The sequence below is a fragment of the Phocoena sinus genome, chromosome 15 (genome assembly GCF_008692025.1).
Source record: "Phocoena sinus isolate mPhoSin1 chromosome 15, mPhoSin1.pri, whole genome shotgun sequence".
Taxonomy (NCBI): domain Eukaryota; kingdom Metazoa; phylum Chordata; class Mammalia; order Artiodactyla; family Phocoenidae; genus Phocoena; species Phocoena sinus.
This window is the reverse complement of record NC_045777.1, coordinates 24,513,822-24,802,179: the sequence shown is the minus strand read 5'-3', so window position 1 is coordinate 24,802,179 and position 288,358 is coordinate 24,513,822. Positions and strand designations below refer to the sequence as shown.

At 41.0% G+C, this 288,358-nt stretch overlaps 4 protein-coding genes, 1 non-coding gene and 3 pseudogenes across 12 annotated transcripts; 5 read left to right on the top strand and 3 right to left on the bottom strand.

Moving 5' to 3' along the window:
- Positions 1–14,818: 14,818 nt before the first annotated feature.
- On the bottom strand, positions 14,819–15,611 carry LOC116740800 (annotated as a pseudogene).
- Positions 15,612–21,759: 6,148 nt separating this feature from the next.
- On the top strand, positions 21,760–133,673 carry ITCH (itchy E3 ubiquitin protein ligase). 6 transcript variants are annotated; one of them, XM_032606735.1, is made up of 26 exons: positions 21,761–21,915; positions 26,306–26,383; positions 34,016–34,047; positions 59,334–59,424; positions 67,283–67,424; positions 70,034–70,158; positions 71,057–71,194; positions 78,249–78,294; positions 86,910–87,067; positions 88,602–88,791; positions 90,077–90,172; positions 92,031–92,205; positions 97,102–97,171; positions 102,583–102,667; positions 105,896–106,024; positions 110,219–110,291; positions 111,141–111,212; positions 113,745–113,833; positions 115,598–115,757; positions 116,056–116,189; positions 116,484–116,624; positions 121,192–121,312; positions 121,746–121,850; positions 123,778–123,874; positions 127,726–127,798; positions 130,229–133,673. In XM_032606735.1, the coding sequence occupies exons 4-26, from the start codon at positions 59,355–59,357 to the stop codon at positions 130,326–130,328; spliced, it is 2,589 nt and encodes an 862-aa protein (XP_032462626.1). In that variant the 5' UTR covers positions 21,761–21,915; positions 26,306–26,383; positions 34,016–34,047; positions 59,334–59,354; the 3' UTR covers positions 130,329–133,673. The 6 variants fall into 6 exon arrangements, with proteins under 6 accessions (XP_032462627.1, XP_032462626.1, XP_032462631.1 ...); XM_032606738.1 differs by lacking the exon at positions 21,761–21,915 and adding an exon at positions 21,975–22,060; XM_032606736.1 differs by lacking the exon at positions 34,016–34,047 and having other exon boundaries at positions 21,760–21,915.
- Positions 133,674–137,416: 3,743 nt separating this feature from the next.
- DYNLRB1 (dynein light chain roadblock-type 1) lies at positions 137,417–155,747 on the top strand. 2 transcript variants are annotated; one of them, XM_032606742.1, is made up of 4 exons: positions 137,422–137,557; positions 145,377–145,452; positions 151,549–151,716; positions 155,382–155,747. In XM_032606742.1, the coding sequence occupies exons 1-4, from the start codon at positions 137,555–137,557 to the stop codon at positions 155,423–155,425; spliced, it is 291 nt and encodes a 96-aa protein (XP_032462633.1). In that variant the 5' UTR covers positions 137,422–137,554; the 3' UTR covers positions 155,426–155,747. The 2 variants fall into 2 exon arrangements, with proteins under 2 accessions (XP_032462632.1, XP_032462633.1); XM_032606741.1 differs by lacking the exon at positions 155,382–155,747 and having other exon boundaries at positions 137,417–137,557; positions 151,549–155,344.
- A 9,969-nt stretch (positions 155,748–165,716) lies between these two features.
- Positions 165,717–169,124, top strand: MAP1LC3A (microtubule associated protein 1 light chain 3 alpha). 2 transcript variants are annotated; one of them, XM_032605134.1, is made up of 5 exons: positions 165,720–167,645; positions 167,969–168,024; positions 168,104–168,210; positions 168,516–168,685; positions 168,958–169,123. In XM_032605134.1, the coding sequence occupies exons 1-4, from the start codon at positions 167,606–167,608 to the stop codon at positions 168,676–168,678; spliced, it is 366 nt and encodes a 121-aa protein (XP_032461025.1). In that variant the 5' UTR covers positions 165,720–167,605; the 3' UTR covers positions 168,679–168,685; positions 168,958–169,123. The 2 variants fall into 2 exon arrangements, with proteins under 2 accessions (XP_032461024.1, XP_032461025.1); XM_032605133.1 differs by having other exon boundaries at positions 165,717–167,645; positions 168,516–169,124.
- Positions 169,125–169,310: 186 nt separating this feature from the next.
- Positions 169,311–281,997, bottom strand: PIGU (phosphatidylinositol glycan anchor biosynthesis class U). The gene is made up of 12 exons (XM_032605132.1): positions 281,677–281,997; positions 276,322–276,386; positions 260,935–260,994; positions 259,438–259,500; positions 251,353–251,462; positions 249,052–249,152; positions 223,607–223,704; positions 199,326–199,480; positions 197,561–197,704; positions 194,694–194,818; positions 187,866–188,008; positions 169,311–169,747 (listed from the first exon to the last, which is right to left on the bottom strand). Exons 1-12 carry the CDS (start codon positions 281,804–281,806, stop codon positions 169,634–169,636), a joined length of 1,308 nt encoding a protein of 435 aa, XP_032461023.1. The 5' UTR covers positions 281,807–281,997; the 3' UTR covers positions 169,311–169,633.
- Positions 178,447–178,518, top strand: TRNAK-UUU. The gene has a single exon. It is a non-coding gene; the product is annotated as a tRNA-Lys (tRNA).
- LOC116740021 lies at positions 233,856–235,826 on the bottom strand (annotated as a pseudogene).
- LOC116739778 lies at positions 268,724–269,221 on the top strand (annotated as a pseudogene).
- Positions 281,998–288,358: the final 6,361 nt, after the last annotated feature.

Below are 288,358 nucleotides of genomic sequence, written 5' to 3'. Positions count from 1 at the left end.
GAGCTCACTCAGGGCCCATGGAACTGAATCGCCCCCATTATAAAGCTAAGAAAAAAAAAAAGCCTCAAAGGGGCTGGAACTTGCCCTTAGGTCACACCATAAGTCAGTGCCAAAATCCAGGTTCCCTTTGATTCATCAAGTCCACTATCAAGTGATGATTTATGCAATCTTTTATAAACATGCCCAGGTCATGTTGCTTTGACAAAGTATCTGTCTGACACATCAGATTAAGCATCTGACCTACCTGATCACTGGAATGAGATGAACAGGACTTGAGGTATGAATACCTCCAGGACAGGGGAGATCTGTGAGTACCTGCCTGGCTTCCACTCCTTCAAACCAATACTTACTGTGACATAGTGACTGCATTGGTTTGAAGGCTACCTCTAACACTTCCCAGGTACATGATCTTGGGTAAATTACTTTGTCACTGTGATAACAAGCCTCCAAGACAGCCCTCTGTGATTTTTACCTCCTGGTATTCATACCCCTGTATAGTCAGTCCCCTTGCACAGTGATTAGGGCTGACCTGTGTAACCACTAGGATATCGCACAAATGACAGTGACTTCTGAGGCTAAGTCAAAAGACACATTTCAGCTTCCACTTTGCTCTCTTGGGTCAGTTGCTCTGGGGGAAGTCAGCTGCCATGTTGTAAGGACACTCAAGCAGCCCAATGGAGAGATCCACATGGCAAGTAACTGGGATCCCGTGCCAACTACCAACTGATTTGCCAGCCATGTGCATGGGCCACCTTGGAGCTGGATCCTCTAGCTCTAGCTGAGCTTTAAGATGACTGCAGCCCTGGTTGATCTTGGCTGGAACCTCCTGAAGTGCTCCAGGCCAGAATCACCCAGTTTTTAAATTCCTGCTCTTAAATTCCTGACCCACAGAAATGTGTGAGATAATAAATGTTTATTGTAGGTGTAAACTTAAGTTTTGGGGTAACTTGTTACACAGCAGTAGATAATGAGTAGAGTCACTTTTTGCCTCCCTTTCCTCATCTTTTTTTTTTTTTTTTTTTTGCGGTAGGCGGGCCTCTCACTGCTGTGGCCTCTCCCGTTGTGGAGCACAGGTTCCGGACACGCAGGCTCAGCGGCCATGGCTCACGGGCTCAGCGGCTCCTCGGCATGTGGGATCTTCCGGGACCGGGGCACGAACCCATGTCTCCTACATCGGCAGGTGGACTCTCAACCACTGCGCCACCAGGGAAGCCCCCTCCTCATCTTTAAAATGGAGATGATGATCATACCTGCTTCATAGAATCATAGGGAGGATCCATGGAATGATGCGTGGGAAGGATCTGACTCATAGCAGACACTAGCAGATGGGAGCCAATATTGCTGTGTTGTTTTATGGTCTTCACTAATTGAGAGCAGAGGCTAAGTACCATGTGAGGAAGGGCCAGGAGGGAGGATGAAATAGAAGCACCCAGTTTCTTACTTATTTTCCAGGCAATTCAGCTCTGATTCTACACTTGCATATCCTCTCCCAAGACAGAAGTCCTTCAGGGAAGCTCGATTCCATGTCCTTAGAAGGCAGTGCAGAGACTATTTACTGCTTCCGGAGCATTACCCTTGAAGGTCTTAGTCTCTACCTACCCCTGCCACCCACCGCCCGCCCCCGCTCCCTCCGGAACTTATTTCTTGTTCATCTGCCAGGAAGCCCTATCAACAGACTGTGCTTCGTCTCAGCACTTTCCAGGGATGTTCCCTTACCCCCAGCAGCTCCCCAGCTAAGGACTGCTTTGCTCCTTAATCTATCTCTGAGAACGGAGTTTAAATTTTAGCTCTGCTACTGATTTGCCTTTTGTCCAGTCGCTCAACCTCTTGAGCCCCATTTCCTTATCTGCCAAACAGAGACAGTGAATTTTGCCTTAGAATTGTTGAGGGGAGAAATGAAGCCAGGCAACACTGAGGTATGAATGCCTTGTTAAATGGAAAATAAACTGTTAAACACCTTCAGTCTGTCAGGTGCTGCCCAGCTCCTAGCTCTGCCCCCTTAGGCTTCTCCCCACAGCTGGAGCCACTTAATTCTCACAGGCAGGCTCTGCCCTGCTCTGGGCTTGAGACCAACTTTGTTTTTTAATCAAGGGATTTTAACGCGATTTTATCTCTTTAATCAGGGGCTCAGCTATAAGTTTGAAAATGTGCCCTTGTACCTTCTTCCTATGTCCAAGCCCAGTTTAAAATAAATTACTTTTAAATTGCCAAATTAATAAAAATCACAGTATAGAATATTGATCTTTAAATTTGCATATACATTGGAATCAGCTGGAGGGGCTAATGTTGATGCCTGGACCCCACCTCCAGAGATTTGGATTTAATTATCTAGGTTGTGGCTTCCGTGTTAAGGATTTTTAAAAGCTTCCCTGCTGGGACTTCCCTGGTGGTCCAGTAGTTAAGAATCTGCCTTCCAATGTAGGGAACACAGGTTTGACCCCTGATTGGGGAACTAAGATCCCACATGCGGTAGGGGCAACTAAGCCTATGTGCTGCAACTACTGAGCCCGTGCACCACAGCTAGAGAGAAGCCCACCAGCCACAACGAAGAGCCTGCTCACTGCAGTGGAGAATCCCGCATGCGGCAACTAAGACCTGATACAGCCAAATAAATGAATAAATCTTTAAAAAAGTATATTTTGCAAACACAAGAAGCTATAGCACATTCCTTCTGCTTGCTGTGTATTGTTATGTGAAAGTTTGTCTAATGGAGTTGACAAATACATTAGAAACATATATTGCAGGGTAATAAAGTGGGAGGATTATTCTAAGCTAGACAGATATAAACATATATCAATTAAACATGATTCTTCCTCACACACACACACAAAAAGCTCCTGCTTTATTCCCCTGAATGAAGCAACTGTTTTCAAGACACTTGTCATCGGATAATGAAGGACAGTGATCCCTAAGAGACTAGAAACAAATGAGGTGAGACCTATGATTTCCCCAAATTACTGTCTGGAAAGAGTTTTCAGGCCATGGTACAGGGAGAGGGAACCCAGGTGAGCCCAGCAAGCACTCTGACTTGGGGGGACAGAGCTGAGAGTCTGGGGAGAACAAGAGGCTAGAGTTTGTGGAGTACCAGAGAGGGGAGGATTGCAGAAACAGAGAGAACTCTGGAGAACTACTGAAGTATTCAACTGAGCACTCACTAGCATATGCATGTGAAGAAATATCCAAAGACAGGGAGAGAAGCACCCAAAAGGATTAGAAGTACCCGTGTTCAGTGTTCATGAACAGCAGGAATAGTGCAAGTTCCCATCAGCCAGACTGGGAAACCTCACGATTCACAGGGCATTTTCATTAGGTGGAGTACACAGTACTGGAGAAAAATTAGCCCTAGACTAAGCACTGTTCTGGTCCCACCTAATCTTAAAAGCAAGACCCCAAAGGATCAAACTTTAAATAATTTAACTGCATCCCAGAACAAAGTTCAAGAATACTTAACGAATTACAAAAATGGGCTTTCCTGGTGGCGCAGTGGTTGAGAGTCTGCCTGCCGATGCAGGGGACACGGTCTGGGAAGATCCCACATGCCGCGGAGCGGCTGGGCCCGTAAGCCATGGCCGCTGAGCCTGTGCACCGCGACGGGAGAGGCCACAACAGAGAGATTCTAGCATACCGCAAAAAAAAAAAAAAAAAAAAAAAATTGGAGTCACTGGCACAGGGGATGGTAATTTTACTTTTTTAAAATACATTTTAATTTTGAAAATATACAGAAAAGTTGAGAAAATAGTACAATGATCACCCATACACTCAACATCCAGAGTTAACAATTGTTAACATTTTGCCATATTTGCTTTATCTACACCTAGGTGTGTGTGTATGAGTGTGTGGGGTTTTTTTTTTACTGTTCGTTCATTTGTTGGTTTTGCTAAACTTTTTGATAATGAGTGTTAGACATCGTGAAACTTCAGCCCTGTGTACCTCAGTGTACATGCCCTAAAAAGAAGGACATTTTCCTTCATAACCATATCATTATCACACACAGGAAAATGAATAATTCCCTAATATCTAATTTCCAGTCCATAATCAGATGTTCTTAATTGCCCATTTTATAGCTTTTTTTTTAGAACCAGAATCCACTGAAGGTTGACAAAGTATTTTGGTTTTATATCTCTTTAGTTCTTCTGGTCTAGAACAGCAGTCACCCTCCTCTCCTTACTTTCCATGGCTTTGATATTTTTGAAAAGACAAGGCCAATTGTCTTGAGGAATGTCTTGCATTCTGTCATTAATTGTGGTGTTATTTAATTTATTCCTCTGCCTTCTATGATTCCTATATATTGGAAACTAGTTCTGAAGGTCTCATTGTATTTGGGATAAGCAGTTTGGGCCAAAACACAGTGCTTCATAAGTCATGTCAGGTACTTCATATTGTACCACTTCTGTTGGCACATCATGTCAGGCTGTCCCTGTATAAGTGATGCTAATGTTGATCAATTGGTTAAGGTGGTGACTGACTGCCAGATCTCTCTTTTGGAAAAAGGATCTGTTTCCTCTTTGCAATTATCATCTGTGGGGTGATACATTGTGATGGTGGAAACATCCTACTGTACAACAGCCTTTCACCAATGGTTTTGTTACTGAACCAAACTGGGTCCACCCACCTGCCATGCAGTAAAGCCAATCTACTGACACCCGGTTGTGGTGAAGGAAAGTCCAGTGTTTACTGTAGGGCACCAAGCAAGGAGAACCTGCAGCTTGAGCTCAAAAGACCTGAACTTCCTGATGGCTTTCAGGGAAGGGTTTTTAAAAACAACATTTAGAGTGAGGGTTGCAGCTTGTGGACTCTGATTGGTTGGTGGTGAGGTAACAGGGTGGTGTTTCAGAAATCTTAATCATCAGCTTTCTGCTTCCAACCAGTCTGAGGTCTAGTGCTTGTGGTCAGCACGTAGTCACCATCCTCCACCTGGGTGGGGTCTTAGTTTTTGCAGAACAGCTCAAAGATATGTCAGATTTTTACATATATTCCTTGAGGAGGAACTAGGACTCTGTTATATTGCTGCATTGTTGTCATTACTTTTCTTGCTTAACTGCTTTTCCTTTGTTTCTGCATTCCCTCACTTCTCTCATCAGTAACTGCTTGGGTCTGCTCTTTGGAACTCAGGGAAGGCCAAGGAGACTAAAGCCTTTTCTCTATAAACAAGAAATGGGGGGACACAAAAGGGCTTTTGTACCCAGGAAGGCCCTGCAGGGTCCTGCTTCGTTTTAATCCCCACTTTTCTTTGATACTCTTCAATCCTGAGGGGAACAGGGACAAGAAAGGTAATAAAGTTTTGGTTAGAGAGGTTGATCATAAACTCAGTAAGGAACACAGTTTAAGAGGACTCAGTTTCAGTTTTAGCAGCCACTGATTATCATTCATCAATCATTTCAGTGGGAGATGCAAAACGGTAATCAAATTTTTTTGATTCTGTCATTCTTTCTACGTTTACTAGCATCACTCTTTTTTTTTAACATCTTTATTGGAGTATAATTGCTTTACAGTGTTGTGCTAGTCTCTGCTGTACAACAAAGTGAATCAGCTGTAGGCATACGTATATCCTCATATCCCCTCCCTCTTGCGTCTCCCTCCCACCCTCCTTATCCCACCCCTCTAGGTGGTTGCAAAGCACGGAGCTGATCTCCCTGTGCTATGTGGCTGCTTCCCACTAGCTATCTATTTTACATTTGGTAGTGTATATATGTCAATGCTACTCTCTCACTTCGTCCCAGCTTACCCTTCCCCCCTCCCCGTGTCCTCAAGTCCATTCTCTACGTCTGTGTCTTTATTCCTGTCCTGCCCCTAGGTTCATCATTTGTTTATTTTTAGATTCCATACATATGTGTTAGCATACGGTATTGGTTTTTCTCTTTCTGACTTACTTCACTCTCTGTGACAGACTCTAGGCCCATCCACCTTACTACAAATAACTCAATTTCGTTTCTTTTTATGGCTGAGTAATATTCCATTGTATATATGTGCCACATCTTTATCCATTCACCTGTCAATGGACACTTTGGTTGCTTCCATGTCTTGGCTATTGTAAATAGAGCTGCAATGAACATTGTGGTACATGACTCTTTTTGAATTATGGTTTTCTCAGGGTATATACCCAGTAGTGGGATTGCTGGGTCATATGGTAGTTCTATTTTTAGTGTTTTAAGGAACCTCCATACTGTTCTCCATAGTGGTTGTATCAATTTACATTCCCACCAACAGTGCAAGAGGGTTCCCTTTTCTCCACACCCTCTCCAGCATTTATTGTTTCTAGATTTTTTGATGATGGCCATTCTGACTGGTGTGAGGTGATACCTCATTGTAGTTTTGATTTGCATTTCTCTAATGATTAGTGATGTTGAGCATCTTTTCATGTGTTTGTTGGCAATCTGTATATCTTCTTTGGAGAAATGTCTATTTAGGTCTTCTGCCCATTTTTGGATTGGGTTGTTTGTTTTTTTGATACTGAGCTGCATGATGAGCTGCATGAGCTGCTTGTATATTTTGGAGATTAATCCTTTGTCAGTTGCTTCATTTGCAAATATTTTCTCCCATTCTGGGGGTTGTCTTTTCATCTTGTCTATGGTTTCCTTTGCTGGGCAAAAGCTTTTAAGTTTCATTAGGTCCCCTTTGTTTATTTACTTATTTATTTATTTTTAATTAATTAATTTATTTATTTTTGGCTGTGTTAGGTCTTTGTTGCTGGGCGCCAGCTTTCTCTAGTTGTGGCGAGCCGGTGCTACTCTTCATGGTGGTGCACGGACTTCTCATTGCAGTGGCTTTTCTTGTTGCGGAGCACAGGCTCTAGGCACACAGGCTTCAGTAATTGTGGCACGCAGGCTCAGTAGCTGTGGTGCACAGACTTAGTTGCTCTGCAGCATGTGGGCTCTTCCTGGACCAAGGCTCGAACCCACATCCCCTGCATTGGCAGGCGGATTCTCAACCACTGCGCCACCAGGGAAGCCCCCCTTTGTTTATTTTTGTTTTTATTTCCATTTCTCTAGGAGGTGGGTCAAAACGGATCTTGCTGTGATTTATGTTATACAGTGTTCTGCCTATGTTTTCCTCTAAGAGTTTATAGTGTCTGGCCTTACATTTAGGTCTTTAATCCATTTTGAGTTTATTTTTGTATACAGTGTTCTAATTTCATTCTTTTACATGTAGTTGTCCAGTTTTCCCAGCACCACTTATTGAAGAGGCTGTCTTTTCTCTATTGTATATTCTTGCCTCCTTTATCAAAGATAAGGTGACCAAGGTGTGTGGGTTTATCTCTGGGCTTTCTATCCTGTTCCAAGTATCATTCTTCTACAAGGAAGAGTTTTCCTTTCTCCTAAGAATGAATTACAGGTCCTACTAAGAAAACAGGTGAAATGCTTAACTCTTTCCTTTTTTTTGCGGTACGCCGGCCTCTCACTGTTGTGGCCTCTCCCGTTGCGGAGCACAGGCTCCGGACGCACAGGCTCAGCGACCATGGCTCACGGGCCTAGCCGCTCCGCGGCATGTGGGATCTTCCCGGACCGGGGCACGACCCCGTGTCCCCTGCATCGGCAGGTGGACTCTCAACCACTGTACCACCAGGGAAGCCCATCTCTTTCCTTTTAATAACCAATAATTAGAGTAAAGAGCCAACATAATAGTCATCTCCGGGACTTCCCTGGTGGTGCAGTGGTTAAGACTCCGCTCTCCCAATGCAGGGCCCCGTGTTTGCTCCCTGGTCAGGGAACTAGATCCCACCTGCATGCCTCAACTAAGAGTTTGCCTGCCGCAAGTAAGGAGCACACATGCTGCAACTAAGACCTGCTGCAACCAAATAAATAAATAAAATAAATATTTAAAAAACAATAATAAATAAACAACTGCAATTACTTATTTAAAAAAATAGTCATTTCCAACAGTGGCAAGTGAGTTCTACATCTCTCTGTGTTATTTTATAAACTCATAGATTTTTATTCAATGTTTTATAATTAATTACATTCATTTTTTATTGTTAATACTCACATTGTCCCAAATTTAGTCAGTAAAAGCCTCTTCGAGCTGTTTTTTGTTTCCTATTGACACACTCTTATTAATCCAGAGTGCATTCATATTTTTTGGCATAACAAGATGTTCCAGACTCTGCTTATAGTTTTCCTCTGCAAGCTCTAGAATCAGCCATTTCTCCAAAGAGCCCAGGCCAATTTTAAAGAATAAGATTTGGGCTCAAGTTATGCTCATCGCTACTGACTTATAATTACTTCCAGGCCCTCCTGTTCATTGGGTAAATCTAGGAATGAATATATATGTAATCATGAGGTTATATTTTTTTTCCAACTCATAAATGTTTTTTCTGAACTTCTTTGACTTTATATTCAGATCTCTTTTCCCTTCTATGAAAAATTTTGATTCCTAATAGTAACATATTTACTTATTTGCTTTATCCTACATGATACATGCAATAGTTCCAAAATTACCACACCAATATTAATTTTTTTATATATATTGTTATATAAACAACAAGGTCCTACTGTATAGCACCAGGAACTATGTATATTCAACATCCTGCAATAAACCATAATGGAAAAGAATATGAAAAAGAAAGTAACTGAATCACTTTGCTGTAAGCAGAAATGAACAACATTGTAAATCAACCATACTTCTACTGAAAAAAAAAAAAAGAATGAAAAAGAGGACAGACTTCAGATCCTATAGATTTGAGAAAAGAAAAAAACATAGTGACAATGGAAATACTAGGTGAAGTTTTGGTCCTCAGAATTTGTGGTCTCAGAGAGTTCAAGGACGGAAGGGAGGAGATGGTAAAGGAAAATTGAGGGTTCAGACTTGGTGTGCAGATAAGACCCTGGGAGAACAAGGTCACTGGAAATGAGACCAAGGAAGGCTCTCATGTTGAACCAATCATTCTAGAAGGATGACAGGAGTAGAAGTGAGAAGTAAGACAATCAGTCTTTCCACAGGGGAGGAAACAGAGGTCAGAGATGATGAGGAACAGTCTCAAGGTCATATAGTGATCTTGGCATTGAGGCTGGGATTTGAAGCCAGCTCTACCTAACCTCAGAGCCTGGGTCAAACTATTATTCTACTGTTGAATCAGTGAGTTCAGCCTCTGGGGATGGGTCTCTGAGTTGCTTCTGTCTCTTCTCCTGTACCAGGCCATCTCATGCCAACGACTGAATGGGTTACCCCAGTCACCTGCCCCCATCATCTCTGAATCCTGCATTCTTCCCTCTGTAGTGGACTTCTCCTCACCTTTAGCTGGCTGTCTCCAGAATTTGTTCTACCCTGGTAGCTGAGTCTATAGTTCCAGATCCTGCTGTTCATGACCTAGTCTGTCTCATGGCTACACCGTCTTCTTACATGGACTGTAGGAGAAATGATAGTGATAGTGAAAATAACAACACCTGTTTCTATTACCTTTGTCAAGCATCCACTCTATGCCAAGCTTGGCATATATCTTCTCTCATTTGGTCCTCACGACATCTCATTATTGTCCCCATTTTACAGATGAGAGCACTGGGACTCGGAGAGATTACATCACTTGTCCAGGACCACACAGCTGGGATGTTGCAGAGCTGGAGTCAATCCAGAATATTTCTGGCTTTCACAGTCCTTGTCCTTTGCAAATCATGAAAATTAAATAAGATATTGGACAAGACAGCCTTTGTACCAGTATAGCACAGTCTCATTAAAATAACTTTTCAAAATAATGCTGTGTTTCCTGGCCTCCATCTGCCAATGCAACCTGGCATCCCCTATCAAGTCTCCTCCAAGAATTGCTTGGAATCTCTGGGGGTGTCTTACCTGCATTCCAGAACTAGTCCTGCCAGCTGCCATGTGACCTTATCATTGCTAACCCTAAGTGAGTAGGCGCTTACAGTGTTCCTGGCATCTGGACTAGCCCTTTACACACATGATTTCACATACATGTCCACACACCCCTAAATAAATAAACATATGTATAAAAATATAAATAAAATATTGTTTCTATTTCACAAATGAGGCATAGAGGAGTGAGGGTAGTAGCTGCTGGTAGAACCCAGAGCTCAGGGTTGGCAGAGAAAGCTGTAGTGTCTGTTCCCTGCAACAGTGACCCTGGCATCTCTCCTGGCTGGAATCCTCAGGGTGATTTTTGAGAGTTGTTCCTGACAGTACACAGCCCCCAGGTCTGGTGCTCAGGCTCTTATGGAGATTCTATGAGCCACCCAACATCTTTTAATATATTTCTTTTCTGCTCAAACTCAGGAGAATTGGTTTGTTTGTTTTTTTTAAGATGTTGGGAGTAGGAGTTTATTAATTTATTTGTTTATTTTTGCTGTGTTGGGTCTTCGTTTCTGCGCGAGGGCTTTCTCCAGTTGCGGCAAGCGGGGCCACTCTTCATCGCGGTGCGCAGGCCTCTCACTATCGCGGCCTCTCTTGTTGTGGAGCACAGGCTCCAGACGCGCAGGCTCAGTAGTTGTGGCTCACGGGCCCAGTTGCTCTGCGGCACGTGGGATCCTCCCAGGCCAGGGCTCGAACCTGTGTCCCCTGCATTAGCAGGCAGACTCTCAACCACCGCGCCACCAGGGAATCCCCAGTTTTGTTTTTTTTTTTTGCAGTTAAGAATCCCGATTGATACACCCTACAACCCTATCAGGTATCTGTATCATTTGTATTATTTTAAAATTATTTTTGAGTTATTTAATTTTTTAAAGTAATGATATAGGCACTTGTGAATCCACCACCCTACAACAAAATGCAGAGCCTTGACAATAACCTGCATCTAACACTATACCCTCCTCCCCAGCCAACTCTTTTCCTGACCAAGGTAACCATCTTGAATATTATGCTCATCATTCCCTCTCTTTTTTACTTTTAAAAATGCCTATTGAATTATACCATGTATATGTAGTAAAATCACAAATATTAAGTGTACAATTCAAACTTATATGTGTGTATGTACAGATTTTTGTGTAACCAGATCAACATATAGAACATTTCCCATGCCTCAGAAGGCTCCCTCATGAGGGAGGCTCCCCTCCCTACTAATTCTTCCTGCTCTAGGGTAACCAGTATTCTTATCCCTATCACCTTATGTTTGTTTTGCCTGTTCTTAAACATTAAAAAAAGTACACTTCTCCTGATGGGTACTCTTTTTTGTCTGGCTTCTGTCACTCATTGTTATGTTTGTGCAATTCATCTATGCTTTTGCCTGCGGTAATGGTTTGTTCTTTTTATTACTATATGTATAAACATAGCATAATTAATTTTATTAGTTCTCCTATTGATAGCATTGGGGTTGTTCCCTTACTTTTTTTTTTTGTTCCCTTACTTTTCTTGGTATATTGCTTTATTTCATCTATATGTATTTCTAAAAGTATCATTTCCATGTTTACAACTGAGGGAACGGAAGCTCAGAGAAGTTAGGTGACTTGCCTGAGGTCACACAGCAAATAAGCAGCAAAATCAGGTTGACTCCACATTCCTGAACTCTACACCTCAACTGCAAAGGAGTGGGAGAAAGCTCTTCCTCTTTCCACTCTCTGGGACTGAGGGATGGCCCTGGGTATCCAAAAGACCCAGGTGGCCTGACCATCCCTGGAGGCAGCAGGATTGTATGCAGCCTGCTGGCTGGGAACTCTGTGCTTGTGACATGAGCCCATTCTGACCCTCCTAGGCAGCAGTCACAAATCCCAGACAACTTTCATGACCACTGTGCTGCGCAGTGTCTGGAAGGCTCAGGGATCAGGGCTCAGCCTCTGTCCCTCTCTAGCCTCAGGCCAGGCTGAGTGAGGTGTGGAGCCACCAGACAGGCATGCCCAGGCTGGCAGCTGTGATGGATGACTCTGGGCTGGCTCCCAGCCACACTTGTCCACACCCTACCTTAGTACTTTGTCCTTGTCTGTATACACTCTGTGATGAGACTTACTCATATTTTTCTTTAAATCAACCCACTTTTTAAAAAACTTAACGATTTTAGTTAATTCTTTAAAAATTTTTTAATTAAAAAAATTTCAAATAGCTAATATAGGTATCTGATACATTATTTAAAAAGTATGAAAATGTTTTCCTCCTACTTTGTCCCCCAGCCACTCAATTTCTTTAAGAGATATACAATCTTATTCTCTTCCTGTGTGTCATCCAGAGATGTGCTATGCATATACAAGCAAATGAATATGTAATCTATTCATTTTTATTTTTGACCAAATGCTTAGACCTTATTTCCTAAATAAATTGGAGATGGTTTCATATCAGTACATGTAGATCTGCCTTGCTCCTTTTCTTTTCTTTTTTTTTTAAGGCTAGCATAATTTTCTAGTACCGTAATTTATCTTATCCCCTACTGATGGACTTTGTCCTTATTCCAATCTTTTCCTATTACAAACAATGTTATGATGGATCACATGTTCATCTGCTATTTTGCTCATTGCCTATTTATCTAAAGGATAAATTCTTAGCCATGGAACTGCTGGAACAAGTGGTGTATGTGTTTTTTAAAACAACTTTATAAAAAGTATAATTGACATACCATAAAATCTACAATTCAATGATTTGTAGTAAATTTATTGTTTTTCAATCATTATCATAAACTATTTTTAGAACATTTTCCTCACTCTAATAAGACCCCTCATGGTCATTTACATGAGTTAATTCCCATTCCTACCTCCTGTTCCAGGCAACCACTCATCTACCTTCTGTTTCTATAAATTTGCCTTTTCTGGACATTTCAAATACATGGAATTAAATATACAATATGTGACCTTTTGTGTCTGGATTCTTTCCTTTAGCTTAATGGTTTTCAGGTTCATTCATGACATAGCATATATCAATAGCTCATTCCTTTTTATTACTGAATAGTATTCCATTGTATGGATATGGCACATTTTAAAAATTCATTCTTCAATTGATTGACATTTAAGTTTCTTCCCCCCACTTTTTGGCTATTATGAATAACGCTGCTGTGAACAGTCACATGCAAGTCATTGGCATTCATTTTTTTCATTTTTCTTGGGTAGATACATAGAAGTGGAATTGTTGGGTCATATATGTAGAAGTGGAATTGTTGGGCCATATGATAAATATATGCTTAGCTTTTTAAGAAACCAACAGACTGTTTTCCAAAGTGGCTGTACCATTTTACACTTCTACCAGCAAAGTATGAGACTTCCTGTTTCTCCACATTCTTGCCAACTTTGTTATTGTCTGTTTTTTTTTTTTAAATAACCACTCTAGTGGGTATAAAATGGCATCTTATTTTGTTTTTCACTAATGGCTAACGATGTCGGGCATCTTTTCATGTGCTTATTCCTGTACTTTCTTTAGTGAAATGTGTTCATATCTATTGCCCCTTTTTATTTTTTAATTAAAAAATTTTTTAAATTAATTAATTAATTTATTTTGGGCTGCGTTGGGTCTTTGTTGCTGCACAGGGGCTTTCTCTAGTTGCAGTGAGTGGGGGCTACTCTTCATTGCGGTGCACAGGTTTCTGTTTGTGGTGGCTTCTCTTGTTGTGGAGCACTGGCTCTAGGCGCATGGGATTCAGTAGTTGTGGCTCACCGGCTCTAGAGCGCAGTCTCAGCAGCTGTGGCACACCGGCTTAGTTGCTCCATAGCATGCGGGAACTTCCCGGACCAGGGCTCAAACCCATGTTCCCTGCATTGGCAGGCAGATTCTTAACCAACGCACCACCAGGGAAGTCCTTATTGCCCCTTTTTAAATGGGGTTGTTTGTCTTCTTATTATCAAGTTTTAAGAGATTTTTGTATGGAGGGTGTTGGGGGAGGGATGGATTGGGAGTTGGGGATTAGCAGATGCAAACTATTATATAGAGAATGGATAAACAAGCTTCCACTGTATAGCACAGGGAACTATATTTAATACCCTGTGATAAACCATAATAGAAAAGAATATGAAAAGGAATGCATATATATGTATAACTGAATCACTTTGCTGTACAGGAGAAATTAATGCAACATTGTAAATCAACTATACTTCAATAAAATAAAATTTTTAAAAATTACCATACCAAATTCTACCAAAATAGTTACCTATGAAATAATATGATGTCTGGCATTTGCTTCAAAAGAAGCCATCGGCAGAGGTAATAGATGAAAGCTATTGTTAATGAGTTGCTATTTGAAGCTGGGTGAAGCTGGAAATCCATTATACTATTTTCTTTTCTTTTATGTATCTTTGAAATTTTTCATAATGAAAAGTTTTTGTTGTTGTTTTCTATTTCAGACAAATTTTTGCAAGTTGTTTTATTTACAATGCCAACTTTTTTTTTGTGTGTGTGTGTGTGTGTGTGTGTGTGTGTTTTTTCGGTACGCGGGCCTCTCACCGCCGTGGCCTCTCCCGTTGCGGAGCACAGGCTCCGGACGTGCGGGCTCAGCGGCCATGGCTCACAGGCCCAGCTGCTCCGCGGCATGTGGGATCCTCCCGGACCAGGTCACAAACCTGTGTTCCCTGTATCGGCAGGCGGACTCTCAACCACTGCGCCACCAAGAAAGCCCAATGCCAACTTTTAAAAGTCACTAAACTAAAGTTAACTGGACAATAAACTAGGCAGAAATTGCTTTACAAAAAGAGGGAAAGCCCAAAATGCCACTTTCTGTAGAGAACCCACAGTTCAATTTTATTCAGAGCAAAGAAAAAAGAACTTTTGATCATACTAGAAGAAACTGAGCCATAAGTTTGGAATCTGTACTGAAACTACACATGCAGTGAGGACAACATTCTGCTAATACAACTGACTTGCTGCTGCATTTGTGGACTGTTTTTCTAATATTAACAATTATAAACAAAGCAGTGCAACTAGTATTTGGAACAATCCTTAACAGTGTTACAGCATCAGACACAAAGTTTCACTTCTCCTCACACCACTGGTTCTCTTTGTATACCTGGGCTTCCTCTTCTTCAGCAAAATCATTTCTTTTTTTTTTTGCGGTACGCGGGCCTCTCACTGTTGTGGCCGCTCCCGTTGCGGAGCACAGGCTCCAGATGCGCAGGCTCAGCGGCCATGGCTCACGGGCCCAGCTGCTCCGCGGCATGTGGGATCCTCCTGGACCGGGGCACGAACCCGTGTCCCCTGCATCAGCAGGCAGACTCTCAACCACTGCACCACCAGGGAAGCCCTGTAAAATCATTTTTGATACTGAATGTCTTTTGAATCTCCTCAGGAATTTTCCCCTTGATCATACTGGCAACAGTCTTGCAGGTAACATCAAGCAAACCTTTGGTGTCTAAGTAGTTTGCTGCCAGTATAAGCTCAAAAAGTGTTCCTTGGTCAACTTTCAGGAATTCTTGATCCCAAACAGGGATATCATCTGTTCACTCTTCTTTGTCCTCACCATCCTCAGGAGGAGGCAGATCATCCTTGTGGTGGGTGCACCCCTGAATGACCTTTTTTAATATTGCTGCATTAACATTTGGCTAGGGGACTGGATCATCATCTCCTTCATCATCCATTCCCAAATTTTCCAACGTGGTCTTAATAGTCACAGATTGTTTTGCAATTTCAACATCAACTTCAAATATCCCTCCATCACAACTCTGCAACTTAATTGAAGGCATGGTGTTAGGATTCAAGGAGATGGCAGGCCAGAGGCTAATGAGAGCAGGGCGGCGTCTGCAAAAAGAAAAACACAAAAGCTGAGAACAAGGCCAACACCTGTTTTGTTTTTTTTTAATTAATTAATTTATTTGTTTTTATTTTTGGCTGTGTTCGGTCTTCGTTGCTGTGCGCGGGCTTTCTCTAGTTGCAGCAAATGGGGACTGCTCTACATTGCAGTGCGTGGGCTTCTCATTGTCGTGGCTTCTCTTGTTGCAAAGCACAGGCTCTAGGCCCGTGGGCTTCAGTAGTTGTGGCACATGGGCCCAATACTTGTGACCGGGCTCCAGTAGTTGTGGCACATGGGCCCAATAGTTGTGGCTCGCAGGCTCAATAGTTGTGGCTCGTGGGTTCTAGAGTGCAGGCTCAGTAGTTGTGGTGCATGGGCTTATTTGCTCTGTCGCATGTATGTGGGATTTTCTGGGACCAGGGCTCAAACCCGTGTCAGCTGCATTGGCAGGTGGATTCTTAACCATTGCGCCACCAGGGAGGCCATTTTTTTGTTTTATTTGTTTGTTTGTTTTTTTGTGGCCACTTTTGGTACCACCTAAAATCATTTTGTGTGCATCATCAGTCCACAACCCCTCGGAAGATACTGGCTTAAAGGATAAGAGTGAGGGCTCTAGAGTCAGGCTGACCAAATTTGAATCCTGCTCCACCAGTTACTAGTTGATCTCAGGCAAGTCCCCAAACCTCTTTGGCACACAGCTGCCTCGTGTGAAAAATCAAGCACTAATTTTAATTGAACACTTACTATGGTCCTGTACTGTGTTAATGCTCTCTCATTTTATCCTCCCCACAACCGTAAGAGTTTAGTCCTGTTTCACAGTTGAGGAAGCAGCCTGAACACACGTGACTGAAGCATTTGACCTTTCAGGACCTGCCCCTCCTCCCTCCAAGTTTAGAAGGTCCTCCAGGACCGAAAACAAAGTCACATGTTCCTATATCTCTAATTGCAGCCTTTACCGCCTCTGAAGTTTACATGAGTCAAGGCTGAGCTCTAAGATTCCCCGGAGTTTCTGGTCTGATGACACCTTTCCATCTTGCATAATGTGACCTAGATGCTTGTCTCTTGATTCCATTTTTGCTTGAGGAATTTGCAGGCATGGCTTTTTTTTTTTTTTTAAGACAGGTATAATTCAGTTTAGGATAGACATTTCCAGTGAGAACTGTGGGCAAGAAGTGATTCTGGTCTGCAATCTGTAGCTATGGGCCAATGGGGCTTTCCTAGGAGAGGGACAACTTCATGTTTGAGAGCAAGAAAAGAGGTACTGAGGATAATGAACAAGACTAGGAGAAGCTCTGGCATGCTGTATATTATCTCAGGGAGTTCTTCAGTCCTGCAAATGCTCCTCTGAATCTAAGTCCTCCCAAAAACTGGAGGAGGAGGTGCTGAGCACTCTTTATAGCTATTTATTACTGGTCCTTGGAGGCATTTAATTTCACTACCCCAATGGAGAAAGTGTATAAAGCCCTGGAAGTAGGGTTACCAAATAAAATACATGATACCCAATTCAATCTGAACTTTAGATAAACAATAAAAAAAATTAGTGTAAGAATGTTACATGCAGCATTTGTCACATATTTATACTAAAAAATTATTAATTTTTTATTGCAATTCAAATTTAACTGAGCATCCTACTTATTGTTTTTTAAAGAACCATTTTGGTTTTTTGGTGTTGTTTTGGGTTTTTATAATTAATTAATTAATTAATTAATTTTTGACTGTGGTGGGTCTTCGTTTCTGTGCGAGGGCTTTCTCTGGTTGCGGAGAGCGGGGGCCACTCTTCATCGCGGTGCGCGGGCCTCTCACTATCGCGGCCTCTCTTGTTGCGGAGCACAGGCTCCAGACGCGCAGGCTCAGCAGTTGTGGCTCACGGGCCCAGTTGCTCCGCGGCATGCGGGATTCTCCCAGACCAGGGCTCGAACCTGTGTCCCCTGCATTGCCAGGCAGATTCTCAACCACTGCGCCACCAGGGAAGCCCCTTCCTACATTTTTATTTTCTAAATCTGGCAACACTACCTGGGAGGGAGGGACTGAGGTGACTAGGGACAGAACTTGTGTACCTCATTTCGCAGATGACAAAACAGTCTTTTTAAAAAAATTAATTAATTTATTTATTTAATTTTTGCCTGCATTGGGTCTTCACTGCTGCACGTGAGCTTTCTCTAGTTGCGGCAAGTGGGGGCTTCCTTGCAGTGCGCGGGCTTCTCATTGCGGTGGCTTCTCTTGTTGCAGAGCACGAGCTCTAGGCACTCGGGCTTCAGTAGTTGGGCCATGTGGGCTCAGTAGTTGTGGCTCACGGGCTCTAGAGTGCACGTTCAGTAGTTGTGGCACATGGGCTTAGCTGCTCCATGGCATGTGGGATCTTCCCGGACCAGGGCTCAAACCTGTGTCCCCTGCCTTGGCAGGTGGATTCTTAATCACTGTGCCACCTGGGAAGTCCCTTTTTTTAAAAAACAATATTTATTTATTTATTTAGGCTGTGCCGGGTCTTAGTTGCGGCATGCAGGATCTTTTAGTTGTGGCATGTGGACTCTTAGTTGCATGCCGCAGCTGAGAGTCCACATGTCTAGTTCCCCGACCAGGGATCAAACCCAGGCCCCCTGCATTGGGAGTGTGGAGTCTTACCCACTGGACAACCAGGGAAATCCCAACAAAACAGTCTTAAAGAGGGAAAATGATGAGCCACGACCTCAGGTCTTCAGTGGTTTCTTTGGATCCAGATCTGAAGCTCCCAGAAGCCCCATGCAGTGTCTTCTCTCCATCAACACACAGTTCTGCCACTGTTTCCCTTCCTCTGGCATTGAATGCAGAATGGCTCCAGGGAAATGGGGGACAGCAGCGTGACTAGCAATGTGACTGAGTGTTCTGTAGGGAAAGCCAGTAAGTGACAGGTGGCATGTGGGCTGCTGGGGTTTCTCTCCCCACTCCTTCCAGCTCTTCATCCCTGCTTCCTTTTCTCTCCAAAGGCCTGGGAAACTCCTTCCCTTGCTGGTGGGGGCCTCTCCCAGGCTTCCTGCCCCTGCTGTAGCAGGTCTGGGTCCTGTCCCAGGTTGACCTGGCTGTCCAAGACAGAAGGAGGGTATAGGTGGCTCAAGGCTCTATTAGCCACCAGTCCTACATTCTGACCAGGCCAAGACTAGACTGGCTTTTGGATCAGGGAACTTGGGAGCCAGAGCCACACAGCATGGGAGATGAGGAAATGCCCAGGCTGGGATTCTCTGCCCTTACCAACCCAGCTTCTCCTTGGAGAGCCACCAACTAACTACTTACCCTGGATGTCCTAGAATCTTCACAACATCCTAGGAGGTAGTACCTATTATTCCTATTTAGAGATTTGGCCACTGAGGTTCAGGGTATTTCCCTAAAACCCCTGAAGTAAGATGTTGATAGTCAGAACTAGCTCCTCCTTGATCTATGTGCCTCTGAAGAAGCCTGACATTAATTCTGCTAGGTTCTACCTCCCAGATCACAGCTAATCTACCCTTGGTATGAGCAAGAAGGTTAGGATATCATAGTCCACCCAGCATAGTGGTTCTCAAAATGTGATCCCTAGGCATCAACATCACCTGGGAATTGTTAGAAATGCAAATTCTTGGGCCTGATTCCAGAACTTCCTACCTTAAGAAATTCTGGGCGTGTTACTTGGCAATCTGGGTTTTAATAAGCCCTCCAGCTGATTCTGATGCACTCTAAAGTTTGAGAAGCTGGCATGTAGTAGAAAGAGATGCATTTTTGGAATAAAATGAGTATACATTTAAAACATATATTTGTTTTATATATACTTTTCTTGACATATACAGAAAAATACACATATCATAAATATGCAGCTTGATGAATTTTCACAGAGTGAACATGCCTGTGTACCAGCACCCAGGTCAAGACACAGAACATTTTTACCAGCCCCAAGAACCCCCTTTTTTGTCTCCTTCCTGGTATTACCTTCCCTCAAAGGTAATCACTATCCTGACTTCAAACACCATACATTAGTTTTGCCTAACATTAGATAATTTAAAAATTGTATATGAAGACAGAACCTGGAGCAGACTTCGGTTGGATCCCTGGTTCCTGGCTGAGTGATCTGGACCATTCATCTAATTTCCTTGAGACTCATTTCCCTCTCTGTATAATGGGCATAAAAACACCTCATACCTTAAAGGCACACTGTGTTCCCCAATCTTGCCTAGTGATAAGAATCACCTGGGGCACTAGTTAAACAATCCACATTCCCCCATTCTTTTTTTTTTTTTTTTTTTTTTTTGGGGTATGCGGGCCTCTCACCGCCGCGGCCCCTCCCGCCGCGGAGCACAGGGTCCCGGGTGCGCAGGCCCAGCGGCCATGGCCCACGGGCCCAGCCGCTCTGCGGCACGTGGGATCCTCTCGGACCGGGGCACGAACCCGCGTCCCCTGCATGGGCAGGCGGACTCCCAACCACTGCGCCACCAGGGAAGCCCTCCCCCATTCTTAATAGGACAAAAATTGGTTGGGGGTGCAGAGGTAATTTTTTAAAAAAATTTTTTTTCTAAATTTATTCTTTTGTTTTTGTCATGTGGCGCTGTGCATCTTGCAGAATCTTAGTTCCCCAACCAGGGACTGTACCTGCGCCCTCCACAGTGAAAGCGTGGACCGCCAGGGAATTCCCTCTGCCCCCCAATTTTTTTGTAAAAGCATAGATATATGGCACGTAAATTGATAAACAGTATGTTTGTGATATTAAAATTTCATGAGGCAATTTAGGAAAAAATGTCTAGGACTTCCCTCGTGGTCCAGTGGTTAAACCTCTGTGCTTCCACTGCAGGGGGCACGGGCCTGGACCGGGAACTAAGATCCCGCATGCTGCATGGGGCGACCAAAAAGAAAAAAAAAGTGTAAAAATGTTCCTTACAGAGATGATAATTTCAAAAAAAGGTGAGAAACACTGCCTACCACAGTGATTCTCCAAGTGTGGTCTGTGGTTAAAAATGCAAAATCTGAGGCCTGACCTCAGAGTTACCAAATTGGAAATCCTAGGGGTGAGGCCCAGCAAACTATGGTTTAAGTCCTGCACTTGATTCTGATGGGCACTAGAGTTTGAGAACCATTGCGCTAGACAATGTGAATGGGGTGGGGTTATAGGAATCTGTATGTTTAACAAGCTCTCCTAAGGTACATTGCAGGAAACAATGACATGGAGGATTTGAAAGTATTTGAAAAGTGTAAGTGACTTTACAGATGGTAAAATACTATTTTCATTAAGAGGAACACGCTAAACAATAATAGCAAAGGTCACTAATTACTAAGCACTTAGTTGTGCCTCTGAGTCCACTTGCACAGCCTGTTCTCACAACCCATGACGGAAGTTAAGAGGTTGGACTCTGAAACCAGACTGCCTGGGTTCTTATCCAACTTGTGACTTGGTTTGTGCATCTGTAAAGTGAGGAAAATGAAGGTACTTCCCTCATAGATTTGTTTTGAGGACTAAAGAATCTTATTGATCAGGGGACTTCCCTGGTGGTCCAGTGGGTAAGACTCCATGCTCCCAATGCATGGGACCCGGGTTCCATTCCTGGTCAGGGAACTAGATCCCGCCTGCATGCCACAACTAAGAAGTCCACACGAAGTCCACATGCGGCAACTAAGACCCTGCATACCACAACTAAGACCCCACGCAGCCTAAATAAATAAATGTGTTAAAAACCAAAAAAGAATCTTATTGATCAGCTCTTAGAACACGGGCCATGTTGGCACCACTTACGTTTAAGCTGTTTTCATCATCCCTAAGTGCACCCTGTTAAAAGGTGGAGTTGAATCCAATCAATGCAACTCCTGAGTGTACTTTCCTAAGGACTAAGCTACAGTTCAGTGGTTCTCAAAGTGTGATCTCCTACCAGTAGTACACCAGAGAGCTTGTCCGAAATGTAAATTATTAAAATTATTAGGTCCTATCCCAGATCTGATGAATTAGAAACCCTGGGGGTGGGGCCCAGTAGTCTTAAGTTTTAACAAGCCCTTCAGGTGATTCTGATGCACACTAGAGTTTTGGATCCGCAGCTACAGCTTTTAGAGGTTCTGGTGTGTGATTAGGAGGGTTTTCAAAAAAGCCTAGAGGTACTGGGAGCAATCCAAGTGTCCCTCCCACCTGACTGAGCGCAAACCCCGATTTAGCTGCGCTCATCAGCCTCTGCGAGCTCTTCCTGCCGGCAGCGGGCTAGTGCGCAAGACCTTCTGGGGCTTGTAGGCCGGATCACTCTCGAGCTGGAGGCGCCTGCGTGTTGGCCGCCAGCTCGCTCTAGTAGCTGTGGTCCGGGCTCGGGACCGGCTGCCATCTTAGTCGAGGGACGCGAGAGTCGCCGCCGCCCCGAGTCCCGGTAAAAATCCGTGGGCGGACTGGAGGCAGTGCTGGGGAGAGGGAGGGTCCTGGATAAGCGTGTCCGAGGAGAACGAGGGATGGAGGAGTGCGGCGCGTCAGTCGAGACCCCAGAGCCGCGGCTGCTTCCTCTTCTCTCAGAGCCGGTGCCCGTGGGGGGCGCGGGGAGCTCGGGCTTGTGGCAGGGGCCCGGCGGGGGTCGGGGTGGGTCGGCTGGACGCACCCAGCGGCCACTCTTGGGCTCAGGCGTCCGGAGCCCCTAGCCTTACGGGCGCCAACTTATGAGAGGACTGGGCCGCAGTGGGCGCCCGCAGGGTCTGGCCCCGAGCCCCTCAGCCCCGCCCGGGGGCCACTATGCCGCGGCCCGGCCTACGCGCGGGGCCGGGCGGCAGCGGCAGGCGCGGGCGACGTGGCCCTGCGAGGGGCGGTGGCCGGGCCCACCTGCCACTCGCTGCCCTTCCCGAGACTTTTTGGAGCCCCCACTCGCGAGAGGGGCCCAGTACAGCGGCTGCCTCTCTTCTCTCTTCCATTCCCCTCCTCCCTCCATTGTCCCCCAGCATGGTGGTCCCGGCCCCGGCGTCCTCCTCCGCGCCCGCCGTGGGCGCGGAGTTTTGCAGTCGTGGAGCTGTCAGTGTCCTTCCTCCTGAGAGTGCCCTTTTCTTTAGTGGAGAGAAGAAAAAAGTAGCCGTGATGAGGACGTGACTTAGGGGTGACTAAGTGGGGAACTCAAGTTTTCAGACTTAGCTCCGGGCCGCGACTCAAAGAGAGATAAACACACGGTTTTTTTGCCCCAGGTAGACGTTGGGCCCCAAGTTAGCGATGTAACCAGGTGAATTTACAAACTACCCGAAATCCACGGTTCCCAGCAACAACTCAGCTTGTTGTCTTGGTTATATTCATATCTTAATCTTGTTAGATTTTCTGCCATTATTCTACAGCTTCATTATACTTTTTTGGGAGTGAGGGGTGGGGAACGACGAGTGGGATTTTTCTTTGAAAATTAACTAGGCACTTGAGCCAGACACCTATCATTGTACTTAGTTGGGGTCTCGCATGTATTCCTAACATAATTAGGTCTTAAGGAAGTACTAAAGGCAGTGTATTTCCACCCTGAAAATGGGCTAAGGATTTCTCAGCCGAAGTTCTCATGGCAGCTCTGTTGAGAGGCTTCACTGTGTATTCATAGGTTTACTCAAGGTACGATTACTTCATTTTTAAGATTTAGAAATGAAGGTGGAAATTCACCTGCTTTTTTGAACAGTGAATGTAAATTTTTTGGGGTGTGAGTCCAAAAGGAATTCCTTCATCTTCAGCATGAGTCAAGTCACAAGGATATGATATGAAATAAACAAGTGCAGAATACTTCTTCAGTGTATTCTAGAATAAATCATTTCTATATTAGTTAAAGAACTATCTTTACACCTACTGGAAAAGACAAACCACTAGCCCCCAAATTTGACCATTAGAATAATTAGGGGAGCTTTTGAAAAGTAGAAATTTCAGGGCCTCATTCCCTGAGATTGATTTAGTACCTTTGGGTTAAAACTTGCCTCAGGCAATTCTGATGGTTTTGGGAACCATTGAGACAAACAATACTTTGGATAAACCAAAAAGCTTTGAGACTGTAGAGGAGGTAACCAGTTGTGTCCCGGTAGACCTGAGAAGGAGGAAGCATCTGCTTCTGGACCTAAGTTGGGTGTTAGGTGATGAGTAGGATGGGGATTGTGATGGGGAAAGGGAAGGAGGGCAGACAGAGGAAACACCTTAATACTGTGCGTAAATGGGAGAGGATTGTGGAAGAAAAAGAGAGCAGGGAGTGGGATGGGGAAGGAGAGCACTGTGGATGTGAGGCCAGAAAGGTAAAAGGCTACTATATGAAAAGTTCTAAGTATAATGCAAAAAAACTTGTTTTATGTTGTTAGCAATAGATACACATTTTTGAACAGGGAAGTGAATTGAGTAGATGTTGGCTTTAGAAAGATTGCTTTGGTGACAAGAGTGAAAAAGGATGGAAGAGTGGCTGTTGCAGAGGTCTAAGTGAGAAGTGAAAGGCTTGACCTTGTAGAGAGGCTGTGGGGATGATCAAGGGATTGGATTTAGTTCTTTACTAGTGCAGTATTGTTGCCCTGTTTTTGTATGAGGATTTCTTTAGGGCTCGTCTGGGTAAAAGGTTCCTTTTCTGTCAAAAGAACCCATTAACAAATCAGAATAATATCGATAGGTTATGTATGTTAATGGTATCAGAATGTATTGTTCTTTAGCATCCTTGATCAGGTGCAATTTGTAGAATTTGGAGATTAGACTGAAATTTATGACTGTCAGTACTATTGATATAAGCTTGTTGGAAGTGTTTTTCTCCCACCCTCAGAAACCTGGTTGTAGAATTTTAGAGTTGGAAGAGATTGTAGAGATTATCTACAGTCTGCAGTGGCAGATGTATTTTGTTTTATGGGCCAACTTTCATTTGAAGTAGCTACCAGAGCCCTGTGTTGAGAAGGATTTTGATCATATGCATTCTCTGGGAAAGTGAGTTATGATTGATTAGTGATTCCTCCTGTGGACACTAGTTATCTAATGGGTAGTATATGTGCCAGGTATATGCTATTCTTAGACTAGTCCAACCTGTTAGTTTTCTGTTTGTTTAAAAAAAAACTGGGACTTCCTGGTGGCACAGTGGTTAAGAATCCGCCTGCCAATGCAGGGGACATGGCTCCAAGCCCTGGTCCGGGAAGATCCCACATGCCGAGGAGCAACTAAGTCCGTGTGCCACAACTACTGAGCCTGCACTCTAGAGCCCACAAGCCACAACTACTGAGCCCGCGTCACAACTACTGAAGCCCACACGCCTAGAGCTCATGCTCTGCCACAAGAGAAGCCACCATAAATAGAAGGCCGTGCACCACAACGAAGAGTAGCCCCCGCTCACTGCAACTAGAGAAAGCCCGCATGCAGCAACGAAGACCCAACGCAGCCAAAAATAAATAAATTAAAAAAATAAAAAAAAAACTAGTTAATAATCAGAGCTAGAAGTAGAACCAAGTTTTGTAACTCGTAGCCTCTTCTCCCGTGTATCAAGATGAATGTGTGCTACTAAAGAGCTTTTGGTATTAGACCAAAAGAAAAAAAGTATTTCTAGCCTGAGCCTCTTCACTGTTTAGTTAAGAGTTTAACAAGGAACTTTGGCCTAGAAGTGAGTTTTGTTGTATTCATTCTGGCTTAAGAAATTTGTGTAGGGACTTCCCTGGTGGCGCAGTGGTTAAGAATCCGCCTGCCAGTGCAGGGGACACGGGTTCGAGCCCTGGTCAGGGAAGATCCCACATGCTGTGGAGCAACTATGCCTGTGTACCACAACTACTGAGCCTGCGCTCTAGAGCCTGTGAGCCACAACTGCTGAGCCCGCGTGCCACAACTACTGAAACCCACGCACATAGAGCCTGTGCTCCGCAACAAGAGAAGCCACCTTAATGAGAAGCCCGCGCACTGCAATGAAGAGTAGCCCCTACTCACCGCAACTAGAGGAAGGCCGTGCACAGCAACGAAGATCCAACGCAACCAAAGATAAATAAATAAATTTATTAAAAAAAAAGAAATTTGTGTTAGTACTCATAGCAAATAGTGTTCCCCCCTCCCCCCCCTGCTTCCTTTCTTGTTCCTCACTCTTCTCTCTGTCTTGGGTTTTGGGGATTGGTTTCCTTTATATGAATTAAGGCAAAAGTGTATAAAGGTTTCCCCCCCTCCTCCTGTATTTATAGCACCTGGTCAAATTCTGGGCTCATAATAAGCACTCAGTAAAGGCATGTTGATTTTTGTGGCTGTAAATGATACTGGCTTTGAGTCAATATAAATTAGCAAGGGGGCGGGTTGCAGAATTGAATTGCAGCATTCTCTGGTTGAGAAGTCAACCCTCAGCTAAAAATGTTGGGTTGGAAACTAGCCTCACAACTAGAAGTAGTTAACCAGAAGCTGTTCCTTGCCTCTGTCCTCTTTCAGTCTAGCAGTGTACTGTCCTTGGAGAACTACTGCCAACTCAGCTCTTTACTTCTTTTCAGAGCTGGCTATACTCTGATTCTTGGAGTACTTTTTCTTTTCTTATCCCTAGGAGCTTCCAAGTTGCAAGGATAGTCCTTACTGTGACCCCAATAGGTAGAGTATGTGTTTATATGGCCATCCTCGTTTTGCCATGTAGCCGTATGCAGGTGGGGGTCACCCCTTACAGAATGTGAGTCATTTTCTCCCCGACTCACCTTCTTACCCTGCCTGCTCCATCAAAAATTATCTGTCCCATGAAACTTTTTAAAGGACATTGTGCTGTCAGATTCTTGAGGTCATTGCTGATCTGATGTGTTTAACCATAGGAATAATGTGTTAATGGACCCTCCTTCCTCTCTCAGGTAACATGCATTTAACAGTGACCTTCTGGAGACAGCGCCTTAACCCAAAGAAGTGACTTCAAACAGTGAAAACTTCAGGTATGGTGGCGTGCCTGTGAGAGAGATTTGGGGGGCAAGAATGTTGCTGAGGGTGAGCCCTGGTCATATTAACAGCTGTGAGGAGGTATGGGGAGACACCAGTGTTCATGCTGGCTAAATCAGTTGGTTGAAGAAATAGACAGTTTCTACTTGGACCTGAAACCCAAAGCTGCCTTTAGAAGGATTAGCCAAATTGTACAATGTGAGCCACATTGTACTGTTAATTTGAGTCCTGAGGACTGACTTTTCTGTTTTTCTAGCTTCCCTAGACATACATAAACTTTTCCCACTTGTGCTATTTTATAAACATTTATCTCTGTATACTTGTCCAGACATGTGCATGTATATGGTTAAAAAGTGTAGGAATTAAAAAGAAGACAATATGGTTCAGTGGAAAAAGAATAGAGGACTTGGAAAGAAAAGGTCTGGGTTTTGATTTGATTTTGCCACTGACAAACTGATAGTTGGCAAATTACTTAATATTGACAGGACTCAGTTTATATATCTGTAAAATAGATGTGTTGATTCCTACCTGCCTCCCTGGCATTGTTGTGAGGATCAAATATTGGGTTGGCCAAAAAGTTCTTTCGTTCTTTTTATGTAAGATGTTATGGAAAAACCCAAACAAACTTTTGGCCAACCCAATAAAATAATACATACTAAATCTTTAGAAAAAAAATGAATTCACAGCTTAAGGCATTATGTAGATCTGCAAGGTGGGAGGAGTTGGCAATAATATTTAAAAGGAAAGCAGGACAAGACAGATGCACTTTAAAAGATCAGGAGAGGAAAAAAAATAAAAGATCAGGAGAGAGAAAAGGAAGACTACTGGTTAAGAATAAAAGTAGAGCATAGGAAAAGTCAAGCAGTAAGAGAATAGGGGGTGAATGAAGTAGAGCACGTGAATTGGTTGGTGAGAAAGCTGAATAGGAAGAGAGGATCCCTTTCATTTGCCTAACCCTAACCTTGCAACTGTTGTCATTACCACCTTTCTTCATATGTGTCTTATCCATACTGGGCTTCTTGTCTCCACTGTAAACGTCATAATAATAAAATGTTTATTATTCATTCAACTGTGTGACCCTTTGTGTTTAGCGTATGTTTTTGTTAACAAATTGCCTTATAAATGCCAAGAGACCAAGGCTGTGACTTGCTTATTATGGTATCCCAGGTCACTGCTATAATCAAATATGTGCTTAACCTGTTTTTTTTTTTAATAGTTATGGAGAGAAAAGAAGGAGATAGGCTGTTTTGTGACAGATACTAGGGAAGGGAAGTGGTAAGAGGAAAAGTAGATAAATAAGAGATAGTAAGAAAAATTCTCAGGATAATGAAAGGAAAGACATGAAAATGAGAAAAATATGTAGAACAAGGGAAAAAGACGGTGTTATCTGCAGTTAATGGAACAAGGCAAATTTCATATCTTTAATGGTGATATAATACCTCACAAAAAGTTATGTACTGGGAAAGATCATTCTCCATACCAAATATCTTTAAAATATTTCTAAAAGTATCCACTTCATCCTGAGCTCACAGAGTAGTTCTTTGTGGAAAGAAAACTGGGCCAATATTCAGGAGACATGGGTTCTGGCCTTGGTATTGCTTGTTACTTAAATTCTGTGATCTTGAGCAATTCGCTTAAATCTCTCTGGACTGCATTACTTGTCTATTGAAAGCATGAACACAATGCTCTCTCCTAGCTCATTGATTATTCTCTGTGCTTCATATGCCAGCTCACTAATTTTTCAGGGCTTTGTTGTTACAATATAGGACTGGTCTCAGGAATATCTTATAATAGGACTTCATAAAACCCAGTGCTGGGCTTCCCTGGTGGCGCAGTGGTTGAGAGTCCGCCTGCTGATGCAGGGGATACGGGTTCATGCTTGGTCCGGGAAGATCCCACACGCCACGGAGCGGCTGGGCCCGTGAGCCATGGCCGCTGAGCCTGCGCGTCCGGAGCCTGTGCTCCGCAACGGGAGAGGCCCGCGCACTGCAAAAAAAAAAAAAAACCCAGTGCTTTATAAATGAGAAGCCATTTTATTTAAGTTCTATTTTATTTATTTATTTATTATTATTATTATTTTGGCTATGCTGCATGACTTGCGAAATCTCAGTTCCCCAACCAGGGATTGAACCATGCCTCCTGCAGTGGAAGTGTGGAGTTCTAACCACTGGACTGCCAGGGAATTCCCTTAAGTTCTACTTTAAACATTGGTAGAGAGACTTACAGGAAATCTAAGTATAGGAATGTTAAGTTTATAATACTCAGTAAGCATTTATTGAGCCCCTGTTATGCTAGGTCCCAGGGGGTACTCTGCCTCAAGGATTTTGTTTTTGTCAGGAAAACAAACTTGTTCACCGGTAATTATTGTAAACAGCAAGATGATAAATGCTATAATAAGGATTTTGTTGCACTGCAATTTAAGATACTTGGATATCTTGGTTCCTTTAATATAATTGAATATATGCTAACTGCTGCTTTGTGCTAGGCATTGCAGGAACTCATGGAAAAAGCAGTCCCTGCCTTCAAGAAACTTGCAGTTTTTTTCACATCTGCAGACTGTATACCCAAATATATATAACCTTCTACTCCAGGAGAGAGAAGGAGTTTTGTACTGAATCACTTTGTATTTTTTTTTTTTTTTTTTTTTGCGGTACGTGGGCCTCTCACTGTTGTGGCCTCTCCTGTTGCGGAGCACAGGCTCCAGACGTGCAGGCCCAGCAGCCATGGCTCATGGGCCCAGCCGCTCCGTGGCATGTGGGATCTTCCCGGGCCGGGACACGAACCCGTGTCCCCTGCATCGGCAGGTGGACTCCAACCACTGCACCACCAGGGAAGCCCCTAAAATTTAGTCTTTGATTCTTCGTTCCAGAGAGTCCGTTCAGTTGGTCACAGAGGAAAGTATGGTAGGGAATCATATTGTAGGGGTTAACAGTATGTACTGGAGTTAGATTGTCTGATTTTGAATTCTGGCTCTACCGTGTCCTGGCAGTGTGACCTTGGCCAAGTTGCTTAACATCTGTTTGTTTAATTTATTTATTTTATTTATTAAGTTTTTGGCTGTGTTGGGTCTTTGCTGCTGTGCATGGGCTTTCTCTATAGTTGCGGCAAGCGGGAGCTACTCTTCATTGCGGTGTGCGGGCTTCTCATTGTGGTGTCTTCTCTTGGTGCGGAGCACGGGCTCTAGGCCCGCGGGCTCAGTAGTTGTGGCTCGCGGGCTCTAGAGTGCAGGCTCAGTAGTTGTGGTGCTCGGGCCTAGTTGCTCTGCGGCATGTGGGATCTTCCCGGACCAGGGCTTGAACCTGTGTCCCCCACATTGGTAAGCAGATTCTTAACCACTTTGCAACCAGGGAAGCCCTGCTTAACTTCTTTGTGCCTTAGTTTCCTCATCTGTAAATTGAGAATAATAGTAACATGTATCCATAGGGTTGTTGTGTGGACTAAATGAGATAATGTATTTTTGCTTGAACAATAGTTGGCTCAAAATAAGCAGGAAATGTTAATTGCCAGTATTACTGTTGTTGTCATTATCACATTATCATCATCACCAACCTTGTCCTTCTTAAAATTATCTTCTCAATTTATTAATTCATTCAGTAAATTTATCTAGGGTGAGCACTGTAAAGTCAAATGCCTACAAGGGCTAGATGAACATTTTAAACAGTAATGATAGATCAGATTGGGACTTAAGTGATTTAGGGAATTCATGTCACTCCAGTGAGGCAGCTGTTATGCAGCTTTGGCCCACTTTATTTTTTTTAATTGAGATGAAATTCATAATTTAAAAATATATAATTCAGTGTTGGCTCACTATTGATCTGGCAGGGGGCTGAGGGGGGGTGGCGTGTAGACAGAGTATGGCCTGAACATCTTAACTTTTTTCTGAACAGAAGCTAGAATTCCAGATTTTGAGAGAAATTTTTATTTTTAAATGTTGGCAACTTAATGAATTCATAAAAAACTCTGTGAGCCAAGCAAATCACCACTGTGGGCAGGATTTGTCTTGTGGGTTGCCATTCTGTAGCCTCTGATCTGGGGCTCAATTTTTTGCAGCATAACCCACGTTCTCTGCCCTCTGGGAAGAAAGTCCTTACCCACGTAGGGATTTTTAAAGTTCAAGCGATACCTTAGAGAAGTCTAGGGCTGAATGAGGAGTATATAGAATAATTAAGGCAAAGAGGAGGAGAGAAGTTATTTAAAACTGGGATTCAGACTGGGCAAAATGGCAGGAATGGACTTGAGATGGTGGAAGTACAGTGAATTTAGATTAATCTGAAGAGGGTTTGTGTGGTCCCTGTAAGAAGAGAAAGTTTGGAAAAATTAAGAGACAAGTGTAGGGGCAGAAAAAATTTCTCTTCTTCCCTTCTAGGTTCTTTGACTGGTCTAATCATTGATATAAGACAGATTAACAAGAGAAAAACAAATTTCCTAAATATGGTATGGGAGCCCCGTAAAAGTATGAGACCCAAAGGGCAGCCACCTAATAGAGGCTTATGTGAACATCCTGACCTAAGGGAAGGGGTAGGGGTCTGGGGATACAAAAGGAAGAGGAGAGGAGATGTTTGGAAAATAAGGTTGCCTTGATATGCAGGTAAGTTTCTTAGGTAAAAAGATATCTCTGGCAGTAGTTCTCTTCTTGATATAGGCCTCCTTTCCAGTGTAAATTTAGGCAGTTGAGGGGGAGGTAAAGAGCTTTTACTGAATCTGCTGAGTTTTGATTGTTTTTAGCTCAAAATCCTTATGCCAAAGTAGCATATTTTGGGGTGAAAAATTCTGCTCCCCTTCACCAGCCTTTTTATTTTGGGATAAACTTAAGTCTTGTTGACTGACAGGATGAAATGGTATTTTATGAAGATTTATTCGGTAATATTGAGGTCTACAGTATTTAACTAGGGTTGGTAGGGTCTGGAGGTAGGGAGAGCAGGCTAGGGAGGTGGTAGTGAGAATGGAAAGTGACAGACAGAAGCTTGTATTTGGGTCACTCTGTGACAGTAGGACCCTGCAGTAAAGAGGGCAGATTTTGAAAGCTTTTCCCATATTCATTCTTCTGTAAAAAACTGGGATATGTGAGGGTAATACTAAAGAGGCAATCCCTCTTTTTTTTTTTTGGCTGCGTTGGGTCTTCGTTGCTGCGTGCAGGCTTTCTCTAGTTGTGGCGAGTGGGGACCACTCTTTGTTGCAGTGCACGGGCTTCTCATTGCAGTGGCTTCTCTTGTGGAGCACAGACTCTAAGCCTGAGGGCTTCAGTAGTTGTGGCTCACGGGCTCTAGAGCACAGGCTCAGTAGTTGTGCTCAGTAGTTGTGGCGCATGGGCTTACTTGCTCCGCGCCATGTGGGATCTTCCTGGACCAGGGTTTGAACCCGTGTCTCCTGCATTGGCAGGCGGATTCTTAACGACTGCGCCACCAGGGAAGTCCTATCCCTCTTTTTTCATGTTGTGGATCTTCATTACTCAGCCCCAGCACCCTCTTTAATGATGGATCACGTACATAGTCTTATGATTTCCCAGCTTCATAAGAATAGAAAAGGAAGAAGCAAAGTAGTTCAACTGCTTATTACATTTCTAGTTTCACAGTTTTGGTCAGCTCAGTTAATCTCTGAGGAGTTTATGTAGACTTCAGTTTTGGGGGTTTTTTTTTGTTTTTTGTTTTAGACCAGTTTAAACATGGAATTTTTGTATTTAACAAGGTTTGGAAACACTAACAAAAGATTTTTTCCTGGAAAAGATGTAGAATTTTGTTGCAGAAACTTGACAAAGTAATTAATTTATGATTTAGAATGTTTAAAAAAACTGATAAATGTAGAAAGGTGGAATGTGTTTATTTTGTATAATCAGAGAAAGTGATTTTTAGGATTTAATTTTCACCAAGCCTTTTGTTCTGTTTATACTTTCTCATGAAAATTTTCTTGACATACACAGGAAGGTTAATTCCTTATTCTTGACTAAAATGCAAAATGTAGTTATTGTAAGTAGTCTTTTTTTTTTTTTTTTTTTTTTGCGGTACACGGGCCTCTCACTGTGCGGCCTGTCCCCTTGCGGAGCACAGGCTCCGGACGCACAGGCTCAGCGGCCATGGCTCACGGGCCCAGCCGCTCCGTGGCATGTGGGATCCTCCCTGACCGGGGCACAAACCCGTGTCCCCTGCATTGGCAGGTGGACTCTCAACCGCTGCGCCACCAGGGAAGCCCTGTAAGTAGTCTTTTTAGAAAGTAATTTGAATAGTGTGTTAGATACAGCCTGAGCATTCAGAATATTTGAGATAGTAACATTTCCCTCATTGATGGTTAAGAATACTGAACTGGGCCTATGAAAAGTAGACAAAGTTGCCGCCATCATAGATATGCAGCAACAGCGTCGAATTGAGCTAAATTTAAGTCTCATTTAATGGAAAAGGGATTTGTTTGTTGTTCCTAGAACTTTTGAAGCATGGTCTAACCTAGATTTTGGAGTTCATTTGTTCTGAAAATTAAAAGGGATTTTTAGGTGGCTCATTTAATTATAGGTCTTCTGTGGAAGGAAAAGAACGTGGAAGAGGGATTAGCTGCATTTGTTTCTGTGGAAAGCTAGTAGTCAAAGGGAAATGCTAGATTATCTTTTTTTTCCCTTGAATTTCTGGAAGGAAAGAATTACTATAGGTCTTAATTAAAAACTGTATTATGTATGTATTGAAATGTGCAGAACCTAGGTACTGCTGCTTTTCTTTGTCCAGAATATTGCTGACATTGATCTGCAGTCATCTATTCTCCCTTTGTCTTTATTTCATCTTGTTGGGGTTTTAGGAGAGTATGGAGATGTAGCACATATGTTCAGTCGGCCCTGTTTGATTTTACTATGTAAATTGATGTTTTCATTTCTAAGGGGCAAAGAAAATGATGAACTTATCTGTCCTGATTATCTTTTGTTTGCTATTGTGGTAAAATATACATAACAAAATTTACAGTTTTAACCATTCTTAAGCGTTCAGTTCAGTGACATTAAATCTATTCACATTGCTGTATACCTATTACCATGCATCTCCAGAATTTCATCATTCCAAACTGAAACTCTGTACCTATTACTAAGCAATAACGCCATTCCCCTCCTCTAGTCCCTGGTTACCACTATGCTAATTTTTGTCTCTGTAGAATTTGACTATTCTAGGTACCTCATGTAAGTAGAATCATACAATGTTTGTCCTTTGTGGCTGGCTTACTTAACTTACCACAGTGTCTTCAAAGTTCATGTTGTAGCATGTTCCAGAATTTCATTCCTTTTAAAAAGCTGAGGGTTTCCCTGGTGGCGCAGTGGTTGAGAGTCCGCCTGCTGATGCAAGGGACACAGGTTCGTGCCCTGGTCCGGGAAGATCCCACATGCCGCGGTGCAGCTGGGCCCATGAGCCATGGCCGCTGAGCCTGTGTGTCCAGAGCCTGTGCTCCACAACGGGAGAGGCCACAACAGTGAGAGGCCCGTGTACCGCAAAAAAAAAAAAAAAAAAGCTGAATAATTATTCCATTTTATGTGTATATCACATTTTGTTTATCAGTTCATCTATTGGTGGACATTTGGGTTACCTTTTGGCTATTGTGAATAATGATGCTGTAAATGTGGCTGTATAAATATCTGTTTGAGTCTCTCCTTTCGGTTCTTTTAGGTATATTCCCAGACGTGGAATCAGTGGATCAAGTAGGAATTCCAGGTTTTTTGGTTGTTGTTTTTAAATTTATTTTTTTATTGAAGTATAATTGTTTTACAATGTTGTTAATTTCTGCTGTATAAGCAGAGTGACTCAATTATGCACATATATACATTCTTTTTTTTTCTTTTTTTTTTTTTTTTTTTTTTTTGCGGTACGCGGGCCTCTCACTGTTGTGGCCTCTTCCGCTGCGGAGCACAGGCTCTGGACACACAGGCTCAGCGGCCATGGCTCACGGGCCCAGCTGCTCCGCGGCATGTGGGATCTTCCCGGACCGGGGCACGAACCCGTGTCCCCTGCATCAGCAGGCGGACTCTCAACCACTGTGCCACCAGGGAATCCCTGGCAGCCACAAATTTGTTCTTCATTCCTTTAGTTTTGTCTTTTGGAGACTGTCACGTAAATGGAATAGTACATATGTAAACTTTTTGAGACTGGGTTTCAATCAGTATGATTCCTTTGAGATTCCTCCAAGTTGTTGCATTTTTTTTTTTTTTTTTTTTCTTTTTGGCGGTACGCGGGCCTCTCACTGTTGTGGCCTCTCCCGTTGCGGAGCACAGGCTCCGGACGCGCAGGCCCAGCGGCCGTGGTTCACGGGCCCCTCCGCGGCATGTGGGATCCTCCCGGACCGGGGCACAAACCCGCGTCCCCTACATCGGCAGGCAGACTCTCAACCACTGCGCCACCAGGGAAGCCCCAAGTTGTTGCATTTTTTGAAAAACATTTATTGCTGAGTAGTATTCCAGTGTATGAATGTACTGCAGTTTATCGATTTACCTATTGAGGGAGATTTAGTTGTTTCACATATCTTGCAATTGTGAATAGAGCTGCTGTAAACATTCTTGTACAGATTTTATATGGACATATGTTTTTATTTCTGTAGGCAAGGTTTCTCAGTCTTGGCACTATGACATGTTGGTTTGGATAATTCTTCGTTGTGGAGGGCCATCCTTCACACTGTAGGACGTTTAACAACATCCCTGGCTTCTGCCCACTAGATAACAATAGCACCTGCCCCCACCATTGTTAAAAAAAAAAAAAAAAAAAAGTCCCAGAGGACAAAATAGCCTCTGATTGAGAACCTCTACTCTAAGGTAAATACCTAGGAATGGGATTGTTGGGTCATGTGGTAAATGTGTTGAATTTTATAAAAAATGGGCAAAACGTTGTCCAAATTGGATGTACCATTTTGCGTTTCAACCAGCAGTACATGAGGATGCTTTGCATCCTTGTCAGCCCTTGATATTGTCAGTATTTTCTTGTTTGTTACTCTAATAGGAGCGTCGTGGTATCTCATTGTGATAGGGTACTCTTTATTTTCTTTTTTTTAATCAGTTCTTTATTTTGAAAAAAATCGACAGAAAAGTTGGAAAAAGTATAGTGAATACCTGTAAACACCTTGGTTATATTGACCTCTTGCCACATTTACTTTTTCTCTAGATGTACTTTTAATTTTGCTGAACCATGAGAAAGTCATTTGCAACCATCATGATACTTCACCCCTGAACACCTTTACATTACTTCTCCCAAGAAAAAGGATATTTTCCTGTAGGACCACGATAGTATGTGTTAGTATTTCTAAGAAAATTAACAATTCCATAATGTCATCTAACATATTCAGATTTTCCCAGTTATCACCGAAAGTCTTTGGTGTTTTGTCCCTAGGATCCAGTCAAGGTTCACACATTTAGTTGTTTTGTCTTTTTAGTGTCTTGATCTAGAACAGTACTTTTGCCTCTTTAGTTTTTCTTCTTTTTTTTTTGCCACGCAGTGCAGCTTGCAGGATTTTAGTTCCCCAACCAGAGATTGAACCCGGGCCCTGGCAGTGAAAGTGCCGCTCCTGACCACTGGACTGCCAGGGAATTCCCTTGCCTTTTTAGTTTTTCAGTGTTAATTTTTTAAGAGTCTAGGCTAGGTAACTGGTAGAGTGTCATGTATTTTGGATATAATTATTTTCTCATTATTAGATTCAGGTCAAACATTTTGGGGGCAATAATACTAGTCTACGTGATATTGTATACTCTTTTTTTTCCATTATATTGGGTGGCACATCAATGGTGGAATGTCACTCTAACGATGTTGGTAAGTTTATTTACTTGGTTAATGTGATACTATAAGATCTCCATAACAATCGTATACTTTTCACTTTGTAATTAGTAAGTAATATGTGGTGTAATACTGTGAGGCCATATAAATATCCTGTTTTCTAATACCCTTTCATCCATTGGTTTTACTATTGTATTAGTTATCTATTGGTACATAATAAATTATCCCAAAATTTAGCTGCTTAAAATAACAAACTTTTTATCTTACATGGTTTCTGTGGGACAGAAATTCAAAAGTGGCTTAGCTGGATGGGTCTGACCCTGGATCTCTTGAGGTCACAGTCAAGATGTTGGCTGAGGCTGCAGTTATCTGAAGAGTACTAGGGCTGGAGAATTAGCCTCTAAGGTCTTTCTCATGTGGCTGGCAGGTTGGTGCTGGCTCTTGGCAGGAGGCCTCAGTTCCTTGCCACATAGCTTGTTTCCCTGAGAACAAGTAACCCAAAAGAGCAAGTGGCATTGCATTTTTTAAAAAAAACTGTGGTAGAGTACACACGATAATAAATTTACCATAGTAATCATTTTTAAGTGTATATGTTTCAGTGGTATTAAGTACATTCATATCATTGTGCAGTCATCACCACCATCCACCCCCAGATCTCTTTTCATCTTGCAAAATTGAAACTCTGTACCCAATCAACAGTAACTCCCCATTTCCTCCTCCTGTGAGTCCAGTTAACCACCGTTCATTCTGCTTTCTGTCTCTGATTTTGACTACTCTTGGTACCTCATATAAGTGGAATCATCTTTTTGTGGCTGGCTATTTCACTTAACAAAGTATGTCCTTAAAGTTCATCCCCATAGTAGCACATGTCAGAATTTCCTTCTTTTTTGAGCCTGAATAATAATCCATTGTATGTATTTACCACATTTTGCTTATCCATTCATCTGTTAATGGACACTTGGATTGCTTTCACATTTTAGGCATAATGAATAATGCAGCTGCTATGTACAAATACCTCTTCAAGACCTTGCTTTCCATTTTTGGGGGGTATATACCAAGAAGTGAAATTGCTGGATCATATGGTAATTCTGTTTAAAAATTTTTTGGAAATGCTATACTGTTTCCCACAGCAGCTTACTGTTTTACATTCCTACCAGTATGCACAAGGGTTCTAGTTTCTCCACATTCTTGACAACATTTTGTTATTTTCTGGGGGTTTTTTTGGTAATAGCCATCCTAATGGGTGTGAGGTGGTATCTCATTGTGGTTTTGATTTGTGGCATAGTGGTGTTGAGTATCTTTTCATGTACTTAATGGCCATTCTTCTTTGGAGAAATGTCTATTAAAATCTTTTGTCCATTTTTGAATTGACTTGGTTTTTTTGTTGAGTGAGGAGTTCTCTGTATATTCTGGATATTAATCCCTTAGATGAATGATTTGAAAATAATTTCTTCCATTTTGTAGGTTGCCTTTTCACTCTTTTGATAGTGCCCTTTGGACATGTTTTAAATTTTCATGAAGTCCAGTTTGTCTATTTTTGTTGTTGTTGTTACCTGTGCCTTTGGTGTCATATATAAAAATCGTTACCAAATCCAGTATTGTGAAGCTTTTGCTCTATTTTTAAAAGTTTATAGTTTTAGGTCTTTCTTGCATCTAAGTCTTTGACCCTTTTTTTTAAAAAAAATATTTATTATTTATTTGGTTGCACCAGGTCTTAGTTGTGGCAGGTGGGCTCCTTAGTTGTGGCAGGTGGCCTCCTTAGTTGCAGCAGGTGGGCTCCTTAGTTGCAGCAGGCAGGCTCCTTAGTTGTGACTCACCAACTCTTTAGTTGTGGCATGTGGGCTTCTTAGTTGCAGCAGGTGGGCTCTTTTTTTCGGTTTTTGTAAGTGGTGGTAGGTAACAGTCTAACATTGTTTTGCAAGTGGATATCCAGTTTTCGCAGAATTGTTTGTTGAAAAGACTGTCCTTTCCCCATTGAAAGGTCTTGGCACCATGTCAAAAATCATTTTGCCAGGGAATGGTGTGGGAGAGGGGGGTTGGGGGGAAGAATCATTTTGCTATATATATAAGAATTTATTTCTGAGCTCTCTATTCCAATAGAATAAGTCTATATGTCTGTATTTGTGCCACATTGTTTTGATTATTGTAGCTTTGTACTAAGTTTTGAAATCAGAAATGTGAGTTCTCCAACTTCGTTGTTCCTTTTCAAGGTTCTTTTTGCTATTTAGGGTCCCTTGAGATTCCATATGAATTTTAGGATGGATTTTCTATTTCTGAAGGAAACATCATTAAGATTTTGATGGGATTGCATTGAATCTGTAGATTGCTTTGGGTAGTATTGACATCTTAACAATATTTAGACTTCCGGTACATAAACACAGGATGTCTTTCCATTTATTTGTGTGTCTGTTAATTTCTTTCAGCAGTGTTTTGTAGTTTTCAGGTTACAAGTCTTTTACCTCATTGGCTAAGTTAATTCCTGAGTGTCTTACTATTTTTGATGCTGTTAGTAAATGAAATTGTTAATTTCCTATTCAGATTGATAGTGTATAGAAATGCAATTCATTCGTGTTGATTTTTTATATCTTACTGCTTTGCTGAAATTCATTTATTAGTACTAATAGTTTTTGCATGTGGAATCTTTAGGGTTTTTTACATGTAAGATATCATCATCAAACAGAATTTTTTACTCCCTTTCCAAGGTATATACTTTTTCTTTTTCTTGCCTAATTGCTCTGGCTTGGACTTCCAGTACTGTATTGAATAGAAGTGTTGAGAGTGGCCATCCTTGCCCTTGTTCTTGATCTTAGAGGAGAAGCTTTCATTCTTTCACTGTTGGGTATGATGTCAGCTGTGGGTTTTTCATATATGGGCTTTATTATGTTGAGGTGGGTCCCTTCTATTCCTAATTTTTTTTTTTTTTTTTTTGTCATGAAAGGGTGTTGAATTTTGTTAGGTACTTTTCCTCCCATCAGTTGAGACAATCATGTGTTTTTTTTCCCCTTCATTCTGTTAATGTGTATTACATCAGTTGATTTTCATATGTTTAACCATCCTTGCATCCCAGGAATAAGTCCCATGTGGTCATGGCATATAATCCTTTTAATATGCTGAGAAATGTCTGTTTCTCCCTTTATTTATTTATTAAAAAAATTTTTTTTTTAACTTGGCCCCACTGTGCAGCTTGCAGGGTCTTAGTTCCCCAACCAGGGTTTAAACATGCACCCTCAGCAGTGAAAGCGTGGAGTCCTAACTGCTGGACCATCAGGGAATTCCCTCTCCCTTTAAATATGTGTTTTTGCTTCATATATTTGGATGGTCTGTTATTAGGTACATAAATGTTTATAATTATTGTTATATTCTTGCTGTATTGGATCTTTAATAAATTATACCCTTTGTCTCTTATAACCTTTTTTGATTTAAAGTCCATTTTATGGACTTTAAAGTGACATTAGTATAGTCACTTCTCCCTTTTGGGTACTGTTTACATAGAGTATTTTTTTCCATCCTTTCACTTTCAACCTGTTGGTGTCTTTGGATCTAATGTAAGTCTCTTGTAGACAGCATATAATTAGATCATGTTTTATTTTTATTTTTTTTAAGTTTTATCTTTTTTTAGCCACACCATGCGGCTTGTGGGATCTTAGTTCCCTGACCAGGGACTGAACCCGGGCCCTTGGCAGTGAAAGCATGGAGTCCTAACCATTGGACCACCAGGGAATTCTCAATTAGATCATGTTTTAAATCCATTCTGCCAATCTGTCTTTTGATTGGAGAGTTTAATCCATTTGTATGTAATTACTGAGAAAGGAGGACTGACTTGCTCATTTTACTGTTTGTTTTCTATATGCCTTATAGTTTTTTTGACCCTCATTTCCTTCATGACTGTTATTGTGTTTAGTTTATATTTTGTAGTGAAACATTTTTATTTTTTCATTTCCTTTTGTGTATATTCTATAACAATTTTCTCTGTGGTTACCATGGGAATTACATTTAACATCCTAAAGTTATAATACTCTAATTTATAATAGCTTAATTTCAATGACATTCAAAAACTGCGCCTTTACTGCTTTGTTACCACCGATTTCAGTTACTGATATCACAAAATGCATCTTTATACATTGTGTGCTGTGGCATTGCCTTTAATGATATGGTCTCTGAAGTTGCATATTGTCACTTCCTGCCACATTCTGTTCATTAAAAGAGAGTCACTAAATCTGGCCTACATTCAAAAGGCATGGGATATTAGGTTCCATCTTTGTCAGGGAGGAGTGTCAAATAGTTTGTAGACATATTTTAAAATTCGGGGACTTCCCTGGTGGCGCAGTGGTTAAGAATCCACCTGCCAATGCAGGGGACACAGGTTTGATCCCTGGTCTGGGAAGATCCCACGTGCTGTGGAGCAACGAAGCCCATACGCCACAACCACTGAGCCTGTGCTCTAGAGCCCCCGAGCCACAACTACTGAATCCCGTGCGCCTGGAGCCCATGCTCCGCAACAAGAGAAGCCACTGCAATGAGAAGCCCGCACACCGCAACGAAGAGTAGCCCTGATCACTGCAACTAGAGAAAGTCCGCACGCAGCAACGAAGACCCAAAGCAGCCAAAAATAAATAAATAGATTTATTTTTTTTTAAATGCTAACATCTGTTCTTGCCTGGCTCAGTTATTTACATTAGAGGTTCTAAAATGATGATTCTTTCATTCCTTCATTATTAAGCTGAGCTGAATTTTGCTGGGAAACTCAGTCCCCATGACAAGTCTCCAAATAGTATTTCCTGTTCCTGTTTTTTATTACATTTTAATATTTTTTATTTTTATCTGAAAATCTGGTTTATTAGATTACTTAACATTTCTGTGCCTGTTTCATCATTAAAATGAAATGGGTGTAGTAATATCTACCTTAGAGGGAGTGTATTCATTTCCTGTGACTGCTGTAACAAATTACCACAAACTTAGCATCTTAAAATAACAAACTTGGGACTTCCCTCGTGGTCCAGTGGTATAGAATCTGCCTTCCAATGCAGGGGACGCGGGTTCCATCCCTGGTCAGGGAACTAAGGTCCCACATGCCGAGGGGCACCTAGAGCCCACGTGCTCTGGAGCCTGTCCGCCACAGCTAGAGAAGAGGAAACCCGCACACCACAAGTGGAGAGAAGTCAGATTGCCACAGCAACAGATCCCGTATGCCGCAGCTAAGACCCGACACAAAAATATAAAAAATAAAATTTTTAAAAAGCTACTTTAAAATAACAGAAACTTTTTTCTCACGGTTCCAGAGGCCACAAGTCTGAAATCAAGGTGTCAGAAGGGCCCCGTTCTGTCCAGAGCTCTAGGAGAGAATTCTTCCTTGCCTTTTCCAGCTTCTCGTGGCTCCAGATATTCCTTGGCTTGTGGCTGCATGATTTTAATCTCTGCCTGTCTTCATATGGCCCTCTTCTCTCCTCTGTGTCTCTTATAAGGACAGTTGTCATTGGATTTAGGGTCCACCTGGATAATCCAGGATGAACTTATCTTGAGATTGTTATTATTTTTTTCCCCTCTGCCACCTGGCATGTGGGATCTTAGTTTCCCGACCAGGGATGGAAGCCATGCCCCCTGCATTGGCAGCGTGGAGTCTTAACCACTGGACTGCCAGAGAAGTACCAAGATTCTTAATTATATCTGTAAAGACACTTTTTTCCAAATAAAGTCACATTCATCGGTTTCAGGGAATAGGATGTGGACATATCTTTTTGGGAACCACTATTCAACCCACTACAGGGAGAGTCTATTAAATGAGTTACCACATGTAGAGTTCTTTAAAACTGTTTACAGCATGTGATTATTCAACAGACTAATTATTTTTTGTCATTATGATGCTTGTGATTTATAGCAGCCTCCTGAATTTAATACTTTCTCTCCTTTATACTGCTATTTTAGCAGTTTAAATTTCCATACCTGTCACGCATACCTAGGGTGACTGTATCTCATGGTTTGCCTAGTATACTCCTGGTTTATTCCTGTTGACTTCTAACTGACCAAGAGTTCAAATTTTTTTATATATTCTTTCTCAACTCCATCTGAATTCCAAGGGTGCCAACCCTGGTTATGATTTTTGGTTTTTTGTTGTTTTTTTCCTCACTGCACAGCTTGCAGGATATTAGTTCCCCAACCAGGAATTGAACCTGTGCCCCCTGCAGTGGAAGCACGGAGTCCTAACCACTGGACCACCAGGGAATTCCCTGTGTTTTGTTTTTTGCTCTTTGTGTTGCGTTGTCATGAATATGTTTTATGCTCACAAGTTTGTATAGTTACCCCAAACTAGTTGGCTTTTTTTTTTTTTTTTTTTTTGCGGTACGCGAGCCTCTCACTATTGTGGCCTCTCCCACTGCGGAGCACAGGCTCCAGACGTGCAGGCTCAGTGGCCATGGCTCACGGGCCCAGCCACTCCACAGCATGTGGAATCTTCCCAGACTGGGGCACAAACCCGTGTCCCCTGCATCGGCAGGCGGACTCTCAGCCACTGAGCCACCAGGGAAGCCCTAGTTGGCTTTTGAAGTAAAATTTTTTGCCTTTTTTCACTTAAAAGTTTTTCTACTTTTCACTTTGTCCATGGTGCTGGTCAGTTTTCTAGGTTATTATGTAGTCTTTTGGGTTTTCTGTGAAGACATTCACATTGCCTGTAAATTACAAGTTTTGTTTCTAATGTAACAGCAGAGCTAGGGCTTGGTGCCCCTTTTGTTGATTTTTATAGTCAATTCTTTTTCTGTTGTGCTAATTTCTCCTCTGTGACCTGTTAGTTGACTAAACTTGAGGAAGTCCCCTATTCTCTTCCTGTTGTCTTTTCACCCACAAGTGATTGTCTTCTGGGTCATCTTGTCTGAATTTCCCCTCCCCACAAAGTCAAAATTATTTACTACCACTTGTACTTCCTTACTCATGTGAGGAAATTTTTACATATAGAGAGTACAGTGTCAGGACTTCCCTGGTGGTCCAGAGGGTAAGACTCTGTGTTGGGACTTCCCCAATGCAGGGGGCCCAGGTTTGATCACTGGTCAGGGAACTAGATCCCACGTGCATGCTGCAACTAAGAAGTCCGCATGCTGCAACTAAGAAGTCCGCATGCTACAACTAAGAAGTAGATCCGGCTTGCCGGCAACTAAGACATGGCACAGCCTAAATAAATAAATATTAAAAAAATATATATAGTACAGTGTCAGTTTTCTGTAATTCTGATTATTATGGCTCTCCCTCGCATTTTAATTTCTAGGCAGGCAGAAGCCCTCTTTGTAAGTCTGTGCTGTTTGCTATTATGACGGGAAGCTTTCTGCAGAGTATATTTGTTGGCTGCTTTTATATTGTCATCATAGACCTAAGAACAACAACAACAACAGCAAAATTACCCTTTATTACCTCACTTATTCACAAAGAGGCTCTTATGTATAGGTTACTAGTGCTCCCATTTATTTGGAGAAATGCTGGAAGATGGTGAGTGCTTTGGATTGTAATCGATATTTTTAAGTCTTTTAATGTCTCAGTAAGAAAGTTATCCTACATTCAAGGAGTTAGAGAAAAATTCATTTTGAGTATAATAATTTGTTCATGTTTATTTTGATTCAACATATATTTGAGAGCTTACTATTAACATACTTAAGATACTCTGTAAGGTTCTAGTGATGTAAAGATGAATTGCCTTGACCTCAAGAAGACAGTTCGGAAGGTGAGAGGGATTTGCAAACAGATAAGAAGAGACAGCTGTTGAACACTTAACTGGGTTTAAGCCTTTCTATATGACTTTACAGGTATTATCTCAGCCTTTAAACCGAAACTACAATTAAGTTATCCCTGTTGTATGGATGAAGAAAGTAGTTCAATAATTTGCTTAAGTAATGGTGCTGAGATGTGGATCTAGATTTATTTGACTCCAAAGCCTGCACATTTAATTACTGTGTTATAATATCTCTTGGGATACATGCTATAGGGTAGACTAGAAGAAGAAATTATTTCTGCTTTGAAGTTTAGGGGAGGCTACCAGATGAGATGCTTGAGCAGAATGTTGATGGATAAGAGAAGACCAGATCACTGGGAATTTAGGGAAATTGCGGGGCAAAGTTTGAAGAGAAGGAACAGGATAAATAAATCACAGAAGTATTAAACAGATGACATTTTGGGGAATGAACCTCACTTCTGTGTGATTGGAGCATGGGGTCTGTGTGGGAGAATGGTATGTGAAGTACAAGAATAGGCAAGCCAGGATCATGGCAGATCTTCAGAGGTGTAGAAAGTTCATTTTAAAAATCCTTTGACAACACTGTGTGGACAGATTGGGGTAAGGCAAAGAGAAATACTGAAATGAGTACGATAGTTCAGGGAGAGCCAAATGAAGGGAATAGTAATGGGGATAAAGAGGAAGATGTTTAATTTTTTTTTAATTAAAAAAATTTAAAAGCTATTCCACCCATATCCAACTGTTTTATTCTAATGTCTTAAGAAATTTTGCCTCTTCCGTATTTCCTAGTTTTAAGCCATCATGGTGTGATGTATGTAGGATGTTACCGTTTTTCACATTGATGCTTGAGAGCAGGTGTTAGCAAACTATGACCCGTGGGAGGAATCTGGCCCTCTGCCTGTTTTTATAAATAAAGTGTTATTGGAATAAAATACATTTTATGTGTTGTCTGTGACCACTGTCACACTACAGTGGCAGTTGAGCAGTTGTGACAGAGATCATACGGCCCACAACTGTGAAATATTTACTCTCTGGCCCTTTACAGAAAAACTTTGCAGAGCAGCAGATTGAAGACATTCTTTGATCTAATAACTAAAGTGCACGTGATAGTGCTTACTTAATACTATATATTGGGCTTTGTTAACTAGGTGACTGACCACATCAGTCATTCAGAATCTACCCATAGTGTATTTGGAAATTTTTTGAACCCAGGCCATGGCAGTGAAAGCGCCAAGTCCTAACCACGGGACCACCAGGGAATTCCCATGGAAATTATATTAATTAGACTCTCCCAAATTGCAAGGTTTTTTAGGTAATGGGAGGTTAATGTAAAGTTGTTTATGAAATTAAAGAATGGAAAACTCAACTGCATAGTCAGGTTTCAAAAGGAAAAACAGGACATGTTGCTAGTCAGTCCTCACAAGGACCGAAAAGTAGTTTAAAGCTGCAAAGTTATTCAAGATTACAGCATAGCCATGGCAACCAAGTTATTTTGTCAGCCTGGCAGTGCAGGTATCAGTTGATTCCCAGTTCCAGTGCTCTGACAAACTGAAATCTGTGTACAGATCTTGCAATTTCACACTACTCAAGAGCTGACCAAACTGGTGTTGGGGAGAGTTTTCATGATAGTTACTTCTTTACCCTAAATTTTTTTTTTAATGGCACTCTGTTTTTGTTTAATGAATATTCTATCTTTTCATCTCTCTGAGGATATTAATATATTTTGCTTTTCTTTGGCATCACTTTTCTTGATAGAAGCTTTCCACAACTTTATCATGTTTAAGGATGTGGGCAGACTGGGGGCTGTGAGTGCATGTAGAGAGGAGAGGGCTTGTTAACTGAGAACCTCACTATAGGGTTACCTGGTGGACTGTTTGGGGAACTTGGTAAGGCTTGTCCTATCTCCTGCCTGCGTGGTTAAGTCTTGGCTACAGTGAGCTGGGAGCCTAGTGGGGAAAAAAGGATGGGAATTTAGTCATTCCGTTTGCATATGTTCCTTTAATTCTTGTGTTCTTGATACTGTTCTTCAGCCTTCAGCTGTGCCTGGCATCTTCCATTGCAGAGATGCTTGAGGGAAAAAAAAAAACAGACCTGAGCCTTTTGGTGTCAAGTAGGGGATTTAGGAATCAAAATGCTTGGTAAGCAGCTTTCAACCAATTCTGCTTCTGTGTCCCAACTTTACTTCCTACTTCCAAAATTGACTGGTATCTTCTCTTGGAGGCACTGCAAGTAAACAAACCATCTTGGTTCTTGGCTTTTCCCTGTTGCCAGCCTAGGACAGGAGTCTGCTTTATTGAGTGTGCTGTCAAATAGCATTTGTCCATCTGCTTTGTAGCTTACTGAAGTTATTGTACTTGTTTGTTGTTACCTCTACTTCTCTTTTTCCTGACCTTTATTACTATTATTACTTTTTTAATTTTTAAAATTTCTTCACCAGAGTTTAGGGGAAATTTGAAAGGGGATTCAGATGCACATGTGTAATCTATCATCATCTTGTGAAAGTCCTTTCCCCACATACTTTTTTTTCTTTTTGTTTACTTGGATTCATACATTTTTCCCTCAAATATTTTTTTCTCAGTAGTGATTTGGAATTTGTGCAGTTTTTATTTTTTTACTGCTTCTCTTTGAAATTGTTTTAATTGATTGATTGTTTGCCACGTGGCTTGTGCCATCTTAGTTCCCTGACCAGGGATCGAACCCATGCCCCCAGGGCAATGAAAGCACAACCTTAAGCACTGGACCTCCAGGGAATTCCCTGAAATTTTGACCTGCGTATTAACTTCACAAAACTGATCAGTATCTTTGCCTTGGCCTGAACAATACAAGGATCTTGGAACAATTAACTCCAGTTACCTCCATTCCTGACTTTAATGCTGTTATTCAGTATTTTAGCTTTGTATTTTTAAATCCCCAAATAAGACATTGTTTTGTGTATTTTTAAAAATTCTTTATTAAAAATTATTTATTTAGGCTGCGCCGGGTCTTAGTTGTGGCATGCAGGATCTTCTTTGTGCGATCTTTAGTTGCGGCATGCGGGCTCTTAGTTGTGGCATCAGCTTTCTTAGTTGTGGCATGTGGATTCTTAGTTGCAGCATGCATGTGAGATCTAGTTCCCTGACCAGGGATCGAACCTGGGCCCCCTGCATTGGGAGTGTGGAGTCTTACCTGCTGGACCACCAGGGAAGTCCCATGTTTTGTATATTTTAGATTTACCTAATGTTTACCACTTCCTTAGTCACTTTTATATCTTGAGTTGCAGAGCTTCCTTTGAGGATCATTCTACTTATTCTTCAGGTACATCCTTTAGAAATTCTTCTAGTGAAGGTCCATTGGTAGTAAAATATTTTAGTCTAGAAAAAATTTTTCCTCTAAATTTTGTTTCTTGTTTTAAACACCTTTATTGAGATATAGTTCACATACCATACAGTATACCTATTTAAAATGTACAATTCAGTAGCTTTTAGTATATTCAGAGTTGTGCGTCCATCACCACAATCAATTTGAAAACATCATTGCCCCCCAAATAATCCCGGTGCCCCCTTAGCTGTCACTCTCAATCTACATCCACTCAGCCCTAGCCCTAGGCAGCTAATAATTGACTTACCATCTCTGTAGATTTGTCTGCTTTGGGCATTTCATATAAATGGAACCATAAAATATATTGTCTTTTGTGACTGGCTTCTTTTACTTAGCATAATATTTCAAGGTTTATCCCTGGTATAACATTTAACGAGTGCTTCATTTCTTTTTATTGCTGAATTTCTTTTTATTGTATGGATATACCACATTTTATTTATCTGTTCATTAGTTGATGGACATTTGTGGTGTTTCTGTTTCTGGCTATTATGAATAATGCTGCTGTATACAGTTATGTTCAGGTTTTTGTGTGGACATATGTTTTCGTTTCTTTTGGGAATATACCTAGGAGTAGAATTACCTATTACCTATTTTGAGGAACCATAAAACTTTATTTCACTGCAGCTGCACTACTTTACATTTTTACTAGCAATGTGTGAGGGTTCTTCATATCCTTGTCAACACTTGTTACTTATCATTTTGAATAGCTCTCCTAGTAGGTGTAAAGTGGGTATCTCATTGTGGTTTTTATTTGCATGTCTCTGGCTAATGATGTTTAGCATCTTTTCATGTGCTTATCGGTCATTTGTATATCTTCTTTGGAGGAATGCCGTTTCAGTCCTTTAGACAATTTTGTAGTCATCTGTCTTTTTGTGTTGAGTTGTAAAAGCTCTTTATATATTCTAGATACTTATATTGGATATATGATTTACAAAGATTTTCTCCCATTTTGTGGGTGGGCTTCTCACTTTCTTGATGGTGTTTTTGAAACACAAGAGTTTAAAACTTTGATTTATATCCAGTTTTTATGTTGTTGGTTTTGGTGTTATAGCTAAGAAACCATTGTCTATCTAATGCAGCGTCACATAGAATTATACCTGTTTTCTTCTACCAAATTTTTAGTTTTAGCTCTTGCGTTTAGGTGTATGATCTAGTGTGAGTTAATTTTTGTCCATGGTTGTGAGGTAGGGATCTCTTGCACATGAATATCCATTAGTTCCAGGACCATTTGTTGAGAAGTTTGTCTTAGTACCCTTGTCAAAAATCAGTTGGTCATAGATATTTGGGTTTATTTCTGAACTCAATTCTATTCCATTTATCTGTATATCTATGCTTATACCAATAACACACTGTCTTGATTACTGTAGCTTTGTAGTAAGTTTTGAAATTGGGAAGTGTGAATCCTCTGACCTTGTTCTTTTTTGAGATTGTTTTGACTATTCCTGGTCCTTTGTATTTCCATATGAAGTTTGGAATCAGCTTGTGAATTTCTGCAAACAGGCAGTTGGGATTTTGATAATGATTGTGTTTAATTTGTAGATCATTTGGGGGTTAATCTGTAGATCATTTGGGGGACTCTTACCATCTTAACAATGTCAAGTCTTCTAATCCACGAACATTGGATGACTTTATATTCATCTAGGTCATCTTTATTTTGGGGGGGGTGCTGCGTTGGGTCTTCGTTGCTGCGCATGGGCTTTCTCTAGTTGCAGCGAGCGGGGGCTGCTCTTTGTTGTGGTGCTTGGGCTTCTCATTGCAGTGGCTTCTCGTTGCAGCTCACGGGCTCTACGCGCGTGGGCTTCAGTAGTTGTGGCTCGCAGACTCTAGAGCGCAGACTCAGTAGTTGTGGTGCACGGGCTTCGTTGCTCCGTGGCATGTGGGATCTTCCCGGACCAGGGATTGAACCCATGTCCCCTGCATTGGCAGGCGGATTCTTAACCACTGTGCCACCAGGGACGTCTCTAGGTCCTCTTTAACTTTTAGTTTTACACTTCTTTCGTTGAATTTTCCTAAGTATTTTATTATACTATTGTAAATGGAATTCTTAATTTCACTTTCAGATTTTTCATTGCTACTGTATAGAATTACATTGGCTTTTGTATGCTGATCTTATATCTTACAACTTTGCTGAACTTATTTTATATATATATATATATATATTTTTTTTTTTTTTTTTTTTTTTTTTTCTTCCTGTGGTATGCGGGCCTCTCACTGTTGTGGCCTCTCCCGTTGCGGAGCACAGGCTCCGGACGCGCAGGCTCAGCGGCCATGTCTTACGGGTCTAGCCGCTCCGCGGCATGTGGGATCTTCCCGGACCAGGGCACGAACCCGTGTCCCTTGCATTGGCAGGCGGACTCTCGACTACTGCGCCACCAGGGAAGCCCATATTGTGTTTTTTGTGTGGAGTCTTTTATTTGGGGGGGAGGTGTCGCACTGCGCGGCACGCTGTACTTAGTTTCCCCACCAGGGATCCAACCCGTGTCCCCTGCAGTGGAAGTGTGGAGTCTTTACCACTGGACTGCCAGGGAAGTCCTTGTGTGGAGGCTTTATTGAGTTTTTTATATATAAGATCATGTCATCTGGGGACAGAGATAATTTTCCTTCTTCCTTTCCAATTTGGGTGCCTTTTATTTCTTTTTCTTACCTTAATTGGTTTTGCTAGGACTTCCAGTACTGTGTTGACTAGAAGTGGTAGGAATGGGCATCCTGTCTTGTTCCTAGTATTAGAAGAAAAGGTTTCAGTTTTTCACCTTTGAGTGTGATGTTAGCTGTGGCCTTTTCATATGTAGCTTTTATTTTATTGAGGTAATTTCCTTCTATTCCTAATCTGACAGTTTTTATCATGAAACAGTATTGAATTTTGTCAAATGCTCTTCTGCGTCAGTTATGATGATCATGTGATTTTTACCCTTAATCTTTTAATGTGGTATAACACATTTATTATCTTTCTCTTTTAAAAATATTTTAGTTTTACTGCAGTATAGTTGATTTACAATGTTGTGTTAGTTTCAGGTGCACAGCAGAGTGATTCAGTTATACATATATTCATTCTTTTTTAGATTCTTTTCTCATATAGGTTATCACAGAATACTGAATAGAGTTCCCTGTGCTATACGGTTCGTCCTTGTTGATCACGTTAATTTTCATATGTTGACCCAGTCTTGCATCCCAGGGATTAATCCCACTTGGTCATGATGTATTAATCCTTTTAGTGTGCTGTTGAATTCCGTTTGCTACTATGAAAACTGAACATTTTGAATGTTATAATGGGCAACTCTGGAAATCACATTCTTCCCCCATCTCATGGTTTCTTGTTGCTGCTTCCTGTGGTTGTCATTTGATTGTTTGGTGACTTTTCCAAACTAATTTTGTACAGTCCTATATTCTTTGTCTTGTGTGGCCACTGAAGTCTGTTCTGTTAGATTAGTGGTTTGACAAATAACCTTTTCATTGATTGACTAACTGGTTTAGGGCTTCCCTGGTGGCGCAGTGGTTGAGAGTCCGCCTGCCGATGCAGGGGACACGGGTTCGTGCCCCGGTCCGGGAGGATCCCACATGCCGCGGAGCGGCTGGGCCCGTGAGCCATGGCCACTGAGCCTGCACGTCCGGAGCCTGTGCTCCTCAACGGGAGAGACCACAACAGTGAGAGGCCCGCGTGCCGCAAAAAAAACCCCCCAAAAAACCCCATTGGTTTATAACATTATATGTTTCATGTGTACAAAATTATATTTTGACTTCTGTATACACTACAACATGCTCACCACCAAGAGCGTAGTTTCCATTCGTCACTGTACAGCTGACTCCCTTTATCCATATCACGCTTCCCCCACTTGCTCTCTGCTAACCACTGCTCTCTTCTGTGTGCTTATTTTTGTTTGGTTTGGTTTGAACTCCCCCCCCCCCATATGAGTGAAATCATACAGTATGTGTCTTTCTCTGTCTGACTTGTTTCACTTAGCATAATACCCTCCAGGTCCATCCATTGTTGTTGCAAATGGCAAGATGTCCTTTTTTTTTTTTTTAAATTAATTAATTTATTTTTGGCTGCGTTGGGTCTTTGTTGCTGTGCATGGGCTTTCTCTAGTTGCTGCGAGCGGGGGCTACTCTTTGTTGCAGTGCGTGGTTTTCTCATTGCAGTGGCTTCTCTTGTTGCGGAGCATGGGCTCTAGGTGTGTGGGCCTCAGTAGTTGTGGCTCACAGACTCTAGATCGCAGGCTCAGTAGTTGTGGTGCATGGGCTTAGTTGCTCTGCGGCATGTGGGATCTTCCTGGACCAGGGATTGAACCCATGTCCCCTGCATTGGCGGTGGATTCTTAACCACTGCGCCACCAGGGAAGTCCCAAGATTTCCTTTATTTTTAAAAGAATTTTTTACGGCTGAGTAGTATTCCATTATATATATATTGCATCTTCTTCATCCATGGATAGGCACTTAGGTTGTTTACATATCTTGGCTATTGTATATAGTGCTGGATTGAACATAGGTATGCATATATCTTTTCAAATTAGATGTTTTTGAATTCTTTGGATAAATACTTAGAAATGGAGTAGCTGGATCATATTGTAGTTCTATTCTTTTTTTTTTTTTTTGTGGTACGCGGGCCTCTCACTGTTGTGGCCTCTCCCGTTGCGGAGCACAGGCTCCGGACGCGCAGGCTCACCGGCCATGGCTCACGGGCCCAGCCGCTCCGCGGCATGTGGGATCCTCCCAGACCGGGGCACGAACCCACGTCCCCTGCATCGGCAGGCGGACCCCCAACCACTGCGCCACCAGGGAAGCCCATGTAGTTCTATTCTTAATTTTTTTTTTTTTTTTTCCGGTACGCAGGCCTCTCACTGTTGTGGCCTCTCTCTCCGGATGCGCAGGCTCAGTGGCCATGGCTCACGGGCCCAGCTGCTCCGCGGCATGTGGGATCTTCCCGGACCGGGGCACGAACCCGTGTCCCCTGCATCAGCATGCGGACTCTCAACCACTGCGCCACCAGGGAAGCCCCTATTCTTAATTTTTGAGAACTCTCCATAGTGGCTGCAGTAATTTACACTCCTACCAACAGTGTATGAGGATTCCCTTTTCTCTACATCCTCTCCAACCCTTGTTATTTCTTGCCTTTCTTTTTTTTTTTTTTTTTTCGGTATGCGGGCCTCTCACTGTTGTGGCTTCTCCCGTTGTGGAGTACAGGCTCCGGATGCGCAGGCTCAGCAGCCATGGCTCACGGGCCCAGCCGCTCCGCGGCATGTGGGATCTTCCACGAACAGGGCACGAACCCGTGTCCCCTGCATCGGCAGGCGGACTCTCAACCACTGCGCCACCAGGGAAGCCCAATTTCTTGCCTTTTTGATAATAGTTATTCTAATGGTATGAGGTGATAACTCATTTGTGGTTTTGATTTGCATTTCCATAATACTTAGTAATGTTGAATATCTTTTCATGTCCCTGTTCCCTATCTGTGTGTCTTTGGAAAAGGGTCTGTTCACCTCCTCTGCCCATTCTTAATCGGGTGGTTTATTTTTTGGTTGTTCTTTTTGTATTTTGAATATTAACTCCTTATTGGATATGATTTGCAAATACCTTCTCTGAGTAGGTAGGTTGAATTTTCATTTTGTTGATGGTTTCCTTTGCTTGCAGAAGCTTTTTAGTTTGATGTAGTCCCATTTGTTTATTTTTGCTTTTGTTTGCCTTGCCTGAGGAGACATATCCAGAAAGATATTGCTAAGACTGATGTGTGTTTTCTTCTAGGAGTTTTATGGTTTCAGGTCTTACATTCAAGTCCTTAATCCCTTTTGAGTTGATGTTGTGTATGGTGTAAGATAGTGGTGTAGTTTCATTCTTTTGCCTGTTAACTGTCCAGTTTTCCCAACGTCATTTATTGAAGAGACTATACTTTCTCCACTTTATGTTCTTTGTTCTTGTTTTGTAAATTAATTGTCCATATGTGTGTTTATTTCTGAATTCTCAATTCTGTTCCATTGATCTATGTCACTTTTTCTGCCAATACCATGCTGTTTTGATTACTATAGCTTTGTAATATAATTTGAAATCAGAGTGAATGATACTTCGAGCTTTGGGTTTTTTCCCCCCACTCAGGATTGCTTTGGCTATTTGGGGCCTTTTCTTGCTCCTTACAGATTTTAGGATTTTGTTGTTGTTGTTTTTCTATTTCTGTGAAAAATGTCATTGGGATTTTGATAGGGATTGCATTGGTTCTGTAGATTGCTTTAGGTAATACGGACATTTAAAAATGTTAATTTTTCCAGTCCCTGAGCACGAATACCTTTACATTTTTTTGTGTTGTCTTAAATTTCTTCCAAGAATGTCTTAAAGTTTTCAGTATACAGGTCTTTCACCTACTTGGTTAAATTTATTCCTAGGTATTCTTTTTGTTGCAATTGTAAATGAGATTTTTTTGTTAATTGTTTTTTGATGATTCATTGTTAGTGTATAGAACAGACTTGTATATTGATATTTTTACTCTGCAACTTAGTGTATTTATTTCTAATAGTTTTTTTTTGGTGTTTTTTTTTAATATTTAAAAACATGCTATATTTATTTCTTCTCTGATTTTTATTAAATTGTAGGACACTTAGCTGGTGTTGGAGAATTGCTTGTTGGTGTGGGGAACCTACTCACCGCACTCACTCACATGTGGGAATTGGTGAAACCTTTACACTGTTAAGAGAATGAAAAGAGAAGCCATAGGCTGTGAGAAAATATTTGCAAAACACATAAAGGACTTATATTTAAAATATACAAAGAACTCTTAAAATGCGACAGCAAGAAAACAAATAATAAATGAGCAGAATATCTGAACAGATATCTCACCAAACAGTGTACATAGATGGTAAATAAGCATATGAAAAGAGGCTCAACGTCATATGTCATATGGGAATTACAAACTAGGCCAATGGTGAAACGTCATTGTACACCTGTTAGACTGGCTAAATTCCAAAAAACTAACAATAGCAAATGCTTGTGAGGATATAAAGCAGTAGAAATTCTACTTCAATCCTAATAGGAATGCAGAATGGTACAGCTACTTTGGAAAACAATTTGGCAGAGCTAAAACATAGGTTTACCCTTATCATCCAGTAACTGTAGTCCTGTTTACCCAATTGAGTCGAAAACTTATATCCACAAGGAACCTGAACATGAATACTTATAGCAGCTTTATTCATAATTGCCAAAAACTGGAAGCAACTAATATATCCTTCAGTAAGCAAATGTATATACTGTGGAATAAACACACATGAAATATTACTCAGCAATTTTTAAAAAAGCTGCCAAGCTCTGAAAAGATATGGAGGAAACTTTAATCATACTGCTGAGTGAAAGAAGCCAGGCTGAGGCTCTAAATTGTGTGCTTCTACCTATCTGACATTCTGGAAGAGGCAAAATTACAGAAACAGTAAATAGATAAGTGGTTGCTAGAGGTTCTTAGTGAGGGAAGAGGGATGAGTAGGTGAAGCACAGGAGAGTTTTAGGGTTGTGAGATTATTCTGTGTGATACTATAATAGTGGATACATGGCAGTTATGTGTTTGTCAAAGTCCATAGGACAGGGGGCTTCCCTGGTGGCGCAGTGGTTGAGAATCCGCCTGCCGATGCAGGGGACACGGGTTCGTGCCCCAGTCCGGGAAGATCCCACATGCCGCGGAGTGGCTGGGCCCGTGAGCCGTGGCTGGGCCCGTGAGCCATGGCCGCTGAGTCTGCGCGTCTGGAGCCTGTGCTCCGCAACGGGAGAGGCCACAACAGTGAGAGGCCCGCGTACCGCAAAAAAACCCCCCCAAAAAACAAAACAACAATAACAAATCCATAGGACTGTATAAGGTTCACAAAGAGTGGACCTAAATATAAATTGCGGACATTAGTTAATTAAAAAAAAAAAAACAACTGTGGAATATTCTAGACACTGATTAGCAAGGCAGACAAGGTTGCCTACCTTTGTGGACCTTATAGTCAGTAAAAAATTTAATCAGAAAAATTTCAGCGGTGTGATAGAAAGTAATAGGATGGCTACATTAGATTGAGTAGTCAGGGAAGACCTCTCTGAGTATTTGAGTATTAACTTGAGACCTGAATATAAGATGTTAGCTATTTAAAGGTAAAACATTCCGAGCAGAGGGAACAGTTAGTGTAAAGCCTGTAAGTCTGGAATGACCTTAGTGTGTTTAAGAAATAGAAAGAAATCCATATTTGCAGTGGGTAAGGGAGAGAATGATATGAGGAGAAGTCAAGAGAGTAGGTCATGGATGGAATGTAGTGGGACTTCTGTAAGCCAGGGTGAGGAATTTGGATTCAATTTTAGGTGAGATAGGCAATTATTGAATGTTTAAGCAGAGTAGAGCATGATCTAACTTTCGTGTTTAAAAGAGTACCCTAGTTGCTGTGTGGAGAATGGGTGGTGGGAGGGAGAGGGAGCAGGTGCAGAAACAGAGAGACCAATTTAGTGACTTGTAGTAATTTGTTGACAGGGAAGGGATGGGTGTTTGTGGCTTGGACTAAGATGGTTAAGAAGACGAGAAAAATAAGCATATATATAAGGTATATAGCAGGGTATATTTTGCAGGTAGTATCTTTAGAACTTGGTAATGAGGGAAAGATAATGCCCACAGCTTTGGCTTGTGAAACTGGATGGATGGTGGTGCTATTGAGGCCAGGGAGAGTTTCAATTTAGTCTTTTTTTTTTTTTTGGCTGTGGTGGGTCTTTGTTGCTATGTGCAGGCTTTCTCTGGTTGCATCGAGCAGGGGCTACTCTTGGTTGCAGTGAGTGGGTTCTAGGTGTGTGAGCTTCAGTAGTTGTGGCACGCAGGCTCAGTAGTTGTGGCGCAGGGGCTTAGTTGCTTCATGGCATGTGGGATCTTCCTGGACCAGGGCCCGAACCCGTGTCCTGTGCGTTGGCAGGTGGATTCTTAACCACTGCGCCACCAGGGAAGTCTCCTCAGTTTAGTCATTTTAACCATGCAGGCAGTTATAAATAACGGTTAGACCTAAGAGTCTGGAGCTCAGGGGAGAAGATGGGACTTGAAGTGTAGAGTCTCAATCTACTCTGTCTTGCCTGTTTTTCAAAGTGTACAAGTAGGCTACACATTTTCTTTTTAAAAACTCAAGCAATACATACAAAACCAAAGTTCCCCATGACCACCTCCTTTAGTACACAGACCCTCTCCCCTTCTTCACGAAGGTAACCACTATAAACAGTTAGGGATGTATACTTTTTCTGCTTTCGCTTGCCTGTTTTTCAAAGTGTACAAGTAGGCTACACATTTTCTTTTTAAAAACTCAAGCAATACATACAAAACCAAAGTTCCCCATGACCACCTCCTTTAGTACACAGACCCTCTCCCCTTCTCCACAAAGGTAACCACTATAAACAGTTAGGGATGTATACTTTTTCTGCTTTTGTTTATAAGTATATTTACCTACAAAAATATATACTTTGTTTTTGTTTGAAAAAATACCATCACATTATATATGTTCTGTAACTTAAAAAAAATGTTCTTGGAATCATTCCATTTCAGTCATTAGTAAGTTGTTTTGATAGTTGCATAGTATTCTGTGGTATGAGTGTTATTTATTTAACTGGTTGCCAGTTGATACTTAGGTTTCTATAGTTTGTCTTTACAAATGGTATTTTTTTGTTCTTAGGGATTTAAAATACTTAAGTAATTTTGATTATATAAAACTAATATGTATCAGTACATACCTGATTTTTTTGATATTTAATTTATTTATTTGGCTGCATTGGGTCTTAGTTGCACAATCTTCATTGTGGCCTGCACTATCTTTTATTGCGGAGTGCAGGCTGTTCCTTGCGGCATACAGGCTCCTCAAGTTGTGGCACGCAGGCTCTGTAGTTGTGGCACATGGGGCTCTCTAGTTGTGGTGTGGGCTCAGTAGTTGTGGCTCTCAGGCTCTCCAGTTGTGGCACGCAGGCTCTAGAGCTCACAGGCTTAGTTGCCCTGTGGAATGTGGGATCTTAGTTCCCCGACTAGGGATCGAGCCCACGCCCCCTGCATTGGAATCATGATGTCCTAACCATTGGACCGCCAGGGAACGGAAGCCTAATTTTGCCTTATTGTATTTGTATATTTCTTACATGGGACCTGGCAACTAGTGAGTGCTGAGTAAATTTTGCTTGAGTTTAATCTTTACTTTGACCCACTCAAAATATTCTTAAAATTTTTATCAAGTCCCCGAAAGCCTAAGAACAGGTTATTTTAAAAACATACTTAGGGACTTCCTTGGTGGTGCAGTGGTTAAGAATCTGCCTGCCAATGCAGGGGGCATAGATTTGAGCCCTGGTCTGGGAAGATCCCATATGCCGCAGAGGAACTAAGCCTGTGTGCCACAACTACTGAGCCTGTACTCTGGAGCCCGCGAACCACAAATACTGAAGCCCATGCACCTAGAGCCCATGCTCCGCAACCGGAGTAGCCACCGCAGTGAGATGCCTGCGCACCTCAATGAAGAGTAGCCCCTGCTCGCCACAACCAGAGAAAGCCTGCGCACAACAACAAAGACCCAACGCAGCCATAAATAAACAAACAAATAAATTCAAAGAGTATTAATGATAAATAATAAACATTCACAGAGCATTTTTTCCCCCACAGATATAATCATTCAGTCTTACAAAAGCCCTGTGAGGTAGAGGTGGTATTATCCCCATTTCTCTGACAGGAAACTGGGACCTAGAGAAGTTATATGACTCAAATAGTATCATATAGTGAGTGTTGTAGCCAGGAATCAAACCCAAGTGTTCTGACTTTGTTATAAAATCTTTTTTATTGTATACGAATCATGCCCTTTCCACAGGGGGATTAACTCTTCCATGATTATTGGCTGAAGAAGATATGTTAGAGGTGTTCATTTAGTATAATTCAGTAGCCACAGGCCCTGTTTTGGGCTTCTGGGTTTCATCAGTGAACAAAGCAAAACGATCCCCCATTCACATGGAGTTTATATTCTAGCTTAGGGAGTCAAAACCAATAAACATAATTACCAAGTAAATTACTTAGTATGTTAGAAGGTCACATAGTTTATAGGAGAAGAAAATGATCATCATAAGTGGAGCAGACTGTTAATATTGTGAAGAAGACAAGTAGAATGAACGTCTAAAGGCAAGAATGTGCTGGCATGTTTCAAGAATAATAGGGAAGTATGTGCCTGAGTAGGGGAGGAGAGTAGCAGGGAAATAAGATCAGAAGTAGGGAGCAGTGGAAGCATGTATCATATAGGGTCTTTCAGGATTCAGGCTTTTACTCTGAGTAAAATGGGAAGGTTTTGAAAGGTTTTTAACATTTTAAAAGAATCATCCAGGTTGTGTTAAGAATAGGTACTAAGGCTAGACAAGGGTGGAAAAAGGGAGACCTTTTAGGTTAATCTAGGAGAGGGGCATAATTTAGGGGAAAAAATGGCTGTCAGAGGTGGGTCTGAACAGATTGGTGGTAGAGGTGGTGAGAAATGTCTAGATTCTAGATATATTTTACAAATAGTGACATCAGAATTTGCCAGCGGGTTGGAAAGGAAATATAAAAGAAAGGAGTCAAGGATGACTCCAAGGTTTTTGGCTTGAGCTGCTGAAAGAATGAAATTGCCATCAACTGAGATAGTTTACAGAGAACATCAGGAGTTCCATTTTGGATCTGTTAAGTTCAGAGTGTCTTTTAGATACCCAAGTGAAGTTGTTTAGAATTCAGGAGTGAAGTCTGTAATAGAAATATAAAGTTGGGACTTGTTGATATATAGATGATATTTAAAGCCATAACAGTGGATGATATCCTTGAGGAAATGAGTATGGAGCGATGAGAGAAGAGGGAAACAAGAACTGAGCCCTAGGACTTTCCAGTATTAAGAGGGTGGAGAGAAGAGAAGGAATCATCAAAGGAGTCTAAGAAGGAACAATCAGTAATGTAGGACATAAACCTAGAGAATGTGTCTTGGGAACTAAAAGGAAGAAAAACCATGGAAGAAGGAATGATCATGTCAGATTTTGCTGATAGGTTAATGCAGGATGGATACTAGAATTGAAAATTATATTTAGCAATGTGAAGGCCACTGGTTATTGTGTGGCCTTCAGTGGGACATGGAAATGGCCTGGCTAGCACTATTTACATATTTTTCAAGTGGGAATTTTTGATGTTTATAGTGTTTCCTTGGCCCTGTTCAGGTTTGCCGTCCTGTTGGTGTTATGTCTGACAGTGGATCACAGCTTGGTTCAATGGGTAGCCTGACCATGAAATCACAACTTCAGATAACTGGTAAGTCTTAAAAAGATCTACTGCTTTATTTCCCCCCGACTCCCAAGATAAAAAGAAAAAAATCTTAAAATCTTTAGTGGCTGTGACGTATCAGGTTCTGAATGAATGAATGAACATAATGTTTAGATATGTAAAAATTACATTTTGATTTCAGGATATTCTTGGGTATAGTATAGGATTTGGGTTTGTTTGTTTTTTCCATTAAACATGCTTCGGCAATTGCTATTGTTTTTTGTTTTCATTTGGATTTTATTAGCTTTGTTGAGATAATTCACATACCATACAGTTTACCCATTTAGAAGTCAGTGATGTTAGTACATTCTCAGAGTTGTGCAGCCAACACCAGTCAATTTTAGAACATTTTCACCACTGCAGAAAGAAACCCCTGCCCCATATTCCCCAACCACCTTCAGCCCTAGCTAACTATTTTTGTCTCTATAGCTTTGCCTATTTTGGATCTCTCATATAAATAGAGTCATAAAATGTGTGGCCTTTGTCTCTGACTTTTTTCACTTATCATAATAATGTTTTCAAGGTTCAGCCATGTTGTAGCATGTATTAGTATCTAATTTCTTTTTATTGCCAAATACTATTCCATGTGTGGACATACTTTATCCATTTATCAGCTGATGGATGTTTGGGTTGGTTCCACTTTTTGGCTATTATGAATAATGCTATGAACGTTTGTAAGTTTTTGTGAAGATGGATGTTTTCAGTTTTCTTGAGTATATACCTTCTACTTTATGGAGTAGAATCACTGGGTCACGTAATATCCATGTTTAGCTTTGTGAGGAATTCCAAATTATTTTTCAAAGCATCCACACCACTTTATATTCCCACCAGTCATGTATGAGGGTTACAATTTTGTAAGCATCCTTGCAATGCTTATCTTTTTGATTAGAGACATCTTAATGGATGTGAGCTATCTCATTATGGGTTTGAGTTGCATTTCTCTGATGGTTAAATGATGATGAGCATCTTTTCATGTGCTTATTGGCCATTTGTATATGTTTTTTGGAGAAATGCCTATTAAATATTTTGGTTGCTGTTGTTACTTTCCTAATATCTCTTTGTTTCTTCCTCTAACCATACTAATCAAGTGTATCACTTTCAGATTAATGTTCTTAAAATGCCTCCTGATTTGTTCATTCCTGCTCAGAAACCTTCAGTGCTTCTCCTTGGCTATGGTATTGAATTTCTTTAAAACTGGGCTAAGACGTTTTACAGGCTCCATATGATCTCTTTGTAGGTCTTTATATATCAATAGAAGCTACTCACACTAGCCAAAGTGAGGCACTGGGTTTTTTTCAGACATGCATGTGTCTATCACACAATGGAACCCTAGACTCTCTCCCTTTAATTTAATGGCATTTATTGATTATTTTAGTTTTTACTATACCTGGCTTATATCCACTTCTAGGTTATGAATATGAGGTCATATACTGTCTAATTATTGTCCTTCTCAAAACCTAAAAGTGATTGAGTTATAAAGAAATAACACTTTAAGTTGAAAGCATGTTAGAATTTATTCTTGGGAATTCTTTCACTAACTCCAGTCTCTTTCCTTAGCAATGTCTGATTCTCAGTGAAAGATATTAATATTTCTCAGATTCTAATTGTTTCTCCCCTCCCCATTCTCAAGCTACTCTGAGTAGCTGATTTACATTGGGCCAGGCTTCTAAAGACTTCTTTTTTGGGGCAGCTTATTGTTAAAACCTTTGATTTAAAGAATTTCTGATAGATTGTTTCAACTTTTCAGGTTACATAAGTAATATACATGCTTTTTATTTTTAAAAACTGAGTAAAATAGTAAAGTGAGGAGTCCTTATTATTTATCATCTCAATCCCCAGATAAATAGGTTTATATTCCTTTAGACTTTTCTTTGCATAAACTATCTTATTTGCTATCATTACTGTCATAGTAAGAAAAACATTTAATGCCTAAATGCATTATGTCCTCAAGAAGACATAATTCTTAGCCATTTATAAGCTTTTTAATCTTGGGTCTAAAAATCCTGAGAATGTACAAGTATAGGGCAAAAACATTTTAACAAAAACAAACACCATGAATTATGGATAAAAGCTATTTGCATATTTAGCAAAAATATCATTAGATATGGGACAAATGGAGAACATCAGATAATGAACAATAAAGTGCCAAGTTGACTAGAATCAAGTGTCCTTCATAATTCATTGTTTACTTCTTTGCTTTTGGTGCTAGAAACCTCAGAACTAAGTTTTTCACAAATCTCCTTAATTGACATTGTATTTTTTAGTCTGTGTTAATGGATTAGCATAGTTTTTTTTTTTTTTTTTTTTTTTTTTTGCTAAGCTCTTCAACATCTTCCAAAATTCAAGGAAGGCATAAATATGCAAGTGTTAAGTATAAATGCCATGGTATATGGTAATGGTGTGAAGGGAAATTGACTTTGGTCAGGAAAGAGAGATCAATATTTGACTAGAGTTACTGTGAAAGGAGGTAGTGCTTGAAGCATTGCTACTATTTAAAAATAGAGGACTTCCCTGGTGGCACAGTGGTTAAGAATCTGCCTGCGAATGCAGGGAACATGGGTTTGATCCTTGGTCTGGGAAGATCCCACATGCTGCAGAGCAGCTAAGCCCGTTTGCCACAGCTACTGAGCCTGTGCTCTAGAGCCCGCGAGCCACAACTGTTGAGCCTGTGTGCCACAACTACTGAATTCCATGCGCCTAGAGCCTGTGCTCCGCAACAAGAGAAGCCACCACAGTGAGAAGCCTGTGCACTGGAGGAAAGAGTCATCCCCACTTGCCGCAACTAGAGTAAGCCCACGTGCAGCAATGAACACCCAACACAGCCAAAAATAAGTAAATAAATAAATAAATTTATTTAAAAAAAAAAAAAGTAGAAAGGCAGGGACTTCCTGGAGGTCCATTGGGTAAGACTGCGCTCCCAATGCAGGGGGCATGGGTTCAATCCCTGGTTGGAGAACTAAGATTCCACATGCTGCCTGGCATGGCCAGAAAAAGTAGAAAGGTAGAAAAGGATCTTTCAGGAATGAACATGACAGAGCAAATGATGTGAAGGAGGGAAATGCTAAGAATTCCCTTGATGTCCCTAAAAGCCACTGCTGCAGAGCAGGGACCCATGAGAATTAATGGGAGTGGATCATCTCCTTCAGGTGTGTCAAGGCTACCAAAAAAAAAAAAAAACATTGCTAAGGGAGATGAAAAGTAACCAGAGTTTTTAACAAAGAGCAGACAGCTGGATTTGTGTTTTAAAAGTCGAGTTTTTAACAAAGAGCAGACAGCTGGATTTGTGTTTTAAAAGTCGGTGTAGGGACTTCCCTGGTGGCGCAGTGCTTAAGAATCTGCCTGCCAATGCCGGGTACACAGGTTCAAGTCCTGGTCTGGGAAGATACCACATGCTGTGGAGCAACTAAGCCTGTGTGCCTAGAACCTGTGCTCCGCAACAAGAGAAGCCACCACAATGAGAAGCCCATGCACTGCAATGAAGAGTAGCCCCTGCTCACCACAACTAGAGAAAGGCTGCGTGCAGCAACAAAGACCCAATGCAGCCATAACTAACTAAATAAATAAATAAACTTTTTTAAAAAGTTGGTGTAAAAGACTCATAGGGAAATTTAGGGTCAGAAGTTAAAATGTTACTCTGTGGTTCTGCTCAAATTTATTTCTTTAACTCTTACATACGTACATTACACACATGTATGCATACATTATTTGTTTACAATGTATGTTTGCTAATTGCTGCCCCTTACCAGATGAGGGCAAGTAGAAAATTTATTTCAGAGAAATTAAATGATAGTACTGTTGATAAGTGGATTGTTTAGAGAACTTCATGTGTGTGTGGTTTTTTAAAATTTTATTATTTTTATTTTTGGCTGTGTTGTGTCTTCGTTGCTGTGCGTGGGCTTTCTCTAGTTGTGGTGAGCAGGGGGTACTCTTTGTTGAGGTGCGTGGGCTTCTCATTGCGATGGCTTCTCTTGTTGTGGAGCACGGGCTCTAGGCGCGCAGGCTTCAGTAGTTGTGGCATGCGGGCTCAGTAGTTGTGGTGCACGGGTTTAGTTGCTCTGTGCCTTGTGGGATCTTCCTAGACCAGGGTGCGAACCCGTGTCCCCTGCATTGGCAGGTGGATTCTTAACCACTGCGCCACCAGGGAAGTCCCAGGTTCCACTGATTTTTACTCTTGCATTTCCTGGATCATTCTTTATTCTTTATCTCCAATTCCATGGTCTGGGTCCTTTACTTTGGACATAAGTCTGTTTTCTTACATCCTTCCCTGTCTTTAGCCATTTCCTGTTTAATTATGTTCTGTACATAACTTCTGCTATTATACTGAGCTTATCTGTGTTTTGATGCTTGCTGTATGCTAGCATTATACTTACGTGGGCAAAATAAATTCTTTGGTATTTCCTAGAAAGTTTTTAGTCTCAGTCCTTACTCGAAACTCATCATTTGAGGAAGAGAAACCATCTTATTTTAGTTATTACAAATTGAAATTAAACATTACTGCATTTCCCCAAATTTACTAGAACACCGTATATTTAGCTCCCAATGCTTAGAGACCAGGAGAGTCCTTCATACTTTAAAGTCAAAAGTTTATATCCAGTTCTGCCCAGCCAAGACAGTTCTGCTACAGAGACCTCATGTAGCCTCTCATGACTTCTGACCACAGAGGTAGCACTTGCTTTAACTGGTTTTAGCTCTTATCAGTTCATCATACTGCTCATCATACCTGGTCTCAGCACCCCTGTTTGTTTTACCTTGTTCATTATAGCCTCCTGATTCACAAAATAAATTGGATAAGCTAAGGATTTACTTCTACTTTCTTTAAATTGTCAGGATTTTAATTTTGTATTGGAGAGGTAGGATGAAGAATCAGTCGGGTGAAAATATTGACCTTCAGAACAGAAGAATCAGAAGAACATTAATAAGTACCATGAAATCATATGCAATAGATTGTGTGTGTGTGTGTAAGTAACTATAAAGCAGGGCAACTTGTTTTCTACCGTGGCTAATCATTTGGTTCAACAAATGTATTAAACGCCTGTCAGGTTTAAATCACTAAGTTATAAAGACTGGTTATAACCTTGCCATGAAGGGGATTACAGAGTGAGTTAAACAAGTAAGAACTGATAAACTTACTAAGAACTAAGACAGAATAGAAAGCTGTAGGAGCCATATATAAATAGGAAAATGCTGTGGGGGCATAGAACAGGAACAGTTTGACTTACTAGGTTTAAAGAACCACCTGGTCAAAGAGAAGGGGGTATTTGTCTCTCATGAAGTAGGATTTTATTGGGTGAACAGGAAGAAGGATCATGAGTGGAGGGGGTAGCACGTATGAGGAATGAAAGTACTAGGCACTTGGGAGGGACAGCAAACAGCTAAGAGTGGTTAGACTACCACGGGCCTGGGTGGAGTTTGGTATAGGAAGAGGCTGTAAACGTACAGAGTAAGCAATGTAAAATGCCCCAGAAGAGTTTAAACTTCATTTTGCAGGCATTAGCAAATCATTGAAAAGTATTGACATCACATCTGTTCTAGGAAGATAATTCTGGTAGCTGTGAGAGATTGCATTAGAGAAGTGAGAGTAAAAACAGACAGTTGTTAGAGGCCTCTTGGAGTAGTCCAGGTGACAGATGATATTGACCTTTTTCTGATTCCTTTTCTTCCAGTTTATAATTTACAGTTTTTTAATTCCTTTAATTTACTATGAGAATTTAAATTTTAGGAAGTAGTACATTGATCTATTTTAGAATATTAGGACTATAATGAAAGTTTTATGCAATATAAGCTTTGAGATTTGAACACTTAAATAATTTCTCCTGTCCAGGCTTTGCCATGACCCTTGGGTAAACTTTTAAATTTTGTTGAGCTTGGTTTTTTTTATGTATAAAAATTAAGATGATAATACCTATCTCACAGAATAGTTCTGTGTATCGAAACGACAGTCTTTAAGTGCCAGACATAGTAAACACTAACAGTTGGTGTTGGTTTCCCTGACTCTTTATTTTCCCATTTAAAGTTTCCTAAAATGGCTCTAGTGGGGTTGGATGGGAGTACTTGGCAAAATAGCTTTCAAAAGTTTGAATCCTAAAAAGCCACTAAGGGCAGGTAATTTCCTCCCTCTCAGGCCTGCATTGCTCTTTGTTCTAGGTTTAATCAGTTTTAGAGGATCACAAGAGCCCCTGAAATAAAATGAGCTTATGCATGAGTGTGTGGGCTGTTTTACCTTTTCTCAGACCAGAAATGTATTAAAAATAGGGATTTTATATTTTTCTTTGGCAATCCTGTGATTAAATTAGGCTTTGTATTAAGTGATAGGGCTTTATAGTACATATTAGTCAGAGATAGGTCTGATCCCCACTTGAGTATTTTCTGTTCTGAAAGACATTTTACTTAGTGTTTCTACCTAGATGTCTCATGAGCATCTCAAATTTTACATATTCTTTATAATAGCTTGATTTCCTGCCCATTCTACCCTTCTCAAACTTGTGCTTTCCCAAATCTTTTCCATCTTATTAAATGATAGCACCTTCTATCCAGTTATTCATGCCAGAAACCTGGGAGTTATCCTTGCTTCTTTCCCCTAACTCACTCATGAAATCTAATCCTGTTGGTTCTCCTTAGAAAATGCTTATTCCTCCCCATATCCATGTTTACCACCCTAGTCCATACTACTGTCATCTCTTAATTAGATGGCTCTAGCAGCCTCTTAAGCATAAAAGGACAAAAGTATTTGATAAACATGAAGTTGGGAGATTCAGGGCCGCCACCTGGGACTGTGCCTGCTAGGGTACCCAGACTGTCTATGTGTTGGTCTGTTTATTGAGCTTCTTGGGTAGCTGCTATACAAACTTTTCTAGCAACTCACAAGGGCCCATTAATCTTGAAGGGCACTGGCATTCTCTGAACTTTGCTGTTGGAGTATATATCCAGGTGGTAGAATATTTCCTTGGCTGTGATCGTCTCATTTATAGGGGACTAGTGAGTTGTCTCCTGTGGGAACCAGGGGGTGCTCTACTAGATTTGAATCTACTCTTTGTACCTTCCACACAATGCTTGGACAAGGCTACTTCATGGCAAAAGTGACTAACTCAAGGGTGAAGGCCAAGGATGTAAGAAGCTCTTGCTAAGATAATGAGAGATATATGAGATGCTAAAAATAATCTTAGTTTGTAACTCTCTTCTTTCATTGGCTTTCTAGCATGCTTAGAATAAAATCCAAATTCCTTATCTTGGCTTACAAAGCTGAATGTGATCTTATCTCATTTACCATTTTTCCCTGTTTGCTATACTTTTCCTCAGGTATGCCAAGCTTTCGTACCTCTGTCTGGAATTTTCTCTTCTTCCTACCTTCAGTCCTCACATGGATAGCTCCTTGTCATTTAGATGGTTGCTTAAAAGTACTTCCTTAGAAGACTTCTTTACTGCCAAGTCATACTCTGCCATATTAGGCTGTTTTTCATCACAAGGACTTATCTCTAATTGTAAACTGCTCTGTCCACAGTTCAGAGCAATATCTGATAACATGGTAGGCATTCAAATATTTGTTTACCAAGTTTGTCAGTGTACTTTTTAATTGACCTCAAGATTTCTGGGACTGTTGATACTGACAGTTGGGGGGGGGTCTACTGATGGGAATTTGGTTGGATGGTGTGGGAAAGTCCTATATTTTTTAATATGATGGGAAGAAATACAAAGGTTATATGTGAATAAAATTTGTGAATATTTTAGAGCAAACTGCTTCTCTGAGTAAAAATAATAATGCTGTGTTTAACCTTTATGAAATTAAATCGATTTGAAGGATGAACTAACATCTCGAATATTGAAATATTTTCTGTTTTATTTTACTTAGTCATTTCTGCGAAACTTAAAGAAAATAAAAAGAATTGGTTTGGGCCAAGTCCTTATGTGGAAGTCACAGTAGATGGACAGTCAAAGAAGACAGAAAAATGCAACAATACGAACAGTCCCAAATGGAAGCAACCTCTTACAGTGTAGGTTTGAAAGTATTTTCTATGGTGTATTTTGTTTAGTAGGTGAGCAGAAATGCAGCTTTAAAAAAGTTTCTCACTTTTTTCTTTGTTCCTCCTCTCTTTTTTTTTTTTCCCCTCTTATTCCCCTGTTCTTAGGGCTCCTCCTTCTAGTCTCCTTTCTCTTTAATTATTTGTTTTCCCAGTCTCTCCTTTTCATTGCATTGTTGCTGCTGAAAAGTAGCTGGGAGATCCCAGGGTCACTGGCCTAGAAAGATTAGCAGCTCTTTCCTTAATTTAGGTTTGAAATAGAGGGCTATGAGTAGCTCACTTCATTTTTTAAATTTAATTTTTAAAAATAGTTTGTGTTTTTTAAAATTACAGTGCCCACATAGAACCTACACAGGGTTTTTTTTCCTTTAAAAAAATTATACTATACATTTTATACTTAACATACATAACATCCTTTTTCGTTGAGTACGTATGGGTCTAATATCCCTTATATAGCTACATAATATTCTTTAATATGGATGGACTGTGATTAATTTTACTAGTTCCCTATCTATCGGTTGGTTTCTAATGTTGTGCTATTAGACAGTGTTGCAATATACATCCCTGTGCATATGTCTATATGTTTGTGTTTTTAATCTGTCATTCGAATTCATAGAAGTAGGATGTAGCTCAATTTCAACACTTATTGACGAAGCCTCAGATGTTGGTAGGAAGGGAATTACAGGTTGAAGAGAATTATGGGTTAATTTTAATTTTTCTACTAAAATGGAAGCAAATGTATGATTTATCAACAAATGGATCTTTAAATAATATAGTGTATTTGGTTTGTATATTAAAGTGTAGTTCAAAATATAACCAGTTGTTATCAAATATAGACAAGTTGCTTTCATTACCTAACATTTGGAATTCTTGTATTTTTTCTCTTAGAGAAACAAACCTGTAACTAAAAAAAGTTTTATTTCTAAATGGTGAGATGAGACATTTGAAATGACAAGCTTTTCTCTTCACATGATATACATGCTTATATGGACAGTATTTATTCCTAATAAATGACAAAACAAATTAGCTAAACCTATATTATTGTTTAACATGGATTTTTGAAGTTGTAGGGCATCTTGATGTACTTTATGATTTTGAGCAAATGAATGAAACTTAAGAATTTACTGAAGGTCATCTTGAAACCTGTTTGCAGAAGTATCATTCTAATAATGTTCCTCGTCTGTATTTATTTCAACATCGTTTCTTAGACTTCATTTTTAACTAGTGCCCCATTAGAGATTTGATCTAAATTAAACAATATATGAGTAACATTTTTTAAAAAAACAAACCTTCAAAAGGCCACAGCCTCCATTAGCGACTGGAGATGTTCAGAATAACAGACTGAATACTCATCTACTTTCTACCAACTATCTGTGCTCACAATAAATGTACTTTAGGGCTCTTGAGCCGATAATGACATGAACTCCTTACTGGTTTAAAAGTTAAGAAAAAAGAAACTCTCCTTGTAGCCCTATATGGTAGTGTTATTCTTTTTTTTTTTTTTTTTTTTTTTTTGCGGTACGCGGGCCTCTCACTGCTGTGGCCTCTCCCGTTGCGGAACACAGGCTCCGGACGCGCAGGCTCAGCAGCCATGGCTCACGGGCCCAGCCGCTCCGCGGCACGTGGGATCTTCCCCGACCGGGGCACAAACCCGTGTCCCCTGCATCGGCAGGCGGACTCAACCACTGCGCCACCAGGGAAACCCGGTAGTGTTATTCTTAAGTCCAGATTTTCGGGGGAACATAGCCCAAGATCTTCTGAATTTTTAAGTTGCAGCAGATTGGGCTGCAATTTTAACACAGCTTCCATTGTTGGGTAGTAGGCTTTGCAGACTTCTCTCAAGATTTGAATTGAAATAATTTAGAGTAGACCTCAAAGTAAAATTAAATTTATTAACTCTTTTATTCCATCCCCGGTAGGTTATATAGTGTTCCTGTTTTTCTAATTGAAATAGTTTTTATACAGTTTATTGCAAATTCAGATTTCTATTCTGTATTGGCATTTAGCAAGGTCTGGAAGAGTCTTTGACAGTTGTCCCGGACACTTTGCCTCTAACAGTGTGAAACTTGGGGTAATATAATCCTCAAATCATTAAGTAGCTGACCGAGAAACTTCTTAGTATAAATTTTAATGACAGAGTTTCGTTCATAGTCTGCCACCGAGTGTGGCTGTGTGATCTTGGGCAATTTGCTTAACCTCTCTGAATATCAGCTTCTATATCTGAAGATGGGAGTGGTAATTCTCATCTCAGGGTTGCTGTGAAGATTAAACGAAATAATCCTAAGCTCAGCATACTACCTGACATAAAATAAGGATTTAATTAATAAATTAACTTTTTTGTACTACGAAAGTAAAACTGATTTTTCAACAGTTTGTAGCGTGGTGAGCACTTTTACTTTTGTTGATGATACACATGCATGAAATTGCCCCTATAGTTCAGTGACAAGTGAAGATGGCCATAGGCAGTATTGATTGTACGGTAAACTGTAAGGTGTGCAGTGAGAAGATTTTAATTATAATTTATTTACAATCTTGTTGTGATATTTAAGGAAATTATTTTTCACCTTTTTTTTTACCTGTAGTATCGTCACCCCTGTGAGTAAATTACATTTTCGTGTGTGGAGTCACCAGACATTGAAATCTGATGTTTTGTTGGGAACTGCTGCATTAGATATCTATGAAACATTAAAGTCAAACAATATGAAACGTATGTATGTAAAAACAATAGAATATGCTCAGCTTTTGTTTTTCTGCAAGAAATTCATGTGCCAAATGTGAAGAAACTATGTTCACTATTTGTTTTTAGGTTTACTTGGTTATGATATTAATAGGGAGATGAATCTTGAACTGTTTAATGCATTCTGAGTAACCGTGGTTTGGCCATTCATTTTGGATCTGATATTTTAAATAAATATTTATTTAGTAAATAGGTATTTATTGAAGGCTATATACTCAATTATGGAAAACAAAAATATAGAGCAGAGCTGAAGGAAAAATGTAATCTCACTACAGAGAGACAAATGTGGCTAATATTTTGACATTTCCTTTTCGAATGCTTATTTTGAAAACGTCCTCATTTTAGATGGTTGTGGTTTTATTTATACATGTATATCTCTATCTTTAGATATCTATATATACTTATAGATACATAAAAACTTGAAACATGCTTATTTTAATTAATATATCATGATTTAAAAACATTTAATCCCTTGAGTATCTAAAACATACTTCAAAGGATTTTATTTCTCATTTAGGATTTACGAGATGAAAATTCATTCTTAAATTATGTTTTCAGTCAATATAAGTCAGGTATATATTGCTGAGTAGTCTTAGTTGTCCCGCTGGCTCATTTTGTAAAAGAGAATGAATATAATAAGTGAGATGATTAAGCTATTTAGTATCTTACATTGTGGATATTAACCATTAGGAAATTTTGTTCTATTTTTAAAATGTTTTTGGCATCAAAAGGCCTGAAACCTTGGGTGAAGTGTATTAAAACAAATTGTGTACACATAAATGTAAAGTTTTTCTGACAGTTTTGTTTTCAACAGTTAAGACTTAAAGGAAAAAAAGTGACCATTTTCTATAATTTTATTCTCTTCCAGTTGAGGAAGTAGTTGTGACTTTACAGCTTGTAGGTGACAAAGAACCAACAGAGACAATAGGAGATTTGTCAGTTTGTCTTGATGGGCTGCAGCTAGAGTCTGAAGTTATTGCTAATGGTGAAACTACATGTTCAGAAAGTGAGTAATCACTTATTATATAGGGTCTTTAATGATTCTTCTTACATTAGCCACTGTAGTATGTTGTAATTATTGCTGTTCTTTTCCACATTAAAGAAATTATTTTATTTCCTTTTTAGAAAGAGACATTTTTCATTTTAAACTTTTAGTGCATTGTTTCTATGAGGAAAACATTTTTCTATAAGTTGAAAAGCTAGCCAAGTAAAAGCCATATCACAGTTGGCCCTATGAGTGATGAATTGATTTATAAAGTGTCCGTTCTGTAGGCCAACAATGGCAGTTAGTATGGCACATTTGATGCTACACCTTCTCCAGTGCAGACATAGTTTACTCTCTGTAGCAGTGTCTGATTGAGTTTAAATTTGACTCGAAATCCTTCTTAGTACTGTACCAGACAAGCCAGTAACAAGCTGGAATCCATTTGCCATTCCTCTTCCACTTTTGTAGGCTACATTTATTGAGATGTCTTTGAGTTATAATAATGACAGAACCAATTCTTTATATGTATGCTGATATATTTTACAGTTTATGATTTACTCATGTTTGTTAAAGGAAATAAATGAGCTGTAATTAAAAGAAGTTGGCTAGCACCTGAGTTAGTGCCTGCACAGCTAGCATGCTTAATTAAAACCACTTCTCAGTGGATTCCCTTTAGATATTTCCAACCCTTATTAATGTGCTAATAAGTGTATTTTCACTTGAAACACAGATTGTAGAGGCCCCAAGACAAAGCACGTATTAATGGTCTCCTTGATTAGTCTGACAAAGATTTTTTGTTTACTTAGAAACTGCCTTATGAAACATTTTGCAGTTGTCAGGTGCTGCTGTACTTCTGTTCCTACTTTGGAAGACTTCCTACTTCCTTTCTAACTCGTGACCCTTTTTAATAGCAGAACCCTTAAGATAGTCCTGGTGTGTCTTCCAGTTTGGTTCTTTGGGGTTAATGAGGGTGGAAAGAAACTTCTGAATTCGTTATACTGCTTCACAGTTGACATGTTCATCTTAATTGACTGTTATTCACAGGAACTCTGTAATAGTTATATTTTTCTATAAATTGGAATTCCTGAAGGTAATAAAAGTTAAGTTACATTGTTAAACTGCTCTAAAACCTCAGTATTTATAGCTTCCTAAGTTTTTTTTTCCTACAAATTGAAACTGCTACTAATGCAGAATATTTAATAATTAACAAAAGTAAAGCATGTCAGCCTTCATATTTCAGAGTAGACTCTAAACTGCATATTATACTTATGACTTTACTGTTTGTTTCCTACAGAAGTGGACATTTCTATGTAACCAGTTTTTGACTCAAGTAGGAAAATAATTGACACATTCTTTGAAGTAAAGAGAGGTTTTAACTGGGAAGTCACAGTGGATTTTAGGGCTAGAGTTGCCACATACAGTAGCTGCCATTTGTTCAATGTTTACCATGTGCCAGGCACTGTGTTGGTGTGTTTACATATATATTCATTTAACCATCACAATTTTGTAAGACATTTTGCATATAAAAGAAAGTGAGGCTCTGAGAGTTTAAGTAGTATGTCCCGTATCACACCAACAAGTGCGATGCAGAGTCAAGATTGAAACACAAATATTTGTTGGTTTCCTTTTCTTTCCAATATACTTTCCGTTCTACAGTTAAAAACTTAGGAACTTTAAATGAAATCATGAGTTGTTATAAGTAAGCAAAGAAAACCCAATTAAGTCCACAGCATCTGTGGTGGGAACTTCACTTGTATTGTTTTTTGATTGATTCCATTTCTGTAACTTTAACTATAAGCCAGAAATGAAAATTAGAGTTTAGCGCTAAAATTGAATTTCTGTCATCTGAGCATTGTTTGGTTGGTTTCTTTTGTATTCTAATATTTTTCTAATGTTACAGGGTTTTAGTGTTTTTTTCCCCTCTGTGTGTTCAGTCAAGTTTTTGTGGCTTTACTGTACAGCAAAAACTAATACAACATTTTAAATCAACTATACTCCAATGAAAAATTAATTAAAAAACAAAAAAGTTTTTGTGGAAGAACTCATGGGATTTTAGACTTTAATATTTTTGGTTAATTTAAAAATAATGCTTATAAAAAGATCTGTCTGAATTTTGGTATTAAAAGTCACCAAATAATAGCTTGTTATATATTTAGATATACTGTGAAGATTTTTCTAATAAGATAGATAGCATTATCTCTTTTGATAGTTAAATTTTCATTTTTTTGGTAGATAAAATTTTTATTCTTTTTGGTGGATAAATTTTCTAAAAATGGCAGTTATATAAGTAAACTCTTTTTCAGGTGAAACAGATTTTACTCACTATGTTTGTTTGTTCTTCCCACTTCAAGCTTTATTTAAAAACCAGAGAGCTTTATGTTCCCATACTACCTCCCCTACCACTGTCTTCACTCAGGGAACAAGTTTAATATCCCAACTGAGAGTGTCATTTGTAACATTTTCTTTGATACTCTTCCTTATTTTTCTGTTTAGGAAGTAATTACATAATTTGTCTTGATGTTTTCCTTTTCTTTTGACTTCTTGGGTGGGTGGTGGTGGTTGATTGTTAGTTTAACACCTGTCTTCCCAAATATGGCATTCAACAAGAAACACTGAAAAGTATCATCATCAAAGGCATTAGTTTTCCTAAAGAGAAATAAAAGTCTATTTTACTTTTAAATTTATGGTAATAAAATAGGAACATATTCTTGTAAAGATCTTTATTCTTTACCATGGATGCTCTGGAAATGTATTTAAAATTAATTTGGGGATAGTTGTTGGCATATGTGACCTCCGGTTCTTATTGTGTATGTTCCATTTTGTTTTGGTTTTATCTCATTCTTTCCCAGTCTTTCTCATTAAACTCTAGTTTTTGTGGTTTCTTTTGATTTTAGGGTAAATAGTCATTTTCATTTGTGATTATAATGTTTCTTTTCAGTAAAATAAATTCTAAGAAACTAGATGAAGTTTTTTGCTATACCAAATATTATTTGAAATTACTATACCTCCGCTGGGTCTGGGTACCAACTAATTATTTTATAGAGAGAAACTTTGCTGTAATGGTATTTTTTAAAATTTGACTTATATTTGATTGATTATTTTAAATGTTTGCTCAGAATATTAACTAACATCACAAAAAAGCCAGCAAAACTTCCTTTACACACTTACGTTTTTTTAATCTTTATCAGTGCTACTTTAAAAATGGAAGTATTGGGAATTCCCTGGTGGTCCAGTGGATAGGACTTGGTGCTCTCACTGCCAGGGACCCGGGTGTGATCTTAAGAATTAGAATATGAACAATATCATTGCATCCACCCATGTTCTCCTCCCTATATCAATCCTTGTCTTTTTCCTAGAGATAATCACTGTTCTGAACTTTGAATTTATCCTTTCCTTGCTTTAAATTTTTTCACATATGCATGTGTCCTTTTGTGCTCTATGAAAATATCAGTGTTGCCTTTTAAGATTTATCCATTTTGTGTCTGTAACTCACTTATTTTCATGGCTGTATAATAATCCATTGGGTGAATATACCACAGTTTATCCTTTTTTTTTTGCGGTACGCAGGCCTCTCACTGTTGTGGCCTCTCCCGTTGCGGAGCTCGGGCTCTGGACGCTCAGGCTCAGTGGCCATGGCTCACGGGCCTAGCCACTCCGCAGCATGTGGGATCTTCCCGGACTGGGGCACGAACCCGTGTCCCCTGCATCGGCAGGCGGACTCTCAACCACTGCGCCACCAGGGAAGCCCCAGTTTATCCATTTTTATGTCAAAGGACATTTGGGCTCTTTCCAGTTTTTTGCCATAATGAACATAAGTGATACATCGAACATTTTTGTATTTATATATGTCTCCTGGTACATAGGTTGAAGGGTCTTTGTAGGCTGTATACTTGGGAGTGGGATTCCTAGGATATGACACAGGTGCATTTTCAGCTTTACAACATTTATTGTTTCTTCAAATATGCCTCTTTTTTGTTATTCTTTTAATTTTGATGAAATTTACAAAATAGATACTTAACCTTATAAAGTGTACAATTCATTTCCATTTAGTGTATTCACAGTGATGTGTATCCACTACCTCTCATTTCAAACCTTTTTCATCACCCCCCAAAACCAAACCATTATCCGTTAAGTAATCACTCCCTATTCCCCCTCCCCTCCATCTCCTGGGAACCACTGATATGTCTCTATGGATTTGCCTCTTCTGAGCGTATCATAAAAAAGGAATCATAGAGTATGTGACCTTTTGTGTCTGGATTCTTTTGCTTAGCATATTAGTTTTGTTTCTTTGTTTGTTTTGGCCATGCTGCGTCTCTTGTGGGATCTCAGTTCCCCGACCAGGGATTGAACCTGGGCCACAGCAGTGAGAGTGCGGAGTCCTAACCATTGGTCCGCCAGGGAATTCCCTGGATATTTCATTGTGTGTATATATGCCACAATTTTTTTTTATCCATTTGTCCACTGATGGACATTTGCCTTATTTCCACCTTTTGGCTATTAATGAATTATAAATAATGCTGCTATAAACATTTGTGTCCAAGTTTCTTTGTGCATGTCTTGGATATATACCTAGGAGTGGAATTGCTGATGCTTGTTTTTGATAGTTTTTTATTTCTTGCTTGTTAGTTTTCTTTTGATGAGTAGGTTTTTTATATTCTCCATTTGAAAATTCCAGTATCAGAAATATTTGGGGATATAAATGTTTTGACTCTCCTTCATTGAGGCTTGTTTTCTTATATGTTGTGGCTCTTTGATTGCCAGTTTATATTTGATCTTAGTCTGGGGGAATCTTAAGGGCCTAATAAGTTGGGGATTCTTTGGCCAGAGAAAATTTCTTTTGCTTCTGTTAGTGCCGGATGTGTCACCTACCTGGGAATACTTTAGCTCCTTTCCAGGATCCCCAGCCTAATGTGGATGTCTCTGGTTCAGCCCCCTCACCTTGTTTTTGATCCACCTCAGAGCCCTCAGGGTAACCCTGTCTTTCACATTTGCTTACTGCACCCTGCTCTTGCTCTACTATCAGTTCACTTGTTTGTTCATTTTGCTTTTGAGATTGCTAGGCACCCAAGTAGTAGAAATAGTGTGTTAAATTGCTTCATCTAAAAGCTGGTTCTTCTGTGGCAGGAGGATCCTTTTCAGTAGAATAGAAGAGATCTTTGTTGATCTTCTAACAAAGTGTCCTCTGGATAAAATGTGTATTTAGAAATCTGATCAGGTTTTTATTTTTTTGGAGGAAATTTGGATTGGGAATACATTTAAACAGCAGTATGTTTATAAAATGCCAACTTAAGTACAGCCTTTTTCCTCTTCTTGGACATTCATTGTATAAGTGTTGGATAGATTTATATTTTTTAACTATTCTCTTGTTGAAAGCACAAGATTAGATCTAAATAAATTATGTCATAAATTTCATAGTTATGGCTTTACTCTGTGTTGAAGTGAAATAAAAGATTGAACAAAAATAACCCTTGTTTGAACTTTGAAATGTAAATGTCAGGAAACAATAATAGTTAATATTTATGGTGTGCTTATATGTGCTGGGCACTGTTCTAAATGTTTAATTTTCATAACTGTTCTATGAAAGTAGGCATCATTATTGTTCCCATTTTATACAGGAGGTAAAAGGTACAGGAAAATCAATAGTATTCCTCTAAGGTCACAAAGTTAGTACATGTTGAACCTAGAATACAGACCCAGGCAGTCTGGCCTCAGTCCATGTCATTAAATATGTACTATGCTTCACTGTAGTAAATGATAAAGTTTAGAAGTAGCAATTATTGGTAGAGTTAAATGGATTATTTCAAATTATCTTCTTATTTTTTGAAAAAAATGGAACACTGATTGATTTTAATTTATGATATTTTGTTTTGGTTTTCTGATTTCATTTATGTCATTTATCAGCTATTTTAGGGGAATATATTCCATATAAAAATAATTCTTATAAAATTGAAGCATACCGTTTTCAGCCAAAATGTATTTCATTGTACCGTGTTTTTTAAAACCATTTTTAACAGCTTTATTGGCATGTATTTTATATTTCATGAAATTTACCTATTTCAAGTGTGTTAATTTAATTATTTTTAGTAATTTAATGAGTGATCTAATCATTTACTGTAAATCAGATTTAGAACATTTTCATTCGCTAGTAAGATCCCTCCTGCTTATTCACAGGAAATCCCATTTTGACCTTTAGCCTAGAGCAACCACTAATCTATTTTCTGTCTCTAAAAATTCATCTTTGCTGGACATTTTATGTAAATGGAATCATAACAGTATGTAGTCTTTGTGTCAGGCTTCTTTCACTTAGCATAATGTCTTTTCAGGTTTATCAGTGACATAGCATATTTCAGTAGTTTGTTCCTTTTTATTATTGAATAATTTTCCTTTGCATAGGTATGCCACATTTTATCTATCTACCTGTACCATTTTTTTTAAATGTAACATTTCTAGATAAGACACTTGCCAACCTTGCTGAGTATGATATAGTAGTAGTATAGTGGTGACTCAGCATCTTTTTAATGAATTAGTTCATTAATTATGCTTTGGAGTAATATAGTGATTTCACTGTTTGAAACTAGAGACTATATTTAGGGACTATTATTCTTTAGCTAAATGGACCTAGACTGTTAAACTTGAGTTCTTTTTGCATTTCATAGTTTTTTAAACTTCTCTATATACTGTTTTTCAGAATCTATTTTATCATCGTCCTGCTGGTAATCAGCACTTTTTTGGAGAGGTAGTTGATTCCTCCCCAAAAGATGACTAAAATACATTTGAATTAGAATCAAGCGCGACATATTTCAAACAAGGCAGAAGCAGCATATGAGTAATATACCTTGACTAATTAACATCTCTTACACATAATAATCATTTGCACAAAATTTTGGTAAAACTTCTCAATCACAAGAGCATTTATCATATTTTCCTTTTAAATATCATGTTGGGCTTTAACTCTGTTCCAGTATATTCTTTACTAGAAAGATTTGGTGAAAGGTTTTGTTTACATAGCATGTTTAAGAAAAAGGTGCAAACCACTTTCTGAAACTTGTTTTCTGTACAACTTTTATTGTTAAAGGTGCTTCACAGAATGATGATGGCTCCAGACCCAAGGATGAAACAAGGTAAGAGTTCACTTATTACATACCACAGAATGCAGAAAGAAACAACGGAGAATGAATAAGTTTCATTTTAGTCAAAACTTTTAAATTCAGATTGATATAAAAATGAGTATCAAAAATTTCAGGGCTCAAGGTAGGAAAGGAAATATTTATGGAAAATTTAAGACCCTAAGCTTATATGACTGCAGTTCTCTAGAGTAGGCCAGAGATACCCAAACACTAATACTTTTTCAGCTTATAGAAAAGTGAATATGTTGGCACTTTTCCAAAGGTAGGAAAGTTCAGAATCCCAGGGCCATCATTGGGCTATTTTCTTTTCTAGGAAAGCTGGGCTATAATTTTTCTCACTGGAATTAAAAAGCAATAGAAAAGGTTTTTAAAATTAATAACTGTAGACTGGAAGACAACTTATGCCTCTTGTGTTTCTTTTTATTTTCTGTTTCATAGTTTTTTTGAAGTCATGAAATTTCCCTCATAAAGATGTTTTAATACTTCAGATTTCTTTGGTCAAATAACTTCTCTTTTGCCTAATAAACCCATACTTTTGCATTAATAAGTGAGAATGGTAGAATTTTATAGTGCATTGAAAGGTTCTGTTTTGCCACTCTCATTTCTTTTTTGCAAAATCTCTCTTATAATACTTTATGAAACTACTCTAGACGGCTGTAAGTTTCTTGCAAAGGCATTGCTAGAGCCCTGGCTTCATGCCATTTATTTAATCAATGCTTTACATTTTCCCAGGTGAATCATTGTTCACAAATAATCTGAGGAACAATGTCTTCTAGGTTTATGAGACTGCCAGACTAATCTTTGAGCATGTCTTTTGTGTTAAGCATGAATTCCTTTGCATTAGCCTTTTCCAGAGAGCATACCTCTGAGATGATGGGTTTGAAAAACATTTTGTAAACTGTCAAATGCTCTTTAAATGTTGCTACACAACAATCATGGTGAATCCCTTGCTTTTGTTTGCAGACTTCATAACTACAAGGCATGTGAACAAGGCAAAACCTCCCCCTCCCCCCAGTCATTTAAGAAGCTTACTAAACAGCTTTAGGTTCTTTTACTGTAATTCAAGCACTGCCTATATCATCAGTATAGTCCTGTTGGTCTCCTTTCCCCCATAGCATGTCTGGATGTTGTATATTTCTCAGTGTTGTCTTCTGTCACTTTTATGAATTACCAAGATGATTGGTGCCTGGCATTCAAGATTTTGTTTTTGGATGTGCCTTCTTGACTGTTAATCTTTGATTTGTATATTGTGACCTTATTATATTAGCATCTTGGTTCTCCATGTTTCGATCAGGTACATATGTATGGTGAGATAAGCAGGGGTTTGTAAGACTGAAGCAGAAAACAAAGCCATAGTAGCACTTAATTTGTAGCTAATTGCTTTTCACATATAATGGTGGTGATAAGTTCACACTGACAATTCTATACAGTATACAGGTTTCCATATTGGTTTTCAAAATTCATCTCAGGTTTTAGCTCCACAATCACTCATTAAAGGAACTAAAGTTAACCACCAGTGCTATTTTGGTATCACCATGTTTCTCAAGCTTCAGAGTACATTAGAATCACCTGGAAGACTTGTTCAACAACAGATTGCCCAGTCACAGATTGCCAAGCCTTGTGTCCTCCTCCCAAATTGTTACATCTAGGATGGGGCCCAAGATTTGCATTTCTAACAAGTTTCCAGGTGATACTGATAGACTAGGTTCTACACTTTGAGAACCACTATTCAGGAGACATACAGGTATTTCTTAGATTTCAACAAACTATTATGGGAAATCTTTCAGTTATGTAACAAAGTCTATTTCTTGAAAATCTAGGCTTGCACAGCTTGGCAGAAGTGTCACTTGATCTTAATCTCATCCTCTTTTACTTCAGAGCTGGTTTGAATCCTGTTTCTTTTTTGAACTGCTTTTACTTGTATTTATTAGAAAATGATACATGATTTTTAAAATGAAACAGTCTATAAAATGTATAAAAACTTCATGGAAGAGATGGCATTTGACCTAAGACCATTAAGCATAGTTATAATTTGGATATGCATGTCTTGAGGGAATTGGATGAAGGAGTTCTAGGTGGAAAGAAGAAAAACAGTCATGGAGGTGGGGAAGAACACAGGGGTTTTATTGGAAATCTTCAGCCTCAGTATTTGGCTGAAAATAGAGTAATTGAAAGTGGGAAATGGCAGGTGGTGAATTTGAAAGTAGAATCAATCTGTATTTATTGCCTCTTACTATGTGTCAGGCAGTATGATGAACAGGTTTCCTGATATTTCAGTTAATCCTTAAATATTTTTATGAGGTAGGTATTTTTACAGGTTATGAGAAAACTGAGGCTCAGAAAGGGAAAGAAACTTGCCTGAGTTAATAGTGTAAGTGGCACAGTTGAACCTGGGACTGCCTTACCTTCAGAGCCTGAGTGTGTTTTACTGTTGCCTAAAGTGGAAGGCTTCCCGCCCCCCCCACCCATGTAAGTGCTTATCCCTCAATAAATGTTATTTTTAGTACTGCAGAGGTTGGAGCCAGATGGAGATTTTGGTTTGCAAGGATAGGCTTCTAGAATCTTTTTCTCTGGAGAGGAATGTCTTTTAAAATATTTGAACAGAGCATTGGTATGATCAAAACGCCATAAGAAAAATTATTTGACAGTCAATGTGTAGTTTGGATTGTATGGTGGTGGTGAAGGTGGGAAGACCTCTGTGGGAACTTATTACAGTAATCCACTGAGAGATAATGAGGGTTGGAACTGGAGCAGTGGTGGTAGAAGAGTAGAGAAAAAACGTGCCAGTGAAATCAGTGGGACTTAGGCATTGAGTATCAAGAGGCACAGGAGAGAAGAAAAGTCAAATTGCCTGCGAGGGTAGCAGAGTCACCCACAGAACTAGAACATAGGAGGAAGAGTGGCTTTAGCATTGGAGAGTTATTCTATATCTCCTGCATTTAGCTGATAATTTGGTACCAGGGGATGAGAATGAGACAGAGATTCGAGTTCTGATTTGGAATTATTTTAAAAGATGATCTTTGAAATCATGGAATTTGAGACCCTAGGCAAAAATTTGTGGAGAATGAAAAGTAAGATAAGAACAGAACCATAGGGACCTATATTTAGTAAAGTGGAGGAAGAGGACAAACCAAAGAAGGAATGGTTTAGAAGTGGGGAGTACAGGATTAGAAAAGCAGTGTCACAGAAATTAAGAGAAAAATGTTTTAAAAAGATGTGTATTTAACATTATCAAATACTGCAGGAGAGAATGAGATCTTAGCCTAATCAAACCAGGGAAAACTGGCTGTATGGAAAAAGAAAAATCAGGTTAGACCTTCAGCTCATCCCCAAATGAAGGTGGATTCTAGGTTTTTTAAATTGATTTTTAAAAATGAAATTATAAAACCTTTAGAAGAAAATATCTCTGAATACATTTAATTATGTAGAAATATAGAACTCTTGTATGTTCAAACATGTAAAAGCAAATGATCACTATTTAACCAATATGAAATTAGTACCTTCGGATTGTAAAAAGCTCTCACAAATAATGAGGAAAAATTATTCCTTTATAATAGAAAAATGTACAAAAGACAGACATACAGTGAGTGCATGGAAGAGGAAACTCAGATGGCCTATAAATGAAATACTGTTGAACATTCATGTTTTTATTTACCAAATTGACAAAGATTTAAAAGTATATAAATGGGGGCTTCCCTGGTGGCGCAGTGGTGAAGAATCCGCATGCCAACGCAGTGGACACGGGATCAAGCCCTGGTCCAGGAAGATCCAACATGCCACGGAGCATCTAAGCCTGTGCGCCACAACTACTGAGCCTGCTCTCTAGAGCCCGCAAGCCACAACTACTGAGCCTGTGTGCCACAATTACTGAAGCCGACGTGCCTAGAGCCCATGCTTTGCAACAAGAGAAGCCACTGCATTGAGAAGCCCGCACACTGCAGCAAAGAGTAGCCCCCGCTCACCGCAACTAGAGAAAGCCCGCACACAGCAATGAAGACCCAACACAGCCAGAAAGGAAGGGCGGGCGGGAGGGAGGAAGGGAGGGAGGGAGGGAGGAAGGAAGGAGCAATGGGATAATATATTAAAATGTTAAAAGTATATAAATACTTTATAGTGAAATGGGCATTTTCATATCTATCTGGTGGAGAACAGATCAATTATTACCTTTAAAAATACTTTTTTCTTGGGTGCAGTGGTTGAGAATCTGCCTGCCAATGCAGGGGACACGGGTTCGAGCCCTGGTCTGGGAAGATCCCACATGCCATGCAGCAACTGGGCCCGTGAGCCACAGCTACTGAGCCTGCGCGTCTGGAGCCTGTGCTCCGCAACAAGAGAGGCCGCGATAGTGAGAGGCCCGGGCACCGCGATGAAGAGTGGCCCCCGCTTGCCGCACTAGAGAAAGCCCTCGCACAGAAACGAAGACCCAACACAGCCAAAAAAAATTTTTTTTTTCTTAAATTAGCAATCAATATTTCAGTTTAAAATATTTGCCTGCTTTGCCCCAGCTATTCTATTCTGGCAGTCTACCTGAAGGAAATAGAAAATGTCACTCCCTTCCGTAAAAAAGAGATTATGGTATGTCCATAAGATAGAGTATTCTACAGTCATTAGAAATGTTTTCAGATAATTTGGGTGAAATGCTCAGTATATAATGAATAATAAAGAAACATAAACTAACCCAGGATATGAAACATTGTATGATCACATACATAGTATAATCAGTCATAGCCAATGCAAAAGGACGGACAAGAGATTATCTCTTAATGGTAATAATCTCTAGAATGTACGATTGAAGGTAATTTTTATTTTATAACTAGAAAATTTTATTTTGAAAACCTCTTAATTAAAATGCACTAAATACATTAGTTGAATAAATACCAAGAATTACAGTGAAGGAAAGGAGAATGAGAGGATAGCTAGAAGAGTAATTAAGATTGAGGAAGTGTTTTAATTATACTTGTGACTGAGAGGAACAATCTAGAAGAAGGAAGATGATGGAAGAGAGAAGAAAGGTGTTAAATGATGGTGAAAAGCCCTAGAGCACATTATTTGTGTCCTGAAATCAAAGACCCACAAGACAAATTAGCCTCGAAGAAGTGAAGATAGATTTTCTTTTCCCCAGAGGTGGGAAACAAACAGATGAAGATATTAGTGGCATAGAGAAATTTTAAAATAGAGAAAAAAGAAGGATAGCTGATAATCATCATTTTAGGGAAGAGGTGGAGTCAGGGTCATCTACAAATTAGGATTAGGTATTTGAGGAGATGGGAAAAGTTTTCAATGAGCAATGGGAATGTGGCCAGGAGTAGATTAGAGATGTAGAAAATGATTGATTTTCAGGCAGTATGGACAGCCCAGTTGAAGTTGTTGAATAATGTGAACTGAAGTCCATGTTGCCTCAGTCTTTTTGAAGTGATCAAGCTTTAGGAAAGTGAAGTTTGTTAGAATAGAAAGATATAGACACTATAGAATGGACTTGAGGACACGGGGAGGGGGAAGGGTAAGCTGGGACGAAGTGAGAGAGTGGCATGGACATATATACACTACCAAATGTAAAACCGATAGCTAGTGGGAAGCAGCCACATAGCACAGGGAGGTCAGCTTGGTGCTTTGTGACCACCTAGAGGGGTGGGATAGGGAGGGTGGGAGGGAGACGCAAGAGGGAAGAGAGGTGGGGATATATGTATATGTATAACTGATTCACTTTGTTTTAAAGCAGAAACTAACACACCATTGTAAAGCAATTATACTCCAATAAAGATGTTAAAAAGAAAATACACTGAAGGATTCTGCCACCTTAAAAAAAAAAAGATATAGACTAGAGAAGCACAATATTAACATTTTCTATCTTTTGCTTGGGTCTGTGTAACTGTATAGGACCTAGCAAAAGCTCTTTGTCCTTGCAGATTACCGTTAAACTTTTTATTACTGTTAATTTTAACACCACCACACTAATCTCATTGAACCTGTGGTGTAGGTTGTCATAGTCATCTGTCATTTTTAATTCTTCAGCTTCTGGGAGACTTGAGCTTTGATTTGTTTTTGTTGTTGGTTTTTTGTTTTTATTTATTTTTGTTTTTTAATATTTATTTTTTGGCTGCATCAGGTCTTAGTTGCGGCGTGCAGGATCTTTTGTTGCAGCGCCTGGGTTCTTCATTGCAGTGCGTCGGCTTCTCTCTAGTTGTGGCACGTGGGCTTAGTTACCCTGCTGCATGTGGGAATCTTAGTTCCCCTACCAGGGATCGAACCAGTGTCCCCTGCATTGCAAGACAGATTCTTAACCGCTGGATCACCAGGGAAGTCCCTGTTTTTGTTTTTTTTAAACAGGAAAAAAGTACTCACTTAGGCAGCACAAAAAAAGAATTTTTGTCTTGTGAGTCATTGGAAATGAGAACCTCAGGACTTTCCTTACCAGGCCCAGCATAAGATTTGTTAGGACCTTTTGTAGAACTATCTGCCCCTTTAATTTGGTACTTTACCTGGTTTATTTACTCTAGTAATACACATGTAATTTCTCAACTGGAACATTCTCCAGGGTTACTTGTTGACCCCAGAGAACAGTAGTGGGAAAAGTAAATGAAGGACTAGTTGTAGTGAAAAGATTGCTTGGGGGTGGCGAGTATTGGGCAATAGTGAATTAAGGTACTTGGGAAAGTAGCCTATGATGGAGCCCAGGTGATACTTGAAGAGAACTGATGGACTGTGAAGATAGAGAGGGGATTAAAGTCATGATGAGACTGAATAAAAGATACAGTAGGAGGCAAGTAGAAGGAATGAAGGTTGTAGGAATTTCAGTGTTTAAGGTCTAGGAGGAGGAGCAATTCTAAGTAAGTATCAAGAAAATTTAAGGAATCATAGTACACAGCTTGTCAGGTAATTATGTTGAGAAATTGAGGCCAAAATACTAGAAGGGTGAGCAGCATGGATGTTAAAATCTCCAAAATGTTAATCTTCAACAACAGAACATAACATTTTTGGAATCCAGTTTCTGCTGTACTTCTGTTTGTCGTAGCAGATTTACCTCATGCCCTGAATGTTCCCCCTTCCTGACATATCCCTAAAACGTGACCAGCAGTGGAAGTGTAATTTAGTTGAACATTATAGCTGAGAAGGTTTTAAGGAATCATTTAATCCAGGTAAATGCACTTTTGAGGTACAGAGAGATTAAATAACTTTTCTGTGGTCATATAACTTGTCAATAGCAGAGTTGGAGCTCGAAACCTCAATTTCCCATTTTTGGTCCATTCTGCCAGTTGTTTGTCTTTTTAAAAGCATCAAGAATCTTTTTTTCAAACTAATTAATTACCTCTTAAAATAGTATAGAGAGGCAATACGCAGAGTCTCAAAGAGGTCTACGACTCAAAAGGGGTTATATGACTCTTCACCTAGGGGAAGGGGAGCAGTGTCAAAGCTGACTCTTGCTGCATTCCGTTCATATTCTGGGGTTGCTTGGTCTTGCAGGTGGTCAGCACTAACCGGGTGCTGACTGCCTGTTACTGAGCTTTTCCATTTATTCAGAATAAGCATTTGAGAAACCCCGCAAAGCAGTATTGTCATGCCCTGCTGTTCACGCACATCATCTGGAGATCTTGTTAAAATACTATTTCTGATATAGTGGGTTGGGAGTGGAGTCCAAGATTGTGCATTTCTAACAAGCTCCTGTGTACTGTGCTTGCTTCTGGTCCAAATACCACACTTTGACTTCTGGAAAACATAGTATGAAAATGATTTAATGGTACTGCCTCTATTTTAGTTTCTTGAATCTATCAGATTTTATTCAGGCTTGTTGTGAGGTCCAGGAGTATGGATTAATACTGAGTAGTGGTTTCCAGTTACCAGGTAGTAGATATCAGGGCTTTAGCCAAGGCATCTCCAAACTAGCTAACTCATGCCTTGCTTTCTATTTCTAGTCAATGACTAGACTCCCCTGGGAAAAGGAGTCACCTGTGTTTAACTGACAGTAACTTTGTATCTGACATTCCTGTTAGTGTTCTTCCCCCTTTCTCTCCAATTGATGTCATTGCTTTGAAGAAATGATAGTTCCTTTAAAAAAAGGTCTCTGGGCACCTCTTTTCTAGATCACTTACCTTGAACATTTTGTATACCATTTGCTGGGATGGAGGGAGAGCACTTATCCCTGGGAAATAAGTGTACTTCTTTCTCCTGTTGTGGAACAGTCAGCTTTGCCCCATACCTAAATAATATTAAGAGCCAGTGGAAACCAAGAAAACGATGATTAAGTTATCTGTGCTTGTGATAAAATAGTGCCCTTTCTAAGGCATTTGGAATTTTGAGAATTTGACTCCATTTCTACTTATACAGGGCCTCTGAAGAGTTATTTGAAATTTGAACCAGCACACCTAATAGTTCTGATTGGTCCCCTAAGTACTTCTGTGCCATTGAGTAACCCCTCACATATTTCTACATGGGCTCTGAGGAGCTATATGTAAGACTACCATAAGAGCTGTTTATGTATTTGATAAGGCTGGCCAGAAATTAGGAAGGTTTTCTCAAGCTACTAAAACTTTAAGTTTTGGTCTTCCTGTTGTTTTTTTTGTTAAATTCAAAGAGCATTCTTTTTCCCTTCTGTTCCTGGCCGTCTTACCCAGAGCGAGCACAAATGGATCAGACCATCCTGAGGATGCAGGGTCTGGTGAAAATAGGAGGGTCAATGGGAACAATTCTCCATCACTCTCAAATGGCGGTTTTAAACCTTCTAGGCCTCCAAGACCTTCACGACCACCTCCACCTACCCCACGTAGACCAGGTGTGTATTCTAGCCATACACTAGGGATGTAGGTCTCAGTACCGTGATGATAAAATTCTTTTTGGGAATTGATCCTCAGGTAAGTGTCAAGAGACCCTTTTAGGTTGGTTTTCTAGCTGAATTTTTACATTTAAGATTTTGACCAAGAATGATCTTTCTATAGTTAATCAATATGTGCCTGTTCCCCAAGTTTTTCTGCCAGGTGTGAAGTTATTGAGGCAGGTGCTCCACTGCGAATGAAAATCACGTGTGTGCTGGGAGTTCGCTGATGGGCTAGTAGTTAGGATCCTGGGCTTTCACTGCCATGGCCCGGATTCAGGGAACTGAGATCCTGTAAGCTGTGCGGTGCAGCAAAAATTTAAAAAAAAAGGGAAATCACATGTGTACTATAAAAAGTAGAGGCAATATAGATAAGATTGCAACTTTCTGTCAGGGTTTGTAACTGTGGACATAAGCATTTCATAGAGTCAAGGATCTGGTCAAGGTTATATCTCATTATATCCTTTAAAAAGACAATCAGTAAATAGCAAATAACCCAACAATGCTAAATGATATTCAGATTTTAAAGCAAAAATCACACAAGTAAACATTTCATATAGTAAAAATATAAACATTTACAGTTGGAATATTTATTTTTCCTGATTAGCCAGAACAAATCTTTTAATCTCTTTTTACTTCCCTCTGTTAGTATGTGAACAGGAAATGTAAAATAATCCAAATATTATTAGAAAAGTAAATTGGTTGTCCACAAATCATTTTATTAAATGACATTGTGTTTAAATATATATCTTCCCCCTTTTCTTCTGTAGATAATTGTGTTCATAGTATATTCCCAGTCTTTAAGATCATATACTACTTTGTCACAATATTAGTGACTTCCTCCAGGAATTGTTTTGTCAATAAGTATTTTTTGAAGATGTAATATGTACTCAAGCAATAATATTCTTTCTTTCTTTCTTTCTTTCTTTTTTTTTTTTTTTTTTTTTTGCCACACCGCAAGGCTTGCAGGATCTTAGTTCCCCAAGCAGGGACCGAACTCAGGCTCTTGGCAGTGAAAGCATGGAGTCATAACCATTGGACCGCCAGGGAATTCCCACAGTGATATTCTTAAAAATAGTTATTATCAGTCAGATCTTCCATATTATAGGTAACGCCAAAAATTAGTCTCGGATCTGTAGGCATTCATAGGAAAGACAGTTTTAAGGATCTGGAAAATTACTAAATGAACTTATATGCAGGGACCAACATTTTTCTGTTCTAAAAGTTATTTCCTGTGGCATCAAGAAATCAGCATCTGTATGTGCTTTGTAATTAATAATGAGACATGGAGTAAATGGAACCTTACAAGTTGTAAACAAGCCTATTAAGTGGGACCATTGGCTATTTCCCATTATTTATCTTACTTAAGTAATTTTCATCTGCATGTCCATATCTTAAATTTTATATTTATCATCTACCTTTTTATTTAAGTTAAAATTCTCTCCTGAATTTAGATTTCTGAAAATGGTTTTTCTGTTTTCCTCAAATCTTAAAGCATCTGTCAATGGCTCACCATCTGCCACTTCTGAAAGTGATGGCTCTAGTACAGGCTCTCTCCCACCAACGAATACAAATTCAAATACATCTGAAGGAGCAACATCTGGATTAATAATTCCTCTTACTATATCTGGAGGTTCAGGCCCTAGGCCATTAAATCCTGTACCTCAAGCTCCCCTCCCACCCGGGTGAGTAATTGCTTTTGGTTAACATGTTTTCTTTAGACTTCTGCATATACTTATTAATAAGGGAAATAGTACTGAACTCCATTCTTTAAAAAACTGTCTTATAACTCTGTATGTGTGTATGTGTGTGTTGGGGGAGGTCTAGAGTCAAACTGAACAAAAAAGCTTTGCCACATTTGAAATTTCTCCCTCGTTTCCAGAGCAAAGTGAAAGAAAAAAAAATTTTTTTTATTGAAGGACTCTGAGCCATAGAAAGTTCACCAAGACCAAGTAATAAAATAGTCGCCTGATTCAGATTGTCTTTTCTTTTGAAGGGGGGAAAATCACTTAATTTTTTTACCATTATAAAGTCATAGCAGAGTAATAATAATTTAGGAAACTGAGAGGGATTACAGATCAATCTCATGTAAATCTCTACTGATTAGTTATACACACACACACACACACACACACACACACACACACACACATATTTTGTGGCATTCAAATTAATCCAGAGCTCAGAATGCTAAACAGAAATTAATTGACTAAGTGATAAATTTAAAAACTCTCATGATGTGGAGTTTAATTGCTTAAAGAGACTGTATTACTTATGTGGGTAGTTAGGCCATTTTCCTTTTTGAAAGCCTACATGGGAAGCCAGATTAAAAATTGTTTGTGCAAGGGATTAGAAGTGATTGGTTTTTCGAAACTTTGTTGGTTTATTCCAACAGAGTGGGTGCTCTTAGAAGTGACTGGTTCTTCTAAACTCTGTTGGTTTATTCCTGTCTTTTTTACTTTGGGGATAAACCTACCAAGGAGACTGGAATACTCATATTGCCTTTTTCTTTGGTACCGTTGTGCAGGAGCACATCTGAAAAAGTCTTATTCTTTGATTTCAGTTTTTCTAGTACCAGAACTGTCCTTTGCCCTTCAGTTAACAGCTGTCTTTCGTCAGATTTTATAACAATAATTACAGTTTTCTTTTCCACTCAAGTCCTATGTATACCCTGATCAGATTGAGACAGTTTTTGTATCCTGAATGCATTGCTTTAAGCCTCTTTAGAAATATAAGACATCTCTTAGAGCAGATACTTCTGCAGGAGAAATCTCATCCACCGTGTGTCACCCTCAGTATAACATTTCTTGACTTTATTCCTAAATTCTTTTGGTATCTGCTTTATATACGGACATGCTTATTTGTCTCAGCTCTGTAATATCATCATATAAGAGAAGAAGACAAATACAGGATTAAAAAACCAGGCTATTCATACATGTAGCATATCAGCTTTTTAATTTTATGTTTAAGTTGGGAGCAGAGAGTGGACCAGCATGGGCGAGTTTACTATGTAGATCATATTGAAAAAAGAACAACGTGGGATAGACCAGAACCTCTACCTCCTGGGTAAGTGTCTGTATTGAAGAAGAAAAAAAGTATTTATTCAGAACTATAGATTATATCTATACAAAAATCTTCCCTACCTTCCTACTTTTCCTCTTCTGTCGATCTTGTCTCTCTCTACTTTGTTTTATGATAGGTGCATACTAAAAAGAAGAGAGTCAGGGAATTGATTGGCCATGATGAATGACTTTTATTTTCACTCATTTCTGACCTAAAGAAAGATTCCATTTCCTTTGTGAACTTTTACCTGGATCAAACTGCAGGGTTTTAATTTTAGCTTTTTTTTTTTTAACTGTATAAGAATTATAGCCCCTATCCTATATATGGTAAAGTTCATATTATAAAAAACTAATATATAATAGTGAAGTCATTGCAAGATAGTTGGGGAAATATTAATATATTAATAAAATGAGGATATATTGATAGAATGTGTTAAGCATTTAACATTTATATTATATAAAATAATTGGAATAAAAAATATTTTCATTTGAGAGAAGTCAGTAGCAAATCTGGGGAAATATTTAATCTTGCTAGTAATCTTAAATACACACCTAAAAAGTACAGTGTTGGTGAGACTGTAGAGGAACTTTACCTCATAACATTGCTAGTGGTAGTATAAGTTAGTTACAACCCTCACAGAAAGGATATATAACCATAATAATACCCATACCCTTAGTAACCCTTTCCAGGAAATTCATCCTAAAGAAATAATGCAAAGGAAGAAAGAAATTTTTGATATATAAATGGTATTTATTATTTTACTACAGTTGGTGCTCCAATATTGGAGGGGAAATATTGGGGGGAAAATTCCAAGATGTTTCAAAAGACAAAATTTTGAATTTTGAATTTCCCAAGCCCTGGCAACTATTTACATAACATTTTATTGACAGCTATTTACACAGCATTTACATTATATTAGGTATTACAAGTAATCCAGAGATGATTAAAGTATACTGGATGATGTGCCTGGTTATATGCAAATACTATGCCATTTTATATGAGGGACTTGAGTATCTGAGGAGTGTTCTGGAACCAATTCTGTATTTGTAATATTAGACTAGTAGGCATAACCCTAAACAATCAACCAGGTAGACATCACCAAGTTATTTTATCAACGTTCACTTGATAAGTTATGTACCCATTTGAAATGATAAATAAGATAGTTGTATTCTTGTGAAAAAGGGCTTTTTCTGACATCTGTGAAAAGCACCCTCTCTCCCCCCCTTCTGCGTGTGTGTGTGTGTGTGTGTGTGTGTATGTTTCTGTCCCTATTAGGATTGCAACAGTCAAAAGAACATTTGAAAGAAAGAAAATGAGAGGTTTTGTCTTAATGATTGTTTGAGACTCAATCAGTAAGATACATTCTGTTTTAAAAACCTGATACACCTTAACTTTTAAGAAAGAAATTTTTACACACATTCCTCTTAAGTTCACTTATAGACCATTTAAAATATATAAATTAGGGCTTCCCTGGTGGCGCAGTGGTTGAGAGTCTTCCTGCTGATGCAGGAGACACGAGTTCGTGCCCCGGTCTGGGAATATCCCACATGCTGCGGAGCGGCTGGGCCCGTGAGCCATGGCCGCTGAGCCTGTGCGTCCAGAGCCTGTGCTCCACAACGGGAGAGGCCACAGCAGTGAGAGGCCCGTGTACCGCAAAAAAAAAAAAAAAAAAAAAAAAAAAAAAATATATATATATATATATATATATATATATATAAAATAAAACACTTCAGGTAAATCAAAAGTAGTATTGCAAGGGAAATTCTTACCAAACCTGTACCAGGGCTAAAATGAAGTCCTGTTTAATTCTTATCTGTTTCATGAGTATTTGTTGAATCCAGTTGTTTTTGTCCTGATTTAGCTGGGAACGGCGGGTTGACAACATGGGACGTATTTATTATGTTGACCATTTCACAAGAACAACGACGTGGCAGAGGCCAACATTGGAATCCGTCCGGAACTATGAACAGTGGCAGCTCCAACGTAGTCAGCTTCAAGGAGCTATGCAGCAGTTTAACCAGAGGTTCATTTATGGGGTGAGCATATGTACTTGCATTATAAACTTCACGAGTGTTTGATTTTTAACCTTTTCTTGCATATGAAATGTAAAGCAGTAAAAAGAAAGTACAAGTAGGATGGCAACCCAGTTGTTGCTGTTGATAGATTATTATTTTTAGACCTTGTTTACAGTATTCTGTGTAGGTGATTTATTCTTTTCTTTTTAAAAATTCCGGAAGTTCAACCTCCTTTGCTTTGTTACTGTTGAAAATAAAAAAGAAGTTAGGACAACTTAAAATTCATTTACAAAAGAATAGTAAAAATAAATCCAAGCAGTTTAAAAAGTAAACAGTTCTGAATTTAATACTGCCTAACTTAGCAGAACATTAGATGGCTTGGGTCTAATAGCACCTGACTCAATTGTAGTGAACTAATGATAGAATTGAATCATTTTGTAACATATAAACGTAATATTTATGCAATAATTATTTGGTGCTGTGGGAGACTAAAGAAATTTGATTCCTTATAGGATGATGTTAAATATATTATTATGGCTTTAAAACCATATTATCTTTGGTATCAAAACATCTTATTTCTGGAAATGGTTTAAATTTTACATAAACCAACTCTCCAAGAGTTCAAGAGAAGCTGACCCTCTCCATTTTCATCTCTTCTCTTCTACTACCATCAGTATCATCCCTGTTAGAATCCATAAGAGTAAATTCCTATTCTTACTAGGCATTACCTTTTTTTTGCCTTTTCTCCATATTTGTTTCTTGGACCTCATCATCATCATAATCACTCACTGATGTAGATAAATGCACCTTTATCAGCAGGTTTCCCTTCACTACCTGGTTATGACTAAAATAACTTTCTTTCACGCAACAGTTTTTCTTGCCACCTTCTGTCACAGCAGAAGATAGCTGTCACTATCTTCCCCTTCCCAGTGGTTTTAGAGTTGAAATTAATTTTTGTCTCGTCTACTTTACCGTTTTCGTTTTATTTTCTCCAATGCTGTTTTACATCTTCCTTTCTTTCTAAATTATAATCACCTTTGGTATGCCTGGCCAAATTTCTTTTAGGTTTGAATACCTAGCTTGCCTGCCTTCTTAAAAGCTAGTTTCCACATAGGTGTCCAGTGGAAAGAGCATGGGCTTTGGAGTCAGATACATCTGGGTTCAAATCCTGGTTCCACAGTTACTTTCTCTATATGACTTTGAGTAAGTTACTTAACCTCATCAAGACTCATTTACTTTATCTATACAATAGATCCATATATAAAATTACCTCAGAGGGTTTTTTTTTTTGACGATTCTGTAAAATAAAGTTCCTAATATATTTGGCACATACTGGTTACATAGAAATGTTAGTTTTCAACTTTTTTCTCCCTCATATCCACAATTGCAAATGTGCCCTTTATCTCACTTTTATAATACATGATCTTTTTTTTAATACATTTATTTATTTATTCATTTATTTAATTTTTGGCTGCATTGGGTCTTTGCTGGTGCACACGGGTTTTCTCTAGTTGCTGAGAGCGGGGGCTACTCTTTGTTGCAGTGCATGGGCTTCTCGTTGTGGTGGCTTCAGTAGTTGTGGCTCGCGGGCTCTAGAGCACAGGCTCAGTAGTTGTGGCACACGGGCTTAGTTGCTCCACGGCATGTGGGATCTTCCCAGACCAGGGCTCGAACCCGTGTCCCCTGCATTGGCAGGCGGATTCTTAACCACTGCACCACCAGGGAAGCCCCTATAATATATGATCTTTTATTTATTTTTATTTTCATTGAAGTATAGTTGGTTTACGATATTATATTAGTTTCAGGTGTACAACATAGTTATTCAAATTTTTATAGATTATATTCCATTTAAAATTGTTATAAAATAGTGACTATATTCCCTGTGCTACACAATATATTCGTTGTAGCTTATTTATTTTGTACGTAGTAGTTTGTACCTCTTAATCCCCTACCCCTATCTTGCCCCTCCCCCTTTCCCTCTTCCCACTGGTAACTACTAGTTCTCTATATCTGTGAGTCTTTTTCTATTTTGTTCATTCGTTTTAGTTTTTAGATTCCATATATAAGTGGTAACATACAGTATTAGTCTTCCTCTGACTTATTTCACTAAGCATAATACCCTCCAGATTCATCCATGTTGTTGCAAATGGCAAAATGTCCTTTTTTTGGCTGAGTAGTATTCCATTGTGTATATATACCACATATTCTTTAGCCATTCATCTGTTGATGGATACTTTTTTTACTTCCATATCTTTCTTGGCTATTGTAAATAAAGCTGCTGTGAACATGGGGGTGCATGTATCTTTTTGAATTAGTGTTTTTGTTTTCTTCAGATATATATATCCAGGAGTGGAATTGCTGGATCATATGGTAGTTCTATTTTTGGTCTTTTTTTTCTTTGGCCACACCATGTGACATGCAGGATCTTAGTTCCCTGAGCAGGGATTGAACCTGTGCCCCCTGCAGTGGAAGCACGAAGAAGTCTTAACCACTGGACCACCAGGGAAGTCCCTGCTTTTAGTATTTTGAGGAACCTCCATACTGTATTCCAAAGTAGCTGCACCAATTTACATTTCTACCAATAGTGTACAGGATTCCCTTTTTCTTTACATCCTCACCAACATTTGTTTTGTGATGTTTTCAGTGATAACCATTTTGATGGGTGTGAGGTGATACCTCATTTGTGGTTTTGATTAGTGATGTTGAGCATCTTTTCATGTGCCTGTTGGCCATCTGTATGTCTAGTACATGACCTTTAAAAACACTCTTTTTAAAGACAGATTTAGCAGATTCTTGGAGCACCTACAGTGTGTATTGCTTTATTGTAAACTTGACCAATTAAATACTCAGAGTCTTTGGAACTTTTCTAGAATTGCAGCTTTTACTCATCAAACATTTTCTTGTCTTTTTTTTTTCTTCTATCCAAATTCTTACTCTTTGCTCTTGTTATAAAGTGGTTCTAAATTATAAAGAACTTAAACAGCCTATTTTAGTTATGAACTGAATTGAACATTCTTAATACCAGCTACTTAAAAAGTGGTGAGGTGTTGCTGATAAAGTCTGTTTATTGGGTAGATGCAGTGGCCTTTGTTCTGACCATGGTTACGGGGGCAGTAGATGCTCATACACCTAGCTTGCTTTTTTTTTTCTTTCGGTACGCGGGCCTCTCACTGTTGTGGCCTCTCCCGTTGCGGAGCACAGGCTCCGGACGCACAGGCTCAGCGGCCATGGCTCACGGGCCCAGCTGCTCCGTGGTATGTGGGATATTCCCGGACCGGGGCACAAACCCGTGTCCCCTGCATCGGCAGGCGGACGGACTCTCAACCACTGCGCCACCAGGGAAGCCCTACACCTAGCATTTTTAACCTCAGAATGGATAATGGATCACTGTGTAATGGCTCTGGCCCATGGTTTCATTGTGCCTGTACCCCCCACCTTATCTGTCCAGGGAGAGCCTGTGGGATAGGCTTGGGTCTTAGAAAATTATCAAAACAGATTGTCATATGCCAGACTACTCCGACCTGTTGTGTAACCAGGGTTCAAACCTTGTGTAGTGTTTCTCCTTGGTTACCCTGTTTTCATTATTGTGTGTGTCAGGAGGAGCAAGGCCACTGCTTGACAGGTCTGTCTTCCAAGAGCTTTTAAATGAGAAATGGAATATATCTCATATGCTTTTAAAACTTTTTTAGTCAGTTAACCTAGTTGCTGTAATAAGTCATTGACATGGGGGCGGGGGTTTGGCAGGAAAGGACCGACAGTGGGGGAAACTGCTATAAATTTAGACTAAACCAAATGCAGTATGATGACTTTGTTTGGATTCTGATTTGACCCAGTAAGCAACCAGAGATATTTAATTAGGGATTGTGTATTAGATGATAAAATTAACATAGATTCTTTGCTAGGTGTGATAATGATATTGTGGTTGTATAAGAAAATGTTCACAAATTTTAGAAAGGCATACTAAAATACATAGGAGTGAAATGATGACTGCTTTTTTTTTTGCTTCAGCAAAGAATATGGAAGAAAAATAAAGAAATGTGGTAGTTTTGGTAATTGTTGAATCTCATTGCTGGGTATATGGGGTGCACTGTCTTATTTTACTTGTGAGTTTATTTTCCATAATTTTTTTTTGAAGCAGTTAGTCTATTATTTATTTGCCTTATCTTACTTAAAGGAGAAAGGGCTTAACCACATCTTACTGAAAGACCACAAAGTATCCCCCACTTCATTATACATTTAAACTAAAACACAGTCATTAACCCTTCACACTACACACTCAGTATGACTTCTGCTTCTCTTTTTCCAGTGGTTGACTCCTTTCCTTTTATCTAACCAAACCTCTCTCTCCACCAATGTGATAATTTCAAACAAATTTAAGAAGTCTTCTATACAGTTCTAGGCTTGTCATCTCCTTCCAACTGGAATTCTTTTCTTTTGCTCATCTGACAGCCTGTTCTTCCTGCTCCCCCAACTCTCTTCTCACAATTCTTTGTATATACCATGTCCTGTATATGATCCTCTATTTTTGAGTTATAAATACAAAATTTTTCTTAGCCAGCTGATGACTCTGAGTACTGTTATTTATAAGTAACTCTTGGGAGATTTATGTATTTCTCTAATTTACTGATTTGGAGCTAAAGAAGGGGAAAAAATGGTCATTTGGGTGTAAAATTACTTGTAATATTTGAATTTCAAATAGTTTCAAATGTTAAATAATGTTGACAAAGTTTTTTTCTTCGTGAGAGTGCACTGGCTTTTATTCTTGACCTTGTCATACTTCTCTAAAATGTGAACTCTGTAAGAGTATGTTATGTTGCACATGGCCAGGGAAAGGCATATCAGAATTCATAAGCCTGCTCTCAAGTTATCTGTTTAAGTTGTTCATTATTTCACCATTTTGGGGGTTGTTCTTTTTAGAATCAAGACTTGTTTGCTACATCACAAAATAAAGAATTTGATCCCCTGGGTCCCCTGCCACCTGGATGGGGTAAGTCACATGGATTTTTAAATTGAATTCAGTTATTTTAACAATTAGGTATTTATGGATAGATGATATACCCTGCACTTGCTTCAGTGAATATCTGGAAAGCTTTTGGGGTGTGTTGGTTTAATTCAGAGTGCCAGATAGGCATTTGATTTCCCAAAAGTTCTAAGTTACTCTTCTAAAATATAAAAATATTTTGCCCACTCAGCATAAGAAATGGATTATGATACACATGAAAGTCTGGATGGACCTCAAGGGCATTATGCTTAGTGAAAAAAATCCATTTCAAAATATTGTATATTGTGTTATTCAATTTGTATAACATTCTCGAAATGACAAAACTATAGAGATGAGAAATAGATTAGTAGTTGCCAGGAGACAGAGCCACTGGTAGGTGGTTACAAACATAGGAGGTAACGTAAGTGGTTCTTATGTAGTGGTGGAACAGTTCTATATCTTGACCATGGTGGTGATTACACAAATCTGTACATGAAATAAAAGTGCATAGAACTGTATGTTTACATAAATGAATTCAAACTTTAAAAATTAATGAAAATTGAATAAAGTTCGTAGTCAACAGTAATGTACCAGTGTCAATTTTCTGATTTTGATATTGTGCTATAGCTACATAAAATGTCACCATTGGAGGAAACTGGTTGAAGGGGGTATATGAGATTCTTTGAACAATTTTTGCAGTATGCTGTAATACTTATTTCAAAATAAAAAGCTTTAAAGATATTTTGATCATATTGGTGCTTCGAAAACACAGTTCAGAGGTTGATTGAGTTGATGTTGTCTGAAAGAACAGTGGAAGGGGGAACATATTGGGGTGGTGACTGTGTCCTGCATGAGCATGCTCTGTTATCAAGTATCTTAGTTATTAAAACTTTTTATAGACTTTAAGATGAGCCTGCCCTACCAGATTATTTTATATCCATTATATAAGTCATAGAGCTGTAGCAAGTTTCCAGAGTAAACACGGCAATATAGAAACAGTTTTGCACGGAAGAGAAAGAGAATACAGAAAGTGCAAAACAGCAAAGTAAAGCCATTTATGGAACCAGTTGAAGTTTTATCTTCAGGAGCTGCAGATATTTCAGAAAGTGATATTTCTAGATAGTCTTGTTGGGAAACATCAGTTTCTAAGATAGATTGCTCTAGCATTACTTTATTTAGGAATGGAGGGGAAAAAATTGATGTCAGTGTCATATGAATCTGGGCAATAAATGATACTGGCTATGTAAGCCTGCTTTTCAGTTACCCCATTGCCCTTAAAGATATTTATCCCTAGCATTCTTAGGAGTCAAAGAAGTAAAAAGATATAATAGTTCATAGTTATAACTATTATTGTCACTAGCTTGTAGCAAAGGGAAGGCATATGAAAGTTGTGAATTTCTGTCTTTACCAGTGTCTGGTAGTTTAGTAAGGAGTCTTTTGGATCTGTGGGAGCCTTGTAATGGACAGTTTATTGTTGGTATGAAGTACTTCAGAAGAAGGGATGTTGTTCTTTTGAGGCATATTGAACTAGACCTGCTTGGTTGCATTCCCAGACATGGATGGTCTTCTCAGCTTTATTTCTAGAGTTGTTTTATGTTTGTGTTACAGAGGAGAAACGATATACCTGTAGGTCTTGTATTCATCCTCTTAATTTTAGTGCAGAAAAACCATGACCTGATTGGCTTTTGTTGGAAACACAAACTATTTTGCTCCTTCTCCAGGGCAGCTGTTAAGAAAAATTGTTTCTCGCTCAAAGAAGCATGAATTGGAGGCTATGTTGCCTTTATTTGTAAAGCTTTTCTTGCAAATCTGGTCCTTGTCTTCTGTATTTATTATTATCCTCAACATCAGTATTTCTCATTTTTACTTTAGCCAACAACACCTCCATAAAATACGGTCTCTAGAGGCCCAATTCCAGCTTATGTATGTTATCAGAATTTTGCCTTGGTTATTTTACATTCTGCTTATTTTTAGGTTTCATACTCCTGAAGTTGAAGTGCAACCCCTCCCCCTTCTTAAATGAGTTCCCGACCATCCTATTATTTAGACTGATTACTGCTTTATGATTCTCTGCCTTTGGGGCATATGCATTATTTGTTGAGCCAGTGACAGCACTGGTACTATCACAACTGAGAACCACCCAGAAGACCCTGAGCATTGATCCAGGAAATAAAATCCCAGTTTACAGCCTGTGTTGATGTTCTAAAGTTGTTAGCATTATTTTTGTGACACCATGTATCCAGCTTCTTCACCCTTTCAGACTTCTGTATGCTAGGACTAGACATTACTACCTTACAAGCTGACAGTGAAGAATTTTTAACACATGCAAACTATAGAGGCTGGAGAACAAAGAATGCTTTTGGTTCAACAATATGTCTAATAGGGCTTTGTATAGAGGGTTTACCCATCAAGTATAAAGCTATTTTCTCATTTTCAGAGTTGCTATGAAAGAATACATAGAACAACAAGAAGCTTCTGTTTTTCAGTGTTTTATTCATCAAGTCAGGAAGTGGTTTGATGTGCATTCAGGCTTGGTGTTCAGTTATTTAGGAGTTGTTTACCATGTGATTTTTTTGAACGAAGTAAGAAATCAGCTCTGTAGTCACAGTACTTCTCACTAAGCAGGTGAGCCTTCAGTTTGCAAGCGCATCACCTTTGAAATTTTGGTTTTCACAGCCTCTTCCAAGAAATGCTTTTATCAATACTATATACTTAGAACAGACATAGAAATAAGTTTTCTATTAACTTTATCTTACCTCATGTTAGCTTTTTTATGTTTTGTTGGTTTTTTTGTTTTAAAAATGTTTTTAAGCTTTTATTTAGAAAGCCTACCTAGTAAAATCACAACTACAAAGTGTGTGAGCTATAATCTAAGTGCACAAACTAAATATTTAAAATGTCAAACATATGTTTTTCACTGAAAAGAAAATTTGCTTAGTTAAAACAGTTAAAAATGAGGGACTTCTTGGTGGTCCAATGGGTAAGACTCTGTGCTCTCAGTGCAGGGGGCCGGGGTGCGATCCCTGGTCAGGAAACTAGATCCCACATGCATGCCGCAGCTGAGAGTTTGCATGCTGTAACTAAGAAGTCTGCATGCCGCAGCTAAAGAGCCTGCACGCTGCAATGAAGATCCTGTGTGCCACAACTAAGACCCAGTGCAGTCTAAATAAATAAATTTTTTTTTTAAAAAAAAAGACTTTTAAAAATGATAAAACCAAAGCACACAAAACAAGTTCGGGAATAAGGCAAAATTACACCAAAGCCTTAAATCTGTTCATCTGAAAGGAAAGGAAAAAGGAATAATCTCCATGCCATCCCTAGCTTCATGCCACCATTCAGTAAATACTGACCATGGGTAAGAAGAGGGTGTCCTTAGCTGAGGTCAGTAACTCACCAGCTCTGATGTGGTTGGCAGGGTGCTCCGACTTCAGAACCCTTGGAGAACCCAGGCAGTGACTCTGTTCATGTTAGCTTTTTGAAGAGAGAATATCTGGCCTTGAAATCTGAACTTACGTGGCAGTTAAAAGGTGAATATACGCTCAACTATGCACTTAGGATATTAATTTTAGATTATAAAAGTTACATAAAAATTACTTGTACACAAGAAATTTATTAATTCTGTAAGTGTATTTAAAAATTTAACTGCCAAGGACATTAACTTATTTGTTATTATGTAGCTACAACTGTGTAGCACTGTGGGTGCTTCTTTTTGCCTCAGAGACAGCTCTTAAAGTTGGTTACATGTTTCCGCACTCAAGGTTCCATGACCAGCAAAGCCATTTTTATTATTCAGGTTGTGGCAGAAGATGCAGAGTCCATTTTCTGTATGTAATACACTCTAGAAGTTCTATTTCCATTTTAGGTCAGCTGATATAGAAACTACCTGAGATGTCAGGAGCAGATTCATGATACCAATATATCCCTTCTGTGCCACCTCCACCCCAACCCTTACCCCCTGCCCCAGTATCATCACTGCTACTTGCGATCATGGAGTCAGTCCTGGAGATAAGTTAAAAGTTACCAAACACTAACTTTACGAGGCTATATAATTTGGCCTAACACTCATTCTGCAATATCTTGCTTAAAGAAAGATCCAAAGGATCTAAATAAATGTTGTTTGAAAAACAAATGAACTTTCAAACCATAGGAAATAAAAATTGGCTTTATCGCCATGGAGTTAAGCTTAAATTTTTTTTTTGAAAATTGCTAATTTTAAGATAACCATGCTTTGTAAAATGTGGGAATCCATTTCATACTATTGAATACTTCAGTTTTCATTTTTAGACATCTTGGCCAAATTTAAAAGATTCAGACACTGGAAGAGACCGTTCTTTTGAAGAATTAATTTGTAATGGATCAGAGAAGTCAATAGTTCAAAACAACAGAACTAGTATTAATATTAAAATTTCGAACCTAATTTGGTTATTAAAAGAGAAAATAATATCCACACATCTTGTAAACCTTAATGAGAAATCTCAAAGAAGTGGGGCAAATTGTGTAGAATGGGTATAAGAAAACAAGGAGAATTCTAAAGCAAGAGGCAGGTGGGTAAACAAGTAGCTGCTTCAGATACAGTAAATTAAAGAGCCAAGCCCTTCTGCCCAACCCTTGTGTAAAAAGTTAGTATAGATATTTAGGATTTGGAAACTGGTTGTATTAAGAAACAGGATATATTTTGAAACTGTCTTTTCTAGTTGAATAATGCCTAGCATATAGCAAAGAAGCAATTAAGTTATATCCCCCCATTGTATTTTAAGAATTGAGATGGTGTGATATGAAAAAAATCTCTGAATGCAGACGTCAGTTTCCATCCTCTAGCTGCTACTTAATTCTGAAATTTGGGGCAGATCTGAGTTACCATATCTTCAAAATAAACGAAAACTACCTACTCTGTGGGACTTTTAAGGTTAAAATGAGGTCATATATGCAGAGTTAAAACAGTTAATTATTCTTGCTGCTGGTTGGATTGAACAGAAAGGTCCTACGGGCAGGGCATTGTGAATTATGTCTATTTAGTTTCTAGGACAGCACCAGGGACCGGTTTTGTGGAAGACAGTTTTTCCAGGGTGGGGGCAGGGGTGGTGGTGATGGGGAATGGTTCATGTGGTCATGCGAGCCAGCAAGCAATGGGGAGCAGCAGATGAAGCTTCGCTTGCTCACCCTCTGCTCACCTCTTCCTAACAGGCCGAGGACCCAGGGGTTGGGGACCCCTGTTTTAGGATAAAATGATATTTTATAACTTGAGTAAGTATGTGGATTTAATAGTGAGAGAATAAATTAAACCTTTAAAGTTGTGATTTAAAAACTACAAAATCAACAGAGCAGTGAGAAATGGGCAAAATCAGCTCATCTTATTTTAATTTGAGGAAGAAGACTATGCCAACTCTAATGCTTTGCCTTTTTCATTTGTTTTAAAGAGAAGAGAACGGACAACAATGGTAGAGTATATTTTGTCAACCACAATACTCGTATTACACAGTGGGAAGACCCCAGAAATCAAGGGTAAGAACTTGCAGTTATTAGTGTATAGATAACTTCTTAAAGATTGTACCCTATTTCCAACTCAGTTATGAAAAATATCAAACCTACATATTCTTTCCCCAAAGGCCTTAATTACCCATATACTTAAGAGAAAAAAATTACACTATTACTTCCATATAATGAATGTGGGTTTCTTGAGAGTACAGGGGGGAAAAATACCTCGCTGGTATATATGAATATGTGTGTGTGTGTGTGTGTGTGTGTGTGTGTGTGTGTGTGTTTTCCCCCCCAAAATACCTGTTTGTTGTTAGTAAGACCAGATTACTAATTCTAAAGTGGGGTTTTGCAACCTGACATCTCTGGATAGAATTCAGGGAGTATGTGACTTAGAGGGGAAAAATACATACTCATTTTCAGTAACCTTTACCTGAAACTGAGTGTTCTTTCCATTATGATTGTAGGCCACAACCATAGTATTAGAACTAACAATGCCTAGGACTTTGCCACCAGTAGAAATCACAGGTTTTTAATATCTTTCTGCAGTTGTTGCAGATATCTCAAAATATTGTTTACACACATCATTACAAGAACTTGCTAGTTAATAAGCCACTAAAGAGATATATTATTTATTACAAGTTTATCTTTTTAATATTTATTATGTATATGTAATTGTTTTTCTTTATAACATTATGTGATAGTGTATGTATTAGTTTGCTAGAGCTGCTTTAACAAAGTACCACAAACTGAGTGACTTAAACAACAGAAACTTGTCTTATACATATTTTAGGAAGCTAGATAGAAGTTTAAGGTCAAGGTGTCAGCAGAGCTGTGCTCCCTCTGAAGGCACTAGGAAAGGATGTGTTCCAGGTCTCTCTTCTATCTTTGATAGTTCTTTGGCTTGTGCAGTGTAACTCCAGTGGCATTCTTCCTGTATGCATGTCTCAAGGTCCAAATTTCCCCCTTTAATAAGGACATTGATCATATTGGATTAGTGGCCCACCTTATTCCAGCATGATCTCATCTAATTACATCTTTAATAATCCTGTTTCCAAATAAGGTCGCATTCTGAGGTACTGAGTGTTAGGATTTCAGCAGAAGAATTTGTGGGCTGACACAATTCAGCCCATAACAATATGTAATGCTGTGTGTTTATCAGATTTCCAGAGGGTTCCATTCTGCAGGGAATTTGGTAAGCTATATAGTCAGAAGGCACAGTCCCCACAAAATTGACCTCACTTAAGACATCAGGCACAAGCTGGGAGGTCTCCAAGACTACTCTCACTTCAAACTGACTGACTACAAATTTAGGGTGTCTACCCAACCACTTTCAGGTTCAATAACTCACTAGACAGACTAGAACTCTCTGAAACCTCTTATACTCACAGCCTCCTTTATTACAGGGAAGGGATACAAACTAGAACTAACAGAAGGAAGAGATGTATAGGGCAGAATCTGAGAGGGTTCCAAATGCCCAGAATTGATGTGGAACAGTATGTGTTGAGTATTGCCAACCAGGGAATCTCACCCTAGTCTCTAGTAACCAGAGTTTTTATTGGGGCTCCATGATGTACTGCCTGCATAGCTAACCTTTAGTTTCCAGCTCTTCCCCACAGTTTGGGCTAATACCTATAGTGTCTAGTTACTCCAGAGGTTAGAGCTGATATGGCATATTCCAAAGCCTCCCTCATAAATCACATGATTGACCGTCTGGTGTTCGAAGCCCCTAAGCAAACAAAGATACACTTGACAGGCAGGACATTCCAGAGGCCTAGAGATCATCTCCCAGTAGCTGAGGGCAGGGGTCTGACCTCTGTTTGGGCGTGATTAAATCTTCACATCTACCATAGGTCAGGGTTTTAAGAACCTCTATTTTAAAAGTGCGCTTTAAATTTAAAATCTATTTCTGGGTACCAGCAAATCACAACATTTTATGGAGTTATGGTATTTAACTTAAATATTTTCAATTTCTTAAAAAGGAATAATTAAGAATTTCATAGGTAACATTTCTAATTTCTCTTTAAAATTCTATCACTAAGGATAGAATAGACCATGTCACCTTTCTGTAATTTGCTACCATTTTTTTGTTCCCCCTTGGACCTTTAAAGTTTCAGAGCTAAAGTTAGAATCATATTTTTATAAATAATACAAATGACCCAGTTCTATCCAATTTGTTTTCAAGAAAACAACTTGTTACTGAGCCCATCTTGCAAATATGATTACAACAAATGAGAAGTGTTATCTTCTTAAATTTTTAGTAGTCTGTTTTGTCTGGCATTTGTATTTAGTTCTGTAAATATAGTTAAATGATCTTAACTTTTTGACATAGTTCACAAAGTACTGTTCTAGGCAATGGTTCTAAGCCTTTTGTTCTTCTGAAGTACACTTGAGGAAAGTGACACTCCTGTCAGCAGTAGTGGCTCTCTAAAACAGTGAGATTAAATGCCTCTAACCCCTCCTTTTCTTCCTTTCTGTTGTGAACTTGAACATTTCCATTGCTTTGCCTTCTCACCAGACCCACCAGATGAAAAAAATGAAACTGTAGAATAGAGAAAAATGAACTGGAAAATATGGATGAAACTTAGAACACTGAAGTTTAGAGAAATTAAGCAAGGTCTAAAGATAGGTATTAAGGAAGTGGGTAGGAATACTCCATTAAGAACAGTTGAGTTGCCTTAATAGGAATAATAGAGATTCTGGACAAGGGGAAGGGCTTCACTTGGAGGTTTGACAGACCATGTCTTGTTTAGGGAAATGGTGAGTAGGCGTACACTACACAGGGTTCATGGAAGGGAGTTGGAGGTAGAGTGCAGAGGTAAAACTGAAAGGAAACATAGAGGGCAGAGTATCAAGACAGAGTGAGGGCCAAATGGAAGAGTTTATGTCTTATAATTGGTTCGTGGTGAATAGTGATATCACTTTTAGAAGAGAAAGAATTTGTTCAGATCTCCATTTTAGTACTCTGTCAGCAATGTGAAATATGAGTACAGGACCAGAGTGAGACTAGAGGCAGCAAAACCAGTTAGACTGCTGTTAGGAAAGTTTAAAAGAGAGGTGAATGACTGATGGTTGATGGACCTGTTGACATGTTTAACATGCTTGTAGGATTTTAGTAAACAGGTGGAAAATACTGGACTAAATGGTTTTCTAGAAGATTTCTACCGCCTTTATGGGTATTTTTAGTTTCTGTACTTGGCAAACAAGGAACTCTTTAACATTTTTTGTTTATATATGTTTCTGTGTTTTATATAGTCAATTAAATGAAAAGCCCTTACCTGAAGGCTGGGAAATGAGGTTCACAGTAGATGGAATTCCATATTTTGTGGACCACAATAGAAGAACAACCACCTATATAGATCCCCGCACTGGAAAATCTGCCTTGTAAGTTTTCTGAATGTTTTGATTAAAAGTAAAACTGATTCCTAAGATTCTTATATAAAGATCTCAGTTACCAAAGAGTGCTATTTCTTGAGGTGGCTTGCCTGTAGGTCTCTGATCACTAAATGTTTTGTATTTCCATTAGCTTCTTAAATATTTTCTCCTAGAGACTTTCCATATTTGTTATCATCTATTCACAGCATTAAATGAGAGTGTTTAGGAATTATCAGTACAGTACTGCTCACCAATTAATCCCTGATTCTGATACCTACTTTCTTTCATTTCTATCACCTTTTAACTTGAAAACTCCCATTACTTTTTCTTTTCCATTTTTGAAAAGTAACTGTGTTTTGTTGATTTGCTTAATATGTTTTGTTTAGGGTTTCTTATTTTTTAAATTACGGTCAAATAGACATAACAAAGTTGACCATTTTAGGTTTATATCTTAGTGGTGTTAAGTACACTTATTGCTGTGCAACCATCACCACAATCCATCTCTAACACTTTTTTATTATCCTATACTGAAACTCTGTACCCAGTAAACTGTAACTCTCCAGTCTCCCTTCTCCCCGAGTCCCTGATAAGTACTGTTGTACCTTCTGTTTCTGAATTTGACTAATCATACAATGTTTGTCCTTTGTGACTGGCTAATTTCACTTAGCATCATGTTTCCAAGGCTCATCCATGTTTTAGCTTGATTTTTTTTTTTTTTTTTTGCGGTACGCAGGCCTCTCACTGTTGTGGCCTCTCCCGTTGCGGAGCACAGGCTCCGGACGCGCAGGCTCAGTGGCCATGGCTTACGGGCCTAGCCGCTCCGCGGCATGCGGGATCTTCCCGGACCAGGGCACGAACCCGTGTCCCCTGCATCGGCAGGCAGACTCTCAACCACTGTGCCACCAGAGAAGCCCTCATTTCTTTTTAAGACTGAATAATATTGCATTTTATGTATTACCACATTTTGTGTATACATGTGGTTCATGGACATTTGAGTTGTTTCCACCTTTCAGCTATTGTGAATGATGCTGTGAACATGAGGGTACAAATATCTGTTCAAGTTCTTGCTTTCAGTTCTTTTGCATATATATTCATAATTAGAATTGTTGAATCAAATTACAATTCTGTGGGTTTTTTTGTGACGTTGCCATACTGTTTTCCACAGTGAATGTACCGCTTTACGTTCTCACTGATAGAGCACATGGGTTCCAGTTTTTCCACATCCATGCCAACAGTTGTTACTCTGTGTGTGTGTGTGTGTTTGTGTGTGTGTAATGCCATCCTAATTAGTATGAAATGGTATCTCATTGTGGTTTGTATTTCTCTAATGATTCATGATATTAAGCATCTTTTCATGTGCTTACTGACCATTTTTTGTATCTTAGAACAAATGTCTGTTTCAGTCCTTTGCCCAGTTTTGAATCAGGTTGTTTTTTGTTGAGCTTTAGAAGTTCTCTGTATATTCTGGATATTAATCCCTATCACATATGTCATTTGCAAATATTTTCTCCCATTCTGTGTATTTCCTAAGCATTTCATAGCTTTAGCTCTTACATTTAGACCTTGGATTCATTTTCAGTTAATTTTTGTAAATGGTTTTAGTAAGGGTTCAACTCCACTCTTTTGCAAGTGGATATCCAGTTTTGCCAGCACCATTTTGTTTAGTGGTCTTGGCACCCTTGTCAAAAACTATTTGACCATATATGTGAAGGTTGATTCCTGGCCTTTCTGTTCTATTTTTCTGTATGTCTGTGTTTATCCCAGCACCACACTGTTTTGACTGCTGTAGCTTTTACTAAATTTTGAAATCAGGAAATGTGAGTCCTCCAACTTGTTCTTTTTTGAGATTGTTTTGGCTTTTCAGGGTCCTTCTGAGATTCCATATGAACTTTAGGATGGGTTTTTCTATTTCTGCAAAAAAAAAAAAAACAAAGACATTGGGATTTTGATAAGGATTGCATTGAAGTTTTCTTTGGTTAGTGTTGACATCTTAACAATATTAAGTCTTCTAATCCATGAACATAAGCTGTCTTTACATTTATTTGTCTTCTTTATTTTCTTCCAGCAATGTTCTATAGTTTTCATTGTGCAAGTCTTTTACCCTGTTGGTTAAATTGATTCCTAAGTGTTTTATTGTTTTTGATGCTATTTGTAAACGGAATTGTTTTGTAAAATTTCCTTTTCAGATTGTTGATTGTTAGTATATAGGAATACAACTGATTTTTGTATGTTTTGTGTTCTACTTTGTTGAATTTACTTAGTGCTAACAGGTTTTTTCGTCTGGAGTCTTTAGGGTTTTTTATATATAAGATCATATCATCTTCAAACGGAAATGTTTTCTTCTTCCTTTCCAATTTGAATGCCTTGTCTTTTTCTTGCCTAATTGCTCTGGCTAGAACTTCCCATACTGTGTTGAATAGAAGTGATGAAAGCAGGCAACCTTGCCTTGTTCCAGATCTTAGAGGGAAAACTTTCATTCTTCCACCATTGAATGTGATGTGAGCTGTGGGATTTTCATATATAGCTCTTATTATGTTGAGTTGGTTTCCTTCTAGTTTGTTGAATTTTTTTTATCATAAAAGGATATTGAATTTTGTTGAATGCTTTTTTGCATCATTTGAGATGATTGTGTGGTTTTTTTTCCCCTTATTAATGTGTGGTGTACTATGTTGACTTTTCATATGTGTTAAATCATCTTTGCATTCCAGAGATAAATTCCACTTGGTCAAAAGGATTAAAATGTTAATCCTTTTAATATACTCCTGAATTGAATTTACTAGAATTTTTTTTTTAGGATTCTTGCATCTATGTTCATAAGAGAGATTGGTCTGTAGTTTTTCTCTTTTTAATTTTGTTAAGCACATTATAAACATACTTTTAAATTTTTTTATTTTAATTAAGTTGTACTCGACATACAATATTGTTTCAATTGTACAATGCAGTTTTGTTTTCATGTAGCACCTTTGTCTGGCTTTAATTTCAGGACATTGCTGACCTCTCGTTATTTTTTCTTTTTCTTTTTCTTTTTTTTTTTTGCGGTACGTGGGCCTCTCACTGTTGTGGCCTCTCCCATTGCGGAGCACAGGCCCCGGACGCGCAGGCTCAGCGGTCATGGCTCACGGGCCTAGCCGCTCCGCGGCATGCGGGATCTTCCCAGACCAGGGCACAAACCGTTGTCCCCTGTGTCGGCAGGCGGACTCTCAACCACTGCACCACCAGGGAAGCCCATCGTTACTTTTTTTTAATATGCAGAAAATAAAAAAATTAAACTTTCATGTTTCAAACAAACTAGGAATTCAGGCCAATTAGGTATTAATGAAATTAGATATGTAATAAATTACAAACAGATACTGTTGTATCGTTAATCTTAGTTACAATTAAGTTTGGGCACATATAGCAGAAAACCCCAAAACAATAGAGGCTTGTATGAAACAGAAGTGTATTTCTCTCCATCATTAAAAAATAGTCCAGTGGGACTTAAATAGCACACTACTGAATAATCCATGGCCCAAAGAACTGGCTCACTAGAAATAAGGAAATTTTTTTTACTTTATGATAATAAAAGCAAAACATCACAATTTGTGGGATTTAACAAAAGTAGTCTTGGAGGAAGACTTAATTGCTTTAGAGGACTAGATTAGAAAATAGTGTGTAAAATCATTGATCCCTGCTTCCACCTTAAGAAGCTAGAAATAGAAAAGTTAATTAAATACAAAATATGCATAAAAGCAGAAATCAATGAAATGGAAATGAAAGAACAGAAAAATCAAAGCTACAAGTTGGGTCTTCAAAAATTTAATAATATTGGTAAACCCTAGTAAACTTGAGAGAAAAAAGGAGAAAAACTGGGAAATGTAGTCTGCCCAAGTAAATCTTAAGACTCTGTTAAGGTCAAAGGAGAGAATGGATTCAGGAATAGACACTGTTCTCAGACAGAACCTCCTTTACCTAGTCCTGTTATATTTGGCTGTATATAAGAGAGAATCTCACAACAGGGGCTTTAAAAAGATCAAAGTTTATTTCTGTTTCTTACTTAAAAATAGTCATGGGACAATTTTTATTTTAAAGATGGTATTAGGAGTATGCTGTACTAGGGCATTTTTGTATTTGACTACTGAGTTCTTAGGGAGTGTGGTATTGTGTTTTCCTTCAATATTTTATCTTACAAGAAACTATATATGTCATATTAACATTCTTCCTCAGAGACAATGGACCCCAGATAGCCTATGTACGGGACTTCAAGGCAAAGGTTCAGTATTTCCGGTTCTGGTGTCAGGTTAGTATTGGGACTGTATTTCTGTACTCCTTTTATTATGTTGCTTACACAGTCAGTGATTGTGAAAATAATTAACCTGTAGAAAAAGAGGTAAAATGGAAGCATTGGAATTTTTCTCCTATTTTTAGGTCAAAGAAATAGATTTATCCCTTAGATAATTTATGGCTTCTCTTGTCCAGAAGAATAAATTTGAAACCATTTGAATAAGGAAACATTGCTACTCATTCCAGTACTCATTATTTTCAGATTGGAGAAATCTTCAAACAAATGAGTTAAAACATTTCTGATATGTAAATTATAACCAGCTCCTTTCATATCTAGCATTTGATATAAATGACGTTGATAGATCCGTACGTATGTATCACTTTGATAGATACATTAGTACATATATATGGTTATACTCAGAGTATGTTTAACAGATGTGATCAATTATTTCTGATGTATTATAAATGTTTACTGAATTACCGATTTCTTTATGGGGTCTAAATAAAATTAATGTACTAGTCAAAGTGTTACTTTGATGAATATTTTTAAACTTCAAACTCTTGTACTGGGCCTGTGCAAGCAAAAAGAATTTGAATTAGCTTTTTGAAAATTTAAGTAAAGATTTGTTTGACTCATTAAGTAATCACTGTGCATACGACATCTTGCTTCTGTTTCTTATGTATCAGATGATCTATAATTGGCATGAATACTCACAAATGCATGGTTAAACATTATTAAATAAAAGTTCATATTCATAGTCTGCTTGTTACTGTAAGCAAAAAAGTAAGTGAAGTTTTACCCTTTTGGTTTTTTGATAGGCCATTTTAATGGTGAGAGTTGACTTAAGACATTCTTATATTTCAGCAACTGGCCATGCCACAGCACATAAAGATTACAGTGACAAGAAAAACATTGTTTGAGGATTCCTTTCAGCAGGTACTGTTTCATCCACTTAATGGTTTGCCCCCTGGCTTCCAGCCCAAAACCTTTTGGTGCTAGCAGTTCAAACACTTTGGAACTTTTTGAGATGGAGTCCTTGAATTTTTTAAGTCTAATCTCATTGCCAGCTACCTTAGTACTTAAAATTGCGGAAAATGCAGATAGCTTTGTGTGTGTGTTTTGTGTATGTGTATGTTCTGTGCTTTTGAAGTGTCAGAGTAACTTAGTATTTGTTTCAGGTTTCTATTTCTAAGCTCAGTGTTTGATGTGAAACAGATATTTAAGTAAAAAAATAGGCTTTTGGTAGACAAAAGTCTGGAAGTACTGTATGAACATACTGGATACAGATAGAAAAAGAGAGGAGAAGACTTTGTTTTTGTACTTCTGTATTGCTTGCATTTTTATAATAAGCATATTTACTCCTATAATTTAAAGAATTTTTTATGTAGTAAAAAATGTAATTGGTCATTGATGACAATATCTAAAAATAATGTTTTCAGGAGTAGTCAACAAATGTTTTAGCTGTCCTCAGAACCTGAGTTAATTTACTACTTACCTTTATTTTACAACTTTGTTTACCAACCAACTACAGCTAAGTATTAAGTGATTTTGATATATTAAAATGACCAGTGGAAAAAAATGTATTAATATGCAAACATCCAGTTCGTCCTTGTTTTATGGCCACATGTGGTTGTGATTCTTTATTATCAAACCCTTATGATAATTTTGGTAGCTACAGCTTTGAGAAGTGCTAAACCAAATGTAAAGGAAAAAGAGATTGTCTGAGATAGTTGACAATAGCTGTCTACTTCCTTTCAGAAACAATTATATATATTCTTTACTAATGGAACCTCAGTTATTAACATTGAAGGGAAATGCCAGTTGGCATCCTGCTAAGTAGGAGCAGATATTTTTTTAGGAGCAGAGCTTGACTAAGGCCACTTAGAGAATTATGAGTCATTCTCTTGATCTGATGTAAGCAAGGCTCCAAGGCCATTCTCTACCCCGTGATTACCTATTTCTTATTTTCATGTTCGTAACCAGTATGCAGTCACTGAGTAGTCAGTCTCTGGTGGGCCAGTTTCTTGGAACATAACTTGCCAATAGCAGTGCAGAAAAGATGTGAACATGAGTAAATGTCCCTTTAGCTATTGATACCTAGAGACTTTCGCAGAATGACAGACCAGATGATGCTAAAACAGTTTTTAAAAATTGTCACCCTAAAAAAAAAAAAAAAATTGTCACCCTAAACTCTACATCCATCCAATAAATGTGAAATAAAAAGAGAAAATTTTGATTGCTTTGGAAGAGTGACGTATAGCAAAATTAGCATCAGATTTTCTTCATAGCATTTGGATAAAGTTGTTTGGGGTAGTAAGTGTTTTTCTTGACACAGCACAACTGCTTATGGGGGAAATTGCAGGAGAAACATTTCTTTTTTTTCCTTCATACTGGCATTTGTTAAAAGGTATTATTTCAAGGTATTTTTTTCTGGGGGGACAGCATGCGAGATCAGGGACAGCCCTACGGTTTGGGGAGCAGCCACAGGGACAAGGAATAGCCAGAAGGAACAAGAAATGAACAAAAAGGATAATTTTAACTTATAACATTTCTCATTTGTGTTGCTATATTTCTAGCCTATAGTGTTGTGGAATACTTGTCATAAGCATTGAATTTTTTGTTACCTCTGGCATTTTCTTGTTTGAGTGGGATATGAATTATGAAAGTGTGGGAACTGAGAGAGCCCTAGCATAAGCAGGTCACTTACTGAGCCTCTCTGGATATTTAAATGTGATTGTTCATTCTTATCCTTTCATGAAATAGAATCATTGTATGGACTTTATTCTCTCCAGGCCCTGTCATTTTTTTTCCTAAGAGTAATTAATGTTTGTAATCTTCTACAGGCCCAATTTTGGGCAAGTAATTAAATACTTTTAAAAAGCAAGAACCCAAATGACCTCTTCATTGTAGCTCAATAATGGTACTGTCTTTCAAATATGAAGATGATCTTATTAACCACTGTAGTAGAATACAAAATTTGAGTAGTTTTTCCAGGTTTCCACTGAGAATGAGTTTTCAAATTAACTATATTTTCTCTGCAGCCTCTGTTTTTCATTTCCAAGTTAGCCAATTAGTTATTATATGTACCTTTTGGCTATAAAACAAACCCAAACCTACCCAAACCAAAAAGGACCTAAGCTCTGCTCATGGTCACAGTTACTCTGCTCTAAGCAAATGAAAGAAGGAACTTTGTCAGTAGTAGGATCATTTAAAAGAAAATTATATATGTATAAAGTATACAGAAATATAGATATGTATAATTTATAAAACATTATGAAACTTTAATGTATTTTCTATATGTGTGATGTTGACCAAACCACAGACAGCATTCTATGTCATGGGGAATTTAAGTTACTTATAATGCAGGAGATTTCTAACCTGGAAGTAAGTGGTATAAGGTGTTTCTACTTTTACCGATTCTTTTACTTCTTCTTCTTCTTCTTCTTCTTTTTTTTTTTTTTTTGGTAGATAATGAGCTTCAGTCCCCAAGATCTGCGAAGACGTTTGTGGGTGATTTTTCCAGGAGAAGAAGGTTTAGATTATGGAGGTGTAGCAAGGTAGTGATAATATGAATACTCAGAACTTAGTTCCTTTCCTCCAAAGGTATCATTACACTTTGCTTGCAAGTATTATTTTCTCAATTTTCTGTTTCAGGAAAATGAAATGTAGCAAATTTTTGTACCTTTATTAATGTTGCAATTATAAAATTTCAAGAAACATTAATTCAGCACTTTCTAAGGTACTGCTAGTTGATTTCACCCACATCACTCCTTTAATCCTCAGGATAACTCTGTGAGAGAATTTTGCAGGTAATAATGAGGTTTAGGGACTCACCAAAGACATATAACTAAGTTGTAGAGCCTGGATGCAAGCTTTACATCATCAAACCAGAAGCCAGTGCTCAGTCCACCACCTCATATCTGTTCCACAGAACATACAAGGCCCTATAGTGTTCAGGTCACTTTCTCCATCACAGATTCCTGATAGAGATAATAGTCATTCAGTTCCCAACTGAGATTAATATATGTTTTGAAAATATAGAAAGCTGTATAAAATAGGAGTTGAAATTATAAATTCTCCTTTCTTAATATTGGAGCTTCTAATCAAACCCCTAGAAGATAGACTCAAGCAGGAAATTGCTTTGCTTATTCCATAACAGTATATCATAGCAGGTTAAAAATTTGCATAGTGGTAGCAGTATGGAAAGCCAAGGACTTCGTAGTCAAGACTGGATTTGAATCCTTTTTCTGCACTCAATAGTATAGCTTGGGGCAAATATCTTCATCTGTAAAATAAGAATGATCATATCTACTTCTCTGGGATTATTGTGAAGAGTAGAAATACTGTTTATTAATATCCTAGTTCAGACCCTGTGTCTTTGTGGGGTCACTAACTGGTGGCTACATTTGAGGGATTTTTACTTAGGTTTTGTTTCAAAGCTCACATTTCAAATGTATGAAGTAATCACAGGTAAATAACAAATATGAATAGAAACATTTAATTTTGTATTAGGTAAAGATAATTCAGGGGGGCAATCATTCCTTCTTAACTAGAAAATTAACTAGCAGTATTAAAGTATAAGCAGGATTACTACCAGTAATAGTGTTACAAATCAACAAGAAAGGAAATCTCAGGCACAAGCTGATACCACATATATTGCCCCAGATTCACTCTGCCTACTGTTCTGCCAGACCTTCACCCATGTTACATAGTTAATAACTATAATCTTATGTTAGTGTTGGTTGGTATTTTCACAGCATTTGAATTAGAGCTTCTCAGTATTTTCCTAATGAATGAGTAGCTTGAATTAAGTGCTTTATTGCCTCTGTGAAATTGGAAGGTTTTTTGTATTTATCTAAGATTTAGAGAGCAGTGGAACTTAATGAGCATCACTGAGGGGCTTTGTAATGGATGGAATAATATTAGACTTGTTTCAGCTGTTCTAACCACATGGGTCAACACTGAATTTTAAACTTGCCTATGTATAGTATTTCACTGATTCTAAGACTAAATTTTTCATATTTTAACATCTCTGAAACTGAGATGTGTATTACAATTGGAAAAAATTTGTTAGTGGTTCATCAAATAATGTTATCTTTAAAGTCAATGATGTCTTAGATTCTTTGAAATATGCAGTGTGTAAATATCTCTGTACAATAGATGTCAGTTTGTACAGAAGCAGTGAAAATCAATATGAGACTAGAGAAATATCACCCTGATCAGGGGAGTATAGATTCCTGAGAACTTTATAACACTGCTCTTTGATTTATTGGTATGGTTACTTACAAGATTTTTCATCCTAAATTTTCTTTTGATTTCAGAGAATGGTTCTTTCTTTTGTCACATGAGGTGTTGAACCCAATGTATTGCCTGTTTGAATATGCAGGGAAGGATAATTACTGCTTGCAGATAAACCCCGCTTCTTACATCAATCCAGATCACCTGAAATATTTTCGTTTTATTGGCAGGTTTATTGCTATGGTAAGTGCAAGTGGAGAACTGTGTTTACTTTGCTAATTTAGCAATACTAAAGCATTGTTTCTTTAACTTTCTCATTTGAAATTTTCTCATCATTAAGATATGTCTAAGATTGGGCTTGTTATATCTGCCCTTTCCCCAGAAATATTCCATAATAGATCATATGACAGGGGAGTTTGTTTTGTTTGTTAGATGAGTTCTTCATTCAAAAAACAAAAACATTCTGAAATACAATGAGATATATAAAATCTTTTATATTTTATAAAATTATCTTAAATGGTATTGTTTTCTTCTTGCATAGGCTCTGTTCCATGGGAAATTCATAGACACAGGTTTTTCTTTGCCATTCTATAAGCGTATCTTGAACAAACCAGTTGGTCTCAAGGATTTAGAATCTATTGATCCAGAATTTTACAATTCTCTCATCTGGGTTAAGTAAGTTTGTTTCCTTTTAATTTATCATTGTTGTGTTGGTAATGTATTCAGACTGTAAGCATGTAATTGGTTTACTGAATTTAAATGGTTTACATTAAACCTGTCTCATTCAATATGATAAATTTTATAGAAATATCTTAGGCAAAAATGTGATTTTAGAGCATAATGTTCCAATTTTGTTGTTAATTCCGATGTTACAGTTTAACAATAGTTATTTAAGAACATAGTCCTTTAGTTAAAAAAAAAACCTTACATGACTGAATTAGTGTAACAGTGTTACTTTCATTTGGGCAGAGAAAACAATATTGAGGAATGTGGTTTGGAAATGTATTTTTCCGTCGATAAAGAAATTTTAGGTGAAATCAAGAGTCATGATTTGAAACCCAATGGTGGCAATATTCTTGTAACAGAAGAAAATAAAGAGGAGTATATCAGGTAAGAGAGGATGCTCCTTTTGACATAGTTTTTAGCCTTTCTGTTGGACTGTATAGTATGTTGATAATTGCTTAGTAATACTAGTGGACAGTATTTCAAAAAATAATATTTGCCTTTATACTAATTATTATGAGAACTGCTCATGTATTATTAAGGATGCAATACACCACATCATACCTTGTAAGTACATTGAGAGAGGAACAAGAAAAGGGCTATGGGAGACATCCTTTCATCTAGGTATAATCATGGAGCAAGAATCTGATGGTATTTAATTTGAGCCTTGATGGTTGGGAAGGATTCAGTTATGTAGAAATAAGAGCAAAAGTTATATGCAGAGTTACAGAGGCTGGAAAGCACAAGTCACGAATCGTAAATAAGAGTTGCCATGGTGTGTGATGCTGTCAGGCAGCTCAGAATTGGTAGCCCATTTGCCATGTCCTGCATTTCAGAAGCCAAGGAAAATGAAGAATCTTTAGAAGATGTTGTGGCTAATAAGTTATGATAACCCTTAAGAGAACAGTTAGAACTATAGCCCAATGGTAGATATAGAGGCCAGATTACAAGAAATTAAGGACTAAATTCAGTAGACAGTCTAAATTTCTTTTTAACGAGTCTGGCAGCAAAGCCCATGAGAGATAGGACAGATTCTTGTGGAGGCAGCAAGGTAGAGGGACTGACTATCCTGCAGGTTAACTCAAACTGTAAACCTTACAAAGAATTAGTCTAGTGGATGCTAATGAGTTTAATCCCCCCCTTTCTGACATATTTCAATTTAACCAGAAATATGAAGATTTATAAAGTAATAGAAAAGAATTTTGGTCATATAAAACTTTAAGTTTTTCTCCAGAAGTGGGAGTTTTAAGGCTAGAAGCAGTGCTGGATCACTCTTTTAAATACGAATTCTGTAACTACTATGCCATATAACATCATGGCATTGAAAAGAATCTCAAATTTATATGCAGATATTTTTGTGGGGAATATTTGAAGATCAGGTAAAATTTTTAAGTAAAAAGATGGTTTTCTTAGTGTAGTCTCTTATGCTTTGCATTAATTAGTTCATACTTTTAGTCTCGAGTTATTAGTTCACTGACATATTCTCAACACCAGTTTAGTCAGATAGGGGCGAGATTTCACATAGCTGCTGATTCTTGAGTTCCAGTTTCTGGATCTCTTGCCTGCTTTTCTACTTTTTAAATATTAACATATCCTCTCCACATTTCTTGTGATTAATATTTGCATGGTATATTTTCCTCCATCCTTTATTTTCAATCCTTTGTCTTTCTGTTTAAAGTATGTTTCTTAGAAGCAGCATATTCTTAGGTCTTACTACTTTTATCCATTCTGATAATTGTTACTTTTAGTTGCAATTGATACATTTAAATTTAATGTTATTACTGATATGATTGGACTTAAGCCTGCCACCTTGCTATTTGTTTCTTCTATTTCCCAATTTCTTTTGTTCCTCCTTTCCTGTCCTCTTTTGTATTAATAATTTCTAGTTTTCTTTTTATATATCTTTGGTTTTTTCTTAGCTATATACCTCTTTAAAGTTTAGTGACTGCTCTAATGAATATATGCATCCTTAACTTATCACCTTTAATTAATATTATGCTAATACATTAATATTATATGTAACATAATTTATAATTAATATACTACTTGTACATTATAAGAGGCTCATAATAGTATAATTCTGTTTATCTCATTTCAGCCATTTGTGCTATTGTTATTTTATTTCTTATGTTTATAACCCCATAATACTATATTATTGCTTTAAGCAATCAATAGATTTTAAAAGAAATTAGGGAATAATAGTCTTTTATATTTACTCACGTTACTATTTCTGGTTCTCTTCATTTCTTTCTGCAGATCCATTTTTTCCATCTGGGATCATTTCTCAGCCTTAAAAACTTCCTTCACCATTTCTGTTAGTGTGTGCCTGCTGGCAATAAATTCTCTCAGCTTCTATCCAAAAACATCTATATGTTATCTTCAGTTTTGAAGGATGTGTTCACTAGATTCAGAATTCTAGGTTTATAGGTTTTTTTTTTTCTCTCTTTTTTTTAAAACATTTTCTTTCAATAATGTCATTCCATTATTGTCTTCTATTTTTGATGATGTGAGCCACTATTTCTGTTGTTTTCTGGATGAAATGTATGTTTTTCTCTGTGGCTTTTAAAAGATTTTCTAAAGGTTTTTTAGCATTTTGCCTCGTATATATGCGCTTTTGTGTTCTCCTGATTGATGCCATTTCAGCAGTTACGGAAAATTTTTGTGCTTTTTCTCTGTAGATGTTCCTTTTGCTTCGTTCCCTCTTTCATACTTCAGAGACTTCGGATACATGTATATTTAACCTTTGATATCATCCCAGATGCTGTTTATATTTTTTTCATTTTCTCTGTGCTTCAGTTTGGGCCATTTTGATTGATCTGCGTTTGAATTCACTGCTTTTAAGTTCATCCAATTAAATTTCCATTTCAGATATTCAGATATTCTTTCATTTCCATTTGCTTCTTTCAAGAGTTTCTGTGTTGAGAATCTTTATCTCTTCATATATTTTGTCCATCTTGTCCTATAAATTATTTAATACATTTTTAATAGCTTTTAGAAAGTATTTACTAACTTCAGCGTTGGGCTATCAGTTGGCCTTATTCTATGGATTTTTTTCTCTTATGGGTCACCTTTTCCTGCTTCTTTGCTTATGTAGTCATTTTTTATTGTGGATGATACATGGTAGAGACTCTGAGTTCTTTTTTTCCCCCCTTTGAAAAATATTGAGTTTTGTTTTGACAGGCAGTTAAATTAAGGGCAGATCACATTGATTGTGTGGAAGCTTGCTAGAGCTAGTCTACTTCCATTTTGCTTTTAATCCTAAAACATAATGTTTATTCCTAGAACATGGCTCATAGTCCTTACAATGGAAAGCCCAAGGTGTTTTACCATTACCTTGTGAGAATTAAGCTTAAATTCTGTCTCTATAGCCCTAGGTGGCTGCTGAAATTTCTGGTTGGGTCTTTGGCTTTCCATTTGTTCATTGCACAGGGTTCCTTGGAGTTTCATCGTCCTAGACATGTGTATTTAGGAGTGAGCTAAGGAGTGGAAGTGTGTTTCTGTGCAGATTTGGGAGCTCCTTTTCTTTGTCTTCTTTCTTCCAGGGGTTTTTCTGTAGCTGCTTTGGCAGCTTTAAGCTCCCAACCTCATGTCTCCTCAGCCCAATAATAGTGTTACTTTTAGTTTGAGTTTCATTTCCCTGTGCTCTTTGTAAACTGGGAAGTGCCCTCAAAGGAAAAGCCTAGTAAATGCGGCTCTGCTCCAGTGTGCCAGCTTCCTTCAAGAATCTTATCCCCACCAGTTTCTGCCTGCCTTTGGTTTCTGTCTGATGCCTTCAGACATTTGTTTTCTGTGATTTGCCCAGTGTTTATAATTATAATCACCCGGAAGATTAGTCCAATACAACCTACACTGCCATTTTCCAAAATTTCAGAGTTTTAATAAACTTTAGGACTTCGGTTGTCTGAAATTGTCATGAAGTAATCAGATGCCTAAAATACATGTTTGTTTGCTTGTTAAAATTGTTAAAAATATTCTGTAATAAAACAGAAAGTTTGTATTTGATGTGATTTTAACTCTGTTAATATGTATCTATGTAGATGAAGATTAGAAGAAAATCTAATCTGATTCAATCAATATGTCCAAAAATTTGAGTCAGTCAGTAGAATTTGAGCACTGAATATTTGATATAAAGGAATTATTGCTCACTTTTTTGGTGTGATGATAGAATTGTAGTTATGTTTTTAAAAAACATAAAAAAATAAAGACACAGACGTAGAGAATGGACTTGAGGACACAGTGGGGGAAGGGGAAGCTGGGACGAAGTGAGAGAGTAGCAGTGACATATATACACTGCCAGACTTAAAATGGATGGCTAGTGGGAAGCTGCTGCATAGCACAGGGAGATCAGCTAGATGCTCTGTGACGACCTAGAGGGGTGGGATACGGAGGGTGAAGGGTGGGAGGGAGACTTAAAAGGTAGGGGATATGGGGATACATGCATACATATAGCTGATTCACTTAGTTGTACAGCAGAAACTAACACAACATTGTAAAGCAATTATACTCCAATAAAGATGTAAAAAAAAAAGAAAAAAACTTTAAGCTGCTTCAAGAAAGGAATAGCTTATACTCCTGAATCTCCCCCAGCATTGAGCATAGCATTGCACATATTTTAGGTTAAGACCTTAGTTAATGATGAACTAACCTTGAGTTACAGAGATTTTGCATAATAAATTATGCAAATTAAAATAAAATTAAAAGACACCTCATCTTATAGAAATATATACTGAAATATTTGTTTAAAATGAAATTATATGCTATCTAGGGTATGGATGGGGCATAATGAAATAAGATGGGTATTGAAGCTGAGAGATCTGTACATAGGGTTCATTTATTTTACTTATATGTATATTTGACACTTTTCATAATAAAGTTTTTAAAAATTATTTTTACACTCAGAATTTAAAGGTAAAATCTAAACTTCCTCATAGTTTTTTTTATATTTATTTACCAGAATGGTAGCTGAATGGAGGTTGTCTCGCGGTGTTGAAGAACAGACACAAGCTTTCTTTGAGGGCTTTAATGAAATTCTTCCCCAGCAGTATTTGCAGTACTTTGATGCAAAGGAATTAGAGGTAATGAGTTGTTCTTTCCTCTGCAGCATGCTGGTAAATAATGCCTTCAGGTGCCTGTTTTCAACTCACTTTACCATCTTTCCAATGGCAAAAGTATTTTTTATTCTGGCAGTATGTTTCTGAAGCATCCCCAGAGGTTAAAAGAAGTCCATAATTTATCCAAATATATAAAGTGTTACCAAAAAAAGAAAAGTATTAGAACCTCTATCCAGTGAGTGACTTATATACCTGAATATGTGTATATATGACACCAATCATGGAAACTCAGCTTTTACAAATAATATAGATAAAATTCTTGATACACAGTTTATAAGCCAAAGCCTCCTGATTAAATTTTTGAAAGTTGTTTAATACTAGTCTTAACTATGTCTAGCATTTTTATATAGGTTGTACAGTTACCTAAAGAAACCATTTGTCTTTTTCATCCCTAAAGGTTCTTTTATGTGGAATGCAAGAGATTGATTTGAATGACTGGCAAAGACATGCCATCTACCGTCATTACACTAGGACAAGCAAACAAATCATGTGGTTTTGGCAGGTTTGTCTCAGTTTCTTTCTTTTGGAATACCGTAATTTTTGTAGAAATTGCTTACCACATATGGAAATGAGTCACAGAAAAGTGTACCAGTATGTTAAGGATCCTCATTCCATTCTATGCATTACAATAAATGAATACCGATTATAACAGCATTCTTTCACTATTGCCAGGTAAGCAACACACACCTTGCACCATTGCCCAGAGTATAAGACAACCCCAGATAATAATATTCCCCTGCATTTGATCTAAATGCTTTTGGAATTTTGTAGAACTATCTGAAGTATGGTTTTCATCATTCATAGCTCATTAAGAATTATTTAATGTTTAGAAGGCGTAACTTAAGCGAGAGCCTTGGTTTGTAATCATAATGGTGTCTCTTCACAAAATTTCTGCTATAAGCACATGAAAAGTTGCTCAGCATCACTAATCATTAGAGAAGTGCAAATCAAAACCACAGTGAGACATATACCCATTAAAAGGTGGCTATTATAAAAAAAAAAAGAAATAATCATCCTTGGTATGGATGTGTAGAAATTGGAACTCTCTTGCGTTGCTGCTGGCAATATAAAATGGTACACCACTGTGGAAAACAGTTTGGTGGTTCCTCAAAATGTTAAACATAGAATTAATATGGTCTAGCAATTCTACTCCTAGGTATACCCAAAAGAATTGAAAGCAGGGACTCAAACAGAAACTTGTATAACTATGTTCATATCAGCATTATTCACATTAGCCAAAAGGTGGAAGCAATGTAAAATGTCTATCAAGAGATGATTGGATAAACCAAATGTGGTGTATATATATATATATATATATATATATATACACATACAGTGGAATATTGTCCAACCTTAAGAAGAAAGGGAATTCTGACATAGGATACAACATGGATGAACCTTAAGGATATTATACTAAGTGATATCAGCCAGGCACAAAAGGACAAATATTGTATGATTCCACTTATATGAGGTATCTAGAATAAGCAAATTTGTAGAGACAGAAAGTAGAATAAAGGCTACCAGGGACTGGGGAGAAGGGAGGCAGAAGCAAGGAGATAAGTTTAATGAAATGAGTTTTTGTTTGATATAATAAAAAAGTTCTGTAAATAGTGGTGATGGTTACACAACAGTGTGAATGTACTTAATGCCATTGAATTGTACACTTAAAATGGTAAATTTTTATGTTAATGTATATTTAACCACAGTAAAAAAAACTTTTTAATGCCTTCTAATTATGTAAAGAAATTTATGTAAAGAAATTCATAAGAAGCTGAGGTGACTGGGCTTCTGTAACAAATACAATTAGTACAGTAGGATAAAAATTCTTTACAAAAAAATCATTTGGCTGAGACAAAATTCTTGTGCTACAGGCTAGAAAGAATTCTCTAGACACTTAATGTTTTGAGTCAGAATTGTAGGAGTTAAAAGCCACATAATTCTGGCAACACATAGCTACACCAAAACATAAAGAACACTGAGAGAAGAACATTACTGGGATATATCTTGGTCAGAATTTGTGAGCTTGATTTCATTTGTTCATAAAACCAAAAAGTCTGTTCTGACTCAACCTCTTTGTCCTTCGTAACCACATGAATTTCTACAGGACAGGCAGATCTAGAGGGAAAAGGAAGGGTGCCCTAGAAGAGCTAATCTTGAGACTGCATGAGTAAGGAGCTCTTGGGCCCAGGGCACTCTTCTTTTTCTGTTTCCCTATAAGGATGTGGTACTAGGATTGGTATAGGGGAAGGTTGGTAGGGCTTTTGACAAACATGGAGAAGCTCTACCATCCACAGTGGTGGATTCAGTCATTTTCCAGTGCATCTGACACTGGGAGTTTGGTTAAGATTTGAAATGATTTTTTTCTTTCTTGTTTAGTATTCTGAACGTCACATATGACCTATGTATCTCTTTAAATGTGCTTTTAACAGTTTGTTAAAGAAATCGATAATGAGAAGAGAATGAGACTTTTGCAGTTTGTTACTGGAACCTGCCGATTGCCAGTTGGCGGATTTGCTGACCTCATGGGTATGTCAACAGGATCACTTTTCCTATACAGAAAATTGTTTATCACACTGCTGTTATATTAACGTGTATACAGTGTATCAAATAACAAAGACAAGTATATTTTCTTAACTAGACACAGTTAACCTGGATTTGTGTCAGCTTTTAAATCACTTTGTAATCCTTATCTCTAGAAGTTTTTAACTCTTAGGCTAGACCCCATATTTTAACTCAGTAGGATAATGGTCTTCTATATATGTAGATGTTTCTTCATTCAGTCATATGGCAAACATTTCAGTGTCTCCTATGAGAGACACTACTATTTGTATTATATTTTAATGACTTGTTTACCACTGTTCCCTGTTATACCTGGAGCTCCTTGAGATATAGATCCATATCTTCATCTTTTTATTTCTACTGCCTAGTACAGTGCCTGTCACATAATAGTCACTGATTAAATTGTATGTTATTTTGAAATGAATGACCTTAAGAGTATTTATTTTGTGACTAAATAAGTAAATTCAAGTCTTCCTTTAACACCAACACTATGCAAGTACCATAAGAGGATAGAAGTTGTGATCCCTAAGTCTGTTTCAGCTGGAGAAGAGAGAGTCAGAATTAAAGAATTAAATAGGCAGTTCTGGATATAGTGTGTGGAACCAGTTCAAGACTTTAAAAGCCAGACCAAAAGAATTTGGACATTACTTAGGGTTTTGGAAGCTATGGGAACTTGTTGAAGACAGGTGAACTTGCTGAAGCTGCCTTTTAGGAAGATTTGATAGTAAGGTATAGCATGCAGATGGAAGAACCTGGAAATAGGAAGAATGATTAGAGCAATGATAAGAACCTGATCTTAGGAGATAAAATAGGGATGGAAAAGAAGAGAGAAATGCTAGAGAAGTTCCAAAGGTAGAAATAGGACTTGATTCGAAAACGAAATATAAAGGAAGAATGTTTCCCATGTTATGAAACATGGAGAAGTTGTGAAGTGTAAAGAATCTGCTGAGTTTAAGGTGACTATCAGGCAACCAAGTAGAAAATCTCAGTGAGGGGACAGTTTTACAGGTGTTGTTAAAGCACAAGTTTAGAGGTAACAGTAGAGAGAGAAAGTAGACTCATAAGAGCAATGAAGCAGTGACATTTGAAGCTGTGAGAATGGATGGGCTTATGCAGAAATAGAATACAGAGAAGAGTAGAGAGCTGATGCTTAGAAACATTTAGGGGTGAGACATAACTAGCCTAGAGACAGACTTAAAGGAGAGGCCAGAGAATAAATATTTTAGCCTCTCCGAAGCAATATAGAAGGGAAGTTATCTAGTGCTACAGAGAAAGAAGTCTCAAAAAGGATAATTTGTAAGTCCTTTGAGAATGCTCTGTAGTTTGAAAAAGAAACCATGTTGGCGGTTGGAGAGGTAAGGAATAGTGACCAAAATGAAGAAAAAACTGGTACAAGCTTCTCAGTATAAACTGGAAATCTGATTATTAAAAAAACAAGAACTAGGTCTTCTCTTGGGAATAATATTTGGGGTTGGATGGAGCAGTCTAAAGCAACACAAAAGGATACCTGTGGAAGACAGACAGTGAGATTGTGGTTCATCAAATTTGAGAGGACATTGGTTTAACCTTCCATCCACCCAATGTAGGAAAAGAAAATTGTAAGAGTGATGTATATAACAATTTAATCTGGTGGTTCTTGACCTTATCAGATCTAATATCCCATTTTTTTAACATATTTATAATATCCTCACCGAATGAAGTTGGTAGATGTGAAATAACGTATCTACAATCTCCAAAAAATACAGATACATAACACTAACTGTAATATAAAGAAGAAAGTTTTAAAAAATTATTTATAAAGAAATAATATTTATTTCAATACATGTACGTTTGGGAAAAACTCTATTAGAAGACACAGAATGTTGTTCCTATTTAGAAGAAAAGATTTGGGCTTAAGAGGTCAGAAGCCCTTCTGTATAAGAATCACTGGAATATGAAAGAACAGATAGAAAAGGTAAGAAATAATAAATAGACAAATAAATATAAGAAAAAGAGGGAAATAATCTAAGTGAATTAAGGATAATATACCTGCTAGAATAAATTATAGCTGATCAAAGTAGAGAAAAATGAGGTCGATCTTATTTTAAAGTGTAGTGTCTAATCACGAAATTCCAGTATAGGCCAAGGCTCTGATATGTACAAAAGCCTCAGAGACCTTTTTAAAGTTGAAATAGGCTGAAAAATAGGAAAAGAGGTGCAAGAGTCTATCTGGAAGTTGTTTCGTTTAGGGACAGTGTCAGAGTAAGATTGAAAACAACAGGCAACCTGAAATTAACTTCAGTATATAATGTTTACAACATGATGTCTTACAATTCCATAAAACTTTAGAAAGCATCCAGGGTAATAGTATTGATAATATGACATATTTGTAAAATAGCCTTTATCAGTGAAATTCACTAAAATCCTTCATTTCATATTTCTCTGCTATTTTATTTTTTAAATTTTTATTTTTGTCTGCGTTGGGTCTTCCTTGCTGTGTGCGGGCTTTCTGTAGTTGCAGTGAGCAGGGGCTACTCTTCGTTGAGGTGCATGGGCTTCTCATTGCAGTGGCTTCTCTTGTTGTGGAGCACGGGCCCTAGATCTAGGCACATGGGCTTCAGTAGTTGTGGCATGTGGGCCAAGTAGTTGTGCTTTGCGGGCTCTAGAGCCCAGGCTCAGTAGTTGTGGTGCAGGGCTTAGTTGCTCCACGGCATGTGGTATCTTCCCAGACCAGGGCTCGAATCCATCTCCCCTGCACTGGCAGGCGGATTCTTAACCACTGCACCACCAGGGAAGTCCCTCTCTGCTATGTTAATATTTGATTCTAAGTCTATTAAAAGCAATCCAGACTCTACTATTACATACTAATTAGCACTGTTAAACGAAACTTTCCATCTGTGTGGTTAGAAATGCTGTAATATATTGAGAGAATGTGCCAGTACATAAACCATTTAATAATTTCACGCTTAATTATTTAATCATTTTAACTATCCTTTTTCATAATGACCATATCCTATGTTACTGGGCTTTTTGCATAACTACTTGTGAAAACACTTCAATGTGATTAGATACAAAAGTACTACCACTTTATATTTGTACTGGGCTTAGTCAGGTGGGACATGAGAAAGTTCTTTGGGTATGACTGTCTTACATATGGCAGAACAATAAGTGTGCCTGGCCCCTTCTTATTTAAAAGTCCAGTAGTATACCAGTCCTTATGACCACCAGTAAATGCTTTTTAGGGAGCAGTAGTGACTTTTTTAGAAAACCAGTGCTTAAAGATAACCATTAACAGCTGACTCCAGCACAAGGTAAATGAGAGGCAAGAATGGGGTGTTAGGTGTGTAAGGGTCTGCCCTATAGGACCTATAAGCACAAGCATTGTTAATATTGAATTCACTAGGTTGTTTACATTTTCTAAAGTTTTAACAATTTTCTGTTTAAATCAAGTTTTGTAAGACAGTGAGCTGTAGTTTCCCCATTGTGTTTAAAACTAAAATTAAGCTTTTTATGTGTTCTCTTATGTGAGGTATTGTTAATTATAGCATTCTGGTTTTCTGGATAAGGAATACTAGATAAAAGTGCATTTTCTCCTCTTGGTCATACATTAACAATGTGGTTCTCAAACTCTGGCTCTCAATCAGAATTGCCTGGAAGCTTGTTAAAACACTGTTGCTGAGCCTCACCCCCAGAGTTTTTGATTCAATTCAGTAGGCTTGGGTTAGGGCCTGTGGATTTGTGATTCTTAACAAGTTCCCTGGTGATGCTGATGCAGCTGGATTGGTGATAACAATTTGAGAACCATTGCACTATCAAACTGTTGATGATTTCACTTTTAGGGAGCAATGGGCCACAGAAATTCTGCATTGAAAAAGTTGGGAAAGAAAATTGGTTGCCTAGAAGTCATACCTGGTAAGTAAAATCAGAAAGATTCAGTTATATGTATAACTGAATCACTTTGCTGTACGCTAACACAACAGTTAATCTAACACAACATTGTTAATCAACTATACTTTAGCAAACTAATGCAACTATACTTTAGCAAACTAACACAACATTGTTAATCAACTATACTTCAAAATAAAAGAAAAATTAAAAAGAAAAAAGTGTAGAAAATAGTTTTTTCCCATTTATCCTGTATATACTAAAACGTGTTAGAAATTAGAAATGAAATACTTTCCCCATGGTATTGAATTATTTTTAATAGCTTTAGTGAGACATAATTTATGTAACAAAAAACTTACCCATTTTAATTCAGTGATATTTAGTAGATTTTCAGATAAGTAACCATCACTATAATCTAGCTTTAGAGTATTTCCTTCACCCCAAAACAATCCCTGTTGCCATTAACAGTCAATCCCTCCCCCCACCCCGAATTTTTTTTTTTTGAAATGTGATATTTAGAAAACTTAACTTTTCTCTGTAGGCAGAGGAAGAAATCAAGTCTAGATAGCTGTAGGGAGAGCTACTCTAACATGGTGACAGGAATACTATTTTCTTATTATAAATGTAGTTTAACCACATTTCCAAAAATGTACAAAACTAAAAACAAACCCTAATCTTAAAATACAATATATTGGAATTCAACCTAATGTCAACAATAGTTGAACTTTATTTTGTGGGACATTTCAGTGGTCATATATATACCTTGCTGGATATTTGTTTATTTTCCCTATCTACCCTTTTTATTTGTTTTATTGTTTGCTCCTTTGTATTTTCATACATGTGGCTTTTTAAAAATAACAGCTTGGCATGTTTGTTGAAAATCAATTGACTGTAAATACATGGGTTTATTTCTGGATTCTCTATTCCATTGATCTATATGTCTGTTCTTAATGGCAGTTACATTGCCTTGATTACTGCAGCTTTTCAGTGAGTTTTGAAATTAAGTATGCATTCTCCAACTTTTTCAAGATTGTTTCTGCTCTTCTGGGTTCTTTGGATTTCTATATGAATTATAAGATCAGCTTGTCCATTTCTGCAAAGAGGTCAGCTGGGATTTTGATGTGAATTGCTTTGATTAGTTTGGGGGAGTAAGGTCATCTTAACAGTATTAAGTCTTCTGATCCATGAATATCAGGTGTCTTTCCATTTGTTTAGGTGTTTAACTTATTTCAACAATGTTTCATGGTTTTCATTACACAAGCCCTGCATTTCTTCTGATAAATTTATTCCTAAGTATTCTTTTTGAAGCTATTATAAATGGAATTGTTCTCAGTTTCATTTCAGATTATTCATTGCTAGTATATTGAAATACAATTGATTTTTTTTACATTCATCTTGTACACACACACACACATATATATATATATTTTTTTTTTTTTTTTTTTTTTTTTTTGCGGTACGCGGGCCTCTCACTGTTGTGGCCTCTCCCGTTGTGGAGCACAGGCTCCTGACGCGCAGGCTCAGCGGCCATGGCTCACGGGCCCAGCCGCTCCGCGGCATGTGGGATCCTCCCAGACTGGGGCACGAACCCGCGTCTCCTGCATCGGCAGGCAGACTCCCAACCACTGCGCCACCGGGGAAGCCCCATGTACACATATATTTTGATTTGATCTTTTCTCCCCTTTTTTAAACTTGGAACAGATTGTGCCATTACATTATTGTGAATAGCTTATCTCAGTCACACATGAAAACCAGCCTCATTACTTTTTCAAGTTCCATGTTTCCATTTGTTCATTTCCATAACCGTAAATTTATTTTCCCTTTGTGGATAGCATTATTTCTTCTGTTGCCAAACATCTACCTGTATCTTATCCTATAAATATAGCAGAGGACCAAGGCTTTAGGGCAGATTCACTACCTGTTACCTTGTGAAGGTGTTCTTAATATGGCTCAAAATTAGAAGATGCCTTTAAAAACTCACAGCTAAGAATAGGACAGAGAAATTCAGTCAGACCAACATATTAGATATTAGAGCCGAAAGCTTTTTTATTCTTAATGGGGTATACTTAAAACCTTTTGATAAGAGACCTTTGACTCACAAAGCCTGAAGTATTTACTGTCTAGCCCTTTACAGCAAAAGTTTGCTGACCACATATAGATTAGGGTGGATGGGAAAGCTTGAGAGGAGTAACATTTTACTGAGTACCTGCTGAGCACCAGTACTGTGCTATATATATGCTTGTTTATTCTTCACTCTATCCTGAGAGATAAATACTGTTGTTCCTATTTTACCAAAGAAAAAACCAAGACTCAGAAAAGTAAAAAACATATGCTCAGGGGCCCAGTGACAGAGCTGGGATTTGAACCTAATTTTGCCTGGCTTTAAAACCATTGTTACACTGCCCATATGATTCTTAGTATATTTCCTTTTCTCAAGCTAACAATTCTTACTTTTAGTTTTAACCGCCTGGACCTGCCACCCTACAAGAGCTATGAGCAACTGAAGGAAAAGCTGTTATTTGCTATTGAAGAAACAGAAGGATTTGGACAAGAGTGACTTCTGAAAGCTTGCACCGCCGAAGGACAAGAACTTATTTGCAATGTTTGTCCTTTTCCTTCTTTGCCTATTGCACATCTTGTAAAATTGGACTGTGACTGTTTAGAGAGTTACCTTGAGTGTAAGTAAATTAATGTTATCGTTGAGACTTATCTCCCAGTGATTCTGGATTTCTTCTCAATGTTGCAGAACTCAGATCTGCAAATGACTAGTCAAAACCATACTTAACATGGAATTAACACAAAAATGAAATCTGCCTTGTCTTATTCCACTAGATTGTTTCCTTAACAAAAATTTTGTATATGTGTATCAGAAGTCTCATTTGGGAGTAGGGTTTTTCCTTTTAGAGATTCTGAAAATATGCAGGGAAGTCCCTTGGTAACTAAAATATGTAAGATCTTCCTGTTAAGCCTCATGGTAAGAGGTATTTGTTTAAAATAGCCCAGCTTCTGGGGATGTGAGCAAACGTCTGGCTTGTGCTCTCCCTCTTATTTCAGCCTGGCCTGACTGTTGTTTTTCCTTTCCGGAGCATGAAATCCATGCATCGTTTTGATGTTATCTCTAGAAAGGAGAGATGTGAGACTCTTGTATCTCTCTACAAAGTAGTTTTGTTAGTTTGAATTCAGAGAGAAGTTGGTCCCAGCCTGCAAATGACTGCATAACTCTCTTCATTTGGAAGTTTGTTGTAATTGCCTTGCAAATACTAAACTTCACAAGCAATATTAACACTATGCTTCCTTCACTGTCTGTATAAAAGTTAACCTAGAATTGGAATTAATTTAGCTGAATTATTTGAAGGCCATCAACAATTTTTATATGTTCCTGTATATTAATTGCATCTTTATAATTTTATCATAATCCAGCAACCTCAGTTACATTTAATTATTGCTAAGGAGTTCAAGTTTTAACTAGAGTGCTTTCTAATCCAAGTAGAGGTCAATGAAACATCCTGTAAAATTACATTTTCATTAGGGAGGGAGAGCTGTGGTACTGGCTAAAAAGAAGGGAGTAATACGTTTATTCACAATACATTTCTAGTAACCACAGAAATGTATTCTGTATGTGAATTAAAACTTTTTAAGTTGATAATTTCTCTGACACCTGTTAGAGTAGTTATTTCCATTCTTTCCCTTGTCCTGATCTGGATATTCTGTTCACCTCTAAAAATTTTAACAGGTTTTCCCCATGACTGTTAGATTGCTCTGTTAGTAACTGATTAATGAATGCACTTTGACCTTCTCTGTGGGAATTTTTTTAACTTAGCCTGTTTAGACTCTGTCAGGATGACAGCTGTCAGAGGTTTGACTTTATGGACAGTGGGAGGAAGCCGAAGCCAGCTGAGTGCCTATCATAGCTGAACCCTGAGGACAGCCTCATAACTCATGAGATAGGGACTTTGGCAGGTTTCAGTACCATAGCATGAACAAATAGCATTGAGCCAAAAATCAGAAGAGAATAGCAAACCCCTCTTGTATATGGAAAGAAAATGGGGGTTTTTGTCCCTAACTACTCTTCCTTTTACATCTTGGAAAAACAACAAAAACACTTTGCAACTTGTGTATCTGTACTCTAAAACACTGCCATCATAAAGCATACTTAAGTGAGTGAAAGGGTTGCCTCATCCAGAAATCGTTAGTGTAAAGGGAGAGATTGGGCTCCCCCCAATCCTATCTTTATTTTGATTTTATTCTACTTACTCTAGGAAATGTAGTACAGTCTCTAAGCCCTAGTTGTTTTCAAAGTAGTGACTCTGCCTTTTTGTTGGTAGGGGGCAAAAAACTCTTGCTTTGTCTTACAGAGCGAATGTCTGCCAACTACCCATTTGTTATATAAGTCTGAATTTTGGTAATATATGGCTATGGAGATTAAGCCTTCTATAAAGACTTCCTATTGAGGTGAATGCTCACAATGAAATGTAGTTACCTACAATATTTACTAGAGATTTATGAGATTAAATTAAGAGATAATGTAAGAAAGTAGACTTTTTTTGTTCTACATAATGCTTGATGATTCATTTAGGGACCTAGAAATATTGTTCAAAAATGTATAAATATCATCCAAAAGGCTTTCTGCCCTATATTTTTAAAATACAGAATAGTTATATTTGAAGTAGTCCTGGCCCTAGTTCTATAGGGCTTGGCTATTTAATATTTTTATGGAAGAAACGTTTAGTTCTGGAAAAGGTAAATGCTTGTATATATTTTTGCAGCCTGGGATCTCCCTTACTCCATTTCTTCCTTTAATTTAAATGGCCACATGTATATGTCTTTCCCTGCTGTGTTAGGAAAATGGGGGCTGGATATCCCAAGAATCAGAGGTTATATAAAAATACTGCAAATAGACAGCAGACATAAATATCTACCAAATACTATCTTAAATTTTGGTCCAAATTGATCATTTGGAAATAGATTTATTGTAAGTGTTTAATTAGAGCGATTTCTTAAATCTGAACTAAATTGCTTTTAGAGTCCTTTTTTCTTTGTAAGCATTGTAAATGCTAATAAATACTGTTAATTTTTTTACTGCATGTTATGTTGAAATAAAAACAAAGTAAAATGAGCAATTGCCTTATTCTTCTGCTCTTTTGGGAGGCTGGGGAATGCAGCATTTCACATAATCTGGGTCTGGAGGGAAGGACCTCACTTGTTTCAACAAATAGAGTGATTTAAAACTGGTCCAGCAGCTCATAATAATGAATTACTGCTCTGTCTTTTATGATCTTATATCAGAGTGCAGAAGAATGTAATTTCATAAGACTTACAATAATTCTATTTAAAATTCAGGTACTAGTTTTTCATCAGGAGATTGACATACCAATGTCAATTCATCTGAAATTTTAGTGAAACATGACTCACCTGCCCAAAGAGGTCTCATCCTAAATGAACTATTTCAGTCAAACCCTCTCTGCTACTTTTTATTTACCTGGTTAATAATCTGAAATGTTATTAGGGATGACTCATGGAAATAGATTTCTCTATTTTTATATCCCTCCTTGTTTTGGATGTAACTCCATCCTTTTAAACTCCTTTAGGTTAACTACTTCTATTTAATATTATTGGCATCTCCAGCCCCCCTCATTTTTTTGTTTTTCTTTTAGAGTTATTTACAAAATTATTTGTATATATGCTATGCTCTCATTAACCAAAAATGGAATGGCAGCACTGGATTGTATATTACTGTATTGGAGTTCCTTTGTTTTCTTGAACTGTAATTTCAAACACTCAGGTAACGTTACAAATACCACAAGGAGTGAAGTGCTCTTATAAAGGTCCTGCAGGGGGCTGCCTCACTTGCATTTCCCTAAAAGTTGTAAGACTGTTTACAATTAAACTTTTTGGTCCTTCATTTGCACACTTTTCTTTTAGTCTTGAGTAAGGTTTTCCCCACTTGCACAAGGGAAGCCGCCTATGTGAACAGGTCATATAGATTTCTGCCCCTCTGCTTTTGTAAGTGAGCAGGTTACAGCCTGTCTTGTACTGTGGAGTAGATAGGAAAAAAACTAGAAAGTCTCAGGTGAGACTGTATTTAGTGCCTATGTTGAAGAGAACTAAGGTGAAGACATCTCCTTTTCTGGGACAACCAAGGGTTTCCCTAAGACAGGATCCCAGCCATAGGTGCTCAATAGAAAATTACCAGCTGGCTACCAAGACTTTTTATTAGGAAACCAAGTGATCATGCTCTTATTTAAAATGGATCCAGGGGAAAGATGCTAAGGGAAGTGGGTTTTTAAAAAATATCCTGATCTAACAGTGACTGGAGGACAGGTTCCTTCCAGATCCTGCAAAGTAGGCCCTATCCTATTTATTCTGTCCTATATAAGCAGCTAGAAAGCTCTAGTTTTCAGCGTGGCTAAAAAAAAAGAGGGGAAGACATGTTCCCCCCAGCATGAGGAAATCTTTCATGGGAAAATAAGTAGTTACTTTTACTGACCATTTTGCTGTCCAGCCCCAAACCCTATAAAACATCAAACTGGGACTCAGCTATGGCTGACTGGCTGCTATTTTCTGGACTTTTAGGAAGAGTGTCTCACATTGTGTAACTCCAGAACAGAAACTGCTGTCAATCGCAGCTCATTGGTCATTTCCCATATGTCTGTAGGGCTCCTTTGTGGTCAGGACATTTAGGGGAAGGATCCACGGGAATCTTCCAGGTCTTCAGTGGAGACGTAGGAAGGACAGTATTGGTCCCTTATGAACAGGTTCCCATTGAGCAGAGATGCTGTGGGCAGGAGGGTTTCCTCAAAGAAATTCACAGGGAAGGACCCTGAGAATTCTCACTCATACCTGCAGATCGCTGAAAATAGCTATGCTGTTATTTTCCTCATTTCTAATTCAGACCTCTTCTATTTATCTTCTCTATCCTAGCGACCAATATCACACCTATATTTACTTAGTCCAGGACAACTGTCGACATTTATTACTATGTCCCAGACAATTAGATATGCTACATGCACTGTCAGTCTTCCTGGTCACTTTCAGAGAGGAATGATTATCTCTATTTTATAGAATAGAAAATAGGCTCAACGTAATTGAGTAACTTGAAGTGTCCACAGCTATTAAGTGGCAAGAGTGCAAATTGGAATCCAGGACTGTCTGATTCCACAGACTGCGTGCTTAAATGTTTTGCTGTACTGCTACTCACAACCAGTTCAGCTGTTCCATCTAATTGGCCTCCAAATCCTATCGAATCCATTTCCAAAACTTCTTTTGAATCACTTCTTTCGGAGCTGCCCGCATTACCACAGCCCACATCCCTAGCACGGTTGACTAGCAATTTCTGGTCATTGCCTCCATTCTCTCCAGTCCATCTGTGCTGCCTCAGAATGATGTGTGGAAGAGTTGTCTCATGGTTCTCCCCTGTTAAAATATTACAGTGGTTCCTCCATTGCCACAGAATAAACTCCAAAACTCATAAGCCTGTCACTCAAGGCCCTGACTACTTCCAACTCCTCAGTTCTTATTCTGGCTCCAGTCACGTGAACTTTTTGCTTTTGTGATTGTGATCTTGTTCAATTCATTCACCCCCTCTCAGTCTGTTTCTCCATATGTAAGATAGTGGTGATGATCATCCTGTGCTTATCTCCCAGGATATTTTGAGGTCCAGTCACTGCAGCCCTTCTTCCCCTTGCTAAACGCTTTTATGTTTCCAGATTCAATAATCATTTCTTTGTATCCAATCCTTTTTTTTTTAACTTTACTTTGAAATAATTTTAGACTTACAGAGCTGTTGCAAAAAAAATAGTATAGTACAGAGAACTCCTGCACACACTTCACCCAGCTTTCCCCAATGTTAACATCCCATATAACTTGGTACAATTATAAAAACTTGACATCGGTAAAATGACACTAAACTACAACCTTTATACAGGTATCACCAGTTTTCCCACCAGTGTTGTTTTTCTCAGTCTCTTCCGATCTGTGACAGTTCCTCATTCAGACCTTGACATTTTTTGAAGAGTATTTATTGATCTGGCACCTTGTAGAATGTCCTAAGTTTGGCTAATGTTTTCTTAAGGTTAAGGCCATGGATTTCTTTTTGTGAAAAACACCATAGAGGTGGTGTGCCCTTGGTGCATGATATCAGAGGGCACATATCAATATATCCCATTACCAGTTATGTTAACCTTGATCCTCTGGTTAAGATGGTGCCTGCCAGGTTTCCTCACTGTAAAGTCACTATTCAATCCTCTTAATATGCAGATGCCCCTAGAAGGAAACCAAATCCTCTCCCAATTGGAAGAGGCTACAGTGGAATGAATTTTTGGAGATAGATCATCTGCGTTGAATTCAGCAAGCTCCAGTTTCTCAAAGAAACACTGTAAGCTGAGGCTAACTAATTAGCAAATTATTTCCTGCTAGAGAACGCATAAATTTTTGTGGAAAACGGAACAACATAGTGTTGCAATAAAAATAGAAGTGAGGTGTTTTTTTTCCCTCTCCTGAGAACAAGGAAAGTAAAGGGAACAATGAACAGGCTGGAGAAGAAAACATAACCTGGCCTGAAAGTGTTAATCACTCCTTGCTTTATTTTAACGGTTACTAATCGGTAGTGTCTGTAACTAGATTTGTACTTCACAAAGCTAACCTCACTCCCTAACACTATGTAAATTACATCCTGTACCTATCACGCTAACGCTGTGTGAGTTACATCCTGGGCCTATCAACCCCAAACCTCATGTAAATTACATCGTGGTCCTGGTGTTTATATTCCCTGCGCCCCCTGGTAACAAATCACCCCCTGTAGCTTTTGCATTTCAGAAAGAAGGTCGTAGGCAGATAAACCAGAGACAAAGGGACCCAATTACCGGACTGCCTAACGCCAGCTATGACTGTTTTGAAATGCAAGGAGAAAAAGAATGCGAGACCTTCACTACTTTGATCCTTATCATATACCGGGGACTGCGAGCCCCACATATAAAATCTCCGTTTGGGGGTGGGGGAACACACAGTTCTTGAGGCGCTAGCCTGCTGTGTCTTCCCTTCTGCCTGGCAGAGGAATAAAGCCATCTCTCTTATCCTCTAAAATCTGTCTCGTATTTCTGTTCAGCATCGGTGCACAGAGAGACAAGATTTGTTGGCAACAATAGGGCTCCAGGAAGAAGGTGAGAAAATGAGGGAGCACAGAAATGTGAGGTGGCTTTTCCAAGGGAACACCGGGTGGCCGAGAGCTCGGGGTTCAAAGGCTGCAGACTCCCAGGCTAGACCTGACCGCTTCTCTCAGAGCCTGCATGGAATATTCCCAAGGGAGTCGCTCTGGAGACCACAGGGACGCTTGACTCCAGCCCGAACTCCGGATTTTCCCGCGTTTTCGGAGCTTTTTGGCTTCGCGCCTCATTTTGCCTGAGAGGGGGTCTCAGCAGCCCCCGTCCTCGCCTTCAGAATCGCTCACCACCCTCCACCCAGAACCTGCAGATCCAGCTCAGACCTCGGTTGAGAGTTGAAAGACTCTTCCAACAACGCGAACCAGCGTCTTTTCGGCACAGTGGGAATTAGGAATTTTCCATAGCTTAAGTGCTCCTTTGCTGTTCATTTTCGGACGGCACAGGGCAAGTTCCCCTCGAGCCCTGGGGCAGCTAAGATCCACCTACCCTCCCGCCCAGCCGTCCCACGCTGGCTCCTGATAGGCTACCGAGGCTGTCCGCCTTGACAGGGGGCTGTGCGCAGGCGCAGAGAGGCAGCGGGACAGGGCTGAGGGTTGGCTACGCGGAGCTACCGGATCGGTCCGAGATGGTGAGTGTCTGCCGGCAGCTTGTGGCAGGCGGCCGGGAGGTGGCCGAGCACGACTTCCCAACACCCTGAGCCTGGCCTTCCATCCTCCGGGGGCGGCTCCTAGCGCTGGACTGGGTATCCGCGGGGCTGGGCGGGGCCGGGGCCGAGTTGTCTGGAGGTCGGAACTGGGGCGGCGCGGGCCTCCAGACTAGACCGAGGGGACACCGGATCCCGCTGTCCCTAGACCGGAAGCAGTTGCTTGGGCCTCGGCGAAGGATTGACGGAGATGGGGAGGCAGGCCCGCAGGCCTCTGCCTCCTAGCATCCTGGGCCTTGTTGCGAGATAACAACAATAATGATTACACTTCCGGGAAGCTTAATTCGTGTCAGGCACTGCTAAGCGCTTTACCTACCCTGCCCTTCCTCCTCACCATAGCTGTGTGAAGTAGGTACGACCATTATCCCCCCTTTACATACTTGGAGTCTAAAGCCTGGTGAAGCTAAGTGCCTTGCCCCAGGAAATGGCGGAGGTGTATTTGAACCCTAGAAGCTCGACTGCTGCCTTTCTGTCCCTGTGGTTCTTTCGAGACGCTGGGACATGGTGCATGAGTCAGAAACCAGCGGGAGCCACCCTTGGGGTTCCTGCCTTCCTGGCTAGAACTGTGGGCTCTTTACGCCTTTACAGGTTTGTTTTCTTGTGTTTTTAATCCTCCAAACTTGTAAAAAACTTGAAAAGACCTTTTAAATGTTAAATCGTGTGAATGGTTTTCGGAAATCTTATTTAAGAATTTAAAGTCTATAAGAAAAATTGAAAAGGAATAAGAAACAGTGCCATGACCTGGAGGTGACGACTTATAATTAGGCATATTACTCCTATTAGTCATTTTCTCTTCAGTTTTTGCTTTATATAGTTTAGCTGTATACTTTGCTTTATATAGTTAGCTAGTTTATAGTATAGATGAAGTAACTTCATCTTTCACATCAATTTTTAAACTAAAAGAAATTTTTAACAAATAAATCTTACAGTAAAAAAAGTAATAATAATAATCTGAAAGGATCTAAGTGAGAAATAAATCTCCCACCCAGCCCTGACACCCAGCCTCAGTCTCCTTCAGAAACACTGTTAGTTTCTCTTATTAATATATCTATACAAGCATGTATATATGCCCCCTCTTTTTCTTACACAAATGGTAGCTTCCTGCAACCTGTACCATGCTGTTGTGTGTTGATATTCATAAAAGCACAACATATTTAGATGCACAGTTTAACAAATTGAAGCAGTACCAAAGTACGCAATGTAGAAAGTGTAGGTAGTCCCTATCTCACTTCCCTCTGGTAATGACTGTTGACAGTGAGTGTGTTTCCTTCCAGGTTTGTTTAGTGCATAAGCACATTTATATATAGCCTGTTTATTACATGAAACTGGAACATATGTATTTATACATATTAAGTTTACTTTAGGCTAATATGTGCAGATAATCTCATTCCGCAACCTACTCTGTTCACTAAAAGATATCAAATATTTTTCCATGTCGATAAATACAAATCTACTTCATTCTTTTAAAGGACTGTATTCATATTCTGTTGCAGTATATACATTTAGGTAGTTTACAGTTTTTCAATCCAGGCAATGCTGCAGTATTATTTTTGTCTTTTTTTTGCACTTATGTTAGTGTTATGTAGTAGTGGTACTTCTGGCATGCATATTTCAACATTTTGGTAGAAACTGACAAATTGCCCCTTAGGATGGTGAGGTGATATAAAAATCATCCATAATTAGCATCCAGTTTTACTCCATCACACAAGTATTTTCATCTTTGTACGTTCTCCTTCCTCTGTTCACATATGCTTATCTTTCAAGATGTACCTGCTAGTTTTTTGTTTGTTTGTTTTAATATAACTTTGTTGCTGCATTATCTTTGTAATGAATCATTTTTAGTAACTACCTAATAGTCAATGAAATATTTTTACCATAATTTGCCAAATCATTCCCCTGGTTTACATTTGGGTTGCTTCTAGTTCATTAACAGAGATAACACTGTGATGAATGTCTCTGAATGCATAGAGTTTGTTTTCTTTGTCTTTTTTTTTTAATTTATTAGTTTATTTCCTTAGGAGGAATTCTCAGGAAAAGAATTTCTGAGGCAAGGGGACCAGCACTTAAGGTTCTCGCAATAGTATTGTCCTGTAGCTTTCCCAAAAGGTCGTATTGCCTTCATACCAGTTTTGCCATAATACTGCCAGCATTCAAAAACATAATCATTCTGTGTGATATTTTGGAATTACTCCTTTGTTCTATTTGATGCAAATGTTTTTCCCTCCTTTTAATTCATTTTTGTTTTATAGCAATTAAAAATTTCATGCTTATTAGTCAAATTGGTCACAGTTCCTTTGTGAATCATTTGCTTCAGATGGTTATCCCTCCTATGCCAAACCAATGAATAATCTTGGAGTTTTACTGCTGCTTGTTTTTGTTGTTTGTTTTTTTTGTGTGTGTGTGTTTGTTTTGTCTGTCAGCAACACGCAGCTGGGAACTAGAGAACCCTTCTCTGATGCAGACACCCATGTTAATAGTAATAAAGAGTCCGGGTGCTGAGGATACCAGTTGGGCTGTTTCTAGGAGCAGGACAGGAATTTGGGGATGTGAGCCGACCCAGAATATCCACTCAGATATTTCTGGTACCAGTTGGCTAGCACTGCAGGGATGACAAACTTTAAAGACAAAGGTGGCATGACTTGGATGCCTAACTAGGACTCCTTTGCCATCTGCAGATGTCTCTGTTGCTGCTTGTGTCTTTTTGGCATCATTTGTTTTCTTTCTTGGCTCGTCAGGGCTGAACTTTAAGTTTGTTTTAAGCATTTTCTCCTGAAAGCAGGTGTGCAGTGCCTCCTCTAGACCTCATGACCCCCACTCACCCAGGCCTAGCCCCACGCTACTGGTTGGGGTCAGATTGGAGAAGCTATTTTCTAGTCTTCCAGGAAAAATTTTTTATTAAATTTGACTACATAAAAATTTTGAACTTCTGATTATTGAAAAAAATCATAAGGTTACATTTGAGAAGTGTAATTTATAATGATGGACAAAAGTCTAATATTTCTAACATAAGTTTTTGAAAATCAATAAGATATATGGAAAAATCAAGACTCAAAAAAGGAGAGATGCAAGCGAATTCCACTTTAACTTCACTGATAAGTTTTTTGTTTTTTATTTTTCTGACGAACCTCACTGATAATTCTTAAACATTAAAGAAAAGTTGGCTTTCTATTACTTGGGTTTTGCCTGTCAGATTAGCAAAGAATCAAAAACCTTGGCATTACTGGTTCTCTTTATTCCTTTGAACATGCCAGACTCCTTCCCACTTCACTGCCTTTGCTTTCATCCCATTGTGTGGAGTGCTTTTCTTTCTCATCATTTAGTTAAAGATTACATCTTCAGGTGTTCCTGACCACACTTGTCAAGTAGCATCCTCCTGTTCCCCCCGCCCCCCCCACCCCCACCCCATCCCTGTACCCTGCAAGAATCTTGGTCATTTGTTTTTGAAGTTCTCTTCCATCAAAATGTGAACTCCCTGAGGACTGGGACCTCATCATTTGTGGTCAGTGGTATATTCAGCTCTTATCTTTTTTTTTAAATTAATTTATTTATTTGGGGCTGCATTTTGGGCTTTTCTCTAGTTGCAGTGAGCGGGGGCTACTCTCTGTTGCAGTGCGAGGGCTTCTCATTGCGGTGGCTTCTCTTGTTGCAGAGCACGGGCTCTAGGTACGTGGGCTTCAGTAGTTGTGGCACTCGGGCTCAGTAATGTGGCTCGTGGGCTCTAGAGTGCAGGCTCGGTAGTTGTGGCACACGGGCTTAATTGCTGCATGGCATGTGGGATCTTCCCAGACCAGGGATCAAACCCGTGTCCCCTGCCTTGGCAGGCGGATTCTTAACCACTTCACCACCAGGGAAGTCCCTCAGCTCTTCTCTTGACCTGCTGTGTGTTTTTGGGCAAAAACTCTTCTCCTTTTTGAACCTTGGTTTTTCTCATTGTAAAATGGAGATCATACTAACCATGGAAGGTTCAGATGAGATGTGTCTGAAAACATTCATCCTAATATCTGACCTGTAGCAGATTCTGAGTATATGTGTATGTCCTCCCTTTCTTGGTAAGTGTGTTTACTTTTTAAGCAGTCAGATCTCAGTAGTTGGTTCTCATTAAATTTAGGATCAGCTAAACCTTAGCTCCTTTTCACCCTGGGTACTGTACTTAAAAAGGTTGGTTTTTGTAAAACATGGTTATAGAAATGGTTTTTATTTGTTCCTTAAGTATCTATTGAGCCTATGCTGTACCAGGTACTGGGATTACAAAGTCTAGGTTCCTGCTCCCAGGGTGCCTTGGGTCTGGAGGAGGAGACAGATGCAAAACAGGCAGTTACACTCCATTGTGATAAGTGCAGTGGAGTCAGGGTGCGTGGGTACCTAGAAGAGGGGCAGGTGTCAGAGAAGGCCTCCCATAGGAGGCTCATGAACTGAGTCCAAAGAGTTGGGAGTTAGTTACATCAAGTGGTTGAGTGAAGGAGAGAAGGTTGCTGCTTTCAGAAGGAGCAGCACATGCCAGGCCCCGGGCTCAGGCAGGCTGTGCTTGCCCCCTGCAGTCCGTTCTCCACACAGCAGCCAGGGCCATCCTTTTGAAAGAGATCTTGTCACTGCTCACCTCAAAACCTGCTAGTGGCTCCTCACACCCTCCCCATTAAAAACCAAAGTCATTACTCTGGTCTATGAGGCCCCCTGAAATCTAGTCTGATCCTGGCTCCCTCCCTCATCTGGCTGCCTGCCACTCACTGCCCTCAGCCACACTGGCTCCTTTGCTTTTTTTCTGGAACACTCTCCCTAGAAATCTGCATGGTTAGCTCCCTCGTTTCCTTTCAGATCTCTACTCAACTATCACCTTAGTGAGGCCTTCTCTGACCACCTTGTTTAAAATTGCCATCATCCCCTGCATTCCAGATCCCCCATCCCTACTGTATTTGACATTTGTATTTTATTTATGTTTTTTTTAAATGTCTGATTCCCTCCCCCCACCCACCAATGTCAGCTTCATGAGAGCAGGGATTTTTGTCGTATTTTGTTCAATACAGCATCCCTAGGCCTAAAACAACATCTGGCACATAGAAGTTTCCCATATAGTTATTGAATGAATAGCAGTCTTATGAAATTTCATCTTTTTCATTTCAGCCTCACTTTCCAATCTCCAGGGGTAATTTGGACTTCGATTCTGGCATCTTTGGTTTTAGTTTGCCCCGTCCCCAGTTTTTCTTTTTTTTTTTTTGTGGTACGCAGGCCTCTCACTGTTGTGGTCTCTCCCGTTGCGGAGCACAGGCTCTGGACGCGCAGGCTCAGCGGCCATGGTTCATGGGCCTAGCCGCTCCGCGGCATGTGGGATCTTCCCAGACCGGGGCACAAATCCGTGTCCCCTGCATTGGCAGGCGGACTCTCAACCACTGCACCACCAGGGAAGCCCTGCCCCGTCCCCAGTTTGATTGCAGATTGTTTGAGCTGTCCTAAATTGCCATCCTACTTATTCCTACATATTCTTATTCTCATAATGTTGAGAATGTCAGAGCCCTGTTCCCAAATCAGAGATGTCTGATCGCTTGGATAGACAGAGAGATGGGTTAAAAAAATGGTTTTAAATAGAAACAATGGGGACTTCCCTGGTGGTCCAGTGGTAAAAAATCTGCCTACCAATGCAGAGGATGCGGGTTCGATCCCTGGTCGGGGAACTAAGATCCCACATGCCGCGGGGCAACTAAGCCCGTGTGCCACAGCTACTGGGTTCACGTGCCTCAAGGAGAGAGGCTGCATGCTGCAAGCTACAGAGCTCACACACCCTGGAGCCCACGAGCCACAACTGGAGAGAAGCCCGAGCACCGCCACGAAAGATCCTGTGTGCCACAACTGAGACCCAATGCAGCCAAATAAATAAACAAATAAATAGATATATATGTGGAATTATTATATAAAAAATAGAAACAATATAATAAAGAGGCTGTTTTAAAAAAAGAGAAAGAAACGAAAACCTAATCTATACTTCTCTGCTCTCAGTGTGACTTTTTTTTTTTTTCCATAATCCTAGCCCTCTTCTTGTTTTCATATGTATGCAATCTCACAGCACTTTCTCTTTGTGGTGGTATAAATATTCTGATCCCCATTGTTAATGTATGTATTATATTCCTGTGAACGGACGTTCCAAAATTTCCTTGGCCTTTTCCCTAATTACTGGGCATTTTGAGCTCCTCCTGCTTTTTTGTTATTGCAGATGTCACTGCAGCAAACATCTTGCTGTGTTCTTTTAGTTCTTTTGGATTATTTCCTTAGGATGAATTTCCAGGAGGGTTACCAGGTCAGATTGAGTACTGTATAGTTTTGACCACTATCATGCTTTACCGCTCCTCTCCAGAATAGTGTGTAGTAGGAGCTCACTGAAAGTCTGCTGAATGAATTATGATCCCATACGTGTATAACCCACGGTATTATACTCTCACATCCACATAGCTAGCCCTGTCCTTTTACCAAGGCTCCAGATTATAGAGGCATTAGGCTCTCTGCCATTTTGTAGAAGGAACTTGTTTGCCCTTCCCTCTGGCATTTGAGAGTATTCACATGTCATTGGGGAGTGGGTGGCAGAGACTGGATTGTGAGGCTTGTGCCTACTAGAAAAACAACCTTTGTGCCATCTCCGTCCACTGTTTAGAAGCTCCTCCCCCTGGGCCAACTCATTAGCCCATGAGGGTGGGGGACCACTCTCTTGATGAACAGAGCCTCTGTTTCCAACATAGTCTGACTCTCGGCCTGTGAGGAGCTTCTGACTAGATTCTGGATGGGTACAGAAGGGATCTCCTGAGAACAAACACTTCAGGCCAGTCTCTGTCCACAGGAAGAGTTAGACCTAGTTCAGTTTAACAGCTATTTATTGAACCCCTACTCTGCAGACCATTATAGAGACTCCAAGTAAAGCAGCACCTAATGCATCCCCAGAGAGGTACAGTCAAGGCTTCATGGAGGAGGTGATATCTTAGACGATCTAGAAGATTTTGCTGGATTTCAGCAGAGAAGAGGCCTTGTTCGGGTAAAAAGATGTGGAGACAGGGAGGTATGGACATGTAGGTGGAGAGTGGATGGAAGGGTAAAAGAGATGGGAATAATAATAGAGAAGGGCTTGCAAGGTGAGAGCCCAAAGTCTGTCCACCCTGTTTACAAATTCCATGTGCCAGAGTATCCCACCCAGACTAGCACCCAGAGATGCAGGATTAATGAGCCCCTTCCTCAGCATTTGCTATGGCTGTGTGCCACGTGTCACCCTATCTCAGGTGCCAGCTTATTAGGTCACTGAGTCTATCCTCATGGGATCATTTTGCTTCCTTTGGAGTGTTTTCAGTTGTGCTCTTTGGGCCACAAATGATGATGTGTCTCCTTCCTGTTAGACACCTGTTTGGATTTTCTTTAATTATTGGAGTCCTCTGGTTTGTCCCCCAGCTGTACCAAATATGTGAGACATGGTTGTATCTGTACTCCTGGGAATGGTATTTGAATTCTGCTCCCCAGCAGCTGAGGGGCAAAGGGCCCCTGGTGGGCAAAGGGCCAGGAGCACAGCCCCACCCCATACTGGGAAGATGATGGTTTAGATGCTGGTGGTGGCCTAGAGACCATTCCAAATAGGCCTGGGGAGCTTTCAGGAAGTGCCACGTGCCTGGGTGTTACTTGTTTGTTGTTGGAACGTGTGCTTCATCTGCCAGGGCTGTGAGGGAGTTGATCCAGCCTTCCTGACCCCTCCTAACCTTGGTCTTATTCTCTCTGGCAGGCAGAGGTGGAGGAGACACTGAAGCGACTTCAGAGCCAGAAGGGCGTGCAGGGAATCATCGTTGTGAACACAGAAGGTACACCCTCCTTCTGGCCATGACCTGAGTGCAGGCAGGCCCCCAGAAAATAGCCCAACACAGCATAACACTTGCTTTTTACTAAACCTCTCATTACCTGATCTATTTCTCACCCTTTTTTTTTTTTAAACACCTCTAGTGTCCAAGCACTATTACTAGAATTCTAAATTTAAAAAAAGGAAAAATTCACTCTATCCCACTGCCCTGACACATCATACTTTTCAGTATGCCATACTTCTTCAGCCCTTGTCCTGGTGCATTTTCTCTTGGTCATAATTATAGTTGTTACTCTTTTGCATATGTTTTACTCATGAGTTTTTGTTTGGTTGGTTTTTTTTTGTTTTTTTTTTTGCTCCGTGGTTTATATAAGAAATATTTTTAACTGCCAGTACAATGTCTGTTGACCATCCTACATTTATGCTGTTTCTACTTTTTTTTGCTAGATAATACTCTTGTCAACTTCTTTGGGCCTATAGTTTTCCCTCCTCTTCTGGGACATTATTTCAACAACTAGAAGAGTACAGATGCTAATTTTCTCATACTGCAGTAGACGTGGTGAGGAAGGGAACTAACATTATCACACAAGTATTCTGTGCCAGGCCATGGGCTGGTGCTTCACAAAACGTATTTTTTCACTTATCCCTTGAAGCAGCTCTGTTGTCTCCATTTTGCAGTGGAGAAGAGTGAGTCTAGAAATTTAATTGATTCACCTACCATTATAGAGCCAAGATTTCATCCCAAGTCTGTCTGAACACACTTGTGCTCTTTCTCCCACACTGTGCAGTGAAGGACCAGAGGGTGGCTGCTGGACCATGTCCCAGGCCATGTCCAGGGTCACCCAGCTGGGCTCCCCCGATTCTCAAATCCGGTGCATTCAGTCAGCTCTGCTTTGTTTGAGGCTCCTTGAGAGCCTCTGTGTGTATGCATTGTCATTCTGGGCCTTGTTTTGGAAAGGCAGAATTCTCAACAGTGCCTACTTAAATAGAGCAGAATGAAAGTCACCAAGGGTGACAAATTGAAGGTGGCATGTCCTCAGAATGTTGTTTTCCAAGTCGTCAGACCCTGGACAGCCCAGAGCCAGGCAGAGTGTGCTCCCCAGCTTTGTCAGACTCTAATTAAACCACGAGGTCTTTGCGTTCAAAGGAGGCAGCAGGTTGAGGAGCCCAGAGGACACTGGGAGGCAGGTCGGATCCATCACTGATCAACTGGGTGGCCTGAGGCTTCCCCTTCCTCTTCAGAACTTAGCTGCCTTAAATGGAGTGGTTGGTCCTTGCTACAGGGAGCTTCTTGCTCCAAGACCCAAAAGACTGTATGTCACTCAGAAAAAGACTCTCTTCTGGGACTGGACATTTTTGACCCCAGATGGGGAGGAAACAGCCCTAGGGGCTGACTCCCCAGCTGGGACCCCTAAGCTTCCAGTAGTATTCCAAACCACAAGCCTTCATTCTTGCCTTAAAACTGCCCCAAAAGTTGAGCTATTTCATTTGGAAAATATAGCCCCAACTGCTTACCACCTTTTGGATACTAATGATGAGGACTTATTTTTTGTATACTAATGTGGCAGTATGGCACAGTGGCTAAGAGTATGGAATGTGGAACCAGACTGCCTGGGTTTGAATCCTGACCCTACTTACTTATCAACTGTATGATCTTAACAAGTCACTTAACCCCTCTGTTCCAGTTTCCTCATCTGTAAAATGTGGACAGTCATACTACTTTCTTCTAAGGGAAGCATTTAGAACGGTGCCTGATGTATAGTAAATGCCATATGAATGTTAAAAATTATTGTGTGTGTGTGTGTGTGTGTGTGTTTGTGTGTGTGTGTGTGTGTTTATTTATTTATTTATTGGCCATGCCGCGTGGCATGTGGGATCTTAGTTCCCCAACCAGGGATCGAACCCATGTCCCCTGCAATGGAAGCACAAAGCCTTAACCACGGGACTGCCAGGGAAGTTCCTGTGTTTATTTTTAATTTATGTTCCATTCACGGAGCTCCCACTTCAGTCTCTCATTTACATTTCACACAGTGACCCTGCAAAGCAGGGACATTTGCCCGTTTTTCAGATGAGAAACTGGAAGCTGAGAGCGGTGAGGTAACCTGCCCGAGATCACCCAGCCATAGATGGAGGTGGTCAGAACTCACTGCTCTGTGGGGCCCTTAAGCCCTCTGAAGACTTCTGTTAGAGATGATCAGTTAAGGATGATTGTATTAGGGACCTTTATTACCCCTCTCAGGCTTTCCTACCCCCATGATTCAGCTCAGCTGCCTCTTCCTGCAGGATGCCTTCCTTGACCATCCCAGCCCAGAGGGATTGCTTCCCACCCCTAAAATCATGACATGCTCTTGTCCCAGTCACTTAGCAACCACCTGCCACTGCCTGTTGACGTCTCAGCCTTGGCCAAATTTAAATGGTGTTTCATAATAAAAGTGTGAGTTTAAGCAGACTTAACCAAGAATGTAAGGAACAGGGCTTCCCTGGTGGTGCAGTGGTTAAGAATCCACCTGCCAATGCAGGGGACACGGGTTCGAGCCCTGGTCCAGGAAGATCCCACATGCTGTGGAGCAACTAAGCCCATGCATCATAACTACTGAGCCCACGAGCCACAACTACTGAAGCCCGTGTGCCGCAACTACTGAAGCCCGCGTGCCGCAACTACTGAAGCCCGCGTGCCGCAACTACTGAAGCCCGCGTGCCGCAACTACTGAAGCCCGCGTGCCGCAACTACTGAAGCCCGCACGCCTAGAGCCCGTGCCCCACAAGAGAAGCCACCGCAATGAGAAGACTGCGCACCGCAACGAAGAGTAGCCCCCGCTCACCGCAGCTAGAGAAAGCCCGCGTGCAGCAGTGAAGACCCAGCGCAGCCAAAAATAAAATAAATAAATAAATTTATTTTTAAAAAAGAAAGAAGAATGTAAGGAACATTCTATTTGTACCTCTCCAGACCCCCTGCCATCTTCTGCTGCTACCCACACAGGGCAAAATAAAAGACTCAAATATGTAAACTCTCTGAGGGCAGGGATTTATCTCTTGTATTCACTACTGTGTCCCCAGCACCTGCAACAATGCTGACACAAAGTTGGTGCTTAATAAACATCTGTTAAATTTTGTTAATGTTTTTTAATTGTTGATTGATAGAGGTGGGTTTGGTGAGAGGACCTGGCTATACAACCTGACAGATCTGAGCCCCAGATTAGAAATCATGCCTTCGAGGTGACCAGCCACTTCTGTGGGCTGCACAGTGCCCATTTGTGAGGGCAAAGGCCTAGAATAGGCAGCCTAGTCATTAGGCTGTCTGTGAGGTGTTCCCCAGCTCTGGCATCCTGTGAATCTGGAATTATCTCGTCCTTGTTTGAAATTATCCCCAGTTTTGGTCCCTGCCCTCCATCCCCACCCTGCCAGCTCCATGTTTTCTTTTGTTTTTAAAGTGAGCCAACAAGAAGTTAGTTTCTTTTCTCCTTTACACAGTGTCTCACTTGGCAGAAATGTGATCACATTCATGACAGTATTTGGGGGTTTTGGGGTATTTGTTTATTTTAAATATTTATTTATTCAGCTGCACTGGGTCTTCGTTGCGCCATGCTTGATCTTTGTTGCCACGTGTGGGATCTTTATTTGCAGCGTGCAAACTCGTAGTTGCTGCATGTGGGATCTAGTTCCCTGACCAGAGATCAAACACCAGCCCCCTGCATTGGGAGCACGGAGTCTTAGCCACTGGACCACCAGGGAGGTCCCATGACAGTATTTGAACTACTAGAAGTACACCTGTGTCTACTCATTTATCAACAGCCATAAATGCTTAATGCAGTCTCTCTAAAGACACTGGTGAGCACAGCAGACCTGGTTCTGGCCCCCAGGGAGCTTAAAGTCTGCTGGGGGGGCAAACATAATGATCACTTCCAGAAAGGTGTGATACCAAACTCGAGTTAACTGCTCTGAAGTACAGTTGCATGGTGCTGGGACTGTAGAATGAGGGCACTGACCACATCTGGGGGTGGATGGAGACATGAGCGACAGTGGGAGTCAGGAGAGAATAGGGGAGGGAAAGAAAGTTCGAGGCAGAGGGACGTGAGAGAAGGTGGCCTTGTGGTATGTAAAAGAGAAGGTCAAGAAGTTTGATACCCAAACTTTGCCAGGCCTCGAGACTGGCCCCTCAAGTTTCCTGGGGGATGGGATTTACTGTGTGGGTGATGTTGATAATAAATCAACACTTATTACATGCATACTGTTGCTAAATATTCTCAAATGAATTAACCCATATTTAATCCTCACAGCAGCACTTTGAAGCACAGATGAGGAAATGGAGGCTCAGAGAGGTTAAATCACTTGTGTAAGGCCATAGCCACAAAGGGGCAGAGCTGGGGTATAAGCCCAGGTCATCAGATTTCAGAGTTCCTGCTCAGTCCTCTCCTCAGCTGCTTATACTGCCAACCTCAGGAGGGTTCCACTATTGAATGAGGCCTTGTGGGGCCCTGGTGGGTACATTGTTGCCATCCAGGACCCAACAGCGGCCCTGGTGACCTGGTCATCTTGTCCCTTAAAGACAAGTGATCACTACAACCTGTTCTCATAACTCCACTTGGCTGAAACCAGCTTCTGTGACTCAGCTGCTTCTCCTGCTACCATGCCCTCTTCTGCCCACTCTCATGTTCCTCTACCCTAGTAAGACAAGGTTGGATCAGTTTCTTGCCACTCATGGGTAGGCCTGAGGGTGACTGTCTTTGGCTGATCCCTCAGCTGGTCTGTTATGGGCCAGATAGCAGGGTCCTGGACCCCAAATCCAGCCACTTATGTGTGGGGAGCCACTTGGGCCACATTTGTCACAAGGGCCTGTCAGCTGTGGGCACTCAGGGCCTCATTGATGGAGCCTTCTGCTGACATGTTACAGTGATTCACAGGCACCTTATGCCCCAATCGTGGCCTGAGGTGGCTCAAGCTGAGCCCTCTTCCTCACCTCCATGACAATAGGCACTGTCCAGTGAGGGAGGTCCATTTAATAGTTCATCACAAGGAAGCAGTCCTCAAAACAGAAAAGGCTTGATGCAGGACGTTGTTCACTGCACAGTAATTAAGTAAAAAATCCAGCCTTAGTACCCAGCAACAGGGGAATGATTAACCCCGTGGAATGGCCATTTGTGGGCTCCCTGAAAGCAGTAGCAATGCTGTTTACAAGGGTGTTTGCAGACAGAGAAACAGGCTTTAAATTGGGGGCGCAGCCATGTGTATAGACAGTGTGTTTATAACTGGGCTGGGCTTCCCTGGTGGCACTGTGGTTAAGAATCCGCCTCCCAATGCAGGGGACACGGGTTCGAGCCCTGGTCCGGGAAGATCCCACATGCCATGGACCATCTAAGCCCGTGCACCACTACTGAGCCTGCGCGCTAGAACCCACGAGCCACAACTACTGAAGCCCATGTGCCTAGAGCCCGTGCTCTGCAACAAGAGAAGCACCTCAATGAGAAGCCCATGCACCGCAATGAAGAGTAGCCCCCGCTCGCTGCAACTATACCACGCGCAGCAACGAAGACCCAATGCAGCCAAAAATAAAAATAAATTAAAAATAAATAAATTAAAAAAAATAATAATAATAACCATCACACCAGTGATGGTTCTATCTTGACACAGGCTGACCTTTCTTCTTCTATCTACTTTTTAGTATTTACAGATTTGTAGGAGGTATTCTCCTTGTTTCTGTTCTAAGTGTTATGAATGATAGTCTCTCCTTCTTTTGCTGGAATCGAGCCAGTATGATGTGGCCCTGTGAAAGGAGCCTGGGAGTCGAGCCAACAGGCCTGCATTTGAATCCTGACCCCACTGCTTCTCTTTACCTGCTGTGTGACCACAGGCAGGCCACCTCACCACTCAGAGTTTCTGTTGCCTCATTGGCAAGTAAAGATGGTGACGCCGCCCTTAGAGTAGTTCTGGGAACTGGTGTTGACATACTTCAAGTGCTCAACACTTGCCTGTCAAGCTTTTAGTAAATAGTGGGCCTTGACTGTTAACTGCCAGTCTAGACTAGAATTATGGGTGTGGGGCTAAGAGCTGGGCAGAAAGGGACCCCAATGTTCTGCTCAGTCTCTGTCTTCTCTCCCCTCAGGCATTCCCATCAAGAGCACCATGGACAATCCCACCACCACACAGTACGCCAACCTCATGCACAACTTCATCTTGAAGGCCCGGAGCACCGTGCGTGAAATTGACCCCCAGAATGACCTCACCTTCCTTCGAATTCGCTCCAAGAAAAATGAAATTATGGTTGCACCAGGTAAGGGGTCTTCCACATCCCCACTTAGGAGCAGACCCTCACAGTGCATGCTCTGTAGCTATCAGGACAGCTTAGCACATGGGTGTCTCCATAGGTTCCACAGAAAGGCCTGAAGAGCAGAAGGTACAGATTTGATTGCCTTACCACCTGGCCTGTCTCCAGCTGGCGTCCCCAACAAGTACTCATTCACAGTGACTCTAGGCCAGACCCCGTCCTGGGTTCTAGGCCACAGCGGGGAATTATGTTCTCATGGGGGAGAGAGACATATAAGCATATCACAGTGTAATCCTCACCTTGATGTGGGGGAATTCAAGGAGCACTTGGGAACATAGAGGAGGGTGTGATTAGGGCTGCTTGTGGCTGCTTGTGGCGGTCAGCAAAGGCTTCCCAGAGGAGGGAGCACTTGAGCTGAGTCTTGAGGGCACAGGTGAAGAGTAAGCAAGCAGGGTGGGGCTTGGGGGTGCCGGGGGTGAGAAAGCTACGCTTGAAGAAAAAGGAATTCAGTGCTTCTAAACCAAAGTGTGAGGCAAAAACACCATGCGCTATTTTATCCTTGAAAAAATGTTAATTTGCCCACTTCCAAACGATAGTCCTATTTCTCTGGACCCCATGCAGACAGCCCTTCCTCCAGCACTGGAAGAGATTGCTGATTTTGTTTCACATGAAGTGCTTGGCTTGCACTTGGGGACTGTGTGGTGCAAACAATACCTGTCTTAGGTGTTAGGATCATTCTCAGGATGATGAGATGCTTACCGTGGGAGGAACCCATAAGGACTAGGACCACAGGAGGGGACAGCAGGGCCACCTGCCCTGCCCTGCCTCACCTCACTCACATGCACAGCCTGGAGTGGTAGATCCTCCAGGACTGTTTTTGCAGTTACTTCTCCCCCTCCATCTCAATTTTGGCTGAGCCCGGTGGTTGCGTGTGCCTGAGCTAAATGTGCACATGGTGATGGAGGCGGCAGCAGTGCAGCTTGTCTAGGGCGCCAGGATATGTGTAGGAAGGAGTGTGAGGTGATACGTTTCATCCAGTTTAGAAGGGGCCTCAAACACCAAACTCAGCTGCATGGACTTGACCCTGTGAGCAGAGGTTTTTTTAAGGCAGGAGGTGATAGGATTGTGATTGGGGGCCTGGATGAAAGAGGGCAGTGGGGAGGCTGGGACATTGACTGCCCCTGGGCTTTGCAACACAGGTGCCGAGGAGGCTGGCTGCAGAATTCTGAGGTATTTGATGGCGGTCAACCACTCCTTGCAGCAGAGCAATATTGGTTCTGTTCCCAGGCCTGTTCGGGTCCAGTTGAGCTGCTTGGAAGGATGTGAAGGAGAGACCCATAGAGCCAGTCACAGGGGCCCACAGTCTCCTGGGGACACTCCCTGGAGGGGTGGGGACAGAGCAGGTCAGTCACAAATAAGAACCTAGGATAACTTCAGAGTCATTTATTCCAAAAACATACATACACTGTTTATCAATTTAATCACTGTCTAATGCATCTCCGACCAATGATGAGGTCTCTGATTCTGTCAGCAAAAATACACTGCAGCAGGCACAGCATCTGTTTTCCCGGCTTCACCTCTTACGAGCATGACCTGTAGCAAGTCACAGAACACCTCCGAACCTCTGTTTCCACATCTGTAAAGTGTCTAGTAGGGGCCATTACTGCTCTGGTATTCTGAGATGCCTCATCTGGTTGAGTATGTTGGCACGAGTTTGGGCAGAAAGACTTGGAATCAGATTTGAACTCGCATCCCTCCCAAGACTTCATGCTGTGTGATTACAGACAAACCTCCACTCCCCTAGAAATTAGGCTACCAACCCTCCAAATCAGAGCAGACCTTGTGCCCCACCTGGAAGCTCACAATGTGAAGCAAGGACAGATTATGTGGTCTCCAAGTCGACAGACTCTCGGTGGACAGCATCTCTTGGCTTAAAGCTTCCAGGAATGTCTGCTCTGGAACAGCTGAGTTAACACAGTGTAATCAAGCTTTAACACACTGCTTTCCACAGAGCACTGGGAGTGCTATTATTGAATGTAGAGCTTGATTATTCGGAAGAAAAGACACTGGTATTGCTAATAGTATCTGTTTTTATCAGTTTTATCGGTGGCTTGTTAATTATTTCTATTTTTATTAGTGATTTTTCACTTACGCAGATTGCTTAGCCATGAAACTTAAGTCTTATAATATCTGTTCCTTCCCAGATGTCCGTTGTCATGGGAAGAAGCAACCTTCAGGCTTGAATCTGAACAGACACAAAGCAGACATGGCCAAGGTCCTGCCATTTTTCACATGTTCAGCAGGGGGGTAGACCAGAGGCATTCAGCATCTGAGTCAAACCCAGCTACCCCACCTGGCATGTTTACCTTGGCTTGGGCAAGTCATTTAATTCTCTGAGCCTTAGTGTTCTCATTAGTAAAAATGAGAAAACACTGGGCCCTGCCTCATAGAGTGATTCAAGGATTCATTGAAGTGCTGTATGAGAAGTGATTGACCCAGAGCCAGCACGTGGAAGCCTTCGTGAATGTTTGCAGTTTGATTATTAAGTGGGCAAAGCTGAAACACCCCGCTTCTCCCACTTCCTCTTTTATAAAGTAAGAGGCAGTCAGGCTCACCCCAGAGGACTTGGACTTGCTATGATTTCATGATAGACATTCCTTCTGACTGGCTGGATCCCCAGAGCTGAAATTCAGGTAGCTTTGGACCCCTTTGACCTGGTGCCTTTGAAATTTTCTACTCCAGGAGGCTCTGGAAGGCTAGCAACTGAACTTATGACAGAACTGACATTAACCCAAGACCAGCGGGGTTGAGGTTAGAATTCTATCTTTGATACTAACTGGCTGGGTAACCTTAAACTAGTGGTTCTTCGTGCAGCATCAGCATCACCTGGGAACTTGTTAAAAATGCAAATTATCTGGCTCCACCCCAGACCCACTGAGTCCAAAGCCTTGGGGGTGGGACCAGTAGTGTTGTTTTAAACAGCCTTCCGAGTGATTCCGACACCCTGTAGTTTGAGAACCACTGCTGTAGGAAACCTTGAACCTGAGTTTCCCTACCCCAAAAAACGTGATAATCCTACCTCCCTGTTGGTACTGGGAAGATTAGAAATGAGGATGCGGGGACTTCCCTGGTGGTCCACTGGTTAAAAATCCTCCTTCCAATTCAGGGGACGCGGGTTCGAACCCTGGTCAGGGAACTAAGATCCCACATGCCGCAGGGCAGCTAAGCCCACGCACCACAACTACTGAGTCCACATGCCTCAACAAGAGAAAAACGCGTATGCGACAACTAGAGAGAAGCCCACACGCCACAAGGAAAGATCCTGCACACCTCAACAAAGATCCCTCATGCCACAACTAAGACCTGATGCAGCCAAATAAAAAAAAAAAAAAGAAAGAAAGAAATGAGGATGCGCTGCTGAGCACCACCCCCGGGTAGGCTGAGGGCCCCACTTCGTGGCAGCCACATGTGCAGAAGCCCCCACAGGAAATTTGCAAGTTTATCTTCTGTTTCCCCAGCAATTGGAAGCAGCCTGAGTATTGATGCTTTTTATCCCTCTCTGCCCCACCACCACTTTACAGTTGGTGTTTTAATGATTTATTGGCTTTGTGGTGTGTTTTTCTCCCATTTTACATTTAGTGATTTGTTTTTTCATTTTTCCTCTTTTGCAGATAAAGACTATTTCCTGATTGTGATTCAGAATCCAACCGAATAAGCCGCTCTCTTGGCTCCCTGCGTCATTCCTTAATTTAATGCCCCCTCAAGAATAATAGCATTAATCATGTCAACTGACTGGCATATGGAAGTCACCTTAGAGCCCTCTCAGACCAATCCGGCTGCAGCTCCACCTACCCCACCAAAGTCATCTCTCTGCTGGCCAGTCGCACCTGATTTTCCAGGAGGAAAATCCCATCCAGGTTTATGGAGCAAGAGATTGTGAGAAGCCCACACACCCTGTTTCCTTCTGACTTTGAGTTCACTTTGTTGCCCTTGGAAAAGGCTGTTTTTCTTTAACTAAAAATAACCAAACCGCTTTCCCTGCTGTGTGTCTTTAAACACTAGGTTGAAAAGGCCTCCCTTCCTGTGTAATCACGTGGTCTGAAGGCTGAGCCCGGTGCCCCCATGGTGGATTGTGCTCCATACTGCACCTGTGGCCACACTTTCTGTGCTGGACCTGTTTTATGACTGGTGTCCTGGTTTCTGGGCCTCTTGTCCCTAGCCACCCCTTTTATCATTTCTCACCCCCACCAATGTTTTGAAAGGTTTTTTTTGACTACACTTAACTGGGGAAAGGAAAGGAAAGGAGTGAAATTTGTTGAGTACCAGGTGTGGCTTATATCATCCACATAGTTCCCTACAGACGGAGTGGTAAAGCCATCTTGAAGATGAGGAAGTTGGGTTCTCAAGAATGGCTTGCCTGAGGTCTCACAGCCGGGAGCACAGGTGTCTGACTCCAAAAGCTCTGCTCTTTCCACACTACCTTCCCCAGAAATCCCAGATGGTCTGGTTCACCCGAGTGAGCTCATCCTGGATAAGCATCCACCTTCCCTTAGACTCGAGTCCTGGGGTGCGGTGGGGATGAGGGGCTGCACCAGCCACTCAGGCTGTAGGCCACTCGTCATCCAAACTATGCTTGGGCCCTACCCTAGACCAATTAAATCATAATCCCTGAGAGTAAGCTCTGGGCATCATCAGTTTGTAAAAGCTCCCTGGACATACAGCTAGGGTTGAGAACCACTGGCATAGCCCTTCATGCCCTGGTTAAGAGTACAGGAGGCTATAGCAAAAATATCATTCAGAGATAAGAACTTCTGAAAGATAAAAAATGTGAAGGGAATAAATGCAACAGAAGAGTTGCAAGATAAAGTTGAGAAAATCTCCCAAAAGGTGGGGAAAAAAATGGAAGAGAAAAGTTTAGAAGATTAAAGGGTCAGTCCAGGATATTCAACATCCGATTAACAGGAGTTCCAGAAAGAGAAAGTGGGGTAGGAAATTATCAACAAGAGACTATAAGAATATTTTCTAGAAGTAAGGACATAAGTTTCCGCATTGAAAGATCTGAGTGTCTAGAGCAGTTAATTTTAAAAAGACCCATGCCAGGCCTCATCATCATGAAATCTCAGAACACTATGGATAGATACGATCCAGAGAGAGAAAAAAGAAAAACAGGGTACAAAGGATTAGAAATCACAACAGCACTGGGCATCCCAACAGCATCATTAGAAACTAGAAGAGAATGCCCTCAAAATTCTGATTAAAAATAATTTACAACCTAGAGTTCCATACCCAGCCAAACTATTAGCCAAGTGTAAGAATAAGGTAAATATTTTCGGACAATAGAAGGTCATGTGTATTTATCTGCCATGCACTGTTTCTCAGGAAGCTACCGAAGAATGTACATCAGAATAAGGGAGTGAAGGAAAGAGTGTAAAGCAGAGTATCCAGGCAATTTGAGGCTCCAACACGAGAGAAAGTCAAAAGGGTTATGTCAGGATGGTGGTGAAGGGTGCTGGGTAGTAAACCTAGAAAGAAATGCTGAATGGGGTAGGAGGTTGTTTCCAAGAAGAAAACAAAACTGATAGGTCATCTCAGGTTTTTGAACACATTCAGAGGAGATTTTGAGCTTGAGTTTTCAGAGAAGTTTGAGAAGCCTAAACATGCTTTGTTCAGGAGGCCTGAAAGGAAAGTCAAGGGCAGGAGGTGGGGATTTGGGAGTCACTGTCATGTTGGAGGCACTAATGGGTGTGAATGTGGACATGACCAGGATGACATGAGAGGGCTGAAGAAAGCTGAGGGCCAAGGCAGGGTGAGAACGCTGAGGAGCAGCTGGAGGCTGGAAAGGCCAAGGGGAGGCAACCTCACCAGGTGACCGGCCAGCTCTAAGGGCCAGCATCTGGGGAGGGCAGGGGCTAAGGACATAGCAGGAGGGGAAGGGGGTGGCAACCCTGGCCCTGTCATTCAGGGAGGTGGGGTGAGAACTGAGCACTCCTTGGCTAGAGAGAGAGAAGGGGACCAAGGGAGTGAGGCCCAGAGGAAGGAAAGGCCAGGTCCAAGGTCCCACGTGGGAAGTAAGGTTGGTGGTCATGGCCTACACTTCCCAGTGAATCCAGAAAGACTTCAAGGAGTAAGGGTGGGGTAGTCCCAGACAGAGGCTTGGGGACCCCTGGGTGGGTTTCAGATCCTCCAATCTCTGGAGAATTCCATTTAGAGTTCTGCAAACAGGAACAACCAACCCTTACTCAAAGATGATGACCCTGACTCAGACCTCATTCCTCCTGGGTCCTCCCAACATGAGGCCCATTTTACAAGTGAGTTCACTGCCTTAAATAAGATGCCACAGCCCCATGGTACCAAAGTTGGTCCATCTGATTCCAGGCCCTGTTTCCCCAGGACTCTTTTCCCTCCTGGTCACTCACTGATCCTTGACCTCAGACATAGGCTCTGTTACTGTCTCCATTTTGCAGATGAAGAAACTGAGGCTCCAGAGGGAAAGAATTTGCTCAAAGTTATGCAGTAAGTGGTAAAGGTACTTCAGACCCAGATCTGTCTGCTGTTGTGTAAAGGAGCAAACAGATGCTCAGAGAAGGAACCTGCCATGGTCACACAGTAATTGGTGGCCAACCCGGCCAGGGGTTGCTCCACCTTCATGTGACAGGCCAGCCAAGGACAGCTCTCTGCCTTTCCTTAGGCCCATGAGTCCCAGTCAGAAGCCACAGAACAGCACAGATCAGACACTGCCCTGAGTTGACATTGTTTCCCGACAATCCTGAACAGTCCTCTTAGAGCCCCTTAGTGCCCAGTAGCAATGATCAAGCCAGACCCGGTCTGTGCACATGGAGCAGGCGGGAGACCCACGCTCAGGTAGGCAGTGACTCAGAGATGACACAGTGGGTACTCAGAGGAGAGGTCCTCGCCCAACAAGTATTTACTGAGCACCTACCATGTGCTACATTCTGTCTAGGTGCTGGGACAGGAACCAAATATATAGGAAATGCTGCCCTTAAGGGGCTTGCATGTTAGTGGGAAAGAGAAATAAAACAAAATACATTTAAAAAACTATATAGCATGTTAAATTTAAGCCCACAAGTAGATACTATTACATGACCACCATAATGGCTAAAATTTTAAAAACTGGCAATACCAAATATCAACAAGAAAGCAGAGCAACTGGAACTCCCATATATTGTTGATAGGAATCTAAAATGGAACATTAGTTTCAGGTGTACAACATAATGATTCAATATTTGTATATTGTGAAGTGATCACCACAATAAGTCTAGTTAACATCTGCCATACATAGTTACAAAATTTTTTTTGTCATGAGAACTTTAAGGTGTACTCTTTTAGGAACTTTCAAATATAGACTACAGTATTATTAACCATAGTCACCATGCTGTACATTATATGCCCATGACTTTTATATGTTTATTTTATAACTGGAAGTTTGTATCTTTGGGCACTCATTTCACCATGCCATACCCCCAACCCCACCTCCAATCTGTTCTGTTTTCTGTCTCTATGAGCTTGTTTTTTTGTTCTATTTGCTTGGTTTGTTGTGTGTGGGTTTGTTGTGGTGGTGGTGGGTTTTTTTTTTTTTTTTTTTTTTGCCGTACTGCATGACTTGCAGGATCTTAGTTCCCCTGCCAAGGATTGAACCCGGGCCATTGGCAGTGAGAATGGGGAGTCCTAACCACTGGCTGCCAGGGAATTCCCTTATTTGCTTGTTTTTTAGATACCACACATAAGTGAGATTATGGTCCATCCATGTCTCAAATGACAAGATTTCCTTCCTTTTTATGTCTGAATAATAATATTCCATTGTATATATATGCTACATTTTCTTCATCTGTTCCTCTATTGATGGACACTTAGGTTGTATCCATATCTTGGCTATTGTAAATAATGCTACAATGAACATAAGGGGGTACATATATCTTTTCAAGATGGTGATTTCATTTCCTTTGGATAAAGGAAATACGTTATCCAAAGTATACTCAGAAGTGGAATTGCTGGATCATATGATAGTTCTATTTTTAATTTTTTGAGGAGCCTCCATGCTGTTTTCCATAGTTGTTGGGACCAATTTACATTCCCACCAATAGTGCACAAGGGTTCCCTTTTCTCCACATCCTCACCAACACTTATTTCTTGTCTTGAGAACAGCCATTCTAACAGGTGTGAGGTGCTATCTCATTGTTTTCAATTTGCATTTCCCTGATGATTAGTGATATGGAGCACCTTTCATGTACCTGTGTCTTTTTTGGAAAAAATGTCTACTCAGATCCTCTGCCCGTTTTTTTAATTGGATTGGTTTTTGCTATTGAGTCATATAAGTTATTTATATATTTTGGATATTAACCCCTTATCAGTTACAGGATTGGCAGAAATTTTCTCCTATTTGGTGGATTGTCTTTTCATTTTGTTGATGCACAGAAGCTTTTAAGTTTGATGTAGTCCCAGTTGTTTATTTTTGCTTCTGTTGCCTTTGCGTTTGGTGTCAATTCCAAAAAATCATTGCCAAGACTGATGTCAAGGAGCTTATCATCTATGTTGTCTTCTAAGGGTTTTCTGGTTTCAGGTTTTACATTCAAGTCTTTAATCTATGTTGAGTTGATTTTTGTGTATAGTGTAAGACAGTGGTCCAGTGTCATTCTTTTGCGTGTGGCTGTCCAGTTTTCCCACGAAGAGACTGTTCTTTCCCCATTGTGTATTCTTGGCTTCTTTGTAGATAAATTGACCAGATATGCATGGGTTTATTTCCGGGCTCTCTATTCTGTTCCACTGATCTATGTGTCTTTTTATGTCAATATAATATTGTTTTATAATAGCTTTGTAATATAGTTTGAAATCAGGGAGTGTAATGCCTCCAGCTTTGTTCTTCTTTCTCAAGACTCCTTTGGCTATTCAGGGTCTTTTGTGATTCCATACAAACCTTATGTTATTTTATTTTTTATTATTTTTTAAAATAAATTTATTTATTTTTGGCTGCATTGGGTCTTCGTTGCTGTGCGCGGGCTTTCTCTAGTTGTGGCGAGTGGGAGCTACTCTTCCTTGCAGTGCGTGGGCTTCTCATTGCAGTGGCTTCTCTTGTTGCAGAGCACAGGCTCTAGGAGCACGGGCTTCAGTAGTTGTGGCACGTGGGCTCAGTAGTTGTGGTGCATGGACTTAGTTGCTCCACAGCATGTGGGATCTTCCAAGACTAGGGCTCGAACCTGTGTCCCCTGCATTGGCAGGAGGATTCTTAACCACTGTGCCACCAGGGAAGACCCCCATACAAATTTTACAATTGTTTGTTCTATTTCTGTGAAAAAGGCCATTGGAATTTTAATAGGGCTTGCACTGAACCTGTAGATTGCTTTGGGTAGTATGGACATTTTAACAATATTAATTCTTCCAATCCAAATGAGCACAGAATATCTTTCCATTTATTTATGTCTACTTCAAGTTTTTTCATTAGTGTCTTCTAATTTTCAGTGTGCAGATCTTTCACCTCCTTAGTTAAATTTATTCCTAGGTAATTCATTCATTTTGATGCAATTTTAAATGGAATTGTTTTCTTAATTTCTCTTTCTCATAATTTGTTATTAGTGTATAGGAATGCAACAGATTTTTATATATTGATTTTGTATCCTGCAACTTTACTGAATTTGTTTATTAGTTCTAACAGTTTTTTTGGTTAAGTCTTTAGTGTTTTCTATGTATAATATGATGTCATCTGCAAATAGTGACAGTTTTACTTCTTCTTTTCCCATTTTGGATATCTTTTATTTCTTTTTCTTGTCGAATTGCTCTGGCTATGACTTCCAATACTATGTTGAATAAATGTGATGACAGTGGAAATCCTTGCCTTGTTCCTGATGTTAGAGGAAAAGCTTTCAGCTTTGAGTATGATGTTAGCTATGGGCTTGTCATATATGGCCTTTATTATGTTGAGATATGGTCCCTGTACCCACTTTGTTGAGATTTTTTATCATAAACAAATGTTGAATTGCAACTTACTGAAATGCATCATAAAGATAAAATGGATGCATGGACAGATTGACAGATAGTGATGATGCAAATGGAGCAAGTGTTAAGTGTAGAATGTAACTGGTAGGTATATGGGTGGTCACTGAACAATTATTTCAAGTGTTCTATTTGCTTGAAAGTTTTCATCACAAAATGTTTAGGAAAAGCGTATAACATATTAGAATGTGATAACTGCTCTGGCAAAAAATTAAGCAAGGTGTTGGGAAGGAGGATAGAGAGTGACTGGCGTGGGGGCTGCAGTATTAAATAAGATCATTCAGGAAGGCCTCCCTGAGGAGACCTTGGAAATTAGAGAGTGAGCCACAAAGAGATTTGGGGGAAGAATGCTCCAGGGAAAGGGACCAGTAAGTACAGAAATGCTCTAGGGCACATGTGTGTCTGGGATTCCTGGAATAGTGATAGCAAGGAGGCCGGTGTAGTTGAAGCCAAGGGGGCAAGGGTGAGGTAGATAAGCCCAGAGGAGCAGCAGGAAGGCAGCTCCTGCAGGCCTCATGGCATACTGTTCAGCCTTTGACTTTTACTTTGAGTGGCGTGAAGAAATAGCATGATCCAACACCTGTGTGCACAGGAGGACTCTTGTCAGTGTAGTGAGACCAGGCTCAAGTGGGCAAGGCCAAAGCAAGGAGACCAGGGCGGAAACGATGGCAGTAGACGGACAAGAGATGATGGTGGCTCTGACTTGAGTGGCAGGAGTGGAAGTGGTGAGAGGGGGTCAGATTCTGGAGATATTTTGAATGTGGAACCAAGAGGATTTAGGCCTGGAGAATGTGTGGGGCTGTGGGAAAGAAAGGAGTCAAAGATGACAGGTGTGGAGAGGGAGGGTTACAATCAGAGTCCATTTTAGGGGAAGATCATGGATTCATTTTGGGGAGGTCAAGTTTGAGATGTCTGCTAGACTTCCAAGTAGAGACATAGAGTAGTAGGCCAGCCCTTTGGATTCAGGGAAGATAGAGGAGAGGAGGAAGAAGTGAGCAGAGTAACCAGAGGACTGGTGGAGGGAGTGTCAGCCCTGCTGACTGGTCAGGTAAGGGAAAGATGGAGCACAGACCATCTGTTGGATTTGGGGGATGGGCCTATCCCCAAAGGCTTAGCCTGACAAAAGAAAGGTGCAACCACTTCCTCAAGGCCATGGCCGACCTAATTCTTTCAACTGCTCTTAATGACTGATCACAATCTCCTGCAACTTTGTGTATGTGAGATGTGTCCACTTTGACACACACAGTTCTGGATCAAGAGTCAGCAAACTAAAGCCCTCAGGCCAAATTTGTCTGTTTCAGCAAATAAAGTATTATTAGGACACAGCCTTGCCCATTCAGATTGTCTAGGCCTGCTTCCACACTCCAACAGAACTGAGTAGTTGCCACAGACCATATGGCCTGCAAAGCTGAAAATATTTACTGTCTGTGCTTTTAAAGGGAAAGCCTGCTGACCCCTTCTCTCCCTCTTTCACTACAGGAATGTCCTGTTGTTCTGTTACACAAGATATTTAATAGGACATTTAGGTGGCTCCCAATTTTTTTTTGTTATTTTGAAAATGTTCCAATAAACATACTTAAGTGTATTTCTTTGGGCTCATGTGCACACCCACAAGTTTAATTCCTGGTTTGGAGGATATGAGTATTTCAGTTTTGATAGATTTTCAAATTGCTCCCTAATGTAGCTGAAATTATTTACACTCCCATCAGCAGTGTAAAGAGTTCTCATTTTCCCTTATTACCCTAAAACTTAGTGTTGTGTGTTGTTAGACTTTATTAGTTAGCAATCTTTTATTGTTTGTAGATTCCTTTGGGTTTTCTGGCTGTGAATGATAGTTTTGCTCCTTTCTTTTCCTTGTCTTGGTACTCTGGCGGGCCCTCCATGCAATATTTGCATTTTGTTCAATAATACAATTAGGGGCTTCCCTGGTGGCGCAGTGGGTGAGAGTCCGCCTGCCGATGCAGGGGACACGGGTTCGTGCCCCGGTCCGGGAAGATCCCACATGCCGCGGAGCGGCTGGGCCCGTGAGCCATGGCCGCTGAACTTGCATGTCCGGAGCCTGTGCTCTGCAATGGGAGAGGCCACAACAGTGAGAGGCCCGCGTACTGCAAAATAATAATAATAATTAATAATACAATTAAAAATTCTGTTCTTGGCTCTAAAGGGAATAATGCTTAACATTTATCATATAGTATGGTGTTCTACCATTAAGTATAATGTTTGATGCAGGTTTGGTTTTTTTAATTATTATTTTGGGAGAAAACTAAAAATCCATCTGGACTACTTTTTGTTTTTTGTATATGGCTACTCAGTTTGTCTATTTCTTTTTTAATTAGTCTTGGCAAATTATCTTTTACTAGAAAATTGTCCATTTCATCTAAGTTTTTAGTGTATTGGCATAAAGTTTATAATCTTATTTTTGTCGTTTCTGCTATATCTGTAGTTATATCCCTTTTGCATATTAATGTTTATTTTATTGGTCTTTTCAAAGATCCAGCTTTGTTTTGTGGTGCATACTAGTGCTTTTGTTTTCTATTTAATCAATTTCTGCTCTTCATTATTATCTTCCTTCCACTTTCTTTGGGTTTACACTTACTCCATTCTAAAATTCTTTGACATTCTGCTCATAAATTATCCATATTTCTTCTTACCTAATACCACTGATAAGGTTACAAATCTTGTAAATTCTGCTTTAGTCCCCCCACCTCCCAAACTGGAGTTTTTATATGTATTCTCATTTTTAGTTTGACCTAAATAGTTTTCATTTCCATATGATTTCATTTTTTTTTTTTTTTTTGCAGTACGCGGGCCTCTCACTGTTGCGGCCTCTCCCGTTGCGGAGCACAGGCTCCGGATGCGCAGGCTCAGCGGCCATGGCTCATGGGCCCAGCTGCTCTGCGGCATGTGGGATCCTCCCGGACCGGGGCACGAACCCGCGTCCCCTGCATCGGTAGGCGAACTCCCAACCACTGCGCCACCAGGGAAGCCCTGATTTCATTTTTGAGTAAAGAGTTTTCTAGAAGTGTTTTTTAAATTCTTTAAAAAATGTTTTTTTAGAGTGTTTCCATTTTTTTTGTAAATGTATTTATTTATTGGCTGCGTTGGGTCTTTGTTGCTGCACTCAGGCTTTCTCTAGTTGTGGCGAACGGGGGTTACTCTTCGTTGCAGTGCATGGGCTTCTCATTGCGGTGCCTTCTCTTGCGGAGCACGGGCTCTAGGCACGTGGGCTCTAGAGCACAGGCTCAGTAGTTGTGGCACACGGGCTTAGTTGCTTTGCGGCATGCAGGATCTTCCTGGACCAGGGCTCGAACCTGTGTCCCCTGGATTGTCAGGCGGATTCTTAACCACTGCACCACCAGGGAAGTCCCTAAAAGTGTTTTTAAATATCGAAAGATTTGGAGTTTATTCAGCTCTTGCTTGTGGTCAGAGAACACGGTCTGTATGAAATTAATTATCTGAGTATCTGTTGAGATCTGTCTTGGGGCCTGGCCTACTCTATGTCTCTGCTTGGAAGCTAGCAGACATCTCAAACTTGACCTCCCCAAAATTAACCCATGATCTTCCCCTAAAATGTACTCTGTAATTTTCCCTGTCCCCATCTGTTGTCTTTGACTCCTTTCTTTCCCACATTCCCCACAGGTAATTTTTTATAAATGTTTCTTGTGTGCCTGAAAGTAACATATTGGGTTCAGGGTTCTACCAGGGTCAATTGATTAGAATTATTAATGGTATTAAAATCTTCTATATCCTTTTTTTTTTTTTTTTTTTTTTTTTTTTATGCGTTACGCGGGCCTCTCACTGCCGTGGCCCCTCCCGTCGCGGAGGACAGGCTCCGGACGCGCAGGCCCAGCGGCCACGGCCCACGGGCCCAGCCGCTCCGCGGCACGTGGGATCCCCCCAGACCGGGGCACGAACCCGCGTCCCCTGCATCGGCAGGCAGACTCCCAACCACTGCGCCACCAGGGAAGCCCCTCTTCTATATCCTTTTTTTGGCTGTTTGGTCTATCAGTTACTGAAAAAGTTTTTAAATCTACCACTGTGATGAAGGACTTGGCAATTTCTCCTTGTATTGTGTCACTTTTGCTTCATACACTTTCAGCCTTTTTTTTTTAACCTCTAACATACAAGTTCAGAATTGTTCTATCTTCTTAGAAAATTGTTCTTTTCATCACTTTGTGTTGACGCTCTTTATCACTAATAATGTCTCTAGCCTTAAAGCCTATTTTGTCTGATTTTGCTATGGGTATATCTTTTGGTTAGTTTTTCTCTAGTATACACTTTTTTTCCAACTGTTTACTTTTGGTGCCCTTAAGTTTTAAATGTCCTCTTGTAAACAGCATAGACCTGCATTTTCTTTTTCTTGGCCAATCTGTTCATCTCTATTTTAATAGATGAATGTAAAATATTTTCTACCTCTGGTTTTGTACCGTTTATGTACCATTCTTTTCACTTTGCTTCCTGTTTCTCCTTTTCTACCTTCAATTATACTTTAATACCCTCTACTAAACTTTTCTCTTTTGTGCATTGGCATTTATACCTTCTATTCTTTTAGTGATCTCTCTGAAATGTTTGAACTTGACTTGACTTTACAAAGCCAGATAATTACCAATTATCTTTATTCTCCTCCTCTCAAATAAATGAAGCTTCTTAGAACACTTAAACTCTGATTACTCTCTCCAGTCCTACCTGTTATTGTGTCCTGTGCTCCTTGCTCTGTACTCCACAAACTAATGGTCACCATTCATGTTCCATAGCAGGTGCTTGTTTAGATGGACTTCCGTGTTTACCAGTTTAGTTACTTGATATTTTTCTGTCTAATTTCTTCTCTTTAGAGTTTTGCAAATTCACTACGAAGTGTCTAGATGAGATTTTATTTTTATTTATTCTGTTCTGGATTTTAAGTGAGGATCCTGGTCTCTAATCAATTGTGGAAGTTCTTCAGGAACTGCCTCTCCCACATTCTTTTTTCTCCTTCTGGAACGCTGATTGAACCTATTCTTCTCACCTTACCATTCCTGGCACTTCCTCTTTTATATGTTCCATCTGGCTTGTTTTCTGGCTAATTGCTTCTGCTCTTTCATCCAGTTCAGTGATTTTCTCTTCTGCTGTATCTAATTGGCTCTCTTGCCTCATCCTTTGAGACCTGAATTTCTATAGCTCTATTTTTCAATTCTAGAAATTCCTTCTAAAACCTTTATGCTTTTCAGTGTCTTGCTCCAAGCGTCTTCAAGTTTTAATCCCCGCCCCCACCCCGGCCACTGCCTTTTTCTTTCTCTAACCATGAGCTCCACGAAGGCGAGGACGTTTGGTTTAGTGTTGTCATCCCCAGTGCCTCCTACCGTTCCTGGAACGGAACAGGCTCTGAGTGAGCAATGTCAGATGACTTAGTGACAGTGGGAACAGAAGGATGCTGTGCCGCAGCCTGGCCCCCGCTCTCCCTGCCGCCAGAGCTGCGAGCCTGCTCCCCCAACGGCCTCGCAGGCTTTCTAGTCTCCCCTCAGCCCGGACCTCAGGGAGAGGACCCCACCCCACTCCGCCCACCTCTGCGCAGGCCGTGACGTCACGGGACTGTGACGCGCCCTGGGAGCCCCCGCCCCTTCGCGGCGCTGGGCCGGGAATCCAGGCTCTCTGCGCCGTGATGTCACGGGTCCGGGCGGGCGGACTTTGCGTCGGCCCAATGGGAGCGGCGCGCCGGCCTCCCCTTTAAGGAATGTTGTGACCTGACGTCAGCCGGGCGAGTTACCTCCCCGAGCCGCCGTCGCTGGGCTCAGCGCGAGCCTCGGAGCCCTTGAGCGCGAGGCGCGGAGCCCCCGGAGCCCCCGAACCGCAGCCACATCCCCTCGTCGCGCGCCCCAGAGCCCCGGCCTGCGCGCCCCGCCGGGCCGGCGCGATGCCCTCAGACCGGCCTTTCAAGCAGCGGCGGAGCTTTGGTGAGGCCCGGCGGGCGCTCTGCGAGCGCGGGGTGGGGGCGTGGGGGCTGGGGGGTGTTGGCCGACCGACCCGACTGCCGCAGATGACGTCAGCTCCGTGACGTCAGGCTCGGCTGGAGCTGGACCCTCGGGATGGGAAGCGGGCTGGGGCCTGGGCCGGGGCCTCCGCCTCGCATCCCGGTCCTGTGCCCGGGCCTTAGGGCCCAACGGCTCCAGAGGCGGGGGCTTCGGGGAGGCGGGGTCGGGGCCGCCCCTCGGGTACTGGCGGGACGGAACCGCGAGGAGGACCTCGGCCCGGCCTCATCCCCGACTGCTGTCTGCAGCCGATCGCTGTAAAGAGGTGCAGCAGATCCGCGAGCAGCACCCCAGCAAAATCCCGGTGAGTTCCGCCGCCCCCTCCCATCCCCGCCCGGCCCAGGCCCCGCCTCGGGCTCACGCATCCCCCGCCCCGCTCCCAGGTAATCATCGAGCGCTACAAGGGTGAGAAGCAGCTGCCCGTCCTGGACAAGACCAAGTTCCTGGTCCCGGACCATGTCAACATGAGCGAGTTGGTCAAGATCATCCGGTGCGCGGGCAGCAGCTGTCAGAGGGGGATTGGGTCCTGCTGGGGTCAGGCAGGGGGCTGGGTCCTTCTGAGAAGGAAAAGGTGGGGGTGGGGTACGGGAACGGGTGCTGGGTCCCTGTTGTGGGGAGGTTGGGAAAGGTCAAGGTCAGGGCTTGGGTCAGTGTCCGGTCAGAGGTGAGAGCCTCTAGAAGGGCTTGGGATGGGTGTGAGGTGGAGGATTAGGATCATTTTGGGGAGCGGGTGAGGGCTACACTCGCCCAACAGCCAGGCCCCTCACCGTTGGCTTGCCCTACCGCCCACCTCAGGCGCCGCCTGCAGCTGAACCCCACGCAGGCCTTCTTCCTGCTGGTGAACCAGCACAGCATGGTGAGCGTGTCCACGCCCATCGCCGACATCTATGAGCAGGAGAAGGACGATGACGGCTTCCTCTACATGGTCTACGCCTCCCAGGAAACCTTCGGCTTCTGAGCCAGCAGTAGGGGGGTTGGCTTGGGAGTGGGGGGCCCTGTCAGGCTCTGCCCTGGGAGCTCCTGGCACCTGAACTGAGCTGCCTCTGCCCCTGCCCCTGGTGGGCTGGGCGGGGATGCCACATCCTAGCCAGGGGGCACCAACCGCACCTACCCTGCCCCTGGGTGGATCCTGGCCCAGTCATGTTAGGGTTGCCCCTCTGGGTGCTGGCTGGGATGGGGGGAGGTTGGGAGCAGCCCCTAGCACCCCTGCTCTGTGTGGTTTGTCTTTTTTTTTTAGGCCCCTGCCTGTCTGCCCATCTGTCCCTCCCTGACCTGAGGTGCTGCCCATGCCTGGACCTGCCCACCCCTGAAGGACTGGCCCCTGGCTCACCCAGTCTTGACATGGTGTATGGATCTGTGGTCATTGTTCCTCTGCAGAATAAAGATTGCTCAGGCCTGCCTGGCCCTTTGCCTCCAGCTGCTTGGGGAGTGGGGAGGGCTGCCCCACACCATTCTCAGCTGACCAGTGCACAGACCCGTGTTCTGTGGACTCAGAGCTCATTCGGGAAACCCACGCCTGTGTGTAGTGCACCATGGTGGTATTAGGGGCCAAGCCCACCCCTTCCAGGAGTGCAGTGTGGTTCCAGGGCAGACGCTTGCATAACAAAAAACATTTATTAAGTAGCCACAACCTAACAAACCCTGCTCATCTGCTTCTTCCCCTTCCCTGCTTGGGAGGGGGGCTCCTTGGTGTGCAGAGCCACAAAGTGGGGAGTGCAAGTGGAGATGCTCCTGGCTACTCCCCACAGGCCTTGCTGCCAGCCTTGGCTCCTCACCGGTACCAGATATTTGTGACCCTGGACTCAAACCTGATCTGCCCAGGACTTCCCTGCTGGAAGCTCTGGTTAGAGGGCTTGGCCCAGCTTCTGGCCCTTTCACCCCTGAAGTCCGTGCAGCCCTGTGCCCAGCCAGGCCTACTTGAGCACAAGCATGGCCTCCGTGCCGTCCTTGGTGGTCAGGTAGAGACCATGTGTGAGGTAGTACTCCCGCCGTAGGAAGGCATAGAAGTAATCGGAGATGAGCAGGATCTGGGGGGAGAGAGATGTGAGAAGCTTCATGATACCTCCCCCTGAACTTTGGATCTCTGAGGGGCTAGGTAGGTGTTGGGGAGACCCTACCCAGGGACCCTGCACCTCAGGGCCTACACCACCCTTCAAGGGTCTCACTGGCACTGCAGAAGTTGCCCTACTGCCCTTCCTCCTCCTACCATGGTCTGTGCTTCCATCCCAAGCCCTGGCCTGTGAACTCCAGACTGGCGCGCTCCTCCGTCTCACCTCCTGGGTGCCCACTGGCCCTTCCACCCCAGCCAAGTCCCCTATCAAACCTGCTTCTCCCACTGGGAACCCATATCCCCCTTCTTCCATCCAGGTGTTCAGGCCATAGAATCAACGGACTTGTCTCCTCCCATAGACCAAGCCACCAAGCCTGTCAGTTCTATTTCTACCTGTCCCCGCAGCTACCACCCTGGACAAAGCCACTGTCATCTGAACAACAGTGGTCTCCTCTCTGGGCTTCCTGATCTCAAACCTCCCACCCTAGCAACAGAGGTTGCTTTTTAAGACAAATCTGGTCATGTTACATCCCAGCTTAAGGTCCTCTAAAGGCCTCCCATGGCTCTTAGGGTGAAGATCAAACTCTCTAGGGCTCTGAGGCCTTGCACTTGGTCCCTGCCCATGTACGTGCTTCAGCCTCTGCCGTGCTCCACCTCACTCAGCTCCAGCCACACTGGCCTGTTCCCTTCCAGTGCAAGATCTTTGCTGTCTCCTCTGCCTGGAATGTTCTCTTCCCCATTCATCTAGTAAACACCTGCTTGCCCTTCAGGCCTCAGGAAGGATCACTTCCACAGAGAAGCCCTCCCTCACACCCTAGATTGGGTCTTGGTCCCATTAACTTTTATCTGGTAGCACAAACTCGTCCAAATTGCACTTTTGCATTCATCTATGAGACTGCCTGATAACTGTGGCTCCTCCCCTGGCCTGGGCAGGGTCCCTAAGTGATTCTGCCACCATGGTGTCTGTGCCCAGCGTGGTCTGTCTTTTCTGTCTGGGCCTCAGAAGAGAAAGGGCCCTAGCAGCTCAGCCCACCATCCCCCTCACTGAGGCCCAGAGGGGAACAGGGACTTGCCAAGATTCCCCGAACACTGGGCCCGCAGTCTTACAATTCGATTCATCCCAAGCTCCCAGGACCTCCAGTGCCTGGAACAGGAGGGGCAGGGCCCAGCCCTACAGAAGGATGAGGGGAGAGGGGCTCACCACTACAGACACCACCAGTTCTCAGGCACTTACAAGCCTCTCAGATTATCATCACCAATCACCTTGGCACAGATGGGGTGACGTAAGCCCAGAATTGGGGGAGCACCTGGCTAGGGCCTTAGAGCAAGACAGAGGTTGAGCCTGGCATCTCAGCCTCTGACCCCCAAACCCCTGTTCTGGGAAGCCTCTCTCACATTGTGGGCAGGAAAGAGAGCAAACCCACACCATGGCTTCAGGACAAGGACCTGCCATTCTGCCACCACAGGAATCCATCTGGAAGGCTGATGGTTCCCATCTTACAGATGAGGAAATTGAGGCACAAAGGGTTCAACGGTTGGCCTAAGGCTATACTGGGAGAGCTGGACTAGTGGCTATAACCCTGCAAGGCAATGTACCTGGGGCCCAGTGTGCAAAAGGCCCAGAACTCTGCCACTGAGGGTGTCAGAGCAGAGAGCCCAGGGAGCCCCTGAAACCTTGCGCCACAGCTGCCCATGGGGCGTAGTTACCACAGCGAAGGCTGCCCTCACTCCCTGCAGCCCCTTTCTCACCCAGGCCCAAGGTGTCAAGTCTGAGGAGGCGGAGCCTGGAGCTGGTGGGGGTTGATCCCCAAGCCAGGTCAGATGAGGGGCAGGTGCAAAGTCACAGTTCACAACAAAACAACTCCAATGTCACACACGATCAGCTGGTCAAATAGGAAGTCAAAACACTAGGTTATTAGTCTGAACCATATGAAACTGCCAATTTTGCAGATCAAAAACAGTTGAGTATTGACAATTTCATATGGTTTGACAATATAAAATGGGAAAAAAAATCAAGAAATAGTAGAGTAAGTATACAATCTAGAAGCACCAGAACAAATAACTATAGGACCTTAGGGAGCTATTCTTTTTCCTTGTAAGCCTTAACTTTGTAAATTATGTATACACGTTACGTTGATAAAAATAAAAATCCAAGTAAAAACAATCAGCCGATAAATGATTGAATAAGTAAATAAATAAACAAGGGAGAATTCCTTTTGTAACCCTTACAAAAGAGTTCCAAATAATACATGTAGAGACTCTCCCCTCGGGAGGTGGAGCTTAATTCTTGCCCACTCCCCATCCCCTGCCCCCGAGGGTAGGCTAGACTTCGTGACTCACTTCCAAAGAACAGGGAAAGAGAAAATAGTAACTGTGCACTGGAGAAGCCTGGCAAACACTATCTTAACCAAATGATGAAGGGTAAACGGCATGAAGTGTGGCTAGTGTGTACTGTCTGAGCATTCCAAAAACCTAAAACGTGGCCTCATGATGAGAAAAGCATCAGACAAACCCAGAGGGGACACTCTACAGGATACCTGGCCACTGTTCCTCAAGACTGTCCATGTCACGAGAAATAAGGAAAGACAGAGTGTGAGCAGAGGACATGGGGGAGATGTGGCAACTAAGTGTAATGTGGTACCTGGGACTGGATCCTGGGAGAAAAAGAAGACAATACAGGGAAAACTGGTGAAATCCACATCAAATCTGGAGTTTACTTAGTCATAACGTACCAGGGTCAGTTTCTTGGTTTTGACAAACATACCACGGTAATATAAGATGTTAAAACTGTGGGAAACTGGGTGGGGGACATATGAGAACTCTCTGTACTATCTAAAATTATTCCAAAATTTAAAAGCTTATTTTCAAAAGCAACGTACTACTGTTATATGCAACAACATGAATGAGCCTCAAAAATATCTTGCTGAGTCAAAGAAGGCTTCAGGAAATGTACATTAAGATTTGTGTTTTTCCATTAATAAAGGAAACTGAAGATGATGCAAAGAAATGGAAAGATATCCCATGTTCTTGGATTGGAAGAATTAATATTGTTAAAATGGCCATACTACCCAAAGCAATCTACAGATTTAATGTGATCCCTATCAAATTACCCATAACACATTTCACAGAACTAGAACAAATAATACTAAAATTTATATGGAACCATAAAAGACCCAGAATTGCCAAAGCAATCCTGAGGGAAAAGAACAAAGCAGGAAGCATAACTCTCTCAGACTTCAGATAACACTACAAAGCTACAGTAACCAAAATGGCATGCTATTGGCACAAAAAAAGACATATGAATCAATGGAACAGACTAGAGAGCCCAGAAATAAATCCACATACCTATGGTCAATTAATCTTTGACAAACTAGACAAGTATATACAATGGGAAAAAGACAGTCTCTTCAGCAAGGGGTGTTGGGAAAGTTGGACAGCTGCATGAAATCAAAGTTAGAACATACCTCACAGCACACACAAAAATACACTCAAAATAGCTCAAAGACTTAAACATAAGACATGACACCATAAAACTCCTAAAAGAGAACATAGGCAAAACATTCTCTGATATAAATTGTACCAATGTTTTCTTAGGTCAGTCTCCCAAGGCAATACAAATAAAAGCAAAAATAAACAAAGGGACCCAATCAAACTTACAAGCTTTTGCACAGCAAAAGAAACCATAAACAAAATGAAAAGACAAGCTACAGAATGGGAGAAAATATTTGCAAATGATGTGACCGACAAGGGCTTAATTTCCAAAATATACAAACAGCTCATAGGACTCAACAACAAAAAAACAAACAACCCAATTGAAAAATGGGCAGAAGAACTAAATAGACATTTCTCCAAAGAAGACACACACATAGCTAACAGGCACATGAAAAGATGCTCAACATCACTAATTATTAGAGAAATGCAAATCAAAAATACATGAGGTATCACCTCACACTGGTCAGATTGGCCATCATTAAAAAGTCTACAGAGGGCTTCCCTGGTGGCGCAGTGGTTGAGAGTCCGCCTGCCGATGCAGGGGACACGGGTTCGTGCCCCGGTCCGGGAGGATCCCACATGCCGCGGAGCGGCTGGGCCCGTGAGTCGTGGCCGCTGGGCCTGCGCGTCCGGAGCCTGTGCTCCGCAACGGGAGAGGCCACAACAGTGAGAGGCCCGCATACTGCAAAAAATAAAAATAAAGCAAATCTAACAGCCATGTCTCCTGCTTTCTCTCTCTAAAAAAAAAAAAAAAAAAAAAAAGAAAAAGAAATAAAAGGAATCCAAACTGGGAAAGAAAAAGTAAAACTGTCACTGTTTGCAGATGACATGATACTATACATAGAGAATCCTAAAGATGCTACCAGAAATCAACTAGAGTTAATCAATGAATTTGGTAAAGTAGCAGAATACAAAATTAATGCACAGAAATATCTCGCATTCCTATACACTAACGACGAAAAAGCTGAAAGAGAAATTAAGGAAACACTCCCATTTGCCATTGCAAAAAAGAATAAAATACCTAGGAATAAACCTTCCTAAGGAAGCAAAAGAGCTGTGTGCAGAAAACTATAAGACACTGGTGAAAGAAGTTAAAGATGATACCAATAGATGGAGAGATATACCGTGTTCTTGGATTGGAAGCATCAACATTGTGAAAATGACAATACTACTCAAAGCAGTCTACAGATTCAATGCAATCCCGATCAAACTACCAATGGCATTTTTCATAGAACTAGAACAAAAAATTTCACAATCTGTACGGAAACACAAAAGACCCCAAATAGCCAAAGCAATCTTGAGAGTGAGGTAAGTCAGAAAGAGAAAAACAAATACCGTATGCTAACACATATATATGGAATCTAAAAAAAAAAAAAAAAAAAAAAAAAAATGGTCATGAAGAACCTAGGGGTAGGACGGGAATAAAGACACAGACCTACTAGAGAATGGATTCGAGGACATGGGGAGGGGGAAGGGTAAGCTGGGACAAAATGAGAGCGTGGCATGGACATATATACACTATCAAACATAAAATAGATAGCTAGTTGGAAGTAGCCACATAGCACAGGGAGATCAGCTTGTGCTCTGTGACCACCTAGAGGGTTGGGATAGGGAGGGTGGGAGGGAAGGAGACGCAAGAGGGAAGCGATATGGGGATATATGTATATGTATAGCTGATTCACTTTGTTATAAAGCAGAAACTAACACACCATTGTAAAGCAATTATACTCCAATAAAGATATTATAAAAAAAAAAAGAATCCATCTGCCAATGCAGGGGACACAGGTTTGAGCCCTGGTCGAGGAAGATCCCACATGCCGTGGAGCAAATAAACCCATGTGCCACAACTACTGAGCCTGAGTGCCACAACTACTGGAGCCCACATGCCTAGAGTCCATGCCCCGTAACAAGAGAAGCCACCACAATGAGAAGCCCGCGCACTGCAATGAAGAGTAGCCCTCGCTCACTGCAACTAGAGAAAGCCTGCACACAGCAACAAAGACCCAACGCAGCCAAAAATAATAAATAAATTTATAAAAAAAAAAAAAAGAAAAAGAGAGAACAGATCTGTTATCAGAACAGTGGATCACTGGAGTTAAGAGCAGTGACTGCCATATGGGAAGTACTACCAAATAAATGCTTACTATATCTCCCAAGCTCCTTTGCAATTAGTGAGTAAGTTTTGGCCAGTGGAGTCTAAGCAGAAATGTCACGTGGCAGCCTCTGGGAAACTTCCTTATGAGACAGCATGTGTGAAGTGTTAGCTGTTCCCCAACCAAATCACCTCGGTTGTAAATGTTACCATTTAGACCACTGGAGCCATGCTTTACAAAACGATGAGAAATAAGGAGCTTGAGTTCCTGATACTATGGAACAGGATACCAACTTTGGACCACTTACTCAGATATTTATTTGAGGGAGACCTAACATTCTGTTTTGTTTACATCACTGCCTCCTCTTCCATCCTCCACTCTGATTCTTTCAGTCAACCAAACCTAAGTGCAAGTAATACATGTAGTTGAATGGGTGCCTAGGGAAAACTACATATTTGAATAAGATTCAAATCAAACTGGCAGATTTTTAAATTATTTAATAAATGTTTTTCTAACAAAAAAAAAAGGGACACGTACCACAATGTTCACTGCAGCTCTATTTACAATAGCCAGGACATGGAAGCAACCTAAGTGTCCATCAACAGATGAATGGATAAAGATGTGCCACATATATACAATGGAATATTACTCAGCCATAAAAAGAAACAAAACTGAGTTATTTGTAGTGAGGTAGATGGACCTAGAGTCTGTCATACAGAGTGAAGTAAGTCAGAAAGAGAAAAAAATACCATATGCTAACACACATACATGGAATCTAAAAAAAAAAAAGGTTCTGATGAACCTGGGGCAGGACAGGAATAAAGACGCAGACATAGAGAATGGACTTGAGGACACGGGGAGGGGGAAGGGTAAGCTGGGACGAAGTGAGAGAGTAGCACTGACATATATACACTACCAAATGTAAAACAGATAGCTAGTGGAAAGCAGCTGCATAGCACAGGGAGATCAGCTAGATGCTTTGTGACCACCTAGAGGGGTGGGGTAGGGAGGGTAGCGGGGAGGCTCAAGATGGAAGGGATATGGGGATATATGTATACATATAGCTGATTCACTTTGTTATACAGCACAAAACTAACACACCATTGTAAAGCAATTATACTCCAATAAAGATATTAAAAAAAAAAAAGATACACACTCCCCTATGTTCACAGCAGCACTGTTCACAATAGCCAAGACATGGAAACAACCTAAATGTCCATCGACAGATGAATGGATAAAGAAGATGTGGTATATACATATATATATGTACGTACACACACACACACACACACACACACACACGATGGAATACTACTTAGCCATAAAAAAGAACGAAATAATACCCATTTGTGAGTCAGAAAGAGAAAGGCAAATACCATATATCACTTATATGTGGAATCTAAAATATGACACAAATGATCTTATCTACAAAACAGAAACAGACTCACAGACATAGAAAATAGACTTGTAGTTGCCAAGGGAGGGGAGGTGGGGGAGGGATGGATTGGGAGTTTGGGACTAGCAGGTGCAAACTATTATATATATAGTGAATGAACAAGGTTCTACTGTATAGCACAGGGAACTATATTCAATATCCTGTGATAAACCATATTGGAAAAGAATATAAAAAAAGAATGTAGGGACTTCCCTGGTGTTCCAGTGGTTAAGACTCTGTGTTTCCGTTGCAGGGGGCATGGGTTTGATCCCTGGTCAGGGAACTAAGATCCCATATGCTGCACAGCGGGCAAAAAAAAAAAAAGTATATATATATGTAAAACTGAATCACTTTGCTGTACAGCAGAAATTAAAAGAACATTGTAGGGCTTCCCTGGTAGCGCAATGGTTGAGAGTCCACCTGCCGATGCAGGGGACACGGGTTCGTGCCCCAGTCTAGGAAGATCCCACACGCCACGGAACGGCTAGGCCCATGAGCCATGCCTGCTGAGCCTGCGCGTCCGGAGCCTGTGCTCCGCAACGGGAGAGGCCACAACAGTGAGAGGCCCGCAAAAGAAAAAAAAAAAAAAAGAAAAATGTAAGTAAATATGGAGCTCTGGTTAATGATATACATGCTGAAATATCTGACAGGAAATGTACTGATATGTATACTTCACTTTGAAGTACATTACAAAAATAAGATGGATTGAGAAATGGATAATTTGTGATCATCCAAGTATAGTAAAATGTGAATGGTGGAGTCTAAGTCGTAGGTATACAAGTGTTCAAGGTTAAATCTTTCAACTTTACTGTGTGTGTGAAACTTTTCATAATAAAGTATCAGGGGAGGGTGGCATGGAAGGAAAGAGCCCTGCGTGCTGGCTTGATCTGTCTGGAACCGGAAGTCACTAGTCCTGAGTGGGTGCCCTGCCCCTGTCCCTAGGGAGAGGGCATCTTGGGGACACACTGGCCTTGAGGCTTCACTCTCTCGGAGGGAAGTCCCTAGCTGTCACAGGCTGGCTGAGACAACCTCTTCTGCCCTAGACGCTTTCCATTTGGGTTGAGGAGAAAGGATTTCCCAGAGGCCCTGGGATTCAGCCCGCACAGCATCTGCAGACTCAGCACTTCTTCGCCCAGTCTGGGCAGGGAACGTTGGGAAAGAAGCAGTGGAAATAGCACGGGCAAGTTAGTGGCTGTGTGACCCTGTGTAAGTCACTTCCCTTCCCTAAGCAGCGTTTTCCTCATCTGTAAAATGAGTGATAAACTCTAGTTTATTACTTACAATGGTGGCTCCCCTAGTCCTTGCTTTGTCCCTCTGTGCTTTCAGAGACCTGAAGAACAGCCCATTCTTTACTTTTTTAATCTTTTAATGGTTTTAATTTGAAAACAAAAGTGAAAAATGTTTTTATGGTATAAAAAAACCTAGTTGTGGGCTTCCCTGGTGGCGCAGTGGTTGAGAGTCCGCCTGCCGATGCAGGGGACACGGGTTCGTGCCCTAGTCCAGGAAGATCCCACATGCCACGGAGCGGCTGGGCTCGTGAGCCATGGCCACTGAGCCTGCGCGTCCGGAGCCTGTGCTCCACAACAGGAGAGGCCACAGCAGTGAGAGGCCCAAGTACCGCAAAAAAAAAAAAAAAAAAATCTAGTTGTGGGGAGTTCCCTGGTGGCCTAGTGGTTAGAATTTGGCACTTTTACTGCCGAGGCCCAGGTTCAATCCCTGGTCAGGGAACTGAGATGCTACAAGCCAAGCGGTGAGGCCAAAAAAAAAGAAAACAACACAAAACAAACCTAGTTGTAGAATTTTCAGTTTATTATATGAAAGTGAGAATTACATGATTTAGGGACTAAATGCTTTCTAGGGTAGTTAGTGGTTATAACTCTAATGGTCGGTCTCTGAGAGAAAAGAGAAAAACACCTAGCTCTGATAAATGCTGTCCATTATTATATTTTCTTATTATTAATAAAAATGCTGATAATACTCAGGCATTAATGTAAGCACTTTATATGTGTTAAAACAGTTAATCCTTGCAATAAACCTTCATAGTAGGTACATTATAATTATCCCATCTTATAGATGAAGAAACAAAGGTTCTTCAAGTAATTTGCCCAAAGTCGTACAACCAGCAAGTGTCAGAGGCAGGCTTTGAACCCAGACCATCTGGCATCAGACACCACACGCTTACCCACACTGCTGGACAGCCTCCCTACTCTAGGGATACTTTCGGAGCAGCCCATTCTTTAAAGCTGCCCTCACCGACAGTGGCTGAGCCCCTCGGATTCTCTATCGCCATCAGCCACCAGGTTCCACCAATTCCCCTCCTCAGAATTCCAGCTCAGCCCCCTTTTCTCCCTCCCACTGCCCCCTCTTGCTCAAAGGCCTCCCTCATCCTCCTGGCCCCTGAGGGATCGTCCACACACACACACACAGCAGCCTCCAGTGCTCCCCTCTCCCTGCGCCACACCTGCGTGTCCCCGTAGCCCTGAACGCAGCCTGGTCCTGCAAACGCTGTGTGGCCACACCTTGGTGCCTCTGCCCATGCCCTGCCCCTGGGCTGGGATGACCCTTCCCACAAAGGGCTCCTTCTCATCCCTGGAGAGGGAACATCGCCATCTCCCATACCCAGAGTCTTCCCCGACTCCACACTCAGTTATGCGACCCCTGGCGTGAAGTCACTTCCCACTGGCCTCCCCACCAAATGGGGTGGCATCTGCTCCAGCTCTGTGGCCCCAGACCCAGCATGGGGCTGGCGTCTTGGGAGCAGTTTGCTGATCCCTTCCCAGGGCTCAGTCAGACCACATTCCTCTCACTGGCAGCCATGAGGGCTCCAGGCTCCCCTCTGGGCCATGATGAAGATGAAGATTTATTTATTTTTTGACCACACTGCACGGCTTGCAGGATCTTAGTTCCCCGACTAGGGATCGAGCCCAGGCCCTGGCAGTGAAAGTGCCGTGTCCTAACCACTGGACCGGCAGGGATTTCCCAGAAGATGAAGATTTAATGGGGCAGCTGATAAAAGGGTGGCGAGGGACAGATAGGGGTAGATCAAAAGTGGAATGAAATGGTCAGAACACGCTCCACTACAGGGTGGGTGTGAGGAGAGATGGAGAAACCAACATCTGAGGATCTGCCCTGGGCTGGGTCGCTTAACAAAAAGCACATCACTGAATCTTCACAACACCCTGGGGTAGGGCTCATACGCCCCACTTCGAGATGAGCAAACTCAGAGGTTAGGGTCTGGCCCAGGGTCACCCAGGAGTAAGTGACCACGTTTAGGCTGCAGTGCCCATCCTGCCTGTGTGAGGCCTGGAGCCTAGCCCTTCCCTTGACCCCCACGCCCTTCTCAGGGTCTGCACCCACACTGCCAAGTCCGCTACAGCCCTGTGCTCATGCTTCATATCCACCCTCAGTCACGTAGCCAAGGAGAGAGAGGTTTTTTTTTTTTTTTTGTGGTACATGGGCCTCTCACTGTTGTGGCCTCTCCCGTTGCAGAGCACAGGCTCCGGACGCGCAGGCCCAGCGGCCATGGCTCACGGGCCCAGCCGCTCCATGGCATGTGGGATCTTCCCGGATCGGGGCACGAACCCGTGTCCCCTGCATCGGCAGGCGGACTCTCAACCACTGCGCCACCAGGGAAGCCCCAAGAGAGAGTTTCTTGGGAAAAGGCGAAACAAGTGTCTGAGACAACAGAGCTAGCAAGGCTGTTAACGCAGTGTGTCTAGAAGCCACAGGGCTCAGGATCGCAGCCACAGCCAACACTGGCCCCTGGGCTGCAGGGCCCTAGAGAAGCAGGTGCTGTCACCCCAGGCATGTCCCGGTTTCCTCGGTCTCTTGCTTGTGTTGGAGATGCTGACACTTGACAGTCAGCCCACGACTGGGAGAACTCACGTGGTTGTCACCACTGGCAATCAGAGTGCTGCATCCCCTGCCCTTGCTGCCTGGGATCTAGGAAACTGGGAGCAAGTGGGGCTGACGGCCGACTTGTGGAGCTGGACGGGGCTTTGGTGTGACCTGCCAACTCAGGCCTGAATGGACATGCATGGGAGGAGATGGTGGAGAAACAGACCTCCACTCTCTAGCTCTAAAGATGCAAAATAATAGGGAAATCACTAGATCTCAGCCTCAGGGTCTGGAAGGTCACAAAGTAAGATCATAGCTGGCTATGAAGGCAATTATCATCTAGGTGGCACTGTTCAATTCATACAAGTTTTCCCCACTCACTTCCGTATTCCCCACTCACAACCACCCTTGTAGGCTGAGGAAACAGAGGCTACCAGCCCCTCTCACCAGGTTTAAACAGCCTCCTCCCTGTGCTCCAGATTCCAGCTCAAACCCCTGACCTCTTCCCCTCCTGGCAGAGGGAGGTTTTCAGAGCATGAATCTTTATTGTTTTTTGGCAGCACTGTGCAGCAGGTGGGATCTCCGACCAGGGATGGAACCTGTGCCCCCTGCACTGGGAGGGCAGAGTCTTAACTACTGGACCGCCAGGGAAGTCCCAGAGCATGAATCTGATCTCAGGTGTCTTCACTTAAAACCGAAAGCTCAGCCTGGTCCTCAGCACAACGAGGCCCATGCCTGCCTTGTGGCTCTGACCACTGTTGTCCTAAAATGGCCTCATTCCCTATCAGGTGGCATGTGCCCGTCCTACAGAACTGCCTTACACGGCAGCACACTCACGGGCTCTCTCACCCCCAGGTCTTACCACCTAGAACCTGGTTCGACCCTACACGCCCCTCAGGACTCCACTTACAGGCTGCCTCCCCCTCCCGCCCCCCCCCACCCCGAAGTTTCCATAACCACCAGCTCTGAGCTCCCCAGGCTGAGTTTACCCCATTTATAGCACTATCACGCTGCCCTGGCCCTGCCTGTTTCCCTTTCTTTCTCTCCCACAGATGGTGAGCTCCTTGGAAGCAGGACTGTGTCTCATTCACCCCTAGCAGAGTGCCTAAAAACCCGAATGAACTTTTTGGCCAACCCAATATTTGCAAATCCATAAATTAGGTCCAAGGAGTTATGTGACTCGCCTGAGATCCAGTGAGCTGGGCAGGGATGGGGCTGAGAGTCACTGTGGAACTCAGGCAACTGAAGCCCAGGCCTTCCTGCTGGCCTTGACCCCCTGTGTTTAGCTCAGGCTTTCACATCACTCTTGCTGTGGGGGTAGGAAAGGGAGTGGGGAAGGGCCTGGGAGAGACAAGCTTGGAATGCTGAGTGCTGAGCTAAAAGTCTGAGGACGGGAGGGACAAAGGAATGAACTAAGACCTCGACAAAATGCCACCAGCTAAGAAAAGAAAAGCAAACATGCACATCCAGCTGGATGAGGACGAGGGTTCCAGCCTGGGCCACTGGCACCTCATGTCAGAAGGAACAAATCTTCCAGCTAGGGCCATACACAACCCACGGGGATGAACCTGAAATTAGCCCGTCTGTCCACAAATGCGTGCTCCACGCCACTGAATCACTAGTGATCTGCCCAATACGTCCCCACACATTTCCTCACTGGTCCCTTCCCAAGAGTGACACACCAGGCCAATGGAAACGTAATTCCAGGAGACAGGACTGCGGTTTCCCTTGTGCTGGAGTGAATGAGCAAGTCCTGAGTGGGGCCCAACGTGCCAGAGGCTTGGTGCCAAGACCTCAGGGCAGAACAGCCAAAGCAGGGCCAGCCCAGTATCTATGGGTCTGCACCACAAGGACGGGGTTGGGAGTGAGGCGGCTGGGCCCTGATGGGAAGGGCAGAGCGGAGCCACCAGGGAGTCTGTTTTGGATGCAGACATGAGCAGGAGTGGGGCTCTTGGGGCCTGGATGAGAGGGGAAGGGGGTTCTGGCTCTGACTCCCCAGGAATCCAGCAGGAGGACCTGCCACAGGCCCAGCTCTGACCAACGTAGAGACTGGAACTGGGAGGTCAGGGTGTATGTGCAATTTTGTGTGAGATCATTGGTTAGAAATTGTGGTTTCTGGTCATTCCTTTCCTCTGGGTGTTGGGGATACAGTCGTGAACAAGACAGGCCTGGGGGCTGCCCCAGTGGAACCCACAGTCTACTGAGAGGGCACAAGAAACAGGGTATCAATAAACACACCGCTCCGCAACTGCGTGACTTCCCAGCCTCAGCTGCTTCATTCGCATCTGAGATGATAATAGCAGTGCCTCCCTCAGAGGTCTGTTATGAGGATTAAGTCAATTCTTCATCATAATAAAAAAAGGAAAACAGCTTGAAGGGCCGTCAGGAGGAGAGTAGCTACATCAGGCATGGTGAGTCCACACATGCAGGACTGAAACAGGAAGGAGCTTCCTCTCATGTTCAAACAAGGAGAGATCATGAAGACGTTTCATTAAAAGGAAAAAAAGTCATACTTTCATCATGCTGCCAACAATAAAACACACACACAGATAAAACTCCTCCTCCATGAACAGACAAGGTCATGTCAACACACGAAGAAAGGTCCAGAAGGCTGGACAAGCACATGATCCAAAAGATTAAAGGGATCACATGGGCCTGGTCCCTAGTAAGCGTTCTTAAAACATGAGCCACTATTAATTATAAGTTATGGGAAAGATTTCCTTATGTTACCTGGGTTTTTTTTGTTTTTTGTTTTTTTTGCGGTACGCGGGCCTCTCACTGTTGTGGCCTCTCCCGTTGTGGAGCACAGGCTCCGGACGTGCAGGCTCAGCGGCCATGGCTCATGGGCGCAGCCGCTCTGCGGCATGTGGGATCTTCCCGGACCGGGGCACGAACCCATGTCCCCTGCATCGGCAGGCGGACTCTCAACCACTGCGCCACCAGGGAAGCCCTATGTTACCTATTTTTAACTTGAATTAGGGTAAGTGGAACATTTTACCTTACTCTTAATAAAGCTAAATTTTAAACATTCCTTTTTGTTTACATCTAATCCTACATGACCATCATCTTGCTGCTGGCCTCTGACCTGCAGAAGAAAAGGGTTTAAAAAAAAAAAGAAATGAGGATTGTTCTCCTTCCCTTGGTTTCCAGGTCTGAATGTTTCCTTAGGAATTTGCTCTGGGTATTTGACGAGCACATTGCTCAAGCTACTTCCCATGTCAACATGTGTCAACATACAAATCCTCTTACCCCCCTGAGAGGTGGGGTTATCACCTGCAACCCTGAGAGGTTCAATCACTTGTTGAAGGTCACGCAGTGACTGAGTGCGGGGGGACCACAGTCAACCAATCCATCTAATCCCTCCTTCTCCTTCTCTCTCTCACATATACGTGTGAGACACACACCCAATGCATCTATGTTGTCATTTCCTGGTTACTGACTCTCAGGCACAATTATAATTAGCAAATGATCTGTGCCACAAGCTGAAAAATATTTAATGGCCCCAGAGGAAGGATGGGGCCTAAGTCACTGGTTTACCTGCCACTGTCATTAATAATTACTGATGATTTTTTCTATTATGAAGCACGGAACTGACCGACTCAAACAGAGCAGGATGTAAAATCTCCAGGCCGAGATGTTCTCTACATTCAGCTGCGGACGCAGCAATGATGGGCCTGACTCTGAACGCCTGCTAAAAATCTGTACTCATCTGATTCCCAGGACAGCTCTGATCTGTCTTGTCCAGAGAGGGGAGAATAAGGACCAGGTGACTAAAAGGCACCGCTGCAGCTAGAAAAGCTGAGAAGAGCAGGCTGTGGGACTGAGGACACACTCTGAATGCCATACATCTCACTGGAAGCAATGACTGTAGGTTAGACGGAAGCTGAGCTGGATTGGGCTGTGGATGACATGCAGGGGCTTCACTGGCCAAAGAGACCAGGTTCTGGCAGAAGTGAGAGAAAGGCTGGGGACAGAGCTGCCATCCCTTGACATTACCCAGTAGGGGTGACTTGGCCCCCATCCTGCCCATGTCCCACCCTCTCCCCCTCCCCCTCTCTGAGTCTGGAAGGCCCAGCCCCTATTCCTCATCCCTATGGCTTTCTCTGACCACTCAACAGGGAAGGTGATCTTGTTGCCTCCGGGTTCCTCCAGCGGTTACACTCTACACATTAATCACATGATGTTCTCCCTGGCTCTCTTTGGTTCATTCCACAAATATTTGCTAAACAACTGCTCTGTGCCAAGCACTGATCAGGTGGTTGGGGACCCTGCAGTGGGTAGGAGAGGCGGATCTCTGCCTTCATGAAGCTCACAGGCTAGTGGGAGAGGCAGAGAGAGAAGCAGGTAAATAACGTGGAGTTGCAAATCGGCTAAGTACTGTAAAGGAAACAAATAGGAGGCAAAGAAAGAGACCGTGGGGTGGGGAAACCCCAAAGAAGGTCTCTCTGGGGAGGTGACATTTAACTAAAATTCTAAATGTCTATTTGCACTCTGTGGCTCCCAACAGGCCACAGGGCTGGGGTAGTATAACCCTCATGATGAGGGGTGCTCTTCTAGCTCAGTTAATGCTCCAGGACGAGGATGTGACTCGAGTGACTGCCTTGGTGAGTAAGTGCCCTCTCTGATATACCCCTTTAGTGATCTGGCAGCAGCAGCAACAAAGCCCAAAGCCAGCAGTCCCAGAAAGCATTTGACCCAACAGAATTGTCTCTGGCTCAGAGCACAAAGCCGGAGCCGAGCAGGCCGACGACACAGGTGTGCTGGATGTCTGAACAAACTTCCAGCTTATACACACCTGGCCCTGCTGCCAGCGGGTCTGGAGGCTGGTATGACCTGTCTGAAGGGCAACTTGGCAAAATCTGCCAAAAGGTACAATGCTTATGCCCTCTGACCCAGCAAATCCCACCACCTGGACTCTATCTGAGAAAATACTGGCACGTGTATACAAGAGTATGTGGAGGGATATGCAGGGCTCTTCCATTTATAATAGTGAAATCACCAGAAGCAACCTCAATGTCTATCAGTAGTGGCCTACCCAGTTGTACAAATCATAGGACATCCTCCCACAGGAGGGATATCACAGAGCTGTTAAAAAACATGATCTCAAGGTGAGATCATTAAGTGAAAAACAGCAAGTCAAAGAACAGTACTTAGAGTGGGATGTCTTTGTGTTTGCTTATGGACTCAGCTGTCTGTAAACGCACAGAGGAAGTCTGCAAAGACACAGACCAAACTGATTCTAACGATCACATCTGCCCTAGGGTGGAAAGGGATGGCACCCAGGCAAATCTTTACTTTTCATTCCATATGCTTCTATTTTGTTTGACTTCTTTTCCCTGGCAATAATGAATTCATGTGTTATTTGTATGATTAAAAATACATTTAAAAGAGATTTTTGAAAAAGATAAAGGACAATGCCAAGAGATCAACCTGGTTTTTCTCTGTAGCTCAGCCACTAAAACCCTCCATCTACTTGGCCTCGGTACCCACCCCCATCCCCATCCCCCTTTTTCCAACAATTCAGTTCCTCCTGCCTTTTTTTTTTCTCCTGCCTTTGATGGCACCTGACAACTTGCAAACATCTCCCATGCCAATTTCAGAAAGCCTTTTCTCATAAAGGCAGCCCTAGGGAAAAAGCTGTTATCCGGCAAGTTCCATGGATACTTCATAATCACTGCAACTTGTATTCCTGACCCACACTCAACACTCATGACCTGACAGCAAGCTGTGGACAATTTCAGTGGAGCTCGCCAAGCTCCCCAGAGGCCCAGGGTAGGCCCAATGCCCTCACATGCCAGTCATCACTTTCAAAGGAAAAGTAAGGGGATTTCAGCAAGACAGAAGAGCCAGAACAACCTTTTGGATTTATTCAAGGTACTAAGTTGCACCCTGCAGATTTCTGTTTGCGTGGACACAGGTAGGAAGGGCTGAGCATCCGCCACCAGTAACCTGTGTGTGTGACAGCAGAACAGACCCCCTGGCCTGGTCCTATCCAGGCTACAGGGCCCTCCTCCATCTCTCTTTCTGCTGTACACAAACCAAGATAAATAGCTGGACTGGACATTAGTTGTCCAGAAATGTCCATGCAGGAAATACCAGACCCATCAGTCACTGCAAGAGCCCTAACTCCCTTCTTCTTTCCCAGCAGCTAACCTTGGAGGCAAGCATCTCCCTGGGGGTTATTCACTGGCATCACTGGTCTTTCAGGCGAGCCTTGCTTCCCATCCCGTCCATTATGCACAGGAAATGCCAGGCTGTGCCAATGACAATTGAAATGGTAAACGGTACAAGTGATTCTCATAAGACCTTGACTCGGCAATTAGGACAGAGCTGACATGAGGGAACGCAGCACAGTGGATGAGGGGACTTCAGGGAAGTGTGCTAAACCACCTGCAACAGAATCTCTGGAGAGCTTGTTAAAAACACAAATTCCAATCATCACATCTGGGAGCAGGATCAGGGAATCTGCTTTTTTTTTTTTTTTTTAACAATCAAAGCCACGTGATTGTGACAGTCTTAACATAAGCACAGGATTTAAAACATATTAACAGAATCCACATTTTTAAACAAGCTACCCCCTGTGATTCTGATGCTGAGAACCACTGTTCTATGGCACCAAGGGAGAGGCTCTCCCTGGACCAGAGGAAGGTCGGAACTCCTTGCTGGTACTTCTCATTCTGGGACCCGCTCAGCCTCCTCTCCTGCTACTCCCAGCTGCACGGTTTCTGCTCCAGAAGCGCCCAGCAGCTGGACCAAACTATTCCTCATCTCTCTGCCTTTGCTCCCACTGCCGTAAAGTCTGGAAAGTCTCTCCTCCCCTTTGCCTGTCCCCGCCCCCCCCCCCCCCCCCCCCCCCCCCACCCCCCAGCCCTCGCACGCTGCAGCCACTCCAGGGGCCGCGCAGCTCAGGCGATTACAGAAAGAGAGTGGCCTCAGGAACTGAGCCTTCTTCTGAACTTGGTTCTTGCCTCCGCCAATGACCTTGGGCAATCGACAACCTCTGTGAGCCTTGGTTCCCATTTGTAAAATACAGATAACACTGTCTCACAGGCTTGCTGTGAGAATTCAATGCAACAAACTTTAGCCAAGTTCAGCTTCCCCTGCTGCTCTTACTGCCCTACCTTCTCTGTGGGAACTCATTCTCATTCCAAAACCCTATTTGGCAGAACCCAGGGCCCAGGTTGAATGTCTGAGGCTACAAAATGAATACCTGTCCCTGTGCTGCCCTTGACTCTTACCTGCCCAACGTTGAAGGTCAGTGTGATGGCATAAAAGAAATTGGAGTTGGCACTTCCTGCATAAATCCAGAGGTGCCACAGGACAGGGAAGAGGAAGGAGCAGATGATGATGATGCAGGCGAGGACAAATATGTTTCGCAGGACTGCAAAGACAGACGATGGTCAGTTAGCCCAGGGCTGACTCCTCCTGGGGCCCTTTCCTTGCAGTGACGGCCCTGCAGGACAGAGTGGCCCACGAAGAGCTAGGTGTAGCTCAAAGGCAGAACCCCCCACCATCTCCTCCCCAACACACACAAACTCAGAGGTGCCAGGGCGCCAAGACGCAGACCTCAGACCCGTGGCAATGGTTCCTCACACCCAAAGCTGGCGAGAGGTCCTAGATTTGGACTCTACCTCCCACTGTGGGCTCAGCTGGCTACAGTCGGCAACGCTGTGAATGCCTCTGGGCACCACAAGGAGGCACTTCAGCAAGACACTGTCCTCTAACCCCCAATCCCGGGGTGTCCAAGAGTAGCTCCTCTCCTGTCCCCAAGCAGGGTGCTATCTGACCAGTGAATCATGGATGGAAATGGCAGCATGAACCTCTCGGTATCTCTATGGTGCCACAGCCCTTGGTCTTAGGAATACATTTTCCATTCTCCTCAATTCACGTCTTAAGTCTCCTGCCCTGCTCTTCAAATGTCCCTCACTCTTCCTTAGAGGATTTAAAAGTCTCTTTTTGACACCCTCCCTCTCTAACCTCACCTTCTACCCCCGGAAGGAATGCGGACCAGGGAGAAAGCTCCCCCTAAAGCTCCAGGGAGGACCTGCTACACAGGGTGGTCCGTGGGCAGGCTGGCTGAGTTCCGCTGGGGGGAAGGCAGCCTGATAGTGGGGCACAGCCTCGGCTTCAGAGAGACTTTGGTGAAAATTCCTGCTCTGCCACCAAGTTTCTCGGAGTCTCAGCTTCCCCATCTCTAAAATAGGGCTAAAATGCCTACTTCATGGGAGTGTTCCATGAACTAAACAAGTTGTGTGGAAAAGCTGGCCCAGATGTATTACTGTGTGTTTTCCATTGCTATGGTAACAAATTACCACAAACTTAGTGGCTTAAACAATATAATTTATTATCTTACATTTTGGGAGGTCAGAAGTCCACAGACTCTGGTGGCTCTAGGGGAGAGTCCACTTGCTTGCCTGTGCAGCATGTAGAAGCTGCCTGCATTCGTGGCTCATGACCCCCTCCATCTTCAACCAGCAATGTCGGATTAAGTCCTCACATTGTATCACTATGGCCTCCTCTTTTGCCTCCCTCTTCCACTTTTTTTTTTGGACTTCAGTTTTTAGAGCAGTTTTAGGTTCACAGCAAAACTGAGCAGAAGGTAAAGATTTCCCATATACCCACTGCCTTTACCTCTTCCACTCTTAAAGGCCCTTGTGATTACACTGGGCCCACCTGGATAACCCAGGATAATCTCCCCATCTGAAGGCCCTTTTGTCATGTAAGGTGATATAGTCACAGGTTCTGGGGATTATGAGATGGACATCTTTGTGGGGGGCAAGGAGGGGACATTATTCTGCCTATCACACTGTACTTTTTTTTTCCTTTTAATTCACTAGGGGATATCTGACAATAGGATTATATACTATTATTGTTTCTTTCTTTACACTTTATTATATTTTTAAATAAAATAATAAATATTATTTAAAATTAATTAATTAAAATAATATATATTTTAAAAAATTACCACTTATAAAAAAAAAAACCTTAGGTCTGGTTCCCAGCAGGCACTTAGTGAATGGAAGTTCCCTTCCCCTCTCTGATCCTGACCTTCAGGAAATCCCTTCTCCCAAGTGAGAGTTTTGGGATATTTAAGAGATGGGGAAACCCCCGATCCTTAAGGCCTCTTGTCTCAGTTGTACAATGACTTGGTTGAAATGCTAAACTTGGGGTTCATGCATTGGAAAGGGGACTGGATTACAGACAAGGTTCTCAATTCTGGTTGTAAAATGAACTAACCTGGGGAGCCTCACCCAGACTAAGTAAATCAGAGTCTATAGGGGTGGCGCCCAGGCATCCATATTGGTTTTTAATTTATTTTTGGTTGCCTTGGTTCTCTGTTGCTGAGTGCGGGCTTTCTCAAGTTGCGGCGAGCAGGGGGCCCTCTTCGTTGTAGTGCACGAGCTTCTCATTGCAGTGGCTTCTCTTGTTGCAGAGCACAGGCTCTAGTCTCGTGGGCTTTAGTAGTTATGGCACGCGGGCTCAGTAGTTGCAGTGCATGGGTTTAGCTGCTCCACAGCATGTGGGATCTTCCCGGACCAGGGATCAAACCCGTGTCCCCTGCAATGGCAGGCGGATTCTTAACTACTGTGCCACCAGGGAAGTACCCCATATTGGTTTCTAAAAGCTTCCCTGGTGATTCCAATATGCAGCCAAGGCTGTGAACCACTAGATTACAGCTGCAGATCTTTGCCAAATAAGAGGCCCATAATGGTCTGCAACAGAGACTTCACTGGTCAGTGTCACAGTGAGAGTAAGGAGAAGGTAGTTCAGAGTTCTTGTTAAAGCTGAATGTTTTCAACTTAAGCTTCATTCTTTCTTAAGAAATGATAGGTGTCTTGTTGCCTGTTGCTGTTGTTAAAAAGTATTTTCCTTTATGAAATGGGGATGAATGGCTAGTAGTTGACTGTTTTCATGTCTTCAGAAAAATAAAAAGTTGGCAACTCTGTCACCAGAATTTTTTGAAATGTTAGTGGTCCGTGAAATCCTACAATTTGGAAACATGGCTTGGAGGGCTTGCAAGGTCCTCTTTTCTGATCTGAAATTTCCACAATTCTGGGTTTTCAAAGCTGAGAGGTGAAAGCCCTGACTCAAGCCTTTCTGAGACCTGTCAGAAGCCTTGTCCTTGCTCCCAGAAACAGAAGTCTGGGAAAAGGGATGTGTGCGCTGAGAATTATTATTATTGTTATTATTATTAAATAGTGTTACAATCTCAAGAAAGAACATATCTATTTAACATTCCTCCACTCCAACATCACTATTTACATTTCTCAGTGGTTCTTTTTGATCCCCTGGAAATTATTTTGCTGAAAAGAATATACACTATTCCTAATATAAAACTCCTGTGGCCTGATAGTGCAGGGTAGGTCTTTGTTCCATGCCTCTAGCCACTCTGGATTTCAGACCAGGTGACAAGAAGGTGACCAAGTGCAGAGACTGAGAGAGGTTCACATGCAGCTCCTGGGTGCAATCACAAAAAGCTGCAAAGATACATTCCCATGTGCCTGGAGGAACTGTCACCAGCATCCAGTTGGCTTCTGGCCTGTGGTGACCTTTGCAGGACTGGGGAGCTGCTACTCACTCTTGCTGGATGACAGGCCAGAGGATTACAGGTATATGCCAGAGCAGATGGAGACAGGGACCTGGGGCACAGGACGGCTTGTTCCAGGCACCAGGAGGTGTCAGAGATGTCAGAGATGACCAGGGCCTGATGAGACGCAAGGGTTCACCCTTCATCGGACGTGCTAGGCCAGATGGAATCAGATTCCCCACCAAGTTCACTCGGTGACTTCATCGGATCTGTCGCTCCACCACTGACAAACTGAAACTTTAGGCAAGTCACTTTCCCTCTCTGAGCCTCAGGCATTCAGAAATAAAATTCCACTGAAAGAATCCAGCGTCACTGAGAGGGGCACAGAGGGGATTTAGGGACTTCAAAGGACGTGGCGATTGTTTCTTTTCTTAAACTAGGTGCTGGGTACATGGGAATTTATTGTATTATTACTTTTTATAATTAATGAGGTTTTTTTGTTTTTTTTTTGCGATACACGGGCCTCTCATTGTTGTGGCCTCTCCCGTTGCGGAGCACAGGCTCCGGACGCGCTGGCTCAGTGGCCATGGCTCACGGGCCCAGCCGCTCCGCAGCATGTGGGATCTTCTCGGACCGGGGCATGAACCCGTGTCCCCTGCATCGGCAGGCGGACTCTCAACAACTGCGCCACCAGGGAAGCCCCAATGAGTATTTTTAAATCAATATTCTTTTATCTTTATACAATAGTTTAATAAAAACAAAACATATACACACACACTCACAAAATCCATCCCTTTGGTAACTGGCTCTCTGAGCTGGACAACTGCAGGCTGGCACGGGTTCTGCCAGCAGGCTGTTCCCTAACACCGCAATTGTGTGTCTGTATGATTCATCCTGGCCCCAAGCACCACAGAGTCCCGGTATCTGGGACCTGCACGCAGGGCAGGGCCCACGTGCCTCTTCTCCCCATTGAGCAGGACAGGAAAATAAAATGGTGAATGTGCGAGCAGGCATGCTGGCACTGGTAACTCATGTTTAAACTGAATTCTTAACCACATTAAAAGTCTGAATATATTCAACCTAGGCGTAAAGACTTCATAAAATCTCCACTCACATGTCCACAGGACCAGGCTGAAGATGCTCCCGCATGAATGTAATGACTCACAGTTGTCATGCCCCAAACAGACACTCCAAGCCTGAGTATTCTCTGCTGCAGGAGCTGCACCTCCAGGGGTGGCAGCCAACCCTCTCTGCAGGACTTTCAGACAAGCTGAACTTGCCCAGCCAGCCAGCAATAGCATCTACTAGCTCATCCAGGTTTCCAGAAACCCTATCCTTATTTTTTTGTGCCTCATCATCCCAGAGGGCATATAATAGTTCATTTCAAGTTTTGAAAAATATGTTTATTTCAATGACTCTGAATGACTGGCTACTGAGCCTGAAGCTTTGATGATGAAACTATGCCGCAGACCCCTCTGTGTAATTATTACTACTAATAATAAATGTGGTGCTATTTACATTTATTTTTTCTCAAACTTAAAACACTCATGAAAGATATTCCCTCTATCTGACAGATGAAATAATGGGAGGCTCAGAAAGGTTAAATAACTTGCTAGTAATGGGAAAGCCAGGATTCAGACTCAAGGTGGTCTGGCTCCAGACTGTGTTCAGCAATATGGGATGAAAGATCTTACCGGGGGCAGATGCCCTGTGTGGGAGAGACAACTAAAAAGGACTCTGTCTTGGGGGAAAGAGAATCATCATCCCCAAGACCCACCCTGTCACAAACTGCGGTATGTTCACATGTCTTGTGCTCTTGTGACTTGCCAAGCTGACTCTGAGTCCACTGGACTGGGTGATTCTTGTCTGTGCAATGAGGATGCCACAGACAGAAGATGCTACTTCCTGCTTCCAGTCTGGTCATCTGGTCACTGCCCCACCAGGCATCACCTGGAGGAGCAGCCTGGCTTGTCCTGCCCACTCACCTGTTTACCTGTGCTCAGAGGCCAACTCCTACAGACAGGTTTCTTTCTAGCAGCTGGTCAGTTTCACTTCCTGGTTGACACCCAGCAGCCCCAAAACAACAAAAAAGACTCACTTCCTCTGAAGCCTACCCTCCCCGAGTTCATTCCTGATACTTAGCTGTGCAAGGAAAGTTCAACAGCTCCCTTCCTGTTTTAGAGAATCAAGTGGTGTTGGGTCACTGGCACTGCCTCTTTATTAGGGAGGTTTAAAAAACCCATCCACAGGGCTTCCCTGGTGGCGCAGTGGTTGAGAGTCCACCTGCCGATGCAGGGGACACGGGTTCGTGCCCCGGTCTGGGAAGATCCTACATGCCGCGGAGCGGCTGGGCCTGTGAGCTGTGGCCGCTGAGCCTGCGCGTCCGGAGCCTGTGCTCCGCAATGGGAGAGGCCACACCAGTGAGAGGCCCACGTACTGCAAAAAAAAAAAACCTGATAACTAATAAGGACCTACTGTATAGCACAGGGAACTCTACTCAATACTCTGTAATGGCCTATATGGGAAAAGAATCTTAAAAAAAAGAGTGGATATATGTATAAACGATTCACTTTGCTGTACAACTGAAACTAACACAACATTGTAAATCAACTATACTCCAATAAAAATTATATATATATTAAAAAAAACCCATCCACAAACATTTGTTGAGCTGTTCTGTGTGTCAGGTTTAATCCTGGGTGCTAGGGACACAGAGGCAAGTGAGTCATGAGCCTACCCTCAGGGAGCCCACAAACACTGAAAAGAACCCACATAGAGGGCAAAGAGCCCGACTCAGGGAAACACTAGGAAATACTAGAAAGCACAACCAGATCACTGCTAGGTCGTCTTCTGAGGAAGGGATGGTTAGAGCTTTAAAGGGGTCTTCACGGCAGGTCGGAAGTCTAGTATTCCCCATCTGTCTTCTATGGACCTTTCAGTGCAGCATTGGGGAAAGGTAAGCCAAGGCCTAGTGCCACACTGTCCAACACGATAGCCACTAGCCATGTGTGGCTTCGTAAATTTAATTTAAATTAAAAATTCCATTTCTCAGTCACACTAGTGGTTACTCTATTGGACTGTGCAGACATAGGGCATTTCTATCATCACAGAAAGCCCTACTGGACAGTGCTGGCTGGAGGATCACACATCTGGATTCCAATGCCAGCCCTTCTATACTACTTACCAGTCATGTGACCTTGAACAAGTGGCTCTACCTTTCTGTACCTCAGTTTTTTCTTCTGCAAATGGGGATACTTTCCTCAAAGTCTGGTGTGAAGATAAAATGAGCTAATGCATGTAACACCCTTAGAATCACAGTGACCAGGTACACAGCACTCAATAAATGCTAGTATTATTATCACTAGTCCATAGCATCTAGGAGGCAGATATTGTGCCTCATGTCACTGTCTCTCTCTTGGTGCTGCCAGCACAGCAGATGCCCAGCAAATGCCTATCAATTCCTTTTTCCCTGGCTGTTTTCATCCGGGGCTAGGTGACACAAATCTGCCACCAGGGGGTGAGAGGTGGGAGTACTCACATCTGTAGAGATGGTTCCACACAGGGAAGAAGGCCATGTAGAGGGCCACATCCCCCACCGTCGGGTAGGACTTGAAGATGGAGATGATGGCAATCTGGATGAACATGAAGAAGATAGGGTGCTCCCTGGGTAAGACAGGGCAGACAGACAGAGAGAGGAAGATCGGTCAGGGACCAGGCCCAGCCCAGAGACTCCTGACCCCATCCCTGAAACCCAAAAATACTCTCCAGGGGACTTCATGGAGGCATTGGCTCTGCTACCCACAAGACACGGGGCCGGGCCAAGCAGCAGAGCAGAAAACTGCAGACACCCAGAGATGCCCAGAGGTGGTGAGAAGAGCCCAGCAAACACTAGAGAAAGAGCCCACAGAGATGTTTCAATCAAGCCCCACCCCTGCCATCTCTGGGCCTTCCGCCAGGAGCCGCTGAGGAGAGAACACATGAAGTCAGCGCCCTTTATTACTGGGCTTAAATGACTGCTTGTCAGAGTTATCAGGCAGCCACCCAAGCCAGAGGCCCCTCTAACACTGCACCCAGGGCAGGAGGTGCCTCCTTGCTGATGCTTTGTTTCTCTGACAACAGGGTCAGTGGGGACTACAGATCTTTAGCTATGATGAGCTTCTTTCCAGAAAGAGAACTGACAGCTGCATGCAGCTTTTTGCTCTTAAGGAGTTCTTGTTACCTTAAACTAGTAACACTGCCTACCATTTCCTGAACCCTCACTTGTGCAAAGTTTTGTGCTAGGCCCTTTTCTTGCATCATTACATGTGATCCTCACTATACCTCAACTACCCCTCTAGATAGGCAATGCTGTCACCACATTTGCAGCTGAGGAAATCAGGTTCAGAGAAGATAAGAGAGTTTGTAAGTGATGGAGCTGTTTGTCTCTAGAACGCCTAAGCACCACCAGTGCTATTCTCCTGAGTGCCCAGCAGGATCACAGCTCTGATCAGGGAGGATGAGACAGAACTCAATCTCCTGTGCTCCTCCGAGAACTGACCACCTGCTGAAGGGAAGCCAACAGGAAGAAGCGAGGTGTGCACCCTGCTCAGCTACACCTAAACAACATGCACGTGGCCTACTTCCGCACAGGACCTGGATATCCAGCTCATGAAGGTTTTCTTCAGGTTAATGGCATGGCATTCTCCTCTTGCAGGTCAAAGGTCAGGGTGACTCAATGGGTGTAAATCTGAGATGTGGAGACAAACGTGTACACACCCAAACACTATGCAAATGCAAACACTAGCAAATGACTCAGAAACTCAGCTTGGCAAAGTCACGCAGTCCTGTGGCCTCTAGGAAGGGTCCAGCTACCTCAGTGAGCATCTTCCTAAAGCTAATCCAAGTCACTGGCTTTGGGCTTCTTACGTAGCTGGTAACAGCTGCACCATTCCTATGCAAAAACTAGTGACAATGTAGTGCCAAAAAACATGGAGACCAGGCCCCCCTGAAACAGTGCCTGGGGAGAGGCGCCCTGGAGGGCCTGTTCTCACAAAGCTGGCACTGCAGGGGCCAGAGTGGAACTTCATATCCAGGCACAGGAGGGCAGCTGCAGAGGAGGTCAGGTATCTTCATATCTTCTGTCCCCACAACTCTGAGGTCCTGGCCGGGGTTGGGTGGAGGGGAGGGTGTCACAAGATGGTGGTGCTACTGTCTACCCAGGAGCTGTCTGTGGCCTTTCACGTGCCAACAACAGAAGCTGCTGGAGAGCTGGCTACACAGAGTGAGAAAAGGTGCTCCGGGCTCCCTGCTTCTCTCAGCCCAGTGGCTGGGCCTGACCAGAACAAGGGCAGGAAATGTGGACCACAGACAGCTGGAGAGCTTGGCTGAGTAAGGCTGCCAGGATTCTGGAGCCTGCCGGGCCAAGGAAGAATGGTTTTCTGTCAGATACCAGGCCAAGGCTATGTCATGGGAAAGAAACATCGACTCTGAGCTTTTATAGACTAGGAACCATGTGCATTGGTTCACTGGCCATGGAGAATGGCAGGAAGGTTAGAGCAGAGAACTCAAGCTCTTAAAATCTAAATCAAACTCTTCCAGCCTCCCTGGACCACACAGGCATATCTATGCCTATTGGTGCCTGTTTTCCCTTCTCTGAAGCTAGGATAATAGAACCATTTCTGGGACCTACTATAAGTGATCTCTCTCAGGAGCCTGGCATGGTGCAGGGGACTGAGCATAGATTCTGGAGCCAAGCAAACCTGGGTCTGAATCCCTGCTCCATGCTTACTGGCTGCGTGACTCTGGGAAAATTGTTCCACCTCTCTGAACGGCAATTTCCTCAACTATAAAATGGAAGTGATAATAACATAATGCCTACCTCCAAGAGTTGCTGCAAGGGTTAGGCATGAATGTTGTCAAAAAGCCTAGAAAGGTGGGATGGACAACACATGTTAGCCCTCTTACACTGCAGAAGAGAGCTTTATAGGCAACCCTTTTGAGGGAAACTGATCAGATGATGAAACAGAGCTGCAGGTAGTCAGCCTCCCAACTAATACATCCTGAGTCCCTTTGAGCAAACTGTCACTGGGATGCTGATGAACACCCAAAAAGATCCACTTTTTCCAAGGATACCTTCCACACCCCAACACTGCTCTTGTTTAAAACAGTGACTGGGCTCAGCAGCAATGTGGGTTCAAGTACCCCAAAGTGAGGCCAGGAGAAATATAGGGCTCCAAAGCACTGTCTCTGCACCCTGTACTCGTGTGATTCTATTGCTGCATACAGCCAAGCCACCGAAGCGACTGAGGGCAGGGTTCCCTGGGCAAAAATGGCACAAACCTGATAGCAGATGTTCCCAGTTTGAAGGGCACCTGTAAAGCTACAAATGACTCTGTGGACAAAAATCCAGCAGGTCCAACCACTTACTTTAGCTTTATGGCTAAGGGGATGGTGTAGAAGAAGACGTTGATCTGAAACACACATACGAAGAAGAGGCTGAAGTGCTCAAACATCTCTGCAAAGAAGTACCAGAAGAGGCCAATGTTTGGAGTAAGATCTGGAACGGAAAGTCTGGAATAAAGATAAAAAAGGGAGAGAAAAAACACGGAGAAGTTATGAATGATCTGCTTTGACCTGGTTTTCTCCTGAAGGCTTTGGTCGCTGCTGGGCAGTAAAGGATGACTTTGTCTCCACAGAGATCAGAATGTGAGGGGCTCTCCAGACAACCAGGATATACGTAATTAACAAAAACAAGGGGCAGAGACACAGAGAATAATAACCCATAAAAAATATTGCCTGAACCAAACTCTGGCATGCATCGAAGAGCTGAGACAAGGCAGGGATTCGTGCTAGAAATCAAAAGACCAGCCCCTCTTTTACTGCCCAAGATATATGTGCTCAAAACCAGGAGATGCCCAGCACTGTAGCAAAAGAGGAATGGGTTTGAAATAAACAATACCTATTTTGAGCATTCTAAAGACTTGTCTGGAAGACAAGGTCAAAGATCCTGTTCCTGCCCATTCTTGTTCCACATGCCCACAGCAGGAGCCAGAAGACTGAGTGCCTGACACTGCAGTGAGACGTCTAGGGGCCCGAGGAACCACTGCCAGGTTCTGGCTAGGATCCCAGACCTTGTTTGAGAAATAAGGGTTTAACTGGAAAACTTTTTGTCTGGTTATATCAGATAAAGATTGGCTGCAATTCTGGCCGTTCTAAAAATTTTACATTACATTAAAAAATATATAAGGGGTTGAAACTGATGTCAATTCACAATTTTAAAAGTACAACAAGTGAAGCATGGAAAGGGAGAGAGAGGCAACAGTTCATGGTCAGATTTCTCTGATGAAGGCCTCCACCCAGGGCAAGTCTTTGCTTCCTGCTGTAACTACATTTCCTTTTCTGTGAAATGAGGTAAAGAACACAATCTGTGGACCAGCAGAAAACTAGGAAAAGTTATTCATCGGCGTTACAAACTCTTATCTGAGGCAGAGCATGAAAAGCTGAAGGTTACTAAGTCATTGTTAGGCTCAGCCAGGATTTAACACAAATAAGCAGCCCAGAATCCCAAAGGGGAGCCTGCCACAGATCCCTTTCCCACCCTGGCAGGTTTAAGTGTCTATCACCCACTGAGCTGTGAGTTCCTTCAGGCTTGGGCAGTTATCTTCCTCAGCATATCACAGACAGAATATGTGGAAATGCCTGCAGAATTCATCCTGCAAAGCCATTTTGATTTTCTCTAAAAGTCTGACATATTTTATTGGCTTTATTTTAAAACTGCTGGAGACCCTCTTGCAATAGAGGAATACATCCATTACTGTTTCGGATTGAATCAAAACCTCCCAGTCAGAGGCTGGTAGTTGCTTTGGATGTTCCCAGAGAGTGTTCTTTAATCGCACTAGATCAAGCCAGTGGTCCTCAAAGAGTGTTCCCTGGACTGACAGCAACAGCATCACCTGAAAATTTATTAGAAATGCCAATTCTGGGGTCCCTACTCCAGACTTACTTAATCAGAACCTCTGGAGGTGGAGACCAGCAATCTGGGTGTTGAATCCCTGCAGGTGATTCTGATGCACACTAAAGTTTGAGGACCACTGCTCTAGATGCCGCCTGTGCTTGCTCGCCCTCTGATTCCAGGTGGAGCTGTGAAAACTAAATTAGCTTCCAGAGGTTTTCTAATGAGGTCATTACTTACATGAAGCCATAGACTGCAGGGATGAAATCCCAGGAACTGAGAAGGAAGAAGGAGAGGCAAACAATTACCACCAGGCTTCCCAAGTACATCGTAGCATACTCCCAAGAGAAGATCCAGAAGGCTTTGCTCTTCACTTTCACGGGTATGTATTGCCGCTGGGAGAGAAGGCAGAATGGTACATTTAAGGATCTCAAGGACAAACAGCAGCTATCAGACTAAACTTCAAGATCCCTCCTGGAAAACACAGGACACAGAATAGGTGAAAATCAAAGGATTGAAAGTATATGCTAGGTAAACACTAACCAAAAGAAAATTGGTTTGGTTATTGTTACCAGATAAAATAGACTTTGATGTAAAACGTAATGCAGAGATAAAGATGTTCTATCGTGATAAAACGTTCATCAGCAAGATATTACAGCTCTAAACTTGCAGGTACCTAATAACATAGTCTCAAGGTATATAAAACAAACTTGGACAGAGCTACAAAGGAAAAAATACACAAATCCATCATCAGTGGATAACTAGTAGATCGAACAGACAAAAATCAGTAATGAAGTAGAAATATGAATAACACACTTCATGAATTTGTTCACAAAAGATCTTAAAAAACAAATACACTCGGGCTTCCCTGGTGGTGCAGTGGTTAAGAATCTGCCTGCCAATGCGGGGGACATGGGTTTGATCCCTGGTCCAGAAGACCCCACATGCCATGGAGCAACTAAGCCTGTGTGCCAAAACTACTGAGCCTGTGCTCTAGAGCCTGTGAGCCATAACTACGGAGGCCGTGTGTCACAACTACTGAGCCTGTGCTCTAGAGCCCACGAGCCACAACTACTGAGCCCATGTGCCACAGCTACTGAAGCCCACTCGCCTAGAGCCCTGCTCTGCAACAAGAGAATCCATCACAATGAGAAGGCCACGTACTGCAACGAAGAGTAGCCCCCACTCGCTGCAACCAGAGAAAAGCCCGTGCACAGCAACGAAGACCCAACTCAGCCAAAAACAATAAATAAAATAAAATAACAAAATAAACTTATAAAACAGTGTACCTGGAGGATTCACATTCATTTAAAACATTTTGGGGGATTTATAAAAACTGACCACATACCTGAATCAGGCCATAAAGCAATATCAACAGACTTTAAGGAATCTGTATCATACAGACCCCATGCTCTGACCATAATGCAATTTCTCAAAATCTTTAATAAAAAGATAACCTATAAATACATTAGGAAAGTGCTAAACACTTTTGCAAATAACTCAGGAGTCAAAGAAGGAATGATAATAGATAGCTTTGATGTTAGAAATTAATGGCTGGGACTTCCCTGGTGGCGCAGTGGTTGGGAGTCCTCCTGCCAATGCAGGGGACACGGGTTTGAGCCCTGGTCCAGGAAGATCCCACATGCCGTGGAGCAACTAAGCCCGTGCACCACAACTACTGAGCCTGCGCTCTAGAGCCCGTAAGCCACAACTGCTGAGCCCGTGTGCTGCAACTACTGAGGCCTGCGTGCCAGGAGCCCGTGCTCCGCAACAGGAGAGGCCACCGCAATGAGAAGCCTGCACACTGCAACAAAGAGTAGCCCCTGCTCACCACAACCGGAGAACACCCGTGCGCAGCAATGAAGACCCAAAGCAGCCAAAAATAAATTTTAAAAAAAAGTTATAAAAAAAAAAAAAATTAATGGTTATAACAGAATTCCCTGGCAGTCCAGTGGTTAGGACTCCGTGCTTCCACTGCTGGGGGCCTCGGTTTGATCCCTGATCGGGGAACTAAGATCCCGCAAGCAACGCAGCACAGCCAAAAAAAAAAGAAATTAATGGTTATGAAAATACCTTATAACACTATTCAGGTAATACAGATAAAACAGTACTCTGAGGGAAACATACAACCATATTAACCATATTTGAATGGAAGGCTGAAAATAAATAAACATCCTTTTTAAGATATTAGAAAAAGAACAGAATACACTTCAAAAAAAGGAAGGAAATAATAAAAGTAAGAGTAGAATCTGTGGAAACAGAAAACAAAGTTATAACACAGGCACACCTCATTTTACTGCACTTTGCTTTATTGTACTTCACAGATACTGCGTTTTTCACAAACTGGAGGTTTGTGGCAACCCTAAGGGCACAATTTTTCCAAAAGCATTTGATCACTTCATATCTCTGTGTCACATTTTGGTAATTCTTGCAATATTTCAAACTTTTTCATTATTATTGTTATGGTGACCCATGATCAGTGATCTTTGATGTTACTATTGTAATTGCCTTGGTAAACCATGAACTGCAACCATACAAGACAGCGAACTTAATTGATAAATGTGTGTGCTCTGACTGCTCCACTGACCAACTGTTCCCCTGTCTCTCTCCCTCTCCTCAGGCTTCCCGATTCCCTGAGACATAACAATATTAAAATTAGGCCAACTAATAACCCTACAATGGCCTCTAAGTGTTCAAATCAAAGGAAGTGTTGCATACTTCTCACTTTAAATCAAAAGCTAGAAATAGGCTAGCCTGAACCAAGATGGCGGAGTAGGACGCGCTCTCACTCCTTCTTGGGAGAACACCAGAATCACAACTAGCTGCTGGACAATCATCGACAGGGAGACACTGGAATACCAAAAAAGATACTCCACATCCAAAGACAAAGGAGAAGCCACAATGAGATGGTAGGAGGGGCGCAATCACAGCAAAACCAAATCCCATAACTGCTGGGTGGGTGACTCACAGACTGGAGAACACTTATACCACAGAAGCCCACCCACTGGAGTGAAGGTTCTGAGCCCCAAGTCAGGCTTCCCCACCTGGGGGTCTGGCAACGGGAGAAGGAATTCCTAGAGAATCAGACTTTGAAGGCTAGTGGGATTTGATTGCAGGACTTCAACAGGACTGGGGGAAACAGAGACTCCACTCTTGGAGGGCACACACAAAGTAGTGTGCACATCGGGACCCAGGAGGGAAGGAGCAGTGACCCCAGGAGAGACTGAACCACACCTACCTGCTGGTGTTGGAGGGTCTCCTGCAGAGGCGGGGGGTGGCTGTGGCTCACCATGGTGACAAGAACACTGGCAGCAGAAGTTCTGGGAAGTACCCCTTGGTGTGAGCCCTCCCAGAGTCTGCCATTAGCCCTACCAAAGAGCCCAGGTAGGCTCCAGTGTTGGGTTACCTCAGGCCAAACAACAAACAGGGAGGGAACCCAGTCCCACCCATCAGCAGTCAAGCAGATTAAAGTTTTACTGAGCTCTGCCCACCAGAGCAACACCCAGCTCTACCCACCACCAGTCCCTCCCACCAGGAAACCTGCACAAGCCTCTTAGATAGCCTCATCCACCAGAGAGCAGACAGCAGAAGCAAGAAGAACTACAGTCCTGCAGCCTGTGGAACAAAAACCACATTCACAGAAAGATAGACAAGATGAAAAGGCAGAGGGCTATGTACCAGATGAAGGAACAAGATAACACCTCAGAAAAACAACGAAATGAAGTGGAGATAGGCAAACTTCCAGAAAAAGAGTTCAGAATAATGATAGTGAAGATGATCCAGGACCTCGGAAAAAGAATGGAGGCAAAGATCGAGAAGATGCAAGAAACGTTTAACAAAGACCTAGAAGAATTAAAGAACAAACAGAGATGAACAATACAATAACTGAAATGAAAACTACACTAGAAGGAATCAATAGCAGAATAACTGAGGCAGAAGAACGGATAAGTGACCCGGAAGACAGAATGGTGGAATTCACTGCTGTGGAACAGAATAAAGAAAACAGAATGAAAAGAAATGAAGACAGCCTAAGAGACCTCTGGGACAACATTAAATGCAACAATATTTGCATTATAGGGGTCCCAGAAGGAGAAGAGAGAGAGAAAGGACCAGAGAAAATATTTGAAGAGATTATAGTCGAAAATTTCCCTAACATCAGAAATGAAATAGCCACCCAAGTCCAGGAAGCGCAGCGAGTCCCATACAGGATAAAAACAAGGAGAAACATGCCAAGACACATAGTAATCAAATTGGCAAAAATTAAAGACAAAGAAAAATTATTGAAAGCAGCAAGGGAAAAACGACAAATAACATACAAGGGAACTCCCATAAGGGTAACAGCTGATTTCTCAGCAGAAATTCTACAAGCCAGAAGGGAGTGGCATGATATATTTAAAGTGATGAAAGGGAAGAACCTACAACCAAGATTACTCTACCCAGCAAGGATCTTATTCAGATTCGATGGAGAGGTCAAAAGTGTTACAGACAAGCAAAACTTAAGAGAATTCAGCAGCACCAAACCAGCTTACAACAAATGCTAAAGGAACTTCTCTAAGTTGGAGAAACAAGAGAAGAAAAGGACCTACAAAAACAAACCCAAAGGGCTTCCCTGGTGGCGCAGTGGTTGAGAGTCCGCCTGCCAATGCAGGGGACACGGGTTCGTGCCCTGGTCCGGGAAGATCCCACATGCCGCGGAGCGGCTGGGCCCGTGAGCCATGGCCACTGAGCCTGCGCGTCCGGAGCCTGTGCTCCGCAACGGGAGAGGCCACAACAGTGAGAGGCCCGCATACTGCAAAAAAAAAAAAAAAAAAACAAACCCAAAACAATTAAGAAAATGGATATAGGGACGTACATATCGATAATTACCATAAATGTGAATGGATTAAATGCTCCAAGTAAAAGACACAGGCTTGCTGAATGGATACAAAAACAAGACCTATATATATGCTGTCTATAAGAGACCCACTTCAGACCTAGGGACACATACAGACTGAAAGTGAGGGGATGGAAAAAGATATTGCATGCAAATGGAAATCAAAAGAAATCTGGAGTAGCAATACTCATATCAGATAAAATAAACTTTAAAATAAAGAATGTTACAAGAGACAAGGAAGGACACTACATAATGATTAAGGGATCAATCCAAGAAGAAGATATAACAATTATAAATATATATGCACCCAACACAGGAGCACCTCAATATATAAGGCAACTGCTAACAGCTGTAAAAGAGGAAATCGACAGTAACACAATAATAGTGGGGGACTTTAACACCTCACTTTCACCAATGGAGAGATCATCCAAAATGAAAATAAATAAGGAAACAGAAGCTTTAAATAACACAATAGGCCAGATAGACATAATTGATATTTATAGGACATTCCATCCAAAAACAGCAGATTACACTTTCTTCTCAAGTGCACACAGAACATTCTCCAGGATAGATCACATCTTGGGTCACAAATCAAGCCTCAGTAAATTTAAGAAAATTGAAATCATATCAAGCATCTTTTCTAACCACAATGTTATGAGATTAGAAATCAATTACAGGGGAAAAAAGACATAAAAAACACAAACACATGGAGGCTAAACAATATGTTACTAAATAACTAGATCATTGTAGAAATCAAAAAGGAAATCAAAAAATACCTAGAGGGCTTCCCTGGTGGCAAAGTGGTTCAGAGTCCGCCTGCTGATGCAGGGGACACGGGTTTGCACCCCGGGCCGGGAAGATCCCACATGCCACAGAGCGGCTGGGCCCGTGAGCCATGGCCCCTGAGCCTGCGTGTCTGGAGCCTGTGCTCCGCAACGGGAGAGGCCACAGCAGTGAGAGGCCCGAGTAACGCAAAAAAAAAAAAAAAAAAAAAAAAAACCCTAGAGACAAATGACAATGAAAACACAACAATCCAAAACCTATGGGGCACAGCGAAAGCAGTTCTAAGAGGGAAGTTTATAGCAATTACAAGCCTACATCAAGAACAAGAAAAATCTCACATAAACAACCTAACCTTACACCTAAACGAACTAGAGAGAGAAGAACAAACAAAACCCAAAGTTAGCAGAAGGAAAGAAATCATAAAGATCAGAGCAGAAATAAATGATATAGAAACAAAGAAAACAATAGCAAAGATCAATAAAACTAAAAGCTGGTTCTTTGAGAAGATAAAAGAAATTGATAAACCATTAGCCAGACTCATCAAGAAAAAGAGGGAGAGGACTCAAATCAATAAAATTAGAAATGAAAAAGGAGAAGTTACAACAGACACTGCAGAAATACAAAGCGTCCTAAAAGACTACTACAAGCAATTCTATGCCAATAAAATGGACAACCTGGAAGAAATGGACAAATTCTTATAACCTTCCAAGACTGAAACAGGAAGAAATAGAAAATATCAACAGACCAATCACAAGTAATAAAATTGAAACTGTGATTAAAAATCTTCCAACAAATAAAAGTCCAGGACCAGATGGCTTCACAGGTGAATTCTACCAAACATTTAGAGAAGAGCTAACACCCATCCTTCTCAAACTCTTCCCAAAAATTGCAGAGGAAGGGACACTCCCAAACTCATATTATGAGGCCACCATCACCCTGATACCAAAACCAGACAAAGATACTATAAAAAAAGAAAATTATAGACCAATATCACTGATGAATATAGATGCAAAAACCCTCAACAAAATACTAGCAAACAGAATGCAACAGCACATCAAAAGGATCATACACCATGATCAAGTGGGATTTATCCCAGGGATGCAAGGATTCCTCAAAATATGCAAATCAATCAATGTGATATACCATATTAACAAATTGAAGAATAAAAACCATATGATCATCTAAATAGATGCAGAAAAAGCTTTTGACAAAATTCAACATCCATTTATGATAAACACTCTCCAGAAAGTGGGCATATAGGGAACCTACCTCAACATAATAAAAGCTATATATGACAAACCCACAGCAAGCATCATTGTCAATGGTGAAACACTGAAAGCATTTCCTCTAAGGTCAGGAACAAGACAAGGATGTCCAGCCTCACCACTATTATTCAACATAGTTTTGGAAGTCCCAGCCATGGCAATCAGAGAAGAAAAAGAAATACAAATTGGAAACGAAGGAGTAAAACTATCACTGTTTGCAGATGACATGATACTATACATAGAGAATCCTAAGGATGCCACCAGAAAACTACTAGAGCTCATCAATGAATATGGTAAAGTTGCAGTATGCAAAATTAATGCACAGAAATCTCTTGCATTCCTATACACTAACAACGAAAAATGTGAAAGAGAAATTAAGGAAACACTCCCATTTACCATTGCAACAAAAAGAATAAAATACCTAGGAATAAACCTACCTAAGGAGACAAAAGACCTGTATGCAGAAAACTATAAGACACTGACGAAAGAAATTAAAGATGAAACAAACAGATGGAGAGATATACCATGTTCTTGGATTGGAACAATCAATATTGTGAAAATGACTCTATTACCCAAAGCAATCTACAGATTCAATGCAATCCCTATCAAACTACCAATGGCATTTCTTACAGAACTAGAACAAAAAATCTTAAAATTTGTGTGGAGACACAGAAGACCCGAATAGCCAAAGCTGTCTTGAGGGAAAAAGCGGAGCTGGAGGAATCAGACTCCCTGACTTCAGACTATACTACAAAGCTACAGTAATCAAGACAATATGGTACTGGCACAGAAACAGAAACATAGATCAATGGAACAAGACAGAAAGCCCAGAGATAAACCCACGCACCTATGGTCAACTAATCTATGACAAAGGGTCAAGGATATACAATGGAGAAAAGACAGTCTTTTCAATAAGTGGTGCTGGGAAAACTGGACAGCTATATGTAAAAGAATGAAATTAGAACACTCCCTAACACCATACACAAAAATAAACTCAAAATGGATTTGAGACCTAAATGTAAGACTGGACACTATAAAACTCTTAGAGGAAAACATAGGAAGAACACTCTTTTTTTTTTTTTTTTTTTTTTTTTTTTTTTTTTTTTTTTTTTTGCGGTACGCGGGCCTCTCACTGTTGTGGCTTCTCCCGTTGCGGAGCACAGGCTCCGGACGCGTAGGCTCAATGGCCATGGCTCAGGGGCCCAGCCACTCCACGGCATGTGGGATCTTCCCGGACCGGGGCACGAACCCGTGTCCCCTGCATCAGCAGGCAGACTCTCAACCACTGCGCCACCAGGGAAGCCCGGAAGAACACTCTTTGACACAAATCACAGCAAGATCTTTTTTGATCCACCTCCTAGAGTAATGGAAATAAAAACAAAAATAAACAAATGGGACCTAATGAAACTTGAAAGCTTCTGCAAAGCCAAGGAAACTACAAACAAGACGAAAAGGCAGCCCTCAGAATGGGAGAAAATATTTGCAAATGAAGCAACGCACAAAGGATTAATCTCCAAAATATATAAACAGCTTATGCAGCTCAATAACAAAAAAACAAACAACTCAATCCAAAAGTGGGCCGAAGACCTAAATAGACATTTCTCCAAAGAAGACATACAGATGGCCAAGAAGCACATAAAAAGCTGCCCAACATCACTAATTATTAGAGAAATGCAAATCAAAACTACAATGAGGTATCACCTCACACCAGTTAGAATGGGCATCATCAGAAAATCTACAAACAACAAATGCTGGAGAGGGTGTGGAGAAAAGGGAACCCTCTTGCACTGTTGGTGGGAATGTAAATTGATACAGCCACTATGGAGAACGGTATGGTGGTTCCTTAAAAAACTAAAAGTAGAAGTATCATATGACCCAGCAATCCCACTACTGGCATGTATACCCAGAGAAAACCATAATTCAAAAAGACACATGCACCCCAATGTTCATTGCAGCACTATTTACCATAGCCAGGTCATGGAAGCAACCTAAATGCCCATTCACAGACGAATGGATAAAGAAGATGTGGTACATATATACAATGGAATGTTACTCAGCCATAAAAAGGAATGAAGTTGGGTAATTTGTAGAGACATGGATAGATCTAGAGACTGTCATACAGAGTGAAGTAAGTCAGAAAGAGAAAAACAAATATCGTATATTAATGCATATATGTGGAACCTAGAAAAATGGTACAGATGAACCAGTTTGCAGGGCAGAAATTGAGACACAGATGTAGAGAACAAATGTATGGACACCAAGGGGGGATAGCGCCGGGGGGGCTGGTGGTGGTGGTGTGATGAATTGGGAGATTGGGATTGACATATATACACTAATATGCATAAAATGGATAACTAATAAGAACCTGCTGTATAAAAAAATAAATTTTAAAAAGTAAATCAAAAAGAAAACAAAACAAAACATTGAGGCAAGACCGTCTACCAGCAAAAGATTATGATTCACTGAAGGCTCAGATGATGATGGTTAGCAATTTTTAGCAATAAAGTATTTTTTAATTATGTACTTTTGGGGCTGCCCTGGTGGCGCAGTGGTTGGGAGTCCGCCTGCCAATGCGGGGGACACGGGTTCGTGGCTTGGTCCGGGAAGATCCCATATGCCGCGGAGCAACTAAGCCTGTGAGTCACAACTACTGAGCCTGCGCTCTACAGCCTGTGCGCTACAACTACTGAAGCCTGCATGGCTAGACCCCATGCTCTGCAACAAGACAAGCCACCGCAATGAGAACTCTGCACGCCGCAACGAAGAGTAGCCCCCACTCACCACAACTAGAGAAAGCCCGAGCACAGCCAAAAATAAATTAATTAATTAAAAAGAAAAAAGTATGCCAATGTCTTTAAAAACTGAGGCAAAATGGATACAGTCTATGGAAAATATAAACAAATGGTTCACTTAAAACGCTGGTGTTATTAAAAAACAAAAGGTGGAGATAAAGGAGATGACAATGATCCTTGACTGGATCTTGAACCCCATCTCTTCCCCAAAATGCTATAAAAGTTATGTATAAATTGGGGAATTTGAATTTAGAGTGTATACATTAGATAATATTAATCTCTGAAAGCTAATCTTCTGGAGTGTGCTAATAGTATTATGGTTGTGTAGAAGAATGCTCTAGTTCTTAAGAGTTACCTGCTGAGTATTTAGAATTGATATGTCTTATTGTCTGAAACTTTTCTGCAAATGAGTTAGGAAAAGAAAAACGAAAAAAAAGAACCCTATATATCTATAGAGATATAGAAAAGGAGAATCCAAATTAAGGGTATTTATTACATTAGTCTTTCAACTTTTGTGAAAGCATGAAATAAAAAGTTAGGGAGGGACCTCCCTGGTGGTCCAGTGGTTAAGACTCTGAGCTTCCAATGCAAGGGGCGCGGGTTTGATCTCTGGTTGGGGAACTAAGATCCCACGTACCGCGCGGTGCCGTCAAAAAAAAAAAAGAGAGAAAAAGCTAATTCAAGAAGACATAGAAAATTTGAATGGTCTTATAACCATTTAAGAAATTGAATTAGTAATGAAAATTTCTCCCATAAAGAAAAGAGCAAGGGACTTGCCTGGTGGTACAGTGCTTAAGAATCTGCCTGCCGGGGCTTCCCTGGTGGCGCAGTCGTTGAGAACCCGCCTGCCGATGCAGGGGACATGGGTTCATGCCCCGGTCTGGGAAGATCCCACATGACACGGAGCGGCTGGGCCCGTGAGCCATGGTCGCTGAGCCAGGGCGTCCGGAGCCTGTGCTCCGCAACGGGAGAGGCCACAACAGTGAGAGGCCAACGTACCGCAAAAAAAAAAAAAAAAAAAAAAAAGAATCTGCCTGCCAATGAAGGGGACGTGGGTTTGAGCCCTGGTCCGGGAAGATCCCACATGCCGCAGAGCCACTAAGCCCGTGCGCCACAACTACTAAGCCTGCGCTCTAGAGCCCACAAGTCACAACTACTGAGCTCGTGTGTCACAGCTACTGAAGCCCATGCACCTAGAGCCTATGCTCTACACAGCAAGAGAAGCCACCACAATGAGAAGCCTGAACGCCACAACTAGAGAAAGCCCATGCACAGCAAGGAAGACCCAACGCAACCAAAAATAAATAAATAAAATAAATTCATTTTAAAAATTCTATCTAGAGATAATTATTGAAAAAAAAGAGCAGGCCCAGCCAGTCTTACAGGAAAGTTCTAGCAACATTCAAGAAGCAGGTGATTTTTTTTTTTTTTTTTTTTTGCGGTATGCGGGCCTCCCACTGCTGTGGCCTCTCCCGTTGCGGAGCACAGGCTCCGGACACGCAGACTCAGCAGCCATGGCTCACAGGCCTAGCCACTCCGCAGCACGTGGGATCTTCCCGGACCGGGGCACGAACCTGTGTCCCTTGCATCGGCAGGCGGACTCTCAACCACTGCGCCACCAGGGAAGCCCAGAAGCAGGTGATTTTAATCTTACATTAACTATTTCACAGCAAATATTATAAGCTTGATACCAAAATCAATTACTGACACAAATGCAAAAATACTAAGTGAAATATTATCTAATTCAACATCACATGAAAAAGATCATGATAAAGTTGTGTTATGACTAGGTTGGGTTTATTCCAAAAATTCAAGGTTAGTTCAAGATAAGAAAAGCTATTGATATATGTATCACAAAGAACTTAAAGGTAAGAACTCATGTCAGTATCTAGATATATGCAACAACTACTCATAATAAAAATAACAAACAATAAGATAATTCAGTGGAGTAGCAGGGTATAAAACTAACATACAAATAGCCATGGTGATCATTTTGTAATATACAGAAATACTGAATCACTACATTGTGGACCAGGAACTAACATAGTGCTGTAGATCAATTATACTTCAAAAACAAACAAATAAACTCATAGAAAAAGAGATCAGATTTGTGGTTACCAGATGCAGGGGAATTGGATGAAGGTGATCGAAAGGTACAAACTTCCAGTTATAAGATAAATGAGTACTAGGGAAGTAAAGTACATGATAAATATAATTAACACTGCTGGATGTTATATAAGAAAGTTGTTAGAGCAAATCCTAAGAGCTCTCATCACAAGGGAAAATATTTTCTTTTCTTTCTCTTTTATTTTCTATCTATACGAGATGATGATGTTTACTAAACTTATTGTGGTAATTGTTTCATGATGTACGTAGGTCAAATCATTGTACTGTATACCTTAAACATATGGTGCTGTATGTCAATTATATCTCAATAAACCTGGAAAGAAAAAAAAGATACAAACAGCCTTCATATGCACAAATAATAGACAATTATAGGACACGATGGCAGAGAAAACATCAAGGAAAATAAAACTTAGAATTAAATTTAACAGGAAATGTGTAAAACCTATTTAAGAAAAATTTCAAAACACTCCTGAAAGACACTAACACAGACTTGAACAAATGTACAGATATCCCCTGTTGTTGTTTAGGATGATTCAACATCATCAGTTCTCCCTAAATTAATTTATAAATTCAATACAACAATGCAATCCCAATAAAAATGCCAACAAGCTGTTTTATGGAGTTAAACAAGATGATATTAAAGTTTGCATGGAAAAACAAACATGCAAGGATAGCTAGGAAAACAGTGATAAGGAAAAATCATGAAGGGGAGACTAGCCCTATCACACATTAAAATATACTATGAAAGCTGTATAATTAAAATAGTACAATATTGGCACATAGACAGACTAGTAGAATAAAATAGAAAGCCAGCATTAGACCAAAATACTTACAGAAACTTAGTATATGCCAAAGGTGGCATATCAGTGGGGTACAGATGGACTTTTTAATAAATGGTGTCGGGACAACTAGGTAACCATTTGAAAAAAGAAAAAAATTAGATTTATATCTCACACCAATCACAAGAATTAAACTCCAAATGAATTAAGGAGTTTAGTAAAAAATTAGTAATATTTTTTTAATGAAACCATGACGTACTAGGAAAAAACATGGTAAATTCATCTTTAACCTTGATGTAAGGAAAAGTTCAAAATCCAGAAGCAATAAAAATGTAACATTTTACATATTAAAAATACCATAAATAAAATGAGAATATGTGCCCACATATTTGCATACACAAAAACATGTATGCAACTGTTCACAGCAGCATTATTCATAAATAGCAAAAAAGTAGAAACAATCCAAACACCTATCAACTGGTGAATGAATAAATAAAATATAGCATATTCATATAATGGAATATTATTTGGCAATATTATTTGGAATAAAGTACGAAAACATGCTACAACAGGGCTGAACCCTAAAAACATCATGCTAAATGAAGGAAGCCAGTCATAAAAGACCGCATATTGTATGATACCATTCTTATGAAATGTCCGGGATAAGAAAATCTACAAACACAGAAAGCAGAAGAGTGGCTGCCTAGGGCTGGAGGGGGTGTGGGACACGGGGGCAAAACAAATTAGCATAATGGATGGGTATGGGGTTTCTTTTTGGGTGATAAAAATACGCTAGTTTTGATTGTGGTGATGGCTGCAAAACTCTGTAAATAGAGTAAAAATCATTGAATTGTACACTTTAAATTGGTAAATAATATGATATATAAATTATATCTTGATTAAAAAATAAAAGCTGTTAAAAGAAGAACACTATAAAAAGGACAAATGAAAAACTGGAAGAAAATATCTGTAGACAAAGGGTTAATACTCCCCATATTCTTAAAAATTGAGGGAAATAAGACCTAACAAATCCAATAGAAAAATGAGGAGGGTGGGCAATGGACAATTCACAAATATGAAAAAATGTTCAAACTCACTCATATTTAGAAAAATGCAAATTAAAAAAACACTGAGATACCATTTCTCACCAGACTGGCCAAAAATTTTTAATGTGATAACACACTCAGTGAGGTTGTGGGGAAACAGGCACTCTCATATTTTATTGGTGGGAACAGAAAATTTGTACAATCCTTCTGGAGGGAAATTTGAAAAGACCTAACAAACTACATATACACTTAACCTTTGGATCCAGTAATTCTAATACTTCTAGAAATCTGCCTTGAAGATATACCTCTAACAACACGAAAATACATATATACAAGGTGACTCATTGAAGCACTAATTATAATTGCAAAATACTGGAAACAATCTAAATTCTTATACATAGGAGAGAAGTTGAATAAACTATGGTATGTCCACAAAATGGAGTACTAAGCCACTTAAAAAAGAATGAGGAAGACCTCTATGCGTCTATAAGTAGTGATTTCCAGAAAATAATGTTAAGTGTAAAAAAGCAAAGCATAAAAGAGTACCTACAGTATGCTATTCTTCATATAAGAAAGAAGGAGATTGAAGAAAATATACATGTATTGGCTCATTTGTGCAAAAGAAATACAGGAAGGATAAATCAGAAACTAAACAGAACAGTTACTTGGGATGACAAAGAAAGAAGTAGAAAGAAAAGAACAAAATAGCAGGGATGAGGACAGAATACTTCATTTTCACCAATGAGTGCCTACTTCTAACATTCAACTAATCTCACCAATAAAAATCCAATCTGCTTCTGACATTAACTACGCTATAATTAGCAAAGGTGCAGCTCAAGCTATGCAGAGCAGAAGCACCTATGGCAACCACCTGTGGAGTGTGGCCTTTCTGATACAAAGCTGGATGAGCACCATGCAGCATGGATGCTTCATTAAAGTAACTCATTGCCCCTTGAGTTGAGGCTGAAACTAACTGGCACGTGTATAATATCAGATGGTCTATGCAGAAGTATTTTAAGATAAATTATAGACATCATAACTCCATGGTAAAGACTTTAATGAGGGGACTTCCCTGGTGGTCCAGCAGTTAAGACTCCATGCTCCCAATGCAGGTTTGATCCCTGCTCAGGGAACTAGATCCCACATGCCACAACTAAGATCCCGCACGCAGCAACTAAGATCCCGTATGCTGCAACTAAGGCCTTGTGTAGCCAAATAAATAAATAAATATTAAAAAAAAACTTTAAGGAGAATGGGAAGTCAGTCAAAAGAATGGAGAAAACATTACTGTTAACAGATAATGAGGGGAATGGAACCGGATCAACCCTATGGCCGCTCTCTAAGCTTGCACATGTGTAGCTCTACTCTTACTTCTCTTTAAAACTGTGTTGTCCATATATTAGGTTAACCTTAAAAATGCATTCCAATATACATTAGGTGCAGATAAATACTGGTGGGTTTTGTTTTTTTTTTTTTTTGCGGTACGCAGGCCTCTCACTGTTGTGGCTTCTCCCGTTGCGGAGCACAGGCTCAGGACGCGCAGGCTCAGCGGCCATGGCTCACGGGCCTAGCCGCTCCACGGCATGTGGGATCCTCCAGTACCGGGGCACGAACCCGTGTCCCCTGCATCGGCAGGCGGACTCTCAACCACTGCGCCACCAGGGAAGCCCCGATAAATACTGTTTGATTCCATTTATACGAGGTACCTAGAAGAGTCAAATTCATAGTGTCAGAAAGTACATTGGTAGATGTCAGGGGGTGGGGTAGTGGGGAGGAGGAATGGGGAGTTAGTGTTAAATTGGGACAGAGTTTCAGTTTAGAAAGGTGAAAAATTCGGGAGATGGATGATGGTGAGAGTTGCACAACAATGTGAATGTACTTAGTGCCACTGAACTGTACAGTTAAATACGGTTAAAATAGTATGTCTTATATTATGTGACTTTTACCACAATAAAAAAACATTTTAAAGTAAAATAAAATTAAAAACAACAACAACAAAAACTGTGCCGTCCCCTAGCCACATGTGGTTATTTAAATCTAAGTTAATGGGGACTTCCCTGGTGGTGCAGCGGTTAAGAATCACCCTGCCAATGCAGGGGACACGGGTTCGGGCCCTGGTCCGGGAAGATCCCACATGCCACGGAGCAACTAAGCCCGTGCACCACAACTACTGAGCCTGTGCTCTAGAGCCCACGAGCCACAACTACTGAGCCCGCGTGCCACAACTACTGAAGCCCGCATGAAGCGCACCCAGAGCCCGTGCTCCACAGCAAAGAGAAGCCACCGCAACGAGAAGCCTGCACACTGCAACGAGAAGCCTGCACACCGCAACGAAGAGTAGCCCCCGCTCGCCGCAACTAGAGAAAGCCCGCACGCAGCAACGAAGCCCCAACGCAGCTAAACATAAATAAAAGAAATAAAAAATCTAAATGAATGGAAATTAATTAACATTAAAAATTCAGTTCCTCAGTCTCACTAGCACACTGCAAGTATTCAATCACCACATGAGGCTCATGGCTACCGTACTGACAATATACAGGTACAGAACATATCCATCATCACAAAAAGTTCTATTGACAATGCTGCTCTGAAAGAACAAAGTTTTAAGAAAATAGTACATTTCTGGGGATGGAAAATAATTCAACAAAGAGGAGGCAGCCCTAGATACATTTAAAGAGGAAGACACAGGTTCTGAGTTCCCTTCTAGACTTCTACCTGCCTTTGATAATCTTGATCTTCTCTTCTTCCTCAAAAATACTGCCATCTAGTATAGAAGGAAGGGAGGGAGGGAGGGAGGGAGAAAACCATAGCCCAGGGGAGAAACAAACAAACAAAAAACCCCCCAAACCCTTGAAAGCAAAAAGTTTTTGTTTCCCCCTTCCTTCCTACTAAGGACATTTAAAAAGAAATAAGGTGGGAAATGAGACATCCATGAAGAAATGAATCAGGTAGATTGTTCAAAATGGTTCTTCTAGTAGATTCCTGAGCACATACCCAAAATAAGAGAAGCTTTTCAAACTTCGCAGATCCCATTAGCAGCCTCCCAGGTTTGGTTTGCTGCCATGTTCTCAGTGCTTTATTGGACCTGAAGTGTTACTGTTGTTGTTTGAGTAGGAAATGATTCCCCACTGCCGGCAAATCTGTGATTATAAAATGTGTATTAAATTTTAGGTATAATTTTTTTTTTTTTAGGTATAATTTTTAAGACTTGGTCTTGGAGTCAGGTTTGGCTTTGGGTAACAGAGCCCTGAAAATATAATGTAGTATATTTACTGAGCCTACTTATAAAAATTTGCCTCAATTAAAGATTAAGTAATCTTTTAGGACTACTCCTGTTACATAAAGTGAGGCACACCTGAAATTCTTTTATTTTATTTATTTATTATTTTTGGCTGCGTTGGGTCTTCGTTGCTGCATGCGGGCTTTCTCTAGTTACAGTGAGCGGGGGCTATTCTTCATTGCAGCGCACAGGCTTCTATTTGCAGTGGCTTCTCGTTGCAGAGCACGGACTCTAGGTGCGTGGGCTTCAGTAGTTGTAGCACACGGGCTTCAGTAGCTGTGGCTCATGGGCTCTAGAGTGCAGGCTCAGTAGTTGTGGTGCACGGGCTTAGCTCCTCCGCGGCATGTGGGATCTTCCCGGACCAGGGCTTGAACCCTTGTCCCCTGCATTGGCAGGCAGATCCTTAACCAATGCACCACCAGGGAAGCCCCTGAAATTCTTAAGAAGAGAAACTCAGGCAATCCTTTGATGGCTTGTTATTTACAAACCCTAGAGCCAAACTTAATCTAGAGGTCCACATTGCAAATTTCCCAGTGAACAGATTGAGCATTCATTTTACCTACCTGTTCTGCTCAATAGCAAATGTTGACTTAAAATGAAAAGTATGTAAGTAGAAGGGTTGGAAGAATGGTGCCTTAAACATTCAGATCAATTTTTAAAAACTCTTTATTGTAAAAATAAAATACAAAATACATAAAACCACATAAAACATGTTAATCCCATACCCCTAATTTATCCCTCCCCACTTCCCTCTTCCCTTTGGTAACCACAAGTTTGTTTTCTATATCTGGGAGCCTGTTTCTGTTTTGCATATACATTCATTTGTACCAGTTTTTAGATTCCACAGGAGTCTTTGATAGTTTACTTGTTATCTGGTATCACAACGATACAGGATCATCCTGTACATTTCCTGACCTAAAGATAGAATCAGCCATTTCTCTAAGAAACCCTAGTTTCTTTTAATGGGTAAAAATAGTAAGATTACAATCTGAGCTCCAAGGGTAATCACTGATACTGGGTTGGTCATTGTTTCTAGATCTTTTAGTGGATATAAACACAGACACAGTCACACACACACACACACACACACACACACACACACACACACACACACTCTCAAATACCTAAAGGAGCCAGGCAGGTAACAAATGAGTGAAGTGTGATTGAGATGAAGCATAGGGATTGCAGTAAACTGAAGAGGTAAACTAAAGGAGACAGACCTTCCAATTTTTCAAAAGAAGCCAGAAATATAAATTTTTAACATGAATTTTAAAAATATTGACAACTAATAAACACTTAGGTTACATAAACACATCTGTGGGACGGATGTGGTCCACGGGCTATGTGCACGCTCAACCTGAAAAATTAAACCAGTGTGTAGTTGTATCCCAGAAGTCACATTGTTGTTAACACATAAAAATATTTAGAGAAGTAAGAAAATCCTCAGATTGCTTCAGAAAAAGCCAAACTATAATAAGGAAGAGGAGAAATGTATAATTATCTCCCTCCCCCACCAACTCTCTAAAGTACTAGGGAGAAAAGCATTTTCTAAATAGAAACAATTTTCTTTCTAGGACATGGCGCAAAAAGGAAAAAGTCAGTTATCAGAAAAAACTCTCAAAGAGAGTTGAAATCTAACAAAAGTTTTTATATCTAAACTCTTAGAATATCAGAATGAGACCCAGGAGATATATTTTACATGATTAGGTATACTAGAGGCAATAAAACTGGTAAAAAGTTTATTGCAAATGCATGATCAACCCCTTACCCTCATTTTTACCTGTTCTAAAAAGAAAGAGGGACTTCCCTGGTGGTGCAGTGGTTAAGGATCCATCTTCCAATGCAGGAGATTCAGGTTCGATCCCTGGTGGGGCAACTTACCCCGTGTGCCACAACTAGAGAGTCCCCACGTTGCAACTACAGAGCCCACGTGCTCTGGAGCCCAAAAGCCACGAGAGAAGCCTGCGTGCTGCAACAAAGAGCCTGTGCGCCACAACTGAGACCCGATGCAGCCAGAAATAAATAATAAAATAAATAAATAAAAAGAAAGGAAGGTAAGAGCATTGCCACCTCTGCTTTGGCCCCCTCCTGGAAGCAGAAGAGCTAACAAAACGTTGCTGGGGAAAGAAGGAGTAAGATGTGAAAATTCTAAATAAGGCCCCAAAGAAAGCCTGGGGAAGGGCCCAGTTGGCAAGAAAGACCAGGTTGGGTTTGGCTTCTTTAGTGCAAGCTAGTATCATGTGACCTGCTCCAAGCTCCAGAAATATAGAAATCACAGAATTAACTTTTTCAATTCAAAGACGAGAGGTCAGATTAGATTAAAGCAAAAACCATAAGAAGACTCACAAGGTTATTTCACCCTGGTTTCTGTTCTTTCAAAGAAAATAAGGACCTCAAGCCATCTAAGGAATCCCAAGCAAAAGGAAGGAGGGGACTAGAAACTTCCCTGACTGCATGAAACTCCCTCTGCCAGCTTCACAGCTTCAGTCTTGAGGTCCTGTGCACTTGGCGTATCCTTCACTGTAGCCTCTTGGTCCTGTGCACTTTAGGGCTATTGTATTCTGCAGGCTATCAGATCATAACATTTTAAGCTTCTCTCTAATTTGGAAACTAGGCTGTAAGCCAAGGTCAGAGGAAGAGTAAAGTTGGGGGAAGGGACCAGATGGGCTCAAACTACCATTCTCAGAAGTGACTCACCAGGGGGCCAGATGCAGCATCCCGCCTTTGATCATGAAGCCTCTCTGTGTCTCATGTAGGAAAGAGAAAAACAGCTTTGCCTTTGGCACTGATCAGACGTTAGCCTGTCTACCACCTGCCTTTTGTACCCTCTAGAAATAGTACCAGCAGACTGGAAGCAGATTTGTAGCGTCAAAGTGGTAAGTACAAACTAATGTTTACAGTTCCTTTGACTCTAGAAAATGAATTATTTTCTCTTCCCCCTATCACCCCACGTATCTCCCCGCTGGTAACCATGTCCTTTTTATGAACATTTGAATACTAATAACCGTAACTAATATCTACTGAATTTGTATCATACTGTTCTAAATACTTGACATGTATTAACCCTTTGCAGTAGCTACTACTGCATTATCTCCATTTTACAGATGAGGAAACTGAGGCATAGAGCAGTTAAGTAATCACTTCCCAGGGTCACAGAGCTAAGCAGAATCCAAGCCAAGACAACTTCAGGGCCTGTATTTTAATGTCTCTCCTTTTCATTGTAAAATTTTCGAACACACAGAAAAGTTGAAAAAATAATACAATAATCAACCACATGTCTGTCATCTAGATGAAACCATAACACATTGCCATATATGAACTTTTCTGTGTGTATGAATTTTCTACACATCATGACACTTCTTCCCCAAAGACTTCTGCATACAGCTCCTAAAAATAAGGACATACTCCTATATACCATAATACTATTATCACATCCAAGAAGTTAACAATTTCCTATCATCATCTAATATCTAATCTATCTTCAAAATATTCTGAGTACCCGGGCTTCCCTGGTGGCGCAGTGGTTGGGAGTCCGCCTGCTGATGTGGGGGGCGCGGGTTCATGCCCCGGTCTGGGAGGATCCCACGTGCTGCGGAGTGGCTGGGCCCGTGGGCCGTGGCCGCTGAGCCTGCGTGTTCGGAGCCTGTGCTCCGCAGCGGGAAGGGCTGCGGCGGTGAGAGGCCCACATACCGCAAAAAAAAAAAAAAATTCTGAGTACCCCCAAACATCCTTTATAACTGTTTTTTCCAAACCAGAATCCAGTCAAGACTCACCCATTCCAGTCAGTTACTGTCTCTTTAATCTAGAACAGTCCCCTCACTTTTTCTTTTGTATGACAATGATTTTTTGAAGAGAAGCAGACCAGCTGTCTTATAGATTGTCCTATATTTTGGTTATTTATTTCCTCATAGTATCATTTAACTTGTTCTTCTGCTCTTGTACTTCCTAAAAACCAGAAGTCAGATCTAAAGGCTTAATGAAGGTTAACATTCTGGGTAAAAATACTTTGGAGCTGATGTTGTGTACTTTGTACTGCATCATATCATGAAGCATATCATGTCAGGCCGTTCCACCGTTAAGTGATGCTGAGCTAGATTACCTGGTTACGGTGGTGACTGCCAGAGCACTCCTTTGTAAAGATTTACTTTTCCCGTTGCTATTAGCAAATAATTTAGAGGTGGGAGGGGGGTACTATTTTGGCACCATGCAAATGCAAATATTCTGTTCTCCAAAAATCTTTCATCTAATGACTTTAGCGTCCAATGATGATCTTTGCTAGACTTAATAATTTCACTGATGATTTACTATTCTATCCTTCCTTCTACAGTTATAAGCTGGAAATTTTCTGTAAAGAACTTTCCTTCATTAGCTAGGGAAGAACTATAGCTCCTTTGAAAAAGAAAGGGTATGGGACTTCCCTGGTGGCTCAGAGGTTAAGACTCAGCGTTCCCAATGCAGGGAGCCCAGGTTCGAGCCCTGGCCAGGGAACTAGGTCCCACATGCATGCCGTCACTAAGAGTTCGCATGCCACAACTAATGAGCCCGTGTGCCGCAACTAAGGAGTCCGCCTGCAGCAACTAAGACCCGGCACAACCAAATAAATAAATAAAATTTTAAAAATAAATAAATAAAAAATAAAAAGGCTAACTGCTTAGTTCTTTCCATTTAAGTATTGATTTTCAGAGCAAGAAATTGATAAAAATAGCCATATCTAATGATGGCATATGCATTTTTTCTCTCCTTGCCCCTTTTCTGAGCATCACTATGGACACACAGACTCTTATTTACTCGGTGTTTTACAATTACTTGCAGTAATTATTCTTTTGATGCTCAGAATATACTAAATTTAGCCAGTAGAAGCCCCTTGGGGCTGGTTCCATTGTTCTTTTGATATAGTACCATTAGTCTTTAAGACTACTTTGCTTTCCATCTTAAGATGTCCCAGTCAAGCCTGTGCTCTTATGTACATTACATAACCTTTCCTAGAGGGATGTATATGCCTACAGAGGGCTCGGAAAACTGAGAAAAATACAACGGCAAGAGCAGACGTATCACTTCCTTGTGGTTATCAAATCCAATTCAATTTGGGGAATGAAAGGATTTTTAAGACTATCAGGTCTAGCTACCCATGCTGATGCTCACAGCTTTGCTACAACTCCCCAGTATGTGGCAATTCGGTATGTGGCCTAAACACTCTGATCCACAGGGAACTCACCTCACTTGAGGCACCCTATGCTATCCCAGGACCGCCTCATACTGGGCTCCTTGTAGTTCCCACCCATTAGTTCTAGTTTCTTTCCTTGGAGCCTATGGGTCTCTGTGAGAAGCTCACACCTAAAGATAATTTCCTCTTCTGTTCCCTCCCTCATATTTAAACAAATGGGTTTATTTCCTGGATGTGATTGGATTGACTTTCCAAATACACTACCATGACTCACAAGGCCCTACTGCCTTTCAAGTCCACTTCATATACTTATATAAAAATATGTAAATATAGTATGGGCTGGGATTGAAATTTCTACATAAATGGGTCCTGAAGTTCATCTCACTCTTTCCAGTCCTGTTCACCACATATATACGGCTGCCAGCAAAGCCAATTCTACTCCCTAGAATTCTGCATCTAGTCCCTCATCTCTCCATTTTCCCTGACACTGGTCTGGGCCCCCGACCAAGCCCTCTGACTCGATCTAATACAGTGGCCTAACCTTTCCCAACCTCAGCTCCCCCTCACTACACTCCATGACAAAGGCTGCTGCCAGAGCAGTCTTCCTGCAGCACTCCCAGCTCCATAACCTCCAATTGCTTTTTATCTGCAGAGTCTACCGTAGTGTCTAGCATACTGGACTTGGGATGCTCAGTACATATTGGCAGAGGGAGGGACTGAATAAAGTGACTGGTTGAGCTGCTTGATTTCATGACTCAGTTGTGCTGTCCATTGTTGTCAGGAGGAAATTTCCTTGAGTTTTAAACAAAAGCTATTTTACTTAAGGTAGTATTTAGTATTTGGCTTAACAAACAGTTTAAAATTTTTTGGTCAGTTCATGTGTATGAGTAAACATATTTTTATAGTATGTATTTAATAAATAGTTGCACAAAAATTTGGTTGCATGCATTCTTCTTGGTGCTCAGACTTTCTAAAGAATTAACTGTAAATATGAAGCCAGAAAGAAAATACCAACAGCATATTGTTACGTGGGAAAATGTTTGCATTCAACAAGAATCTAAAAAGAAAATCAAAGTAAAATAACTTCACAGTATGATGGTACATCTATTAAATTAGCGATCATAAATTGAATTTGAAAAGCCAGTGCTGGCGACCTGGGAGGAAGTGGTTCACTTCACTTCAGACACTGATGGTGGGCGGCACTGCAAATTGGCTCCCGCTTTCTGGTGAACACTCTGGTCTTGCCTCATGAGAACTATAAAACTTCTCACACCTTTGGATCCAATGATTCAGCTGGAGGAACACACCTTAAGGAAATAACTTAAAAACAAATGTCTATACTATTTGTATTAGTGACAACTAGGGCACATCTCAAATTCCCCAAATAGGAGAAAGATCAAGCTAAACATGTATCATTGTGTACATCAACATCAACACAAAGATACATGAAGTCACTTAAAATGACAGGTACATGGTCTATTTCAATAAATGGAGGTATACACTCAGTTTCAGCAACAGTGTTTATAATTAAGAACAAGGGTTCTGAAAGCAGACATTTCTTGGTTTGAATCCTGGCATTGCCCTCCATACAGCTTTCAAGAAATGTTTCTCTTCTAAGAATGGATTTGGACCATGCAGGACCTGCAAGCAGTTACTTGCTCTTGAGGAGATGTGTGTATTCTTATTTGAGTAGAAAAGACATTAAGGTTAGAGAGCAGGCTCTTGTGTCAGACTACCCAAGCTCACCTCTTGGCAGTCACTTGCTGGCTGTGTGACCTCAGGCAAGTGACTAAACCGCCCTACATTCCAGTTGCAATTCATGTGTCTAATATGGCTAATACTAGATTATTATATGGCTAATAATATAACCTACCCCATAAAGTTCTTCTGAGGTTGAAATGAGAAGATGCCTATAGAGTGTTCAGCATAGTGACTGACATGTAGTATGTTCTCAGTAAATGTCAGCAGTTTGTATTCTTCAATTAAACTACTGATCACCCACTATGGTCCAAACATTGCAAGAGGGGCACCCACTACATTCCATCCATGCAAGAACCTTACGAGGTGAGTGTGGTTACACAAAATAGTTAAATGGGCTCAGAGAAAGATCTGTGAATATTAGGTAAAAAAAGGAGAATGCAAGATGGTTGGTAGATCCCAATTACAAACATGAAAATGAAACGCACTGACACATTTGCAATGATATGTATAATTAGAACGTAATGATCATTAGGTCCACTTTGTTTAAAGTTAGTCAAGTTTCTTTGTGTTTTCAAGTAGAAGCAAGCAAATGTGAACTGGGGACCCAGTCCTATTGCCTTTATTGTGCCTTGCCCTTCTCTCCCCTAAGCAGGGAAAAGGTCATGTATTAAATGTCACCTGAGTGTTGGCTTCTGACCAGCAAGTGCTTACCTGGAGGAGATAGAGGAGTCCTGGGACAAACAAGGTGAGTGGGTAAAGAGACTGGTATGTTGCTAAGGCAAGAAAGATCGCACTGAGGAAGGCACTACCTGTAAAAAGAAATAAATATATGGAATAATCCAGCCACATCAATTAGGATTAGATTCAGCAACTCCCCAAAACAAGAAATTTTCCATAACTGCTCAAATAATCACCTGTCAAATATCTCCTGGTGCATAAGATGCTATGCAAACTCACAGGAGTGGGAGGATCTTGGCTTGATTTCTGATGAAAGGAAACCAAGGAAGTCAAAACCACTTCCTTTAGCAACATGAGATACCACAGGTATATTTCTTGTAAAATTTTCAGATCCAGAAAGATTTTACAAAACTTCAGCCCGAAGATGAATAAAGGAATCAAGTCTGTTAACGTCCATGTCCTATTTAACTTACCAATTGATTAAGCCTACAATTATTGCTTATGTCATTCAGAGCTGTGAAACGTATGCTTTTGTTTGTTGCAACACCCCATCACTATTTTTATAACATCCCTTCCTTATGTACTCTCTTCAGGCCGTATGTTTATTATTTTTTCAAATTAAAATATATTAATTTTTATTAATAATGTCTCTATTCCCTACATAAAATGGACCACTGTAGAATTATTAAACATGATGTTATAAAGAATTTTCAATGACATGGAAAGATGTTTATCACAATCTATTAATTGAAGATCATAAAAGAGATACACACTATAACCCCTTTTTAAAAAAATGAATAAATAAATTTTTAGAAAAACTAAAAGGTGGGAATTCCCTGGCAGTCCAGTGGTTAAGACTCTGCTCTTTCACTGCTGAGGGCCCAGGTTCAATCCCTGGTCGGCGAACTCAGATCCCGCAGATGATGGTGCGGCCAAAAAAAAAAACCTAAACTAAAAGGCTAGGCCACAGATTTCACAGTGTTTTTCTCTGGGTGGTTGGAATTATGGATGATTATTCATTATTGTTTCTCTGTATTTGCTAAACTTCCTATAATAAACATGCTTTGTTTTTGTCATAAGAAAAAAACTGATATCTTGTCTCCCAAGGAGATAGAAATAAAAGCAAAAATAAGCAAGTGGGACCTAATCAAACTTAGAAGCTTTTGCACAGCAAAGGAAAGCAAAACAAAAAGACAACCCATGGACTGGGAGAAAATATTTGCAAACAATGTGACTGACAAGGGATTAATTTCCAAAATATATTGTACGAACAGCTCACACAACTCAATAACAAAAAAACAAACAACCCAATCAAAAAATGGGCAAAAGACCTAAACAGACATTTCTCCAAAGAAGACATACAGATGGCCAATAGGCACATGAAAAGATGCTCAACATCGCTAATTATTAGAGAAATGCAAATCAAAACTACAATGAGGTACCACCTCACACTGGTCAGAAGGGTCATCATTAAAGAGTCTACAAATAACAAATGTTGGAGAGGGTGTGGAGAAAATGGAAGCCTCTTACACTACTGGTGGGAATGTAAGTTGGTACAGCCACTAGAAAACCGTATGTAGGTTCCTTAAAAAACTAAAATCTAGAGTTGCTATATAATCCAGTAATCCCACTCTTGGGCATATATCTGGAGAAAACTGTAATTCAAAAAGATATATGCACCCCATGTTCATAGCAGCACTATTTACAATAGTGTTGCTATGTAATAGTGCCAAGACATGGAAACAACCTAAATGTCCACCAACAGATAAATGGATAAAGAAAATGTGGCATATATACACAATGGAATACTACTCAGCCATAAAAAAGAATGAAATAATGCCATTTGAAGCAACATGGATAGACCAAGAGATTATCATACTAAGTGAAATGAGTCAGAAAGAGAAGGACAAATACCATATGATACCACTTATGTGTGGAATCTAAAATATGACACAACTCACAGACATAGAAAACAAACTTACGGTTACCAAAGGGGAAAGGGGGGTGGCAGAGGGATAAGTTAGGAGTTTGGGATTATCAGACACAAACTACTATACATAAAATAGATAAACAGCAAGGTCCTACTGTATAGTACAGGGAACTATATTCAATATCATGTAGTAAACCATAATGGAAAAGAATATGAAAAAGGATATATACATATGTATAACTGAATCACTTTGCTCTACAGCAGAAACTAATACAACATTGTAAATCAACTACAATTTTAAAAAAACTAGATGGATGTAAGAAAAAAAAATTTTTTTTAAAAAAAACAAGTAGCTATTCCCTTTCAGATGGTTTAAGACAACAGAATACCCTAAAATCAAGGCTAGAGAAACCCAGTTTACAACAGAGATTTTAGAGTGGACCAGAAATCAGTAGAGTTCAATTGATGGTCCAAGGCTGGTATCTATAATGATAATATTTCATCAAGTAACAGTGCTCATGGTCACTCTTATTAGTGTGGGGTCAACTTTTACTGAAAACAATAGACATCTTCTCAATAGTGTTTCATAAAAGAAGGAATTATTCACTCCACGCAGTCTAGGGAATTTTACCCTCTCCCAACCCAGCTCCCGAGACAAACAGAAGCAGATGTTCCATAGGACTTTTTTGCCCATCAAAGTGGTGTATATACAGTGGTTTGACTTAACGATTTTTAGATTTGATGATGGTGCAAAAGCAACATGCATTCAGTAGAAACCATACTTCTAATTTTGAATTTTCATTTTTTTCCCCAAGCTAGCGGTATGCAGTACATATTCTCTCGTGATGCTGGGCAGCTGCAGCCGCAGCTTGCAGTCAGCCACTCGATCACGAGGTTAAACAATTGATACACTTACAACCATTCTGTACCCATATAACTATTCTGTTTTTCACTCTTAGTACAGATTCAATAAATTACACGAAATATTCAGCACTTTATTATAAAATAGGCTTTGTATTAGATGATTTTGCCCAACTGTAGGCTAATGTAAGTGTTCTGGGCACATTTAAGGTAGGCTAGGCTAAGCTAAGCTCTGATGTTCAGTAGGTGAGGTGTATTCAATATAGTTCTAACTTAGGATATTTTCAACCTACAAGGGGTTTACTGGGACAGAACCCCATCATAAGTCAAGGAAGATCTGTACTTGAAACATCTAAGAGCCACCCTGGAAGAGGGAGGGTTATGAATGTGACTACTTCATAGAAGAGTAAGTGGAGAGAAAAGAACTTTGAGTCCTCCATCCCTCAAACCAAGGAAACTCACCAGCTAGAAACAATTCCTGGTTGAAAGAAAGTGGAAGGAAGGCAGAGAAAGGAGGAAGCTGGAAGTAAAAGACCAAGGACAGAACTCCATGGGATGGGCTATTTCATCACGTTGGTTAGTGCCAACATGATGTTCTGTATTCAGGGTACTTGTAAATATGACAGCAGGGACAGATCATGCCCAGCCAAGCTGTGCTAACAGCAGAGGTCCCCACACACCTCGAACCAGAACTAGGTCAACTCTGAGACAGGGAGATGGCAGTGGTGGGAAAGGTGCTATTCTGAGTCCAACAGCTAGGGTGGACTCAGAATTCCTTGACTGGGCCAAAAAGTTGAACAATATTTTGGGGGAAACCAGCAAAGAGAGGGGAAAAGCTGGAAAAACTTTTAAATTTAACACTGTTTTCTACAGAGATTGGTGGTGATGGGAGTGAGAAGAGGCCCATGTGTCTGTTAACAGAGGAAGGATAATGTTCCAGTTCCATCCATTCTTACAAACGTGGTAGAAACAAACACATGACTTTCACCTCTCTCTCCCCCAGGAGACACCAGGGAGTGAAATAAACACAGCCACTTCCTGCCCTAATTGCCTGAGATCAGTAATTACTTGTCTGGAGCAGCTAACCATTTATAAGGTCCAAGAGAGAAGAAACAGCTCCTAGCTAAAAAATGGACTTGTGAGTTTTAGAATACTTGCTCCCAAGATCAGGAAGAAGCAGGCTTCCTTCCTTGAATGAAATCATTAGGAGGGAAAAATCTGTTCCTTCTGCTAGTCTACCAGTAAGTGGCATCAGCATCTGCCCAGACACCTCAGCTATTCAACGCCCCTCCCACTCTCACACGCCTTCCACTAGTCACCATGCCCTGTTGACCCACCTCTGGAACATCCATCACTGCAGTTCTCACTCTCACCGTTTCTCACCAGGAGTTTTCAGCAGCCCCTTCCTTCTCCTCCTCAATGGTCTCCCCGCCTCCCTCCCATCCAATCCATCCTCCACAGATGTGCTGGAAGGATCCTTCTAAAACACAGTTTAAACTACTCACTCTGCCCTTGTGCAAAAGCAGCCACAAACAACATGTAAACAAATGTGCAAGCTGTATGTGAATAAAACTTTACTAAAAAAAAAAAAAAAAGACAGTTTAGATTGATTCAAGCCCCTCTTTAAAGACTTCTTCTGAGGGTTCTATTTCATCTATCAGATTATGTCCAAACTCCAGCAGCAAACAAGACCCTTCACTATCTTGGTCTTATTTATCCAGCTTCATCTCTCACCATCTCCTACACATCCTCTGTCCTCCAGCTACACTGGATCATTCCCCAATTTCTGAAATCATCATGCGTTTTCATTCCTCTGTGTCTGTTATCAGGCTATTCTTAGCTGTCCTTTCCTGCCCTCCTTCTAGTAGAGACCCATCCTTCAGTGACCAGTGAAATGTTATTTCCTCTATGAGGCCTAAGCAGAGAAGCTAATAATAGTAGATTATAGTTAACATTTATTGATCACTTACTAGGTGCCAGGCACCTATCCTCTGTATGTGAAAGCTCTATAGGTGAAGAAACCAAGGCACAGAAACAGAAGGGCTAAGTAACGTATCACATTAAGTAATGGGATCACTGAGCTGATTCTAGTGCCCATTTTCTTAATTCATTCAATGCTCTCATTCAATACTGACACTGTCTTCTAATAATTTGCTAATGTTCCTCTCTCTCCCCATTTGTCTGTGAGTTTCTCAAAGGCAATAAACCTCTCAACTTAGAATCTCTAGCACCTACCAGTGCCTGGCACACATGATGAATGAATGAATGAATATCATTCAGTGATACATGTGAAATCCTTTTTAAAAATCCAAGTAGGAAACCAATGTTCTTTTTTTAAAAATTGAGATATAACTGACACATAACGTTATTTAAGTTTCAGGTGTACACATAATGATTTGCTACGTGTACATCTTGTGAAATGATCACCATCATAACTCTGGTTGAAACCAATGTTCTTGAGGAAGGAAAACTTACGAAGTATAAAACACAGAGTACTTTGTGACAACCTAGACAGGTGGGATAGGGAGGGCAGGAGGGAGGCTCAAGAGGGAGGGGATATGGGGATATATGTATACATATAGCTGATTCACTTTGTTGTACAGCAGAAACTAACACAACATTTTAAAGCAATTATACTCCAATAAAGATATTTTTTAAAATAATTGAAACAAAAAACACAGAGTAATGAAACATGGGCAAAGCACAAGATAAGTCTGACTCTTGAATAAAACAGAGCCTGCAGCATAGCAGTTGAGGACTTGTGGTAGGGAGCCAGCACAGAGAATGTGGAGTAAACTATGGGATGGCTGAGGCCTCTGGTCTGGGGGCAGAAAAGTGGTGCTGCAACAGTCAGGAGCCTGGTGTGTGGGATGCTAGGGCAGGTGTGGATGGGGCACATGTACAGTCTGAGCAAAAGTGAGGGGGAGGCACACAAGAGACTCAGACAGGGCTGACACGTTTTTTTAAAAAACTAGAAGAGGCAAGAAGAATGGGTTAGGAAGGCAGGAGGAGGCTATGTGCTTGGGGCAGGGTCAGGGAAGAAAAAAGTAAAAGGTGTCTTCAGATATTTTAGATGAACCATGCAACACGCCAACATTTCTGGAGTGTCTGCCCTATGCCAAGCCGTGCTGGGTGCGGGAGACTGGTGATTCAGACAGTCTCTGTACTCAGGGAGCTCCCAGTAAACAATGACAAAATATGGGAGGAAAGTACAAAGGAAGTATTCGGAGCGCATCAGGGGAAGCTGACAACTGAGTTTTGAACAATGAGTAGATGAGGCCGGCAGTCCAAGGGAAGAGCATGTGCACAGGCAGGAAGGCGAGGGAAAGAATGGTGTGCTGGGGGTGGAGGGGCAGAGACTATAATTAGCTCAACATGGCAAAAACAGAGTTGGAAGGAGTGACTGGAAGAGGGTGAAAAAGGGGCTTTTGTGGATGTTGGTAACATCCCTGTTTCTTAGTGTGAGTGTTGGTTACTCATCATTTTGTGAAAATTCATTGAATTGTACACTAATGATTTGTACACTTTTCTGTTTGTGTTATACTTCAACAAAAAAGTTATAATCTAAAAAGTCTCAGCAAGCAGGTAGGTAGGGGTCACATCGGGGAAGGCTTAGCTTGCACAGTCAATCAAACACATGTCTACAAGCCTAGACATGACATCTCAAATAATGTCTTAAGTGGCAGCCTCATTTGGGCAAGAGCTAGGGCATCCTGCTCATCTAAACAGGAGGAACTATACCAAGAAGACTGTGAATTTTACCAAAAAAAGATATAATCTACCATTTACCTGCTAGAATGGCCCAGATACCCAGTCACTAGATTTCCTGTACAAGCTCTAGTCTTTGGCCTTATCATAAGAATACTAAAGTAAATCCGTCAAATGTATATGTGCACTGGCTACAGTATCAGGGAATTTCATTATCTATCCAATCTAGCTTTGAATATGTCTTCCAACTCTTTTTTGGTGTCAGCATGGCGGCCACAAGCTGGGCAAGACCTGGGGTAACACTCTGCCTCCAGGGACTGCACCCTGAAGTGACTTGGGCCTGGGTGGGTGGCAGAGCTACAGGACAGAGGAGGAATGTAGATGAGGTGGAGCTATGGAAACTGGTTCAAGATAAGGAATTCAAGTAGAATGAGCAGAGACTGGGTCACAGACAGTGACCTGTACCAGAACTGGCAGTAGGACAGACAGGAATGTGGTCAAAAGGGCTGAGGTCTCCCAGGACACTCAGAAGAGGAAGTTGCACTAGGGCCTGAGAGCAAGCAAGACTACTGGGCAGGAGGAGGGGCTAGGGCCTGGCCCAGTGTTCTATACTCCTTGCCAAATGTTCTTTCAACAGCACAGTCATTCTCAGAGTAGTCCATCCACACCAGTGATGATGATGATGACAATTCTCTGAGCACATACTCTGTTCCAGCCACGACTATAAGCATTTTACATGTATTAAGTCATTTAGTCCTTCCAGTAACTCCATGGAGCGGATAAAATTACTATCCTCATTTCACAGATAAGTAAACTGAAGGACAGAGACTTTATTTGCTCAGGGTCACAAAACCAGTGAATGGTGATAGAATTTGAAACCAGACAGTCTCATTCCAGAGCCCCCAATCTGTAACTGCAGCACTATGCTACCTTCTTGATTCTCAATCTATGGCTGTACCATAAAAATCACAACAAGCAGAGCAACTATTTGTGGAGCGGGTTTTGCTAAGGAATCATGCTAAGCATTCTGTGTTTCTCATTTATTCCTCTACTAATCCATGAGGCAGGTCTTATCTCTGGAATCAAACTGAAGCTCTAGAGGCTGTGATTTGCCTGAGGCTACAGCACAGGTAACTAGAACCAGCAGGTTTTGGGTTGATCTGACAAAACCTCAGGCTGCTTCGTCCTAGGGTCCTTGGGCCTTTGGGTCCTCTAAGACCCTCTTCATGGGTAAGGCCTCATTTATCGCAAAGGAACCTCATATAGAAGTGATGGGCTCATCAGAGCTCAGGTTCATTACTCTGCCATGTTCTTCCAAGGCTGGGCTCCAGGAAGAGAACCTCTCATTTTAACTTTCTCCCAGTTTTCTCCAGAAAGCTCAGGAAGGGGCTTCCCTGGTGGCACAGTGCTTAAGAATCTACCTGCCAATGCAGCGGACATGGGTTTGAGCCCCCTGGTCCAGAAAAATCCCACATGTCGCGGAGCAACTAAGCCCATGAGCCACAACTAGAGAGCCTGCGCTCTAGGGCCCACGTGTCACAACTACTGAGCCCATGTGCCAAAACTACTGAAGCCCGCGCACCGCACTTAAGAGTAGTCCCTGCTCATCGTAACTAGAGAAAGCCCGCGCACAGCAACGAAGACCCAACGCAGCCAAAAATAAATAAATTAAATAGATAAATTAAAAAATAAACAAAAAAACCAGAAAGCTCAGGAAGACCCTGTCAATCCTGAGGGATCTTTTATTTTATTTTATACAGCACATTCTTATTAGTTATCTATTTTGTACATATTAGTGTATATATGTCAATCCCAATCTCCTAATTCATCCCACCACCACCTGCTTTCCACCCTTTGTGTCCATACATTTGTTCTCTACATCTGTGTCTCTATTTCTGCCTTGCAAACCGGTTCATCTGTACCATTTTTCTAGGCTCCACATATATGTGTTAATATACGATATTTGTTTTTCTCTTTCTGACTTACTTCACTCTGAATGACAGTCTGTAAGTCCATCTACATCTCTACAAATGACCCAATTTTATTCCTTTTTATGGCAATATACCATTGTATATATGTACCACATCTTCTTTATCCATTCATCTGTCGATGGGCATTTAAGTTGCTTCCATGACTTGCCTATTGTAAATAGTGCTGCAATGAACATTGGGGTGCATGTGTCTTTTTGAATTATATTTTTCTCTGGGTATATGCCCAGTAGTAGGATTGCTGGGTCATATGGTAATTCTGTTTTTAGTTTTTTAAGGAACCTCCATACTGTATCAATTTACATTCCCACCAAGAGTGCAAGGGGGTTCCCTTTTCTCCACACCCTCTCCAGCATTTGTCGTTTGTAGATTTTCTGATGATGCCCATTCTAACTGGTGTGAGGTGATACCTCATTGTAGCTTTGATTTGCATTTCTCTAATAATTAGTGATGTTGAGAAGCTTTTCATGTGCCTCTTGGCCATCTGTATGTCTTCTTTGGAGAAATGTCTATTTAGGTCTTCTGCCCATTTTCTGATTGGGTTGCTTGTTTTTTTTATATTGAGCTGCATGAGCTGTTTATATATTTTGGAGATTGATCCTTTGTCCGTTGCTTCGTTTGCAAATATTTTCTCCCATTCTGAGGGCTGTCTTTTCATCTTGTTTGTAGTTTCCTTTGCTATGCAAAAGCTTTTAAGCTTCATTAGGTCCCATTTGTTTATTTTTGTTTTTATTTCCATTACTCTAGGAGGTGGATCAAAAAAGATCTTGCTGTGATTTATGTCAAGTCAAAGAGTGTTCTTCCTATGTTTTCCTCTAAGAGTTTTATAAGTGTCTGGTCTTACATTTAGGTCTTTAATCCATTTTGAGTTTATTTTTGTGTATGGTGTTCTAATTTCATTCTTTTACATGTAGTTGTCCAGTTTTCCCAGCACCACTTATTGAAGAGACTATCTTTTCTCCAGTGTATACCCTTGTCTCCTTCGTCATAGATTAGTTGACCATAGGTGCGTGGGTTTATCTCTGGGCTTTCTATCCTGTTCCACTTGATCTATATTTCTGTTTTTGTGCCAGTACCATATTGTCTTGATTACTGTAGCTTTGTAGTAGAGTCTGAAGTCAGGGAGTCTGATTCCTCCAGCTCTGTTTTTTTCCCTCAGGATTGCTTTGGCTATTCTGGGTCTTCTGTGTCTCCATACAAATTTCAAGATTTTTTGTTCTAGTTCTGTAAAAACTGCCACTGGTAATTTGATAGGAATTGCATTGACTCTGTAGATTGCTTTGGGTAGTACAGTCATTTTCACAATGTTGATTCTTCCAATCCAAGAACATGGTATATCTCTCCATCTATTTGTGTCATCTTTTTTTTTTTATGGTGCCAATTTTAAATACCGTTTTATTTGACATTGCATTTTCCACTTACAATACAGTGCTTTTAAGTGCAGTGTTATTTCCTTTCCCTGTGCACATATTCCACGTTCAAGTATCAAGAATGCCGAGTTTGGGCTTCCCTGGTGGCGCAGTGGTTGAGAGTCCGCCTGCCGATGCAGGGGACACAGGTTTGTGCCCCGGTCCGGGAAGATCCCACATACCGCCTAGCGGCTGGGCCTGTGAGCCATGGCCGCTGAGCCTGTGCGTCCGGAGCCTGTGCTCCGCAACGGGGGGGAGAGGCCACAACAGTGAGAGGCCCGCATACCGCAAAAAAAAAAAAAAAAAAAAAAAAAAAAGAATGCCGAGTTTATTACAGCAGCTCAACTTTAAAACTGCCATGGAATTTGCTACAAATTTGGGTCTTCAATGTTTTGTGGAACAATGCTAAATCTATGCTAGGTTGGCTTAATCAACCTCTTCAATGGTGGGCCCAGAGGAGGCACCAGCAGATGGAGGAGCTCCACCACCAGGGAAGCCCCCGGGCATTCCTCCTGGCATTCCTCCTGAGCTCTGGTACAGCTTGGTAATGATGGGGTTGCAGACTTTTTCCAGCTCCTTCTGCTGATGTTCAAATTCTTCTTTCTCTGTAGTCTGGTTCTTATCAAGCCAGTTGATTATTTCATTACACTTATCAAGAATCTTCTGTTTGTCCTCATCATTAATCTTGCCTTGAAGTTTCTCATTGTCAACAGTAGCTTTCATGTTGAAATCACAGGATTCAAGAGAATTCTTCGAAGACAACTCATCCCGCTGCTTCTCATCTTCAGCTTTGTACTTCTCTGCTTCCTGAACCATGCATTCAATGTCTTCCTTGCTCAAACAGCCCTTGTCATTAGTGATGGTAATCTTGTTCTCTTTTCCTGTGCTCTTATGCACAGCAGACATTGAGGATGCCATTGGCATCAATATCAAAAGTGACTTCAATCTGAGGAACACCACAGGGGGCAGGAGGTACGCCTGTGAGTTCAAATGTGACAAGCAGGTTGTTATCCTTGGTCATGGCACGCTCACCTTCATAAACCTGAATGAATACGGGGCTGGTTGTCCAAGTAGGTTGTGAAGGTCTGCGTCTGCTTGGTGGGAATGGTGGTGTTGCTCTTGAGGACAGTCATGACTCCACCAGCAGTTTCAATTCCAAGGGAAAGAGGAGTGACATCCAACAGCAGCAAGTCTTGAACATTTTTAGATTTGTCTCCAGATAAAATGGCTGCCTGGACAGCTGCACCATAAGCAACAGCCTCATCAGGGTTGATGCTCTTATTCAGTTCTTTCCCACTGAAGAAGTCCTGTAGAAGTTTCTGATTCTTGGGGATGCGGGTTGAACTACCCACCAGGACAATATCATGGATCTGAGACTTGTCTAGCTTGGCATCCTGAAGGGCTTTCTCCACAGGGTCCAGTGTGCCATGGAACAGGTCAGCATTCAGTTCTTCAAATCGGGCACAGGTAATTGAGGTATAGAAGTTGATTCCTTCATAGAGGGAATCAATCTCAATAGTGGCCTGGGTGCTGGAAGAGAGAGTGCACTTAGCATGCTCACAAGCAATACGAAGGCGACGGACAGCCTTCTTGTTCTCACTGATGCCCTTCTTGTGCTTGCACTTGAACTCTGCAATAAAATGGTTGACCATCCAGTTGTCAAAGTCTTCTCCACCTAAGTGGGTATCTCCAGCTGTAGACTTCACCTCAAAGATTCCATCCTCAATAGTGAGGACTGACACAACAAAAGTGCCACCACCTAAATCAAAGATCAGCACATTTCTTTCTGCTCCAATCTTTTTGTCTAAGTCATAGGCAACAGCAGCAGCAGTTGGCTCGTTGATGATTCTACGTACATTGAGCCCAGCAATAGTTCCAGCATCTTTGGCAGCCTGACGCTGAGAATCATTAAAGTAAGCAGGTACTGTGACAACAGCATTAGTAACGGTCTTCCCAAGGTAGGGCTTCTGCTATTTCCTTCATCTTTGTCAAAACCATGGATGACACCTCCTCTGGATAGAAAATTTTTGTCTCTCCCTTGTATTCTACTTGAACCTTAGGCCTGCCTGCATCATTCACCACTATAAAGGGCCAATGCTTCATATCAGACTGGACAACAGATCATCAAATCTTCGTCCAACAAGGCATTTGGCATCAAAACCCATGTTGGTGGGATTCTTGCAACTTGGTTCTTTGCAGCGTCATAAATCAATCATTTGGTATCAGTAAAGGCGACATAGCTTGGGGTAGTTCGGTTCCCCTGATCACTGGCAATTATTTCCACCTTTCCGTGCTGGAAGTACCCACACAAGAATAGGTGGTGCAAGATCAATGCCAACTGCAGGTCCCTTAGACATGGCTGCTGAGCGCAGGTCCGGGTCCACTGGAGGAGAAAACAGCAATCTGGAAAGCTGCTGCCATGTTCAATGAGACCTGATTGTGTCTTCTTTGATTTCTTTCATCAGTGTCTTATAGTTTTCTGAGTACAGGTTTTTTACCTCCTTAGGTAGGTTTATTCCTAGGTATTTTATTCTTTTTGTTGCAACAGTGAATGGGATTGTTACTTTAATTTTTCTTTTTGATCTTTCGTTGTTAGTGTATAGGAATGCAAGAGATTTCTGTGCATTAATTTTGTATCCTGCGGCTTTACCAAATTCATTGATTAGCTCTAGTAGTTTTCTAGTGGCATCTTTAGGATTGTCTACGTATAGTATCATTTCATCTGAAACAGTGACAGTTTTAATTCTTCTTTTCCAATTTGTATTCCTCTTATTTCTTCTTCTTCTCTGATTGCCGTGGCTAGGACTTCCAAAACTATGTTGAATAAGAGTGGCTAGAGTGGACACCCTTGTTCCTGATCTTAGAGGAAATGCTTTCAGTTTTTCATCATTGAGAATGATGTTTGCAGTGGGTTTGTCATATATGGCCTTTATTATGCTGAGGTAGGTTCCCTCTATGCCCTTTCTGCAGAGTTTTTATCATAAATGGATGTTGAATTTTGTCAAAAGCTTTTTCTGCATCTATTGAGATGATCATATGGTTTTTATTCTTCAATTTGTTAATATGGTGTATCACATTGATTGACTTGCATATATTGAAGAATCCTTGAATCCCTGGGATGAATCCCACTTGATCATGGTATATGATCCTTTTAATGTGTTGTTGGATTCTGTTTGCTAGTATTCTGTTGAAGATTTTGCATCTATATTCATCAGTGATATTGGTCTGAAATTTTCTTTTTTTGTAGTATCTTTGTCTGGTTTTGGTATCAGGGTGATGGTGGCCTCATAATATGAGTTTGGGAGTGTTCCTTCCTCTGCAATTTTTGGGAAGAGTTTGAGAAGGACGGGTGTTAGCTCTTCTCTAAATGTTTGATAGAATTCACCTGTGAAGCCATCTGGTCCTGGGCTTTTGTTTGTTGGAAGATTTTTAACCATAGTTTCAATTTCATTACTTGTGATTGTTCTGTTCATATTTTCTATTTCTTCCCGATTCAGTCTTGGAAGGTTATAAGAATTTGTCCATTTCTTCCATGTTGTCCATTTTACTGGCATAGAGTTGCTTGTAGTCGTCTCTTAGGATGCCTTTGTATTTCTGCGGTGTCTGTTGTAACTTCTCCTTTTTCATTTCTAATTTTATTGATTTGAGTCCTCAACCTCTTTTTCTTGATGAGTCTGGCTAATGGTTTATCAATTTTGTTTCTCTTCTCAAAGAACCAGCTTTTAGTTTTATTGATCTTTGCTATTGTTTTGTTTCTATATCATTTATTTCTGCTCTGATCTTTATGATTTCTTTCCTTCTGCTAACTTTGGGTTTTGTTTGTTCTTCTTTCTCTAGTTCCCTTAGGTGTAAGGTTAGATTGTTTATTTGAGATTTTTCTTGTTTCTTGAGGTAGGATTGTATTGCTATAAACTTCCCTCTTAGAACTGCTTTTGCTGCATCCCATAGGTTTTGGATTGTTGTGTTTTCGTTGTCATTAGTCTCTAGGTATTTTTTTATTTCCGCTTTGATTTCTTCAGTGATCTCTTGGTTATTTAGTACTGTGTTGTTTAGCCTCCATGTGTTTGTGTTTTTTATGTTTTTTTCCCTGTAATTTATTTCTAATAAACCATAGCATTGTGGTTAGAAAAGATGCTTGATATGATTTCAATTTTCTTAAATTTATTGAGGCTTGATTTGTGACCCAAGATGTGATGTATCCTGGAGAATGTTCCATGTGCACTTGAGAAGAAAGTGTAATCTGCTGTTTTTGGATGGAATGTCCTATAAATATCAGTTAAATCTATCTGGTCTATTGTGTCATTTAAAGCTTATGTTTCCTTATTAATTTTCTGTCTGAACGATCTGTCCATTGGTGTAAGTGAAGTGCTAAAGCCCCCCACTATTATGATAATTACAACAGTAACTATTGTGTTACTGTTGATTTCCTCTTTTATAGCTGTTAGCATTTGCCTTATGTATTGAGGTGCTCCTGTGTTGGGTGCATATATATTTATAATTGTTATATCTTCTTCTTGTATATTTTTTATAAATTTATTATTTATTTTTGGCTGTGTTGGATCTTCATTACTGCATGCAGGCTTTCTCTAGTTGCAGTGAGCAGGGGTTACTCTTCCTTGCAGTGCACGGGCTTCTCACTGCAGTGGTTTCTCTCGTTGTGGAGCATGGGCTCTAGGTGCACGAGCTTCAGTAGTTGTGGCTCGCAGGCAATAGAGTGCAGGCTTAGTAGTTGTGGCTCACGGACTTCACTGCTCTGTGGCACATGGGACCTTCCTGGACCAGGGTCTGAACCCGTGTCCCCTGCACTGGCAGGCATATTCCTAACCACTGCACCACCAGGTAAGCCCTTGTTCTTGGACTGATCCCTTGATCATTATGTAGTATCCTTCCTTGTCTCTTGTAACATTCTTTATTTTAAAGTCTATTCTATCTGATAAGAGTATTGCCACTCCAGCTTTCTTTTGATTTCCACTTGCATGGAATATCTTTTTCCATCCCCTCACTTTCAGTCTGTATGTGTCCCTAGGTCTGAAGTGGGTCTCTTGTAGACAACATATATATGGGTCTTGTTTTTGTATCCATTCAGCCAGCCCGTGTCTTCTGGTTGGAACATTTAATCCATTCACATTTAAGGTAATTATTGACATGTATGTTCCTGTTACCATTTTCTTAATTGTTTTGGGTTTGTTTCTGTAGGCCCTTTTTTTTTTTTTTTTGTGGTACGTGGGCCTCTCCTGTTGTGGCCTCTCCTGTTGCGGAGCACAGGCTCCATATGCGCAGGTTTAGCAGCCATGGCTCATGGGCCCAGCCGCTCCGCAGCATGTGGGATCTTCCCGGACTGGGGCACGAACCCATGTCCCCTGCATCGGCAGGCGGACTCTCAACCACTGCGCCACCAGGGAAGCCCTCTGTAGGCCCTTTTCTTCTCTTGTGTTTCCCACTTACAGAAGTTCCTTTAGCATTTGTTGTAGAGTTGGTTTGGTGGTGAATTTTCTTAGCTTTTGTTTGTCTGTAAACCTTTTGATTTCTCCATCAAATCTGAAGGAAATCCTTGCTGGGTAGAGTATTCTTGTTTGTAGGTTCTTCCCTTTCATCACTTTAAATATATTGTGCCACTCCCTTCTGGTTTGTAGAGTTTCTGCTGAGAAATCAGCTGTTAACCTTATGGGAGTTCCATTGTATGTTGTCATTTTTCCCTTGTTGCTTTTAATAATGTTTCTTTGTCTTTAATTTTTCTCAACTTGATTACTATGTGTCTCAGCGTATTTCTTCTCGGGTTTATCCTGCCTGGGACTCTCTGCACTTCCTGGACTTGGGTGGGTATTTCCTTTCCCATGTTAGGGAAGTTTTCGACTATAGTCTCTTCAAATATTCTCTCAGGTCCTTTCTCTCTCTGTTCTCCTTCTGGAACCCCTATAATGCGAATGCTGTTGCGTTTAATGTTGTCCCAGAGGTCTCTTAGGCTGTCTTCATTTCTTTTCAGTCTTTTTTCTTTATTCTGTTCCATAGGAGTGATTTCCACCATTTTGTCTTACAGGTCACTTATCTGTTCTTCTGCCTCAGTTGTTCTGCTATTGATTCCTTCTAGTGTATTTTTCATTTCAGTTATTGTATTGTTCATCTCTGTTTGTTCTTTAATTCTTCTAGGTCTTTTTTAAAGATTTCTTGCATCTTCTGATCTTTACCTCCATTCTTTTTTTTTATTATTATTATTTTATTTATTTATTTTTTTGCTGTACGCGGGCCTCTCACTGTTGTGGACTCTCCCGTTGCGGAGCACAGGCTCCGGACGCGCAGGCTCAGCGGCCATGGCTCACGGGCCCAGCCGCTCCGCGGCATGTGGGATCTTCGCGGACCGGGGCACAAACCCATGTCCCCTGCATCAGCAGGCGGACTCTCAACCACTGCGCCACCAGGGAATCCCTACCTCCCTTCTTTTCCCAAGGTTCTGGATCATCTCCACTATCATTATTCTGAACTCTTTTTCTGGAAGGTTGCCTATCTCCACTTCATCTAGTTGTTTTTCTGGGGTTTTATCTTCTTCCTTCATCTGGTACATAGTCTTTGGCCTTTTTACTTTGTCTATCTTTCTGTGAATATGGTTTTCATTCCACAGGCTGCAGGATTGTAATTCTTCTTGCTTCTGCTGTCTGCCCTCTGGTGGATGAGGCTATCTAAGAGGCTTGTGCAAGCTTCCCAATGGGAGGGACTGGTGGTAGGTAGAGCTGGGTGTTGCTCTGGTGGGCAAAATTCAGTAAAACTTTAATTTGCCTGTCTGCTGATGGGTGGGGCTGAGTTCCGTCCATGCTTGTTGTTTGGCCTGAGGCGACCCAGCACTGGTGCCTACAGGGTTTTTGGTGGAACTAAAGGGAGGGCTTACGCCAAGGATTACTTCCCTGAGCTTCTGCTGCCAGTGTCCCTGTCCCTATGGTGAGCCACAGCCGACCCTGCCTCTGCAGGAGACCCTCCAACACTAGCAGGTAGGTCTGGTTCAGTTTCCAGTGGGGTCACTGCTCCTTCCCCCTGGGTCCTGATGTGCACACTCTTTTGTGTGCCCTCCAAGAGTGGAGTCTCTATTTCCCCCAGTCCTGTCAAAGTCCTGCAATCAAATCCTGCTAGCCTTCAAAGTCTGATTCTCTGGGAATTCCTCCTCCCATTGCCAGACCCCCAGGTTGGGAAGCCTGACGTGGGGCTCAGAACCTTCACTCCAGTGTGTGGACTTCTGTGCTATAATTGTTCTCCAGTTTGTGAATCACCCACCCAGTGGTAATGGGATTTGATTTTATTGTGATTGCACCCCTCCTTCCATCTCATTGTGGCTTCTCCTGTGTCATTGGACATGTGGTATCTTTTTTGGTGAGTTCCAGTGTTTTCCTGTCAATAATTGTTCAGCAGTTAGTTGTGATTCTGGTGTTCTCCCAAGAGGAAGTCCTGAGGGGTCTTTTAATATTATCAACAGTAACAATCAGCACCACCATTTACTGAGCATCTAGTTCATGCTCCCACACTATGCTAAGTGTTTCACATGCACCAACTCATTCATTTATTTTTCTCCTCATCTCATTCATTCTTTACATTTACTTTATGCAGTAGGGACTGTTTCAGTCCCCATGTTATAGACAAGGAAACTGAGGTCCTAAACAGTTAAGTGACTTGCTTAAAGTGATAATGCCAGGAAGTGCTAGCACTAGAATTAGCTACCAGATCTGTGTCGACTGAAAAAAAATGCACAACCTAAAAGTTGAGAGTTATGTTTTATTTGGCGGACAAAACTGAGGACTTAAGCCTGGGACACAGCATCTCAGATAGCTCTGAGAGACTGCTTCCAAAGACGTAAGAGAGGAGCCAAGATATATAGTAGTTTTTGCAACAAAGACCATGTAGTCGGAACATCAAAAGATTACTGTTAATTAGAGAAAACCAGGTATCTCAAGTTAAGGAATTTAGTGCTTTTCTATGTATGGGAAGATGCAAGCGTCTGGGCTCTCTGAAATCATTCCTTTGATATGCACCTCAGCTATCTGGGCCTGTGCTTTCTCATCCTGAGTCTCCTCAGGGTGCACCTTCGGGGGTGGCTGCAGTGGCTGACCTCTAGATGGGGAGCATCCTGTTTCTATCCTGAGTTCCCTTGGGGCTCATCATAGGGGCAGCTGTAATGTGATGGCTTGAGGGCTGTGACACATTTGTTTACTGATTTTGCAGGTAACATTTTTTCATTGACATCTGTCTGACATCACAGCAGCCTGAGCTCTTACTCTGAACCACCTCTGATAGTACTGATTCTTCTTTTTCCTTGGGAAGCAAGTCCTGTCACTCAGGTCTCTTTTGGTGGAATAAGGAGAGTCGGAAGGGTCCTTGGGCGGCAAACCTCAAGAATTTCTAGTCTGGAGCATCTCATTGTTGACAAACACCAACAGTGAATAAGCAGGAGTACCTATTAACACATGTTTGTTTTCCTTTTGAAAGCCTAATGAAGATGACCTCAGAGGGATGGAGTATTTTAAGTAGCTCCTTCACCAAAGCCCCAACCTTTGAAGTAAAACCCAAGCTGCTCCACTAAACAAACATCAACCCTGCCCACAGATTTGAGTTTCCTGGCCAACACCCCAACAAGGACAACACAATACAATGGCCTGGGCTTTGTCCTGGCCTGTGGCTCTCAGCGTGTCCCAGGCAACCCTGGGCTGCCACAAAGGAAGTCAAAGGAGGGCAAGTAGAAGGAGTCAAGGGGACAAAGCAAATGAGGCCACTCCCTTCTGTGGGGGCACCTGCTCCACGGAAGTCTGGGGAGAGAGGTACATAGTTTACTTCCACTGTCCCTATCTTCTTATCAATCAATTTAATTTATTTTAAATTATGTGCTCATTGAAGAAACTTTGGGAAAAAACAGATATGAGGAGGAAATAAAAATTACTCACGAACTTACTCTGCAGAAACAAGTATTACTCTTTTGGAATCTATTTCTATTTGTGTTGTAGTTTTAACATAGTTGAGATTATACTTTATTAAAATATACAATTTTGTATTCAGCTTTTAAAAAATAAATGTATCCTCACATAATTTACAATTATTTTCAAATATCGTGTGCATGGGTAAACTGTATTTTCTTTAATTACATGGGCAAACCATGTTTTACTTAGCCATTCCTCTCTCTACTTTGAAGTATTTTCCAATTTTTCTAATCATTATAAATAATCCTGCAATTAATGACTTAGCATCATAAAGCTTGGTCTGTAATTCTGCACTACTTTAGGATAGGTTATCAAAATTAAAATTCATAAATCAAAAGAACAAACACTTGAACTACTGCCAAACTGCTTCCCAAGAGGGCTGTACTAATTTATAAGTCAACTTGCCATGTGGGAAAATGCCAGTTTGATAGCACTTTGCCAGAACTGAGAATTACCTTCTAAAATCTTTGCCAATTTGAAAGGGAATAAAAAACCACTTCTTTGTTATTTCAATTTGCTTTTCTTTATTAGTTATCTAAGGAGTTGAATATTTTTTCATAGTTTTTAGTCATTTAGATCCCTTCTTTTGTGAATTCTCCCAACTGTTTTCTTCTTTAAATAAAGAGTGAATTATTCCTTCACAAATTTTATTAAATATCTAATTATGTGGTACAAATGTGAAATATAGAAATATGACCTGCAGATTTTATAACTGAACTTTGTATATACTGCTAATAGGGATTACTAATATATTCAAAGAGAATAGTTCAGAGACCTAACTAAAATAGAATTCTTCAAATATTTTAACAGATTAGAAATGTTACTTGCGACGGTCTCTACTTACAGCTGCCAACAATGGAAAATAACTTAAGTGTCCAGCAAAAGCGAAGGCCTAGGACCCCATGACAAATATACCTGAGGAATGGAAGTGGAGGTGGGGTGGGGTGGGATGATAAAAGACTTTTACTTCTCATTTCATATGTTTGAATTTCTTTTATTTTTACCACGTACTTGAACTACTCCTAAAATTTTAAAAACTTAAATTTTGATGTAAAGAAATTAACAAATGTGACTAATGTCATTCATGATTCATACGAAACAAGTAATAAAATTAAAACAAAATTGTGCATACAATATTACAAAAATGTTCATAAAATTCACTTGACAGAAATCTAGAGTGACATAATAAAAAAATTTTTTTCCTGTGGAACCAAAACAATGTGGCTGCAAAGGAGTGACATACAACTTTTTTACATTTTTTCCCCCAAACAAAATTGTTCCATTGACTTAAAGGGTCTTTTGAAAGATGTTCTTAAAATGGCATACTTTACATTTTTGTGTGAGACTTCTATTGTACACACCTCAGAGAGCATGTCTTTAGTCTTCCTACCTTTGTGCTCAGCTATTTTAAAGGTGACATTTCCAAAGGCCAGTGCTCAATCCCTTCTGCCAGGCTGCCTCATACAGTCCTTACTTTAATGGACACCAGGCACCTTCATAAATGAGTCCTACCTGAGCTGGACACTCTGGAAACAGGAACTGAGGCAGGGGATGTTCACAGACTGCAAAGAGTCATTTCAAGTAACCTGATAATAAGTTAAACTAAATGACCTACAGAAAGACTAACTACAACCACTCCAAGAGAAGCAATGTCTTATTAAGACCTAAGTCATTCCCATGTGCCACCCTAGAAAAGGTAAGTAAACTCTAAGTAAAAGGTCCTATGTACAACTTTTGAGTATTTCCTCAGTGTGCAAATTATTCAGCAATAATGTAGGGAAATAAGAGCTCTCATACACTTATCCGAGTATACATTGGTAAAACTCTTGAAGGCAATTTAGTGATAAATTTCAGAAATCCTAAAGAAGGTATACACACAGTGACACAATAATTCTATTTCTAGGACTTTAGAGTAAGAAAATAATTGAACATGTGTGTGACAATTACTGTTAGAAATTACATTAGAAAATTAACTGTATGGGAATTCCCTGGCAGTCCAGTGGTTAAGACTCAGCACTTTCACTGCTGTGGCCCGGGTTCGATCCCTGGTTGGGGAGCTAAGATCCCAGAAGCCACATGATGAGGCCAAAAAAATTTAAAAATTAAAAAAAAGAAAGAAAATTAACTATAGTATTATTTAAACAGCTGAAAACTGGGAAATTAACGAGATATTTAATAGAAGTTGGTTAAAGAATTTCTATTTATTCATCAAGACAATGGAACAGTAAGCAGCCATGAAAAATGACAGACTAAATGTTTACTGACATGTGGCAGACTGTATTTTTGTCCCCAATTCTTAACCCCTCCCCTATGCCCAGGCTCTTTGCCATATAACTTTGCAGTGCCCCCCCATTGTGGACAGGATGGAAATACCCACACCTGAGATCAGCCATGTTTTGTTTTGATCAATGTGATGTAAGCACATGTGATACAACCAGAAACTTCAAAAGCTCAAGCCTGATTGGGCTTGCTCACAGTTGTGTCTCTGCCATCACTATAAGAATATGCCTAAATTAGTCCCCTGGTCCATGAGGATGACAGACATGTGGTGAAGAGCCCAGCCTAGATGAGCCAACTACAGTCAGCTGCTGATGCATGAATGAGCCCCGATGAAACCAACAAACTGCCTAGCCACATTCAACCTAGATCAGCTGACACCTATCTGACTTACAGACACATGAGCTAAGTAAATGCGTATTGTTGTTTTAAGCCACTGAGTTTTGGAGTGGTTTGTCAAATAACATTTTTGTGATGACAGTTAACCGATACAATATTTAAAAGTGTAAAAGAAAAATGAGGGAAAAATCTGGAAATATATACCTCCAACGCTAATAGACTTCTAGTGAAAAATGGTAGATTAATCACATGTATATCATCTTTCCCTCCAATAACCTCACTAAAATGACAATAAAGCATTAAAAATAGTCTTAAATAACAAATTAACAGAAGAGACTATAGCAAAATAAATTTTAACATAATAGTGGAAACATTAAAAGCAGGAGGAAGAGGGATAAATGACTGAGCATTATGGAAGAAATTACAGCTCAATGGCCTGCAGAGAGGAATACCAATAAAAATCAGGCCAACTCACCCCATACAAATTCTGAGAGATCCAGCACCTTGAAGGTATCAGATACTATGGCAGGTGGGGTAAGTTACAGAGATGAGAATCAAGCTGAACGTTTGTATACAGACCAGACAGAACCCCAGGTCTCACCTCAACTATGTGCAGCCAGGTGACTATCCCTACATACCCCATCCTTCTAACATCCTTAAATAATAAGCAGACAGCCAAGGATCACCATAAATAAGAGAAAATCTACCCATATGAAAGACAGAGCCCAAGACAAACAGAAAAAGAAGGCAGGGCGGGGGTGGGGGGGGTTGGGGGGGGGTGGGGGGTTGGGGGGAGGGAATCCAGGAAGGCAAAGAGATTATGCTTAGAACAAATGGAAACTGAAAACAAAAACAAAACCAAGAAAACTCAGAGAGATAAGAGAGGATATCGTGGTGATAAAATAATAATGATGCTTCAAAGAAACAACTGGAGACCAAGAAAGAACTTAAATCAATAGAAAATAAAACACACAAATTAGATCAATCCAAAAAGTCCAATATCCAATAGACACCCCAAACGAGAGGACAGAGAAAACAGAGAGGAGAGAGAATTTGAAAAACAGTACTGGAATATCTTCTAGAACTAAAGGACACTAGTCTCTATTTTGAAAGGGCCTACCAAGTACCCAGTAATGAATGAAAAAAAGAACCAAGTAGACATAGCATCATGAAATTTCAAAATACTGAGGATAAAAAGAAGATCTTAAATCTTTCAAAGAAAAAATTAGGTTACGTATAATGGCTTAAAACTGTCCAACAGCAACCGGGATGCTAGAACACAGTGAAGCAATGCCTTCAAAATTCTGAAGGAAAATTTTTTCCAGTCTAGAATTCTATACCTTGCCCCAATTATTAATCTGGTGCTAAGTTAGAAAAACACATTTTTTCATGTGTGGAATGATTCAAAATACATATCTCACACACCCTTTCTTAGAAAACTACTAGAGGAAGTACTTTAGCAAAACCGAGGAAAAAAATCAGTAAACGAAAAAAGGAATCTAGGAAAGGGATACAATACAAGAGAATTATAAGGAAAAGTTCCACTATGACAGCTTTGCATCAAGACCAGACAACAACCAGGACAGACTGGTACAGGATGAAAGATGTGTGAGGCAGATCTCCAGAAAAATAATGGAACCAATAAACTATTTGATGTACTTAACATTTTTTAAAAAAACTACAGACCTACTTTGTTTTACTGTACTTTGCAGATACTGTGTTTTTACAAATTGAAGGTCTGTGGCAACCCTGCATTAAGTAAGTCTATCAGAGCCATTTTTCCAACAGCATTTGCTCACTTTGTGTCTCTGTGCCATGTTCTGGTAATTCTTGCAATATTCCAAAATTTTTCATTATTATTATGTTTGTTATGGTGATCTGTGATTAGTGATCTTTGATGTTACTCTTTTAATTGTTTGGGGGCACCACATGCCCATAATATGGCAAACAACTGATAAGTGTTGTCTGTGTTCTGACTATTTCACAGACTAGCTGTTCCCCCACCTCTCTCCCTCTCCTCAGGCCTCCCTATTCCTTCCTAATATTAAAATTAGGCCAATTAATAACCATACAATGGCCTCTGAGTCAAGTTAAAGGAAGTGTTGCATACTTCTCACTTTAAATCAAAAGCTAGAAATAGGGCTTCCCTGGTGGCACAGTAGTTAAGAATCTGCCTGCCAATGCAGGGGACACAGGTTTGAGCCCTGGTCCAGGAAGATCCCACATGCCGCGCAGCAACTAAGGCCATGTGCCACAACTACCGAGCCTGCGCTCTAGAGTCCACAAGCCACAACTACTGAAGCCCGCGTGCCACAACTACTGAAGCCCGTGTGCCTAGAGCCCGTGCTCTGCAACAAGAGAAGCCACTTCAATGAAAAGGCTGCACACCACAACTAGAGAAAGCCCACGCGCAGCAATGAAGACCCAACGCAGCCAAAAATAATAAATAAATAAAAGGAAAAAAAAAGCTAGAAATAATTAAGCTTAGTGAGGAAGGCACGTCGAAAGCTGGGATAGGATGAAAGCTAGGCCTCTTGCACCAAACAGTTAGCCAAGTGGTAATGCAAATGTAAAGTTCTTGAAGGAAATTAAAAGTTCTACTCCAGTGAACACATGAATGATAAGAAAGCAAAACAGTCTTATTGCTGATATGGAGAAAGTCCAAGTGGTCTGGAGAGAAGATCAAATCTGCCACAACACTCCCTTAAGCCAAAGCCTCATCCAGAGTAAGGCCTTAACTTTCTTCAATTTTATGAAGGCTGAGAGAGGTGAGGAAGCTATAGAAGAAAAGTTTGAAGCTAGGAGAGATTAGTTCATGACGTTCAAGGAGAGAAGCCTGTCTCCAGACCATAAAAGTGCAAGGTGAAGTCGCAAGGGCTGATGTAGAAGCTGCAGCAAGTTATCCAGAAGATCTACCTAAGACAATTAATGAAGGTGGCTACACTAAACAACAGATTTTCAATGTAGACGAAACAGCCTTATTTTAGAAGAAGATGCCATCTAGGACTTTCATAGCTAGAAAAGAGAAGTCAATGCCTGGCTTCAAAGCTTCAAAGGACGGGCTGATTCTCTTACTAGGGGCTAAATTTTTTTATCAATAAAGTATGTTTAAATTAAGCTATGTACATTTTTTTAGACATAATGCTATTGCATACTTAACAGAATATAGTATAGTGTAGACATAACTTTTATCTGTGCTGGGAATCCAAAAATTTCGTGTGACTCACTTTATTGCAATATTTGCTTTATTGCTGTGATCTGGAACCAAACCCACAATATCTCTTAGGTATGCCTGTATTGTTAGGCACTTAAAAGATCTAGCAGAGCAACTGAGGGGAAAAAAGTGATTGGTACAGAAAGATAAAGCAAAACAAAAACAAGCAAAAACCCCACAGTTACTAATCCCAGAAAAAATAAAAGGTTGTACAAGAAAGAAAAAACAACCATAGTTATTACTTTTCCCAGCAGTGAATAATACATATACTGTCATAAAATATAGGTACCAACTACTGATTTAATCAAAGCTGTGACATAACTTCTCTAGGAAAACCAGGTAAAAGGGAAGTGAAGATATTGGTAAAAGAAAGCTAAATCTTTATCTCCCATAATAAGAATACAATAGATAATGTCTAAAATTTATAATTCATGAAACAGCAATATGCGGTCTTATTTGGAAATATGGAAATAAATACTAGCAAAAAAAAAAAGTAGTTCCATCAAAGAAGTTGAACTAGGGATGGGAAGAAAGGGGCAGAACACTGCTATTCTCATTGTAAGCCTTTTAGAAGTTTTTGTTTTTTGTTTAAACTATGTTAACAGTGACTCTCTGAGTGGTAGAATGTCAGGATGTTTTAATTAATTTTTTTCTCTTGGCTTATCTAAATTTTCTATAAAATTACTTGTGTAATTAAAAAAAATGTTTTTAAGTGTTGTTTTTTTTTTTTTTTTTAATCCACAGCATAAGTGTTACAAAAGCCTGCACAAATTAGGGACTGAACTTCCTTTGGGGCCTTACCTTTTATCGTGGTCAAAATGAAGAAAGCAATGAGGGTGTTGTTGATGGCGCAGGTAGACTTGGCAACACAAGACAAGACCGTGTAGGGATTTAAGAGATAGCTGGGGAAAAACACACATATTTGGCATTAGTAATCCTGGTCAAAGGACCAGGGAGTCCTGGCCACCATAGCCAGGAAGTTCAAGAGGTTTACTAAAACCATACTCAAGGGAAGGCAACTTCTTAGAAATAAGTTTTCCTAAGTAAAAGAGGATGGAGTGGGGTGGTGGCCAGTGAGTAAAAGGCACTGAACATTCACTGCCTATTCTGTGCTATGTGTTATATGGAAAACCATCATATTTCATCATCACGGATCCTGTAAACCAGCAATAACATCATTCCCATTTTGCAGGTGAGGAAACTGAGACTCAGTGGTTAAGTAGCCTAAGGTTTTACAAGCTAATAAATACATTCAAAATCAGGTCTTTCTGGCAATAAGCCTATATTTTTTATTACTTCAGGTTTCAAAAATGATAAAAATTCTACCAATTCCCACAGAGCCCTATATTTTAGGAATGGCTACAGTTATCTCTGAAAACCAGGAAAGTAGTTTCCTCAATCAGGTTCCTAAGCTCTGACATAGGCTACCCCATTCAAGAGGTGAGAGCAGCTTAAGTTTAGTTCTCTTGGCAGCCAAGCTATATCCACCAAACCAGACCCAAAGGACAGAATAAGTATCTGCTGAATTCAGTAAGCTAGTGGCCATTGAACTTCACAGGACAACCTGAACTTTCACTGGGAGGGAATTAAACTGAAACAGTCTTTTCCTGAGGTGGGAAGGAATGGACTGAAAAAATAAATTTGAAATGCTGAATAGGGAAATCTTATACAGTCATAACTGTGTTTTTATTTATTTTTACCCTGCTTCCACAAAAGATTTGAGGCAGCTCAAATGAGAACAGATAACAAAAAGTGAGAGCAAAATTAAAATACAAATAAAGAATCAAGACCAGGGCAAGCATAAATAAAAGGAAAAAGTAAAGGCTAGGGAAAGAAGAACAAATGGGTCTTCTACAACACTGTAGTAATCAGCTTTAAATCTGGCTCTGAGTTTCCTGGCAGACAAAGTGAAAAGGGAGACCAGTTACATAATTCTGATTATCAGATAGGAAGAAACATACCAGTGTCTCAGGGAGAGATTATAATTATTATGCGCAAATAAAGACCTTAAATCCAATACCTCTCAGAGCTGTAAGATTAGCAGTTCTAAAGCTAAAGGCCCAGAAATTGTTGATTTTTTTTTTCAGCAATTAGATAGGCTTGTTCTACAACCTTTAAAGAAATGGCTGCTGCTATTACAAAACTACTCCCTGGAGACATAGGAGTCCATAAGGGACTCATAATGTTGCCAAACCTCTAGTTCTATTAGGTACTTTCCACCAATATTTCTGAAATACATAGATATGAACCGATACCTCAAATGTGTTTGGTGGGAGGAGAAAAAAAGCCATTTCTAAATAGCAGGTGATGTTCAAGAAGCAGCTACGCAAGCCACCTATCTGGAATACTGAATAGAAGAGTCACACACAAGGCAAAGGGTTGAATAAACTGTCCTCATAAGGCCCCTTCTAAATGTGAAGCTCTAAGGTCATGTTTTTCCATGAGGAAACTTGTCTGCCTTGTTTTACTGTGTATCCTTAGGAACTAGTATATTATTAACATTTACTATTAGTTGACTGAATAATTATTCCCATTTGCCGATCTCAGGAATATAAAGAGGAATAACCTGAAAGAATTAAAGTTATAGGCAGCACTGGTACTCCTAAAGAATTCTTTCATAGAGCCTCAGTAAGTTCCACTCTCTCATACTGGTCATCCAGCTGGGATGGGTCTGTTTGGTACTTTACTTCAGTTTTCTGAACTACAAATGGGGGACTAAATTGTATGTGAAACATAGGAGTTGCTTGAAATAACTGATGCATAAAGATCAGAATTTTATGCAATCCATATATCACAATTGGAAAACCTTTTTTTTTTAGAAACACTGGTTACTAGGAGGCTGGAACCAGATCAGCATCGAGTGAAAAAGCATTTGTGAAGGGTCGATTGTGCATGTGCTTGTGTGAGGCTTTGTCCCAACAGAGACAGGATGGCTCTGTCTCTTTTCCTGGCCAGAACCCCAGTTGTGCAACAGAACTATAGCAAATACTTGATGACTAAGACTGCAAATCTCCAAAAATACAACAAACAACATGAGAAAGTCTCATCAGATTTTCCTCACATTCATTGGCACTGAGCCCTGTTTTGTCAGAGAATACTTACAAGAGGGCCACTTTCAGAGGGATGTAACGCATTTCCATAGGGGTTCGGATGAGTTCGGCCACATCTGGGGCATACTGGTCTAGTTCTAGGAGGAGTTTCTGCTTTTTAAACTGGAAAAAAAATGACAAAACACATGAAACAAATAACTTCCCATTGCTTTTAGGATGGAAAAAAAATGACAAAACACATGAAACAAATAACTTCCCATTGCTTTTAGGATGAAGACAAAAGTTCTTCCATGGCCCACATTGCCTGTCTGACCTGGCCCTACCTCTCCAGGGTCATTTCACGCTCGCTCCCCACACCTCTCACTTTCTGGGTTCAAGCACCATGAACATGCCACTGCCCTCCTGCTCCCAGCTCTTTGCATTTAACCTAGAACAAACAACCTCTTCTTCTCTTTCCCTAGTTAACTCCCACATAAGCTTTAGATCTTAGTTAAATTGTCACTTCCTCAGGAAGGCACACTCACTGCCCTGACTGTAAAAATCTCATAACACTGTTCACAGTTAGAACTTTTTTATTTATTTATGTGACTATCTTTCTCCTTCACTATACTATAAGTTCCATGAGGGCAGAGACCATGTATATTTGCGAATACCTGGCACAGTGAGCAAACAATAAATATCTGTTGAATGGCTAAATGAAAGATTGAATGGCAAAGCAGTTTTTAGTCATTTTTAAGAGTTATCATCAGTGGCCTAAGGATTCCAAAGTTCCATCAAAGCGAAATATTTTCATGCAAAGTGGAACGATCCCCTGAATGTCACAGTGTCCTGGGTTTTCTTCTGAGCTCTCCTGTTTCAAGTTTTTGACTTCCACAGAGGAAGTGGGAAATGACCATGATGAAGAGAAGGAGGAGGAAGGCTGGGTGTGGCTGGGCAGCCAGATAGTTTACAGGGAGTGAGATGGGGGTGGAAAGCTCTTGCCTTCCCCTGTGTGTGTCCCAACAAGCTCATGGGTGTGTTCCAGATTGAAAAAAAGCTAGGCAACCCTATAAGCAAACATGGGTCACACTACAGATAGAAAAAGCCTCTGAACCCCAAAGGGGTAGCCCTGCTGATTTAATGATCTTAGATAGTATAAAATCAATGCCGCAACCTATTATAAAACAGAGTAATTCAGAGAAGCCAAAGTAGTGTGTGATTAAAGATTTAAGGATGAAAACACAGATGGCAACAGAATACTGCATTACACCATTTACATAAAGTTAAAAGCATGCAAAATAACACTATATGTTACTTAGGTATATTTACAAATGCACAAAAAATTAAGGCCATGTGTGGGAACAATAAACACTAAATTCAGAACAGTGGTAACTGGAGAGAAGGAGTAAGGAGACGAAAGTATCAGAGAGAGGCAACTCTATGTAAAATGTTTTATTTTTTAAGCTGAAATAGGTTCACAGCATGTATTATTCTTTATATATTTTTGTTTTGTTTTGTTTTTCAGTATGCGGGCCTCTCACTGTTGTGGCCTCTCCCGTTGCTCCGGACGTGCAGGCTCAGTGGTCATGGCTCACGGGCCCAGCCACTCCGCGCGGTATGTGGGACCTTCCCGGACCGGGGCACGAACCCGTGTCCCCTGCATCGCCAGGCGGACTCTCAACCACTGCGCCACCAGGGAAACCCTCTTTATATATTTTTGCATGTCTTAGATATTAAAATTTTTAAACTAAAAAAAAATTTTTTTTAAGAGCCATCTTTCAGTTCAAAAGAAAATCCCAGGATAATCATAGAAATACAGGTAACCACAGATTTCTTGCAGAGGTTTAGGTAGAGGCTTAATCAAAAAACCTGAACAGGGCTTCCCTGGTGGCGCAGTAGTTGAGAGTCTGCCTGCCGATGCAGGGGACACGGGTTCGTGCCCCGGTCCGGGAAGATCCCACATGCCGCAGAGCAGCTGGGTCCATGAGCCATGGCCGCTGAGCCTGCGCATCCAGAGCCTGTGCTCCGCAACAGGAGAGGCCACAACAGTGAGAGGCCCGCGTACCGCAAAAAAAAAAAAAACCTGAACAAACTTCAAAAACCTCCCTTTGATCATCTCTGGGAGTCCAAGTTAAGTGGTGGGAATTATCATCAGTAAGATTTATGCTGCCATTCACAGCTGGGGTTATTTAATTAAAAGGGAAAAATATAAACTAAGATGTTTTTATCAGAGAGAAGGGGGCTGGCTTAGCAAACAAAGCAGTCAATGAGGACAGCTGCAGCAGTGGTGGAAGGACGGAGGCCCCACTAGCTAAGGGTTCTAGAGTTCTACTGCAAAAAGAAGGCCACCTGGAGGGTGTGAGAGCCACAAAGAAGGCTGTTAAAAGGAAACAGGGAGTTCACCCAGTAGCAGCCAGAGAGACAGATGGGAATACAGGCCCATTCCCCAGGCTGGAAGCCAGCCAGCAGGACTACAGTAAGAGATGCAGGCAGTTAAACAGGGATGTGTAGGCCCTGGGCAAAGGTGACACTGTGCCAACAAGGAAAGAAAACTTCCTTGTAACCCCGATCTTCCAAAATACTTTAAAACAGAAAGATTTTATGAAAGGAGAGTCTCCACGAGAGAAGGGCAGTCAGGTCAGCAGTCCCCAGATTCGATGCTACCTTTCTTTTTGTCTCCCCCAATCTCACCAGCACAGGTACCATTATGCCTGGCCTTAGAACTCAATATTGACTCAGATCCCCTAAGCACAGACAAAATCCCTTTAAAACATCCCCATGCATCCAGTTAGAGACAGGAAAGTGGCTAAAAATCTAAGGAAAATTAAACACACACACACCAAGAAAATATTAGAAGTATAAAAATAAATGAGGGGCATCCCTGGTGGTACAGTGGTTAAGAATCCGCCTGCCAGTGCTGGGGACACGGGTTCGAGCCCTGTTCTGGGAAGATTCCACATGCCCACAAAGCAATTAAGCCCGTGCGCCACAACTACTGAGCCTGCACTCTAGAGCCCGCGAGCCACAACTACTGAAGCCTGCACGGCACAACTACTGAAGCCCGCGAGCCTAGAGCCCATGCTCCGCAACAAGGGGATCCACCACAATGAAAAGCCCGCACATCGCAATGAAGAGTAGCCCCCGCTCGCCGCAACTAGAGAAAGCCCATCCACAGCAATGAAGACCCAACACAGCCAAAAATAAATAAATAAATAAATAAGGTTAAAGAGTACAATTTAAAATCCAAAGATAGGTATATTTCTAGGTATATTCAGAAGCCTCAACAACAATGAGATTTAAAGCAGGAGAGGTTAAAAGTGACCTAAAAAGTAATTACCTGAATGTGTTACCTTTGTAATCATTAATCAGCTTTTCCATATGTATGTTATATTTTAGCAGAAATTTTTGAATTAAAAAAAATCTCCAGGGTGGAGTTTTCCTTCCCTTTTACCCACTACCCCACGCAGCCATTTCCCTGTCCCTTGAAAGGTTGATTTTTGCAAGGACATAATTCCCCTACTCCAAATAAAGAGATTCTTCTAATCACTGAAGCTGTGTCTACACCCCTTTGCATCCCCAAAACCTATGGGGGGGATGAATATTCCACCCCCACTGTATCTCCAACCGTTAGCCTCAGCACATTCCAAATTCAGGAACCTATCCTCCAAATTCACAACCCTCTAAGCATAGTAGGGGATACAGGTTTTTATCACTCCCTATCAAACCACCTGCAGCTTTCTAACATGAATTCTGAGTTCCAAATAAGCGCAGTCTCAGCAAAGGACAGACTAGACTAACATTGCTTCTGTCAAGTGAGGCAGATGTAAACTGTCATGAGAATCAACTGGTCACAATCAATCAGCATTCATATTCCACATGCTCAAGTTGGAGATTGGGGTGGGGCTGGAGTCTTCCATCTCTGCACCATAGTTTACCAGGATGCATTTGGGTGCAGACACAGCTTCATTACCAGGGATAAAAAATCTCAAATTCTAGCAAGACTAAAATACTTCCAGACTATATGATATGGGCCCATTCTGACAAACTGGGAAAGATTTGGGGGAAGATGTGCTAATATTCTATCCAAGTCAACAGTAGTATGTTAGTATCATCAAAGTCTGCCATTTAGAATGAGTTAATTTTTGACACAGGGTAAATGAAACTCTTATTCTAACCAAGAAACGTAATGTTCTAGTAGGCTGAATTCTGAGGATGGAGAAGCAAAACTATTCCAGAATTTTTATTTGGTGATAAAGTTTTATCTTGGTGATAACAGATAGCATACCCTGCCTTGGTGTGCTCAAAACCAGGGTATTGACAATAGCTCATTCAGTTTTCTCTCTCCCTCTTTAAATCACACAAAGAAAAAAAAAGAGATCTCTATATGTTTCCATATAAAGTCAGAAATAACTAAGAAATGAATTAAAATTACTGACGCACTAAATTAAAAGTATCTCTTCTATTGACACTGAAGCTGACTTTGTTAAGAAACTCACTGAAACCTAGTTTCATTATTTCCCCATAAGCTTCTCCTCCCCTTAAAAATTGTTTTAACTGGAGTATATGACGGCTGATCAGTAAAAAAAAAAAAAAAAAAATGAATGCATATGATGGTAGCATCTCTAATCAACTTACATTAAAACACATTTCAGAAAAAAAACCCCAACACATTTCAGTTTTATATTTTCTTTGAAAAGATCTGATTGTGTTCTTAGATGAAAGCCACCAAACCTCCCTTAGATATTCACATATATCCCATATATACATGCTATTATTTTCTCCAGTGTTTTATATTTAAAACTTTCAAACTACAGAAAAGTTGAAAGAATAATTCAATAAAACACGTAGATCCACCAACTGTTAACATTTTGCCACATTTTCTTTATCTCTACACACACACACACAGACAAAAGCACACACGGGAACCATTTTTCTTCCAGAACCATTTGAAAGTAAGTTGTAAACATCATGACCCTTCACCCCCTAAATTTTTTTTAATAGATTTTTTTTTATAAAACTTTTATTTGTTCTGGACTTAAATCCAGAATATATAAAGAAAACTTAAAACTCACTAATAAAAAGATAATAAGCCAATAAAAATGGGAAACAAGTTGATCAGACTCTTTACAAAAGAAAACATATAAATGGCAAATAAACAAATGAAAATATGCTCAACATCATTAGTCACTAGGGAAGAGCAAATTAAAACCACAAGGAGATACCACCAGTGACATGCCCACTAGGATGCTGAAAGTAAAAGTACCAAGGACACTATGATAGGCAGACTAGTGGCCTCCAAAGATGTCCATTCTAATCACTGAAACATGTGAATCAATCCACCTTGTAATAGTCCCCAGATAAGTCTTCATTATTGTTCTTTTACTCAGTAAATGCTTGTCCTTCCTTCCATCTATTTCCTTCTTAGACACATTTTTTGATCATTCTTTTAATGAAGGTCTGCGAATGGCAAATTCTCTACATTATTTTTTCTATCTTAAAATCAGAAAGATGATTTTAATCTTATTTCTCAATAAAATAATAACATACATTTGTAAAGCAAACAATTTTAAGAATATTTCTCTAAAGGCTTTCTGGAATTCCTGAAGGAAATTTATCTATTTTAGAAAGAAAATTCCAAGGAATTATGGAAAACAACATAAAATTATCAAGTAGCCCCCTCCCCCTACAACACACAGTAATCATTCTGGTACAAAGCACTTTTTTTTTTTTATACAGCAGGTTCTTACTAGTCATCAATTTTATACACATCAGTGTATACATGTCAATCCCAATCGCCCAATTCTCATAGATGAGATAAAGAGGGTTTTTTTTAAATTAATTAATTAATTAATTTTTGGCTGCCTTGGGTCTTTGTTGCTGCACGCGGGGCTTTCTCTAGTTGCGGCGAGTGGGACCAACTCTTTGTTGCGGTGCGCAGGCTTCTCATTGCGGTGGCTCCTCCTGCTGTGGAGCACAGGTTCAAGGCACAGTAGTTGTGGCTCGCGGGCTCTAGAGCGCAGGCTCAGTAATTATGGCACATGGGCTTAGTCGCTACGTGGCATGTGGGATCTTCTCGGAACAGGGATCAAACCCGTGGACCCTGCATTGGCAGGTGGATTCTTAACCACTGCACCACGAGGGAAGTCCCATCCTTAAATATATGAGCAGGTAACTTCAAAGAACAAAGACTGGAGTTTACATACACGAACTACCTTGGGAGAAGAAAATAACCACTACTATTTTATTTCTGAATTCCTCTGCTTATAAATCTCATGCCCAGTTATTTCATCTCTGGCCTTCTAGGGAATCCTGTTAAAGCATTTTACATCAGCCCTAAAATTCTCCTTTCTTTTCTCTTCCAGCTTTCTTGACATATAATTGACATATAACATTGTATGTTTAAGGTACACATGGTGATTGGACATATTATACACATATATTGCAAAATGATTATTAAAATAAGGTTAGTTAACACACCTATCACCTCACATAACTATGTGTGTGTGTGTGTTTGTGTGTGTGGTGAGAGTATTTAAGGTCTACTCTCTTAGCAACTTTCAAGTATACAATACGATACTGTTAACTAGAGTTACTATGCTGCACAGTAGATCCCTGGAACTTAATCATCTTATAACTGGAAGTTAGTACCTTTGACCAACATCTCCCCATTTCCCCCACCCCCCAGCCCCTGGCAACCATCAAGCTACTCTCTATTCCTATGGGTTTGACTTTTTTAGATTCCACATATAAGTGAGATCATACGGTATTTGTCTTTCTCTGTCTGACTTATTTTACTTAGCAAAATGTCCTCAATGTTCACCCATGTTGTCACAAATGCTCCATTAGCTTAAGATGTATACTCCCTGGTCTTAGTGATGTTAAGTCTCTAATATGCAGTTCTTAATCCCTTAAGGGGGGTAATCAAGGACTCCTTGAGCAACTGACGCACTAAATTAAAAGTATCTCTTTTAAAAGTAACTGATAGCAACTATGGACTTTCTTCTTGGAAAAAATGATATAAGCACATACACACACAATTTTTCATGCCATTTCAAGGGCTTTATAGACCCGTTAAGCCTATAAATGGACCCCAAATTAAGAACCCTCAGTCCAGATATTTTAAAAATCTCTTTGAGGTCTAAAATTCTAGAATTCACCCACTTTATGTTACTGATGACCAGAGCACAGAAAGGCAGACTGCTAATTCTGGTTCTATTACTTGGTAACACAAGTGAAAATGAACCACAGACAACATCAATGGAATGCAGCCTTCACTCACCCCAGTCTAAATCCTCTCAGTGGCTCCCAGCCAGTCAATGAGGACTGCAGACAATTTTTAAAATAACTACATAGATAGTACACATGGTTAATCTGTTAACTCTCTCAGAATCCAGGAAAATGAGAATGGTCCCACTACACAATTCTCCTTGGCTATTACATATAGTTTTCAATAGGTATTTAATACATGCCAAATTTTCCAATTAAGATTGCTCTCTGCAGGGAAATAGAAACTACATTGGGAATCCAGCTTTACCTTGGATGGGCATAAGACAGTGAGTTAAAAGCTCTATTCATTTTCTTTTGGAAAGAAAAACTGGTGAAAAGAATGGAAGTTTTTTGTTGTTTTTTTTTTTTTGCGGTACGCGGGCCTCTCAGGGCCTCTCACTGTTGTGGCCTCTCCCGTTGTGGAGCACAGGCTCCGGACGCGCAGGCTCAGCGGCCATGGCTCACCGGCCCAGCGGCTCCGCGGGATGCGGGATCTTCCCGGACCAGGGCACGAACCCGCGTCCCCTGCATCGGCAGGCTGACTCTCAACCACTGCGCCACCAGGGAAGCCCAGAATGGAAGATTTTTAACGGTCTTCATTAATATAACAGTAGTTCAACTCCATTTACTCCAAAAAGTCTGAACCTGGATAGGTGAGTGGATATTAAGCCACGAAGATTAAGCTGACCTTTCTATATATATTAGTAAAGCTGTCTTATTGGTTTGGGTTTGGTCATTCCAGGGATGGCTGAACAAGCCAGAAGCTTCACTCCCACTTCTTAGGATTTTAAGACAGCTGATCTTTAAGTACACGACCTTTGATTTTTTGTGATAACAGAGATCATCAGGCTACCGAATTTCACTGGTTTTGTCCCACCCACTGACTACTCACCACAACTTTATTGAAGTCCTGGATTGCAAAATACAGGGCAATGGCAGTGAGTGCATCAGTTATCTGTCAAGAGAAAGAGAAATAAAAGGAAATGAACCTAATTAGTACAGGAGTAATGGAATGCTGCCAGAGTATGGAGTTTTGGGACGGTGATGGACTATCCAGTACTGAATTCTTACATTCAGGTAGAACCTCAACCCTCACTTTGACTACAAAGATAAAGCCTCTTCAGGGAGGTCTGACCAGAAAACTCTGAGGACTAGGACCCACTGAGGCTTACATCAGTTTGGTGTCCCACATCTGCTCTGTAATCGCAAGTTATTTAAGTTTTCTATAAAATGAGAATAATACCCACTGCTTTGCAGGCCTGATGCAGGTCAAGTACTTAGCGCACAGTAAGCCCTCAACAAGCCACAGCCATTATAATTATTAATGAAGACCTCAGTGGACCTCCTACTTGACCCAGATTTTCAACTCTAGATTAGACAAGTGTTTCAAATTTCTACACTCAAAATATAGCCCTGTTTTCTCAATTTTGAAGGTTCTTGCCCTTAAAGTCTCATCTGGCCTATGTCTTCTGCACAGAATGTCTTGGCAGAATGCTTAGGAAATTCTGGATGCCCTCTATACTGGCACCACAATTAAAGCCAATCATAGAACCCTGAAGCTAGAAATTCAAGAATACATAGTCCAGAAATCAAATTTTAAAACTATAAGGAACTGGAACTGGTCAGATGCCAGAGACTACTCCTCACACATCCATAAAACCATCACAGTTCCATGAATTCACATTTAAGATAGCTTTTTGCTTTTATGTTCTGAGAAACTCCTCAGCTCCTAATATAGATTTTTTTCCCCTTAAAAACAAGAAGATAAAAGACTCTAAAATTAGGGCTTCCCTGGTGGCGCATTGGTTAAGAATCCGCTTGCCAATGCAGGGGACACGGGTTCGATCCCTGGTCCGGGAAGATCCCACATGCTGCGAAGCAACTACGCCCGTGCGCCACAACTACTGAGCCTGCGCTCTACAGCCCACAAGCCGCAATTACTGAGCCTGCATGCTGCAACTACTGAAGCCCATGCAACCTAGAGCCCATGCTCTGCAACAAGAGAAGCCACCGCAGTGAGAAGCCTGCACACTGCAACAAAGAGTAGCCCCCTCTCGCTGCAACCAGAGAAAAGTCCACGTGCAGCAATGAAGACCCAACAAAGCCAAAAATAAAATAAATAAATTTATTTTAAAAGACTCTAAAATTGGGCTTCCCTGGTGGTGCAGTGGTAGAGAGTCCGCCTGCCGATGCAGGGGACACAGGTTTGTGCCCCAGTCCGGGAAGATCCCTCATCCCGTGGAGCGGCTGGGCCCGTGAGCCACGGCCGCTGAGCCTGCGCTCCGCAACGGGAGAGGCCACAACAGTGAGAGGCCCGCGTACCACAAAAAAAAAAAGACTCTAAAATTAAAAATACATACATATTGATTTTATGTGGAAGGTTACTTACCATAAATACCAATTCAGCATAGTCAATCAGGAAATGAAAGAGGTATATTATTAATGGAGTCTGCAGGAGAAAAACAAATACATTAAGTTAAGTTAATGTTATCAGCTTCCAGAGTACAGGGTGGGGAGGAGGCTATTCTGTCAACAAAAATCTCTTTCTTTCCTAGAATACTGTTCTATGCTAGTTTGCCAGCGTACATATGAGGGAGAATTATTTAGCATCACTTGAATCATTTTGTGCCACTGGGACTATCTGCTGAATTGAGTAAAGAGAATAAACAAAATCTAATATGTGTTAAATACCTGGTGAAGAGCTGTTTACACAGTAAAGGTATGAGGTGAATTTTAGTTTTAAGACATATATAATAGGCACGGGAAACTCCATAATGGACCAGGATTGCTGAACTCATAAAATAAAATGCAAAATGCTTTCCCTTCTTCTGTTCTCTGAGATGTTTTATATGATTAGTGTTACTTCCTCCTCAAACAGTTGGGAAAATTAACTCACCATGAAGCCATCTCAACCTCAGTTTTCTTTGAGAGAAGATTTTAAATTACAGATTCAATTTCTTTCACAGATAAAACACTATCTGGATTTGCTATATTTTTCTCAGCCATTTGCTATTTTTTTCTTTTATTTTTTTTCTTGGTTTTCTAGGAATATGTTCATTTCACAAAAATTTACAATTTTTTTGGCATAAAATTGTTCATAATATTTTATTTGTTAGCGTCTACAGGAACTATAGTGATATTCCCTTTTTCTTTCCCAATATTGGTAATGTGCATCTTCTTTTTTTTTAATCTTGACAAATTTTGCCAGAGATTTCTTAATTTTATTAGTCTTTCAAAGTACCAACTTTGGGCTTTAATGATTATTATACTTCTTTAATTTCTAAACTTTACAATACACAATTCTTCAAACTCTTCTGGGGATAATTACTTTTTCTGATGATACCTAGATCACTGATTTTTAGACTTTTTTAAAAAATTTCTTTGTTTATTTATTTATTTTGGCTGTGTTAGGTCTTCGTTGCTGTGCGCAGGCTTTCTCCAGGTGTGGCGAGCAGCAGCTACTCTTCGTTGAGCGGTGGTTTCTCTTGTTGCAGAGCATGGGCTCTAGGTTGTGTGGGCTTCAGTAGTTGCAGCACGCAGGCTCAGTAATTGCGGCTTGCGGGCTCTAGAGCACAGGCTCAGTAGTTATGGCTCGTGGGCTCTAGAGTGCAGGCTCAGTAGTTGTGCACGGGCTTAGTTGCTCCGCAGCATGTGGGATCTTCCCAGGCCAGGGATCAAACCCGTGTCCCCTGCATAGGCAGGCGGATTCTTAACCAATGTGCCACCAGGGAAGTCCTAGTCTTCTTTCCTAAAACAGTTGACCCTCGAACAATGTGAGAGTGCTAACCCCCACACAGTTAAAAAATCTGAGAACAGGGCTTCCCTGGTGGTGCAGTGGTTGAGAGTCCGCCTGCCAATGCAGGGGACACGGGTTTGTGCCTTGGTCCGGGAAGATCCCACATGCCGCGGAGCGGCTGGGCCCGTGAGCCATGGTCGCTGAGCCTGCGTGTCCGGAGCCTGTGCTCCGCAACGGGAAAGGCCACAACAGTGAGAGGCCCACGTACCGCAAAAAAAAAAAAAACAAAAATCTGAGTACAACTTTACAGTTGGTCCTCCATATCCATGGTTCTGCATCCTCAAATTCAACCAATCTCAGATTGTACAGTACTGCAGTACGTCCTTATTGGAAAAAATCTGCGTATAAGTGGACCTACCTGTGCAGTTCAAACCTGTGTTGTTCAAGGGCCAACTGTATATTCATTCAAAGCAATACATTTTCCTCTGAGTATGGCTTTAGCTGCATCATACAAATTTTGATATGTTGTTTTATCAACATCATTCAGTTCAAAATACTCTAATTTCCCCTGAGATTTCTTCTTTAATTGAGACTATAGTGTAATTTCAAATTATTTTTATTTTCTTTTTATATTTTTGTAATGTATTTATTATTGTGGTCACAGAAAATACTCTGTATTATTTCAATCATTTAAAATGTGCTGTGGGGACTTCCCTGGCAGTCCAGTGGTTAAGACTCTGAGCTTCCACTGCAAGGGGCATGGGTTCAATCCTTGGTTGGGGAACTAAGGTCCCGCATGTCACGCGGCACCGCCAAAAAAAAAAATGTGTTGTGACTTGCTTTGTGGTCCATAATATGGTCAATTTTGATAAGCACTCCACAAACACTTGAAAAGAATGTGCATACTAACATTTAAGGGTGTAATATTCTATGTATGACATCTAGGTTGTTTGTTAAGGATTTATTCAACTCTGCTATGTCCTTGTTGATATTTTTGGTCTGTTTGTTATATCAGTGACTGAGATAGATAGTTAAAAATCTCCCTCTTTGACTGTGGATTCATCTATTTCTCCTTTTAATCATGTCACTTTTGCTTTACATATTTTGAAGCTATGTAGTAAGATGAATTTATGTGTAGAATTACTGTATCTTCTGGGTGTTGATCTTTTTATCATTATAAAATAATCCCCTTCACCTCTAGCAATGTTTCTTGCCGTAAAGTGTTCTTTATCTAATATTAGTATAGCTACATCAGCTGTTTTGGGGTAATGTTTGCATGATATGTCTTCTCCTATATTTTTACTTTCTACTTTTTCGTGTGTCCTAATATATTTAAAATGTGTTTCTTAAAAGCAGTATATAATTATTTTTTAACCCAATCTGATAATCATTATCTTTTAGCTGGATTTTAGTCTATTTACATGTAATATAATTACTGATATATGTGTGTTGAAGTTTACTGTCTTAGTATTTCATTTTCCATCTGTCCCATTTTCTCTATGCTGTTTTCTCTCCTTTCTTGCTTGCTTCACTATTTTTTATTATTCCATTTTCCCCTCTATTAGCTTGTTGGTTATACATTTAGCTACTTATTCTTTGAGTGGTTAACTTATAGATTATGACATATGTCTTTGAGTTTAATTAAAGTATAATATAAATGATTACTTTTACCACTTCCTAAACAATAAAGGGACCTCTGAACACTTTAAACTCCATATAGCTTCTCTCAGCCTTTCCTGTTATTGTTGTTATAGCTTTAATTCTACATATATTTTAAACCCAAAATACATTATTATTATCATCAGTCAATACTTATTTAGATTTACCCATATATTTACCTTTTCAATTGTTATTTATTCTTTCCTACATTCCATGAAACTGTCAAGGATCATAATCCTTCTGCCTTTTTGTATTTTTTTAAATGTGAGTTTGCTGGCAATAAATGCTATCAATTTTTATCTGCTTGGAAACCTGTTTAATTTGCTTTTATTTCTAAAGATATTTTACTTAGTATAGAATTCTATGTCAGTAGATATTTTCTTTCAGTACTGTAAAGATACCTTTTTATTGTCTTCTGGATTCCTTCTTCTTTTTTTTTTTTTTTGTTTGTTTGTTTGCTGTACACTGGCCTCTCACTGTTGTGGCCTCTCCCATTGCGGAGCACAGGCTCCGGACACGCAGGCTCAGCGGCCATGGCTCACGGGCCCAGGCACTCCACGACATGTGGGATCTTCCCAGACCAGGGCACGAACCCGCGTCCCCTGCATCAGCAGGTGGACTCTCAACCACTGCGCCACCAGGGAAGCCCTGGATTCCTTCATTTTTGTTGAAGGGTTAGTTTCCATCTTGTTTCTCTTTAAAGATAATTGTCCCTCTTTGGCTGTTTTTAACCTATTTTGGTTTTGAGCAGTTTTATTATGATGTGTGTTTTCTTTGAATTTATCCTGCTTGGGTTCACAGAGTTTTTTGAATTGAAATATTTCATAAGTTTAAAAAAATTTCAGCCACTAATCTCTTCAAATATTGTTTCTTCCTCATTCCGTCCCTTCTCCCATTCTGAAACTCTATTTGTATGTATGTTAAACCTTTTTACTTTTTACTATATCTCATAGATTGCTTTTTTTTTTCCTCTGTTTTCTATCCTTTTCTCTCCAAGCTTCAGTATGGTTATTTTCTATCTTCCAGATCACTTATCTTCTCTTCAGCTTTGTGTAATCTGCTGTTAACCTTGCCTTTTGCATTCTTAATTTGTTATTATGTTTTCTAGTTCTAGAATTCCCCTTTGATCATTTTTACATATTCCAGTTGCCTGGTGTAATTCACTATCTTGTCACTTATTTTTTGAGCATATCAATCACAGGTCACAGTCATTTTAAAGTCCAAGTTTGACAACTCCAATATCTGGATCACTTGTGAGTTTGTTTTTAGTGCCTATTTTTTTCTATCTTTTATTATGATTGGTAACTTTTAATTGAATGACAGACACTGTGCAAAAGAAATTGTAGAGGTTCTGGATTTTCTTCCAGTAAGGGTTTCTTTAAGCTCCTGGCAAGTATTGATAATTAGAATTGTATCACCTTAATCTAATTAGGGGTTAAGCTAATTAGAAGCTGGCTTCAGTCTTTGTAAGACCAGTCTATACATGGTCTACCCTCATTCTCTGAGTGTAGTCCTTTAGAGGACCCAACTAGAAGCCAAGTCCTTTGCCAGAGCCCTACCACCTTGGTTAGAAGTGCACTTGAATTTGTATTTCCCCAGCACCATTAGACTGCCAAGAGCTCTGCTTAGATCTGTAGCCTCTTACCATCCAATTTCTGTTCTCTTTCTCAGCCACCTCAGCCTGTGCCACTTACAAATTGGTAAATACATCAAGGAGAAAGCAGCTCAGACTGTCGATCTCACTTTTTGCAGTTTCCACTCTGGGATCTCAGCCCTTCAAGTCCTGGTTATCTTGCTACTTTCCAATGCCATCAAACAGATGTTTTTTGTATTCCTCCTGCTTTTCTAGTTGTTCTAGGCAGGATGGTTGGTCTGCTATTACAAGCCAGTTCACCAATCCACCACACCAGAAGGAAAGTACATGACTTGGTTTTAGTGAGCCCATGCTGGTGACTCAGAAGCACCTCTTCCCAACTCCCAACCACATGTAAAAATGTGTCTTATGATACCGTAAAGGTTATTGACAGGTTTTTTCGTGAGATCATGCTAGTGTGGTAGAAAGAACAAGGCTTTGGGGTCAGACTCAGGTTTAAAACCAGGTTCCACTTATGTACCTCAGGGCAAGTTGTCTTCCCCTCTGAGCCTTAGTTTCCTCAGCTATAAAATAAGTAGAGTGACCTATTTCACAGGGTTCTTGGGAGAATTAAGTGGTAATATTCACAAAATACTTAGCATAGTGCCTAGCATACAGTAAAACTCAATATGTTAGCTACCTGAGATCAACTTTTTACCTCTTTTTGAAAATAGGGAAATCAGCTTTGCCTTTCAAAGTTCTAAAAGAATTAAACTTTTACAACTATCTACTAATGGATTCTTTTTTGCATTTATCTTTGTTTGTAAGAGGTAGCAACTTGATATTTATATTACCAATAGCCTGCTTTCAAAGTGTCTTGATGCTTCAGATAGTTTAGAATGGCACTAAATAGGTCTCAGAAATAACAGAACAAACCGTTCTCAAAAAGTCTGTCAGCAATTGGGCTCACTTCCGTAATGAACTAACATGTACACAGTAGTTAGTTTAACTGCATATCATACTATTATAGAGAAGCATGCACTGAATATAACTTGTCTTTATGCTACATCTCCATTTAGGTGACTACTCCCAGTCAGGGTAGGGTATATATGGATAAACTCACAATTTTACTATCAGTACTTGACTAAACACAGAAAACAGAAACGTCTGTTGAAGGCAGTCATAAAATCTAATCTGTGGTTGCTAAATCACTTTTTTCTCTCCTGTGCAGATTTTTCTTCTCCACTTTCACATATTCTTACCTTTCCTTAAGAAATAGATAATAAAATCTGCTAAAGATTAAGAAAGAAACAATACAAAGCAGCAATGAACTTTCTCTCCAAAAGTATGCTTTTCATTTGGCTTGATATAATTTTATTTCTTTATAGTGTTTTATTACTTAGAAAAACTATATTAAAATATAGGTAGCTCTTGATTTATGAATGCTCAGCTTACAAGCAAATTAACCCATATTCAGGAATGAGGAGCAAGGGACTCTGAGTTTGAAGTCATCCTCACTACGCTCAGGGGAAGCAACTGTTCTTGCCCCTTAATTCAGAGTTTTACAGGTTAACAGTCCTAACGGGGTTACCTTAGACAGGTATAGAGAGTTAACATGCTTCTAGTAGGTAGAAATTCCTACCTCTGGCCTTTATCCCCCTTTACACACGTATGCACGCACGCACACACGTGATGAGGAGTAAGAATGTATTTTAGGCTCCCTCACTGTATCCAAGAAAACATTTTCCCAGAGAAAACACATTTTAAATGATGGTTAAGTGGCTAGATATAGCTCTTCCATTTATTCATTTGACATATTCTTTCTGAAAGGATTACTTCACATTATCCCCTCTCCTCAACCTCCAACTTCTCTCTCCAGTTCTCACTTGTAGCCGACAATCTCATTTCTTATGTCACTGAGAAAAGAGAAGCAATTAAATGAGAACCACCTTATTTTCCCACTACCCAGTTGACCAACTTCCTCTATCTATATCTATATTCTCTACTTTTCTCTTATTAACAACAGATGAACTTCCTTTCTTCCTATCTAAAACCAAACCCTCCTTGGGCTTCCCTGTGGTGCAGTGGTTAAAAATCCACCTGCCAATGCAGGGAACACAGGTTCGAGCCCTGGTCCGGGAAGATTCCACATGCCGCGAGCAACTAAGCCCATGTGCCACAACTACTGAGTCTGCGCTCTAGAACCCACAAGCCACAACTACTGAAGCCTGTGCACCTAGACCCTGTGCTCCACAACCAAGAGTAGCCCCCACTCGCCACAACTATAGAAAGCCCACACACAGCAACGAAGACCCAACGCAGCCAAAAATAAAATAAATTTATAATAAATAAACAAATAAATAAATAAAACCAAATCCTCCACCTGTGAACTGGTGATCCTATTCCTTCTAGCCTCCTCAAAGACATTGCTCATTCAATCCTCTTTCTTACATCATCAACTTCTTTATCCACAGAATTATTCCCATCAGCACTCAAATATGCAGATCCTCATATTTTAAAAATCTTCACTAGCCATCTCCGCCCAGCTACCATACCATTTCTCTGCCCTCCTTTAGAGTAAAACTTCACAAAAAGGTTGTCTATACTCTGTCTTTCCACATCTTTCCCTCAGTGTACTTCGATCAGTCTCTTGTCCCTATACTCCAATGAAATTACTGTTGCCAAAGTCTCCAAAGTCTCAATTTTGGCAAATTAATCATCAATCTTCAATCTAAATTTTCTCAACCTTGAAATAGCATTTGACATAGCTTTTACTCCCTCCTTAAGCAATTACATGGTCATCTAGCGTCCATGAACATTCCCTTGATTTTCCTCCTTTTCAGCTATATTTGCTAGTTCCTCTTCCCCATCCCAACCTTGATGTATCAGAGTGCTCTAGGTCCTGGTATTATTTACGTTAATTCACTCCCTAGGTATCTTAGTTATCTATTTCTGTGTAACAAACTGTACAAAAACTGAATAGCTTAAAACAACACACATTTATTATCTCACACAGTGCCTGAGAGTCAGGAATCCAGGAGTGGCTTAACTGGATAGTTCTGGCACAGAGTCTCTCATGAGATTGCAGCCAAGCTGTTGACTGAGGTTGCAATCTAAAAGAGCTTAAATATCTGCTTCCAAGCTTATTCATTTGACTGTTGGCAGCAATATTCAGTTCATCACAAAGGCTTCCTTAAGGTTGGTCATGACATGGCTTCCCCCAGAGCAAGTGATCCAAGAGGGAGAAAGTCTACAATGGAAGCTGCTAACTGGGTAGCTTTTGGGGAGATCATACCCCAAGACCAAAGGCCACTGCTAATTCCCTGAAATCCTGGAATGAGACCCTCATCTCCAGGTTGGCTACTCTACCTGAGAATCTACCTGCTATGACTAGGCTTACTACAAGGCCAATGTGGTGAAGCCTGGCTTGGCAGATGACTTTGAAAAGAAGTTTAATGCCCTGAAGATTCTCGTGCCAGAGCATAAATATACTGTCCAGGTGGATGCTGAAGAAAAAGACGTAAATGCTGTGCTGAGTTTCTGTCTATCTCAAAGGCCAGGAATAAGGAATATGAGAAAGCTGGTGAAATACACAATCCCATTTGATCAGTAACCATTAAGGCTTTGAATGAAGTCTTTCTAGAAACCAAATTAGACAAGAAGTATCCCAACTGGCCTCACCAGCCAACTGAGAATTTATCAATTTGAGTACGGGAGAAAGCGGTAGCCCTCAAACTACAAACTCTGGACATTAAAAACAGTTATATTAGGGCTTCCCTGGTGGCTCAGTGGTTGAGGGTCCGCCTGCCAATGCAGGGGACACGGCTTCGTGCCCCAGCCCGGGAGGATCCCACATGCCACAGAGAGGCTGGGCCCGTGAGCCATGGCCACTGAGCCTACGTGTCCAGAGCCTGTGCTCCGCAACGGGAGAGGCAACAACAGTGAGAGGCCCGTGTATCGCCAAAAAGAAAAAAAAACAGTTATATTAAAAGACAGAAAAGGGGGAGGGGTGAAGGAGGAGAGAAATAGGGGAGGGAGATTAAGAGGCACAAACTTTCAGTTGAAAATTAAAATGAGGGAATTCCCTGGTGGTGCAGTGGTTAAGAATCCGCCTGCTAATGCAGGGGACACGGATTTGATCCCTGGTCCAGGAAGATCCCAAATACTGCAGAGCAACTAAGCCCAAGTGCCACAACTACTAAGCCTGCACTCTAGAGCCCGCGAGCCACAACTACTGAGCCCACGTGCCTCAATTACTGAAGCCCGTGCTCTGCAACAAGAGAAGCCACCACAATAAGAAGCCCGCTCACTGCAACGAAGAGTAGCCCCCACTCGATGCAACTAGAGAAAGCCCATGTGCAGCAACGAAGACTCAATGCAACCAAAAAAATTAATAAATTTGAAAAAAATCCATGATTCTATTAAAAAAAGAAGGAAATTAAATGAGTCACAGGTATGAAATGTACAGCGTGGGGAATATAATCAGTAATTACATAATATCTTTGTATGGTGACAAATGACAACTAGACTTATCATGGTGATCATTTAAAAATGTATAGGGACTTCCCTGGTGGTCCAGTGGTAAAGAATCCACCTTCCATCCACTAAGATCAGGAACAAAACAAGGTGGCCCACTCTCACCACTATTATTCAACATTGTTTTGGAAGTTTTAGCCACAGCAATCAGAGAAGAAAAAGAAATAAAAGGAATCCAAATTGGAGAAGAAGAAGTAAAGCTGTCACTGTTTGCAGATGGCATGATACTATACATAGAGAACCCTAAAGATGCTACCAGAAAATGACTAGAGCTAATCAATGAATTTGGTAAAGTAGCAGAATACAAAACTAATGCACAGAAATCTCTTGCATTCCTATACACTAATGATGAAAAATCTGGAAGTGAAATTAAGGAAACACTCTCATTTACCATTGCAACAAAAAGAATAAAATACCTAGGAATAAACCTACCTAAGGAGACAAAAGACCTGTATGCAGAAAACTATAAGACACTGAGGAAAGAAATCAAAGATGATACCAATAGATGGAGAGATATACCATGTTCTTGGATTGGAAGAATCAACATTGTGAAAATGACTCTACTACCCAAAGCAATCTACAGAGTCAATGCAATCCCTATCAAACTATCACTGGCATTTTTCACAGAACTAGAACAAAACATTTCACAATTTGTATGGAAACACAAAAGACCCCGAAAAGGCAAAGCAACCTTGAGAAAGAAAAACGGAGCTGGAGGAATTAGGCTCCCTGACTTCAGACTATACTACAAAGCTACAGTAATCAAGACAGTATGGTACTGGCACAAAAACAGAAATATAGATCAATGGAACAGGATAGAAAGCCCAGAGGTAAACCCATGCACCTATGGTTAACTAATCTATGACAAAGGAGGCAACGATATACAATGGAGAAAAGACAGTCTCTTCAATAAGTGATGCTGGGAAAACTGGACAGCTACATGTGAAAGAATGAAATTAGAACACTCCCTAACACCATACACAAAAATAAACTCAAAATGGATTAAAGATCTAAATGTAAGGCCAGACACTATCAAACTCTTAGAGGAAAACATAGGCAGCACACTCTATGACATATACCACAGCAAGATCCTTTTTGACCCACCTCATAGAGAAATGGAAATAAAAACAAAAATAAACAAATAGGACCTAATGAAAATTAAAAGCTTTTGCACAGCAAAGGAAACCATAAACAAGACGAAAAGACAACCCTCAGAATGGGAAAAAATATTTGCAAATGAAGCAACTAACAAAGGATTAATCTCCAAAATTTACAAGCAGCTCATGCAGCTCAATATCAATAAAACAACCCAATCCAAAATTGGGCAGAAAACCTAAACAGACATTTCTCCAAAGAAGATATACAGATTGCCAACAAACACATGAAAGAATGCTCAACATCATTAATCATTAGAGAAATGCAAATCAAAACTACAATGAGATATCATCTCACACTGGTCAGAGTGGCCATCATCAAAAAAATCTACAAACAATAGATGCTGGAGACGGTGTGGAGAAAAGGGAACCCTCTTGCACTGTTGGTGGGAATGTAAACTGATACAGCCACTATGGAGAACAGTATGCAGGTTCCTTAAAAAACTAAAAATAGAACTACCATACAACCCAGCAACCCCACTACTGGGCATATACCCTGAAAAAACCATAATTCAAAAAGAGTCACTTTGGGGCTTCCCTGTTGGCGCAGTGGTTGAGAGTCCGCCTGCCGATGCAGGGGACACGGGCTCGTGCCCCGGTCCGGGAGGATCCCACATGCCATGGAGCAGCTGGGCCCGTGAGCCATGGTCACTGAGCCTGGGCGTCCGGATCCTGTGCTCTGCAACGTGAGAGGCCACAGCGGTGACAGGCCCGCGTACCGCAAAAAAAAAAAAAAGACTCACGTACCACAATGTTCATTGCAGCTCTATTTACAATAGCCAGGACATGGAAGCAAACGAAGTGTCCATCAACAGATGAATGGATAAAGAAGATGTGGCACATATTTACAATGGAATATTACTCAGACATTAAAAGAAACGAAATTGAGTTATTTGTAGTGAGGTGGATGGACCTAGAGTCTGTCATACAGAGTGAATTAAGTCCGAAAGAGAAAAACAAATATCGTATGCTAACACATATATATGGAATCTAAAAAAAAAAAAAAGTCATGAAGAACCTAGGGGCAGGATGGGAATAAAGACACAGACCTACTAGAGAATGGACTTGAGGACATGGGGAGGGGGAAGGGTAAGCTGGGACAAAGTGAGAGAGTGGCATGGACATACATACACTACCAAACATAAAATAGATAGCTAGTTGGAAGCAGCCACATAGCACAGGGAGATCAGCTTGGTGCTCTGTGACCACCTAGAGGGTTGGGATAGGGAGGGTGGGAGGGAAGGAGATGCAAGAGGGAAGAGATATGGGGATATATGTATATGTATAGCTGATTCACCTTGTTATAAAGCAGAAATTAACACACCATTGTAAAGCAATTATACTCCAATAAAGATGTTAAAAAAAAAAAAAAAGAAAGAAAGAATCTGCCTTCCAATGCAGGGGACGTGGGTTCCATCCCTGGTCAGGGAACTAAGATCCCACATTCCGCAGGGCAACTAAGCCCACACACCACAACTATTGAGCTCACACACCTCAACAAGAGAGCCCACGTGCGGCAAACTACAGAGCCCATACGCCCTGGAGCCCACGTACCACAACTAGATAGAGAAAACCCGCACGCCACAACTAGAAAGAAGCCCTCATGCCACAATGAAGAGCCTGTGCCACAACAAAAGATCCCACATGCCTCAATGAAGACCCCATGTGCTACAACTAAGACACGATGCAGCCAAAAAAATAAATAAATAATAAAATAAATATTTTTAAAAATAAAATAAAAATGTATAGAAATATCGAGCCACTGTGTTATATATCAGGAACTAACAGAGTATTGTAGGTCAATTATACTTCAAAAACAAAGAAACAAACTTATAGAAAAAGAGATCAGATTTGTGGTTACCAGAGGGGCAGGGGAAACTGGATGAAGATGGTCAAAAGGTACAAATTTCCAGTTATAAGATAAATAAGTACTAAGGATGTAATGTACAACAAACGATAAATATAATTAACACTGCTGTATGTTATATATGAAAGTTGTTGAGAGTAACTCCTAAGAGATTGCATCACAAGGAAAAAAATTTTTTTCTATTTCGTTGATGTTATTATCTCTATGAGATAATGGACGTTCACTAAACTTACTGTGGTCATCATTTCATGATGTATAAAAGTCAAATCATTCCGCTATACACCTTAAACTTACACAGCGCTGTATGTCAATTATATCTCAATAAAAGTGGGAAAAAAAGATAGATACATAGATAGAAAGAAAATCCAAACTCCTAACCATTTCTATAAAAAGTCCTACATAATCAGACCCCTAATTTCTTACAGCTTATCTCTATTACTCTCCTCTTTGCTCATTCTGCCTTAGCAACACCGGCCATCTTTCTGCAACTCACAAATGCCAAGCTCATTTCCAAATTAGGGTTATCATATGGCTTGCTTGATTCATTTAGATCTCTAATTCAAATTTCACTTCCTCAGAGTGCCTTCCCTACAAACACTATCTAAAATAGCCATACACATGACCATCACTCTTCATCATTTTACTCAACTTTATTTTTCTACATACACTTACCATTTAAGTGAAATCATATTTTTCAAAATTTAGCTTTATGGAGGTATAGTTGGTATAAAATAAACTGCACATTTTCAAAGTATACAACTTGATATGTTCTGACCTATGAACACACCCATGAAATCATCACCACAATCAAGATAGTGAACACATCCACCATTCTCAAATGTTTACCAATTTTACTGTTCATCCCAAAGAACCAACTTTGTTTCCATGACTTTCAATATTTTCTGCTTTCTGTTTCATTTGTTTCCTCTCAGATCTTTATTATTCCTTTTATTCTGCTTACTTTGAGTTTAAGTTATCTTCTTTTTCTAGCTTCTTAAGGTAGAAACTGATGTCAGTGATTTGAGACCTTTCTTCTTTTTCAATACAGGCATTTAACACCATAAATTTCCCCCAAGTATGCTTTAGCAACATCCCACATATTTTGATAGGTTGTGATTTCGTTTCATTCAGTTCAAAATACTTTCTAATTTCCCTTCTGATTTCTTCTTTGATCATGAGTTATTGAGGAATATGTTACTTAGTTTCCAAATATTTGGGGATTTTCCAGGTATGTTTCTGGTATTAATTTTTCATCTAAGTCCACTGAGGTTAGAGAATATACTGTGTATGACATCAATCCTTTTAAATTTATTGAGCCTTGCTTTATGGCTCAGAATATGGTCTATCTTGCAAATGTATACTTGAAAAGATTATGTGTTTTGCTGTTATTGGATGCAATGTTCTGTAAATGTCAATGAGGTCAAGTTGGTTGGTGTGTTGTTCAAGTCTTCTATATCTTTGTTGGCTTTCTGTCTGCTTGTTCTATCAGTCATTGACAGAGGGATACTGAAATCTCAGACTATTTGGGGAGTTGTCTATTTCTCCTTGCAGTTCTATCAGTCTTCATGTATTTTGAAACTCTGTTATTAGGTGCATACACATTAGAATTGTTATGTCTTCTTGATGAACTGACCCCTTAATCATGGTGAAGTGAACTTCTTTATCCCTGGCAACATTCTTTGCTCTGAAATCTGTTTCTTTTTTACTAACTTATTGTCTGTTTCTCTTAGAAAGACAAGTATAATAATGCCAAGGACTGTATCTTGTTTTATATCCCTAGCACCTAGCAGGGTAGCTGGCATTTGGTGTGTACTTAAATCTTTGTTAAAGGAAATAGAGAAGGGAAGGAGGGATTGGAATACATATGCAGATACAGACCTAAGCACTAGGAATAAGTGATGAAAGGGTGCCAGAACATGTTCTGAGGAGCATACATCACAGTGGGTAAAACAAGTAGAGGCAATTTCAAGAGTATGATATGAGCCATGAAAAGGATAAGCACAAGATGCTTTGGAAGATATAGGAGAAACACCTAACTTAGCCTAAGGTGATGAGGGATGGCTTTCTGGGGGAGGCAAAACCAAAGCTAATATCTGAATAGTAGAGTCAACCACAAAAAGAAGGAAGAATGGCCCTCTATAAGAAGATAACAACATAAGGAAAGATATAGGTAAGGGAATATGATGCTGGAGCATAATAAAAGCATGTCAGAACTCTCTCAGAGGGTTCCTAGTCTGTCTAGAAAACATACTGCCCAAGGCCCACAGCACATACCACTGGCTAGTGGGCTACGCTTGCATATGCCCACACACATCCATTCCCAATAATAGAATTGTGTGCTCATTAAGAGTCTCTTAAATTGTTCCTAACCTGCTTCTGCTAGTAGTTCTTGTTATTATGGTTCAATTAGATAGTAATACAAATATAATGAAATATGAATGCAAAAGAGTTGTTATCTCCATGAGAATCAAGTTGAACGTTTTAAAAAGACTAGATAGAAGAACCAAAAAAAATTGTTCTCATAGTAGGTATGAGGGAGACAACTGTAAAAATTAGGGGTAAAAATGCCAAATTATAAGACTTCTATTCTAAATGATAAAGCCAATAAAAGTGGGGAAAGGAAAGTGGAAAGACGTGTGGTTGGGGTGATGAGTGGGGCCCACAGGGCTTTGTATGCATCCTAAGGTGTTTGGATTTTATCCTGAGATCAGTGTTAAGCAGGACAGTGACAAAATCAGATTCACATTTCAGAAAGATGGCTCTGACTGCAGAATAAGAAGTAAAGGAGCAAGACTGAATGCAGAAAGACTTGTCAGGAAGCTGTTGAGAGATGATGGTGACCTAAGAGTGATTTTACTATTCTTAAGAACTAATTTTATGGGTTAAAGGGCTTTTGTGGGCTTTCTAAGAAACCAACATTGCTGGCAGTTTTCATGGGAAAGTATGTTCCAAAGAACCAATTACATGCCAATTAGCATATAACCTATTCATGAACTGGGAACTGTTTACAATTTATTTGCCAATAAAAATGATAACTTCTCCAGAAGTCTCATCTGCTTCCCCAAATTACAATCTTAATCTGGATCACTTCCACTGCAATTGCGAAACCTCCTTCTTAAGCAAAGGGCATCTAAAAAAGGGCTGTTTCAAAAATAGATCTCTTTAAATGTTTGTACAAAACAGAGTTAGGCTTTGGCATTTGTGACTGTAAACTACTCTTAGCACCCAAAAAAGAAAACAAGAACACTTACTTCATGAAATACTGCTCCAGAATACGGAGACACTCCCAAGTCCAACAGTGAGAGGCCTTCAACCACTGAAAAGTAAGACATCCAAGTTCACTCTTACTTTAGAGACATATGCAGATTGGCCATAATCCAAAGTGTTAGATACTCCCAGGAACAAGAAGGGCTTCACGGTTTGTCTAACCCCCTTTACCTCATTCCCAGCGAGTGAATTTAAATTTTGATTTCAGATGACGGTCAACTTTTTTCTATACAGAGCATCTCTTTTCATTGTGGGGCAGCACTCATTATGAGAAAATTTTATATTAAACTATAAACTTCCTTCGATCTCCTTGTAACTTCCATCCACTCCTAAAAGTGTTTTGTTTGGGAACTCCCTGGCAGTCCAATAGTTAGGACTGGCGCTTTCACTGCCAGGGTCCCAGGTTCAATCCCTGGTTGGGGAACTAAGATCCTGGAAGACGCATGGTGTGGCCAAAAAAATAAATTTTTTAAAAAGTGTTTCATTTATATATATTCTGCCCCATTCCAAAAAACAAGATAACAGGACTTCCCTGATGGCCAATGCAGGGGACGTGGGTTAGATCCCTGGTCCAGGAAGATCCCACATGACTCGGAGCAGCTAAGCCCGTGCACCACAACTACTGAAGCCCACACGCTCTAGGGTCCATGTGCTGCAACTACTGAGCCCACACGCCTAGAGCCCGTGCTCCGCAGCAAGAGAAGCCACTGCAATGAGAAGCCTGCATACCACAACGAAGAGTAGTCCCCGCTCGCCTCAACTAGAGAAAGCCCGCGCACAGCAACGAAGACCCAATGCAGCTAAAAATAATAAAAAGAAAAAGAAAGTACCTGTTGCCTGTAGAAAAATTAATACAAATGTCACTCAAACAATCAGCATATGAGAGTGGCTGCCCATTTTCCTTCTCTGTGGACATTTCTCACATCTTCTAATTATCTTATTGTTTTTATTTATTTATTTTAATATTTTTTATTTATTTATTGAGTTCACACTAATATAAATATAATTGAATAAATAAATATGGGAATTCCCTGGCAGTCCAGTGGTTAAGACTCAGCGCTATCACTGCCATGACCCGAGTTCAATCCCTGGTAAAAAAAAAAAAAGGGCAGAAGAACTAAATAGACATTTTTCTGAAGAGGAAATGCAGATGGCCAACAGGCATATGAAAAGATGCTCAACATGGCTAATCATCAGGGAAATGCAAATCAAAACCACAATGAGATATCACCTCACACCTATCAGAATGGCTATCATCAAAAAGAAAACAAATAACAAATGTTGATGAGGATGTGGATGGAGAAAAGGGAACCCTCCTACACTGTTGGTGGAAATATAAATTGGTGTAGCCACTTTGGAATACAATATGGAGGTTTTTCAAAAAACTAAAAACAGAACTACCATATGACTCAGCAATTCTACTCCTGGGTATATATTTTTTTAAAAAAACAATTAACTGGAAAAGATACATGCACCCAATGTTCATAGCAGCATTATTTACAATTACCAAGATATGGAAGGAACCTCAGTGTCCATCAACAGATGAATGGATAAAGAAGATGTGGTATATGTATATATACAATGGAATACTACTCAGCCATAAAAAAATAATGAAATTTTGCCATTTGAAGCAACATGGATGGACTTGGATGGCATTATGCTAAGTGAAATAAGTCAGAGAAAGACAAATATGATATCACTTATATGTGGAATCTAAAAAAATACAACAAACTAGTGAATATAACAAAAAAGAAGCAGACTCAGAGATACAGAGAACAAACTAGTGGTTATCAGTGGGGAGAGGGAAGGGGGGGGCAATATAGGAGTAGGAGATTAAGAGGTATAAACTATTATGTATAAAATAAGCTATAATATATTCTACAACACAGGGAATATAGCCAATATTTTATAACAACTATAAATAAAGCACAACCTTTAAAAACTGTGAATCACTATATTATATACCTATAAATTATATAATATTATACATCAACTATGTTTCCATAAAGTAAATAAATAAAAATAAAACAAACAAAAAAAAGGAATGAGGGAAATAGAAACGTTGCCATTAGAACACCACAGTAATGACTGCTGCAGGGAAGACCAAACTATAAATGCAAAAAGTGGTGGACAAAAAGTTAAAGAGAAACAGGATGTTTACAGAGCCCCAAAGTATATCTGCCAAACGTTTACTACTTAAAAAGGGAAAATAAGGACTTCCCTGGTCATCCAGTGGCTAGGACTTGGTGCTTTCACTGCCAGGGCCTGGGTTCAATCCCTGATCAGGAAACTAAGATCCCACAAGCTGTACAGCATGGCCAAAAAATAAAAATAAAAAGGGAAAATTTCTCAGTGGTGGAGAAACCAGACAGATATGTGTTATACTGTACCATGAATATACAATCAGGAAAATCCAAACTATGGGAAACTCTACAGGTCAAATGGTCTAGGTTCTTAAACAGATAAATACTAAAGAAAAGGATGAGATGGATGGGAAATTTTAAAATTAAGGGAGACTTAAAAGACATACATAAACTTTTTTTGAAGACCATGACTAAGCTATAGTGTCTAGGGATGCTCATTTGGGTAATAAGACAAAAAGAAAGCAAAGATGTCATTATTATAAAAAACAGAATAATGGTTTACTTATGAGGGGGATGAGAGGCTGTGATTGAGATGGGGTATATGGAAAGGCTTCTAGGAAAAGTGGCAAAGTTCTGATTCTTGACTTGGATGATGGTTACAAAAGTGTTTGCCTTATAATGCACTGTGCGATACACTGCTGTGCGCAGTTTACTAATTCTGTATTTATTTAGCAATAAGTGTTTTGTTTTGTTTTTTTTAGTAGCGTTATCAGAAGTGTTCCTCCTGACCCTGACTCTCACAGCTGCATTGGAAACGGGTTTCTAAACAAGCACTCACAGTTTGAGCTCTATCCTGACTCAAGAAGCTAAGCCCATAATAATTCCCAATCTTTAGGTCAAAGGCTGAGGAAACGCCAAAATATGACAGAAATGTTCCAAAATTATTCTTGACAAGATAGTATACAGTGAACTCTGGTGGAACAGCCATGCCTAAAGATTGCTAGCTAGTCACATAATATTATTATCTATGTGACTTTCGGCAAGTAACAATCTCTCTGTACTTTAATTTTCTCATCTATAAAGTGGGGCTAACAATAGTATTTACATCATAAGCCACTGTAGAGGACTTCCCTGGTGGCACAGTGGTTAAGAATCCGCCTGCCAATGCAGGAGACACAGGTTTGAGCCCTGGTCCCGGAAGATCCCACATGCTGTGGAGCAACTAAGCCCGTGCGCCACAACTACTGAGCCTGTGCTCTAGAGCCTGTGAGCCGCAATTACTGAGCCTGCGTGCTGCAACTACTGAAGTCCACGCGCCCTAGAGCCCGTGCGCTGCAACGAAGAGTAGCCCCTGCTCACCGCACCTACAGAAAGCCCATGTGCAGCAATGAAGACCCAATGCAGCCAAAACTAAAATAAATAAATAAATTTATTTATTTTTTTAAAAAAAGCCCTTGTAGAAATTAAATGTTTTTTAACATACCTAAACTGCTTAGAACAGTACCTGGCATGTGGAAAGCATTACATCAGTGTTAGTTATTATTATTTTTATTGGACTGAGAAGCACATTTTGTCAAGCATTTTATCAAGCAAGAAATTTGTATAAATTTTAGTTGCACTATCAAATAAATGGATGGATCTTATGGAATCCAGAAGAAAGCCGGAAACAAGTGGCTTCAACAAACAATTCAGTTTGTTCAACAAATAATTACACGCAAATATTATATGCAAAGATATCAAGTCTAAGCTCTTACCATCACACATATAAATTACAACTATCTTTATTACCATCTGTCAACTGGGAAACCTGGGAAAATTACTTAACTTCTCCAAACCTCAGTTTCTTCATCAGTAAAATGGGGAAAATAACACCATCTAACACACAGAAAAACTGGAGGATAAAATGAGGCTTACCATAGTCTCTGATATATAGTAAGTATTTTTAGGAAACTTAGCTCTAATTATTCATAAAACATCCATTCATTACGCCATTCCAAAGTATCTATGGGACAACATCAAAACTCTAGCATTTAAAGTTTGAGGACATGAGGGGGACTTCTGGGGTGCTGGTAATGTTCTGTTTCTTAGTCTGGGTCCTGGCTATATGGGCATATACAGTTTGTAAAAATTCCTTGAGCTCTACACTTATTACATGTCCATACTTCAGGAAGACAGTTTTCAAAAAAAATCTTCAAACTCTGGGCCTAACCTAACCCCCATCCCATTACTCCCCTACTTCGGACATTTCACATCCTTAAACATTTCTTTCTTTTTTTTTTTTTTTTTTTGCGGTACGCGGGCCTCTCACTGTTGAGTCCTCTCCCGTTGCGGAGCACAGGCTCTGGACGCGCAGGCTCTGCGGCATGTGGGATCTTCCCGGACCGGGGCACGAACCCGTGTCTCCTGCATCGGCAGGCGGACTCTCAACCACTGCGCCACCAGGGAAGCCCCCTTCAACATTTCTTGATCCTGTTTATCTTCTACCTGGAACTCCCCTTTTTCTAATCTCCCTTTCCAAACTCTGCATCCTTCAAGAGTTAGCTCGAATTCCACAGCTTTAAGAAGCTGGAAAAGGAGGGGACCCTTTCTTCAGGGTCAGAACTCCAAAGGAGGAACTGGACGTACAAAGGAAGTACATTTTTCACAAATGATTATAATTATTATTATAATTATCTATCTCTCCCACTAGCCTATGGATCTTTGGCCCAAATTCTGTCTCTTTGTAGGCGCCAGCGTAAACAATGTTTGATGAAGAACTTAAAGAACTATAAAGACACAGTAGGAAAAGATGCACTCAAAGTCCCAGACTGAGAATAAGCTTCTAAGCACGCTCACTCACACACTCTCCTCGCTTAGGCAGGACTGGTCCCCTCACTCGGGCCATCACACACCATCCCACACCCCGGAGGAACATCACATTGCGATCTCGCGCCAAATCCCCCTCCACCCAGCACGCCCTTTCCTCATCCTGACCCGTCCTCAGACCACGCTACTCAGCTCAGGACCCGAGTGGGACACACCCCCTCAGATCGCCACCCCGCAGGTGACCGGCCCCTAGTGCCCCAACCTCACCACACAGTCCCACGCCCACCCCCTTAGCAGCCCGCTCTCAGGCCCCGCCCTCCCGCCCTCTCCTGAGAGAGCGGTCAGTTCCCCCAGAATCTTGAGCTTGCGGCCACTGCCCCCGCCTCCCATTCACAGAGGCCAGGAGCGCACAGGCGGGGCCTAGCCGCCTACTCGAGCCGGTGGCCTCACCTCTTTTCCAAGAGCTCAGTGGGGACACCACCTCCACCCGCTCCGAGATAAACTCGGCCAGACTGGAGCGGAACAAGGCCGCCCGCACGGTCACTGCCACTACCAACACCAGGGCCAAGGGAGCCGCCATGATAGCTAGGGCGGCCGCGCAGGCGGGGAGGGAAAAGCGAGGTGGAAGAGCCTCTCGACTTGTGCACCGCCCCGTGTAGTTCCGCGGCCCGGCGCGCCTAGCTGCTGCCGCCGGAGCTGCGAGACTGGGGACTACCACTCCCAGGAGGCCTTGCGGCGAAATAGGGCGGGACGACGGAAAGCGGGGCGACTCGAGCTCGTAGCAAAGTGCTGGGCGACGCCTCCTAAGGTAGCCGGTGAATTGTAAAAGCGCCCAGGAGCCGAAGTGCTGCTGAAAGTAGATAGGTGAAGGCAGTAATCGTTCTAGGATTGTGAGCGAGTTTTAAAGAGATGTTAATTTCACTCCTGTGTGTATGTTTTTAATGTTTCTTTCCCTTTTTATGTTTTTAAAAGAGTATTAAATATGTGTTCATTTATTTATCCTACAATTGTTGATAGACTACAAACTATAAGCCAGGCACGGTATTGGGTTCTGAGGATACAGTTACAGATTTATTAGCTCTGCGGCCTTGAACAAGTTGCTTAACCTTTCTGTGCCTCAGGTCCCTCATCTGAAGAATGTGCTGGTTGTTGGCTTGTTGTGGGCTAGCTAGAAATGATTGAGGAATGCTTAGAAATGTTGCTAGTTGCTTTTAAACACAGCCATTATCAAAAATTAAATTATATAAGCATACAATTAAACAAGTTATGTAAAAAACAAGATAATAAATACTCAAAACACATCACTTCCTAATTATTTTACTACACTCTCGTTTTATTTGTGGTCTTGAGTTTATTTACCACTACTATTATCACTATGGCAAATACTGTATAATGGTATTATACGTATTCAGCGACTTCAGGTTGATAGTTTAAAATCCCAACCTATGGGAGTCTTTACACCATAGAAATGGGCAAAGAGTACAAATTGGGTTTCTGGAGTTTGGAGTGCCATTGACAAGCATAAGTAGCACACCACTTCGTTAATTAATGTATGAAAAGTGCTTATGGTGAGTGCTCAAATGTTAGCTATAGTAATTAAAATATTAAATAAGTATATAAGGAATTTAAGACCTGTGAAAGATATGAAACAGGTTGCATAATCAAGAACGACTTGGTGAAAGAACTCCAAGATGATACAAACAGATGGAGAGACATACCATGCTCCTGGATTGGAAGAATCAATATTTTGAAAATGACTATACTACCCAAAGCAATCTACAGGTTCAATGCAATCCCTATCATATTACCAATGGCATTTTTCACAGAATTAGAACAAAAAATTATACAATTTGTATGGAAACACAAAAGATCCCGAATAGCCAAAGCAATCTTAGGAAAGAAAAATGGAGCTGGAGGAATTAGGCTCCCTGACTTCAGACTATACTACAAAGCTACTGTAATCAAGACAGTATGGTACTGGCACAAAAACAGAAATACAGATCAATGGTACAGGATAGAAAGCCGAGAGATAAACCCACGCACTTATGGTCACCTAATCTATGACAAAGGAGGCAAGAATATACAATGGAGACAAGACAGCCTCTTCAATAAATGGTGCTGGGAAAACTGGACAACTACATGTAAAAGAATGAAATTAGAACACTACCTAACGCCATACACAAAAATGAACTCAAAATGGATTAAAGACCTAAATGTAAGACTGGACACTATAAAACTCTCGGAGGAAAACATAGGAAAAACACTCTTTGATATAAATCACAGCAAGATCTTTTATGACCCACCTCCTAGAGTGATGAAAATAAAAACAAAAATAAGCGAATGTGACCTAATTAAACTTAAAAGCCTTTGCACAGCAAAGGAAACCATAAACAAGACAAAAGGCAGGGCTTCCCTGGTGGCACAGTGGTTAGGAATCCGCCTGCCAATGCAGGGGACACGGGTTCGACCCCTGGTCCGGGAAGATCCCAAATGCCATGGAGGAACTAAGCCAGAGCACCACAACTACTGAACCTGCGCTCTAGAGCTGGCGAGCCACAACTACGGAAGCCCATGCACCTAGAGCCTGTGCTCCGCAACAAGAGAAGACACCACAAGAAGACGCCTGCGTACCACAACGAAGAGTAGCCCCCACTGGCCTCAACTAGAGAAAGTCCATGCGCAGAAATGAAGACCCAACGCAGCCAAAAGTTAACTAATTTTTAAAAATCACTTGGGAAATGTATTTATTAAATGTAAATTTCCTAGTTCTGCCCTAGAGACTGTGGCCTGGGGTGGAGCCCAGGAACCTGCATTCTTAATCTCTCCAGATTATCCTGATGCTGGTGGTTCAGGAGCCATACACTGAAAAACATTACCCTGAAGGCCTAGGTATCCAGTAGTTTATGCAAAAAAAGATGAAAATAGTAATAATAGCTAGCAAATATTCAGTGCGTATTGTGTGCTAGGTATTATTTTAAGTGCTTTACATGCTGTTTACAATACAAATTATATATATATATAATTATACATATACAAACACACACACTCACACACATACACACATACTACAGGTACTATAATTTCCCCATCACCACACGCAGATGAGGAAACTAAGACACAAGGAGATTTAGTCATTTGTCTGGGGTCACACAGCTAATAAGTGGCAGAACCAGGATCCAGATGTTGTGGTTAAGCTTCTATGCGTGAGAAGATGAGAGGAATTTGGGTTGGGTTGAATCGAGTTAGGTTGGGTTGTTTTGTTGTTGTAGCTGAGAAGGAAGGGTAGAGAATTGAAGTGAGGGAAATAATAAAGGAGCAAACAAGGTGATTTCTCTCCTGACATCCCAGATGATGTATGGGTTACCTAGAGAAGAAGGAATTGAGGCTCTGAATAACCAGCTTTAAGCCACACACCTGGGTAGTTTTTCTTTAGCATTTATTGAACACCCACCATTGCCAGATCCTGCACTAGGCTATGAAGTTACAACTTATCAAGTACATTTTTTTCTACTCGAAATAGCAAACTGATTTTGGCCATCTTTACCATAAAGGAAATTAACTAGGAGGCTATGAGGGAGCTAAACTGGGTGAAAGAGCAACCTGGGGAACCAGACTTCATGAGGATTCAAGGGTGTATTCAAGAGATATTTTGGAGGGAGCATTGATCCATTGTTTCCCAAAACCCCCTATTTCTTATCTCCGGCACTCAGACCCTGGCTCCTGTAAAGGTCTGAGACTTTCATTAATAAAAAAATTGAGACAGAAACTTAGAGCAACAATCTCAGATTGAGGAGTATACAAAATCTTTAAATAGGGCTTTTTTCCTCCCTGGCTGCCTGATGAGCAGCCACCATTTTCTTTTTAATGTTTTTTTAAATTAATTAATTAATTATTTTATTTATTTTTGGCTGCATTGTGTCTTCGTTGCTGTGTGCGGGCTTTCTCTAGTTGCGGTGGGCGGGGGCTTCTCTTTGTTGTGGTGCGTGGGCTTCTCATTGCGGTGGCCTCTCTTGTTGCGGAGCGCGGGCTCTAGGCACGTGGGCTTCAGTAGTTGTAGTTCACGGGCCCAGTAGTTGTGGCGCACGGGCTTAGTTGCTCCTTGGCATGTGGGATCTTCGTGGATGGGACTCAAACCCATGTCCCCTGCGTTGGCAGGTGGATTCTTAACCACTGAGCCACCCAGGAAGTCCCGAGCAGCCACCATTATGTGACACAGTAACCAGCCAGGCAAGGAAATTCAGGACATACCATTTCTGCAGAAACAAATGGTCATAGTGGTCCTTTATCCTGGGAAGGCAAAAGTACCTAAGACAGAATTTGAGAAAACTAACCAAGAGAACACATCAGATGTTTTTGTCTTCAGATTTGAAGCCACTTTGGTGGTGGCAAAGCAACAGACTTTTATAAATTTTACAATTTCTTGGATTATGCGAAGAGAAATCAACGCAAACAGAGATTTGTAAGATATGGCCTGGATGAGAAGGAGAGAACTCAAGAAAATCAGCAAAAACAATATAAGAACAGAGTGAAAAAAGTCAAGGTTGCTCTAAAAGTGAAAGGAAGGATTAAAGATACAGCACTGACTTGATCTGTGTTTGTGCAGATTTTTCACCAGAAGACAATAAATTATATAAAAACTTAAAAACAATAACAACTCAACAAGCAGGGGTGAGTTGAAGACAGTAGCATGTAGGGAAAAATGAAGGCATCCTTGAGATTGAAAAAGTAAGAAAGATCTGGTCTAGTCCATCATACAGAGTGGGAAATTAAGGCCCAGGCAGGAGCAGTGCCTGGCCCAGGATCGCACACCAAGTCAGTGGTGGCACCAGGCCCAGAAATCATGGTTCTCAGCATTTGTCTCCTATGTTGGCTGCCTCTTGCTCCTGGGCTGGGTCTCTGGTGAGGCCCCTTGGGATATCCGCACCAGTTCCCCCCTCAACACTTGGACCCAAGTATTGTAAGGGCCCAAAAGGAACCAGAGATCTGGTCTTACATAATGCCCTGGGGATACATTTCCGGGAGCTAGTACCTCAAGCCCTCTCAATTTCCTTCATGTCCCCGACCACAACTGCCCACTATTGCAAAAGCCATCCTGTTAGGAAAACCAAGATGTAAACTAGGCCTCCAAAGGCTAAAGATTTGTTCTCCGTCCCCCAGCCTCTTCTCTCTGAACCTCTCTCTCTTCAGGAGCCACACCCTCCATAAGTATGTATCCAGATCCCTCATGCCCTCCCCCCAAATACACACTGCTCTGGGAAAGGAGACAGGTATAGTGGGCTTTGCTTACTGCTTTCTGGTATCCATTCCCTCTTTCCCTTTTCCTAACAGGACCCTGAATTCTCAGCCAGGTGATTTGAGTGAGATTGACCTCACTCTCTCACTCATTTCCAGGAATGAGCCCTAAATGGCTTAAATTGACCAATAGTTCCAAATCCCTAGCCACAGTGATTGGCTCAGGCATGAGTGTATGACCCAAATCAGGTCAATCAGAGCCAACAAGATTCAGTTCTGGAATTTTGGACTGAGCCATTTGGGCAATAGGCTTTTTCTTTTCCACGGGTTTGAGCTTGGAAGCACCCAGACCCAGGAGCAGCTGGTAACTTATACATATAAGACAAAGTAAGGCAAGGCCAAGGCTAAGGCCTGACTGATTCTACCAGTAAAGATACAATGAGCCAGTTTTTGATTTAAATGGTGTATTATTTACATAGACAGCAAGAAGAACAAGCCAGCTTCCTGTGATCCTTGTTCCACACACCAAAAAGGATGACACTGAAACAAAAGGGGCTGAACAATTGTAACATGGGTTGTAGGATACCCTATTGCTGAGGAGCCGATCCTAGAGTTCAATTAACAGGTTTTATATTCTGCAGCTCCATTCTGAGTAGGGAGGGCAGAAAGCCCCATATCTCATCAGAGCCTGGGAAGCAATAAGAAAACCGTCTCAGGGCAGCCTCCCAGGGGAGATAGGGAGGCAAGTGGAAGGTGGCCTCACTGCCTTACAAGCCTTCCATTCTCTCATGTTCTGGGAGGATCACAAGGCATTCTGCCAAGACTTAGATAAGCTTTTCATACCTTTGCCAGTGTGGCCTATATGAATGAATACATGCAAGGTCATCGTGGTGCCATGGCAGAGGCATTCCCTTACAGTATCACTGTGTTCACAGAGGGCCTGTCAAAAATTAAGCCAACTCCTAGGAAGTGTTTTGGAGAAATTAGAAAAGACTAGAGCTTAGTTCCATTATTTGGGCCACTGGATCAAGCCTTGCCTGCAGCAATTATTGATGGACATTTCGACCAAGTTCCTTTTCTAATTTAATCCAGTTTGAGTTGGATCATTAATTACTTGCAACAAAAATCTCTTAACCAATACAACAGAAGATGGAACTCAGCCTCCCAAAGGACTCTCGACTCTCGTAGACCTCCCTGACTTCAATTACCATTTGTATATTGATGACTCTTAGATCTTTATTTCCAGCTCAGAAATTTCCAGATTTCTCTTGTTGAGATTCAGACATTATGCATCAAACTACCTCCTAGACATTGCCACCTGGTTATCACAAAGTCACTTTAAACTCCAATTATCTAAAACTGAGCTCAGTGTCTTCTTTCCAACAACTCACTCTTCCTCCTTAATTCCTTACCTCTGTGAATGGCGGCACTAATCTTTCAGTTGCTCAGCCAAAAATCTAGGAATCAGCCCTGATACCTCCCACTTTCCCGTCCCTTATATACCTTCTCGCTTTGACCTAAATATCAGTCAAATCCACCTACTCCTCTCCATCTTCACTGCCACCACCCTGGTCTAAGCCACCAGCATTTCTCACCTACATGTCTGCTATTCTCTCCTGACACCACCCTCCATTCTCCAACCATTCTCCATGTCTGACATTTATTGTTGAATGAATGAACAAATGAATGAATGAATATCACTAACCTCTCACTTAAAACCCTTCACTGGCTTTCTTGTACATTTAGTTGAAGAATGAAAGTTCTTGAGACAGTTCATAGGGCCAGCATGATCTATCCCCTTACCTACCTCTCTTGCCTCATCCCCTACTTTTCTGCCCTATTTGCATCTGAAAAAATAAACTATCAGTGGTCATTGCCTTGGTACATTATGCTTTGTGCA

What these genes read in the sequence shown, in the direction of transcription:
- ITCH (XM_032606734.1), top strand. Translation starts at nt 21,995, where the DNA reads ATGGAGGAGTGCGGCGCGTCAGTCGAGACCCCAGAGCCGCGGCTGCTT. An exon ending in TTCCTCTTCTCTCAGAGCCG is followed by an intron (nt 22,061 to 59,333) that starts GTGCCCGTGGGG and finishes GGCCCTGTTCAG; the next exon opens with GTTTGCCGTCCTGTTGGTGT. An exon ending in CAAGCTCCCCTCCCACCCGG is followed by an intron (nt 88,792 to 90,076) that starts GTGAGTAATTGC and finishes TTTATGTTTAAG; the next exon opens with TTGGGAGCAGAGAGTGGACC.
- DYNLRB1 (XM_032606741.1), top strand. An exon ending in CATCGTTGTGAACACAGAAG is followed by an intron (nt 145,453 to 151,548) that starts GTACACCCTCCT and finishes CTCTCCCCTCAG; the next exon opens with GCATTCCCATCAAGAGCACC.
- MAP1LC3A (XM_032605133.1), top strand. Translation starts at nt 167,606, where the DNA reads ATGCCCTCAGACCGGCCTTTCAAGCAGCGGCGGAGCTTTG. An exon ending in CAAGCAGCGGCGGAGCTTTG is followed by an intron (nt 167,646 to 167,968) that starts GTGAGGCCCGGC and finishes TGCTGTCTGCAG; the next exon opens with CCGATCGCTGTAAAGAGGTG. An exon ending in AGCACCCCAGCAAAATCCCG is followed by an intron (nt 168,025 to 168,103) that starts GTGAGTTCCGCC and finishes CCCCGCTCCCAG; the next exon opens with GTAATCATCGAGCGCTACAA.
- PIGU (XM_032605132.1), bottom strand. Translation starts at nt 281,806, where the DNA reads ATGGCGGCTCCCTTGGCCCTGGTGTTGGTAGTGGCAGTGACCGTGCGG. An exon ending in CATTTTGACCACGATAAAAG is followed by an intron (nt 223,705 to 249,051) that starts GTAAGGCCCCAA and finishes TTCTTTTTACAG; the next exon opens with GTAGTGCCTTCCTCAGTGCG. An exon ending in CCTGCAGTCTATGGCTTCAT is followed by an intron (nt 197,705 to 199,325) that starts GTAAGTAATGAC and finishes TCTTTATTCCAG; the next exon opens with ACTTTCCGTTCCAGATCTTA.